Genomic DNA, 288,358 nt, shown 5'->3' on the forward strand with positions numbered 1-288,358 from the left:
CTCAAATACTATAATACGCCCGAAATTTATGAATTAAACAATGCAAGTACCAAAAACACGCAAAGAAATTAAGAATTAAACTATGTAACAAATGAGTGAGCTAGGAGTATACGACTTGCTGCTGCAGCTGACGAAGGATACGTGTTTTTCTTCCCACAAGTATGACTTCTACTTGGCCGCATACAGCGTACGTTCGGCAACTTAGTGGCCATTCTTTTACTTTCACGAATTATTCAACTATGTTCGGTTGATATTTTCATTTCGATTAAATGTTACCAATGATTGTCACTTAATGATTGACACAGTGAATTATGAGTCATCCTCTGAAGATCATTCTACCCAAGAGCTACAAATAAACCCATCTTTCACCAGAAGTCTACCCTGTGCTCGCATACGTTGCTGGTTTGACTAACAATTAGGCAACCTATGGCACCTTGAGTGGCCTGGAATATCACATGTTTTTAATTTCGTAAAAATTATCTGGATCTACATGGAGAATTGGGTTAAAGTTAGTAACTTAATCAACTTCCGATGAATTCGGTAGCTATTTGGGATCTAATGAGTTGTCTCAGATTGATATATGGTATACCAGTGAAATTCGTGATCTTGGCTGAATTGAGATCATTATGATGTACAACAACAATATTTGAAATTGAGTCCGCCTTGATGCAAAACACCTTGTTATTATGCAGTGAACACATAGTGCGTAGTGGGGCGAAAACTATGTTGTAGAAATAATTGAAAAGCCAAGATCGCTTAAATACTGTTTACTGGATAACCGCTTTCAACACACAAACGGTACCATCATCGGATCTGTGAAGATATAACATGACAGGTTCGAGGGAGTGCGTACATGAGTTACACTATATATATTACAATTAGTACAGTACCACATACCTGAATGTAGATTGACATTTATAAACCATTTGGATATAACGATACATGAGGCAAACCAGCTCACATGAAATCATTGTCACAAAAATAAAAAAAACAACTGCTTTCATGGTCATTCCTTTCCATAATATACATAAATCGAAGTCAAAAGATAAAATTATTTGATACATGACCACATGCTCGACTAACAACGGTCGGCATCACACTGCCACATTCCGACTAAGAGAACCTCCCGCGATTCCAGTGGTTCACAATCGGCCACTAGATAGCGCTGTCCAAGCAGTGCACAAAAAAAATGGTTCAAATTTCTCTGAGCACTATGGGACTTAACTTCTAAGGTCATCATGCCCCTAGTACTTACAACAACTTAAATCTAACTAACCTAAGGGCATCACACACATCCATGCCCGAGACAGGATTCGAACCAGCGACGTAGAGGTCGCGCGGTTCCAGACTGTAGCACCTAGAACCGCTCGGCCACCCCGGCCGGCAAGCAGTTCACACACAGTCCCACGGTATAACCACTCATTACTAATACAATACAACTTTACTATTACTGCTAATCAAATACCCATGCAAAGAACACTTTCGCATACACTTACTGTACATGCTATGAATGCTACGCATACTATACATTCTATAAAGTACGTCAATTGTAGAGTAAAACCTCTGAAGGAAAGACTTTATCCATATTATCCCCATACATAACTACAATGTTATTTACCCGTATTCATATATGGAAGTCAGGAATTTACAAATAGTAAGCTGTTCATAACACAACTTAGGTACAATGTGACGAGTGGTGAAAACCTATATGCTGGGCTTTACCTGTCTGGGCACTGCGGTGTTACGTATTGTAAACGCTAAAAAAGTTCTAACGTGCTGTAAAAGGCTCACCGTCTATACACTGATTATGGACGTAGTACGGACCGACTATGAAAACCTGCACAGGCACATGGGACGTCAGGTCAGAAACAAACCGAAGGGGCACGGGAACAGGGGGGACAAACAGACATGCGCACCCAGATGCACAGCCACTACACCTGCGCTCCCAACGGCATGGAACTCGTTCCGTCCATTCAACTCACCAAACGGGAAGTAATGGAAAACCATATTACTACGATACCGAGAAGACCCCATTCTGGCCGGCCATACACAAATATACCTGTAGAATATAGAAACGTGGCGCAGACACATTTGGCGGGGATTGGTAATCATCAAGCACAGATTTACTGGCGAGGTTAACCGACTATACGTCAGGCCTCATAACAAGCATTCGCAACGCGCTGCAAAAAACATGACCAGTAAATGACATTAGCAGTATTCTATAGGTGGTTTTCCGAACATAACAGGTACACAACACCCAACACAGTGTGCGAATAGGCCGCAAACGATCTCTAAAGCACCGCATCAAAGATGTCCTAAAAATTATGGTCCGCCGATTCTAATTGGTCGTTCAACAAACTGCTTGGAAACCTCTTTCTATTTTTGTAAATTGCGATGTTTTCCAAAACGTTGAGTTTCCTTCCCTTAGGTGCTTTATGCAAGATTTTCATACCTTGTTACATATTAGGAATTTTATGGTTCGAGTCCCGCAGATGGTCACCCAAAGCGAACTTACTGTCGGCACTCGTGTGCTCACGAAAGCGCGCAAAAAACGATCTTCCTGTCAGCCCAGCACAAAAGCTTTCACACCCGCCACATTGTAATCTGTATATCCTTGTGTTTCTAAATTTATCAGTGCTGTCTTCAGTCGTGTGCCTAAGTATGGAGCGCCAACTATTTTTCCTGCTAAATGCCAGGACCACGCCAGACTTACGAAACTGTCGGGTCTATTTTGTCAGACAGCAGGCCTTAATATGTCACTGGAACATACTTTCTACCCCTACTATTGTTAGATGGCCTTTCCTTCTATTCCCAGCTTTTTTAAATTTTTGTATACAACCTGTCCACCATGGCCACATCATAAATACTGCTAAAGGCTATATGCTTGAGGACATCTATCTCTTGCCTAACGCTGCTTCGTTGCAACGGCAGCTTTAAGAGTCTACGTATCATTGAGTAAAAATGGGACTTTTTCTACTTAGATGGATGGTTGGATTGCGCATGAATTACAAGGTCTGTGGCTACCGGTTTCCTGTAAATGCTAAATTTATGACGGCCGGCTGATTTAGTAATAGTGAGATCTAAGTAGTTAATACTATTATTACTTTCAACTTCCACTCTAAATATGATCTGCTTATTCATAGCATTCAGCGCATTTAAATAATCATTGATGTCTTTTCTATCTCCTATCACGAGGGTATGTGGTAATATACTAAAAGTAATGTATATAGTGTAACTCATGTACGCCCTCCCTCAAACCTGTCATGTTATATCTTCACACATCCGATGATGGCACCTTTAGTGTGTTGAAACCGGTTATCTAGTAAACAGTATTTAAGCGATCTTGGCATCTGAATTATTTCTAAAACCTTGTAATTTGTCTACTTGTTTATTTTCACAAACTAGTTTCGGCGACAAATTTCACTATCACGCGAACAGCAAGATGTAATATTCTTGATCATAAACGAAGTTTTATTTTCCTGTGTATAGCATCACTACATACAATCCAAGGAACTTGCAGATGACATGATCTTCGCTGAGAAAAAACGGCAACAGAAAAAGAGTACAGAAAATATGTCGCAAACAGCGGCAATAATTCGTAAAAGTATTCTGTAACATTGAATAAAGAAGTTTTGAAAAATAGGAACACTTATGATGGTGATATTTGTCGCCGAAACTAGCTTGGGAAAATAAACAAAGTAAAAGAATAACAAAGTGTTTGGCATCAAGGTGGACTCAATTTCTAATATTGTAGTTTTCTATATAAACACGGACCAAATGGAAGAGTTCGAAATTGAAGTTATTGTCATTATGTAGGCTAGAGACTCTGTTACACGTTATTAACAGGTTGGCTCCTCAGGGCTGTGATGAGACTGGTCAGTGCTGTTATTTTTGCCATTTGTTGGAGAAATCGATACTCGTATTAAATTGATAACATGATGTAACAGAATCGAAACCTTAAATCTGCATTTATTTGTAAATCTGATAGCACAAGTTAATCCTATATCTGTACAAACGTATATAAAAGAAAATCACTTCCCCGTGTGTGAAATATCGCTTGAGGACGGTTTGGCCGATTTGGTTGAATTTTGCTGTTGTGTTCGTTATTGTCAGGAAAAGGTTTGTATAAAAGAAAAATTAGGGGAAGTCCAACAGCAAATTCTGAAATTAACATCAGTTTCCGCATCTATGAATTAACGTCAGGTAAGAACTGCTTGATAGATTTGTTTGATGTTTGTTTTTGTTGGATTCAAAACTATCAGAACAAGGTTTGTATGAAAGAAAATTTTGAGAAAATCTAATGGAAAAGTCAGAAGTTAACATCAGTTGCCGCATGTATGGAATATCATTAGTTAACTACGGCTCCATGGATTTGGTTGGTTTTTGTCTTTGAAATTTTGTTTATGTCAATAACTGTAGATGGCAATGCTATTTTCGGAATGAAAAAGTAAATAAAAAAATTATTGCCATCTGTGTGATAGTTCAGCTGTCACATGTTTCCATAACGAAAAAATCAAGAGTTGTTACCGAAAATCTCGAAATGTCCTTGACCAATTTACTTTCAATATTTCTACACAATACTCTAATTAACATTCAGACGGAAATTGACAATACAGAAAGGGGAGAAGGAGATAGACAGAGAGAAGGAAGAGGATGTTATGCACAGAAATATGGACGAGGAGGCGTCCGGGGAGAGAGGAGGGATGAGAAGATGGGCAAATAGGGAGGGAAAAAATTTAGGATGTCTCTTAAATTCCTATACCTACTTGGCAGTTGGCAAAGCGCTGTCGTGTTCGCTAGTTTCTCATAAGCAGAAATAAAACAGACAATTAACATAAGATTCCATTTTCACAAATCTTTATTATTTTTTCTCACTTCAAATTTAATTCGAAATTGTAACAATATTGGAATTGCAAGTGTCATTCTGTTATTCTGTATAACAACTTGACAATATTTGTAAAATAGATCATTTATCGTGTATTAACCTCTTTCGATGTGAAATACTGATTTGTTATAAGATCAATGAACTGCTACTTCTTACAGCTTTGTTCTTCATAAAGTCAGTAGATGTTAACTAGCTCTCAGAGTAGTAGTTGTTATGAATTAGTAACTCAAAAGAATTGAATATACTAGAACGGAGGCAGAATTTGTAACATTGTAATGTAGTATCACATGATGAAAATAAAAGCAATGCTGAAGAAACAGAACGTAGGAGTGTTCAAGTCCTAAGAGCAAATACGATTGTACCGCCCAGACAATTATTGTTTTACAGAACCATGTTTTCACCCGCTCATATTTTCGACGAAGAGCCACAAGAACCAGATAAGTGTTTCGTTTTAAGTACTCGTATTATTGAGAGTTTACTTCAAAAATGGCTGCACAGACTTAAACCTCATTTCATTTAAAAAGTGCACATGAATAACTGGTGAATTTCAGAATTAAGGGAGAGGCGTCCGTTACAGGATGACCAGCTTTTTAGTCGGTGTACCTAGGTTCACTGCAAAGTCGATACTGCGTAGACTCACTGGAGGAGGACAGTTTACTGTACTGACTGCGCACGTTCTGGTTTCTCTCAGCTGCTGTTCTAATCTCGAAAAATTCTTGCAGGGCAAACCAATTGGTCCAAAAATTGGAGTCTCTCTCTGATCTTACACGATCGTTGCACTACATAATTTTGCACAGAGCAGTCAAAAGCGTGCCTGAGACGACTGACTATTGTTGGATTCATTAATCCCCTAGGCAAAGTTTCCTCCTATTTCACGCTTCTTGAGGTGAATAACTTGGCTACATTATGCGGTACTTAATAGCCTTTGCTGAAGTTTTACTGCATCTAACCGAATAGATTACCGTTATAGACAACAGATATGAATATCTGCGATTGCAGCTAATACTATCGACTATATAACTCACGTATGTTATGAATAGTAAGGATTCTTCTACACAGTGCTGCGGCGCTCCATATATTACTTCACTATATGTTGACGGAAGACATAAACCATCTCATAGACGATACCATGTGTATCACCTATACTGCTCTCAAGAGGTAGGCCGAAGGCGCTGCTGGTAACCAACCTTACGGATGGAGACTCAAAAGGAAATAGAATTGAAGACGACTCTCCTTCTGCGACATATGCAGGTACATTATGACCTCTTCTACTGAGATTTACCAACTGCAGAACTGAACCACCGAAGTAAGCAAATGGGAGTTGGTGACAGAATAGATAGACTTGTTAACGGAAGACACGACGTAACAGCTGGCGATCGCATCAGATAAACACTCAGTGTAAGTGTAACTATGAAAAAGCATTAGTAATGAGTGAAAGTGTGGAGCCGGCCGCGGCGGATGAGCGGTTCTAGGCGCTACAGTCTGGAACCGCGCCACCTCTACAATCGCAGGTTCGAATCCTGCCTCGGGCATGGATGTGTGTGATGTCCTTAGGTAAGTTAGGTTTAAGTAGTTCTAAGTCTAGGGGACTGATGACCTCAGATGTTAAGTCTCATAGTGCTTAGAGCCATTTGAACCATTTGAAAGAGTGGAGGGGCAGGAAAGGGAAGGAAAGGATGATAAGGGAGTGAGTTATTTATTCTGTACTTCCAGCAAGCAGTGAAGGAAACAAAAGTCCAAGGAGAAGAAATAAAATCTTTGAAGTATGTCCACGACATTTTAATTCTGTCAAAGACAGCAAAGGGCGGATGAACGGAATAGACAGTGTCTTGAAAGAAGGATATAAGCTGAAGATGAACAAAAGCAAAACGCGAATAAGAAAATGTATTCGAATTAAATCAGGTGATGCTGAGGTAAGTAGATTAGAAAATAGGACACTTAATATGGTAGATGAGTTTTGATACTTGAGCAGCAAAATACCTGATGATGGTCAATGTAGAGATGATATAAAATGTAGACTGACGATGGCAAGAAAAGCGTTTCTGAAGAAGAGTAATCTGTTAAAAGTGAGTACAGATTTACACGGCAGGAAGATCTTTCTGAAAGTATTTGTATACAGTATCGGCATGTATGGAAGTGAAAGATGGACGATAAATAGTTTAGACAAGAAGATAATAGAAGCTTTCGAAATATGGCGCTACATGAGAATGCTGGAGATCATGCACGTAATGAGGAGGTGCTGAGTAGAACTGGTGAGAAAAGAAAATTGTGGCACAACCTGACAGGAAGAAGGGATCGGTTGTAGGACTCTTTCTCTGACATCACCAACTGAGTATTGGAGGGAAGTGTAGGTCGTAAAGATCGTAGAGGGAAACAAAGAGATGCATACACTAAGCAGATTCAGAAGGATATGAACTGCAGTAGCTACACGGAGATGAAGAGGCTTGCACAGGATAGAGTAGCATGGAGTGCTGCAGCAACTTGTCACTGGTCTGAAGACCACAACAGCAACAATAAAGAGTGAAAACTACGAAACAATACTATCAGACTACCAGTTAGTGTGAACCATGGAGCGACATTGCTAATAGGACACCTACAACAGTGAATCGAATTGTTTTTAACGTCCAATCGTACCATTTCCGAACTATGAGTACATTCCTGCATAACTTGTTATATGTCTTCCGCAAATTCTTGATGTAAATTTATAGTTTAACGTTTTGTGGACCACGAGGTTGAGGCAGAGCATTACCTAGGATTAGGGAAAGATGAGGAAATAAATTGCCCATGTCCTTCTCATAGGAAATATGCCGTTCGAGGTAATCACAAGAAACGTAGAAGGATGCTACTGCTGTACTAGTCGGACGACTCATTGTCAGTACCCTTTTTTATTACGTGAAAAATAAAAACTTGTATGTTGTATGGTTCGGTGGCTAATTCGCTATCTCTTCAAGATCTTCAATAGAATAAGCTCTGTTTTCTTTTGTTGGAATTTCAGTTATTTCACAAGATTCGTTCTCGTTACCATCTTCCACGGATTACTCACCAATATGGATACATTTCTTTACAAGAATGTATCCCTTCAGCCAGAAAATAGCGCCGGTGAAGGTTTCTAACAGTGAAAATGTTTTCGGTACAGAGGACGAGGAACGAGGGTAAGTAATAAAGCGGATAGTTGACAGATTTCGAATCCAGATATCTGGAAGTTAATGTCCATCAAGTCATAAGCTTTTTTATTCTTTCACCTTTGGAAACAATTGTGGCAAATTATTTACTGTAAAATAGTTGTGAATCCACGTTAAACGTCGATAGTTGGCTGAGCAAATCATTCTAAAGGTCAGGTAAAGGAAAGAGGTTCTACATCTACATCTACATTTATACTCCGCAAGCCACCCAACGGTGTGTGGCGGAGGGCACTTTACATGCCACTGTCATTACCTCCCTTTCCTGTTCCAGTCGCGTATGGTTCGCGGGAAGAACGACTGTCTGAAAGCCTCTGTGCGCGCTCTAATCTCTCTAATTTTACATTCGTGATCTCCTCGGGAGGTATAAGTAGGGGGAAGCAATATATTCGATACCTCATCCAGAAACGCACGCTCTCGAAACCTGGCGAGCAAGCTACACCGCGAAGCAGAGCGCCTCTCTTGCAGAGTCCGCCACTTGAGTTTGTTAAACATCTCCGTAACGCTATCACGGTTACCAAATAACCCTGTGACTATACGCGCCGCTCTTCTTTGAATCTTCTCTATCTCCTCCGTCAACCCGATCTGGTACGGATCCCAAGTGAAGAAGGGTTTCCACCCTTAGTAACTTGGCTAGCGCAGCGCTATGTTGTTCAATCCACCTGTATTGCTATTTTCTTTTGTGATCTAGTTCAGTCGTGGTACACGGCTTCTTTATTGAGCACCATACATTGGTTACACAGAACTCAACTGCGATACTGGAAACACTTAACAAGCTTGAGATGCCAAATTGATCATTATGTAACTGTCTACCCGAGTGTGCCCCTTCAGCATGAGGCAGATCGTATGGTGGATATTGCGTGGCAGATCCGCTGCGCTGAAACTGTACGTCAATTGCGTAAAATCGTAGAACGAAGAAGTATGACAACCTGGAAGCTTAGCCATCGACTGCAGATTTTATTATTCAGCTTACACACTAGTTACTCTGTCAGATTTTCTTTGTATGAATTTTTAAATGATCTGTAAGAGGATAAAAATTTAATCACAATGAGTCTCTGGAATGTTGTTATTGGTCAATGTTGGAAATGAGGGGATCACTCTAGGGAAACGAATTTAGACAAACGAGAAGTCAACTGAACTTAGCGCACGAAAAAAAACTTAGTCTTATGTAACGCTTTCCGAAAACCCTTTAAATAGGCTGTTTGCATTGAAGATGTTAGAGGATGAAGAAGATATTGGATTGTCTATCTTTTGGTAAAATATAGAGGACAGAAAGATTTATCCATGTGTTGACATTGAAAGTGTTCGTAACTTAGTAGTAATGAAATCCCAGTGACCATTCAAGACCTCAAAGAAATCATCTGCTTCTTTAGAAACACGATAATTTTAAGAAACCAAAATCTCATATTACCTTAGAATACGTGACGAAACGTATTTTGAAACCGTCAGCAATTGTTGGTGTGGAGAACCGTGGGAAACGCTTTAAAAAATGTACTAAGTGTAGCAGATAAAGAACCAAGCAAGTGCCAGCTAAAAATAAAAGACGAATTAAGAAGAATAGATGGAAACCCTAAAAATTTAATCCCTGCAACAACAGTTTCCTCGGAAATGAGTCTAACCGAAAAAGTATGAAAACTAAGAAAGAATGCACTTAGGTGAAACGTTAAGAGAGAAGTACGAAACTGAAACGGGGTAAGGTAGATGCTGCCTAACAACATATAGATAATTTCTCAGGGAGAAATGAGCAAAGATCGTAGAGTTTAGAGATGGAAAAAGTAATCAGATAATGAAATAAAAGATAATAAGAGCTGACAGAAACTGTACTTTGGAAATCTTTGCATCTGAATAGCATAAATTTGGCAATTAAAATGGCGTCACTGTTCAAGATGGAGGATATTCAGTCATTGTATCAGAATTTAAAAAAAAAGCCTGACACAAACGTGGAAGTGTATATGTCCAGTTATTGATGAGACGCAGTGGTACACTTCATGCATCAGAGCAAGCTCGTTTGGGAATTTCCATCAGCTTTTAAAGTGATTGTAACTGTTACACTTCCAATGAAACCAGGAATGTATACATATAAAATTACCTTACATTTTATCTTGAATGGTGGGCGTAAAAATAAAATATCAAATTTTGGATAAATGGAAGGGAGAACTGAAAGGAGATTGACAGAGGAATAGCTTAGTTTTAAGAGAAGTAAAGCAACTCGAGAAGTAAACTTACCACTCCGGTTGATAAAAGAACGCTTTTATAGAAAAAAAGAGGAAACATGTATTACATCAGTAGATTTTAAGAAGGATCTTAATAATACGGAAGAGAGTGTCTCTTTGCCGTTCGTGCGGGCCGCATTTGCCTTGCCCTGCATTGAGTTGTCCTGCTGTCGTACTGATGCAGGAAATTTTAAAGGATGGGGCACTTCTTCTTTACCTTCCGCTCGCCATAGTATTGACGATATTCTCTGAATAGTAAATTTTGGCTAGTAGCAGTGGTGATGCCTATGATGTATTAACATTGTGCATCTGATGATGACACTAAGCAGGCAGTTCTGTCGTTGTGCTTGACAATGGAGACAAACTTACGAAAACTCTCGATAGATATTTTAGGATTTGGAGTTTTCGCAAAGTCGTTTGATAACGGAAAATGTTGCAAGATGTAGCAACTTCTCGAAAAAAATTCGAGTAGTGTGATAGTGAAAGACAGGTAGCGTGCAATATGTACGAGAACCAAGAGGGAACAACGAGGAAACGAGATCCGATTTACGCAAGGCATGGATATAGCCATTTCCTCCTGCTCTTCAACCACTGCATCGAGTCAGTGGTGGAAATAGAAGGAAGGATAGGAATTTAAATTCAGTGAAATAATTTCAACAATAATGTTCGCTGAAAATATCGTTATGTTCAGTGAAAGTGAGAAAATTGCACGGCCTGTTGAATGCAATGAACAGTCCAATGAGCAAAGAATATGGATTGAGAATAAACCGAAAAAAGGTTACACTGATGAAGAGTATCAGAAACCAATGCAGCACTGGATCATATAACAACATTATAACGTAATGACTACAATAATCATTCATACTATCATGCACAAATACTGAAATACTGTTCAATAATTAATCAAAACAATTACTTACACAGATAAAATAGTGCAGTTACTAAAGTGATTCATTGACTGTAGTGATTCAAACAGTAATGAAACTTTATTCTTCAATGCCAAAATAGTTTGTAATGGAAGGTTGTGGAAATAACTGACGAAAGATATAGGTTGTGGAAATAACTGATGAAAGATATAATTTGTTTATACACGTCTTAATTCAATAGTGTCAGAATGTGAACGCAAAATGTTTGTGAGAATCTGCACTTTACAAATAATTATCTCCTATAAGGACTGTTGCTGTGACATCGCTGTTCATTGGGAGATCAATAAATCCCTCTTTGTTCCTTTTACAGTCATGTTACGTTAATTACTACGTAGTGGTACATCTGTTTTTGTAGTATCTCCATATAAAAGCAAGCCATTAATATCCCCCCCACACTTGTTTCGTCGATCATCATAGAATGCTCACAGTTGCACACAGGGCACATGCCATTGGCACAACGAACAGGCTGTCAAAGAGTACTACTCTCAAAGTTATTACGATAAAGGAGGTGTCTGCCTAAGTAGTGCACCTCTAGTACAAGTTTAATAATTGCTTTACATACTTTTTGTTCCTTTTAACTCACGCTGTAATTTTCAGTATAGTTTAACTTTTGAAATAACTGGTTGCGCAAATAATATTATCTACCCGTACTAAAGTGCTCAGGTAGGAATGACAATATTTCTGCAGACAGTTATGCTACTAATACTGGTTACGATTACAGCTCAATGGCGCATACTGTGAAATACCTCAGACTGAATTATGAATTGAAATTAATATATTCGCAAATAAAAACTATTCTGTACCTTTAAGTTTCACAAATGAGTGAGTTTACGCGTATGTTCGTTTCTTGATATAAGTGTGTCGTTGCAAAGTGAGATTAATGATAAAATTGAAACAAGTAGAAATGAACGGATGATGGCATTTTTCGCTTCAAGAAATCCCTTAGTATCAGATATATGTTTTAATACGACGAAGATATTTCTGAAGTAGTATATCTTGAGCCAAGTCAATGTTAGACTGTGGGAGGACCGGAGTAGAAGAGAATCGAAGTGTATGGTGTTTCAAAAGTATACTGAAAATTTTGTGGTCAGAAATAATACGCAATAAGGATGTTTTCCGGAGAATCATCCGAGGAAAGTAATATGTGGATAAATCGAAGTAGAAGAAGAGACTGGATTATAGGACGTGTGTTAACATGTGACGGAATAAAAATAATGGTACTAAGAAAGTCGGTGAGGGCAAACAGTAAAGGGAAGGAATGACTTTGCAGCATATGCAATACCCAGACAAAGACTTTGGAAGTAAGTAGTGCTCTGGAACGACGAGGTTGATACAGGTGAGAAAGTGTTTTGGGCCACATCAAAGCAGCCAGAAGACTGATGGTAGAAAACAGCCACTGAGCACGTCTGATCTCTCCAACAAATCATTCCGTTTTTCATAATCGTACTTTTAACAGATCGATTCATGGTGTTCATGGACTGCTGTCATAAACTCTTCTTGTACTATCAAATAACCGGAAGTAGTTAGCCGTATCTACCTGTAGGGTTGTTAAATTCTCCGCAGTTGTTAAAGTATGAACTTAAGCAGAGTCGCCCATCTACCTCTCATTGCAGTGTGTTGCGCCTAGATAGATACCCAAAACTGGACACTCTAACGGTGCTCAAACGCAGTGTATTTGGCTTACGGTGGTCAATGTGTTTTACTGAGTATCCATCGTGGCGGCTTTATTTCAGGAACTGGTCTGTCTGATAATTGAATCCAGATCTAAAAGGGGTACCACAATGGAAATCATCCAGAAATTCCTATTTAAGTTCTGCAAGAGCTTATTGAGTGCCGACTAATGTTCGACTGCTGAAGCTGGCGCTCTGCCGCCTCTCAAGACACCGCTATTTTAATCCACGGCTCTTGGCTCGATCCCTAGTGTCCCACAGCGTATGGCGTGTGTTAATAAGAGATATGTTTGGTCTACATTAGCGTACAGGTTGATGGAACCTATTTGTAATGTTGGCGAGAGAGACAAGGAAGGGGTTATTTCCAGCTATCAAATGTTTCGCCTCAACAGCCATCATCCGCATCAGAACGTAATGCATTTGAGCCTGGCTATTTTTGTTTGTAGGTTTGTGTCATACTTACGATACGGTATCCTAAACTAAAATCCCTGTATTAGACGACAAACCACCACTACGCCGCACAGCGGTCGCTGAGGGGATCTCAGATTTTACAGTTACGGAAGACTGGCTGCACTCCCCACACCCTAGGCCAGGAACAAAATGGCTCTGAGCACTATGCGACTTAACTTCTGAGGTCATCAGTCGCCTAGAACTTAGAACTAATCAAACCTAAGTAACCTAAGGACATCACACACATCCATGCCCGGGGCAGGATTCGAACCTGCGACCGTAGCCGTCACGCGGTTCCAGACTGAAGCGCCTTTAACCGCACGGCCACACCGGCCGGCTTAGGCCAGGAACAGCGGGTTCGCCAAGCAAGTAGCCAACCAACGAATACTGAGCTTCCTAGCGTGCTCGCCATCTGACACCAACCCAGGAGTCACGTGGAGAGTGTCGTATGACACGGAAGCGTCGAGAATATCACCTTGGAGAAAAACTTCACGATGAAAAATGAATAGTGCCAAGTTATCGACACAGTTCGTATCTACTTCTTTTGTTTCCTTACCTGCAGCTTAGAAACATGTTGGCGACAGACTCACAAGACACTCTAAATCATACTGTCATTGCACAAGTTGATAACTTGTAAACGGCTGCATTTACTGTGCCTATATATAGCTTGCACAGACGCAGTCACTGCATCATACGTCCCTGTACACCGACGTAAGGTAAGTGTAGAGCCTGACACAGTCGAAGTGTATTAGTTATTTTGTTCATTTTACAAATTCCAATAGTGACAGTACATTGTGGTTGGCTCTCATAACTTTTCAGATAGAAAAGATCTGATATATGTATTTATTTGAGACGACTTTCTTGCCGTAATCTCTGTGTTAAAAAGCAGGTCATAACACCTACGAATTAGTAATGACAAAGAACACTTGAATTTGCGCTAGTCCTCGCTTTCTAGCGTAACACTTGACGTTCAATCAATACTAGTCGTCGACATTAATACTTGTATGACTGACTTGCTCTGGTATGAAATGTCGTGGTGAAACAATTACTCATAGAAGACTTCACACCGACACATCGTTTCTTCATTCTTGTATCTAGGTGCTTACTTCCGAAAGGACACGTTATTGACTACCTAGTTACCTTAAAGAAAAACGTACTAACTTTCTTTTTCTGCCCAAGGCATGGATTGGCGGTTTCCCAAGCAAGTAATTTATTTAAATATAAAATTAGCGTGAGTGAGTGACGTCAAGAAATGGACACAAGACGGCGGAAAAGAATATATACACGCTGTCTGAAAATCTTTGCGACAAACGTGCAATGGTGATAGATCAGGTCATGAAGAACAATTTCTGTTTGAGAGAACACTTTTACGTAAAAAAGAGTCCTCTGCACTGCTGGAAAGCGGGTAGACCGAGCTTCTGAAATACCTTTCTCTGCTTAGAGAATATCATTTTTAATGTTTTCCAACTCCGTCTGTCATTCAGTTCAGTAGGTAGTATGCAGATGCTGTACAACTGCTTAGTAGATCCCGAAAGAAATTCGTCGTCTCAGGATTGACTAATTCAATAAAATGATTCTAGGGTTGCTGGGAAACATCAGAGAACATTTTGTTCTAAACAAAAGTCGTTTCCCATGCCATGATGTATCACCTCTAGGCTTCTATCGCTAAGCTTTGCACCACCATATATGTACAGGATGTGGTGGGTGTAAGTAGCATAATATTTTTATTTGTTTCTGAGGATGGTGAAGTAAACATCATGACATCAGTATTTAAGTCATTTGCAGACTAATTATAATAGCAGTTATAAGTTGTATGTTTTTACGTTGGGTAGTACTTGCGGCAAGCCATTAATGCTTGTTTTTCCCTGGAAAGTAATCCAAGTGTTTAAATGAGGACACGTGTTTGTTTCATGGTTACTCTTTACTGACAGCAGTAGTCTACCTAGTGATGGATCCATGGTCGTACAATAAACTTCAGCTAGTAAAGTATGCGACTTGTTTGAGGAAAAACTGCTTGACGCAGAGAAGAAGCAACCAAGACACTGATTCGTGTACATGTTAAGGTGCAACACGCACACACACAAACACGTACACGTACCAGCTGAGAAACCTGGGATTGCCTGTGTAAATATTTATTCCAATGTTCTCTGAGCCCATCTCCTGCTTCCTTCTCTCTCTGTCTATGACCGCATCCACCCCTCTCTCTGTACATCTCTCCCCTGCCCTCTGCTTTCCCACTGCGTCCTCCCCATTTCTCTATCCATCAGCCCGTCATCATATCCACCCCAGTACGATGTTCATGGTTTTCATTACGACAGTGTTTCTTTCCATGTAGTAAATAATACATATACCAAATTTGGTTGAAGTCGATGAGATAAGCATACATTCTACTTCTCCTGCTGACATACGAGTACATTGCACACATATACTATATCTGATTCTCTGCTGTTTTGCAACATATGACTCCAGAGAGGATGTTAAATTTACCTGTGGTATTCAGTCGTGTGCCTTCCTCTTACGTCATGAAACACGGTGACAAAATTATTGTCTCGCTGCAGTAGACATTCACGCAATCTGCCTGACACGCCGAACAATACAAGCAAGGGACAAATTACACTTCACACTTTTAAAGCGCCCCGAAGATAACCAAATACATGTAATAAATAAAAACGGGCTGTGTACGAACATTTTTACGTTACACCTATTTTCCGTGTGCTGTCTTACTCCCACAGTATTTTTGAAAACGTGAAACCTCATGTACCTAACTACCTCTGTTTAAATTGCTCCAGTTGACCCTGAATTATTCTTCACTGTCACCTTCTTTTCAATGCAAAGCCTGTAGCATGACTCTTCTTTTTAGTGCTTCTTTCCAGATAGTTAATACTAAGTAAAGTATCGATACTTTAAAGGATTGAATTCCCGTCTTTACAATAGCTTCAAAATTCTGATTACTTTACAATTGAATTAATGTGTTAAATATTTGACGTTAAGCATAAAAGGAAGAAAAAAACTAGAGAAGGTTATAAATTACGTTTGAAGTTCCTCGGAAGTCTCTAAGTCTCAAACAATTTAAGAAAACGTAGTTTTCCACTATTCTCAGTGTTTATAACATCATATGTGCTAACCATGTGTTGTACAGTGATATAATTTTAAAGCAAGAACAGCATAAATGTGTAAGCGATAGACGTTTTTCCTCTCCTCATTTTGTTTCCAAAGCGTGGCAAATCAATCGTCAGTATGCCATACTAACCAGTTCAAAGTACGTGAAGGTCAAGAGAAGTGGATCTACAACGACGTTGGCCTGTAAATGTGTGGCGGGGCTTTCAGGAATGCCTTCATTGGTTGCTTTTTTATTCACGAATCTGCAGTTCCCAACAGATAGCGTACCACTGTTATTGAAAGACGTTCAACTGTTTCTAAGGCTATAGATCTGGTACTTACACGACGAACATCCCCCTCTTCCACCCCCATAACTGAAGAGAAAATCACAGCCCTCCTTAACAGAACTGTCGGAGCTGGCTGGATCGGCCATTCGGTTATAAGAACTAGATTTACCACCTGCGGACTTCTCTTGAGAAAAGAAATTGAAAGATGAGATTAGTGAAACATAGACGACTCCCGAAGACAGAAAATGATGTGATATGACAGTTGCTACTGTTAGAAAAATGTTCACATGTGTGTGAATTCCTAAGGGACCAAACTGCTGAGGTCATCGGTCTCTGGTCATACACACTACTTAAACTACCATGCTAAGAACAAGACACACGCCCATGCCCGAGGGAGGACTCGAACCTCCGGCGGGAGGGGCCGTACAAACAGTGACATGGCGCCTCTAACCACGCGACCACTCTGCACGACTCTTATTGTTTTGCCGGAATCGCTAAGGAGTGCATATAAGTGCTAAAGATCGAAACTTTGAATGCATGATGTGGGTGTCATAATAATAAAGACACGAACCGTATTGGAGCTACGTGTTTGCTTTCATCAAGTACAGCAATGGCACCTCTTCCCTTGACAGTGGGAGAGTGGTTTCCTGTGCCGTTTTCTTATTACCGTTTGATCAAGGTCCACACGTGTTATGATGATGAGTTTTCTTCGAAGGATCTTTGTAATTTTTTTGAGAAAATTATAGGTCCATAAAAACAACGTTGGTGAGATCGTTTGACTGCTACAAACGCTAACAATAACTAGTAAACGTCAGAAAATAAGCCACATTTCCTGCTGTAACTTAGCAAAAAACAAAAGACGATAAATGTATTCGGTAAACTGTCACTGGTATTTGTTGAAGGATTATTTGTGAAGACTGCTTCATGTGATCTATAATGAACACTACTGTGAGCGAATAGTTTAGACCTGAACACAGACATGAAAACTACACTAATTCTATGTCACATCTACAACGGCCTTTATTCCTTGTTTCCAGTTAGTTACTTTAGATATGATACTGAATAACATTTAAAAAGAATGCCCGAACAGGTACGAGATGGGACCTCGCGTGTCGACGGTTGCGTTGCTGGTGCTGCTGCTGGTGGCGGCTGGTGGCGCTCACCACAAGCCAAGCCACGCCACGAGGCACGGCGGTCGAGTCAGAGCGACCCACAGGGCCGGCAAGGCGTCCCCAGTGGCGAGGAGCAAGGGCGCTTCCGAGGAGCCGCTGCTGGTCACCATCAAGGACATCAAAGAGGTCAAATTCGACTTCGGAGACGATGGGACGCTGGAGAAGGAAATGATAGCCACTGGGCGCTACGACCCTAAGATGGTCCGGGGCTATCACTTTACAAGTAAGAAATCTATTCAGAAACACAGTTCTCATATTTCTAATCAATACGTATTTGTTACCATATTGTCCACTTCATGTTCAAGTAGGTCACAAAAAGACATTAAATCAGTAATTTCGTCGTTCTCTTTCCTACAAACAGTAGTAGAAAAACGGAAGAAGAAGAGGGATATCGCAAAGTGACCACTGTCAGATCTGCCAAATTATTTTGAGCAGTATGATTAAACTTCATGTGAACAAGCACAGAATGAACGTCTAATGTTAGTGACAGTAAATTTTGCATTTACTAGTGAGAATGAGTACTGTGTTTCCAGCCCCGATCATGAGAGGTGCGTTGTTTAGAATATGATATATTGGAAACACAGATACGGCAAGTATGCAGCTGAGTATATCAGTGAGTCACAACTGGGACCAGTCACAATTTTTAACTGGCTGGTTCAAATGGCTCTGAGCACAATGGGACTTACATCTATGGTCATCAGTCCCCTAGAACTTAGAACTACTTAAACCAAAATAACCTAAGGACATCACACAACACCCAGTCATCACGAGGCAGAGAAAATCCCTGACCCCGCCGGGAATCGAACCCGGGAAATTTTTAAATACCTGTGTAACAATTTGTGAGGATGTAAGACTAGATGATCACATAAACTTAGTTGTAAACAAAGCAGGTGGCAAACTTCTGTTCCTTGGTCAGATAGTCTAAAAACGGAGTCACTCTAACCAGAAGATTCCTTGCAAAACATTTGTGTGACTCCTCTTAGAACATTGCTCTAGTGTGTTGGGCTCATGCCAAAGAGGGCCATGAGGTGATATTGACCAGTAAAATGACGGGATTCTGGAGCGGACGATGATTTGTGACGTAACGAAAATGTTGAAAAACCTGATATGGAATTTGCTTGAAGACAGACAGAAGCTATTTTCCTGAATACTTTTTCACATTCATAAAGCAGTAATAAATCTGTAATCAATGCAAGTGTCACACCTCGTCACAAATCGGTCTCATAGGGAGCGAGACGACAAAAAAAAAAAAGCCCATTTGTTGTAAACTCCCAACATTTCGGCTGCTATATGGGGCAACCTTCCGAGCTTTTTATATTTATAAAGGGTGTGGTATCTAGAAAGGATGTGCAATTGATTACTGAGGAATGGTTCAAATCACTCTGAGCACTATGGGACATTACATCTGAGGTCATCAGTCCCCTATACTTAGAACTGCTTAAACCTAACTAACCTAAAGAGATCACACACATCCATGCCCGAGGCAGGATTCGAACCTGCGACCGTTGCAGCAGCGCGGTTCCGGACTAAAGCACCTAGAACCGTTCGGTCACACCGGCCGGCTACTGAGGAATATAAGGTTAAATATAAAGATGTAGTAGTGTAATATACGCAGCAATGAAGTCATGGACGAAGAAGAGTTCATCATACAGGTAAAAGAATAATGGTAGGAACTACTTCTACCGAAGTTTACACTGGTATGGTTTTAATTCTCAGAGGAACTCGAGAGAGCTCACATGAATCTTTATGGGAACAGTAACTTGAGACGGTTTTCTCCCTAGCGTGAGTGTGGATAATGCATTATCGGCTGGAAATGTCTGTGAAGCTCTAACATTTACGAAAGAACTACGGGTTTGCAAATGTATTGCTCTGGAGACTTCCGTAGGATAGGATTTTCGGCGTGAAACTAACTTCATTGTCATAGAACAGATTAGTCAGGTTTGTTCCTGTTCTCACATGTATTCAGAATCATTATGATCCAAAGTGAAAGATTTCGATCGGCCTTCTTTGTTATTTTTATTGTAACATAATCAGATTAGACAATACCACCAACGAAATGTGTAGAAAAAATGCACAGTTATGTTAAACATATCTTCTATTATAAACTACCGTGATATGGACAATACCATTCGTAAAATATTCCATCGTATTGTTTTTTGTTGCTTATACGTATATTTCTGGTTTCGAAATACATGATTCTTTATTTATTTGTAAACATTTCTGTATAAATTGATTCAAGCTAACACACTATGTCTAATTCGTGTACGCAGAAGTAGAGCATCCCACAATCGTAACCTAGAATTAGAGATAAAAGGAGAACGAAAAGCAGGACAGATTTACTTTAGCTAGTACTCTGCTATGGGTGAATTCAGTATCGTATGATGCCCTTACGGTCATGTTGCACTTGCAGTGATTCCTATGTTTATTTCGATAACTGGTTATAAAACACAATATGAACGGCCTATGTTCGTCGGGTCGCAGTGGACAATCACCAGCGTAACCGCATAATCGTGACGACGCCTCTTGCCCGCCGCGGCATCCCGGTGACGCTGAGCACCATCCCCTATGACGGAGAGCAGTGTCCGCGCCTGAAGCCCTACCCCAGCCTGGAAATCCACCACACCACCGAGGACTCCATCACCGACTGCAGCACGCAGCTGGTGGACGTCATCAGAACGACGGTAAGTCTCACGTGGCATGTGCATTCGTACTCCGTACGCGAGTAGTCTGTGTGCTGAAATTTTCTTGGCGTTTCATCCTGATCTCGTTCTCTTTGCCTTATTATTCCATTTTCTACGATCTACCTTCATCATCTTTCCTGTCTGACTTTTATCATTTCTCTTTCTTTCCGGAACAAAGCGCTAGTACTCAATAAATGATTCTAGTGCTTCTGTCCTATGTTGTTGTTAGTGTTCAGTTCATTTTAATGTAACGTTACAGTGTGGAAAAGTCTTGTCTCGTAATAATAATTGAAAGTGTTCCACTGATAATGATAATTTTGTAGCTATTTTCCTTCTTTTATTATTCATAATAAGACTATATGCATCGCTAGTTATATACATATTGACATATGACCTCGAATGTAACGTGGCTGCATATGAGATGCGTTGCCATAATTTTACTAAGTAAAAAGGATGTGTAAATAATTAAATAACTAATAACCATTACCCTACGTTACGTAGTATTCAGGATATTCCAGTCTACTCGTTATTCCTTCACTGCTTCGGCTGTCATGTATGATTGTGTTGCAAAAGTTCAACTTCTGCTTAGATTTGCCTTTGGTTTCGTTTGTATTTTACTTTAATATGAATTTTGTTTCAAAGATCTCATTGTAAATAGAGGTTCACATTCCTTTCAGAAGTGTCTGACGTTTTCACTGTCCCAGTGTCCGCCCCAGGTAGCTGTGTGGAAGCCGGCACGGTACCTCAGCGTGTTTGGACAGAGGGTTAGCTGCCGCCTGTAATAAAAAAACTGAGTCAACGGGTCTAGACTGAACTGGAACGCGTGTCTTCCGACATCCGCATCGAACAAATGCAACGAACAGTATCGAATAAAATGAGATCATAGCCAAAAAGAAAAGAAGTGATTAGCACGAAATTATGTCAATCGTAAGGGCCCGGGTTCGGTTCCCGGCTGGCTCGGAGATTTTCTCCGCTCAGGGACTGGGTGTTGTGTTATCCTAATCATCATCATATCATCCCCGTCGACCGAAAGTTGCCGCAGTGGCGTCAAATTTAAAGACTTTCACCCGGCGAACGGTCTACCCGACGGGAGGCCCAAGTCACACGACATTTACATTTACTGTCCCAGTTTCATTCAATAACTTATAAAAACTCTTCTCCGTCATAGTTTCCTCTCTCATTTTTGTTACGTTACTTAAATTGTAGATAGCAAACTGGATAAGCCGTAAAGACTTATCAGATAAGAACCGCGATACTCAGTTGCGAAGTGAGTAAACTTTTCCTCAGTGCACTAATCCACGATTCTCGTACAGTCATCTGTCGTCGACAGTTTCAGCTGTGAGTTCTTACACTGACCGTCTGTTTCAGAAAACATGGGCTGATGATGATACGCTATACGCCCTCGACAACGGTGCTTTGGACCTGACAACGAGTCCCAAAAATGTGTGTCCACCAAAAATTGTCATCTTCGACCTGAGGACTGATGAGGTCATCAACTCCATAGTGATCCAGAACACAGCCTGCAACGCATTGTACACCTACTTGTGGGTAAGCATTTATTCTAAAAGGCAGTATATTTGTAAATAATCTTCGTTTCATGCCTGAGAATTTATTATAAAACTGAGATGGTCTTGTTATACGCTAAAAAAATATATCTGCTTGATGACTAGTAGTTTTCTTCTCCACTTCAAGCGTTATACATTTCATTTTGCCAAAACACATATATTCCACGGATTTCCTCTACTTCTTCTCCCTTTAGATTTGTATCTAATGATTATGAGACGTAATCTATAATTACAAATCCTGCTTATGTGTTCATTCCATCACCTAATAAGCAGAAGTTATTTCATTTCCAATATCATTATTCTTAATTACGACCATTGTAGTAAATCCTTTTACTGACTCATGCCGCATTTCCATTCAATAAAGTAGGGACAGCCACGGGATTACACAATTTTAATCGTTCCTGCTACCTTATTTTGTTTTTTAGGTACGTGTTTACAGTTCCATATATATTTGTGAGTGCTGCTAATTTCTTTTTACTAGCGCGCACGTACTATGGAATGTACCCTTCGTACCCTTCTTCCCAACAAAAAAACGTAGTGCTGGTATTACAAAAGCGGTTACATTTTATAAATTCAGCAGGAATTCCTTATACGCCCCGAGGCCCTCCACTATATAGTTGACTCGCTACGGCATTTCTGTCCACGGCCAGCTTAAAGACTACCTGACTACAATCAACCAACTAGACGAGTACTAACCAGTTTGCCGTAAGCATTGCAGCACATCATTTGCTTTAATAAATGTAACAGATAATATGAAGCTTATCACGGATGTACAAGAGGCGCCTATCATGTTCTTCTTAGATGTCAGTAAAATCTTTGACATCGTCGAATTCGATATTTTACTTTCCGAACTAAGTAGCATAAATTTCTGGAAAAGTGCAGTGTAATGGTTTCGCTCATACATTACGTCTCGCCAGCAGAGCATTATGTCCGCCACCGTAAAGTCACAATAGAGGTAGGTAGTATGAAGCATCCCCCAGGGTTCCGTATTAGATCCTGTACTCTTTTCGTTTTCTCCTACTGCAAATACCACAAGTACGCTGATGACCTACAGTTTTATCTAAGTAAAAAGCCAATAATCTTGAAGAAACCTATCGATAGTTCTCCAAACCGACCTGTGTGCACTGTCAAAATGGGTGCAGAATATAAGATTACAGCTGAACCAATTAAAAAAAAAGGAAGAAAGGGAAAAAAAGCGAGTAGGGTACTGGTTGATCTTTCTACACTGATTCGCCGGAAATATCGCGAACCCCTAGCGTCTTTAACCCTAAATAGTACACATATCAACCAACATCTCTCCGAGCCCTACAAAAATATAAAAAGTTCTTCCCTTCTACCAAGGCTGCCTGTAGAGAAGTGCAGAGATATCCATAACCTCTGTCTTGTCTACAGTCTTATCAACGTACATTGTCCCTCATTCTTCTCCTTCATCTTAATGCTGATATCTTAACAACACGGCAGAAACAGCTGTTCCCATCAGCGCAAAATCCTTTTTGTCGCACTACATCGTCCGGCCGCATTGTCGAATTTCTTTTCACTAGCAGGAACGCAAATCTGGAATAAACTCCTGCGTTATTTAGAGATCTGAATGACGTCACCAACTTCAGAAGACATTTGATCATGTATCTCCTAAGCAACAATAATGAGTACCATTGTCCCTGTTGCACTGCACCTTCTCTATATATCCTTATTCCAACCTTAGCTAGTGTAGTCTCCTTACAGTTCCTTTGCCCAGAACTCGCTATATCAGAAAAAGTTTGTTAGTATACTTATAAATTATGTGTATGTTCGCTACTATTATTATTGATATTGTTGTCATTATTATTGGTATTATCAATACTTGTGACTGCGGCAGGAGTAGCTGCAGAAGAACTGTGGGCAATAACATAATTAGTTTACAGCCAGTACTATTTATTCACATTGTCATTAAGGATACTCAAAACTTTTAATACTGTTTGACATATTGAAAATATTATCTCTTAGATAACTATGATGTTAAATAGGTACTGTACAAGTGAAAACTTGGTCAGATTACGTGATGGCCTGATGGCCCTAATGAAATAAGGGTACTCGTAAATAAATAAATAAAGAAGCAAATCAGTATAAATAGCAGTTACTCAGTCCAATTCTTCCATAACTGACGTGACTGTGATGGCAACCATGGGAATTTCGTCACATAGTTCTGAATGATATGCAGTTAAAAACAATAATTAATCCGACTAGCAAGCACAGATGCAACGTTGTCTATGTAAGGTTGTAGAATTAGAGGTCTCCCTTATCTCCTCTCACATGTCTGTGATGTTTCGATAGCCTACAGCATCCGGTGATAGGATACGGTAACTTTGGATTAGTGGCTGGCATACGAAAAGGAACATTACGAGTATTATTCGTTACGGCGCTAGGGATAGTACCGTAACTAAGCAGTGTAGCTCCTTCACGCTTGTTCACATCATGGTTGTTTCTGATTTCCTTCATTCGAAAAAATGTACAGCCGATTTGTATATGTCCTCAAGCCATAAACACTTGGTGCCTATTGTGGCGCGCGTGCGTGTTTGTGTGTGTGTGTCGGCTCGATGGGGATGGTTGTTCAGGTCTGGTTGACACAGGTCCGTCGATCGCGACAACTCCGATCTGTAACTGTTGAAACAAACTCCTCACTTTGTTTGGCTGGATTCAGATACTATCTCCCTTTAACAGATATCTGCCTATCGAAGGAGCAGCACGCTGGAATGTATAAGCGGCCTCGCTTATAATTGAAGCAATGGTGTATGAAGGATGTCTGTCTTCCTCACAGCCACACACAATGACTGCACCACTCGGTACTACAACAACTCCCTTTATCTGAAACAATAAACCAAATATCCTTCGCGTGTTCGCTACAGGCTTATAAGATTACGCGAAATTTGATAACATTAGTTCTCTATGCCCAGTTTGCAAATGAATGGTCAGACGTAGATAATATGATATCTCGAATTATAAGTTGCAGCATTCAAGCCGATGCCACATTATAGTCTTGTGAGGATGTTGACTTGTGAAGTATTATAGCGTCGTTAAGGCGTCGCTATGGTGCTAATTCAACAACTCCTACGTCGTAAACCCAGAGATAAGGTATTCTCTAAACAACGTACAGAATGCGTCGTATTTCGATGTAAACTTACTGTTCCCTATTAGTACTGTTGTAAGTGGGCTGTATAGGTTTTACCAATAAAAAAACCTATACTGGATGTCATGAAGTGATATATATTATGACTTTTGAACACTGTTAAGGTAAATACGTTGTTTTTTCTTTATCAAAATCTTTCATTTTCTAACTATGCCTATCAGTAGTTAGTGCCTTCAGTAGTTTGAATCTTTTATTTAGCTGGCAGTATTGGCGCTCGCTGTATTACAGTAGTTTGAGTAACGAAGATTTTTGTGAGATAAGTGATTCATGAAAGGTATAGGTTATTGTTAGTAAGGGCCATTCTTTTGTAGGGATTATTAAAAGTCAGATTGCGTTGCGCTAAAAATATTGTATGTCACTTTAAGCACCGTCATTCATAAATTTTTTTAAGCGGGCGTTTCACTGTCACTAAATCACCTTTTACTTCGGCTTTCTCTCAAGAAATAATTATTTCACGGTTATACAGTAAAGTTCTATTAAATAATATAGCCGACACGAAGTATTAACGTTTATTGAACTTATGAATTATTTAACCATTGAACTTGAAAACACACCGATCTGTCATTCAGGGAATTGAAGCTATTTGCATCAGCAATTCTGACATTGACTACAACTTCCGACAGCACGTCGTACCTGTGAATTCTTCGTGATCGCGTGTAGATGTTTCCTACTCAAGGCTATTTGTAGAGTTTATGTCGGCGGTTGGTATGCTACTGTACACTTCAATGTTCGTGACTGTCACAGGTCACGACGGTTAAGTCCCAGAATTGATTAAGTATCTCGCGACTTATTTTGCCTTCACGTATAATAACTGTTCCGTTGTCTGGCTAAACGGTAACTGTTATCTTACATCTGTTCAGAATTCTGATTAGTAAGTCAAGACGATACTGAAAAAGCTTTAAAACGCCAGATCGGTCTGAAAGAATCTACTAGCGGTCAACAGGCGTACTGTTATCGCAACGTCTATAACAGAGAGAATTAACATCTCCATTGAAGTAATACATTGTAGTCGACAGCTCGATGTGGCTACAACTCTATCTTGGATAAATCTTATCTCAGATCATTTTGTGTTGTCTGGGTGTTGATCTTCGTAAGGCATATATTTTGAATTCCTTTTTCACAGTTTGATGCTTCGTATCATCTGATAGTCTTTCATTTAGTTCTTTCCTTGTAATAAACGTTATTAGTTACATAGTATTTCTGTTAAACTTTCAATAGTGTTAATACTTTGTTGTCAGTAGCTCCCGTCAAGGTTAGAATAACTAATTTTTTTATATATTTTGCTACCAAAGCCATGTCATTAGGGAATCTAGATATTTGGGATGTTATACTTTGTACTCATCAGGTTATTCGCAGTTTGCCAATTCACTGTTGAGATGGGAGGGTAAACACTGACAACACTTATGAGCACATAAAAGAATTAAATGTGTGGGCAAGAATCTACTCTGATGCTCAATAAGTGAATATATGGTGTGAAGTTGGGGATATGGGGGGGGGGGGGGGGGAGCTGAGGAGCAGGCTAAAGGACGTTCATTTTGTTTCTCTTACACATTCTGTATATCGCAGCTGGGGATTGTGTTCCCTAAAGCCACGAAATTCAACAGCATTCACCCAAAGTCAAGAAAAGGCAGCGGTGTTACAGTTATAGGAGTAACCAATTGTGAGTGCTGACAGGCGCATTACTATCAAGGGTTACCCATAGTGCTGGCCGAGTACAAATCAGCCCTTATAAGTCCACCTTGTGTGCACTCCATGGAAGAGCTGCCTCAGAATATTGTCGCTGCCTGCCACCTGAAACATTTGTACAGTACCGCCATCACGAAATCAGTTCTGAAGTCCAGCACTAATGAAGTAAAATTTTGAAACTGGACTAAACCGTAATACAACTGAGAACCTCTTCGTGTTATTCTTTTAACTATTTTTTGGACCATAAGATACTTTATTTTCAGGGTAGTTAAGATGGTATAGGGTGTAACTGACAGAATGGGATTCACAGACCCCAATAGTCAATCTGGATTACACATCGACATTGAAATGAAAGAGAGATATACTTTTTTTTTTTTTTTTGGAAACGTTTAATGGTGCAGTCACATTGTTTTATTGAAAGAGATTTGCAGTTCTTTTTTTATTATTTGTTTGTTATGCTAGTCAACAGAGAGTTCTCTATCCTAACCACAGTGTTCCACTTAACATACGGATAACGTGTCTGTTAAAGAACATACACAGACTTAAGTTTGTGTTCAGGTGGACGCGTGCCCAGATGGTTGCCTGACGGCCTACAGCTCCGACACCAGAGGCAACGTACTGTCGGTGACGGACCTCACCGCAGGGACCACCAAACACCTGCAGAGCCAGTACTTCCACCCCAAGCCCGGCTTCTTCTTCACTAAGGCGGGAGGTCCAGCCTACTACATGCCAGACGGCATCGATGGAGCAACGGCCGACGAGAGCTGCGATGGGAAACTCTACTTCCAGGCGTTCGCCAGCAACATACAGGGCGTTGTCGACAAGCAGGTCATCCGAGATGCATGCGACGGGGATGTTTTGGACATCAAGACGCAGGTAACGTCACATGGTCAGCTCTGTCACACAGTATGTGAAACATTTCCTCATGGAGCGAATATTGTATTAATGTGATGCATATGTATACTTCTGTTTCTGTGAACCTCAGTGAAAATTTTTTCTTCATCCAGTTTATCGAACTATTCCAACTACAAACGCTAGACGCAGACTGTAAAGTCTTCGCTTACGAAATTTAACTCTGTAGTCTGTGAGTAGGTTATTTAATACACGTAAGTATTCCGACGCTTATATACAGGACGATTCCCTTAATATGGCTTCATTTGGAATCATCATTTGACATCAGAGAAGAATTGGGTAGATTCGTGCTATGTTCAGCATGTAGCATATTACGGCTGCGAGACCGTGGGAATTGTCATTTTCCAGGGCAGAGCCTTGTGTTGATCGCAATATTTAAAAAAAAAAAAAAAAGTCTTATACGCGTATATGAGTAAGGACGTAATTTCTACTCTGGATATACACCGTCAGATGGAGGTTCTCTAAACCTACCCACTGGTGATTCTCGTCCTTCTGCCAGGATCCCCCTTTTCAGTTCCCCAGTATTTCTGTTACACTTCCATGAGACCTTCACAAACTATTACGATCCTATCATTGCGTCTCTGAATTCTCGCTTGATGTCTTTTTCTGTAGCTGAATTCCTACCGGCTCACAAAGCTGGACCATTACTCCAGATTTTGTCGCAGTAGGGTATTGTATGCGGTTGCCTTCACTAAAGCGCTGCGTTGTCGTCCAACCTTTCCAACAAATTTGTCTTCTATTCGCCTCATCTACGTAATACTACATGATTGTAATCTAGTTATTCACCACTAATCTTGTAAACAGATACTATCGCGTTATTCCTGTCTGTTCTAGGCATTGAATGACAGCCACTCGTTAAATCAAGAATATATTTTGTCGAAATTTTTCTGCCTCAAACGACTGCACTTTGATGAGTTCAGCAGCATCGTCAATATACAATGTTATAAAGTTGCTAATCCTCTCTGATACATTTTTTACCCTCTTTCCTTTCCTTGAAGCACATCTGAAGTTAATTGCTCCCCTACGGGACATTCACCGTCCTGTACCATCTACTGGAGTCTATTTAAGAAATATTTATTTAGTGAGTCATACATCTGAGAAAATACTCTTTACGATCGTGGAAAATGTGGCGTAACCAAAAATGCCACAAATAGTAGTGTTGCTTGGCATCACTTAAGAAATTCGGTAATGCATGATGCAGGTAGAACTTGTTCTGTTATCTCTTCGTAACTATCTGATCAAGACTGTTGTATGTGTTTCAGGTTGATCTGCCAGGAGAAATATCTGGGCCGAGCGGAGTAATAGCGGTGGATCCGAAGGGACAGTTGCTATTCTTCCCTGTGCTAGATGAACTGGCCATCTACTGTTGGAATACGAGCAAGCCTCACGACCCAAAGAACTTCCGCTTGATCATTCAAGACGATGAAAATCTACAGTTTGTCAGCAGTATCAACATAGACCATGAAAAACAAGGATTATACATAATGAGCAATCGATTAATATCCTATCTATCAAATACCACCAACTGCTCTGATGACAACTTCCAGATTTTGTATATTGACATAAAGAATGTAGAATGTTAGTTCTGTGTGTAACAGATTTTGTTTTGTGATTTCGAAGGAACTTGGTGCCTCGGCAAGATCCATAATTACCACTGTATGATATCTTGAAAAGAATGAAATATAGAAATTGCAAAAATTTAAGTGAACCTAATTTATTCAGGTTTAATATGCAGAATGACGCATTTTAAAATTTATTGATTTGTGACAAAATAATTGAAAATTAAAATTACGCACGATCATCAATTTAAATATTAATATCTACATTTACCCTGAACACAGATAGTTTAAAACTGCAATACATAGACGTTTACTTTATTATCTTCTCTTCCATCACAAAGAAAGGGAGCAAAAGGGTGTTTTATTCCTTTCGACATCAACTGTGTTCTTTCATAACGGCCATCCCATCATTTGACTAAACAAACTTTGGGAAATTACAGAAAATCAAAATCTCGTTGTCAGGCTGGGGATCTGAATCGATGTCTTCGCGAATGGGATCCTTGTTGCTAAGAAAAATAACTGGGCATTAAGAATGGATGGTATCTTACCTAGGAAATGAAGGTAGTTAATTCTATTGGTCATAGAGCACCGACACGATTTATGTCGATATGATACTGAACCAGTCGGTTTACAACGCATTTTAGAATTTCCAGTAGCGCAAATTGTACGTTTTGCCCTAGGCCATAACATGTGTTTCTTGTGAAATAGTTGTAACAAAAGAAGTAATCCTTTTTTTCCTTCGATTCAACTGATGCCGCTACAACGTTACACTTTTATTTTATAGAAAAAGTACTCAGAAGGAGTAACATTAACACATATTTAAAACTTGCTTTAACAAAATTTGTTTAAATCGTTACATATTTTTGTGGCTGCATGTTGCATGCAGTATTGTGATAAACCAACAGCGTTAGTGACGAGTATGATGACGTTATTTCTTTTTTTGTGTTGCATTTGTCGGTATTATTGCCTTTTGTTCAAGTTGTTGTTGAGTTCCTTTGACAAGATTTGCAAGCGTATGTGTACATGGTATTTTAAAATTCGCGAAAGTGTATGACAGTCTACTGTCCTTGAGAGCATGTCTGAATAAATTTTTTTGTGGCAGCCTTCAGGAAGCGGAAAGTGGCTTAGCATGTCTCACGACACGAACACCGTAATAGGTCCTATGTGTCTACATATACGTCTGCATACGCGTCAAACAACTGTACGGTGTGTGGGGATGGTACCCTGTAGGACTACTTTCCTGTTCCTCTCACAAATACAGCGTATGAGCCGTAATTTCTTGAATCTCATCTTCGTAGTCCTTGCATGCATTGTATGTTGGCAGCAGTGGAATCGTGTGGCAGTCAGCATCAACTGCCGGTTCTCTTAATTTTCTCAACAGTATTTCTTGGAAAGAAGGTCGTCTTCTCTCCAGTGAGTCCCACTTGAATTCTCAAAGCTGCTGGGTTCGACCTGATTACAATAAAAGACGCTGAAGGAATTTGCAGCATTGTTCAATTGGTTTTGAAGAAGAGCTCAGTACTCTGCTATACTGACTTTCATAGTCTGAGATGACAGACTGAAGCATCAGCACAATCACCTTGGTAAGCTGTTAGGTCAAACACGTGACTGTGTCATGACAATTGCTCTCTTAAAATCATTGCAATGTTAAACTACAAGATCCACTTGACATTGAACGAGTTGAATTACTTTACTTACTATTCTTTAGGATAGTTTGTCATCACTCTATGTGGCTCTTCACAGTGGAGCTTTGACAAAACATGAACTTTATCGAGGTAAACAGTAGCTCATGAAGAAATTTCACAACAAATATTAATCATTTGATACCTAATGGAGGGTTTTATACGAAAAAACTTCCTGTATATTGTGATAATTGAATTGCTATGTGGAGTTGTTACTTCCCACTTACTGAAGTGAAGTCTCCTTCGGAATAGGTACCTGAGAAAAGTTTACCATAAATGCAGAAATAAAGAAAGACACTGATCTGCATCCTTTTTTTAACCATAGGATACATATACAGGGCTTCCGAGGCCCTTGTATGTCTTCATTTTTAAAAAAATTCTGTAATTTTTTGTTTGATTTCAAACTGCTTTCCAGTACTCTTTCACTAACACTGTGACATTCCTCCTATCAAGTCTGAACGAGATACCTTTCTAAGTTTTTTGTATAATTCATTACGTTAACCCATACACCGTGAATGCGTAAGCAGGGCTTCAGAAGCCCCCACACATTTATAAATGTTCTTTAGCCTATATTGTCTTCAACATTTGTTTGGGAGCAGTTATTGATTCAACAATAGCTGTAGTGGTATTTCCAGCAACAGGAGTGCCAACAGCAGCAGTAGCTGTAGTATTAATAGTATAACTAAAAAATAATACACACTACAGTCACATATTGGCGATGTCGGTGTATTATTGATCTTTTTGTTATCATATATTTCGTTATTGCATAGTATTGTTATCCTGTGCTGCTCTTGTCAGCTTAATTGTTACTGTAGTTTGTTTGTTGCTGCAAGGCCCATATTGTAACGAGTATGTCTCGTTTAGTGCTTCACAAGCTGCTGTTCGAGAGACACGCCTTCGGCTATGGCTTCGACACGCAAAGCAAGAGCGTCAGTACTTGCAAATGTAGCTAATTTTGAAAGTGTTGTGGCTCAGTGGTTTGAAGAAGATGATTCTTGCGAGGAAGGAAATATTTTTGAAGATGCAAGTAGTGAAGAATTAGCCAATGAACCTACAGATGTGAATATTGAGGCAGATGACAGTCCTTCCGGCAATATTACTTCATTAAAGTCTGAAAATGAACCACCACAAAAAGGCATAGAAGACCACACATACATTAGGCGGAATGGAACAATTTGGATAGTAGGTCCTCCTGAATCTTTTCGTACGTCTGTTCATAATATCTTAAAAAAAGCACCTAGTCCAGCCAGGGGTTTGAAAACCTGTAAACCTAAGCCTGCCTGGGACTATTTCATCTCCAAGGAAATACTAGAGTAAATCATCAACTGCACAAATATTGAAGGCAGAAGAGTGGCTGCTTTACGTGGAAAAACGTTTCGTTTGCTGAAATGGAGGGTTATCTTGGTCTTTTATTGCTTTATGGTGTTGAGAAGAGTTGGGATGCCCCTATTAGAGAATTATTCTTGGATGAAAAGGCAAATCCTACATGTAAGGCCACCATGTCAGTAAACAGATTCGTGGCTATAAGGAGAATGATTAGATTTCATAACAAGCGTACCCGTGAAGCTCGATCTGCAGATGACAAACTTGCAGCTGTTCGCTATGTATGGGAACTATTTCTGAACAAGTGTAGAAGTAGAACGATTCCTAATGATTCGCTCACAGTTGACGAACAGCTAGTCCCATTCCATGGAAGATGCAGCTTCACCCAGTATATGCCCTCTAAACCAGCCAAGTATGGCATAAAAATATTTCGGTTATGTGATGCTACATCTGCATATGCTTTAGATGGAATTATGTACACGGGAAGGAAGCGTCATGAACCTGTTCTGAAAAATCTTGGATTGAATGTGGTGAAAGATCTTGCTAAAAGCATTGAAGGATCATAAAAAAATATTACTGTTGACAACCTCCTTATTAGTGAGCAGCTGGCAGAAGAGATGCTTCAGAAGCAAATTACAGTGGTGGGAACAGTCAAACAAAATAAACCAGAAATTCCTAATGAGATGAAATCATCTGTCTCAAGAGCGATTCATTCCTCTTTGTTTGCATTTAGAGGTTTCATTACAACGGTGAGCTATATTCCCAAAAAGAAAACCTCTGTAGTTCTCAGTTGCACAATGCGTCACGACAGAAACGTTGATGAAACTCATGCAAAGAAGAAACTTGATATAATAAAGTTTTATAACTATACGAAGTGTGGAGTAGATCAAATGGACCAGAAAATTCGTTATTACACTTGAAGAGACAAACAAGAAGATGGCCGTTTGCATTATGGATGAATATGATGGACGACGCAGCAATGAACAGTGAAATTTAATTTTCCGACCAACATCTGACATACCGTAGTGGAAGAAGTGATAAAAGGCGTTTATTCCTAAGGGATTTAGCAGAGGAAATGGTAAGACCACTAATGAAACTTCGTATTCATATCCCTAATCTTCCAAAGAAAATCCTTGATGCCATGCAAAGATGTGGTGTCCAAAAAGATGTCATATTGCCGAACCAACTACCTGTTTCAGGAAAAAGAAGAGGATGCAATTATTGTCCATATAATAAACACAGGAAAAGTGCTATGACATGCATTAAGAGTAAAACCAACATTTTTAAGGAAAATGGTGGAGTTCTTTGTGCTTCTTGACCGTCACATGTTGAAAACTAAGAAAAATGCTATTTTCTGTTAACAATGAATAATAACTTTTTGTCAAAATATTGCCTATATACATAATATTGTGAATAATGAGTATGTTTTAATTGAAGAAATTGGTTGTAACAAATGTTATTAAATGTAAACTGAAACTTATAAGTGAATTAATAAAATTATTTGTATATGTTGTATGTAAATGGATGTATCTAATAAAAATTCACTCTTAGAGTTTTATTAAAAATTAATAAAATGTTAATCAGGCCCACCAGATCCTGTTACTGTATCTTAGAAATCTTTTAATATGACAATAAATTTGAAAGAAATAAATTTAGCTCCAAAGAATGATTATATGAAAAGAGGAAGATTTTAAATTAGGGCAGGGCCTTGGAGGCCCTGCATATCCATTCAGGTGTGTTTTTGGCACCATGCATCCTAGGGTCAAGAAAATCAATTGTATGAACAGAGTTTAGTCAGATAAAAGGCTCAATAATAGCTTTCCTCATTTAAAATTTCCCCGAGTAGGCACTCTCAAGAAATTGAATTTAGATTAGATTCAATTTAGGTTCCATAGATCCCCTAAGACATATGTCTTTGGATTAGAAGGATTTTGCCGCCAAAATCCCTTAAGTTTTTGTTACACTGATCTTTATTATTAATAACTAAACTTTTATATCTGCTGTGAAGTTAAAGAAAATATCCGTTCCCGAATAATACACATCTCCAGACCAAGGCAAGTGACATTAACCTCTGTGAATGCTAACTAATGTCTAGTCTTGATTTCATGAAATGTGTATTTAGTTTACAAGAGATATATTATTTATGACAATAATTATGGAAGTATAAATTACTGGGAAGAATTAGTTAGCACCTTAAGTTCCTTGAACATGCCATGCTGGACATTCTTGAGTTCACACCTTTGAATGTAGAATACTTTATCATGACTTGATAAGGTACCTCAACAAATTATTCCCTATAACATTATAGAATGAAGAGAAGCAAGGTACACTACATTAGTTATTTTTACATCATGTACATGTAACAGCATCCTCATTGATTAAAAATATTTGTTTTTGTGCTTCAGCAGTTTTGTGATCTGCTCCTCCCAGTTGAATTGATTATGAAGTTTGTAAGCTCCCCATTATATTTTTCTCTATGAAATTTAACACAGCTTTACCTCCAACTCCGCAAAAAGTCTGCATATTACAAAAGGCATGTATCCAGGAACTGTCAAAAACATAAACTGGTATGCTAACATTTGATGGAACAGAACCTAATTTGAACTGAACTGGTGTCAATAGAACTTGCCTTTATATTAAGTGTGCAACTGAAGTAAACCAATCATTTGGTTGTAATCAGTGATTTATCTTGGGTCTTAACAACGTTGTCACAGATTTCTCTAAAGTCCAATAGCAAACAGCAAGCAGGCAGCAGCTCAACTACTTTTCTGAATCTAAATAAATACTTAAACTGTTGCCTACCAAATGGTGCAATGTGGTAATATGTAATCATAAATCATTAAGCTGTGGAATGGGGAGATTAATTATTTCTATGAAATGATATTCCAAAACAACGATTTTAGAATCAAGAATAATTTCAAAAGGACAGAATAAAGCTTTCTGTGATCTGAACAGTACTATACTTAACAAACTGAACAATGATTTGAAATGATTACAATGTTAACATACAGTTTCTATAAAAAAAACCTATCAGCTCAATCAGTTGATATCTTCATGCATGACTCAGGGAAGGAGGGTGGTCTTTTCTCAGCTCTGAACAAGTTATCTAGCTGACAATAGTTGTTATAACAAATTAGTTGCACAGTGCTGCAGTCTTAAATCAATTTCTTCTCTTAAAAATAAAAAAAAAATATTCAAAAAGTATATTCTCTTCTTTTCCAAAAGGGTACATCATATTCATCCTTGTTGTCCTTTACAATAAATCTTTCTTCATCTAATTGATACAATCACAAGTCAACACAGCACTACTGAATACATACATCACCTAATACACTTCAACTAAAAATATATCAAACTGCACAAAGGCAAAGACTGTGCCACAAGAACACCAAAGATTGCTGAACAGTAACATAACGTGCTCTCTCTCTCTCTCTGATGCGCACGTAGATTCCTTATAAAAATAAGAATGACCTGCACAACTTATGTATCCTCCATTTTCCCTGAGTCTAATTTTGTACAAGTTAGTTTCATATAGGAACAAGATGAGGACTAAATTCTGAACATTAAGGTAAGGAACATACAAAACACAAACTCAAAGATAAATATCTGTGTAGAAGAATATTTGTTAATGAACAAATAAAAATACTTAGAAAATTCAATAACATGTGAGTGATTTTATCAATGCAGTTCACCACACTAGGTTATTATGTTTCATGATGTCTATGAGAATGTTCTGCAGTGGTATTTTGAAAGTATGTACACATTTTTACTGTATTAAGTAGTACTGGTGATCTATTGGTGATATAGATTGTTTTTGCAGTACAAGGAAGTAGGGCATGTATGACACATTTCTGAAGAATAACACATATGGCAGTTATAATTCACATGATGAAAGTAGGTAGAAGAGTATCCTTGTTACAAACAATAAAACTTTCTTTACCTCACTGCAATAATATTACTGTTCTGGGAAGTTCTGTGGAAGCAGACACAGTGAGAATAAGCACAGTTCCCAGTTGACAACCCTTCACATGCACAAACAGTAAAATACGCAGTAATATCTGCTTGAAACACACTAGATCCATTGATAACTGCATAACCATCTTGTAGTATGATTTCCTTATAAAATTCAGTTGCTGCTTGTCTCAGTGAAGTATGCAAATATTAGGCAGAGAATATTTCAGTACATAATCAGGAGACATATCTCTTCTTCCACATCAAGTCTCAATCACTTGTGATGAATGGTCAATCAATTACAATATGTTACATTTACAATATACAATTGCCTATTTTAAGGCAGAAGTATATATGGAATGCACATGTCGTGTAATGGTAGCAACAGATGTCTACGTTTCTAAAAAGAGTATGAAAAGGTGGCATTATAGTTTTACTATAATGAATTACAGAAACATGAGGCAAGTAAATCATGTGAAACAGTGTATATTAGTAGGCATAATAAGGAAAAATTACTGCATGTGTAGAATGACCTATCAGTGAAATACATGAAAGTATAGCGAGTAAGATAGAAAGGGACACTTGAGTATAGTGATCACACACATGAAGTTAACATTTAGGGTAATGGGTCACACACACACACACACACACACACACACACACACACACACACACACACACACACACACAAATATGCAGAACACAAATATATAGTTAGGAAGAACATGAATTAGGAAATAACTAAGGTTCATATCAAAGTATACTCTATGAAGTCATCAACCATCAGGCTATTACTATACCTAATATGGTCTATAATAGCGTCTTATCTAGTTATAGTTCATCCTTTAGTTTGTGCAGTTCTTAATCTTCTTACCCATAATTTCATGTTCATGAAACTATCACCAAATACAACAGATCTTATAACTTTGTATTATTTAGCTCAGATGCACTACTTAATCATTTGTTCCATTTAACCATTTCTCATATTTACCCAACCCACCTATTTGTTGTATTTGCCCTACCTAAGCATTTCTCCTCTCAAATTTAACTTTGTAACCATTTATTTTCTCATACATGTCTTGTATAACTTCTTTTCTTACCTTTTGCTCTTTGATTCCTCCTTACACATGTTTCATGACTTATGAGAGTGCACTACAGTATTGTAATTAACATGATTATCATACTAATGGCGCTCCATCCTATTGTAAATATTTGTACAGAGAATATTTATTACAAAGAAACTCAATAAATAACACATGTGTAAGATGCAAATTCAACCTCAAAATTCCTTAAGCTAAGGCAATGCGTCTTGTTACATTACATCACATGTAAATACAAGAAGACAATTAGTCTTTAATGTTACACATGTCAGCAGAAAAATATTTATAAAGGAACCATAGCCTAATATATGGCAAAAAGAATAAAGCTGGAAAATAAAAGCATCACCATTAATATTCCTTAAAGCTCCAGAATGTCCTCCTTATAGCAGTGTATTGTCTACCCATGTCATCTTCATTTCCAAAGTTCTAAACAGATATACTGATGGACAATATTGTTATGACATCGTTTCATACATATGTAAAGTTTATATGTTACACAAGGAAACAGCAATTAAGTTCTAAAGAATTCAGTAGAGGTTAAGTTTGGCATGGATGTAGCTATATACAAATCAGAAGAATTGGCCATCACTACAAACAAGAAAATAGACACTCTCAAAAGACAAGTCGCGAAAAATTCAAATAGGGTGTCACAAGATGTTGAATAACTTTGAATAATTTGCATCAGATAACAATAAACTCCGCACTAAAGAAATGACTGTGTTGTATCAAATCACGTTACCTTCATTCACTATCGTTAGCTAGCAACAACCTTTAAAAATCTTACCTTTTACGCTTAAGAACAGAAATGCGTCCACATGGCGTAGAAACTGACTATTGACAGAAACAGGGTCCTTAAGCCCTAACCATTACTCATTCACTCTCTCTCTGCGTTAACCATCATAATCATTGCCTCATGCATCATAAATCTTATAATTAGCGACATGTGTGCTTAATCAACATAAATCTCATTACTATATTACAACATTAATCGTATTCGAAGGATTTTTCTCAATATGCGCTTCAAATAACAATTGCCTGCTGTGTTTTCGTCCACATATCTCCACATAGGCAACATCTCGTAGCTGTAATTTTAGATCTTACAGTTCAGTAAACACAACTCCACTATCTCCTAATAGTTCTGGAAAAACTCTTCATTCCAGACAACACAGTTACCATCCTACCAGTCTGCATATCTCATCAAAATTGGTAGAAAATGTTATACTTCTCTGTATTATCATCACTGCGTACAGCCAAAAATATTTCTCAAGTGAACAAAACATTGCTGATAATCGACGTATGTTTTCAGAGCTGGTTTTAAAACATGCTGTCAACGTTCATTTTATTTGAAATTACTGGCTCTTATTGGAATTATAGCTGAGATTTCGAGTTCGTAGCAGTTTGTTTAGCGCACGCGTCGTGGCAGCAAATAGGTCGATTTCTTACTTGATAAACGAAGTCTGTTACGCTACGAAAGTTGCTCGATCATTGACAAAAGTTTCCTGCCGCGCGACGGGAGTCGCTCTGACAGCGCAAAAGTACATATTGTTTATCGCTAACCGTTGCTGTGCGTTGCTATGCAACAAATACTTTCGAAATATGTGAGATGTTGTTCTATCATCTGGGTATAATTTTCACAAATAGAATTATTCTGTATACGGTTTGATATGCGAAATATGATGAAATCCCTTGCTCTCCTGTGTCCGTATCGTTTCATTTTCCATAACGTGGTCCTGTACAGTTCTACGAATCCTATAACGTCCCTTAAACACAAGAAACAATTTGTGACTAAGATGCTTGCATTTACGAGGTAAAGGGAGAGATTTAGCCACAATTTTCTGTCCAGCCTGTAGCTTTTTGGGGTTTACTTGTCCTTGCTGAGGTTTCTTTCATGTTTCTGCAGCTTTTTTGATGTTGTTTAGCTCTAAGTTTACTACTTCCGTATGACGCAATTTTTTCGCAGTTGAAACTAATATAACCTCCCTGATACGACGCAGTGGTTGCTGATTTTTTAGAACAAGTAGCGGAGATAATGATGTAAATCGTGTGGTAACTCATTGAGAATCTCTTGGAAAGTGTGAACGTGTTTGTCCTGTATTGGTTCCTCGTCATTGGTTATCTCGTGGAGTTGGCCTGAGTTCAGTTATTTATATGTGTCGCAGTGTGTTTTCCCTTCCATATTTTGCCACTGTGAGCTATGATGTTCATTACTATGACTGTAGTGGTTGCTATTTGCATAATTGTTGTTGTGCCATATATTTCGCGGATTTGCTCTACCTGAACAATGCCCATGAGAATTTGCCTGATTACCATTTGAATTAGAGTATCATCTCCGATTATTTTGACTTATAAGCTGATTGTACTTACACCTGTTGTCAGTACCATAAGTACTGTGATGTCTGTTATTATATTCAGAGTCAGAGAGTCAGTAATTACTCGTATCATAGCAATCATTACTCAAGATGTATGGTGGTAAAAAATACAAGAACTTATCAGTCCAAGGTTGGAGGTGAGTTACGTTCCCTTATTTCCTGAAAACTTTGAATTCGCGTTCTGTGAAAAGTGTTTGCAATCGAAGTTACCATTTTTGTGTGAACCAGAATGTTGTCTACTGCAACATGTCGGCGAATCATTGTAGTATCTGGATGTGTGGTACTGTTCTCGTGAAAAATCACCTAAATTCTGTAGATGTGTTCGGTCAGCAAAGTTTTCTGAATATGAATATACACGGTCAAACTGGTCCTTTCCGTAGGCGTGGCTAAGCTTTCTTTCAAGACACCAGACTTTTTCATCCATAGTGTTCCCACATCCTTTTTCCCGATTAATTTTCTCCTGGTTGTCTTTAAAATTTACTAATGACTGCTATTCTGCTGTGTTTTAAAACTTAACTGGCATTGTGTCATTTGACTCTATGTCTGCGCTGACTGTCAAACTTCCGATTTTCATTTCAGGTCATCAACTTTGCTTTTAATCGTTCTTAACTGTTCTTTTTGTTCTTCAAAGTTTCCACTTGCACGCTAATTTCTTTTAGCGTTATGCCGAGCTGTTCTTTCTGTTCTTTTATCTGTGAAATTATAGCACACGGAAATACAGTGTTGATTTTAGATAACAATTCGTCCTTATCATTAACCTCAATCGTTTTCGTGTTGTCGTGTTCTGTTTCAAAGTTACGTATTCTAGTTGCACAATTGCTAATGATTTCCTACTTTCCTCCCACGATTTTTTTCATTTCTTTCGTAAGTGATTCACTATTTTCTTCCTGTGGTTTCCTGTTCTCTTCCAGTAAGTTTCTATTTTCATCTTGTGCTTCTTTAAGCATTGGATGAATTGATTCTAGAAAGCCTGTCGGATTGGCGCAAAGTGGTTCTGTGTAACTTGTCACTTAAGGTGATGTTCGTTGTGTCTGTTCAAAAGATATTGACACAAAATCTGATTGCGATGTCTGTTACCAGTTAAAAAATTTCGTACGACTTTGGCGACTTTTGTAAGCTTTCCCTGGACTGCGGCGACTTATCGCTGACAGACTTAAGTTCAGAATTTACATGTTCTTTAATCATCGTTCGTTATATTTCACTACTGTTTGCAAAACTGGTGAACAATAGTGGACCCGCACAATTTTCTGATGTAAACTATTGGTAATTCCAAACTGCTCAATGTGTTTTATCTTATCCTGTAACTGATCATTATTTTGTAACACAATCTGTTGTTTTGTGCTACGACGGATTTTCGTACTGTTTTCTGTTGTACCAAACCTGATGAAACACTATTTCTTAGAGAAACAAAACTGCTACAATGGCCAGAAAACCAAAAGCTACACTATTGAGGACACAAATCCGCACAGAACCTGTACTATTAGCCAAAAATTGAAAGAAGTCTGCTGGGGTACTCTTTTATGTGGCACGCGAATATGATAAAAATACTAATGTATACTAAAATGAAACTATTACATTATAAACTATGTATGTCTCTCATAGGCTTTATAAAGCGAGTCACGGACTGTGCACGATGGCAGAGCCAAAGATACGTTTCTGGTCTGAGACTGTAGTGTTGTAGTAAGAGAGCGCTTGGCACATAGAGGTGGGTGGCTGTCTGTGAGCGAAAGATTGAGTAGGCAGTTTTTGTGGTGTGCTGTGTGAAGCCACCAAGTGTTAGATTATAATGTAGAAATTACGAGTACCCGTATTATTGGAAATAAATGTGGAAGCAGAAGTCTTCTACCAAGCAAGGGAAAGATGTTAAATATTTCTGAGTATCGTTCTGCCTGCGCGTTAGTGTAGAAGTGTTTGCTGATTAATGTCAATTGTTGAAGTAACCTCAGAACGTACGTAAACTGACTTGATATAAAGGCTAGTTCGATATTTCCCTTTTGTAATGTTTCTAAGATTTCTTAACACAGATACAGGTAATTTGGTGATTTGTATTTATGCTTCTTTAGTGAGGTGATATAATCTTGTTGTGTAAATCTCAAATTTGTGACTCATTTACTAAAAGGGATGTAATTTTTTGGAGTAGTGTAATTTCAGTTGTCAGATGTTTTGAAAAGCCAACCTTAACTTCAAATACAATTTCACTATTGAAAAGTTCATTGTTAGTAATTCACCCAAATCAGTACCGCCTCCCTGTCCAGGCCACTTGTTTTCCAAAGACACTGAATTTTTCTTAAATGCTTTTATTTATCAGCCAAAAGAATTTCATGTACATTTCAAAGTATTACGACCAGCGTTGCACACCGTTGAGGCTGGAGCTAGTATATTCTATTCTTCTTCATGAGAGACCAGAATATATCTCGATCTTCCGTTGCTGATTTAGGGACAAGACAAATTTATTTATTTGTTATGTGCACAGGGACCAACGTTATCAGTTTTGAACAGGGACAAAGCATTCAGTGCCTAATGGACTGAATATATTTTGCTGTGACTGCATTTCTTTACTGGTATTGAGAATTGAGTTGAACAATCAGTTCGTATAAAGTTTTTGCTAACATTAATGCAGAGTAAGTACACCACTTCCAGTTTCCACACGCTAAACGATAACTCCAGTTATGGATGCTTTATAAGTTCACAGTCATTCAATGTATTACAAAGAAGAGTTATTTTAAAGAACGCTAGTAAGTAAAGTGATGATGATGATGATGATCATCATCATCATCACAAAGTTTATGTGATGAAGTAATCGATAATCGGCACACAACACAAAATCTCACAAATTCCACACTAAATTCTGGATGAATTGGCTGGAAAAGACGTACAGTGTTTGTAAAATTAGCGCAGAGTTATATTTTTCTTTCGAGAAATCCATTTCTATCTTATTACGTATTACCACAAATACCATCAACTATCCTGACAGACAAGATCCACATTTGTAATCTCCCTACTATGTGTTCCTTTGTGTAATTTAACGCAGCTTTACCTCTCATTCTATAGAAAGTCTGCGTATTACCTAAACCATGTATCCACAAACTGTTAGAAACCTTAAACTCGTACGCTAACCTTTGACTGAATAGAACCTAATTTGATCAGAAATGGTTTCAGTACAACTTGTCTATATATTAAATACGCAACTGGAGAGAAACAATTATCTGTCACCAGTCAAAATTTCCAAATACTTGCAGATTTCTCGAAAACACAACAGCCAACGCCGAACCGAGACCAGAGCTCGGGACCTTTGCCTTTCGCGGGCATGTGCTCTACCAGCCGAGCTACCTAAGCACGAGTCGCGACCTGTCCTTACTGCTTCAGTTCTGCCACTACCTCGTCTCCTCCCTTCCAAACTCCACAGAAGCTCTTCCGAGGAACTTGCAGAACCAATACTCCTGGAAGAAAGCATATTGCGGGAACACGGCTAAGCCACAGCCTGCGGGATGTTTCTAGAGTGAGATTCACTCTGCAGCGGAGTGTACAGCGAGATGAAACTTCCTGGCAGATTAGAACTGAACTGTAACTCAGGACCTTTGCCTTATTACGGGCAAGTGCTCTACCGACTGAGCTATCCATGCACAACTCGCGACCCATCCTCATAGCTTCAGTTCTGCCAGTACCTCTTTTCTTCCAGGAGTGCTATCTGTGCAAGGTTTGCAAAAGAGCTTCTGTGAAGTGTGGAAGCTAGGCGAAGAGCTACTGGCAGACCTGAAGCTGTGAGGGACGGGTCGCTAGTTTTGCTTGGGTAGCTCGGTCGGCAGAGCACTTGCCCGCGAAAGGCAAAGATACCGAGTCAAAGTCTCGTTCAGTAAACAGTTTTAATCTGACAGCAAATTCCACATCAGCGCACACTCCACTGCAGATTGAAAATCTCATTCTGGAATATTCAAAATGTTGCCTAGTACATGGTGCATGTAATAATTCGTAATGACAAACGTATTAAGGAGTGGAATGGGGAGAGTAACTAATGCTATGAAATGATATTTCAAAATAACGATGTTAGAATGAAGTTTGTATTCAAAAGGACAGAGTAAAGGTTTGCATGATCTTCACACATAATGTTGATCTCAACAATGCTGTGCTTAACAAAGTGCACAATGATTAGGAAAGGGTACAATGTTAACATACATTTTCTGCAAATAACCAAACAGCTTAATCAGTTGATATCTTAATTCATGACTCAGGGAAGTTGGGTGGTCTTTGTATCATCTCTGAGCAAGTTATCTGGCTGACAATAGTTGTTCTGATAAATTAGCAGCACTCTGCTCTTTGGCCAATCAGAACAGAAGTTTTTAACGTAATTTCGGCGCAAGATATGATTTTAGGATTTGGTCTGAGGGAGCCCTTGCCTAGCTCAAGGACACGAGGTCGTCTACATTTTTTTGTTAACATCATATTACTTTGGCAGTATGGGTTATGGGATTAATTCCTAAAAGATTGTGACTAGATGTCGATGCTGTTTATGGAAATTTCGAGTCTTTTTAGGGCGAATTGAAGCAGTCTTTTGACGGCTATAAGTCAGCTTACAGTTTCAAAGCTGACCTCAATTTACACATGGAGTGTCTGTGGCTTAAACACACGCTCAGTGCTCTACGAACGTTCAGTTTCAACTATCAGTCCCCGTTTACAGTTGCACAGTACGCCATGCGGAATTATTTATTCGAAATCAAGTCCATTTCATAGAGAACATGCAGAATTAACACAGTCCTCATTAACGGAAGTCCGTTAATATTTTCCGACGCTCCACGATCTTTTAAATCTCACGGTTACTTGAAATTCAATATTTTTTTCAATGCTGAATCCAAACACGTGTGATCAACGCAAGATCTGAACACTGGCTCCTCCTTAACTGCCTATAGCACTCGTGGAAGCCCTACTAGAGAGCGCGAAAATACTGTCTTCTAATTGGGTGAACTCAAATGCAGCCAGTCTGCTTTCGAGATTTGTCTGTCTCCTGCGTTTTCCATTTTGAACCTATTACTTTATAAAGGGACTTCAGACCGATTATATAAAAAAAATTTCAAATAAACTCATTTAATCCCCTCGTTAAATGACTGAATTAATGAAATACTCCTCATGTTTCTCCAGGACCGTAAACTTCCAACTTAGTACATGAAGTTTCTCTACATATGTAACTGATCCACAATATACAGATCCATTTTCCCACGCTGTCACACTCAGGTACTTACGATTTCAAGTATGCATATGTCACATACATACCACACTTCTTCGTTCATTCACTAAAGTGGTAAAACAGATGAAACTGACATTATTTAATATATAATATAACGTAAATAAAACAGAAAAATCATTAAAAAACGCATTTTACAGAAAAATGTTTTTCTCTGTCACTGTACGGCTAGATATCTCATTACACCCCTCCACTCATCTTTAGGCAGTACATGTGAACTTGTCAGGAAATTACTAATTCGTGGACGTTCTAGAATGTGTGTTTTAAGAAATTCGTATGTGTCCAAAAGTGTTGTACAGACCAAGGTTAAATTAAAGTTGTTTTATTCCACTGCGTGTATCGTAAAAGTCCACTTAACTTATAATAATGTATTTACTATTTCTTCGCCTGTAAGGTGGTAACTCAACCTATAGGCTGGAGATGCGGGTTGGCTCAAATGAGATAACATCCGACTTGGTTAACGGACGTCTCTCAGAACATATGCAGCTAAGTTCTGGTTCTATGTGAACGATGATGATGTTACGCCATGGGACCCTTGTTGAAAGATTACATGAAATCGACATTTTTGTGTTACATAACTTTTTGATGAGTTTCATCGCATCACGTCCACTCACTCAGTTTCGTCTGAATACTACCGCTGGTTAGATGTAATGATTGAAAATTTTGCGATGTCATCCGAAGAGCGAGGTGCCAACGCGAGGTAGCTTTTTCGCGACGGAACCACAATAAACATGGTTACTGGCAGAAGCAACGGCGCAAAAGAGGCTAAGGCGTATACACGCCCAGAGGCTGCATACGCCACACGCTCAGCTCGCTTACTTACGTCTGACCAGGGGACAGTACGTACTTGTCCTCACCGATTTGATTCCTATTCGTAGCGTGTGCAGATCATGGCTAGGATTTGTAAAAAGGAAGGCACAACTCTCCACTGTTTTCGAAACAAATTGAGTTTGAATATTTTGAGCATGCATATGTGCTAGTGTCAGTTCGCTATCTGCGACGCAATCCGTAGCCGAGCGAATAAACAATGTGCGAAGAAACACTTTCATAACTTGGAGGACTCTGGATCGAATCTCGCTCCTGCCACTGTTTCTTTACCTTTTTTTCGTTTATTATAACTGTGTTATTGTTGGATTCATTTATCATTATCAAAATCTTCACCTTGAAAATTCGAGTTTTGTTCTAACGTTTTGGTAGAGCTTTATCAGTATAACCGTGTTCCTGCGGGCACATTTCGGCCCACTATGAGCCCATTGTCCCAATAATCCTGCAGTTAGTTTTGTTCCACCAGAAACATTTTCATGTTCACAAACAGCTTTCTGTTGATTAAGGTAGTAATGGAGCGCTGCTTACAGACACGAAGAATACTTAAATTCGTACGGTAGCTTCCGAAGTAATTACGTATCAACGCTCCAACGTGTCCGATTTTACGAGTAAAGGTATTGATGTGCCTGGTATTTCGACAGCACGAGAACTTGAACCTCATTGTGATGCCGAATCGCCTCACGGTGAAGCTCTAAAACTACGATTAAAAACGACACTTATGTACAGTGTACACTTGTGTACAGTGAACAGCTCCTTCTGCAGAACAACCTTATCAGTTCGAAGCCTTTTGCAGTAGCAAGACAAGAGCACATGGAAACTGGAGAAGAAATATTTTGCAGAATTTTCGAAATTCCTTGCCCAGAAACAACTCATGGTACAAGACAAACTAACCGCTCACCAAAACATCGATGATAAGCGTTGTTTGAAAAAATTGGAGAACTCGCTTCATCTTCATCACGCTATTACGAGGCCACAGAGAAACAGTTCCGCAGTATTACAAGATTAGGGTCGTCAGCCAAGCTGGAGAGCATGCAGGACGGAGTTCGGTCACTCGTCGTAGAAGGGTAGTTTCACCTCTCAAAAGGATGAAAGGTTTGAAAATATGAGAAGATCATATAAAACAAGGCGGAAGAAGCCATGAGCAACTTATAACAGTTGATTCGTGGAGCTATGATTATTTCATAGAAGATCGAGAATGTGATCGGCAAGTGACTATGAGAAATCTGCAGCACTGGGCTCTTGCTGCTGCTAGACAGTTTCCTGATTTAAATTTTCAAGCTTCTGGCTCGTGGGACGCCTTCTTCAAACGAAGATATTAGGCTCGTCAGAGAGATGTCACCAGATTTGAGATCCAAAACGCTTATCTTCAGTAGGTTCTTGATGCAACAGCAAATTTCCGAATGCATATTCGAGCGATCATAGCAAAATACGACAAGTATTTTGCTATTAACATTGATCAAACGGGTATTACACACAAAAATACCTCATTCACTTACATCAATAGCTGTAGTATTTTTATAGACCAAATGGTGCTAATTTGTGGATGTTGGTTCTGGGATGCGAACGTCAATCAACTAATAACCGAACTCGCGTCGAACGCGGAAAAAAAAGTGGTACTTGTGCAGTGAAACGATATGAGCAAGGTGACACATTCGTATACCGCACAATATGTCGTCACCTTCTCTGAAAAACGGCTACCAACGATATTCGTTTGCGTGCAAGAGACCACTGGGTCATTTGGACCAAGGATAAGAAAAGAAACTGACGAATATGCACACAAACACAGAAACGTTGCAGTAACATCTTCAATGTCTGGCAAACGCACAATAGTATCATACAGGAAATTTGTAATTGACATCTTGAAGCCATACCTGAAAGAAGAGCAATTTCTTTTGCTCCTCGATTCATGGGGAGGGCAAACGAAACTGGTTTTGTACGAGGAAATTTTTCAAGATAGAGAGGGTTTGCCAACGGACGGTGTTAAAGTAATTCGTCCACAATGTACTCCTGAAATGCAGACCTGCGACTTTCTTTTATAGGTAGGTGAAAAAGTTATAAAGCGACTACAGAATTGTTCTTACATTATCGAACACAATAGAGAGATAGTTTCACGAGAATCCTGCACAAAAATTCAATAAATCATACACCATCTGTACTTGCACCAATATTCGGTGACATGATCAGATATGTGTAGTATGCCACGAAATCGTGTGATGTCCGAGAACCGCTTACGAACAGAAACCAAGTTTGTTTTGCAGTAGAGACATTGAAAAAACCGTGCTCTTGCAAGAAATCTTCGTTCATTGTATGTGCTGTACATCACAAGAATTAATGTTTTAGTTGTTTTCACGATCAGCAACATCCGGATTCGTGCCGTGCACAATTTGTGTCACAAATTTAGGTACGGTAATGTCAACAAAAAGACTGTACTGATCTGATTCAAAATAGTCGTGTATCCTTCATTATTTCCAATGTCGTCATAAAGACATTTTGGTTTCGTACTTCTCAGGATAAATGTTGTGCAAATAATAAATGATTCATTAAATATTGATAATCTGGAAATCAATAACATATCTGTTGTGTTACGTTCGAATAAAAAAGAAGTACCTGCAGCGAGGTTCGATCCAAAGACATTGCGCTTCTGAAACTAAGCACTTAATGAATTGGCTGCCGATTTCTTGCCCGATAGCGACACACAACAGTATAAACACGCATGCCTAGAACCTTCCAACTCTATTTTCTTGAAAACGGTTGAGAGCTGCGCCTTCTTCTGTACGTAAGCTGAAGTCCTAGACATGCTCCGCACACCCTGTCGACATGAATCAAGTCGGTGAGGGCAAGTACGTACGGTCCCCTTGTGAGCCCAGTGCCTCCGAGCCCAGTCAGCAACCACAGCCGAAGACGACAGCGTCGTCTCTGACCCGAGTCAACAGTGCGACACTTGTATTAGACAAAACTCTGCATAGAAGTTTATCGCCATTTGTACTCAGTGAGAGGACACTAGTATCTTGTACTGTATCAAATGATGCATTAATGTTCAGTGACAGTAACTAATACTCATGGTATCCCTGTGAACATGTTTTTTTGGTCATTGGGAAGATCAGTTTGGATTCCGTAGAAATACTGGAACACGTGAGGCAATACTGACCTTACGACTTATCTTAGAAGAAAGATTAAGGAAAGGCAAACCTACATTTCTAGCATTTGTAGACTTAGAGAAAGCTTTTGACAATGTTGACTGGAATACACTCTTTCAAATTCTAAAGGTGGCAGGGGTAAAATACAGGGAGCGAAAGGCTATTTACAATTTGTACAGAAACCAGATGACAGTTATAAGAGTCGAGGGACATGAAAGGGAAGCAGTGGTTAAGAAGGGAGTAAGACAGGGTTGTAGCCTCTCCCTGATGTTATTCAATCTGTATATTGAGCAAGCAGTAAAGGAAACAAAAGAAAAATTCGGAGTAGGTATTAAAATCCATGGAGAAGAAATAAAAACGTTGAGGTTCGCCGATGACACTGTAATTCTGTCAGAGACAGCAAAGGACTTGGAAGAGCAGTTGAACGGAATGGATGGTGGCTTGAAGGGAGGATATAAGATGAACATCAACAAAAACAAAACGAGGATAATGGAATGTAGTCGAATTAAGTTGGGTGATGTTGAGGGTATTATATTAGGAAATGAGACACTTAAAGTAGTAAAGGAGTTTTGCTATTTGGGGAGCAAAATAACTGATGATGGTCGAAGTAGAGAGGAGATAAAATGTAGACTGGCAATGGCAAGGAAAGCGTTTCTGAAGAAGAGAAATTTGTTAACATCGAGTATAGATTTAAGTGTCAGGAAGTCATTTCTGAAAGTATTTGTATGGAGTGTAGCCATGTGTGGAAGTGAAACATGGACGGTAAATAGTTTGGATAAGAAGAGAATAGAAGCTTTCGAAATGTGGTGCTACAGAAGAATGCTGAAGATTAGATGGGTAGATCACATAACTAATGAGGAAGTATTGAATAGGATTGGGGAGAAGAGAAGTTTGTGGCACAACTTGACCAGAAGAAGGGATCGGTTGGGAGGACATGTTCTGAGGCATCAAGGGATCACGAATTTAGTATAAGAGAGCAGCGTAGAGGGTAAAAATCGTAGGGGGAGACCAAGAGATGAATACACTAAGCAGATTCAGAAGGATGTAGGTTGCAGTAGGTACTGGGAGATGAAAGAAGCTTGCACAGGATAGAGTAGCATGGAGAGCTGCATTAAACCAGTCTCAGGACTGAAGACCATAACAAAAACAAGTTTAAATTTTAATAAAGTGATCTTATATTTTGTATGTTGTAGTATCGTCTCGACCCACTCCAGGTGTGAAGCTAAAAACCCACCACTGGACCAGTGTCGTTTCGTTCGATGCGACAAACTGTACAAAAGTTTCTGGATTTCGGAATGCATTTATAAGGTTAAACCTTGCGTATCCAAAATTCGGGGTATCAATCTGTCGTTAGGCCCTTTATATTTACGAAGATGGCAAGTCAAACAGATATTGCGTTTCCCTAGCTATTAATTCAAGGCCAGACGCCAACGTTCACAATTCATGGTCGGAAGATTCCATTTGGAAAATGAATCTGATGCTCATTTCCATGTTGGGGAATGAGAACACCTAACAACAGCAGCAACCTCTCCGCCACGCTCTGCGACACAAACTGGCTGCGGAGGCGGCTCACGTGATATGCAGACGACGCAAGCCACATGTTACAGAAGCACAGGGCCAGACTCATCAGACCGTGAGCAGGTACAGAACCCGAATAGCTCGAGCGGATAACGCTTTTACCCCATAACTTCGCACATACAGTGACGACAGTGGCTCCGGGTGGCAAGACTTAGAGGCTAACAATTTTATTGCCACCAGGAAGCCGATCGAACTTGATATCTGTGGCGGCCGGCCGCTGGCATTGTTTTGTATAAAAACGGTACTCGAGCTTAAGATCCTTCACGGCCTAGCAAACAGTATGTCTACCCTCTGGGATGAAATCGCTTGGGACCGTTGAATTACTGCATAGCGTCTAGCATGGCCCTGCTAATCCATCCACTACGTATTCAGATGACGTCATGGGACTGAAAGCAGCGTGAGAAGCAGTTTATTTAGGTTGTGATCCGGTCACTGTCGAGTTCCGACTCACGAAGGCAGACATTTCTCCGTACACAAAGCGTAACACGGACTCTTCACCAACAATTATCATTCAAATGTGCTTCGGAATAAGAAACCCGTTGCGTAATATTTTCTTGTATATAAAATTAAGATTGCGTTACTCCAGCCTACTTGTGTGGTTGCGCTGAAACGCTAATCATTTGCATATCCAAGCGTCTAATAACCATCTGCGGCATGACACTTTTGTGATGTTGCAATTCAAATAGGCTAAAGGCGGCAACTATCTGCTAGATAGGTTGACTGCAGTATTCTGATAAAACGAAGCTGGTCAGGGCGACAGCAATATTTTCCATTCTGCTGTCACAAGACCAGTCATTACTTCCTTATCTGTTGCTTACGTTTGATTACGAACTGGTGTAACTTGTAGCTCCTTCACAACGAAGTAAGGGGTTTCCCTTCGTTGATATGATACCAGGTACTAGTAGCAGCTAACCAATGACATGCTGCCCTTTTCCGCCACCCCCCCCCCTCCTCCTCATTATTTTCAGCACCTCAGCTCTCAAGTTCTGGGTTTTGCAGTGTGACAAGTGTCGTATCTTTTTTTTTTTTTTTACTTCCACCGCCGCAGAAACCATTACAGCTCATTTTGTATGAATCTTAACAGGTCTGTTTTCCCTAAAAGGGTTCCCTCGTAACTGTTTACTACAACTGTTGCTGTAGCAGTGGTAGACATTGAAAAAAAATTTCGACTGATTTACTTCAACACATTATTAAGGGGACATGGTCGTAAATTTAGCCTAAGCCACAAGGACGACAGACGAATGTATCGCATTATCGAAGAGAGGTACTGAGGGTAGAAACCTCTTGCGTGTACTAATGCTTGCCCCAAGTCTGTAACAACTACTATCCAATGACAGCTGTTTAACAACTACTGACTTGTAGAAGGACAAAAATAAAAGAAGTATTGCACTGAAGAACGAAAGAAACTGGCACAGCTGGCTAATATCGTGTAGGGCCCCCGTGAGCACGCAGAAGTGCCGCAACACGACTGGCATGGACTCGACTAATGTCTGAAGTAGTGCTGGAGGGAACTGACACCATGAACCCTGCAGGGCTGTACAGAAATCCGTAAGAGTACGAGGGGCGTGATCTCTTCTGAACAGCACGCTGCAAGGCATCCAAGACACCCTCAATGATGATCATGCCTGGCGAGTTTGGTGTCCAGCGGCAGTGTTTAATCCCAGAACAGGGTTCCTGGTGCCTCTCTCGCAGGATCTTTTCCTGGCCGCAGCGATGTCGGAGATTTGATGTTTTAACGGTTTCCTGATAATCACAGTACACTCGTGAGTTGGTCGTACGGGAAAATCCCCACTTCATCGGTACCTCGGAGATGTTGTGTCCCATCGCTCGTGGGCCGACTATAACAGCACGTTCAAACTCAGTTAAATCTTGATAACGCGCTATTGAAGCAGCAGTAACCGATCTTACAACTGCGCCTGACACTTGTTGACTTATATAGGCATTGTCGATCGCAGCGCAGTATTCTGCTTGTTTAAGTATCTCTGAATACACATGCCTATACCAGTTTCTTTGGCGCTTCAGTGTATAATACATCAATATTTTACGTCTCAAGAGATTGATACGCAACTAATTATTTCTTTCACAAATGTTGTCAAATTATTACACTGGACAAACAACAGACAGACACTTATAATTTCAAATATTATTACAATTTCGAATCAAATTTGAAGTATGAAAAATTAATAAACTTTCGTGAGAAATTAATCTTATGTTAGTTCCATGTTTTACTTCTGTTTATAAAAAATATAAAAATAAGTTGTGTTACCAGAATTATAAAGAAATACAAAGTTACAATTCTGATTCTGTACGATCGTGTCATCAATTTAATGCGAGCATCGTATTTTCCAGTCCGTAACAAAAGTAGGGCCACTGACTTGCACCATTACACCTCCCAGGAGCTATCACGTTAATAACATGTAACGCCATCTCTAGTCTTCATAAAGCGGACCAGACGAAGCACCATAGCGTGTCTCAGTGTTCCTTAGATCAGCAACATATGAGGTCAGCCATGTGAACACAGTTGTGGGCTTTCTGAGAGACTGGTGTCCACCAGATACTCATCGTGAAGTTGCATAGCAAAGGGTAGCAGTGGGTCACTGAGAATGTTGAAATAAACACCGTGATCATGTTCACGGTGACCTCATTGAGTTAGTCCAAGTGATGGCACCAAAAACACCCAAAAATAATCACAGAACCGCTTCCGACCTGAACTTTACAATCGCCGCACACTGGGTCTAACTCATCATTGGGACCTAGGTGCGATCGACGTTTCGCACCATCGTCGAATCACACTTCATACCTCCAGTCAGATACTGTCCAGTTTCTGTGTTGTTTGATTCACTGAAAACATACCGCTGTCAGCAATGGCTTTTTTTGCATGGAACACGACATCAAAGGTGTACTGCGTGCTGCTCCCATTGAAGCGTTCGCCCGGAAACATTGAGATTAAGCTGCAGTCATTGACAGCAGCAATATCTTTGGCGTTTAAAACCGATTCTCTTCGATAATGCGTTACATTCGTCTGTCGTCCTTGTGGCTTAGGCTAAATTTACGACCACGCCCCCTTAATAATGTGTTGAAATAAATCAGTCGAAATTTTTTTTCAATGTCTACCACTGCTACAGCAACAGTTGTAGTAAACAGTTACGAGGGAAACTTTATAGGGAAAATAGACCTGTTACGTATCTATGATGTTTAAGACACCCGTGTTGCTGTAGACACCTTTACTACCATTTTGTTTTATAATATAGTTGATCAGTCGTGGTACACGTCACCTTTACTAAGCAACGTACACTGGTTACACAGAACACATGTCTCGAAACACTTAACAAGCTTGAAATACCAAACTCATCGTTATAAAGTTGTCTTCCCGAGTGTCCCCAGTCAGAATGACGTAATCCCTTGATACTAAACGTCTGGTTGCATAATACCGTACAACGAAGACCTGTTACAATTTAGAAGCTATTTCAGAAGAGTACAGCTTTCATATTTTAGATTACTCATTAGTTACTCCGACAATTTTTATTTGTATGAATTCTTAAAATATGTCTAACCGTACAAGAATATAATAATAATGAACACTGGAACGTTATTGTTGGTCAAGGTTAGGATCGGAGGTGTCGATCTAGAAAAACGAATCTGAACAAAAGAAAGGGCAACTTCACTTTGCGCAAGACAAAACTTAGCCACAGGAAACACTTTTAGAACATCGTTAGAATAAGAGGTACACTTGGAAGACACCAGAGAATGATAGAAGATATGGAATTGAACACCTTTTGTATAATATACAGACAGAAAGGATTATTCATGTGCTAACACTGACAGTGGCAATAACCTAGTGCCAATGAAACCCCAGTGGTCATTCCAGACATCAAAGAAGTCATCCTCGAATTTAGAAACACGATAAGTTGAAGAAACAAAAATTGCAGATCACCTTAGACTAAGTGACGTAAGGTATAAAAGACTGCAAGTAGTTAATGGTCTAGAGAACCGTAAGAATTGCTTTAACAACAATTGCAGCGGCAAGTTATTCGGTAATCAGTTTAATTGAAACCGTATGAAAACTCAGAAAGAACTGATATAGGTAAGATGTTAAGTGATAAATAGTTAACTGAAACAGGGTAAGATAGATGATGCAACCAACTTATATGCATCTCTTTAGGGAGCAATGACAAAAGAACACAGTCATTAGTATAGAAAAATAGTCGGGTAATGAAATAAACAATAAACACGAACGATACTTAGGAAAGCTCTACAGTTGGCCAGTAGAAATCTCACCACTTTAAATGGCGACACTGTTCAAGACGATGATAGGGTATATTCAGTCCTTGTATAATAATTTCACAAAACCGTTGCAGATATTGGTCACACACAGCAAAACTTTTCGTACACCGCAGGAAGCTTGTTAGAACGGTTTATGCCCTTGGAGAATAGCTTCCAATAAAAGCAAGATCGGATTTGTATAAAATTACCGCACACTCCACCTTGTGTGGCGAGCATAAGAAAACAATGGTAAATTTTGGACAAATGGAAGGGAGAACTTAAAGCTCGGCTTTAAGACCCGTAAGGGATTTCGAGAAGCTAATTTAACACTCGGGGTATTTTACAAAAACCAAGAACTCGTGTATTGCATTAGTAGATTTTAAAAAGTGTTTTGAAAAGATGGACTGGAATAAAATTTTGTTGAGTTATCAATTACTGGGACTTCAAAATCATCTTATCCATTTGTATTAGACTGAAGTAGTCACGACAAACGTAATGACAGAGAGATCGAAATCAGGGATCTGATACGGCAATGGCAATGGAAATTCAGGAAGTGGGGGATCAGTTCAGTGTGCAGTGGTTTAGTACGGTGAGAAAATCGGAATGACACGATTTTATGATGACAAAGCACCATTCACCGTAAGAAAATAGTGTCTCGTGCTAGATGATAAGCCCGTAAACAATGAGGAAACTAAGGTTACGGTGAGCTAAAGTGGACTTTCTGGGTGACTAAACGTTAATTCTCTTCAAAAAACTCTTTGAACTGGTGGACAAATTCTGGTAGCTCTGAAATAGAATAGAGAAAGAAGGAACATGCTTGAAAGACACGGCAATAATGACTGTGCAAGGGGAAAGTGATTTGTACCAAAAGAAACTGCTGCTAACGTAGAGTCCAGAGAAAGGCTCACAGTATGTTTACAGAGGGCTGCTTACAAAAAAATGGCTCCGAGCACTATGGGACTTAACATCTGAGGTCTTCAGTCCCCTAGAACTTAGAACTACTTAAACCTAACTAACCTAAGGACATCACACGCATCCATGCCCGAGGCAGGATTCGAACCTGCGACCGTAGCCGTCGCGCGGTTCCAGACTGAAGGGCCTAGAACCACTCGGCCACTCTGGCCGGCGGCTGTTTAAAGGTGGCGTCTGTATGGGTGCCAAAATTAAACAGTGAGAAAGTCAGAAATGAAATAATTGGTAGCCCCTGAAGCATGGTAAAAGCGATGGTCTAACTGAGATAGAAGAGAGGAGATTCTGCAACGAATCAACGAGGAAAAATTTTTAATAAAAACATACGAATTAGAGAAGAGAATCACATGGGTAGAAAGAGTACTTTGAGGGCATCTATGAGGAGGAGGAGAAGTATGTTGTCGCTATATAAGAAAATATGAATCCCGATTTGTAGGAAATACGGGAGGAGCAGAGAAAGAGTTTTGACTGACTTCGGAACTCTAGAATCATTGTGGGAACTCGCAGCAAAACGATAACTTAAATTTGCGTGTGGTATGTATGAGACTGGACGCATACATATCACTTTCCAAAGAACGACGTTCGCACGATCCCGAAGATAGCAGGAGCACATATAGTGACTTTGGCAGCTCATGCATCCAAGTGTTGGACAAGAATAACAAAGACAAATGTTGGAACGAGGATAAATGATGACCAGTTCGGTTTTTTGAAAAGTTAAAGGCAGTGGAGAGGTAGTTCTGTCGTTGCTGTTGATGATGGAGACGTGACTTAGGAAAACACGAGACACCTTAGGTTGGTCGCTCTAGGAAAGTTGTTTGATAACGGAAAATGCTGCAAGATACATAAAATTCAAGACAAAAATGGGCACTGTATATCGGGAAAAATGGGCAACGAGCGACAAGTACAATAACCATGAGGGAACAGAGAGAAACAGTGAACTATTGAAAAATGAGCAAGACAAGGATTTAGTCTTTCTCCTCTGCTTCAGAACTGCTACGTTGAGAGGTGATGGCGTAAGTAAAAAAATGTGGCATCAAAATTCAGAATGAAATAATATTAATGATAACATACGTTGATGATACAGCTGTCCTAAGTGATAATGAGGAAACCTGGACGACCTGTTGAATGGAATGAACAGTCCATTGAGCGCAGAATATGGATTGAGAATTAAGTTTAAGAAGTGTATCAGAAATCATAATGTGGCCGTCGGAGTTTACTGTAAAATGTGTTAATTTATTGAAAATTTGACGATGAAGACATTGGATTCCGCGACACCGGTTTACAATAAACCGGGATAAAATTATTCGAGTTTTATTATCACCTGCTGACAATTGATAATGACAATGAAACAAAATCTCTGTGGCAAATGGAAGGCTGACCTGGAGTAGCTAATGATGTGTAACACTGCATCACTGGACCACATAATAACCTGATAATGTAATAACTACGACAATCATTCATACTGTCATATACGCACATTGAAATACTAATCGAGGATTAATGAAACAACTACTCATATAGAGAAAATAGTGCAGGTACTAAAGTGAATGATTTACTGTATTGGCTGCAACAGTACATTCGTAATTAAAATTTATACTTGAGGGCTAAAATACATTGACGGAAAGAAATGGCAACACCAAAAAATAATTAGAGTAATGAAATTTATTAATACATTTGTCTAAAAAACATATTTGAGTTATTAACATTGTAAGCTCAGAGGTTAATGGAAGCGCGAGGCAAGCAATTGCAAGGTGAAATGCTGGTACATTATTAACGAGTGTAACTGCCAGATTATTGAATGCAAGCATGCTAACGTGCATGAATTGTGTTTTGCAGGTGCAGGACGTGAGTTTGTGGCATGGAGTTCCGTGCCTGCTGCACTTGGTGAGTCAGTACAGGGGCGGTTAATGATGGTTGTGGATGACGCTGGTATTGTCTACCGATCATGTCCCAAGTCCTCAACCGGAGACAGTTCATCAGGCCAAGGCATCATATTGACACTCGGTGGAGCATATTGGGTTAGAACATCGGTTTATGGGTAAACGTTATACTGTTGACAAACACCCCTGGAATGCTGTTCATGAATTTCAGCACAACAGGTCGAATCATCAGAATGACTTACAAATTTTCAGTCTCGGTGGGTGGGGTAAGCACGATAGTCCACCTGCCATCATATGAAATCACGCCCCAGACCCTAACTACAAGTCAGGGTCCAGTGCGTGTAGCAAGCAGATGGGTTGGTTACAGGCCCGCTGCTGGCCTCCTTTTATCCACCACACAGCCATTATTGGCACCAAGGCAGTACCAGCTTTCCTCAGAAAAACACAACACACATGTGGAAGTTTGGGTCTCGTCGTGCTCGCATCGCCTAATGGTAACGCGATCGTTTGCGATGAGCTGGAAGTCCGGGTTCGAGTCCCAGTCCGGCACCAATTTTCATTGTAGTCACTCAATTAACAGATGATAGTTTTCCTATTCGTAACTGCGAATACTTTTAATCTATTTCATAACAGCTGTAGTCGCTACATTGTCTGTTACTTCGGACATAGTGCATGTTCAAATGGTTCAAATGGTTCTAAGCACTACGAGACTTAATATCTGAGGTTATCAGTTCCCTAGACTTAGAAGTACTTAAACATAACTAACCTAATCACACACATCCATGCCCGATGCGCGGTTCCGGACTGAAGCGCCTAGAACCTCTCGGCCACAGCGGCTGGCGCATCCATGTTTGAAGGAACTTTGTATCGTTTTTCGGAATAACACAAGCACTCCAGTTCAAAATGGTTTAAGTGGCTCTGAGCACTATGGAACTTAACTTCTGAGGTCATCAGTCCCCTAGAACTTAGAACTACTTAAACCTAACTAACCTAAGGACATCACACACATCCATGCCCGAGGCAGGATTCGAACCAAGTGGCTCTGAGCACTATGGAACTTAACTTCTGAGGTCATCAGTCCCCTAGAACTTAGAACTACTTAAACCTAACTAACCTAAGGACATCACACACATCCATGCCCGAGGCAGGATTCGAACCTGCGACCGTAGCGGTCGCGCGATTCCAGACTACAGCGCCTAGAACCGCTCGGGCACTCCAGCCGGCAGCACTCCAGTATCGTATCGAACTTTCGTTAGCGTCGACAACTCCTTCCTGGTGTTGAGATTTTTCCCTGTCAGTGTAATTTGTGTTGTAAGGTTGTGAAAATAAATGGTAAAATATATTAGATCTTTATACTGATTTTAAGTCAACAGTCTTGGAATGTAAATGTAAAATGTTACTGAGAAACTGTACTTTAGAAGTAATCACCACTCGAACTTTCTGTGACATCGCAGTTCAGTGGCAGAAAAAAATGCTCGTCTCCTTTCTCGTACCTTTTGGAGTCATTTTACGTCAAGTAGTATGTAGTGACACATCTTTTCTTGTAGCATCTCCATATAAGGCCATGTAATAAATATTCCTTCATAAGTATTTCAGCGGTCTTCATAGGATGGTCCCAGGTGCATACCGAGTACACACCATTGCCGCAAAGAACAGGTTGCCACAGACTACTACTCTCAGAGTCTATGTGTAAATAGTGTAGCTCTTGTACAAGTACAATAAATGTTTTACCTACCATGCTTCCTTTTGACATACTCTCTACTTTTCTTGTGAAATAATGGATGAAGCAAATGATATTCGCCACCAATAATAAAGGGCTGTGATGGGAATGGCAATATTTATGCAGACAGTTTCTTCTGGTACTTATTGGTGGCGCTATTTGTTACTGATATAGAACGGTGGCTTATACTTTGAAATATTTCAGACCGTATTATGAACTGAAATTAATAAACTTCCAAATAAAGACTATTGTGTGCATTTATGTTTCGCAGGTGAGTGCGTTTATTTGTACGTTGCTGTCTTGATACAAGAGTGGCGTAGCAAAATTATATAAGCGATAAACCTAACATTAAAATTGATGACGTAATGGACGAAGTGAAGGAAGTCTGCTACCTTGGACGCAAAATAATGAAAGACGGACAAGACAAGAAGGATGTACAAAGCAGATATGCACAGGAAAAGATGACGTCTCTTGCTTCAAGAAGTCTGCTAGCATCAAATATATGTTTTCATACGAGGAAGGTAATTCTGAGAATGCACATCTGGAGCAAGGCGTTGTGTGGAAGTACATCTTTACTAGGTGAGAACCGAACAGAAGAGAATCCAAGTGCATGGTGTTACAGAAAGATGATGACAATTTTGTGATCAGTAATAATACCACGTAAGGATGTTTTCTGGAGAATCATCCGAGGAAAGAAATGTTTGGAGAAACCTAAGTAGAAGATGAAACCGGATTATAGGACGTGTGTTAACATATCACGAAATAACTTCCATGCTACTAAAGGAAGACGTGGAAGGCAGGCACTCAAGGTGAAGTACGACTTCGTTTATCCAACATATAATCGAAGACTTGGGGTATAAGTGCTACACTGACACGACGAGGTCGGTACATTAGAAAATGTTTGGGGCCGACCGCAATGACCGAGCGGTTCTAGGCGCTTCAGTCTGGAATCGCGCGATCGTTATTGTCGCATGTTAGAATCCTGCCTCGGGCATGGATGTGTGTGATGTCCTTACGTTAGTTAGGTTTAAGAGTTGTAAGTCTAGGGGACTGATGACCTCAGATGATAAGTCCCATAGTGCTCAGAGCCATTTGAACCATTTTTTTTTTACGTTTGGGCGGGCCGCATCAAAGTATTCTGTAGACGGTTGGTAGAAAGCAGCCACTGAGCACTTTTATAAAATGGATTTGTGGTGCTCACGGACTGTTGTCATGATTTCTTCTTACTTTCGCAAATAACTCGAATCATATTGCGGTGTCTAACTGTAAGTTTGTGAACTTCTCTTCAGTTGTTCATTTATGAACTTAAGCATGCCGCCCACCCATGGTGTGCTGCACTAGGGGAAAGATTGGCTTCTTTCTTGACCTGAAGACCGTGAATTGGCTCCATCAGTGGCGTGGAGCAATGTGTTGGAGATATGCAGACCTATACCTGGATGTTGTCACGTTGATCAAAAGCACACATCGTTGTGGCTTTATTTCGGGAACAGGTCTGTGTGGTAGGTGAATCGAGATCGAGATGGGGTCACTAGAGTGCCAATCATAAGGAATTTCCCACGTAATAGGGCCTCCAAGAGCGCACTGAGAGCCGACTATTATTTCACTATAGAAGTACGTGATCAGCCACCTCTCAGAACACATGAATTTCTACCAACAGCTTTTGGCTCGATGCCTAGGGTCCCATAGCATATGGTGCGTGTTAATAAGAGAAGTGTGTGATCTGGATTAGCGGACAATTACAGGGAACTTATTTTTAATATGGCATGCGATTGCCATTAACGTGTCGGTGGGACAGATAGGTGAGGGATTAATTTCACATTGGTAAGGTTTCGCTTCAACAGCCATCCTCCCCATTGGAACGTAGCAAATTTTGAGGCTGGGTATTTTGTATTGAGTTTTATACTATGTTGACGACCCGGGATCTTAAACCAAGACCCTGTGGTAGACAACGATCCGTCACCACGCCGCACGGTGGTCGCGGAGGGATGCTGAGATTTTACGGTTACAGCGGACTGACTGCACCATACAGACTCCAGCCTACGAACCGCGCGTTCGCCAGACCCGTAACCAGCCAACGAAAACTAAGTTTCCTGCGGTGTTCGCCGTCTGGAAATTCCCTCCACCTCCTCCCCCCCCCCCCCCTCTCTGCCACCTCCACCTCAGTAGTCACGCGTGTTTTATCGTGTGCCACCAAAGCGTCGAGAATATGCACTTGGATAGTAATTATACGACAGTGACAAGTTATCGGCGCAGTTCGTATCTACTTCTGTTGTTTACAAAGCGCAACGTAGAAATATGTTGCTGACTAAGATACAAGGTAATGTAAACCTTTCTGACTTTGTACAAGTTGATAATTAGCAACCGGTTCCATTTGGTAGCGAAATGCGCCTATATATACGTTCCGTAGACCTAAGTACTTTCAGTGCCTCACGCTTCTGAAAAGTATTAGTTATTATGGCCATCTTCTAGACTCTAATGATGACAATACAATGCAGTTTGCTTGGGAATTGGTGAAATAAACAGAGGTGTTGACCAACTGTTGCAGGATGAACTAGGGTCATGTTACCAGGTCACAAGATGTTTTAAACCAAGTGCAAGTCTGGGTCAGGTGATAGAACATGTGGGTTCTCTTTGCAAAGACTTCACAAAGGAAGACATCGTAGTGATAGTGGGTGTGGCGGACAACAGCATAGATAGGAACCCCAATTATTCAATTGAGAGTGACCTGGTAAAGACAGCTTCAGCAACAAGACATAATGGTGTTGTGCTTGTGTCAGTTCCGAGGCGCCATGACCAGCCCCATTTAAACTCTTCTGCTAGAAGAGTTAATTTAGAGGTGGAACGGCTGCTTGAATCAGATATGGGGTCTCAGATCAGTGTGGTTCCTGTTGACACTATCAGCAGGTGGGACTATACTAGGCATGGCGTTCACCTCAACAGGAAGGGAAGTGAAAACTGTCTGAGCTAACAGCAAATAACTTAAAGGGGGGCACTGTCACAAGTGGTAAAGTACCAGTGGTTAGAAGTGACAGACCAGCAGTTTTTTAGGGTAGGAAGGGGAGAAACAAAAGATCTTCAGAGACAGGCTGAAAATGAAATTCACATTGATAAAACAGGCAGCCAGAAAGCAAATTTTAATTAATACTATTCATGCAGACAGCCTCGGAATGAAACTAGAGATACTCTAAAATTGGCAGGAAAATTAGGTTCATCCAGTTGTAATTCAGCTAGTGTACAAAATCAGTTATCGTTATTGCATCAGAATATCCAACGACTAAGGGGTAAGCTTATTGTGTTGCTTATTTGTGTTGAAGAATTAGAGTTGAGCAAACCAGTTGATATAATCTGCCTCTCTGAACATCATGTGACCACTGGTATAGATGTTAAATGTTACAAGATTCAAGTTAGCTTCTTACTTCTACAGAGAAAATATGGAGAAAGGGGGAGTTGCCAAATTTATCAGAAACTTATTTTGGTTTCAGGAATATTGATATTAATAAATTTTGCTCAGAGCAGCAATTAGAAGCTTGTGCAACAGAAGTAGTATTTTATAATAAGCCATTTATAATAGTAGGTATATACAGATCACCTTCAGGAAATTTTAACCTCTTGATAAAAAATCTGGAAGCTCTGCTGTCTCAACTCATGATAAAAAAAAGAAATAGCGGTTGCTGGTGATTTTAATGTTTCGTTATTGAAAAGCTCTGTCAGTGAACAATTATTGCAGTCTGTAACACTATCATTCAATTTAATTCCTACTGTGTACGTTGCTACTAGGGTATGTAAATGCTCAGAAACTGCTATTGATAATATCTTTGTGGGCTAATGTAGGGATAAAAGTCATATTACAAAACCAATAGGAAATGGGCTATATGATCATGACATGCAGCATTTTGTCTTATATGTTGAAACTTTTCAGGATAAGAAATCTATTAAATTTGAGTACAGGAGGGTAATAAATAATTCAAAATTAGATAAATTCAGGAAATTACTCGAAGACATGAACTGGATAGATGTTTACAATACTTCTGACTCAAATTGAAAATACAAAGAATTCATTAATAAAGTTATCTCCACTTTTGAAAATTGTTTTCCCCTAAAGGTAACTCAAATCACACAGAAGAAAAAAATAATCTGTGGATTACACAAGGAATAATGATATAATGTGGGACATGATCTACTATCTAGGAACAGTTCTGATATTAGAATTGTAATGTATTACAAATAATACAGTAAAATATTGAAGCAAGTGATCCAGAAATCGAAGCAGCTTTATAATGAGAAAAAGATAATTACATAACTCAATAAAATAAAAACTATATAGGATATAGTAAAGACAGAGACAGGTGGGGCCAAAAAGGAAGAGGTATAGATAGCTCTACAAATAAATGAGACTTTGGTAACAAGTGCATATAGTGTTCCAAACCTCTTAAACAAGTACTTTATTTCTATTACTGACTGACAGCTTGGGGTTATCAGGCTCAGTAAATGGTGCTATGGAGTATCTAAGACCAGTCTTTAAAAATAACTTCAGTGAAATCTAAATGACTCTCATATCTCCCAAAGAAATAGCGTCCATCATGATTTCCTTAAAATCTAAGTACTCCAGTGGGTATGATAATATGCCAACAAAGTTAACCAGAGTGCTCAAGCGAGTTGAGTCATATTATAAGTTATTTGTATAATCAATTTATTATCAGGAGAACATTTGCAGACTGGCTAAAATATGCTGAAGTTAAGCCTCTTTAAAAGAAGGGGGATAAAGTGGTACCATCAAACTATGGACCAATTTCACTTTTGTCGGCTTCCCCAAAAATATTTGAAAAGGTTGTGTTCAAGTGTCTCCCTAAGCATCTAACTGCCAATAATATATTGTCCAAGTCACAGCTTGGATTTCTTAAGGGTTTGGAAATAGAGAAAGCTTTTTACACTTACACTGAGAATGTACTTAATTCATTAGATAATAAATTAGAGGCTACTGGCATTTTCTGTGACGTGTCAAAAGCCTTTGATTGTGTGAGCCACAGCATTCTCTGAAGTAAATTAGAATATTACGGTGTCACTAGCAATGCTGCAAAATGCTTAGAGCTTTAGCTATCTAACAGAAGACGATGGGTGTCGTTGCGAAATACCTGAACAGTAAGCAGTCAGTCTTCATCCGTCATGTTCCGTGGTGTTCCTTAAGGATCCATCTTGGGTTCATTGCTTTTTCTATCATACATTAATGATCTCTCATCTGTTACATTGCCATATGCTAAGTTTGTTTTGTTTGCAGATGACACAAACATTGCAATAAGTAGCAAGTCAAGTACAGAGTTAGAAACAACTGCTAATCAAATTTTCACTGATATTAATAAATGATTTAAAGCTCATTCACTGTCATTACACTTTGAGAAGACCCACTATATGCAGTTCCGATTCTGTAAGAGATTTTCTTCCAGTACGTGTATAACATACGAAGACATGCAGATCGAAGAGGTTCACAGTGTTAAATTTCTGGGAATACAACTCAATAATAAATTCAGTAGGAAAGGACATATCACAGAATTGCTTAAGCTCCTAGAGTATGATATCAGGTGTAGAAGATGTAAATATAAAAAAAACTTGCATACTTTGCTTAATTTCATTCTATGTCATTTGGGACCATTTTCTGGGTCAACTCATCAAACCGAGCAAAATTTTTTAAGCTCCAAAAGCGTGTGATAATAATCAATGGTGGCATAAATTCAAGAATGTCTTGTAGAAACCTTTTCAAGGAACTTTGTATTCTAATCACTGCTTCTCAGTATATTTATTCCTTAATGAAATTTGTTGCAAGTGATACATCTCCATTTCCAACCCTAGCTCAGTACATAGTATCAATATTAGGAATAAGAAAAATTTACATAAATACCTAAAATTACTTACCTTGGACCAAAAAGGGGTACAATATTTAGGAACACACATTTTCAATAAATTGCCAGCAACCATTGCAAACTTGGTTTCATATGAAGCACAGTTTAAACAGGGTTTGATAAACTTCTTGATAGGCAACTCCTTCTACTCTACAGATGAATATCTTAACAGGGACTGTTAAGCCAGCTCAAGTAAAAACGTTTGTTAGATTTCAGTTTTGACAGCACTTGGTCACAACAATTAAGATTAGGTATTTTGTGTATGATAAATTTATTACTAGTGAGTAACAATGTTTCATTCTGACAGAGTGTTAATTCTGTAAATATTAGCTATTCCAGTTTATCGGTTGTATTCACCTATTTCGAGACTCTCGTGACAAATGATCTGGGTAGTAAGTATGATGGTAATCCCAAAGGTAAGGTTTTCTACTTTTTTATAAGTACATAGACCTGTTTATTTCTACAATGGTTTATATCAGTTTACTGCTTGAACATTTAGCTATTTTTCTACTTAACCACCATTTCTGTCGATGCATTTTTTTAGACGCTGTAGCAGTTTTTGTATGCCCATGTCATACCAGTTCGCCGCCATGCTGTTTAGAAAGTTATGAACCTCTTCTTTCACCTCGTCGTCGGAGCTGAATCGTTTCCCGGCCAAATGTTCTTTTAACCTAGGGAACAGGTGATAGTCACTGGGCACCAAGTCAGGACTGTAGGGTTGGTGGGTGATTATGTTCCACTGAAACAGTTGCAGAAGAGCAACGGTTTGCCGAGAGATGTGTGGCCGAGCGTTGTCATGGAGAATGTGTACGCTCTTGCTCAACATTCCCCTTCTCCGGTTCTGAACTGTCCATTTGAGATTTTTCACAGTGTCACAGTAGCTGTCAGCGTTAATTGTGGTCCCAGCGATTCAGCTCCGACGACGAGGTGAAAGAAGAGGTTCATAACTTTCTGAACAGCATGGCGGCGAACTGGTATGACATAGGCATACAAAAACTGCCACAGCGTCTACAAAAATGCATCGACAGAAATGGTGATATGTCGAAAAGTATCTAAATGTTCATGCTGTAAACTGACGTAAACCATTTTAGAAATAAACAAGTCTATGAAGTTATAAAAAGATAGGAGACCTTACTTTTGGGATTACCCTCGTATTGTATTCAAATATTTTGTGTTTGTGTGTTATACTTTCTGGCATGTTCCACACCAGCGAAAATCATCTCATTTTTTGGGTGTATGGAACGAAAACTGAATCAAATCTAATCTAATCTAAGAGATACGTATCTATTTGAGACGAGTTTCCTGTAGTGTTACCTGAGTTAAAAATCCGGTGGTAAAAACTAGGAATTAATGATGACAAAGAACGCTATTGCGTAAAATTGTGGCACTTCATGTTGCGCTCGGTGTGGTTAATGGTATAACATTTGACACAGCATCAATACTAGTCGTCGACGTTGATATTAGTGTGACTGACTTGTTCCGGTATGAAAGGTCGTAGTGAAACAATTAAGTGTTCGTATAAGGCTTCAGACTGACACACTGTTTCTTCTTTTCTGTACACAGGTGCTTATATTACCCGTTATTGACTACCTGCTTCCCTCAGAGTAAGACGAGCTGACTTTTTTTTATTCCCAAGGCATGAATTGGCAGTTTCCTAAGCACGTAACTTAATTAAGTAATAAATTAGAATGAGAGAGATGGCGATCAAGAGACATATGAAGGCAGAAAGGAATACATACACGATTTTTCAAAGTCTTTGCAACAAACGTTTGCAGGTTATTTACCAAGTCATTGGGAGCACTTCGTGTTAGAGACAATATTTGTTTGGTATATGCGAGTCCTCTGTACCTCCTGAAAGCGGGTAGACTGAGTTTATAGACAATCCTTCTTAATGTTTTATTATATAGAATCACGCTATCTATCCATTCACTGTAGTAGACAGCATGCGGAGGAGACACACGATGAAATCGCGTCATCCCAGGACCGACGAATTCTAAAACAGGACGTCTAGAGATACTGGGTAGCGTGACAAAACAGTTTGTCCTAAACAAAAGTTGTTCCTCATGACGAGATTTAACAATCTTGGGCGTCGTAACAAAACTTTGCAACATTTCTTCTATTAGTCCATTTGCTTCTCCCTCCTGTCTTCGTCTATTTACCCCTGCCCCCTGTCTCTGCATCTCTCTATCTACCCCCTCCCCCCTCTCTATCCATCACCCCCGCCAAAATATACCCACAGAATCCCTTTGCAGGTAGTGAGTACTACATGTACCAAGTTTGGTTGAATTTGATTCGATACTCATAATTTCTACACCCTCCTGACATGTATTACTCACACACACACACACACACACACACACACACATATATATATATATATATATATATATATATATATATATATATATGTTTTACGCCACACGACTCTCGAGAGGATGTTAAACTTACCTGTGGTGTTCAGTCGTGTGGCTTGATCTTACATCACGGGACACGATGAAAAATTATTGTCTCGTTCAGTATTCATTCCTGCGATCTGGTTGACACACAAAACGACGAAGGGAAGGCACAAATCGCATTACATACGTTTAAAAGTCCTCTAAGGCAACCGCATAATCAGAGTAAATGCTAAGATGTCTTTTCGGACATTTTTACGTCGCACCTTTGGCAGGGGGAATCTTACTCCCACAGTATTCTTGTACAAATAAAAACTCATGTACCTAACAAGTTTGACTGAAATCACTCCAGGTGATCCTGGATTATGCTTCAGTGTTCTCTTCATTGCAAGCCTTGTGGTATGTAGGTGAATGTTTACTGCTCAGTGCCTTTTTCCAAATAGTGAGTACTAGTAAACCATTGATTCCTTAAGGAATCGATTTCCCCTCTATAAAAGAGCATCGAACTTCTCAGCACTTTGAAAATGAGTTAATGTGTTAAATACTTGACGTTAAGCATAAAACTTCGAAATAGGTCTGAAATTATGTTTGAAGTTTGTTATAAGGCTCTGTGTGTTCTCATTCTCAAACACTGAATGGGGATAGTCCGGGTAGCACGCACTCCGTTTTAAGGAAACGTAGTTGTGCGAGCACCTGGTTCTGTATGACGTCATATCCGTGAACTATGTTTGGTATAATTATAATGCATAAACAGAGAAAATTTAGTAAGTGACAGATTCTTTCCCTTTCATCATTTTGTGGGGGTTGGTTCTGATGAGCACAGTGCTTCGTTCTTCACGCGCAAAAAATTTGGACTAAATCAATCCAGCGATTTAGGAGATGGTGAACATACATACATATACTTGTTTTTATTCGACACTAAAGAGACGGGCTTATATATATATATATATATATATATATATATATATATATATATATATACTGTCTTTGTTATATGTGGAACCAGTTGCAGTTGCTGAATTATGGCCGACTTTTATAATGTAACAACAACATATTTCATTCGTGAACACGCAAACACGCAAAGAGACGTCAGACCGAATTTCAGCGACAAACATCTGTAGAATTTGATCAAATAGAGATGGCACAGCCGCAAAACACTGTCAAATAGGAAAATATGTCGTATAAGCTTTTACTGAGTGAAATGTAAGTAGAAACCTAAGTCATACGTGGTCCCTATATTTATTTGTGAGCATAAGTCCTATCAGTCAGTGCTATGCTCTTATTGTGATCAGACAATTTGCACGTCGAGCTATTCAGACTTCCACAACGTTACAATAGTTGAAAAAGTGGATATATTTCCCGTTTATAGCGTATGTCGCCAAGGTGTTAGAGCAACAGTGAGGTCATATGTAGAAATGTATCCTGATCCAGCTAAGCACTCACGATCTGGCTTTGAATACACTGTAAAAAAGCTCAAGTAGGCGATTGTGTCTAGAATAAATTACGCTCACTACGAAGAAGAACTGAGGAGAGAAATGTCACTAAATTTTTAGTAAATCCACATGATACTAAGGGCCAGCTTGAGTGTGCGAGCAAAATCAAAAACGTATTCTACGAACACCACAGTACAACGCAATGAATTTCATGCTTTCCTCATTTTCGGTCCATGACAGATTGGTGACTGCGGAAACAACAAATTGTCTCTCTGCAATTTTTTTTCGGAAACTTGACAAGTATATCTCAAATACACTATACTGTTCTGTTCATAACTAAAGCAGGCCGAGAGAAGAGGGTAAACGACCTTGGTCTGTAAAGATGTGGTGGGGGCCTCCAGAAACTACATAATTGGTCGCTATTTTACTGACGAATCTGCAGTTATTAACATATATTCTGTTATTGAAAGACGATCCATTTCGTACCTAAACCACGAATGCCCCCCCCCCCCTCCCCACACCGCCCCGATCAACAGAAATAATTAAAGCCCTTCTTAGGAAAAAATGACGTGTTGAAAGATACATTTGGGATCAGCGCCCTTTTGCCGAAGAGGGAAATGGAAACAATAGAGCAATGAAACATCGACAGCTCTCTAAGATAAGCTTTCTTTGATGAGACAGGCACTATTGTTGCGCCGGAATTTCTGTGTTTTATCTATTAATGCTAAAGATCAATATTTTGAACACTTGAATTGGGTATCAGACTAATAAGCATATAAATAATATTCGGATTACGTGATTACGTGTTTTCTTACATTTAGTACAGTTGTGGTACGTTTTCTCCTGACGGCGGGACAGTAGATTGACGAGACAGTATCTTATTACTGTTCGATCAAGTTCCACCTATGTTATGACGTAAAAGCCTTCTTTGCGGGCTATTTGTAATTACTTCGAAAAGATTATAGTTCCATAAAAAACTACGTCGGTCAAATGGTGTGACAGCCATTGACGTGAAAAATAACATGTATGCGACAGATAATGTGCCACATTGCAAGCTATAACGCAAGATGATGTATTTACACCGAATACTATTGCTGGAACTTGTTAAAGGAACATTTGTCGAGACTGCTTCGTCTAATCTATAATGAACACTGGAATGAACGAATAGCCTATAGCTTAACGCAATCACGAAAGTCGACACTAAATACCCTATGCATGCTCTGAGGACTAAGCCAATGTCACATCTACAGTGATCTTTACTGCGCGTTTCCCGCTAGTTAATTTTGATGGGGTACTGAATCTCATATGCAAAATATTCACAGACCGTTACGAGATGGGACCTCGCGTGTCGACGTTTGCGTTGCTGGTGCTGCTGCTGGTGGCGGCTGGTGACGCTCACCACAAGTCAAGCCACGCCACGAGGCACGGCGGTCGAGTCAGAGCGGCCCACAGGGCCGGTAAGGCGTCCCCAGTGGCGAGGAGCAAGGGCGCTTCCGAGGAGCCGCTGCTGGTCACCATCAAGGCCGCCAAAGAGCTCGAATTCGACTTCGGAGACGATGGGACATTGGAAAAGGAACTGAGGGCCACCGGGTGCTACGACCCTAAACAAGTTTTGGGATACGACGTAACATGTAAAGATCCTAGTTAGAAATACATTTATCATATTTGTTATTCCTACATATTTGTTATTGCTTCGTGCTAATCATGTCCAAGCAGGTCACCGAAAGACAATAAAATCAGTAACTCAACTGTGCTAATGTCTACAAAAAGTAGGATAGTAAGGGAGCAAGTGGAAGTAGATTGATTTGTGACGACCGTGGGATTTGCCAAATAAGTTTAGGAATTTGATTACGGTTCATATGAAAACTACAGGAAGATAACCCATGTGTAGTGGACGTAATTGTTGCATTTAATGGTGAAACAGGAATCTAAGATTGCTTCTCGTATTGTGGGAGATGCGTTATTTAGCATATTATGTTATGTTGGAGACTCAAATACACTCCTGGAAATGGAAAAAAGAACACATTGACACCGTTATGTCAGACCCACCATACTTGCTCCGGACACTGCGAGAGGGCTGTACAAGCAATGATCACACGCACGGCACAGCGGACACACCAGGAACCGCGGTGTTGGCCGTCGAATGGCGCTAGCTGCGCAGCATTTGTGCACCGCCGCCGTCAGTGTCAGCCAGTTTGCCGTGGCATACGGAGCTCCATCGCAGTCTTTAACACTGGTAGCATGCCGCGACAGCGTGGACGAGAATCGTATGAGCAGTTCACGGACTTTGAGCGAGGGCGTATAGTGGGCATGCGGGAGGCCGGGTGGACGTACCGCCGAATTGCTCAACACGTGGGGCGTGAGGTCTCCACAGTACATCGATGTTGTCGCCAGTGGTCGGCGGAAGGTGCACGTGCCCGTCGACCTGGGACCGGACCGCAGCGACGCACGGATGCACGCCAAGACCGTAGGATCCTACGCAGTGCCGTAGGGGACCGCACCGCCACTTCCCAGCAAATTAGGGACACTGTTGCTCCTGGGGTATCGGCGAGGACCATTCGCAACCGTCTCCATGAAGCTGGGCTACGGTCCCGCACACCGTTAGGCCGTCTTCCGCTCACGCCCCAACATCGTGCAGCCCGCCTCCAGTGGTGTCGCGACAGGCGTGAATGGAGGGACGAATGGAGACGTGTCGTCTTCAGCGATGAGAGTCGCTTCTGCCTTGGTGCCAATGATGGTCGTATGCGTGTTTGGCGCCGTGCAGGTGAGCGCCACAATCAGGACTGCATACGACCGAGGCACACAGGGCCAACACCCGGCATCATGGTGTGGGGAGCGATCTCCTACACTGGCCGTACACCACTGGTGATCGTCGAGGGGACACTGAATAGTGCACGGTACATCCAAACCGTCATCGAACCCATCGTTCTACCATTCCTAGACCGGCAAGGGAACTTGCTGTTCCAACAGGACAATGCACGTCCGCATGTATCCCGTGCCACCCAACGTGCTCTAGAAGGTGTAAGTCAACTACCCTGGCCAGCAAGTTCTCCGGATCTGTCCCCCATTGTGCATGTTTGGGACTGGATGAAGCGTCGTCTCACGCGGTCTGCACGTCCAGCACGAACGCTGGTCCAACTGAGGCGCCAGGTGGAAATGGCATGGCAAGCCGTTCCACAGGACTACATCCAGCATCTCTACGATCGTCTCCATGGGAGAATAGCAGCCTGGATTGCTGCGAAAGGTGGATATACACTGTACTAGTGCCGACATTGTGCATGCTCTGTTGCCTGTGTCTATGTGCCTGTGGTTCTGTCAGTGTGATCATGTGATGTATCTGACCCCAGGAATGTGTCAATAAAGTTTCCCCTTCCTGGGACAATGAATTCACGGTGTTCTTATTTCAATTTCCAGGAGTGTATATTATTTCGTCATAAAATGACTTTTTGCAACACTCAGCACCTTCCTATAGATCTGTTTGTATCTATGGTAGAAATTTAAGAATTCTGTATCATTGGTAATCTATTTCATGGAACTGAGGTGTTTAAGTGTGTGGGAGGACTTCTTAATACCTGCTGTTATCCATATGTTGTTGTGAGATGTTGATATGGACATACATACTTTGGGAAATACCTTTTCGAAGTTCAGTTTAAACAATGTGGAGAATTTAGAGAATTTCATATTCACATTGGTTTCCTTATTCACCTCATCCCAGCTTTGTTTTACTAGTTCTTTTGAAAAATCTTTTTTGTTTTTGATTTCCGATAGACGTCGTTTGTAGGCTTGTAGCTTAGGAATTGATTCGATTCTTGATTTTGCTGTTGTATATATTAAAGAGATGATCTGATTGTCCGAGATCTTTTTACAGCTACATCACATTTTTCCCTGTCCATATTTGTTACCACATGGTCAATTACTGATGCAATCATTGCAGTAACCCTTGTTGCATTATGGACCAATAGGGACATGCCAAATCTTTGAAGGATGTTTATGAAGGTGCTGCTGGATTAATTTATGATATTAGTGTTGATGATAATGTTCCCATACAGAATTATTTTGACATTTGTACTTGAGACCTTATCTTGAACGTCTGTTAATTTATTGAAAAAAGCGTCCACACTACCACTGGGAGATCTACACACACAAAATGATTGTATCAAGCTCTGTTAATTCAGTAGCTGACATTTCGAAGTGTCTTCACTTACTGTACTGAGATCGTGTCTTGATTCGAACTGCGTTCCTTTTCTGATATAAATGCATTATCCTCCATGCCTTGAAGTAGTTCTTCAGTAATAATTTTTCCTTTCATACAATGATAATACTACATGTTGGATTTCTGTGTCTCTACACCAGTGCTCAGTAACACAAACTACTTTGCAGTTCAAAGATTGGAGCTCAACTTCTAATAGTAGTATTTTATTTATGTTGATTGCATGTTTTGATGGAGAAGTCTGTGAAATGCCCCATGTTACTCTTTCCAATGGTTCGTTTTTCTTTGTGGCATCTGGTATGTGTGATATTTGAAGTATTAATATCTGTCTTGTGAGTGATTGTTTCAGTATTTTTCAAACTGCTGGAGATACTCTTTATTTTATTTATTTATTTAACCTGATCAGATTAGGGCCATCAGGCCCTGCCTTTAGGCAGGGGAACCTGTTGTCTGGATTTATCCTAAAGAATACCTACTTTTCCTACCTATGACAACAGGTATTTGACCATGTGTGGCCTTAGATCGACCACCTATTCTTTCTCACGAATCAGCTGTACCAATCTTCCCTTCCCAGGCCTGTTTATGTGTAGGCCATGCCTACTAAAACTTCATCTGTTGATAGTCCTGACGGGCACCAGAGAAACATGAGTAAAGTTGGCTGTCCTCAGAACCATATCTAACTCCACATTGATTCGCTCACAGCTCCATCAAGGTGTGGTCGATCATGACGCCGGAACAGCTTATCAAAGTGTACTTTGGTGTCAGTAGTCAGGGAAGCTATCTTGTCCAGGTCACCACCTATGTCATATGCCACACCTCTGTCCAAACTGTTTCCTGCCCCTCGTACTATCACTACATGGTCCTCTTTTTGTAAAGTCGTTACATAAAGACCCTAGGTCCTTTATCACATGACTTAGCCCTGCATTTGGCTTGAAGTACTGGTGGCCTGGTAAGCTGCCCCTAAACTGTAAGTGAGGGCCTGCACCTCGCCCATGGTTACTACCTAGCAGCAGCACTTTCTTGTTCGTAACACTTTGAACATACCAAGGCTTCTTGGCCTGCGTTTAAGTGTGCTGCACATTTCATGCTCCCCGTTCTAACTGAGGCTCTTCTCCACTTAACTCTGGCAGTGGTAGATACCTGTTTTTGGTGTTGATGATAAAACAGTCAGACGGCGTTCTCTTTCTTCCTAGCCTCCTACCAGCTGCCAGTTCCCAACCACCCTCCTCACCTTATCTCATTTTATCCTTATAAGTTCCTTCCGTGCTTCCTCCAACTGTGCCTGAAGGGCACAGATTTTCCTTTCCTGTTCCCCAATCAAAATGTTCCTACTGAATACTCTGCAGTTCCCGGAAAGAGCCTCTTCTGTTCTCCACAAATTCTCCCTACTGCGTCCCTCCCCTCCCTCCAGTGAAAAGATTTCCTAAGAGATAGGCAACAAATCCCTCTACTCACTACCCTATAACAGCTCCCACATTTCTCACTCATGGTCAGTTTCTGAAGAATAATTAAGTTTAAAGAATATTGTAAATTTGTCAAGGACGCGAGATTGTCTATGTGAAAACAAAAAAGGACACAAAGATTTTATGTGCGGTGGCTGTTGTTCTTGTACTGATTTAGAGATACAATGACAGAAGAATGAATAAGTAATTACTTTGCTTTCCGAGAATTTGCATTATCAGGAGTGTTTGGTCACGCTTTTAAACGTTTATAACTCGGAAAATTTAGGCCTAGATCGCGTCTACCTAACTAGTAAACAATACGAAATGTGTTAGTTAAATATGATTTAGAAACATTTAATTACACTTTTATTGCGACAATAGACACTGAAGAAAATCTGTTTTTTTAAACGAATTTGGCAATATCAAGAAACCTTGAATTGAATTTTTTTGTGTTCACGTCACGCCAAACTTCGGGTTGCGTCGCGATTATCGGGACTTCAGCTAAAGAACAAGTTTTTTGAAGAACAAGCTCTGGTGGGACGCTAATATTCAGTTGAGTGACAAGAACGGACCCTACAGCAAGTATACAAAACAAAGAAAATTTAAATATGATACTATTTCCTCTTCTTTTTGCGGACGAAAAAATACATGTGAACTCACTTGGCAGCTATCTTGGATTTGGAAGAGTCTACAGGCTCTACATCATCTAGCAGATACGTTGGCTAGTGTTAATTTCTTGTAGAAGTGGCATTACTAATTTAAAGAGGCTCTTATTATCTTATTTTTTTCTGCAGGTTATGCAGTATTATAGAGGAGAGTATGTAGCTAAAGAGCCAATGACGTCCGATTGTGCCATGTATCTGCGTTATTTCGTGTTCTGGTAATGTTCCGGTTGGATATTAACTCTCCTACGCACCTTTTTACGATAGACAAGAAGAAGCTGCAAGAAATTCTACAAGCTACTGAACCGATGGATCTGAGTAGGAAGAAGTGCAGGGTTAATGGTCCGCACTTATTAAGCACCCAGTTGAGTAAAAAGAACAGATGAAATGAATCACGTAAATAAATTTAATTTGAAAGTTCTGAGCCCTTCGTAAGAGAAGACAATCACTGGTCGGGACAGTACATAAGTCTGGAAGCTAATCTTGTGGTGTCACTGCCAGACACCACGCTTGCTAGGTGGTAGCCATCAAACCGGCCGCGGTCCGTTAGTATACATCGGACCCGCGTGTCGCCACTATCAGTGATTTCAGACCGAGCGCCGCCACACGGCAGATCTAGTCTGGAAAGACTCACTAGCACTCGCCCCAGTTGTACAGCCAACTGTGCTAACGATGGTTCACTGTCTACATACGTTCTCATTTGCAGAGGCGACAGTTTAGCATAGCCTTCAGCTACGTCATTTGCTACGACATAGCAAGGAGCCATATTCAGTTACTATGATATTGATATTGTGAATCATGTACCGTCAAGAGCGACGTTCATCATAAATGGATTAAAGTTAAGTATCAAAGTAGCTACGTCCGCTTTCTGTATTCTAATTCCTTGTCATGTTCCAGACCTCACGTCAGTATAGATCTTCCCTCCTCACGCCTGCATGCGTGAGCTTAAACGCGTGCATTTCGGCCTCCTCTAGTAACACAGTGTTGGCTCTTCTGCCAACACAACAAATCTTCTGCTAAGGCTAGCCAAAGTCTATTTCTTCAGACGTTACCCAATGCTGGAGCGGCTAATTAAGAAATAAACGCAGTCAAATTTGTGTGCATCACTTCCTAATGATCTCTTTGCTGATTAGATCCCATTGAGAGAAAGTACCGATAATACTTTCTGGGCTAGTTGTATCCTGATAATTCTGTCTACATACAATCGGCGACATGTAATTACTTTCGTTCGTCAAAAACAAGTTATTACTGTCTTACGTACACTCGTCATAAGTTACGATAAAATGTAAGAAAGTTATTAGTGTATAGGCATGAATGCAATTTTTAATACATCCATAACTGGTTTAGTATTGTGAAGTATGCCTTTTCGACTTCTCCAGCTTCTGTTGTCTGTGACGCTGCCAGCTCAAGTGGAGCATGATAATCAATGACAATATTATTACAATTACGTATTATATAATGAATGTAATGTGACACAAAATTCGGATTTTTTCATTTGTGTTAACTACAGTGAGCAAAAACGTACAACTTCTTGGAGAAGAACAAATTATGTCTTCAACTTACCTTTTAATCTGTACTAAATTCTACACCTTAGGTTTCGTTGAATTAGCGTGGCGGCTTTACGCGGACAGCTTCTGAACTCACAACTCAAGTCCACTAAATCCACATATTTTCTCCCTTTTTCCTCACTCATTTCTTTCCTTTCTCTCCCTGCCCCTCTTTCTTAGTTTCGTTTACCACAAAAACAGTAAACCAGGATAGGTACTCACCGAAGAAATGTGGTTAGGTATTTAGAAACATGCTTGGCTGATAATACCATTTGGTCATCATGGGTAACACTTCTTTCAGATTTGTTTTGAGGAGTATTTGTAAAATCGATAACAATCCGCAATCGTTTTATTTCAGTTACAGCAGATATAAAATCCGAGCATGAATATCAAGAAGCAAAGTTAACTCCATAATAATTTAGGCTAGGTGAGAATTAAGTGAGTGAAATAGGATCGTGACCTTCTGTTGTTTCCATATCAATACAAACAGTATTGTGTACTGCTGAGAAACTTAGGTGAAGAGAGAGGTCTGAAATAAGCTCAGATCTGAAGTAAGGCAAAGGCCAAAGACGCGAGCTCGGTTGCGCCAAACCGAGACGAAATGTTCACAGCTTGTAAAACTGTGAACATAGCTGCTAAGGTACAGTGACAGTGTCAGAATTATATTAGAACAAATAAGCCCACGGTCACAAATATTAAGTCAAAATTGACCAGGTTTCGACGCTACTTTGAGCGTCGTCTTCAGAATTGGACCAACTGTTCTAAAACATATTAGGTATATAATACATTAATAAAATTAAAGTTTGTACTGACTGGAAAAAGATGTAGTACTTACAAGTCACATATTAAAAAAGATTTAAGCCGGAAGGGCGACGTCATGAATAGATGTGAGATGGCGAGCTGCTAAGGGCTGCTTTTACTGTGAACAAGGGTTGCAACAAGACTGAGGTGCCCACGTTAGGAAGTGTGTTAAAGTAAACATGTGAAACGTCCTCTTAGAAAAATTTCTGAATTACTGTGCCGATAAACCTCTTACATTATTTGCTTTTCAAACAGCTGAGCAAAACTGAACGTACTCAAACATTCACTGAAGTGACACACAATATTTTTAGCGCAACGCAATCTGACTTTCAATAATCCCTACAAAATAATGGCCCTGACTAACATTAACCTATACCTTTCACAAATCACTTACCTCCGCCATCGAGAGAGATACACCACTGCTGGAGGCTCACCTCGAACTGCGCAATGCTACGCGCTGTTAACAGCCAACAGCCCAACACTACAATAGCGAACAACAATGCAAACCAGCCACAGACTGCACACAGCACATCCAGTGATTTTCATACAGAGCGCTACGTGGCGTTACCAATATAAAAACCTAAACTGCCTACTTACACATGGTGTTGCTACGAGCGCCATCTAGTAGCCGCAGAAACAACTAGGCTACTGTACAGTCAAAATTAGACACATTAAATTGTGATGCAGCTAATTCGGGCATAACGTAAGCAGTAATAATAATAGGATGAAGTTACATATTTATCTGCTTTAAATGGAGATACATTTTGTAACGTAAAAAACGTTAGTTATGACATACAAGAAAACAGCAAAGATGTGATAGGAAAACAACATTTCGGTAAACTGCATCAGGAAATCTGAATCAAAGATCAAGCAATGGCTTTATACAGTCGACAAAGTTTTTATTTCTCAGCTGCAGCTGGTCGTTGAGAATGAGGCCATCATGACGAGAGAGATGTTTGGAAATCTCCAATTCCTCTAAGAAATCTAACATACGCACCTTCTTTTCGGTACGCAGAATATTGTTATCGCCTATGGCTTTAGGCACGTGTCCAGTAATTAAGAGATGATCGGCAAAGGATGAATTTAGGGGAGTGGTGCCGTTCTTTACAAAAGATGTTCTTTATATCTGATGGTGAAAGCACGTCCAGTTTGCCCTATTTAATAGGAGGAGCAAGTATCGCAGATGATCTTATAAACGCCAGAACTTTCCGTAGGTTGAGCGAATGGATTTCAAATTATGAATGAAGTTTCTCTTTAGATTATAATTAGTAGAGAAGGCAACATTGCAGTTGTATTTGTTGCGAAGCATGCGCTGAATCTGATAGGAAATGGGTCCTATGAAAGGAACAGAAAAACTTTTTTTTTTGGGTTATCTTCAGTGCATGAGGTGTTGAACGTTGTAGTTCTTGCAGTTTTCTTTTTTAGCATATCGTCCACTATGTTAGGCGTATATTCATTATTGACTGCTGTGGTTTTAATTAAATTAATCTCCTCATTGAACTTTTCTGTTCAAAGTGGTAGCCTTTCCTGCTTAGATCTTTTTTAATATGTGACTTATAAGTACTGCATCTTTTTACAGTCAGTACAAACTATAATTTTATTAAAGTATTATATACCTAATATGTTTCAGAACAGTCGAATTCTGAAGACGACGCTCATAGTAGCGTCGAAACCTGGTCAATTCTGACTTAATATTTGTGACCGTGGGCTTCTTTGTTCTAATATAATTCTGACACGGTCACTGAACCTTAGCAGCTATGTTCAAAGTTTAACGTTTCACCCTTGGTATCTAAGGCTGCTTTTAAATATAAAGAAATAAAAAAGAAAATTTTAAATTCAAGTATGGCCATCTATTTTAACAAGCAGTGTGAAAAAAGGGGACTTGTCCCGACTTATACAAATGCCTACATAAATTTTTCTGTATCTAAGAAAAAACCTATCATTAAGAATATTATTTGTAATAGGATAAAAGAGCTGTACGCTAAAAAAGACCGTCTTATCGAAGAAGTCTATCATTTGTACTTAAATATCACAAACTCTTATCGTGTTAACTATAATTTTAATACTGACGACATGTGGACGCAAATTAACGAACATCTAGAGATTTGTAAAATAGGAACAATGCAGAAACACGAGAAAAAGCTCAGCAATCTTTTTTGTCTGGTTTCTAATGAAAACTGCCCTCAGAATACATTTCAAAAAAGCAGTCACGTCTTTCATAAAAGAATTTTAAATAAAACCAATATCGTCTTTACTGAGAATGAAAAAGTCCTGTTAGGAAAAGGACAAAAATACAATGTCAGGCCTACCCTGTCAGACAGAAAGTTGAGAGAAAATATGCTTGTTGATTTAAAAATCGGTCTCGATTATAAGAAGATAGACAATGCTTCTCAAGCTAGGATTGCGTATGACGTAACCAGCATGCTAGAGAGAAATGTAGCTACTTCGTCGAATGCTACGCATAACGACAGAATTTTAGTAACTTCTATTAATAATAAACTTAAAACAGCAAATGCTTTAATAACTAAATCCGATAAAGGTTGTTGTCTAGTCATTGCTTATATTTCTGAGTATATTTCTAAAACCGAAAATTTCTTTAGTGAAATCAACATGTCGGAGCTGCATGATGATCCGACTCCTAAATTACAGAAATAAGTAAGGTCAACTATTAACAATGCAAAATTTCTTATGAAACCTTTCCAAAAGAAACTACTCATCAATATGAACCATCAACCCCCTAAACTTCGGTCCCAGTTCAAAATTCATAAACCTAATGATCCAATACGTCCAATCTCCAATAGCATGAATAGCGCGTGTCACGATTTGGCCCGATTTCTACACGAAACTTCGAAACAATATTTCGTTTTCGAAAATAATTATTCCGTTCCTAACAGTCACGTTGTGGTCCAAAATATTAAAAACTTAGTATGCAGTTCAGACACCAAGCTCTTTTCCTTAGATATTAAAAATCTGTATACAATGTCCTGGTACATGAGACACTCATCATTGTGGAAGTAAATTTACGTCAATTTAGAAAAGATCTATCCGACGAACAGATTACCGATTTTATGAATCTCATTAATGTCGTTGTCAAGTACAACTACTTTGAATTCAACGTACAACTGTACCAGCAGTCTAATGGGCTCGCTATGGGCAACCATTTAGCCGGCATCCTTGCCGACATCTTTATCAATTCCTTGAAAAAAAAGCTGTTTAACCGTGTCTCAGCCGCTTCCCTAGGTATCCTTTCTTGCACAAGATACGTTGATGATATTCTAGTCATCTATAACGGACACGCCGATGGAATATATCATTATTTAAACTTTTTAACGACCTACATGAAAAAATATCTTTCACTATTGAACTCGAAAACGAAAACCGCCAATTACATTATTTACACTTGTTGCTTACAATAGAAGACAATAACATCAGTTTCAATATTTTTCGAAAAGAAACGTATACTGACCAAATCGTGCCTGCTTCCTCTTTTCGTCCACAGTCTCAAAAAATTGACTTCTTTCGCTCTGCTGTCCACCGAGCCATCTCCATACCACTTTCAACAGAAAAGTTCAATGAAGAGATTAATTTACTTAAAACCACAGCAGTCAATAATGAATATGCGCCTAACATAGTGGACGATATGCTAAAAAAGAAAACTGCAAGAACTACCACGCTCAACACCTCATGCACTGAGGATAACCCAAAAAGAAAGTTTTTCTGTTCCTTTCATAGGACCCATTTCCTATCAGATTCAGCGCATGCTTCGCAACAAATACAACTGCAATGTTGCCTTCTCTACTAATTACAATCTAAAGTGAAACTTCATTCATAATTTGAAATCCATTCGCTCCCCTACGGAAAGTTCTGGCGTTTATAAGATCATCTGCGATACCTGCTCCTCCTATTAAATAGGGCAAACTGGACGTGCTTTCACCATCAGATATGAAGAACATCTTTTGTAAAAAACGACACCAGTCCCTTAAATTCATCCTTTGCCGATCATCTCTTAATTACTGGACACGTGCCTAAAGCCATAGGCGATAACAATATTCTGCGTACCGAAAAGAAGGTGCGTATGTTAGATTTCTTAAAGAATTGGAGATTTTCAAACATCTCTCTCGTCATGATGGCCTCATTCTCAACGCACAGCTGCAGCTGAGAAATAAAAACTTTATCGACTGTATGAAGCCATTGCTTGATCTTTGATTCAAATTTCCTGATGCAGTTTACCGAAATGTTGTTTTCCTATCACATCTTTGCTGTTTTCTTGTATGTCATAACTAACGTTTTTTACGTTACAAAATGTATCTCCATTTAAAGCAGATAAATATGTAACTTCATCCTATTATTATTACTGCTTACGTTATGCCCGAATTAGCTGCATCACAATTTCATGTGTCTAATTTTGAATGTACAGTAGCCTAGTTGTTTCTGCGGCTACTAGATGGCGCTCGTAGCAACACCATGTTTACTTTCCCACACTTTCTAACGTGGGCACCTAAGTCTTGTTGCAACCCTTGTTCACAGTAAAAGCAGCCCTTAGCGGCTCGCCATCTCACAACTATTCATGACGTCGCCCTTCCGGCTTAGATCTTCTTTAATATGTGACTTGTAAGTACTGCATCTTTTTCCAGTCAGTACAAACTTTAATTTTATTAATGTATTATATACCTAATATGTTTTAGAACAGTTGGTCCAATTCTGAAGACGACGCTCAAAGTAGCGTCGAAACCTGGTCAATTTTGACTTAATATTTGTGACCGAGGGCTTATTTGTTCTAATATAGTTCACAGCTTGTTTAAATTTTTCATGATGTTAGTGACAATAAAAGATTAATATCTTAACTATGATTTGCATCAGATACTGTCAGTAATTTTTGTTAGTCAAATGGATTGATTTCAAAACGCAATAAAAGCCATTTTATGAATCAGATTTTTTTTGTTAATTTTAATAATATAGGTACATTTGGCCAAGTCGCGTAATGGAAATCACTTATTACACTGGTCAATAAGTACATGCAAACCGCGACTGCGCCAGGCGAAGCAATAGACTCCTTGGGCCCATCAGATGACGTGAGAACATCCAGATAGTGGACCTTAGATCCTGCAGTCCCCACGGCGATCTGCATGCAGAGATGCGTCTGCTCTAGGACCTTCCGACCGTTCAGTGTGGCAAATTCATCACGATGACCTTCATTATCATCCGTAAAAATTGGTGACTGTGCTGGAACTCTACGAACGCTACCCCAGTTCTAGAAGAAACGCATGTGTTGCACCTTTCAAAAACGTTCCCCAGTACGTGATTCTTTTTATCAGTGACGGAGCCCATTTTCACTTGACTGGATGTGTCAGCAAAGAAAACATGCGCCATTGGGCCGAAACCGATCCCCGAGCATTGCATCAAAGGTCTCTAGGAATTTTTAAATTCTGCATTCATGTCAACCGTTCAAACACCCATAACACCGGAACGCCAACATTCGGGCAAATACTGGCTATAGACGCCTAGCTATGCTGGCAAGGATAAGCTCCAGAAATTGGTTTATTCAGTGCATCGGCAATGGGAGGCGTCACCTACAGAACATGAAATCTAAAACTGTGTAAAATAAAACTTTATATATATATATATATGTATACATATATATATATATACCTACGTTACTAAAAAATAAAACAAAATTCGGATTCATGAATGGACTGCGTTTCGATATCAGGAAGTTACGTTGTCGCACCCTGTATAAGGGAGGCCAACAGTGGAATCTTCACAAGTCGCATGGAAGAGGTATATGATTTCGTGTTCCGATGTACTTAGATGAGTTTGAATGAAACAACTTCTAAATATTTATCTGTTAGAACAATCAGATAAGAAATATCGTGAACATAAGACGGAAAAGTAATTTTCGGCGGAAAATGCTAATAAGTTTTCTTAGCAAGTGGACCAAGCTGATTTGATGAAACTGTTTAAGAACTTAGTAATGTATGCTGGTAATTAATTTTTCCACAAAAGTTTTCTCAGTCGAAAGTGCGTGAAGATTGTGGTTACAGAGGACTAACTTTGGATACCTGTTGTGCACGAAGGTAAATTTTTTCAGTGCATTGTATTCTAAATGTAATTGTATGTAATTTTACGTGATTTAGGTTCTTCGGTTGTGGAACTGCCAACGTAATGATGTTTTGAAGCGCAACTCATCATTACTCACCGGAGACTCAAACAGTGTTTCTTCATAGAGCAGAACAGAAACTGTTCTTGAAAGGCAGAAATCTGCTATAGTTAGAAATCCAAATCGAGAGGCTGTGGCGTGAGATACATTCTGCGCTTAGGTGGTAGCAGTAAGACTGGTTTTCGACGTCTGCGTAGCTTGTTATCGCTCTTTACTGGTAAGTAAAAGAAGTGATGACGAAGTGTGCTGGTAAGGCAATTTTTGTAGTGTGAACTGCGGTTCAAGACCGTTTCACGGTTACAGAAAAAAGCGTGACCGTAGGATGTTTGTGGTTAAAACAAAAAATTAGCACTGTTTTCAGAAAATGATAATTTAAGGTGGTAGTAATTTTGTAGGGACAAGTTTATTTCTCTCACAAGCCATGACGGTGCTTTAGGGCTGGTTATATTTTCCTCCTCTTCCGGATACGGGCAGGAGCACCCAGACGACAGACGATAATTTGTAGGGAGAGGTGGGGGGCAGTACTTGAGGATATGGACCATTTTCAATGTTATGAGAGACGAATGGCGACCCTGTTAAGAACATGCGTAATACCGACATAAAAATCGTTTTCTTGAAAGAAAAACAGCTGACTACACTATATTTTTTCCTTTCGTTGAGAGCTAGGGTGAGGGGGTGGTGGGCGCTGACCACCGTTACCCCAAGTATGAGAATCCTGGTACAAACTTTTTTTCTTTTTCGTGAAGGGAATAACGTTGCATTACCCCATATTAAGGTGTACTTACCAGCTTTTGCTCCGATTTCATTGCGTGTTTTACCGAACAGATCACCATCATAGGCAACATCTCTGAAAACCTGAGTTGTAATTAATTCTATCAGCTATGCAATTGATGTATGTCGTGACGATCAAAGGTCCTATTACATAACACTGGGGTACCCCACATGTTACTTCATATTGTAGGTGGGTGACATAAACCAGATCATGAATGACCGCTCTCAAAATACAGGTCAAAGACACAAAAGCACCGCGTGTTGGTGCTAACCAACCATAAGATTGAAGATCTCAGAATAAGAAGAAGAAGAAGAAGATTCGTAGATGGCTCTCCTTCCGCGATAGATGCACGACTGCTCCGACCACTTGTACTGCAGCGCCGAACCATCTGAGTAAGCAAATGGGAAGTGACGACCAAATCAATGAATAAACTTTTTAACAGAGGATGTCACGTAACATCAGATGACCGAATCATCTAAACATTTGATGTGAGTGGAAACTACAGTCAGTCATTGTTAATGAGAGATAAGTGTGACACATCACTATGTGTCAGTGGAAAATATGAGGCTGCGTAATTTATGAGAGATATAAAACCGTGAATCAATTTTGTTTTTCTTGTGACACGCACTTGTACCAGCAAGTTTGCATCATCAAAATATCTTCTGCAGCAGATTATTTTGTTTGAGATGTGCTGGTTGGTTGAGAAGAATTTTTGTTCTATTTGGTTGATCAAAAAAGCTTTCTCGCTTCCCGCGCCCGGGTTCCCAGGTTCGATTCCCGGCGGGGTCAGGGATTTTCTCTGCCTCGTGATGACTGGGTGTTGTGTGATGTCCTTAGGTTAGTTAGGTTTAAGTAGTTCTAAGTTCTAGGGGACTGATGACCATAGATGTTAAGTCCCATAGTGCTCAGAGCCATTTGAACCAATATTCCAGCTAAACTACTTCCCATTGCCAAACCATCATAATGTTGGTAGAACTTGTTATTGAAGCTAACGTAATTATGCTCTAGAATAAGTGTAAGTATTTCTATGAGTTCATAGATTTATGCAATACTATTTTTCTTGTATTTAAGCAGATTGTTTCTCATAATGTTAATAGTCTCTTTGACAGGGATGTTCGTGTATAGGCTGATATGTGTAGTGATGCTAATTTAGCTGTTGGTGGGATGTGGATGTCTTTAAATAAGCTTATGAGTTCATGTACGTTATGGACAGTGTATTTATTTTCAAATTTATAGAATTTGGTAATGAGGTCTTTCAGTTAATGGCATATGAAGTATGCAGGGCTGTTTCTTGAGTTAACAATCAGGTGAATGGGACAATCTTCTTTATGAACCTTTGCCTGTGCAAGCTGGTGCTGAGGCATTCATTGTCATACAGTTACATACTTCATATTTGTTCAGTAAAACGTTGCAGTTTTGTAGTAGCTTACGGAGTTTGGTTTGGAATTTTGATTGTAGGATCTGACTTTATTTCAGTAATAATGTTGCTATGGAAAAATTGTTAGGTTTTCTCTATGTATTCTCTTTCATGCATTACGATTAAAGTGCTTCGTTCGTCGGCCTTTACTATGAGTGCTTTACTTTCAGTTAGTTTACTGGTAATATTTTTCACATCTTTAAGTTCAGTGCAAGAAATAAGGTGCCCACATTTGAAACCAGCAGTATGTTAGAAATATTTGGAATGGAGCAGTTTCTGTGTAATTAACAAAAATGTAAACAGCGTTGTTTATTCAAAGTATTTCGACGATATTTGTTTAGAAACAGAAATATTGAGGTTTAACAGATATCATATTCAATGCATTCCATTTTTGAGTACCAGATGATGTTAATTTTTGTAAATGTCGATAAATTATATAACTGTAATTAACGAATTTACTGTATGTAACAATGCACTAAATGCTATAAAAATTACGTCAGAAGAATAAGAGAGGGACTAGGACGGCCAGGAAAACATAAAATTTCGATGGGGACACTGTAACATAATACATAGTACACGTGAAACAACAACCGTTTTTATATGGTTATTGAGAACCATGCAGATGCCCAGCCTGTTTTCCCTTAACGAACTTCCAGGAAACAGGATACGCAATGATGCATCAAGAGCATCAAAATGAGGGTAATTTAGTTATCCTTCTGAAGATACTGAGTTACAACTAGGAATTTGCAATAACTTTCATTTCACCTGACGTTAATATTGGTAGAATTTAGTAAACTCTCACTTAACTTTCTTTTTAGGGCAACATTTCTATCATTTTTCTAACTCAGAATTGCAGGTGTACTACTACATGGTGGTGCGAGCTGGGACAGTGATTTAATTCGGCTAAAAGTACTAAAGTTCATTTCTGAGTTTCAGTTTGACAAGTTTTAACATCAAGATTGAAAGACAACTTCATATGGAAAGTACAACTCTTGACTGGACGCTGAAATCATTTGATACTAAAAAATTTCATGGATGTGAAAACTGAACAGTGGAATTAAGGGAACCAGTGACTACAATCTACTGGAACATCGAAACTACGGAGGTATTCCTATTACACTTATTTCATCTTCTCTTCGACGTCGTAATCAGTAGGTCGTGTGAAAAACTTTGTGTATTGAATTGGGGTTGGTTTGTCTGGGGGAGAAGACGAGACAGCGAGGTCATCGGTCTCATCGGATTAGGGAAGGACCGGGAAGGAAGTCGGTCGTGCCCTTTCAAAGAAACCATTTGCCTGGAGCGATTTAGGGAACTCAGAAAATCTAAATCGTGTGGCCGGACGCGGGATTGAACCGTCGTCTTCCCGAATGCGAGTATAGAGTGCTAGCCACTGCGCCACCTCGTTCTGTGTTTATGGAGTGTTTTCTTGCTCTTTAGTTGGTTTCTTTATGTTTTTTGCGAGAAACAGCACTGTTCAGTGGAGAGATAAGGAGATTGAAAATTTGACAAAAGATAATGAAGTTCAGGACGATATTAGTAATGTTGCATGGGGGCTTAATGAAATTTTTTAATTATGCAAATATTTTTACTGTCTGTCCGGATACGCAGCCTCGTAACCGGTTGGCCCTGACAAGTATTTGTACGCAATCTGACTGCATAGAATAACAACAAAGAATGAAACAAAACTTCCGTTAACACAATTAATTAATTAAGTCCCCAGCAACTATAAAACCTACGAAACAACAAAGCACAAGTGTAACTGTTCTGTGTGTGGAAGTGTGATTCAACGTACACATTTGCCACGGTACTTCCTCAATAAGACAAGATATTTTAGATACCATTTAGAATGAATTAATTAAATAAAACTGAAATACTATAATTGCACATAGAAACCCGAATTACAGACTAATACATGAACACGAGCCAGATGCTTTGTTGACTGAACCTGTGACCAAGAGGCATTACTGTTTAAGACATTGAAATAATTAAAAAAAGGAATTTTTTTTACCTTCATATATATTGACGAAAAGTACACTCTAGTCCATCAAGCAATATGACAATATCTGAACAAGCACTCTCCATGGAATTTTCTCAACAACGACACGCTACTGCAACATCTCCACAAGCACTCTCTACCACCGCCTCTCGACAAGAACTCTGCCTACCACCGCTTCTGAACAATACTACTACCTGTCGAGGCGGCAGAATAATACTCTCTGGCGCAATCTCTGGCGCTGTGACTCAGTGTAGCCACCTTTCATATGCCCCTCCTCCACGGGCTAGAATTTGATGGTATTTTTGCCAGCATTGGTGGTGAAAATACCACCAAATTCGTCCAAAAATACAGACAAAAAATTAAAAAAGTAATATTAATAAATAAATATCATATAAGTAAATAAATTTTGGCTTTGCACTGACCCTTCAATAACCTAATATATAAAATACAGTAAGGAATACAAATGCTTGCATACATGTGATTTTACGTAATAGTTTACATAAGTATTATTCAATCAATGGCACCAGAAATGACGAACAGGGGCAGGTGTTGTTGTTGTGGTCTTCAGTCCTGAGACTGGTTTGATGCAGCTCTCCATGCTACTCTATCCTGTGCAAGCTTCTTCATCTCCCAGTATCTACTGCAACCTACATCCTTCTGAATCTGCTTAGTGTATTCATCTCTTGGTCTCCCTCTACGATTTTTACCCTCCACACTGCCCTCCAATGCTAAATTTGTGATCCCTTGATGCCTCAAAGCATGTCCTACCAACATATCCCTTCTTCTAGTCAAGTTGGGCCACAAACTTCTCTTCTCCCCAATCCTATTCAATACCTCCTCATTAGTTACGTGATCTACCCACCTTATCTTCAGCATTCTTCTGTAGCACCACATTTCGAAAGCTTCTATTCTCTTCTTGTCCAAACTAGTTATCGTCAATGTTTCAATTCCATACATGGCTACACTCCATACAAATACTTTCAGAAACGACTTCCTGACACTTAAATCTATACTCGATGTTAACAAATTCCTCTTCTTGAGAAACGCTTTCCTTGCCATTGCCAGTCTACATTTTATGTCCTCTCTACTTCGACCATCATCGGTTATTTTACTCCCTAAATAGCAAAACTCCTTTACTACTTTAAGTGTCTCATTTCCTAATCTAATTCCCTCAGCATCACCCGACTTAATTTGACTACATTCCATTATCCTCGTTTTGCTTTTGTTGATGTTCATCTTATATCCTCCTTTCAAGACACGGTCCATTCCGTTCAACTGCTCTTCCAAGTCCTTTGCTGTCTCTGACAGAATTACAATGTCATCGGCGAACCTCAAAGTTTTTACTTCTTCTCCATGAATTTTAATACCTACTCCGAATTTTTCTTTTGTTTCCTTTACTGCTTGCTCAATATACAGATTGAATAACATCGGGGAGAGGCTACAACCCTGTCTTACTCCTTTCCCAACCACTGCTTCCCATTCATGCCCCTCGATTCTTATAACTACCATCTGGTTTCTGTACAAACTGTAAATAGCCTTTCGCTCCCTGTATTTTACCCCTGCCACCTTCAGAATTTGAAAGAGAGTATTCCAGTCAACATTGTCAAAAGCTTTCTCTAAGCCTACAAATGCTAGAAACGTAGGTTTGCCTTTCCTAATCTTTCTTCTAAGATAAGTCGTAAGGTCAGTATTGCCTCACGTGTTCCAACATTTTTACGGAATCCAAACTGATCTTCCCCGAGGTCGGCTTCTACCAGTTTTACCATTCGTCTATAAAGAATTCGCGTTAGTGTTTTGCAGCTGTGGCTTATTAAACTGATAGTTCGGTAATTTTCACATCTGTCAACACGTGCTTTCTTTGGGATTGGAATTTTTATATTCTTCTTGAAGTCTGAGGGTATTTCGCCTGTCTCATACATCGTGCTCACCAGATGGTAGAGTTTTGTCATGACTGGCTCTCTCGAGGCCATCAGTAGTTCAAATGGAATGTTGTCTACTCCCGGGGCCTTGTTTCGACTTAGGTCTTTCAGTGCTCTGTCAAACTCTTCACGCAGTATCTTATCTCCCATTTCGTCTTCATCTACATCCTCTTCCATTTCCATAATATTGTCCTCAAGTACATCGCCCTTGTATAAACCCTCTATATACTCCTTCCACCTTTCTGCCTTCCCTTCTTCGCTTAGAACTGGGTTGCCATCTGAGCTCTTGATATTCATACAAGTGGTTCTCTTCTCTCCAAAGGTCTCTTTAATTTTCCTGTAGGCAGTATCTATCTTACCCCTAGTGAGACAAGCCTCTACATCCTTACATTTGTCCTCTAGCCATCCCTGCTTAGCCATTTTGCACTTCCTGTCGATATCATTTTTGAGACGTTTGTATTCCTTTTTGCCTGCTTCATTTACTGAATTTTATATTTTCTCCTTTCATCAATTAAATTCAATATTTCTTCTGTTACCCAAGGATTTCTATTAGCCCTCGTCTTTTTACCTACTTGATCCTCTGCTGCCTTCACTAATTCATCCCTCAGAGCTACCCATTCTTCTTCTACTGTATTTCTTTCCCCCATTCCTGTCAATTGTTCCCTTATGCTCTCCCTGAAACTCTGTACAACCTCTGGTTCTTTCAGTTTATCCAGGTCCCATCTCCTTAAATTCCCACCTTTTTGCAGTTTCTTCAGTTTCAATTTGCAGTTCATAACCAATAGATTGTGGTCAGAATCCACATCTGCCCCAGGAAATGTCTTACAATTTAGAACCTGGTTCCTAAATCTCTGTCTTACCATTATATAATCTATCTGATACCTTTTAGTATATCCAGGATTCTTCCAGGTATACAACCTTCTTTTATAATTCTTGAACCAAGTGTTGGCTATGATTAAGTTATGCTCTGTGCAATATTCCACAAGGCGGCTTCCTCTTTCATTCCTTCCGCCCAATCCATATTCACCTACTATGTTTCCTTCTCTCCCTTTTCCTACTGACGAATTCCAGTCACCCATGACTATTAAATTTTCGTCTCCCTTCACTACCTGAATAACTTCTTTTATCTCGTCATACATTTCATCTATTTCTTCATCATCTGCAGAGGTAGTTGGCATATAAACTTGTACTAATGTAGTAGGCATGGGCTTTGTGTCTATCTTGGCCACAATAATGCGTTCACTATGCTGTTTGTAGTAGCTAACCCGCACTCCTATTTTTTTATTCATTATTAAACCTACTCCTGCATTACCCCTATTTGATTTTGTATTTATAACCCTGTAATCACCTGACCAAAAGTCTTGTTCCTTCTGCCACCGAACTTCACTAATTCCCACTATATCTAACTTTAACCTATCCATTTCCCTTTTTAAATTTTCTAACCTACCTGCCCGATTAAGGGATCTGACATTCCACGCTCCGATCCGTAGAACGCCTTTTTTTTTTTCTCCTGATAACCACGTCCTCCTGAGTAGTCCCCGCCCGGAGATCCAAATGGGGGACTATTTTACCTCCGGAATATTTTACCCAAGAGGACGCCATCATCATTTAATCATACAGTTGAGCTGCATGTCCTCGGGAAAAATTACGGCTGTAGTTTCCCCTTGCTTTCAGCCGTTCGCAGTACCAGCACAGCAAGGCCGTTTTGGTTAATGTTACAAGGCCAGATCAGCCAATCATCCAGACCGTTGCCCCTGCAACTACTGAAAAGGCTGCTGCCCCTCTTCAGGAACCACATGTTTGTCTGGCCTCTCAACAGATACCCCTCCGTTGTGGTTGCACCTACGGTACAGCCATCTGTATCGCTGAGGCACGCGAGCCTCCCCACCAACGGCGAGGTCCATGGTTCATGGGGCACAGGTGCAGGTAAGAATCTCATAACATTTCATACACAGTAAACACACAAAAAATAAGTTTTTACAAATATTCACATAAAATCCTTTCAATAGTTCAATACATGTAGGACTCCTCAGAGTAGTTGACAGTTCCAACAGTAGCACCCAGCAATGATCAACAGGTGCAAATAGCAGTCTCATAACATTTCATCAGCAGTATTTAAACAGCTCCAACAGTGGCACCCAGTAATGTTCAGCAGGTGCAGACACCAACAAGTGACACCATTTCAGTGGAAGCAGTCCATCAGTGGCACCCAGTAATGTTGAGCAGGTGCAGACACCAACAAGTGACATCATTCCAGTAGAAACAGTCCATCAGTGGCACCCAGCATTGTGGAACAGGTGCAGGCACCAACAAGTGACATCATTTCAGTAGAAGCAGTCCATCAGTGGCACCCAGCAATGTTAAACAGGTGCAGACAGCAACAAGTCACATTATTTCAGTAGAAGCAGTTCCATCAGTGGCACCCACCAATGTTGAGCAGGTGCAGACACCAACAAGTGACATCATTTCAGTAGAAGCAGTTCATCAGTGGCACCCAGCAATGTTGAACAGGTGCAGGCACCAACAAGTGACATCATTTCAGTACAAGCAGTCCATCAGTGGCACCCAAAAATGTTGAACAGGTGCAGACACCAACAAGTGACATCACTTCAGTAGAAGCAGCCCATCAGTGGCACCCAGCAATGTTGAGCAGGTGCAGACACCAACAAGTGACATTATCTCAGTAGAAGCAGTCCATCAGTGGCACACAGCAATGTTGAGCAGGTGCAAACAGCAACAAGTGACATCATTTCAGTATAAGCACTTCCATCAGTGGCACCCAGTAATGTTGAGCAGGTGCGGACACTAACAAGTGACATCATTTCAGTAGAAGCAGTCCATCGGTGGCCTCAGTAATGTTGAACAGGTGCAGGTAACAGTCCATAATATTCACTATCACTAATTAGACAGTTCATCAGAGTTCATTATGACAAATTAAACATCTCCTAGTGGCACCCAGCAATGCTGAACAGGTGCAAGCACGAACAACAGTTTGAATGCACACACAATTGCTTTTACAAAATTATTATCAATGCTCTTACACTAAACACACAAATTATAATAAACACACAAATAATGTCAGATAATTGTCATATTAAATATTACAAATACACAAATATCAGTAAACCCATAATATTTATGGGTGTCAGTGCAAGGCGCAACAAACAAGTAAAATAATATTTTGGAGATAGGTCCGTACCAATTATTAGGAATTAGGAAAGGAAAACACACAAAACACACTCACTCATCTTTCATCCACATTAAGTACTACTGTGTAATTGAATAGTGTTAACTGTGTAAATGCAATTCTGTCCTAAATTTTATGTTCAACTTGTGTATCAAGTAGTAGTGGCAGCAATGTATAACAGTCAATAATAGTTAGTCAACGTCGTAGTCATCATGTCAAGACCAATGTTTGCCAAACCAAATCAAAATGTACGGTTGCTGAACAACTGTCAGTGTGCCAAGATATGCAATTACTTCCTCTCTCCAAAAAAAAAGAAAAAAATACTGCTTATTGATTTAACAAAGTGTGTGTGTAGACAATCTTCTTTCCACTTGAGTGTTTTGGTCTGCCATCTTCATCCTCCTTGTTCCATATAAACCAACAAAAAAATGCTCCTCGATTACTTTACCTCTTATCCACCAAATCTCCAATAATCATCATCATCACATAATCTTAATACTTCAATAATACCTCTTACATCGATACATATAAATCTTATCATCAATACCATTTACCTTACCTCTTGTCTACCAAAACTTCAATAATCATCAACTTCACACAATCTCAATACCACAATAATACCTCTTCAATATGTCGATACATATAAACCTTAATACCAATATCATTTCACTTCCATAACAACTCTTTCCTCTAGTCAGTCTCCTCGAACAAGTACAGATAAAATCTTAGTGCAAACTTCAATTCATCATCCCATACAATCCGAAGACACAATGTCCACACACAACCTCTGTGTAATCCACCTGAGCCAAATCTTCTATTCATTATGAATTATAAAATACATTTTGGTTACCTTGTCCATTATAAAATAAAAGAAATGCTTACATGACCTCTAACAGGCTTCAGTTTGGATAACTTTCAGTAAGTAGATGCGGTTACGTAGTGTGAAAGATCACATAAGACTTTGAATGAATAAATCGTAATATTTCACAGTGTGTACACCACTTCAAGAATCATGGCAAAACAGAAGCAAACATGTGGAGTATTTCTTGTGTCAAGTGTCACTTACTATTTCAATTGCTCACGTAAAATGCAGTGTAATTACTGTCAATGGTCTAAACTTAGTCTTGGTATTTCATGTCGTTAGCTTCCTTTCTATTAGCATAAATTTATATAGCTTCCATTAAAATCTCCAGCTCATGGCAGTTCATTTTCTTATTTTAAAATATAAAGCACTGAGCCTAAGCAAAACATGCAATAGCGAGTAAATATTCCAGTAGAGAACAAAATGTCAAAAAGTGGATGCAGCACAATCCCTACAACGAGGCTCTGCCAAGCGAACAATCTATAACTAGTACAATAATGTGACCTAAACTTCATGTTCGTACACAGTATATCAGCATTTCTATGTACTAAATTAAAGAGTAGTTATGACAACAAACAGAAATGTATAAATATGCAATCCATACGCAATGCAGCAAATATATATCTTACATAATAAACAGGTCATTAGCATCATATCAGCATAAGCAAATAAATGTTCATATGTAATCTTAATAAGGAGACATGAAGGCGCAAGCAGATAAATCACAAAGTATAACTTACATACATAACCACATCAGCACAATTAATCAGGTGACAATTATAATTTAAATAAATAAGCACAGCAGGCACATAATAAAAAATGTGACATCAGTGAAAAAGCAGAGCAGCCAAGCGATGCATAATATACATATGTAACAACCCTGTTCATTAATCAATCATTGTCAATATCAGTTAATGTACGCAAGCACGTCGCTTCACAAGTAAAATCATAGAACATGAAATTTAGCACAAAGTATAAATCACGCAATCGCGAGCAGCAATTTACGTCTAAAGTACGTACCTAAGGGGAAATATGTTACCTGGAAAATAAACTCAATTAATAGTTACCTTTTCAGTTTATTAGTTTCTTCTTCGAAATTACATTCTTCCTGAAAATTTTCTCGATAGCAAGTCCTCTTAACGTCGGACACACACAGAATTTACCTGAAGGTCTTAAATATTTTATACAACCGTATCCTGAAAAATACTGAACATTAATAACATAATTTATCAAGTCACTTTAGCTTTATACTGAATTTAATCGGAGAAATTAGACTGTGTATTTGTTTACGACTGTCAGTGCATTCGCACTGAGCGGTCGATCAGCTGTAGGTATGCGTGACGTAGGAAGTAATTGTTTGCGGTCAACGACTGCCTTGTGCGGCGCGCAGACTTGACTGTTGCTTTGAGTATGTACCGCCGCCAAAACACAGCGCGGTATCCTTGTATTCTCCGTATGTTTACATGTAACAGTTAGTCTCTCAAAAGTATGTCATTCCACAAAAATTTTAACGTTCGATATATGATGTATTCCCTTGGAGCGTCGAGATTTAAGAGTTTCTACTTCGACAGTGTTATCATGAATAATTTTGCGAATCCTATATGGACCGTTATAAAGCAGAAAAAATTTGCGACACAAGCCTTTTGAATTGTGGGACAAACGATGAGACTTAATTAACACCTTTTGACCAACTGACAAGGTTTTTAAACGACCAGGATGTTTAGCTGATTTCCCTCTTCTAGTAGCCACAGATGCAATATTTTGCAGAGCCAGGTTGACAACTTCAGAATGCCGCAGTTTCCATGTAGGCGGAAAAGGAACTGTTTCAGAAATGCGATTTGTCGGTGCTTTATTTTTTAATATCAGTATAGGCGGTAAAGAAGTTGAATCATTAGGGAGTTCATTCAGAATGTTTTGAAATATATGAAGATACTGATCCCACGTTCTGTGATTCCGATGACAATAAAGTCGACACAATTTGTTGATTTCCTTCATCCATCTCTCTGAAGCATTAGATTGAGGGTGAAAAAGTGAAATGAAAACTGGTTTAATCTTACGACGCCGTAGAGTACGAAGCCAAATTTTAGAGCGAAACTGTGATCCATTATCTGATATAACCTTATCAACAACACCCACTTCTTTAAGAAAATGTTTGATGAAAGCATTAGATTCTGAACGTGCTGTTGCTTTGCGTAAAGGTGTAAAACACACATATTTTGATGTCAATTCCACTGCTACCAAAATGTACACAAAACCATTAGTAGAACGAACCACTGGACCGAACAAATCGACTGCAGCCATCTCCTTTAAATCCGCTGGAATGATAGGAAACAACGGTGCTCTGTGAGAAATAGTTGGCGGCTTAGCCTTTTGACAAAATTTGCATTTGGCAAGAACAGATCGAATACGTTTTTCCATATTACTGGAGTAGCAATTTTCTCGTAATTTATGAAAGCATTTTCTGGGACCAAAGTGTGCATAACTGAAATGTGTGTACCAAATCAATTTATTAACCCACTCCTCAGGAATACAAACTAACCAAACAAAGTTGTCGACCGATTTTCGTTTAAAAAGAATATCATTGCGAACTAAATAGTACTGTCTGATCGCTACGCTTTCCTTTCTCCTCCACTTCTCCTTCATGTCCTTCCAGATTGGATCCTTATTTTGCTCCTTAGCGATGTCCTGGAGCGAAGACGAAATAAAATTTTCGAAAGCAACACCTTGAATATACATCAAACAATAATTGTTTTCTTTGCAGTCCTCTTCAGCACTTTGTTTCAAACCCATCGGTGCACGTGATAAAGCATCAGCAATAGTATTTAAAGAACCCTGTATGTAAACAATACTGAAGTCAAATTCCTGTAGATACAACGCCCATCGTGGCAATCTTCCATGTGTTAATTTTGTTGACATAAGAAATTCCAGAGCACGGTGATCGGTGTAAACCTTAGTATGTCTGCCATACAAAAATATGCGAAATTTTGTGAAAGCCCATACAACAGCCAAGGCTTAAAGTTCCGTAATCGAATAATTCTTTTCTGATTTAGAGAGAACTCGACTTCCAAATTCAATAGTTTTCTGTACTACAACGCCGTTTTCTTCTATCTCTTGAAATAAATGTGCACCTAGGCTTTTGTATGATGAGTCCGTCGCCAAACAAAAATCTTTAGATAAATCCGGATGTGAAAGAAGTGGAGCAGCAACTAAAGCATCACGAAGTTGTTCAAATTCTGATTGAGCTTCCTCATCCCAACACCAATTAGATTTCTTTCCAGATAGTTCACATAAGCGAGGTGTGGCCAAATCGTCCAATCTAACAAAGCGTCTAAGAAAATTACAGACACCAAGGAAACTACGAACATCACGTTTTGTGGTAGGAACAGCATAATTACAAATAGCGTCTAGTTTCTCTGGATCAGGAAGAATACCTTCTGTAGAAATAATATGACCAAGAAATTTCACCTGAGAACGACCAAATTCAGATTTTTTCAAGTTCACTGTAATGCCAACTCTTGCAAAAATACGTAATAATGAATCCAAAATTTTGTTATGCTCACTCCAAGAACGTTTAGCAATGAGAATATCGTCAACATATGAAGTAATATTGTCACGAGGATGAACAGGTAAAATTTCGTTTAAACTACAAATGAATGCTGCTGAAGATGCGGTAAGTCCAAACGGTATTTTCCGAAATCACTTTTGGGTAAAATAGTCATATCCGGTTATTTTTTAGACGCTCTCTAGATAGATTGATAGTTGAAGAGTTGTTTCGATAGATGCAAAGAATAGTAAAAGAGTAGGCAGCAGTGCAGAAAACTAAAAGAGAAATAGCACTACTACAGCTCGGGGCCCTGTGCACGCTACGGCACATATTCACTTAGTGTAGCGAATCCCCTGAGGACTTTAATAGCCGCACATAAATTCCAGTTTGTGACTTAGTGGCCAATTTGGTGTAAGTGCGTACATAAATTGATCTAACCATGAACATGGATGTATGTCATTGTTAGAATTGCGAAAGATCTTAAATTTCCGAACAGTTAAGAAGTGTTTATAGTCAAAGTTTTCTCCTCGTGGCGACAAAGACCTACCGCGTCTGTCCCAGTCCGAATGTCGATTATTGTCAAGTTCGCGCGCCTGGCGCTCTCTTGTTGCTTCTCGTAAATGAAATAAATTACTATCTTCAAAACCAGCTGCTATCGGTGATTCCAAATTTCTGCTACCATCTTTTCCTACGATTTCGCCTTCAATTTGTTTGACTGCTAATGCCTCATATTCCCTTTTAACGCGTTCATTAAATTTTCCGTGATTTTCAACATGCTTATTTATGTTCTGGTACTCTTCGGTTTCTGCAAATGGCAATTGAGCTGTATCATCCGAACCTCTGTCCCCATTTAAACTATGACTTGTCAATTTATCTGAGATCTCCTCAACTCTTTCCGATGAGTTACCTATTTTTTCTTTCTGTTTATTTACGTCTTCCATAAGTGTCGCGACTCGGTTTTCGGTATTGTCACATTTAGTAGTTAACTGTTCGCACTGTTGCGTTAAGTTATTTATTCTGTCATTTGGTACGGATTCCTCGATTCTTTCAATTATTTCTTCCTTATCGTGTGCACGTTGTAAATTTAATTCTGAAAATTTTTGTACTATCACGCGATCTTTTTCTTCCTGTTCTCTGTCCTGTTCCTCTTGTCTGATTTCTGTTGAAATTAAACTATTATTGTGAGCATTCAAAATTGGTTGTACTTCTTCTCTAATTTCTTTCTTTGATTCATCTTTCGTATCTTTGAAACATGTTACTATTCGTAAGTCTAATCGTGTTGTCAAAGTTTCCATCTTCGTTTTAATTCTTCCTATTCCTGTTTTAAATTCAGATCGTAACTGCTCCATTGTTCTCATTTGTGAGTCTAACCGAGATCCCACTGTTTTTAATTGAGATCCCAAATTTAATATTGCACTCATCAACTGCTCCACAATGACTGGTTCGAAATTCCTTTCGCCCCTAACATTTCCCGCAAAACCAGCTTCCCTCGTCATAGCTGTAAAGCTATCTGTGTTCAATACTATTCCAGAATCTTCTGTCATTAATCTCGTATTCTGAAAATTCTTTAATTGTGAAAAATTTTGAATTGGTTCCGACCTATTTTCCCGACTTATTAAATTGTCTTCAGCCTCATTATTCATCATACTATTCTCATGTGTTGGCGAGTTCTCCATGTTAACAATTTCGTCATTCTCACTATCCATCATTTTTACCTTTTTCATCGATCGCATAATCATTTACAAATTATACAAAACTCGTCACTATACGAAAATTACACACAATGAGACTTTATCTCCAACAATACCATTCACACGAAATGCTTCCCGACAAACACGATTAGCGAACAATTGAAACCTTCACAATTGCACAAAATTGTCAGACCTGTATACAAGACATCAAAAATTAAATTCTGAGAATGACAAGACAACTACAAATGTTCAGTTACCAAATCTACACATGCAATATAGATTACAATTACTAAACTACAAACTACTACAACAATACTACTGTCTGCTATTTTTACTATCAGAAGATTCCAAAGGACGATCCTGGCAGGGTCGCCACGTGCATGGGGGCTTAATTAAATTTCTTGATTATGCAAGTATTTTTACTGTCTGTCCGGATACGCAGCCTCGTAACCGGTTGGCCCTGACCAGTATTTGTACGCAATCTGACTGCATAGAATAACAACAAAGAATGAAACAAAACTTCCGTTAACACAATTAATTAATTAAGTCCCCAGCAACTATAAAACCTACGAAACAACAAAACACAAGTGTAACTGTTCTGTGTGTGGAAATGTGATTCAACGTACACATTTGTCACGGTACTTCCTCAACAAGACAAGATATTTTAGATACCATTTAGACTGAATTAATTAAATAAAACTGAAATACTATAATTGCACATAGAAACCCGAATTACAGACTAATACATGAACACGAGCCAGATGCTTTGTTGACTGAACCTGCGACCAAGAGGCATTACTGTTTAAGACATTGAAATAATTAAAAAAAGGAATTTTTTTACCTTCATATATATTGACGAAAAGTACACTCTAGTCCATCAAGCAATATGACAATATCTGAACAAGCACTCTTAATGGAATTTTCTCAACAACGACACGCTACTGCAACATCTCCACAAGCACTCTCTACCACCGCCTCTCGACAAGAACTCTGCCTACCACCGCTTCTGAACAACTACTACTACCTGTGGAGGCGGCTGAATAATACTCTCTGGCGCAATCTCTGGCGCTGTGACTCAGTGTAGCCATCTTTCAATGTACAATCAGAAGAAAAACGAGCAGGGGAGACTGAGACAGCATTTGTTCAACGTTTCTGCGTTCAGTCAGGAGAAGATGGTTAGCTGTAGTAATAGCACTTTTAATAGCATTGCAAGACTCCCCGAAGCTAGACAGCTGGAGTGGGATAAAATTTTGGCGTTAAGGTGAAAAACGTAAAAAAAAAACAGATTAAAAAATTAGACAATAGTTGGATCAACAAGGGAAAGAAACTGATCTGTTAGATAAAAATTTGGAGATGCACTATCAGGCAGTAAAATGCATTAGGAAAGATCTAGACAATGTCAAGATTCAGGCAGAGAAAACATCACAGACCAATGAGGAATTGGAAGTAGAATTAAATGATTTTAAAACACCTATACGCAGAGAGCATAGTAAATTTGAAACTCACATTACTTCTGGAGAAAACAAAACTGAAAAAACCGAAGACAAACTGATGAAGGGGAGGACTACTATCTTTGGCCCGAAAAAAGCTTGTTCTTTGAGACTTTTTCTTCTCGGGATGTGTTACAGATATCAATGTCAAAGTAGGTCAAAATGTTTATTGATATTTCCTCTACAAACTGGAATTTTTTACACCGGAAATGTCTAAGAGAAAAGGCGGAGGGCCGTCGGAACAAAACAAAATTTCGATGTAGACCTCCACGCGCGGTATGTCGCAGGTCAGCCGGCTCGTCTGAAATCAAAATTGAGTTGACGTTAGCGAAGTACATAAGATTGTTTAGGATTTTTGCCTCGCTTAAGTTATTTAGAACATAGGAAACAAAATTGCGGCCATTTAAAAAAATAGGGTTTTTTTTTTCATAATTATTCGACTTTGTCGGCCAATTAAAAATATTTATAGTTGATGGATCGGAATAAAAGTGGTACAACTCCTAGGCAATTTAGTTAGCTTCGTCGGAAACAAAGAATCATGCCAATCGGTACAGTAGATTTGAATTTACCACACCGCGCGATAAAAAGAAAGTCATTTCGAGAAAAACGCGTTTTAGTTTTGACTACATATAAATGCAATATTATGCAACTTACGTTCAATCCACTATTCAGGGTCCATAAACTAGTCCTCCCTCTTCCTTACACAGGGCGTTCTGCTCGATCTGGGCCATCCTGCGCTGCTCGATAGCAGCTCGTACGGCCGGTGACGAGCGGTTTTCCGCCGCTTGAATCCGGTGGTCGTCCGAATCCTTGGCGAACTGCGTCGAATTGAGTCCCAGGGTGACGTCCATCGTTGTCACAGTCTTCAGAATTGCTGAATACCCTTCGTTGAAGCTGCTCATTGCCAGTAAAGTCACAATCTCCACAGTCTTCGCTCCAGAATGCAAATGATTGGGGGCTAACTTCCAAACACATGCGTTCAAACTTTCAATTGAATGTTGTGTGTTTCCTCGCAAGCACCGTTACAATAACTCGTCCTCCAAAAGAAAAAAAAAAAACGCGTAAAAGAGGCTGATTTCAGGCGGGTATAGTTTCTTGTTCAAACGCGAATGACAAACATTTCCGGGGTGGATTCCAAATTTTTTATGGAGCTAAAAATGCAATTAAAAATTGATTTTTTGAACCGAAAGATAGTAAACCTCCCCTTAAAGGAATTGAGCACACAGACTGGAGCTCAAAAATCTTACATTTCATGATTAAAACTGAAAGCGACAGGTTCATTTTAAACTTGAGTGGAATCAGTAGAATTTATAACACAGGATTATCGGATGTAAGAGGTGATGTTCTTGCATATGTTGGTAATACTTTAAAGGACATTGGGAAAAGCGGATGAAGCTGAGGAAAATGTTGCAACTAGAAATTTTTTAGTGACAATAGTAGTACTAGGAGCAGAATAAACATAAAGAGTTAAATGGGGAAAACAAAATTTGTCCACTGGGCTTCATTTGGCAATGTAACGGTAATTTTACTAATAGTAACTAAAGTTACTGCATATTGTATCTTGTACGGCTAACTTAAGAAAACAACAGAAAATAAAAATGGAAGCACTGTTCAAGACGATGATAGGAAATATTCAATCCTCACATCATAATTTCAAAAAACCTTTGCACAAACCTTTAGCCCAGGTATTAGTGAGACACAGTGGAAGTCTTCGTGCACCAGGACACGTGTCTTCGGAAAATTTATGTGGTTGAGGAATTTTTATGAAATTCTGAAGTGAATGTGTCTTTTACATTTCCGATAAAAGCAAGATCGGGTATACATAAAATTACCACACATGTTATCTTGTGCTTCTAAGAAAACAGTACTGAATTTTCGACAAATCGAGAGGTGAACTGAAAGTAGATTAACAGAGGACCAGTTTTGCTTTAGAGATGTAGGGGAACTCGAGAATGCAATGTAGCACTCCGGTTGATAAAAGAGGGCTAGCTTGGGACAAATTAGAAAACATATATTGCATTAGTAAATTTCGAGACGGGATTCAATAATATCGAATGGAACGAATATTTCAGTACTCAGTTAGCAACTATTGGCATTCCTAAATCATCGTACCTACATGTAGTAGATTGGTCACTCACGAGAAACAGAATGATACATGAGGTCCAAATCAGGAATCTGATACGGAGGGTAGGTACCTATAACCATTTATAATCAACCCTTTCGCAGCAGCTGCTGGAGCCAAGCGTCCTGCCTGTTCCGCCGGGCCGGCCGGGGTGACCGAGCGGTTCTAAGCGCTACAGTCTGAAACCATGCGACCACTACGGTCGCAGTTTCGAATCCTGCCTCGGTCATGGATGTGTGTGATGTCCTTCAGTTAGTTAGGTTTAAGTAGTTCTACGTTCTAGGGGACTGATGACCTCAGAAGTTAAGTCCCATAGTGCTCAGAGCCACTTTTTTGTCCCGCCGGCTTCCGGGGCGGAATTTTGCGGTACCGCGTGGCCAGCCCGCGGGCGGATTACTCAGCCGGAAATGCCGCTGCAACCCATGGTCACTGTCAGCTGACCGCACGATCCAGCACGCATACAAGCCCTCTTCAACAATGCTCTTTATAAAATCAGTATCACGCTGTACGACCACAGTAATGCGGGTTCCGATAACCATGAAAGACAGCTGCAGAACGAAGGCACGCTTTCTGTATTAAGTTTATCCTGTGCTAAGAAAAAGTTACTTCAGAATAATGGCATGAGCTTGTTTATTTTTAATTGGAAAATTCTGTAAACTGAGATTCATAGAATTTCATTTTCACTGGGTTATGGTGGCAACAAACTAACAAAATTTTTGCTAACGTCAGACAAATACGTTTCAAGATATACACTTTTAAACTGAGCAGGTCCTAGCACAATGCACAAAACTCTTACCGTCTTCCGATCCGCGTGGTCGCGAGCGTTGCTCGGGAGGTGTATGTGCTTTTACTGCACTGTTAACTTTTTGCAACATCTAATAAGTCGGTTCTGTAGGATAATTCATGCCCTTCAGATCATACATGTTTGTGTCTTCTGTCTTGTGTAGATTACTAGATTAAATTGCATCTGTTAGATGAAGTTACAAGTATAAAAGGCCCAGAAGCAAGTGAATGCTGTACTGATTCCGTACGTTAGAAAAAGAGAAGAAAGTAAAAGCTTTGGCAGGTATGTAGCGTCTGGACATTCTACCTGTAGGGTTATTTGTGTTCCCAAAGCCACGAAAAAATTTATTTGTATACTGGAATGATGATAAACGAAGTGGGGCTTTATTTCGATGTGCGAGTTGTTTGTCATGGACAGAAAATCAGAATGACTCGAATTACTGTTACAAACAAGTATTCGCCGAAAGATAAAAGTGTCTCGTGCTAGATGATGGCTATAATATGCACATAAGGAATAAGGAACTAAGGTAACATTGAGAGAAGGTGACGGATTTCCTGGATGGGTAGATGTTAATCTCGGTCCAAAGACCCTCTGAAAAGTTGGACTAATTCTAGCTCAGAAACAGAACAGACAAAGAATAAACGTGCCATAAAGATAGAGTCACAATGGTTGCGCAAGGTGAACGTGATTTCTATAAAAATAAACTGCTGCTAACATGGGGAAATATAAAGCTTTAATCTAGAGAAATATTCATGAAATTCTATGTTTAGAACAGAACTCTCTATGAGTGTTAAAACAGAATACTAAAGAATACATGTATGAAACAACTGGTAGCCCCTGAAGAATAATCAATGCATTGGGTTAAGAGAGTTACGAAGAAGAGATTCTGCAAAGAATCGACGAGAAAAAATTTTTAATAAAAACTTTGGAATGAGAATTGGTGGAAGTGGCACTTTGACGGTCTCTATGAGGAGATGGAACAACATGTTGGCATAACAGAAGAAACAAAGAATATTAGTCGAAGTAGGCGACGCAACGTTAGAGAAAGCGTTTGACGAAGCTATGGAGAACTTGACAATGGAGACAAGGCTTATGAAAATTCGAGCCATCTTAGGGTTCGCAGTTGCAGGAAAATCGTTTAACAGAGGATTATGGTGCGAGACTCATTAAACTCTCGATAAAAATGGGTACAGTGTACAGGGAAAAGCAGGTAACGTACAACATCTAAAACAAACAAGTGGGAACCGACAAAAAAGATTTACAATTCAAACCTGTGCAAGGCAAGGATATGGTCTTTCTCCTCAACTTTTCAGCCACTACATCGAGAGGCAACGGTGGAAATAAAAGGAAAGAGGGATTAAAATTCAGTGGCATAATATCAACGATAACTTTGTCAGATTATATCACTATCCTCAGTGAAAGTTAGGAAAACTGGAGGACTTATTGAATGGAACAAATAGCTCGATGGGCACATACCTTGGATTGAGAATAAACCGAAGAAAGGTTAAAGGACTGAAGGGTGTCAGAAATTAAACACGGTCGTCAGCATTTACCATAAAAGATGTTAATTTATTGGAAATGTGAGGGTGAAGACATCGGAATATCCGATGTAACAGCCCATTTTTCACGCAATTCCAAGAACTAATTTATCTTTCAATCGACACTAAAGCTCATTTGGGTTGCTTAATTAACTGTTTTATCAGTAGGTTGGAGCAACATAGGTAATTTCACCATTTGAATAACGAAATATAATTTTCAATAACGGCAAGTTTAAGCACTCATCAGTATTACATCCACCCTTTGTGAGAAACATGATGAATCAGTTTGTCTAATTACTATTAGAACGTTTCATTACGAAAATTGACACCAAAAATACTGTTTTTCCAGGGCATATAAAAAAATCATAACTAAGCTCGTGCTCCTAAATTATGGATAATTACAGAATGTGGTGCCACACAACGTGGCACTACACAAAACTGGCGCCAATAGCGTAGGCACATAGGGAACACACACGATACAGATATGTAAATCCAAGGTATTGGTGATAACGTGAGAAAACTGTCCAAAAGCACATGTGCTACAAAACGCCACTGTTTCCTGTGCATGTACCCCGACATCAATATGGGATATGATCACCATGGACACGTACACAGGCCGCACATCGGGTTGGCATACTCTGGATCAGGTGGTCGAGCAGCTGCTGGGGTATAGCCTCCCATTCCTTCACCAGTGCCTGTCGGAGCTCCTGAAGTGTAGTAGGGGTTTGAAGAGGTGCAGCGATACGTCGACCAAGAGCATCCCAAACGTGCTCGATGGGGTTTAGGTCTGGAGAACAGGCAGGCCACTCCATTCACCTGTTTCAAGGTACTCCTCCACAATGGCAGTTCGGTGGGGTCACTCATTATCATCCATCAGGAGGAAGGTGGGACGCACTGCACCCCTGAAAAGGCGGACATACTGGTGCAACATGACGTCCCGATACACATGACCTGTTACAGTTCCTCTGTCAAAGACATGCACCAATCATATTCCCAAGCCACACCATCAAACCACGACCTCTATACAGGTCTCTTTCAAGCACATTAAGGGGTTTGGTTCCTGGTTCACGCCAGATGAAAACCCGAAGAGAATCACTGTTCAGACTATGCCTGGACTCGTCCGTGAACATAACCTGGGACCACTGTTCCCATGACCATGTACTGTGTTCTTGACACCGTGCTTTACTGGCTCTCCTGAGACCAAGGTTCAGTGAAAAGAACCTTGCAGGTCTCTGAGCGAATAAACCATGTCTGTTCAGTCGTCTGTGGCCTGTGTGTCTGGAGACAACTGTTCCCGTGGCTGCAGTTAGGTCCCAAGCAAGGCTACCTGCAGTACTCCGTCGCCGTCTGCGGGCACTGATGGTGAGATATTGGTCTTCTTGTGGTGTTTTACACTGTGGACGTCCTGTACTGTAGCGCCTGGATACGTTTCCTGTCGGCCGGAATCGTTGCCATAATCTTGAGATCACACTTTGTGGCACACGGAGGGCCCGTGCTACGATCTGCTGTGTTTGACCAGCCTCCAGTCGCCCTAGTATTCCACCCCTCATAACGTCATCATTATGTGTTCTTTGAACCATTATCGACACACAGTCACCATTAGCACGTCTGAAAACGTCTGCACACTTACCCGTTGCAACGTACTCTGACGTGCACCAACACACCTCAGCGTATATGGACTGCTGCCAGCGCCACCGTATGACGACCGCAGGTCAGATGCATATCATGGTCATAGCCCGAGGTGATTTAAATCCGCAAACCGCCCACCAGAGCGTTGTTTTACCATGTATCATCATTATCCTTAATTTATGAGGATTAGTGTGGGCTCTGAGCACTATGGGACTTAAAATCTGAGGTCATCAGTCCCCTAGAACTTAGAACTACTTAAACTGAGGATTAGTGTATTATGTTATTTGAGATCTAGTAAAAATGGTGTCGGAACAACAGACAGCGTTTTGTGTTCTACGTTTTGTACAGTGCGCGCCAGTAGTAACTGTTCAGCGCGACTTTCGTATTAGGTATGGCGTAGATCCTCCTACAGCACACAGCATTAGACGATTTCATGAACAATTCCGAGAAACAGGTTGTTTGTATTAATATTAATAATTTTCGCCTCCCAAACATTAATTTACGCTCAATAGTAAACGCCTGATTGCCTAAAGTTATCGAAGAATTGTAAAGTAAAAGAAATGAACCATCGCAAAGCAGCGACAAAATATATTATCCTTTATCTTTGCCGTTCTTGCGCGGTGCCTGTAAATCTCTACGTACATGTATCGATTAATGATATAAAAAAGAATTCTGTTGTTTCAAGACAAATGAGGCATTGGGCGCCTCACCTTTTACTGTTTGTATTCCACGAAACGTGGACGCGGACTTGCTGCGTTCCGCATCGGTATTTTATATTTTATGGGAATATATTGAGTGAATACGCTAATTGTTTTTTTCCAATCAGAAAACATGTAGTTTCTCGTAACTGATTATGAACAGATAGCATCAAGAGGACATTTTGACTGTTATGTATAAAGTATTTAACCACAATGGTCATCTATTGTAATTTAATATGAAAAGATACGAAGTATTTAAAAAACGTGTGTTAAAGATAAGTGTGCTTATTTTAGTAAATTAACCTTCATGATTTGCATCTCCTCATTTACTTGAATGATAATTATTTTGTGTTAGTTCATCACTAGAAATTACGATCACGCTGACGGGCCGAACGCAGCGTGAGGCAGAAGGAACATTATCGTTTTGCTATTATTTCTTAACAAACTCTTTTTCTCGAATTGTGTACTGTTGCATTTCTTTTAAAGTCTATGTATCTTCTGGTCCCTTAGCGTTGTTTTGGGTATGAGTACATCGTGACTATAAAAATGCAGAGAAATGTGAATGTTTCTTCCGAACGGTCTCAAAGAAATCAATCTGCTGCTCTTATTCAGGTATTTAATGCTCAACGTATGTTATTATAATAGTGTAATGAATCCCTGATTCTGTTGCCAAGTGGCCCACCAAAATATTAACATTTTCGAAATGTAAAATAAAAAATAAACTAACGATTCTTTTACTTTTGCCCCCCCCCCCAAAGAGCAACGCTACATTGTGTAGAGCCTGCCAGGCGGCCGGTGTGATCGAGCGGTTCTAGGCGGTTCAGTCTGGAACCGCACGATCGCTACGGTCGCAGCTTCGAATCCTGCCTCGGGCATGGATGTGTGTGATGTCCATAGGTTAGTTAGGTTTAAGTAGTTCTACGTTCTAGAGGACTGATGACCTCAGATGGTAAGTCCCATAGTACTCAGAGCCATTTGAACCATTTTTTTGTGTAGAGCCTACTCGCCGGGCCGGCCCCGACTGTCTGTCTGACACAGAGGTCGAACGCTTCCACAACAGTTCCACAAGGAGACCGCAGAAATCCGTTTGCCGTACAGATCGACAGCTCAACATGACCCCGATGTCCGTCTGGCGTATATTGCGTCGACGTTTAGTCATGAAACCAAACAAAATCCAACTTCTGCAAGCTCTTCGTGAAGATGACAAACATCAACGTGTGGAGTTCCGGTTCAAAAGGTTCAAATGGCTCTGAGCACTATGCGACTTGACTTCTGAGGTCATCAGTCGCCTAGAACAAAGAACTAACTAAACCTAACTAATCTAAGGACATCACACACATCCATGCCCGAGGCAGGATTCGAACCTGCGACCGTAGCGGTCGCTCGGTTCCAGACTGTAGCGCCTAGAACCGCACGGCCACTCCGGCCGGCTGTGGACTTCTGTAATTTCATTCTTAGCAAGATGGAGGATGACAGTTTTCTTCCACACTTAGTGTTCAGTAACAAGGCAACATTCCATTTACAAGGAAAGGTGAACCATCATAATGTGAGAATATGGGGTACGGGACAACTACGTGAAGTTTTGCTAGATGAGAGGGACTCCCAAAATTTAATGTGTTTTATGTAGTTTCATGGGGAAAGGGAGTGTCCGACTACAATCTCAAAAGTTTATGGCTCAGTCTTCGGTCCTAAATTTTTTTGATCCTGTCGCTCAACTTTTTTCATTCAGGCCTTTGATTTATTGATATAAAAACTCAAGTTCCACTGTGGTTGAGTGCCCACATTAAAATGCGAAGTCCACATGGTCCTTTTTTCTTTGCCAACACTGTTACAGGAAGCACATATATCGGCATGCTTGAGATCTTTCTTTTGACACAGTTCGAGACTCATTCAAACGAATTCATTTACCAACAGGGTGGGCACCACGACACTGGCATGCGGAAGTGTAGGAAATTTAAATCAAAGGGTTACTGTACGGTATATCGGTCGCACTGGACCAAATGATTCAACCTTACATTACTGGCCTCCAAGTTCACCGGACGTCAATGTTTGTGATAATTTCTTGTGGGGGTCTGTAAAAGACTCTGTTTATCTGCCTCTGTTACCAACAACAATGAATGAACTGAGACAACGTGTAGCAACAACTGTGGAAGTTGTAATTTAAGACAGGCTCGCAGCAATGGGGGAACAATTTGAATACCGCGTTGACATATACAGCATAACTCAAGTGGGGGCATATAAACACCTGTGAGAATGTATGAAATTTTTTTTTTAATTTCACGGTCATCAAAAAACCAAATTCATTGTTTCAGCAATACACACATGCCAAATCAGATGGTTCATTTTGATACACCCTGTGTTTGAAACGAGTAACAGCTCTGCTTAATGTACTGTCAATTTGCTATACAATTCCTGATCAGAACAAAACCTAATTACTTAATAATAACTAAAATTCATAAAATGAAATCTTATGGACGATGTAAACAAAGCGATTATTTGAATTGTTGTAATGTGTATTGAAATTCTGTTCACGCCAAAAAATAATGTATGCAATTTGAAACCAAAAACATGTTCAATATATCTATGATGTAGTAGTTCGTGTGGTGTGTAATTAACAAAACTGTAATCAGCATTGTTTAGCAAAGCATTTCGACTATATTTCCTTAAAGAAAGAACAGCTGCGGTCGAGCTGGTATCAGATTCAATGCATTTCATTTCTAACTACCGGATGATACCAATTTTTTGTAGTTGCCGACAGATTTAGTAATTGTGTTAAAAACTGCGGCGTCCAGTAAGATATAATATTTCGAAGAGGACTCTGTGACGTAATAAATATTACACCTGAAGCAACAACTGACTTCGCATGATTATTGAGAACCATACAGTTCACTGGGCAGTTTTCACTTAACAAACATCCAGGAAAGAGCATCTGCAGCGACGCATCAAGAGCATCAAGATGAAGGTAAGTTTACTTCGTTAAGTACTGTTCACAAGATACTGAGTTACACCCATCTATTTGCAAAAACTTTCATTTCATCTGACATCAATGGTATGGCAAGTTCATTAACATTCACTTTATATTCTTTTTGGGGGAACACTGATTTTACCCACAGAGTTACAGTAACACCGCAACACGGTGGTACGAGCTGGGGTGGTGACGTAATACGGGTCAAAGTGAGATGGTTAATTTTTGAGTTTTAGGTGGATCAGTTTTAACATCAAGACTGAAAAACGACTTTATATGGAAACCAAAATACTCCAGTGGACGCTGATGTCTTTTGAAATCAAAAAATTACTTGAACGAGGAAACTGAACTGTGGAATTGTGAGAACCATTTTTTACAATGAAGTGGAACATCGCAACAACCGAGGTTACCAACTAAGCTTATTTTATCTTTTCTTCGAATTTGTGTGGTCAATAGATCATGCGAGGAACTTTCTGTTAAGGGAGTGTCTTTTTTTGTTTTTTGTCTCTTTTGTGTGGTTTTTGGGAAAGATGATAATGCGTGGCGAAATTAGGGGTAACAGTCAAGAGGTGGGGTAGAAAATGTGACACAAGATAACGAACAAGTAGTTCCAGACAATATTGCTGATGGACTATCAGAAGAGGAAAGAGCAAATGAATTCACCGTTTCAAGGTTTCAGCTACGAAGAGATAGTTGACGATAGTAATAGCCCTTTTAATATGCTTGCGAGACTCATTGTGAAACAAACCTAGAAGCCAGACAGCTGAAGTAGGATAAAATATGAAAACGATGTGAGGAATTTAGAAAACAGACTTAGAAATTAGAAAAGAAGTTGTACCAACAAGTGCGAAAAATTACGCTTGAGAGATAAGGTCAGGCACTAAAAAGCATTAGTAAGACCTAAACAACATCAGAATTCAGGTAGAGAAAACTCAAAAACAACTGAGGAATTAGTAGAGGACTTAAATGATTTTAAAACACATGTGAACATAATAAATTTGAAACTCGTATTTGTCCTATAGAAATCAAAACTGATAAAACTGAATACATATTTTAAATACTATATAAGTGAATAGGGCGCATATCAAGAAGCTTCAAAGGGAACATCGAACACATACAAATAAGGGAGGTATGACATTACAGTGACTTGTTTTACTGACGAGATTTTGCTACATGCGTAAAAAGAGCCACACTTCTCAAGAGCAATTGCACAGTGAGCTTAAAAACTGTGTTTTATGGAAAGAGCTATGAACATTCACTAAATGCCTACACTATGTGATCAAAAGTATTCAGACACCTGGCTGAAAATGAGTTACAAGTTCTTAGCGCCATCCATCGGTAAGGCTGGAATTCAATATGCCGTTGGCTTACCCTTCACCTCTCGCAGGCATACATTCAAACAGGTGCTGGAAGGTTTCTTGGGGAATGGCAGCCCACTCTTCACGGAGTGCTGCACTGAGGAGGGGTATCGATGTCGCTCGGTGAGGGCTGGCACGAAGTCAACGTTCCAAAACCCCCCAAAGGTTTTCTGTAGGATTCAGGTCAGGACTCTGTGCAGGCCAGTCCATTACAGGGATGTTATTGTTGTGTAACCACCCGTCCAAAGGCCGTGCATTCTGAACAGATGCTCGATCGTGTTGAAAGATGCAGTCACCATCCCCCAATTGCTCCCCAACGGTTGTAAGCAAGAAGGTACTTAAAACATCAATTTACGCCTGTACTGTGACAGTGCCAAGCAAAAACAACAAGGGGTGCAAGCCCCTCCATGAAAAACACGACCAATCCATAACAACACGGCCTTCCAATTTTACTGTTGGCACTACACTCGCTGGCACATGACGTTCACCGGGCATTCGCCATACCCACGTTCTGTCATCGGATCGTCACATTGTGTACCGTGATTCGTTACTCGATTAACGTTTGCTCTCCTCACACCAAGCGAGGCGTCGTTTGGCATTTTTAGCAGCCGCTCGACCATGAAATCCAAATTTTCTCACCTCTCCCCTAACTGTCATAGAGCTTGCAGTGGATCCTGATGCATTTGGAATTCCTGTGTGATGGTCTGGATAGATGTCTGCCTGTTACAATTTGCGACCCTCTTCAACCGTCGGCGGTCTCTGTCAGTCAACACACGTAGTCCGTCTGTACACTTTTGTGCTGTACGTGTCCCTTCACGTTTCCACTTCGCCATCACATCGGAAACAGTGGACCCAAGGATGTTTAGGAGTGTGGGAATCTCGCGTACAGACGTATGACACGGCACCCAATCATCTGAACACGATTGAAGCACGTGTGTTCGGCGGAGGGCCCCATTCTGCTCTCTCACGATGTGTAATGACTATTGAGGTCGCTGATATGAGGTACCTGGCAGTAGGTGGCAACACAATGCACCTAATATAAAACAGTATGGTTCTGGCAGTGTCCGGTTACTTTTCATCACATAGTCTATTCTGAAGTGACCACTTAAAAAAAAAAAAAGAGGTAGCACAGAGACTAAAAAGCTGAAAAGTACTCATTCTTCCTGCGCTCCGTGAATCAAATGGGAAGAACGATTAACATACGCTAAAATAAAATGTATCCCCGGTAACTCACTACGTAAAAGATTTGAACAGGACAGACATAAATGTTAATTCAGTCACAGCCACGGCGTACGGAGGGGAACGTCAGTTTCTGAACTGACAACTTTTCCATTTTCGATGGACCCTATATCACAGAATTTTTACGAGATCACAGTCGACACAGCACTGAGCCAGTGCAGTATCAGCTTTGAGGTGAAGACACTTCGTCGAATTCAAAGGAACTTGAATACGATTTCTCTGGTCTTTGTCCAAAATATTCATGCAGCTGCCAACACTGTGTGGTATTCTCAATGTGAACTCCACCACTACTACCTACGATGACCTATGCTATGAGATCTTTTACACTACCTTCTGTCCTTGGTTTCTGCACCACTGTGGGAACATTCTCCAGCATCCAAATCGACTTGGTTTCACACATGTGTTTTAATCTGCCAAACTGTTTTGAACACTCAAAAGAGGAACATCTGAGATGAAGTAAAACAACATTCTCGTGATTACACTTACTTAGAATTCCCAATATTCATATGTCACACACAAATCAAACTTGTTCCTTCGTTCAGTCAAGCAGTAAAGTAAATGAAATTGCCGTTACTTAAACAAAAAACGTATTGTACATGAAAATATAAAAGCATTACGGAAAGTAAAAGATTTCACCGAAATGTATTTTTGTTTGTTACTGAAAGGCTAGATATTTAACTAAACATCTTCACTGACAGTCAGCTAATACATGTAAACGTGTGGGAATATTAATAATTCTTGAATGTTATAATTTCTGTGCTTCAAGTAATTTCGTAACATCCGAATGCAGTGAAGAAAGTAAGCTGAAATTAACCTGTTACGAGCAGTCGACCAAACAAACTGTTGTATAAAATTTTATTCCATCTGGTATACGGCTAAGGTGCCGTGTCCATTTGGTAATGTGTTTAATGTTTCATCTCCTATGACCGGCTGACACCTGTCGGCTCGCGCTGCAGGTTGGCTCATGGGAAAAATATCTGTCATGGTTAACGCATGTCTCGTAGCTCGTATGCAGCTAAGTTCTGGTTCTATATGGACGATGCATTGCACTATGCCACAGTTCAATGTTGAAAGGTTCCATAAAAGCCAAATTTTGCTGTTGTATAATTTGTTAATGACTTTCATCATGTATTCACCAGTCACATAACACATTGTCACCGCTGCGTGTATATAACGATTTGAAACCTTCTACTATATGGTTGCTGATTCCATATTGCCATTATAAGATAATACCTTACATATACACGCTTCGGGATATCACTCTGTCCTTAGCTCCCCTATATTTCTGAAGATGGCTACTGAAACAGAGTTGGCGTTTGTCTAGGTCTTATTTCGAAGGCAGATATAAACGTTAACGATTAGTGGTGGGAAGAATCCGTTTAGAAAAACTGAATGTAATGACATGTTGTCTGATGTTCATCTCGACGTAGCCCAATGAGAATAGTTAACAATGGCAGCAACCTTTCTACCTCGCCCTGCGGCACAAACTGACTGCGGGGACGGCTCACGCGATGTTCAGCTGCCGCAAACCACATACTACCGAAGTAGTGAGCATCATCATCAGACCATTAACAGGTACGACACGAGAACAGATCGACTGGAAAACAATTCCTCCAGATAACTCCGCAACATGTAGGCTGGCTGTTGCTGCAGGTGGCAGGACTTAGGGTTCGGGGAAGCGGCCAAGTGTATTGCCTCCCGTAAACTACTCGACTTTTTGACTGTGGTGGCCGGCCACTGGCAGTGTTTTATGTCAAACTGTAGTTGACCTTAAGATCCTTCATGGTTAAGCAAACAAAGTGTTTGGGGTCTATTCGCTTGGGACCGTTGAGTTACTGCATAGCGTCGAGTATGGTCCTGCTAATTCATGTACTGCGTATTCGCATGGTAGTCGTGGGACTGCAACCAAAGTGAGAAGCAGTGTCACAGAACGATTAACTACAGCCTCTATTGGCGACGATCCGGTCGCTGTCAAATTCCGACACTAGAAGGCAGACAGTTGTCCTCATACGAGATATAACACGGTCTCCCCACTAATGGTGAACGTTCAAAGGCGTCTTCGGAATATGAAACCCGCAGCTTAATATTTCCTTATATATAAATGAAGATAGTGTTACTCCAATCCACTTGTGTGGTTGTGCTGCTAACCCTCTGCTTATCCAAGCATGTATTACACATCACGCAACTTTTATGACGTTACAATTTTAACAGCCAGCAGGCTAAAGGCAGCAACTTTGTACTGCGTAGGTTACCTGCGATATTCTGATAAATCGAACAGGTCCGGCGACAACAATATTTTCTGTTCCGCTGTCACACCACCATAATCTCTGTTACTTATGTCTAACTAGAAACAAGTGTAGACTGTAGGACCTTCACTGCGAAGTGAACTGATATTATATCACGTACTAGCAACAACCGCCCTATTACTGGCTGCCTTCCCAGCCCCCTCCTCCGTCCCCGTTATTTTCAAGGCCTCAGCTCGAGTGCTGAGTTTTGCAATATGGCAAGTATCGAGTATGTTCCGCTTTCGCTGCCGCAGAAAGTATTTACAGCTTTTTTTTTGTTTCCAACCTAAATGAAACAAAATAAAAGAACTGCGGCGTAGCATGTATATGATATTGGTACAGAATGCTATAGTTGTTGTGAGATGCGAAAATATGAGGAGCGTTTCCTAGAGATGGTCCCGAACAGGAATTGTAAAATGCCATGGCATTTCATATATGTAAAGATTTAGTGATCCGTCTATTACGAAAAATGGTTCAAATGGCTCTGAGCACTATGGGACTTAACATCTATGGTCATCAGTCCCCTAGAACTTAGAACTACTTAAAGCTAACTAACCTAAGGACAGCACACAACACCCAGCCATCACGAGGCAGAGGAGATCCCTGACCCCGCCGGGAATCAACCCGGGAACCCGGGCGTGGGATGCGAGAACACTACCGCACGACCACGAGATGCGGGCCCGTCTTTTACGGACTACACCAGTACCTCTAGCAGAAATATCAGAAACCTGCGATAAATTGGGCGAACAAGAAAGGTTTAAGTCTCCACAAAACTATCAAAGATTCGTACACGTTAATACAATGAATTCGTAGGTGTGCTAAAAACAATATGGTTGTGTGGTGAGGTGGTTCATTCTGCTCTTGAAAGGGACCTCCCAGATGAAAGGCCGTGGAGGAATGTTTCACTACTTCAATACTTGAGAAAGTCTACTCTCAGTCGTGTGAACCGACAATGGAGACTTAGAAATGGTTCAAATGGCTCTGACCACTATGGGGCTTAACATATGAAGATAAGTAAAAGACCTGTTTTCATTGTAAAGTATCCCTCTTAACTGCTTACTGAAACTGTTGCTGTGGCCATTTGGACTATAATATACTTCGGACTATGGTCTGTAATATGCTTCAACTCAGTGTTAAGAGGTACTTTATAAGTGGTCGTTAAAATATCCTAACCGACGAGGATCGCAGACGAGTGTAAGTCATTGTCAAAGGCAACCGCCTTCAAACCTCTCAAAAATTGTTTCTGTTAATGATTGCGAGTCTGTCTCAAAATTTCCGAGCGAACGTTGCAACGTGAAGTGCACGCACTAGACATTTGGAGTCGTGTGCCGGCAAAAGGCTATTATGCACAGCAGTATGTTTTCAATCAAACAAACATCACAGAAACAGGTCAGAGCTAAATGGAGGAACGAGTTGCGACCGGACGATGACGCATGGTGTCGAGTGTAGCGACCGCCCAATGGCATTGAAATCCACAGTCCGCTGAGTATAGGCCTAACGTTATTGCCAGAAGCGGTTCAGGGGTGATTTGGGAGTGTTTCTCGAAACTTCTCTTGCATCAACTCCTTCAGGTTAACCATGAACATCGTCACGATGTTTATTTCAACACTCTCAGAGACCCCCTGCCACCCTTTGCGCTACAACTTCATCTTCAGCGTGTGGCGAACACAGTTAAGCCCTCCAAGTGCGAGACGCTATAGATACAGATTCGCTAAGGAAATATGTTCTAATTTCCGCAGATGGCAACATTCTAGAGCTGTTCGGCAATTTTGTGAGCATCGGTTTACTTCCACGAGTGGTTCAGAAATGTTTTACTTTGTTCACTTGATATTTTCATTCCGATTCATGTTCTCAAGTATTGTTACTTAATGGTTGACACACTGAATTACTAGGAATAATCTCATCTCTTTTGACAAGAAGTCTGAAACAGTGACACCTCGACTGGCCCGCAATGTCTCGTGGAAATTATTTGGATCTATATGGAATAGTGGGTGAAACTTGGTAATTTCCGTGGAATTTGGTAGCTATTTGGGATCTGTTAAGTTGTTTCAGGTGGTTACGGCATCACTGAATAAAATTGTGTTCTTTTTGGCCGAAATGAAGTCGTTACCAAGGCTACAGACAATGTTACACGTTATTAGCGAGATGGCTCCTGGGGCGTGTAATGGGACTGGTGATATACATACATAACACTATATATATCAGCTACCGCTTGTATGAAAGAAAATCAGCTGGGAACGACTTGAGCGATTTCGGTGATTCTTGTTCTGTTCGTTATTATCAGGACATGGGTTGTAGGAATGAAAATTTTTGGAAAGTCGAAAGGAGAATTCGGCAGTTAACAGCATTTTCTGTATCTATGAAATCCAATCAATTAAGAATGGTGCGATGAATCTGGTTGATTTGTGTCTTCTTGTGTTAGCAATTGTCAGAAGGAGATTTGTACGAAATAAAACTTGGAAAATCTACCAGAAAAGTCGGAAGTTAAAATCAGTTTCGAAAGAGCATCTCTTGAGAATGGCTCTACCGCTTTTTTATTTTTTGTGTTCTTAACCGTCATATGATAATATATTTGGTGTGAAAGACGAAAGAAAACTATATATATATATATATATATATATATATATATATATATATATATATATAAGGGAATTTAAGGAGATGGGACCTGGATAAACTGAATGAACCACAGGTTGTACAGAGTTTCAGGCAGGGCATAAGGGAACAATTGACAGGAATGGAGGAAAGAAATACAGTAGAAGAAGAATGGCTAGCTTTCAGGAATGAAATAGTGAAGGCAGCAGAGACGATCAAATAGATAAAAAGACGAGGGCAAGTAGAAACCCTTGGTTAACAGAAGAAATATGGAATTTCATTGATGGAAGGAGAAAATTTAAAAATGCAGTAAATGAATCAGGCAAAAAGGAATACAAACGTCTCAAAAATGATATCGACAGGAAGCGCAAAATGGCTAAGCAGGGATGGCTAGAGGACAAATGTAAGAATGTACAGGCTTATCTCACTAGGGGTAAGATAGATACTGCCTACAGGAAAATTAAAGAGACCTTTAGAGAAAGGAGAACCACTTGCATGAATATCAAGAGCTTTGATGGAAACCCAGTTCTAAGCAAAGAAGGGAAAGCAGAAAGGTGGAAGGAGTATATAGAGGGTCTATACAAGGGCGATGTACTTGAGGACAATATTATGGAAATGGAAGAGGATGTAGATTAAGATAAAATGGTAGATATGATACTTTGCCAAAGGTTTGAAAGAGCACTGAAGGACCTGAGTCGAAACAAGGCCCCCGGAGTAGACAACATTCCATTAGAACTACTGACAGCCTTGGGAGAGCCAGTCCTGACAAAACTCTACCATCTGGTGAGCAAGATGTATGAGACAGGCGAAATACCCTCAGACTTCAAGAAGAATTTTATAATTCCAATCCCAAAGAAAGCAGGTGTTGACAGATGTGAAAATTACCGAACTATAAGTTTAATAAGCCACAGCTCCAAAATACTATCGCCGGCCGGAGTGGCCGAGCGGTTAAAGGCGCTACAGTCTGGAACCGCACGACCGCTACGGTCGCAGGTTCGAATCCTGCCTTGGGCATGGATGTGTGTGATGTCCTTAGGTTAGTTAGGTTTAAGTAGTTCTAAGTTCTAGGGGACTGATGACCTCAGCAGTTGAGTCCCATAGTGCTCAGAGCCATTTGAACCATTTTTGAACCAAAATACTATCGCGAATTCTTTACAGACGAATGGAAAAACTGATAGAAGCCGACCTCGGGGAAGATCAGTTTGGATTCCGTAGAAATGTGGGAACACATGAGGCAATACTGACCCTACGACTTATCTTAGAAGAAAGATTAAGGAAAGGCAACTTGTAGACGTAAAGAAAGCTTTTGACAATGTTGACTGGAATACTCTCTTTCAAATTCTGACGGTGGCAGGGGTACAATACAAGGAGTGAAAGGCTATTTACAATTTGTACAGAAACCAGAAGGCAGTTATAAGAGTCGAGGGGTATGAAAGGGAAGCAGTGGTTGGGAAGGAAGTGAGACAGGGTTGTAGCCTATTCCCGATGATATTCAATCTGTATCTTGAGCAAGCAATAAGGAAAACAAAATAAAAGTTCGGAGTTGGTATTAAAATCCATGGAGAAGAAATAAAACCTCTGAGGCTCACCGATGGCATTGTAATTTAGTCATAGACAGCAAAGAACTTGGAAAAGCAGTTGGACGCAATGGAAAGTGTCTTGTAAGGCGGGTATAAGATGAACGTCAACAAAAGCAAAACGAGGATAATGGAATGTAGTCGAATTAAGTCGGGTGATGCTGAAGGAATTAGATTAGGAAATGAGACACTTAAAGTAGTTAAGGAGTTTAGCTATTTAGGGAGCAAAACAACTGATGATGGTCGAAGTAGAGAAGATATAAAATGTAGACTGGGAATGGCAAGGAATTCGTTTCTGAAGAAGAGAAATTTGTTTACATCGGGTATTGATTTAAGTGTCAGGAAGTCGTTTCTGAAAGTATTTGTATGAAGTGTAGCCATGTATGGAAGCGAAACATGGACGATAAATAGTGTAGACACGAAGAGAATAGAAGCTTTCGAAATGTGGTGCTACAGAAGAATGCTGAATTTTAGATGGGTAGATCACATAACTAATGAGGAGGTATTGATTGGAATTGGGGAAAAAAGGAGCTTGTGGCACAACTTGACTAGAAGAAGGGTTCGGTAGGTAGGACATGTTCTGAGACATCGAGGGATCACCAATTTAGTACTGGAGGGCAGAGTGGAGGGTAAAAATCGTAGAGGGAGACCAAGAGATGAATACACTAAGCAGATTCAGAAGGATGTAGACTGCAGTAGGTAGTGGGAGATGAAGAAGCTTGCACAGGATAGAGTAGCATGGAATGCTGCATCAAACCAGTCTCAGGATTGAAGACCACAAAAATATATATCTACATTTATACTCCGCAAGCCACCCAATGGTGTGTGGCGGAGGGCACTTTATGTGCCACTGTCATTACCTCCCTTTTCTGTTCCAGTCGCGTATGGTTCGCGGGACAAACGACTGTCTGAAAGCCTCCGTGCGCGCTCGAATCTCTCTAATTTTACATTCGTGATCTCCTCGGGAGGTATAATTAGGGGGCAGCAATATATTCGATACCTCATCCAGAAACGCACCCTCTTGAAACCTGGCGAGCAAGCTACACCGCGATGCAGAGCGCCTCTCTTGCAGAGTCTGCCACTTGAGTTTGCTAAACATCTCCGTAAAGCTGTCACGGTTACCAAATAACCCTGTGACGAAACGCGTCGCTCTTGTTTGGATCTTCTCTATCTCCTCCGTCAACCCGATCTGGTACGGATCCCACACTGATGAGCAATACTCAAGTATAGGTCGAACGAGTGTTTTGTAAGCCACCTCCTTTGTTGATGGACTACATTTTCTAATGACTCTCCCAATGAATCTCAACCTGGTACTCGCCTTACCAACAATTAATTTTATATGGTCATTCCACTTCAAATCGTTCCGCACGCATACTCCCAGATATTTTACAGAAGTAACTGCTACCAGTGTTTGTTTCGCTATCATATAATCGTACAATAAAGGATCCTTATTTCTATGTATTCGCAATACATTACATTTGTCTGTGTTAAGGGTCAGTTGCCACTCCCTGCACCAAGTGCCTATCCGCTGTAGATCTTCCTGCATTTCGCTACAATTTTCTAATGCTGCAACTTCTCTGTATGCTACAGCATCATCAGCGAAAAGCCGCATGGAACGACACTATCTACTAGGTCATTTATATATATTGTGAAAAGCAATGGTCCCATAACACTCCCCCGTGGCACGCCAGAGGTTACTTTAACGTCTGTAGACGTCTCTCCATTGATAACAACATGCTGTGTTCTGTTTGCTAAAAACTCTTCAATCCAGCCACACAGCTGGTCTGATATTCCGTAGGCTCTTACTTTGTTTATCGGGCGACAGTGCGGATCTGTATCGAACGCCATCCGGAAGTCAAGGAAAATAGCATCTACCTGGGAGCCTGTATCTAATATTTTCTGGGTCTCATGAACAAATAAAGCGAGCTGGGTCTCACACGATCGCTGTTTCCGGAATCCATGTTGCCCTACAGAGTAGATTCTGGGTTTACAAAAACGACATGATATGCGAGCAAAAAACATGTTCTAAAATTCTACAACAGATCGACGTCAGAGATATAGGTCTATAGTTTTGCGCATCTGCTCGACGACCCTTCTTGAAGACTGGGACTACCTGTGCTCTTTTCCAATCATTTGGAACCTTTCGTTCCTCTAGAGACTTGCGATACATGGCTGTTAGAAGGGGGGAGGAGGGGGGGCACGTTCTTTCGCGTACTCTGTGTAGAATCGAATTGGTATCCCGTCAGGTCCAGTGGAATTTCCTCTGTTGAGTGATTCCAGTTTCTTTTCTATTCTTTGGACACTTATTTCGATGTCAGCCATTTTTTCGTTTGTGCGAGGATTTAGAGAAGGAACTGCAGTGCGGTCTTCCTCTGTGAAACAGCTTTGGAAAAAGGTGTTAAGTATTTCAGCTTTACGCGTGTCATCCTCTGTTTCAATGCCATCATCATCCCGGAGTGTCTGGATATGCTGTTTCGAGCCACTTACTGACTTAACGTAAGACCAGAACTTCCTAGGATTTTCTGTCAAGTCGGTACATAGAATTTTACTTTCGAATTCACTGAATGCTTCACGCATAGCCCTCCTTACGCTAACTTTGACATCGTTTAGCTTCTGTTTGTCTGAGAGGTTTTGGCTGCGTTTACACTTGGAGTGAAGCTCTCTTTGCTTTCGCAGTAGTTTCCTAACTTTGTTTTGAACCACGGTGTGTTTTCCCCGTCCCTCACAGTTTTACTCGGCACGTACCTGTCTATCACGCATTTTACGATTGCCTTGAACTTTTTCCGTAAACAGTCAACATTGCAGTGTCGGAACAGAAATTTTCGTTTTGATCTGACAGGTAGTCTGATATCTCCCTTCTATTACCCTTGCTAAAGAGATAAACCTTCCTCCCTTTTTTATATTCCTATTAACTTCCATATTCAGGGATGCTGCAACGGCCTTATGATCACTGATTCCCTGTTCTGCGCTTACAGAGTCGAAAAGTTGGGGTCTGTTTGTTATCAGTAGGTCCAAGATGTTATCTCCACGAGTCGGTTCTCTGTTTAATTGATCGAGGTGATTTTCGGATAGTGCACTCAGTATAATGTCACTCGATGCTCTGTCCCTACCACCTGTCCTAAAAACACACACACACACACACACACACACACACACACACACACACACATATATATATATATATATATATATATATATATATATATATATAATGTTATCGGAAATCTCGAAAAGTTCTTAACTGACCAAAAAATTTTATATGACACTCTACTGAACGTCTAGACGGACATAGGCTTTATATTTTTGTAATATATATAATAAATACATATATGTGTTATATATTAGGGGGCAGAGGGAGGAAGGAGGACATGGACAGAGGGAGGGGCAAGGAGGAGATGTACGGAGGGAGATGGGGGATGCGAAGCTACTTAAAGAGAGGGTCAAGGAATTTACGATGTATATGCAATTCCAATACATCTATAGGATTTATTTTCCACAAAATTTTATTATTTTTTCGTATTTCAAATTTCATTCGATATTATAATAATATTTGAAATTGTCAGTGTCATTCCATAATTAGTCATGTTTATAATTACATATGATATACATACGTAACACACATATGACATACATGTGACTTCCGAAAGAACAGCACCCACACAGTTTCGAAGATAGTAAGGGTAGATGGAGTCATTTTGGCAGTCATTTTGGAAAGACGGGTAAAGTACAACACGTACAAGAACCAAGAGGGAGCAAAGAGAACTAAGCAACGATTAAAAAGGGAGAAAGACGTGTATGTGTTCCTTCTCCTCTGCCTCTGAACCGCTACGTCGAGAGGCAATGGTGGAAATACAAGATAGGAGCGCGATCAAACATACAGTGATGATACCGCTCTTCTAAGTGAAAGTGAGTAAAACTGCACGCTTGTTGAATGGACTGAACAGTGTAATCAACGCGGAATATGGATTTGGAATAAACCGACGAAAGCTTAGATTAATGAAGAATATCAGGAACCATAACGCGGCAGTCGGGTTTATTATGAAAGTTGTTAATTTACTGAAAATATAACCGTGAAGACATAGATTACCCGACAGGAATTTACAAGAGAGTTTCAGTTTGCAGGATAAAACTATTCGACCCTCACGATCACGTACTGACAACGGGTGATGAGAACTAAACAGAACCGCCGTGACGAATGTAAGTTTGCCAAGGAGCAGCTAACAATTATAACACTCTATCACTGGATCACATAATTATCTAGTAACGTAATAACTATCATAATCATTTACACTATAGCGGACGCAGATTTAAATACTATTCAATAATTAATCAAAATAACTTCTCATACCGAAAAATAGTGCAGTCATGAATGATATACTGTACTGGATGCAACAGAACATTGGTAATTAAAGTTTATTCATGAGTATCGAAATACACTGACGGGAAGAAAATCGCGACACCAAGAAATAATTAATGTAGTGTAAGGAAATTCCAGGAATACATTTGTCCAGGTAACATATTTGAGAGATTAACATTGCAAGATCACCAGTCAATGTAAGCAACTGAAAATGTGAAATTCTGGTACATTAATAACCCGCGGAACCTCCAGAGCGTGGAACACAAGAATGAAAAGTGCGCGAATTGTATTGTACAGATGCCGGATGTCAGTTTGTGGCACTGAGTTGCGTGCCTGTTGCACTTGGTCAGTAGGTACAGGGACAGTTAATACTGTTAGTGGATGACGCTGCAGGTGTCGTCCGATGATATCCGATAAGTGTCCGATTGGACACAGATCTGGTGATCGAGCAGGCCAAGGCAACATGCCGACACTCTGTAGAGAAAGTTGGGTTACAAATAAGGTATGTGGGTGAGAGTTATCCTGTTGGAAAACACAAACACCCCCCCCCCCCCAATCCCCCACATAGGAATGCTGTTCGTGAATGGCAGGACAACAGGTCGAATCATTAAGGGTGGCCGAGCGGAGTGGTGGTGCAGTTTGAGGCGCCGGAGGTTCGAGTCCTCCCTCGAGCATGGGTGTGTGTGTTGTTCTTAGCATAAGTTAGTTTAAGTAATGTATGAGTCTAGGGACCGCTGACCTCAACAGTTTGGTCCCTTAGGAATTCACACACATTTGAACATTTTGAACATTGAGGGTGCTTGGGATAGCCACGAGAGTGTTCCTGCTATAATACGAAATCGCGCCACAGATCAAACCTCCAGTTGTAGGTCCAATGTGTCTAGCACGCAGACAGGTTGGTTGGTGGCTCTCAACTGGCCTCCTTCTAACCAACACACAGCCATCATGGGCGCTTAGGCAGAACCTGTTGTCATCATAAACACGACAGATCTCCACCCTTCCCACCAATGGCCACTTCCTTGACACTAGTGTAGTCGCAAATGGCGGTGTTGTGGGGTCAGTGGAATGCATGCTACAGAGCGTCTAGTTCGTAGCAGTCCTCGAAGTAAACTATTTATAACAGTTGTGTCACTTTTGTGCCAACTGTTGCCTGCTGCTGCAGTGCAGTACGATGCATATGCCGAACGCAATGGTCTTCCCCAGTGGTAGTGCCAAGTGGCCTCCGGAGCCCAATCTTCTTGCGACCGTACATTCTCGTGACAACCGTAGCCAGCAGTCATGTACAGTGGCTACATTCCTAGAAAGTCTTTCTGCAGTATCGCTGAAGTAACATCCAGCTTCTCGTAGCCCTACTAGACGGCACCATTCGAATCCACTGCGGTGGTGACAAATAGTCTCTTTGTCGCATTAAAGGCATTCTTAACCACCATCCACTTGCCACGTCCAATATCAAAAAGGTAACCTACGCTCACGACCATTATAGCATATATTTAAAAAATGGTTAAAATGGCTCTGAGCACTATGGGACTTAACTGCTGTGGTCATCAGTCCCCTAGAACTTAGAACTACTTAAACCTAACTAACGTAAGGACATCACACACATCCATTCCCGAGGCAAGATTCGAACCTACGACCGTAGCGGTCGCGCGGTTCCGGACTGTACATATATTTAAAGATTATACGCTTATTTGCATTCTCATAGTGGGACCACTAGAGAGCCTCTTATGTGACTGGCGTGAAATTTGTATAGACATTATCTTTAAGATGGAAAAACAGGCCTGCCAACTTTCGTTTATGTCGCACAGCTCTTTCTTAATCTTGCGATTTTTTCCCGTCAGTGCAATTTTAAATGAAAGTCTGTGAAAATGACTAATAAAAGAAATTTCTATTTTTATAGTCATGTTGATTCTGTAGGCTCAGAATCTCAACGCAAAATGTTAGTTAGAAACTGCACTTTGCAAGCAATTATCACTTATTTGGGCTGTTGCTGTGACACCGCAGTTCAGTGTCATAAAAAAATCATATTCTTATTCTCTGGTTTTGCAGACATATTACGTTAATTATTAGATAGTGCTACACCTATTCTTACATTCTATCCATATACCAGTGAAGCCACTTTATAAATATTCCACCATATGTATTTCAGCAATCATCACAGGATGTTCGCAGTTGCACATCGAGCACATGCAATTGTCACAAAGAACAGATGACCACAGACTACTATTCGTTAAGTTGTTACGACAAAGCAAGTCTCTGCATAACTAGTGTAGCTCTCGTATAATTACAATAAAGGCTTTACGTACTTTGTTTCCCTTAACATACATTCCACTCTCCTAGTTAGCTTAACTTTAGAAACAAATGATCACACAAAAAATATTATCCACAAATATTAAGAGCTCAGACAGGAATGACAATATTTATGCAAACAGTTTCCCATATTACTAACAAATGTCTTTACGATTTGTAAGTAGGCTGTTTAGGTTTTTATGTTGGTGACGCCACGTAAGGCCCCGCATGAAAATCGCTGCCTGCGCTGTGTGCAGTCTGTGGCTGGCTAGATTCATTGTTGGAAAATTCGCTTGAGTAGTGGTGGGCAGTTGGATGAGAACAGTCCGTAGCGTTGGGCAGTTGGATGTGAACCGCCAGCAGTGGTGGATGAGGGGAGAGAGATGTCAGAGTTTTGACAATCTGGACGTGTGTCCGTCAGAAAATGGGAAATTGTTTAATTGGACATCACAAAATTATATATAATGACTTTTCAACGCTATTAAGATAAATACATTGTTTGTTCTCTATCAAAATAATTCATTTGCTATCTATGCTTATCAGTAGTTAGTGCTTTCAGTTGTTAGAAACTTTTATTGAGCAGGCAATATTGGCGCTTGCTGTGTTGCAGTAGTTCGGGTCACGAAGATTTTTGTGAAGTAAGTGATTCATGAAAGGTATAAGTTATTGTTAGTGAGGGCCATTCTTTTGTAGGGATTATTCAAAGTCAGATTGCGTTGCGCTAAAATATTTTGTGTCAGTTTATTGATGATCAGAATAAGTAAATAGCAAACTGTGTAGGTTGAGTTTAGCTCAGCTGTTTGAAAATCAAATAACGTAAGAGTTTTTCCCGCACTGTTATTCTTTACATACAAAGGGGAAGTTTCACATTCAAACAGAACAATGGCGTATACTCTGAATTACCCCAGATCGGACTGTGAATTGAAATTAACAAACTCACAAATAAAAATTATTCTGTGCTTTTGTGTTTCGCAACAGAGCGACGGTAGGTAAATGTTATATCTTCACATAACAGTGTCGTTACAAAATGAGATTAGTGATAAAATCGACATAATAATTGGTGACGACACAGTGGAGGAATTCTTCTTCCTTTGGAGAATACTAAAAGACGGACTACGGAAGGAGGGTACATGAAGTACAAATGCACAGGGAAAGATGACAGTTCTCGCTTCAAGGAATCTATCAGCATCAAATGTATATTTTAACACGAGGAAAGAGTTTCTGAGATTGTACATCTGGAGCACGGCATTGTATGGAAGTAAATCTTAGACTGTGGCAGAACCGAACAGAACAGAATCCAAGCGTATGGTGTTACAGAAGGATGCTAAAAATTTCATTGTCACAAATAAAACGAAGTAAGAATGTTATCTGGAGAGTCGTCGAGGAAAGAAATGTGTAGAGGAACCTAACCAGAAGAAGAATCTGGATTATAGGACTTCTGTTAACAAATCATGGAGTAACTGTTATGCTAATAAAGGAATACATAGAAGGAAAATACTGAAGGAGAGGAATGACATTGTAATATATCCAGAATACAATCGCAGAATTGGGATGTAAGTCTACTCTGCGAAAACAAGGTTGGTACAGGAGGAGAAGTTTGTGTGGGTCACATCAAAGGAGTCAGAAGACTGATGGTAGGTAGGAGTCACTGAGCTCTTCTGATCTCTCCAACAAATCATCCCGTTGGTCACAAACGTAGTTTTAGTAGACAGATTTATAGTGTTCACGAATTGTTGTCATGAACTCTCCTTGCTCGAAAACATTTTGCCGTGTCTAACTGTAAGTTTGCGAAATTCTCTGCGGTTGTTGAGCTATGAACTGAAGCGTAGTCGCCCGCCCACCTCACATCATCATACGTGACCTTAAGACCGTGCCTTGGCTGAATCAGTGGCGTGGTGCATCGTGTTTATATCACAGACCCATACCTGCATGCTCTAAGGTGTCCAAAAGCACCGCATCTGGCGTTCGGTGTTCAGTTTGACTTACGGAGCACCCGTCGTGGTGGCTTTATTTCGAGAACAGGTCGGTATGGTAGATCAAGAAGCGGTCACCAGAGTGCTACTCATCGAGGACTTCCCATTTAATAATGTCAGCAAGAGCATATTGAGAATCTACTATTGTATCACGTGCTCAGCCTTCTCTCAGAACAAATGGATTTTTATCAGCGGCGCTTGGCTTGATCCCTAGGTTCCCAGATCGCACGGCGTGTGTTAATAAGAGAACTGTTTGGCATAGATCGTGGGCCAAGCAGAGGGAATATATTTTAAACGCAGCATGTGACTGCTGTTGAGGTGCTGATGAGAGAAGTGAGGGAGTATTTCCAGCTAACGAATGTTCCGTCTCCACAGCCATCCTCCCCATCGGAACGTAGCTAATTTTGGGGTCTATGTGTTTTTATTGAATTTTGTGCCATACTTACGATCCAGGATCTTAAATCAAATTTCCCGTGATAGCGCCACACAGCACGATGTTCGCTGAGAGGTGTTCAGATCTGACGGTTACAGAGAACTGTCTGCGCTCGATAGACCCTAGGCCATGAACCGCGGGTTCGCCAGACGAAAACTGAGCTTCCTGGGGTGCTCGCCATCTGGCGATCTGACAATGCGCCTCCCCCCCCCCTCGCCCCTCGCCCCCCACCAAATGGGAGGCACTTGTGGTTTTCTCGTATGACATGAAAGCGTCAAGGATATCCCCTTGGAGAGAAATTAAACGAAAAAAAATGACTAGGGCCAAGTTATCAACACAGTTCTTATCTACTTACGTCAGTACTTAGAGAAGTTTAGAAACATATTGCCAACAGAGCTTCAAGATATTCCTAATCATACTGATTTGGCACGAGTTGATAACTTGTAACCGGTTGCGTTTAGTACTGAAACGCACCTATATATATAGCTTCCTTAGACGTAGTCCTTGCGTCATAGTTTCCCGTAGACCTAGGTCAGGTAAGTGTAGAATCCGAAGCAATCTGTATATTAGTTACTATGGTCATTTTACAGATTCTAATGGTGACAGTACAATGGAGTTGACACTCTTAACGTTTCAGATGAAAGGCCAGAGATGTGTCTTTATTTCAGACGAATTTCTTGCAGTAATATCAGCGTTGAAGAGCGGTTGGTAATATCTACGGGCTAGTAATGACAAAGAACGGTTCTGCGTAAAAGGTAGACACTTGAATTAGCGCTGACCCTTACTTTCTGGCCTACCAACACAATAAATATATTAGTAGTCGACATTAGTGCTTGTACGACTGACTTGCTCTGGTATGAAATGTCTTGGTGAAACAATCAATTGGTGGTAGAAGACTTCAGACCGCCACATTGCTCCTAATTTCCTGTATCTAGATGCTTACTTACGTAAGTGTACTTATTACGGCAGCTCTCCAGACTGTGGTGTTGGCAGCAGTTACTTTCTTAACGTTTCAACTGGAAGACACCCGAAATATGTATCTGTGTGAGAGGATGTTCTCGCAGTAATACCTTTGTTGAAAGCGGGTAGTAAGACTTATCAATTAGTAGTGAAGAAACAACGCTCTTGCTTGAAAATCTGACACTTAAATTTGCACTTGGCTTTGCTTTCTGGAGTAACATCTGACAGAGAATGAATACTAGTCATTGATAGGTATACGACTGGTTTGCTCTGGTATGAAATTTCTTGGTAGAACAATCAATTGTTCATAGAAGACTTGAGATTGACACAGTTACTTGGCAGACACCCTCTATTGACTACCCACGTCCCTCAAAATAAGGCGAACTGACCTCCCAAAGCAGGAAGACGGTGCTTCTAAAATACCTTTCTCCGCTTAGACAAAATCATTTTTAAGATTTTCTTGTTCAAAATCACTTTAGCCATTAACTGCAGTAGATAATATACAGATGCAGTACACCTGCTTGGTAGATACTGACAGCTAGATGATATCGCGTCATCCCAGGACCGACGGATTCTATAAAACGACGTCTAGAACCGCTGGAAAGCGCCGAGGAACAGCTACAAGACAGAAGAACTGTGCCCCATGACGTGGTCAATCATTCCTAGACGTCTGTTGTAACACATTGAACACCAGATATTTCTATTGGTGATTAAGGATGATGTAATGAACACAATTAGATCAATATTTACGTCATATCCCGACCAATAATTATACGTATTACAAGTCGTATGGTTTTAGGTTTGGTAGTTTCTGCAGCAAGGCCAAGCGATTAAACCTTATTTTCACTGTACTGTTATTCAGGTGTTGAAGTGCAGACACGGGTACACAAAACTCAAAACGGTTATTATATATTGACAGGGGCAGTCCATACAGTGGTGCAGTTACGATGGTGCAGAAGACTTCAAGTAGTAAATTACGCGACGCTTTTGCCGAAAAACTATTTCACACAGAGAAGAAACAACCAACATATTGTTTACATGTTACATTGCCATATTATATTAGACTGTATTATATCTTTGGACGTCTCTCCAGTGCCTTTTGTCAGTTAATGTCAAAGTCCCTCTCTCTGTCTTCCTCCTCATCCAAGCCCGTCTATCCTTCACCCCCACCCAAATATGAGGTTGGTGGATTTTACCCCCACAGTATTTCTTTAAGTATATAAAGTATAACGTGCACCAAGTTTCGTTAAATTCGATCAGATACGCATGCATTTTACATCTCCTCCTGATATATATTGCACATATATGCTATGTCTGATTTCTTCTGTTTTACACCATAGAATTCAAGAGAGGATGTTAAATTTACCAGTGATACTCAGTTGTGTAGCTTGATATTACGTCACGTAACATGGTGTCAAAATTATTGGCCCGCTTCAGTACTCATTCTCGCGATCTGCTTCGCGCGCTGAAGAACTCAAGCAAGGGACACACTGCACTTCACACTTTTAAACTGGCTCCAAGCCAACTAAATACAGGGAATAAATACGAACAAGTCATTTCCAAACAGTTTTAACTCACACCTGCTTGTCAACGATCCCCTCCTCCCTCTCCCCCCCTACCCCCCTGCCCACTCCCCCCCTCACCTAGTAATGTGTCAGTGTCAGTGTCGTCGTAACTGCCGTCTGCTTCACGTCTGCTGTGCAGCGAGCTACCTTAATTTAAGTATTAACTGTATTTTTCTGACTTGTCACTTCTTCTTCCGTGTGTATTTGCTTTTAGGAAGCTTTAATTTTCGAGTGCTCTTAATAGTGTTCCATAGATTTCGTGTTTGTTTTGAATACAGTCAGAGAGAGTCCCTTTAGTCAGCCATAGTCAGTGTCAGTGTCGTCGTAACTGCCGTCTGCTTCACGTCTGCTGTGCAGCGAGCTACATTAATTTAAGTATTAACTGTATTTTTCTGACTTGTCACTTCTTCTTCCGTGTGTATTTGCTTTTAGGAAGCTTTAATTTTCGAGTGCTCTTAATAGTGTTCCATAGATTTCGTGTTTGTTTTGAATACAGTCAGAGAGAGTCCCTTTAGTCAGCTATAGTCAGTGTCAGTGTCGTCGTAACTGCCGCCTGCTTCACGTCTGCTGTGCAGCGAGCTACCTTAATTTAAGTATTAACTGTATTTTTCTGACTTGTCACTTCTTCTTCCGTGTGTATTTGCTTTTAGGAAGCTTTATTTTTCGAGTGCTCTTAATAGTGTCCCATAGATTTCGTGTTTGTTTTGAATACAGTCAGAGAGAGTCCCTGTAGTCAACCATAGTACCAGTAGTGCTAGAGTTTGTTATCAATACAGTCCAGAGACAGGTAGTGCTATTTTCATTGTTTTCTACAAGAAGTGGCTAGCAACCACAGTTTAGTGAATAAGCAGCCGCCTTTAGTGAAGTAGCAGTCTAGTTAAAGGTTGATTAACTCTCTTCAGTAAATTGTTTCCTTAGGATGGATAGGATGTGTGACTGCCGTGTACGGACGCAGGAGGAGCTGGCCACTGTTCGCGAACAGCTGAGCGTGTTGATGGCCGCGGTCAGGCGTCTTCAGGCTGCTGCCTCGGAGTGTAGCGGCAGTGGGGAGTCTGGTGCGTCGCAAGGTACACCCCAGGTGTTACATGCTTCACCCACTGTCCCTGCTGTCGAGACATCTTCGCGGGTACCGGGCGCGGTTGGGCCACCCTCTCCCCAAGGGGAGTGGCGGGTTCAGCGGCGTTCGCGGCGCAAGAGGCGGAGGGTCAATGTGGAGGCTGGCCGTGTGGCACCGCCCGCTCTGCCTGTGAGTGGACATGTGGCTGCTCCTTCAGCAAGGTCCGAGCAGGCACACGGGGGGAGGGGTTTATTAGTTATTGGGAGCTCCAACGTTAGGCGGGTGATGGAGCCCCTTAGGGAAATAGCGAGAAGGTCGGGGAAGAAGGCCAGTGTTCACTCTGTCTGCTTGCCGGGGGGTCTCATCCGAGATGTGGAGGAGGCCCTACCGGCGGCGATAGAGAGCACTGGGTGCACCCGACTGCAAATTGTTGCTCATGTCGGCACCAATGACTCCTGCCGTCTGGGTTCAGAGGTCATCCTCAGTTCGTACAGGCGGTTGGCGGAATTGGTGAAGGCGGAAAGCCACGCTCGCGGGGTGGAATCAGAGCTAACTATTTGTAGTATCGTTCCCAGAACCGATCGCGGTCCTCTGGTTTGGAGCCGAGTGGAAGGCTTAAACCAGAGGCTCAGACGATTCTGCGGAGATCTGGGGTGCAAATTTCTCGACCTCCGCTATCGGGTGGAGAAATGTAGGGTCCCCCTGAATAGGTCAGGCGTGCACTACACGCCGGAAGCGGCTACAAGGGTAGCGGAGTACGTGTGGAGTGCACATGGGGGTTTTTTAGGTTAGAGAATCCCCTCCCTAGGCCCGACAAGACGCCTCCTGAGACGCGGCAAGATAGGAGTAGGCAAAATGCAACAAGGAATAACAATATTAATGTGCTAATAGTAAACTGCAGGAGCGTCTATAGAAAGGTCCCAGAACTGCTCTCATTAATAAACGATCACAACGCCCATATAGTACTAGGGACAGAAAGTTGGCTGAAACCAGACGTAAACAGTAACGAAATCCTAAACTCAGATTGGAATGTATACCGCAGAGACAGGCTGAACGGTGAAGGGGGAGGCGTGTTTATAGCGGTAAGAAGTGCAATAGTATCGAAGGAAATTGACGGAGATCCCAAATGTGAAATGATTTGGGTGAAGGTCGCGGTTAAAGCAGGCTCAGACATGGTAATTGGATGTCTCTATAGGCCCCCTGGCTCAGCAGCTGTTGTGGTTGAGCACCTGAAGGATAATTTGGAAAATATTTCGAGTAGATTTCCCCACCATGTTATAGTTCTGGGTGGAGATTTTAATTTGCCGGATATAGACTGGGAGACTCAGACGTTCATAACGGGTGGCAGGGACAAAGAATCCAGTGAAATTTTTTTAAGTGCTTTATCTGAAAACTACCTTGAGCAGTTAAACAGAGAACCGACTCGTGGCGATAACATATTAGACCTTCTGGTGACAAACAGACCCGAACTATTTGAAAAAGTTAACGCAGAACAGGGAATCAGCGATCATAAAGCGGTTACGGCATCGATGATTTCAGCCGTAAATAGGAATATTAAAAAGGGTAGGAAGATTTTTCTGTTTAGAAAAAGTGACAAAAAGCAGATTTCAGAGTACCTGTTGGCTCAACACAAAAGTTTTGTCTCAAGTACTGATAGTGTTGAGGAACAGTGGACAAAGTTCAAAACCATCGTACAATATGCGTTAGATGAGTATGTGCCAAGCAAGATCGTAAGAGATGGAAAAGAGCCACCGTGGTTCAACAACCGAGTTAGAAAACTGCTGCGGAAGCAAAGGGAACTTCACAGCAAACATAAACATAGCCAAAGTCTTGCAGACAAACAAAAATTTCGCGAAGCGAAATGTAGTGTGAAGAGAGCTATGCGAGAGGCGTTCAATGAATTCGAAAGTAAAGTTCTATGTACTGACTTGGCAGAAAATCCTAAAAATTTTGGTCTTATGTCAAAGCGGTAGGTGGATCAAAACAAAATGTCCAGACACTCTGTGACCAAAATGGTACTGAAACAGATGATGACAGACTAAAGGCCGAAATACTAAATGTCTTTTTCCAAAGTTGTTTCACAGAGGAAGATTGCACTGTAGTTCCTTCTCTAGATTGTCGCACAGATTACAAAATGGTAGATATCGAAATAGACGACAGAGGGATAGAGAAACAATTAAAATCGCTCAAAAGAGGAAAGGCCTCTGGACCTGATGGGATACCAGTTCAATTTTACACAGAGTACGCGAAGGAACTTGCCCCCCTTCTTGCAGCGGTGTACCGTAGGTCTCTAGAAGAGCGTAGCGTTCCAAAGGATTGGAAAAGGGCACAGGTCATCCCAGTTTTCAAGAAGGGACGTCGAACACATGTGCAGAACTATAGACCTATATCTCTAACGTCGATCAGTTGTAGAATTTTGGAACACGTATTGTGTTCGAGTATAATGACTTTTCTGGAGACTAGAAATCTACTCTGTAGGAATCAGGATGGGTTTCGAAAAAGACGGTCATGTGAAACCCAGCTCGCGCTATTCGTCCACGAGACTCAGAGGGCCATAGACACGGGTTCACAGGTAATTGCCGTGTTTCTTGACTTCCGCAAGGCGTTCGATACAGTTCCCCACAGTCGTTTATTGAACAAAGTAAGAGCATATGGACTATCAGACCAATTGTGTGATTGGATTGAGGAGTTACTAGATAACAGGACGCAGCATGTTATTCTCAATGGAGAGAAGTCTTCCGAAGTAAGAGTAATTTCAGGTGTGCCGCAGGGGAGTGTCATAGGACCGTTGCTATTCACAATATACATAAATGACCTGGTGGATGACATCGGAAGTTCACTGAGGCTTTTTGCAGATGATGCTGTGGTGTATCGAGAGGTTGTAACAATGGAAAATTGTACTGAAATGCAGGAGGATCTGCAGCGAATTGACGCATGGTGCAGGGAATGGCAACTGAATCTCAATGTAGACAAGTGTAATGTGCTGCGAATACACAGAAAGATAGATCCTTTATCATTTAGCTACAAAATAGCAGGTCAGCAACTGGAAGCAGTTAATACCATAAATTATCTGGGAGTACGCATTAGGAGTGATTTAAAATGGAATGATCATATAATGTTGATTGTCGGTAAAGCAGATGCCAGACTGAGATTCATTGGAAGAATCCTAAGGAAATGCAATCCGAAAACAAAGGAAGTAGGTTACAGTACGCTTGTTCGCCCACTGCTTGAATACTGCTCAGCAGTGTGGGATCCGTACCAGATAGGGTTGATACAAGACATAGAGAAGATCCAACGGAGAGCAGCGCGCTTCGTTACAGGATCATTTAGTAATCGCGAAAGCGTTACGGAGATGATAGATAAACTCCAGTGGAAGACTCTGCAGGAGAGACGCTCAGTAGCTCGGTACGGGCTTTTGTCAAAGTTTCGAGAACATACCTTCACCGAAGAGTCAAGCAGTATATTGCTCCCTCCTACGTATATCTCGCGAAGAGACCATGAGGATAAAATCAGAGAGATTAGAGCCCACACAGAGGCATACCGACAATCCTTCTTTCCACGAACAATACGAGACTGGAATAGAAGGGAGAACCGATAGAGGTACTGAAGGTACCCTCCGCCACACACCGTCAGGTGGCTTGCGGAGTATGGATGTAGATGTAAATGTAGATGTAATGGTGGGCAATCATACTCCTACAGTATTTTGTACAAATAAAAACTCAGGAACCGAACAAATTCGGTTGAAAACGCTCCAGGTGATCCTGAATTATGCTTCAGTGTCACCTACTTTTAATTCCAAACCCTCTTCGATGTACTTGGCTTCTGACCTGACAGTGCTTCTTTCCAGGCAGTTAGTAAGTAGTAAATCGCCTATTCTTTAACCCTTTCACACCCTCTGGCTACAATTGTGTACATGAACTTTTACAGTCTGTTAGCTGCAACAAAAGTATTTCTTCCATAAGCGAACCTGAGCTGCACACTTGTAAATGTTCATCCTTTTCATCACGCGCAACTCCTGCCAACCGTTGGGCATCACTATAAAAATATCAGTAAGTCAATGTAGCAGTGCGCAGCAACTCGTGACCACCAGAATACATGATTCGCTATATTCCAGTGTAGAATTGAATACTGCTGTTGTTATTTTATATGGAAATTATTGAATGATCATTTTACTATTTATTACAATAGGCAATATTTCACAATTAGTTATTTTAGTCCTTAAAGTGAAGCCAAGTGAACAAAGTACGTTTTGGAAACGGGTACATATTTTTGTATAAATCTTGCTCCTAAAATCATTAAAAAATCACATAAGACTACTACCACATAAAGATAAATTTTTCTTCCTCCAAAAAAATTTTGGGTCTGAAAGGGTTAAAGAATCGTATTTCCCTGTATAAAAAAGCTTCAAACTCCTGGTTACCTTACAAATCAATTAACGGGTTAAATATCTGATGCTAAGCATGAAAGCGAGAAAAAGTTTAGAAAGGTTTTAAATTATGTTTGAAGTTTTTTGGATGTCACTAAGTGCACTTATTATCAATTAATGAATGGGTATAGTCTGGATAATTTATGCTCAGTTTCAAGAAAACGTACTTTTGCAAGCATCTGGTTATTTATGACGTCACATCTGGTAAAATATGTGTTATATGATTCTACAATTTTAATGGTGCCTGAAGAGGGGCTGCAGTCTTTTCAGTAGTTGTATGGACTCCGTTGCAAATGCTAAAGGTGGCAGGGGTAGAATATACCGAGCCAAATGCTATTTAAAACTTATACAGGAACCAAATAGCAGCTATACGAGTCGAGTGGCACGAAAGGGAAGCAGTTGTTGAGAAGGGAGTGAGGCAGGGTTGTAGTCTATCCCGATGTTATTCAACCTATAGTTCAAATGGTACTGAGCACTATGGGACTTAACATCTGTGGTCATCAGTCCCCTAGAACTTAGAACTACTTAAACCTAACTAACCTAAGGACATCACACACATCCATGCCCGAGGCAGGATTCGAACCTGCGACCGGAGCGGTCTCGCGGTTCCAGACTGAAGCGCCTAGACCGCACGGCCACACCGGCCGGCTATTCAACCTATACATTGTCCAAGATAATAAGAGAAACAAAAGAAAAAATTTGGAAAACTAATTAAAGTCTAGGAAGAAGAGATAAAACTCTGAAAATTGCCGATGCCATTTTAATTCTGTCAGATACAGCAAAGGACGTAGAAGAGTAGTTGAAAGGAGTGGAGAATGTCTTAAAGGACGATTTAAGATGAACGTCAACAAAAGCAAAAGGAGTCTACTGGGATGATGTCTAATTAAATAGGGTGATGTTGAGGGAATTAAATTAGCAACTGAGACACTTAAAGTAGTAGATGGGTTTTGCTATTTGGGAAGGAAAATAATTGATGATAGTAGAGTAGGGAGGATATAAATTGCAGACTGGCAATCGTAAGAAACGCGTTTCCTGAGAAGATAAATTTGTTAACGTCGAGTATAGATTTGAGTGTCCGGAAGTCCTTTCTGAAAATATTTGTATTGAGTGTAGACAGTTTAGACAAGAAGAGAATAAAAGCATTTTAAATGTGGGCTACAGAAGAATGCTCAACATTAGATGAATTATCACGTAGCTAATGAGGTGATACTGAATAGAATTGGGGAGAAGAGAAATTTGTTCAAAAATGGTTCAAATGACTCCAAGCACTATGGTACTTAACAACTGAGGCCTTCAGTCCCCTAAACTTAGAACTACTTAAACCTAACTAACCTAACGAAATCACACACATCCATGACCGAGGCAAGATTCTAACCTGCGACCGTAGCAGCAGCGTGATTCCGGACTGAGGCGCCTTGAACCGCTCGGTCACAGAGGCCGGCGAGAAATTTGTGATACAATTCGACTAGAAGAAGGAATTGGCTGGTAGGACACATTCTGGGGCATCAAGAGATGGAGGGAAACGTGGTGGAGTAAAAATCATAGAGGGAGACCAAGAGATGAATAGAGTAAACAGATTCAGAAGTACGTAGACTGCAGTAGTTACTTGGAGGTGAAGAGGCTTGCACAGGATAGAGTATGTTAGAGAGCTGCATCAAATCTGTCTTTGGGTTGAAGAGCACAACAACAACACCACACTGCATGAACAGAGAAAGTCTAGTAAGCGACAAGCTTTTCCCCTTTAATTATTTTCTGGAGTCGGTTCTGATCCACAAAGTACTTCTTTTGATTAAATCGATCCATCTGTTCAGAGGATGGTAAACATAAATACGTACATTTGTAGTTTATATATTTTAGCGTTTGTTATTTAGACTTAAAATATGTAGTATATACAGGGAGAGGCAACTAACACAGTCCACTCCAAATACATCTGTGAGGAGGAAATTTATTGAGGTGCAGTTTTCGACAAGCAACAGCTCATTATGAGTTGAATTATCTGCGGCATGCTAGTAGGTTTTATAATTGAGTTGCTGAATTACGACACCGATTTTACTTTCGTCAAGTAACAACATATTTCATTTGTGGAAACGGAAAGAGGCGTGAAACATAACTTCGTCCACTCAGCATCTGTCGAATTTGAGCAAATATTAACAAGATGACACTGCCGCAAAACACTGTCAAATAGCAAAAGATCTCCTGTAAGTTATTTCTGTGCAAAATGTGAGCAAACATCTAACTCATGCATAGTTCTTATGTTTATTTGTGAGCAATCCTCTCAGTCAGTGCTTTGCTTTTATTGTGGTCAAATAACTTGCTTATGAAGCTATTCAGACTTTCACAACGTTACAACATTCGAAAAAGCGGATATGTTTCTCGTTTATACTGAATGTCGTCGAGCTGTAAGAGCAGCAGTGAGGTCACATGCAGAAAAGTATCCTGATCCAGGTAAGCGCTCACGATCTGGTTTGGCATACGTTGTAAAGAAATTCATGTCACAGAGGGTGTCCCCCGAGGGGCTCAGCATTCAATTGCTGAGTGCGGGCTTGGCGACCCCGGGGTCCTGAGCCGGGGACTGGTCAGCGCCACCAGTCTCCTGTCACCGCAACCCCCGGACATGCTTCAGCGACCACCGTATGGCGCGGCGGTGGAATGGGTGGAATGTTGTGTGCTGTGGGGAAATGTAATCTTGGCTTGACCGCCTGGATTGCGAGGAAGGTCAACCTCTATAAAAACCCCTCAGTCTTACGGTGTGCTGCGCGCCTATAAGATGCATGGCTGTTGCGGTGGAACAGTCTCAAGCAAGCAACCTCTGGGGCACCTGCCGCACCCCAGTTGTATAAGGCTTACTCAGGCACGCGGGGCTCCGTCTGAGCGGACCTTTAGTTCCCTAGCTGCTCGTGGGACCGCAATGGACCCTTCGACCTCAACGTTTTCCCCTATCAGTGGATTGCGTGGGCCACTGGTAGAACAACACACCCCATCGAAAAAGCGATTTCGTGCTGCGAGTCCTCCAGCGCCTGGTGTTACTAGAGATTTATCAGACTGTCGTAACAGAGCACATGCTGATTACCAGAATGTGTTTTTGATTGTCAAATGGAAGGAGGATAGGTTTGAGAGGATTTCTCCCTTTTACATCCACAAGGGTCTTGTGGAACACTGAAATCTGTGAAGCGACTGCGCAATGAGACTTTGTTAGTTGAGACTTCTAGTTCCCGTCAAGTCGCTTCTCTTCGGAAAGCAACCTGTCTCGGAGAGTACGCTATCGAGACCTAGCTCCACTCCACTTTGAACCATAGTAAGGGTGTTGTGACATGTAGGGACTTGGTGGATATCCCCAAAGACGAAATCTGAGTGGGCTGACGAAGGTATTGTTGATGTGCAGCATATTATGAAACGAGTCGATGGGGACCTAGTCAAATCCGACTCGTTTATTCTCACGTTCAGTTGCCCGAGACTCCCAGAGCATGTTAAAGCGGGTATCTTACGTTTGCCAGTACAGCCATATTTCCCCAACCCAATGCGCTGTTTTAAATGTCAGCTCTTTGGGCATACTACCTTGGGGTGCAATGGAATAGGAACTTGTGGTAAATGTGGTCAGCCTGCCCATGAAGGAGCCGATTGTTCATCGCCTGTGAAGTGCGTGAATTGCTCTGGCAGTCACCCTGTCTGGAGTCAGGTCTGTCCCATCTATCTCGAGGAACGGAAGATACAGGAGATCAAAACATCTAAGCGCATCCCCTATGGTGAGGCAAAGAAACCGGTACCAATGGCCACTGGTGCTACACAAACGGAGGTTGCTAGTGTCAGCACTAATACCTGCGTTTGCCAGTGCACCTGTGCTGCTGCGGTTGTTTTGCAACCTGCAGCTCTCCCCACAACGTCGGACAAGGTCGTGGTTGCTGACATTGTGGTACTTCCTGCCCCTCCACATATGGCGCCTTCTGCCCAGGAGAGTAAAGCTCCAATTGTTGACAAGGTTCTGCATTCTAAACCCCCAAGACAAAGACGCCGGAGGTGAAGGTTTATCCACCTGAGGAGACTAGTCAGGGTCAGTCCGATGACGAGGCCATCTTACTGTCTGACATCTCCCTTGGGTCGTCATCGGAGCTGACGGACATTGATGTCGACCGGGGGCGATCTTCTCGCCCCAGGAATAAATCTCCGGCCTGTACAGGCTCTCCACCAAACCACAGAGGCAGGGTGAAAGTTCAGCCACCATGATCACTGGCTCCCATATTACAGTGGAAACTGAATGGGTTCAGGACGCATGTGGCCGAATTACAACTTCTTGTACGAGAGTGCCCCTTGTGCTTATGTCTCCAAGAGACACCTTTTCGGGCCACTAACGCTCCTTCTTTATGGGGCTATACCGTATGTCGAAAAGATGATCTACTGGGGGAAAGAGCAAAGGGTGGTGTTGCGGTTTTTGTCCGTGACATGCGCCACTCATCTGAGCTCCCTCTCGTTACGGACTTGCAAGCAGTTGCAGTTGACCTTCTTGTGAGACGGAGGGTCACACTCTGTTCTGTTTACTTACCACCTCAGGCTGCAATAGACTCTGAGGCTCTCACAGACCTTATTAGCCAACTCCCCCGCCCATTTCTCCTTCTGGGGAACTTCAATGCTCATACTGTCTTATGGGGCTCTACGACTACTTGCCCCAGGGGTCGCGTTCTGGAAAGCCTCAAGACGTCTGAAGAACTGTGCATCCTCAACTCTGGTGCTCCCACTCATTTCTGTACTGCTTCTGGGTCGTCGTTAGCTATTGACCTTTCCTTTTGCTCTCCTTCACTTGCGGATTCTGCTCTGTGGGAGGTTGCTGCTGGCCTCCATTCTAGTGACCACTTCCCCCTTTTGATTCGCCTCCTGGATGAGGCTGTGGCATTACCAGTGCCGCCCAGTTGGCACCTCTGCAGAGCTGACTGGGCACTTTTCAGCCATCTGGCTGTTTTGGAACACTGTGCCAGCGTCCACGAATGGGTCGACCATGTTACTGCTGTGATCTCCCATGCTGATCAATTGTCAATCCCACGGTCCTCCGGTCATCCTAAGAGGCGTCCTGTCCCTTGGTGGACCACTGAGTGCCGCTCAGCCATCCGAGCCCGCCGTGCAGCTCTGCGCCGCTTCAAGTGCCGTCCCTCAGCTGACAATCTTGCGGCCTTTCGGGTGGCAAGGGCCAAGGCGCGGCGAGTGATTAAAGAGAGCAAACGACGGTCATGGCAATCGTTCTTGAACTCCATCTCCCGCTCCACTAGTTCTACGAAAGTATGGGAAGCCATCAGGAGGATTTCCGGGAAACGCAGCCAACTACCTGTCACGGCATTGCTGCATCAGTGATGTCTCCTCACAGCGCCGAGAGACATTGCTCAGACGCTGGCCATGCATTTTGCGGAATCTACCGCCGCTATTAACTGTGATCCAGATTTCTGTCGCTACCGCACTGCCATCGAGAGGGGTCACTTGGACTTCCGGTCTCCAAATTCTGAATCCTACAACTGCCCCTTCACAATGTGGGAACTTGATTCGGTGCTGTCTGCGGCTCACGATACTGCGCCCGGTCATGATCAAATCCGGTACAGCATGCTGCAGCACTTGTTGCTGCCATCCAAGGAAGTTCTCCTGAATTGTTTTAATATGATATGGTTATCCGGCACGTTCCCTGACACGTGGAGGGAGGCGATTTTGATTCCCCTCCTCAAACCGGGGAAGGACCGAACGCATCCCAGTAGTTATCGGAGTATTGCTTTGACGAGCTGTGTCAGGAAGACGTTGGAACGCATGGTCAACCGTCGCCTGGTTTGACTGATCGAGACCAGGCAGCTCCTTAGCCACTCTCAGTGTGGCTTTCGGAGATGTCATTCAACTATAGACAACATGACCCTGCTTGAGGCGGCCATCTAGCAGGCCTTCCTAAGGAACCAGCATTGTCTAGGTGTATTCTTTGACATTAATAAGGCGTATGACACTACTAGGCGCCGCCTCATCCTCAATAAACTCCATCAGTGGGGTTTTCGTGGCCATCTTCCCTTCTTCATTCGGTCCTTTCTTCCCACCACCTCTTTCGATATCGGGTTGGAAATGTGCCATCTGATTTGTACGTGCAGGAGAATGGTGTTCCTCAGGGAAGCGTTTTAAGTGTCACCCTCTTTGCAGTCGCCATTCACAGCATCACGTCCACTATCCGGAGCCCTGCCCAGTGCTCCTAGTTTGTGGACGATTTTGCTGTTTTCTTTTCCCTCCGGTCTTGTCACTGCTAGTCGGCAGTTGCAGCTTACGATAAAGCGATTAGAGGCATCGACTGCGAAGACGGGTTTTACCTTTTCTGCAGACAAATGTGTGTGGGTTCATTTTACTCTTTCTCGACGTCTTTTTACCCCCCCCCCCCCTGAATTTCGTCTGAGGGACACCATTCTTCCTTTTAGCGACACTGTGATGTTCCTGGGCCCCACTTTTGATTCCAAGTTGTCGTGGTTGCCGCACCTTAAAGACCTCAAGGTGCGGGCCCTGAAGGCGCTTAATATTTTGAAGTGTCTGAGCCCTCGGTCCTGGGGAGCAGATCGAGCGAGTCTGCTGCAGTTTTATAGGGCTTTCGTCCGGTCGCGTCTTGACTGTGGATGCACCGTGTATGGGTCAACGAGGACTTCGTATCTGAAGATTCTTGACGCAGTACACCAAGAGGGTATCAGGCTGGCCACTGGTGCCTTCCATACCAGTCCCATCCCCAGCCTGTGTGTTGAGGCAGGGGAACCGCCGCTCGCCATCCGGTGGAAACTCCTCGTGGTGCGACGGGTGTGTCAATCCCTTGCCTGTCCTACCTCCCCTGCGTACCCTACCGTTGCCCGACCGTCTATGGAACGTCTCTTTTCCAGTCATCCCAGGGCAACGAGACCTTTTGGGATTCGTGCCAAGCATTTGCTTGAGTCCCTTGGTGTGGAGTGTGTGGCACCCAGGGTTTTATCCGCCTGCCTCCCTGGTTGCTCCAGAGGCCCAGCGTCCTTTTAGACTTGTCAGAGTACCGAAGGAGCTGCACTCCTGCGTTTGTTTTTACCTCCCTATTTTACGATATTTTAAACCAGCATCCCGACCATGTACCAGTATTTACGGATGGCTCTAAATAGGGGGACTCTATTGGTTGTACTGTTGTTTTCCCTGATCGAGGCGTCAAGTTACGGCTTCCTGCGGCGTTTACTATCCTTGATGCCGAATTATTTGCGATCTTGCGGACATTGGAGCAGATGAGATGTGTTCCCAGTCTTATGTTTCTCATCTGTTCTGACTCCCTGAGTGCCCTTCAGACCATGCAACACATGTACCCAGCGGTTACAGTCGTCCAGAACATCCACGAGGCCCTACTCCACCTGCAACGGCAGGGGAAGGAGGTTTGTTTCTGCTGGGTGCTGGGACACGTGGGTATTAGGGAAAACGAACTGGCGGATGTGGTTGCCAAAGATGCATGTTCCCTCCCTCACGTTGTTGAATGTGCCGTCCCCTTTCATGCTGTTACCTCCCTTTTGCGTTATCGTGTTATACGTCAATGGGAATAGAAGTGGCTGGCAGTCGGTGAAAATAGGCTGCGTCTAGTCAAGGCCACCACGCGGCCATGTCGTACGTCCTAGCAGTCATTCAGGCGGGATGAGGTTCTCCTCACTCTCCTCCGCATCGGGCACAGTCCCTTAACGCATGGTTATTTACTCCGGCGGGAGGACCCCCAAATCTGCAGTGCTTGTGGCGTCCAGATTACTGTCCGCCACATTTTACTTGACTCTTTTATTCTCTGACCAGAGGGCGGTGGTTTCCTTGCCACCGGATTTGCCCTCTATTTGCAAGACGACGTAACGATTGTGGTTAAGATCTTACGGTTTTGTGTCCTGTCCAATTTGTTGCCTCGGATATTAGGGAGAGGATTTTAATGTGCTGCTGGGTGACTAGCTCACCCAGGTTTCAGGTACGAGGTCCGCCAGTCATTATTACCTACTTGTTTCACTTCGATTTCTGTTCTCTTTTCCTTGTGTTTCCTTCCCTTTTTTAGTGCGTTTCATCTTCTCTTGTTTTGCCTCTGTATGTGAGGATTTGGAACTGCGTCAGGTCTGTGTCTCTTAGCCGTTCTCTCTGTTCGCTGTCCGTCTTCGTCCCTTCACCGCATGTGTTCCAGTTTCTATGCGTTTGGGCGCTGATGACCACGCCGTTTAGTGCCCGAAAGCCTCAAACCACGCACACACAACAGAGGGTGTGCAGAATAAATTACGCCTACTGGGAACAGGAACTGAAGAGAGAAATGCAATTGACCTTTTACCAAATCCACACAATGCTGCAACACAACTTGAGTATGCGAGTAGAATAAATAAAAGAAGTAGTCTACGAATATCACAGTACAATTATATGAACTTCATGCTTTCAACTTTTCGCTCCATGGTAGAACGGTGACTACGAAAACTGCAAATTTTCTCCAAGCAAAATTTTCTGTATAATGTTCGGCGAGTCAATTTTCAATATGCTGTACTGATCGGGCCATAATACATGAAGGCCGCGAGAAGTGGGTAAGCAACGACCTTGGTATGTAAAAGTGTGGTGGGGGCCTTCGCGAATAGGTTTGCAATTTTATTGACGAATGTGCAGTTTCCCGCCGAAACCCAGCCGCTGTTATGATAGCCCACTGTATCTAAGGCAATCCATGTATGGTATCTACGTATCGAATGGTCCCCGACGAGGTAATTAAAACAAGAGCTCCATCAATCACCGACGGTTCTCGAAGAAATGAAACGCTGGGATGCGAAAAGTATTATCGTATCGCCAGAATCGCAATTTAGCTTTTATTAATGCTAAAGATCAGAATTTGAATGCTGGATGTGGGTGTCACAATAATAAACTCACGAACAGTAATCGAATTACGTAATTACGTGTTTGTTAACATTTTGTACAGATGTGGTGTTTCTTCTACCGACGCAGAGACAGTATATCCTACGGCGTACTTTTATTATTGTTCTATTAAGTTGCACACATGTTTTAAGTGGAAGTCTTCTTCAAAGACTCTTTGTAATTCTACAAGAAGAACTAACAATAAGTCTGTGAGATAGTTTGACAGCTATAAACTTTAAAAGTAACTTGTGTAAGTCAGAAAATTTGCCACATTACCCACTATAGCTTACTGAAAAACGCAAGACGATTTGTTACTCGCAAAAATTATCGGTGGTATCGGTGGCAAATGTTAAAGTAACATTTTTCGAGACTGCTTTATGTGATTTATAACTAACACTACAATGAGTGAATAATTTCGACTTGAACACAGACCCGGCAATCAACATTAAATATTCCACGCATACTCCTAGGACTAATGCCAATACATCACATCTACAGAGATCTTTATTTTTCGTTTCCATCTAGGTAATTTTTATAGGGTACTGAATGTCATTTACAAAATATTCACAGGCAGTTACGAGATGGGACCTCACGTATCGACGCTCGCGTTGCTGGTGCTGCTGCTGGTGGCGGCTGGTGGCGCTCACCACAAGCCAAGCCACGCCACGAGGCACGGCGGTCGAGTCAGAGCGGCCCACAGGGCCGGCAAGGCGTCCCCAGGGACGAGGAGCAAGGGCGCTTCCGAGGAGCCGCTGCTGGTCACCATCAAGGCCGCCAAAGAGCTCGAATACGACTTCGGAGACGATGGGACGTTGGAGAAGGAAATGAAGGCAACCGGACGCTACGACCCTAAAATGGTCGCTGGATACGACGTAACCAGTAAGAATCCCAGTTAGAAATACGTTTCTCATATTTCTTGTCATTACGTATTTGATATCGAATGATGCTGATCGTGTCGAAGCAGGTGACCAGAAGGTAACCTTGTCGTGCCATTTCCTACAAAGGATAGTATAGTAAGGGAACAAGAAGAACGGTATCGAGCAATTGTAAGTAGGCTGTTTAGGTTTTCTTCATTGGTAACGCCATGTACCGCTCTATATGAAAATCACTGGCTGTGCTGTGTGCAGTCTGTGGCTGGTTTGCATTGTTGTCTGCCATTGTAGTGTTGGGCAGATGGATGTGAACAGCGCGTAGCGTTGAGCAGTTGGAGGTGAGCCGCCAGCAGTGGTGGATGTGCGGAGAGAGATGGCGGAGTTTTGAGATTTGTAATACTTGATATCATGAACTGCTATATACATTATGACTTTTGAACACTATTGAGGTAAATACATTGTTTGTTCTCTATTAAAATCTTTCATTTGCTAACTATACCTATTAGTAGTTAGTGACTTACGTAGTTTGAATCTTTTATTTAGCTGGCAGTAGTGGCTCTCGCTGTATTGCTGTAGCTTGAGTAACGAAGATTTTTGTGAGGTAAGTGATTTGTGAAAGGTATAGGTTAATGTTAGTCAGGGCCATTATTTTGTAGGGATTTTTGAAAGTCAGATTGCGTTGCGCTAAAAATATTGTGTGTCAGTTTAAGCACAGTCATGTATAATTGTTCTAAGGGGACGTTTCACAATATACGACCGTGGGATCTGTGAAGTTAGATTTAGAAAGTGACTCTTCAAGCTTTTCTGGCTGATATGTTGTAAATAGTTTTCACGCGTTTGCCGCCAGATCACGCTATGCAAATTTCACAATATTTCCTCGGAGCCACTGTCCTACATGATCAGGTGGTTCAGCCTTGCTGGTGGCTAGATACGACTGACGGTATCCCAACGTCGACGCCCAGTTTCTAGAACACGGGCGCGAAGAATGCGCATGCGCGTTTACCAAACAGATAGATTGTGCCATATCCAAACTCCCTCTGCCGAAAATTGCAGAGCGGTTCTCCTGCGCGTGCGCTGTACGCTGCGCTTGCCAACAGTGCGGCCAGACGTAACTCCCCTACGGCCGTACTAGACCAGCGTTATGACGGGTCTCTTAGCAATGAATCTCTGTTTTCACATCGTGATTTAATAGCAGTCAATGCAGGGTTCCAGGCTGAGCTCAGTTGAAACCCCGCATCCCTGTTGATGAGATTATCGGCTGTACGGATACGTATTGCTCCCTTAATGAACCAATCCCGGAAATATGGTGCCGGAGATAAAACTTCCGTCTTTTCATAAATCATGCGATGTCTTGTAATCAGACAGTGTTCCGCAATTGCTGACTTTCCAGGTTGACGAAGGTGTGTATGACGCTGGTGTTCATCGCAGCGTTCTTGTACTGTGCGGCATGTCTGGCCTATATACTCTGCCCCGCATTGACAAGAAATCCTGTACACACATTTCCTCAGGCCAAGGCCATTCCTAACCGGACCCAAAAGGTATCTTAGTTTTGCAGACGGTTGGAAAATACATTTAATTCCATATCTTCCGAGGACTCTTCCGGTTCTTGATGACATGGCACCAAAATACGTCAAACAGGCCATAGCGGTAGGTGTTTTCGTATCTTCATTCTGCTCCATAAACTGAACTCTCCTGGAGACCTGAATGCATTACGTATCTGTCTCTCAGAATAACAGTTTTGTCGGAATATTGTCTTCAAATGTTGTATTTTACTCGACAGGCCTTCATGATCAGATACCACATGTGTTCTATGAACTAACTTACGTAAGGCACTACCGTTTTGTGCAGGATGATGGCAGCTTGTGGCCTGCAGATATACATCTGTATGCGTTGGCTTGCGGTAGACGGTGTGTCCCAAGGTTACATCTGCTTTCCTTAGTACCAAAACATCAAGAAAACGTAAAGTACCATCCTTTCCCACTTCGATTGTGAAGTTTATATGATGATACATTTGTGATGTGGCCACATGGACTTGATACTCTAACTACATTTCTTCAGCATTTCAATTCACTCCATCCGAATATAAACTGTGGGAGATGCGTTATTTAGCATATTATACTACGTTTTAGACTGAAATGGGCATATATTGCAGAAAACATAAAAGCCGCAACTGGACGAATAAACACGCGTAAATAGCTGTGTGTAAGAGTTTGTAAGGAAATAAAATTAAATGATCGCAGGAGCACAGTTGTAGACAAAATAGGTGGTAAGCTTGTGTTCATTGATCAGATGCTGGAAAAGTGTGATCGCATAGGCACAGCTGCACACAAAGCAGGTGGTAGAATTCTTTGGTAGACAATCACACTACAAAGGAGGTTATTTAAAGTGAGTCGTGCGGCCTGCACTAGAATGTTGCTCTAGTGCGTCGGACCCATACCAAAGAGGGTCAACAGGTGAAGTTCACCAAATAATATGAAGGGCAGTTGGAATGGTCAACAGTTTGTTTGAGTCACAGAAGAGCGTCACGATAATGCTGAAAAACCTTACTGGCTAGATGCTTGAAGACAGCTGGATCTGCCGGCCGGTATGTCCGAGCGGTTCTAGGCGCTACAGTCTGGAACCGCGCGACCGCTGCGGTCGCTGGTTCGAATCCTGCCTCGGGCATGGATGTGTGTGATGTTCTTAGGTTAGTTAGGTTTAAGTAGTTCTAAAGTTCTAGAGGACTGATGACCTCAGATGTTAAGTCCCACAGTGCTCAGAGCCATGTGAACAGCTGCATCTCCTGAATACTTGTTTACAGTCACGAACCATTACGATATTTCTGGATGGTGGGCTCCATGTGGTTTCCAAGTTGTGCAGCGACCGTAAACCATAAAATTACCAAATAAGCAGCAACCTGTTGCAAAATCATGTTTTCTTTATTTACTTTTGCAAATCGACTTGAACTGATTAACAGCCATAATCGATGCTTTCAACTAATATGCGCCCTGTGTAGTAACACTGTGTTAAGCAGAGATCAAACACAAAGAAAACATAATTTTGCGACTAGTTACTCCTTAATTGGTAACATAACGATATTTTTAATCAAGGAATATGTCACAGCTGGCCGCATATCTGTCTCGTAGGAAACGCGAGGACAAAGAATACTTCATTAAAGTCTTTCTGGGTGTGTAACCGCAACATATGTGATACACTGCCAATATTTATGCTGTTGTTGCCGGAAAACGTTTGAGTTAATAATAAGCTACGGTGTCTTTATCACTATAGTAATACACATCACGTTCTTCTCTAGCAGAACTGTGAATAACGCATCACCGTCTAGACGTGTGTGTGAAGTTCTAACGTTCAGGAAAGAGCTAGGTGAATGCAAGGCGTCCCCAGGGACGAAGGGGCGACGAGCCACAGAGCTTCCGAGGAGCCGCTGCTGGTCGCTATCAGAGCCGCCAAATAGCTCAAAAACGACTTTGGAGACGATGGGAAGTTGGAGAATGCAATGACGGCCAGCGGGCGCTACGACCCTAAAATGGTCTGGAAGTATGACTTGACAAGAAAGAGTCCCAGTTAGAAATACATTTCTTACATTCATTATCATTACATATTTGTTCCCCCATGATGCTGTCATACCAAGCAGGTGGAATGAGTACAATAAAATCAGTAACTTTGCCGTCGTGTTTCCTACAAAAAAGAGAGTGAGATGAAAGTGATACAAATTGTATGTTGTATGTTAATGATACAAGTGTTTATGGTTTCTAAATACATGGTTGTGTTATTTACTTGTGAACATTTCTGTATTAACTGATACAGACTAACACACTATATCTATTTCGTGTATACCAAAGGATAGTACTCCGTAATCAATTTCCCGACTTAATCGTGGAACTAGATATGAGGGGAGACGGACAAGCAGGTAGTGGGGCCGATTTAGCTTACCGAGTACTCCACTATGAGCCCGCCCGGCTAGCCGCGCGGTCTAACGCGCTGCTTCCCGAGCGGGGAGGCGCGCTGGTCCCCGTGTCGAGGTCCGCTGTGCCGACCAGCCTGTGGATGGCTTTTAAGGCGGTTTTCCATCTGCCTCGGATAATGCGGGCTGGTTCCCTTTATTCCGCCTCAGTTACAATATGTCGGCGATTGCTGCTCAAACACTGTCTCCACGTATGCGTTAACCATAGTTACTCCACCATACAGACATTGGGGCTACCCTCGTCTGGTATGAGACGTTCCGGTGGGGGTCCACTGCGGGCCGAACCGCACAATAACCCGGGGTTCGACGTGGGGTGGCGGTGGGGCGCGTGGACTGCTGCAGCTTGTTGTGGGATTGTGAACCACTGAGTGCTACGGCAGGACGAAGCCTCTCCGTCGTTTCTAGGCCCCGGTTCAATACACAATACACTCTACTATGGGTAAACACAGTATCTTAAGGGGCCCTTATGGTCATGTTGCTCTGCAGTGAAGCTAATGTCTATATCGATGTCTGATTATAAAACAAAATCTGGTCTGTCTATGTTCGTCCTGTCGCAGTGGACAATCACCAGCGTAACCGCATGTTTGTTACGACGCCTCTTGCCCGCCGCGGCATCCCAGTGACGCTGAGCACCATCCCCTATGACGGAGAGCAGAGTCCGCGCCTGAAGCCCTACCCCAACCTGGAAATCCACCACACCACCGAGGACTCCATCACCGACTGCAGCTCACAGTTGGTGGACGTCATCAGAACGACGGTAAGACTACTCTGGCATGTACATTGGGTCTCGGAATGGATAACACCTCTGTGCTGAACTGCTCATGACGTTTTTATGCTTATCTCATTTCCTTTTTCCTTTTCTTCCATTCCCCATGTTCTTCATTCATTATGTTTTGCCTCTGACTTTTATTATTTTTCTTTTCCGAACAAAGAATTTATTTCCAGTGCTTCTGCCTTGTTTTGTTGTTAGCATTTAGTTCATTTTACTGTAACGTAAATTTCGTTTTATCATAATATCAATTGAATATGTTGTAATAATTACGATAATTATTGTATTTTCCTTATGAATGTTATTCATAATAAGACTGTGAGTACCGCTAGTTACATTCATATTGATATACCACCTCCAAAGATATCTGCGTACATGTAAAAGGCGGGTGTTAATTTTATTTGATAAAATGTTTCTGTAAATTAATAAATAAACAATCAAATCACTTCCCTCGATGATGAAATAATCTTCATGTTATGCCAGTCTTCTCGTTATTGGTGGTGGTTAGTGTGTTTAACGTCCCGTCGACAACGAGGTCACTAGAGACGGAGCGCAAGCTCGGGTTAGGGAAGGATTGGCAAGGAAATCGGCCGTGCCCTTTCAAAGGAACCATCCGGGCATTTGCCTGAAACGATTTAGGGAAATCACGGAAAACCTAAATCAGGATGGCCGGAGACGGGATTGAACCGTCGTCCTTCCGAATGCGAGTCCAGTGTGCTAACCACTGCGCCACCTCGCTCGGTTTCTCGTTATTGCGTCATAGCTACCGTTGTCGAGCATAATCTTGAATATATTGTAGGACAATTTATATCTTTTACTAATACAGATGTCGACTTCGTCTTACTTTTGTAATTGCCTTAGTTAGTATTTTACCTTAAAATGAATTTGGTTCTAAAATCGTTCTCGTCGTTACTAGTGATTGGAATTCCTTTCAGGACTGTCCATTATTTTCGTTATCACATTTTCAGTCAATAGCTAATGAAAACTCTTCTTCGTCATCGTTTCTTCTCTCATTTTTGTTTCGATTACTTAACTCACAGACAGCAAATTGGATAAGCCATAAGGATATACCCAGTAAGGACCAGGTATACTGATTTAGAGCGTGGACAGTCTTGTCTTCGAAGCAGTAATCAACGATTCTCTTACGGAGACATGTCGTCGTGTTTCAGCTGTGAGTTCCTTCACTGACCGTTTGTTTCAGAAAACATCGGCGGATGATGATACTCTATACGCCCTCGACAGCGGTGCTTTGGACCTGTGTACGGTTTCCAAAGACGTGTGTCCACCAAAAATTGTCATCTTCGACCTGCGAACAGATGAGATCATCAAGTTCGTACAAATCCAGAACGCAAACTGCGATTCATGGTACACCTATTTGTGGGTGAGTATTTACTGTAAAAGACAGAATATGTAAAAAAAATATCAGTATTTTGTATGTGGGAACTAGCTACAAAACTATGACAGTCTTGTTATACGCTTCTTCTTCATTGCAAGCGTTACCCATCTGCATCTTTCCAAAACACAGCCTTTTCACAGATTTATTCTACTCCTCCCTTCTTTATATTAGTATCTAATGATTACGGCAAGTAATTTTTCACTACATACATTACTGATGTATTCATGTGACTACATTGTAAACAGAACTACATTGTAAACAAAACTATGACAGTCTTGTTATACGCTTCTTCTTCATTGCAAGCGTTACCCATCTGCATCTTTCCAAAACACAGCCTTTTCACAGATTTATTCTACTCCTCCCTTCTTTATATTAGTATCTAATGATTACGGCAAGTAATTTTTCACTACATACATTACTGATGTATTCATGTGACTACATTGTAAACAGAAGTTATTTCATTCTTAATGAATATCATTATTTCATTATTAATACCAATATCCTTAATTACATCCCTTTTTGTATAACCTTTTACTGACCAATGACTCATTTTTGTTCAGTAAAGTAGGGACAATCATGGTCTCATAAAATTTTAAACGTGTCTTTTCCCGTATTTTGCAGTTCAGGCACTTAATTACAGTTCCACATCTATTTGACAGTGCTGCTACTTTCTTCTTACCAGCGCGTATTCTACGGAATGTAACCCTGTTTCCAACAAATAGCTTAGTTCAGTCAGTAAAAGAGAGCTACGTTTCATAAATTCAGCCGGAATGCCTTATTCTCTGTAAAGCGTTTAACTACATTGTGGATTCGCTACTGTATTTTTCTGAACAGCCAGCTAACAAACAATCTAACTACAACCAACCTACCAGACGAATATCAGTCTGGTTGTCTTAAACATCGCAGCCTCTTTGCCTTACTAAGGGTAAAAGATGACTTCAAGCTTCTCATGGAAGCAAAAGATGCGACTATCATGTGCATTTAGACTGCAGCGAAGCCTTGGACACAGTCGACTTCGGCATTTTTTTGCTAAACTGAGCAGCCTAAGTTTTAGAAAAGCTTCCCTCATACCTCAAGTATCGACAGCTATGCGTCATGTCCGGCACCATTAAAACCACAATGGAGGCTGGCGCCCCTTAGGATTCAGCCCTGTATTCTTTTCATTGTACAGGTATGTCAATGAAGTGGGATGAATTTTTCCTATTGCAAATAGAACATGTAAGCTGACGACCTCCAATTGCAAGCAAAAAACCACAAGTCCCGAAGAAGTCTACTGAGAATCTCAATAATGACCTGAGTGCACGATCAAAATGGGAACAGAATGTAGCGTTAAAGCTCTACCAATACAAAACCTAAGCGCTAGTGATAGATCATTCTAGGCTCATTAGTCCAATACATAGGGAATCCCTACAATAAATAGCTATAAATGGGACAAATACCAAGTAATCTCCCCCCAGCAAATAGTCTGTGAGTAATGAAAGACAAAATCTAAATTGGAATGAGGACGTAGCTGTAAGAGCAAGAAAGCCTCAACATCTCTTCATGGCCTACAAAACCATATAAAGCCCTTCTCTCTTGACCTGGAAAATAAACTTATACGAACACTTATACTTTCAGTTATTGATTACTGCAATGTTATTCTCCAAGATATTTGTCAGGAAAGCTCATGGCGACTTGAACAATGCCTGTGTTTTTGTTATATTAGTGATATTCGACTCTTTGGTTATATTTCACCATCATACTCACAGCTATCCTGCTTGCAGACAAGTGCTGAGATTCCCATCCCGTCGGTCTCGTCTACTGTCCTATCAACACAAACACTGTCACTCATATGTCTCCTCGAACCTGATGCCTTTGTCGGAATAACAGGGTCGAAACACCTATTCCCATCAGAGAAAACTCCTTAAGACACTCAATGACATAAAGCAACAATGAAATCTATCATTATCGCCAGATGCACTCGTTACCCTTCCTTATGAATCCTTGTTTCAACCAACCAGAACTTCCCTGTATTCTTAGCTGATGTAGTCTCCTTATATTTCCTTTCCACAGAAATCACTGTATCAGAAAACATTTGTTTTGTACATAAATAAGTTATTTTGATATCGCTACTTATATTGTTGTTATTTTCGTATTTATTATCACTGCTATCATTATTCGTGGCAGAAGAAGCAGTAATAGTAGAAGAATTGTCAGTAATAAATTTATTAGTTTATAGTCAGTATTATTTACTCACATTGTCATCACAGGCAATCAAACCATACAATTGTCATACACTACTCGTCTTATTAAAATTGGTATTTCTTGTGTAACTATGATGCAGAAAAGGTACTGTACATGTGAACCTTGGCCCGATGAAAGAGCTGGTCTGACGGCCCTAATGAGTACTTAGTCCAGTTCTTCCATGACTATGATAGCAACCCTGGGAATTATTGTCACATAGTTCTGAGTGGTATGCAGTACAAAACAGTGGTAAACTCGAAAAGTCAACTAAATGACAACGTAGTCTGTTTAAGGTTGTGACGACTTGGCCTTGTTGTGAAACTATTGGTCTCCCTAGCCCCGTCTTATATGTCTGTGAGTTTCTGTAGGTTACAGGGCTACAGCATCCGTTAATATTATAAGCCAATTCTGGATGAAGTTATTGGTGTCCCTAATAGGCAGCAATACGGTCATTATTTCTCATAGTACAAGATGCTAGCAAGCAAGCAGTGTAACCCTTTTACACTTGTTCACTTGAACCACCTCATCATCGTTATTTCTTATTTCTTTCATTCGAAAGAATTCAATAGCCGAGTTGTATATGTCTTCAAGTCTGACCACGTGATTCCCAAGCACTTGTCAGCTTGTTCGCAATTTGTAAATTCACTGTCGATGAGGGGCAGTTAACACTGAGAGTACTGGTGAACACATAACAGCAATACAAGTGCAGAGCAAGAATCCAATCTGATGCTCGAGAAGTGAGAATGTGGTGTGTGTGTGTGTGTGTGTGTGTGTGTGTGTGTGTGTGTGTGTGGAGGGGACACGGGGCTGAGAAGTGAGCTGAAGTAGGTTTATTTTGTTTCTCTTACACAATCTGTATCTGGCAGGTGGGAGCTGTGTTTCCCAAAACCATGCAGTGTCAAAAAAAAAAAAATCACCCAAAGTCACCAAAAGGCAGGGGCGTTACGGTTTTAGGAATCACCCATTGTGAGTTCTGACACGCATATTACAAACAAGAGGTACCCATATTACTCTCCGTGTACAGGGCCGCCCTTATTGACACAGTAACGACGTTCGCCTTGTGCGCCTTAGATACCGTTTACAAGTAATTCAGGCTGAGATGTCTAGCAGATGCTGCGCACTGGACCACTGAACTGCGGAATCTGAATAGGCAAAGCACCACTCCATACTAGAATTCACTCAAAATATGGTACTTACCCGCCACCTAAAACATTTATACACCACTATCAGCATTAAATCAGTTCTCAGACCTAGCTGTATTTAAACAAAATTTTGTAGTTGGAATAAATCGTAATATAAGTCAGCTCCTTTTCATATTATTCTTTTAACTGTTTGTTATATGTTGTAGAAGAAGTTCCTTTCTTGTCAGATAGTTAAGAGAGTGAACGTATAATTGTAAGAACTGGGATTCATCTATTGATATGATATCGACATTGAAACGAAAGACAAACATAGTTTTTGGAAACATTCCATGGTGCAGTCACATTGTTTCATTGAAAGAAATTTGCAGTTCTTTTCTGTTACTTAAGTAAATTGTAGTGTCAGTCAACTGAGTTGTCTAACTTAAGCACTGTGGTTTCTTCAGAACATAGATGACCAATGTGTTAAAGGACATACACAAACATGAGTTCGTATTCAGGTGGACGCGTCTCCAGATGGTAGCTTGACGGCCTACAGCTCCGACCCCAGAGGCAACGTACTTTTGGTGACGGACCTCAACACTGGAGTCTCCAAATTCCTTCAGAGCCAGTACTTCCACCCCAAGCCTGGCTTCTTCTTCAGCAAAGCGGGAGGGCCTGCCTATTACTTGCCGGCCGGCCTCACTGGAGTGACGGCCGACGAGAGCTTCGACGGGAAACTCTACTTCCAGGCGTTCGCCAGCAACATCCAGGGCGTTGTCGACAAGCAGGTCATCCGAGAAGCACGCGACTGGGACGTTTTGGACATCAAGACGCAGGTAACGTCACCTTTCTTCCACTGTCACACAGTATGTGCAACACTTCTGCAGGGAGCGAATACTTATGTTCGTGTGATGCCCAGATTCTGTATCCTTTAGTTTCTCGGAACTGCAAAGAAATGTACTGTAATGGTCAAATATAAAGCTATGAGAGTTCACTATACTAAGATTCACCCAACGCGTTTCCTGGGCAACTGCGTTTCCGTTTGTCGCAAGAGTGTATGATGTTATAGTATACAGCCTTTAATGTGGAGTGTAACAGGTGAGGTATTTACTACTGCCAGGGTATCTATGAAACTCCAATTAATCGAGATACGATAACTTTTATGCAACGTTATTCCACTCGTGTTTACCACTGGATATTTCCTCAATGTTTACAGCTCATCTGCGATCCATGGTGTAAAGGAGAGCTAAATTTGTCCTTAGGTATCACTAAGAAAATAAGCAATTACAGTTTTACTCACAACACAAAAGGTAGGAATCAATACTTTTGAGCCGCCAGCAGAGACTGAATTCATCCATACAGTTTATCGTACAATTCCTACGCAACTGGCTATATCTAGAGACACTTTTTGTCAAGTAGTTAGCGACCAATTTTAACAATATAGTCTACGAGCAAAATATTTACATAACGAAAGTGCTAAAATACAAAAACTGTCCTCATTTTGTTTACTGCAGAACTTAACTTTGATTCGTGCACATGCTACGGCCTTACATTATAAGTGGAAGTGCCCATTACAGGATGCACCTGTTTGTATGCTTTCTGTAGAAATGGAGTTTCCATTAACCATGCATTATCCAGGAGCAACGTCATGTTTCCTGCGTCTATGAGTTAAGCGGGGCTTCTATCGTCCGCCAGTAGGAGCATAGGGACTATGTTCTGCCACTTGACAGGCGGCCGGATAGCGGAGTAAAAGGTGGGCCCCAGTCGATGGTAACAGTAGATTCGTTTTACATTCAGCTTTAGGCACACTACGGCTCCAACATTGTGGGCTTTGTCACCGTTCAAGGGAAAGGTACGACATTATTCGCGAAATTTAAAGAAAGAATTATGTATGAGTATGGACATAATTTCTATTCTACATATACGTCTTCGAACGGAGGTTCTCTAAATTGAAATAACAGTGGTACTCGCGGACTACGTGATCTTTCTTCGAGGATTGCCATTTCTGTTCCCCCTTTAGATTTGTTACACTTTCATGTGACTTACACAGAACTATTACGATCCCAACATCGTGACTGTGAAGTCTCGCTTTATTTCCGTTTTCAAGATCACTTCGTAACGACTCCAACAGCGGGACCACTTCTTTAGGTTTAGTCGCGTTAGTTTCTTGTACGCGATTTCCTTTACGAAAGTACTGCATTTGCGTAGAACCTTTGCCAAAAAATTTGTCTTCCATCCTTCTCACCTAATACTAAAATAGCGTAATCGTCCCTATTCACAACGTTCCTTAGTATTATCACTAAATAGTTTTAAGATGTGATCTACTCTAGTTATCCACCACTAAACTCGATGAATACAACTGGTTCCCAGTGTATAGTCTTATAAGGTTGCTGATCATCTCTGATAAATTTTTCGCGCACTTTTTCTCGCTTAAAGTTACTTGCGTTTCTGTGGGACACTTAGCGTCCTGTATAATGTACTCGATTCTGTTTACAAAATATTTGGTAACCTAATCACACAATTGAGAATATACTCTTCACGGTATGGAAAATGTGGTGTAACCAAACATGTCACATACACCCACACACACACACACAATCCCATATTTATTATAAAAATACATTTACACACGGCAGAATACATACATAAGCACACACACACATAACAAATGAAAAACGTCAAAACCAACACAAACAAAAGACAAACACACAACAGTTGGCAACACTACACATCAAAAACACGCATAGGTTTATCTCCAAATGGAAAGTGAAAGAGAAACATGTGACGTGACGAATGTGGATGAAAGAACGCAACAAATCAGCCAGTTGGAGTATGAAAGATAACAAATACGTCTCTGGGACTAAACACATGTGTTAATAGTGCTGGAAATCGTAAGTAACACTTTACGATACATTTATAATACGGAACTTGTGCTATAAAAGTTGCCTCTAACCTAAAAAGCAAGAAAAAACATAACAAAATATAATATATCAGCATATTATATCTATCACATAATACGTTTATTGCATGTACAAAAAGAAACTTGAATTTCAGGCTGCTGATAATGCATCCCAAATAAAAGAAGCGAAATCCGTTTGCCAATAAATAAACTGCCTTCATTCAGTTGCACAGACGGTATATATAGCTCCGCGAATTTAGAGCGACTAAGGGATATTACTAAAGAAATTCTGAAATGTGTGGAAAAGGTAGTCTTGTTCTGTCATGTGTTCTCAACTTTCTGATAGAGACTGGTTTACCCGTTTCAGGTTGATCTGCCAGGAGAATTATCTGGGCAGAGTGGAGTAATGGTGGTGGACCCGAAGGGACAGCTGCTATTCTTCCCTGTGCTCGATGAATTGGCCATCTACTGTTGGAACACGAGCAAGCCTCACGATCCAAAGAACTTCCGCATGATAGTTCAAGACGAAGAACGTCTACAGTTTGTCAGCAGCATCAATATAGATCCCAAAATACAACGATTATATATAATGAGCGATCGAATGACATCATATCTGTCAAATACGACCAACTACTCTGAGGACAACTACCAGATTTTGTATATTGACATAAAGAATATAGAATGTTAGTTTTGTGAACCAACTGATTTTGTTTTGTGAATTTGTGAAGGAAGTTACTGCATCAGCAAGATTCAACTAATGTAATTACCACTGTATGAAATATTGCTAAGAATTAAATACAGAATCTCCAAAAATTTAGTTCGAACTTAATTTATTCACTTTTAAAACGCAGAATAACGCGAATTAAAATTTATTACTTTGTGACATATTAATTTTAATTACAATCACTCACGATCATGAATTAAAATGTTAACTCTCACATTTACACTTAAAAACACATGATATAATAATGTTATAAATGGAAATTTACGCCATTTTGTGTTCATTGAACCACAAAGAAAGGAGAGAAACCTACGACTTCAAGTCTTGTCGACGATAAGGTCACTAAGGACGGAATACAATCTCGGACAGGGGAAGAATGTTGGCTGTGTCCTTTCATAACGTCCATCCGATTATTTGCCTAAAGCAACTTAGGGAAATCACAAAAAAAATCAAAATCTCGAGGGCAGGGCGAGGATTTGAACTGTTATCCCCTCGAATGGCAGTCTTTTATGGTAACCGCGGCGGCATCTGTTTTAGTCTCTGTCTTAATAAAACAAAAACAACAGAAATAATTAGGGCACTAGTAATGGCTGGTATCTCACCAACCAAATGAAGTTAGTTGATTCCTTGTGTCTGAGTCGAACGTCACGATTTATAACGGTATGATGTTGAATCGTTCCGAATACAGACCAATTAAGTATTAAAGAATAGTGCAGTGGTTAAATTTTCTTAGTAGTGAACATTACGACCTGAGCCACTAAACGTACTTTTTGTCGAACACGTGTAGGAGAAGAGGCAATCCTCTTTCTCCTTCCATACAGCTGATACCAATGTAACATTTCATTTTTATTTTTTAGAAGAAGCACCCAGAAAGAGTAAAATCAATATATATCTCAAATTTGCTTTGACAGATGTAATACAGCTTACGTTTTTGTTCAAATTGTCAAAGATTTATGTGGTGGCATGTCGATCAAAGTATTATGATCAACTGTCGGTCCTACTGATGAATATGATTATACTGGTTCTTCTTGTAATGCTTCTGTAGATATTAAAATTTTGATAGCTCTCCTTTTTAAAATTTTGATAGCTCTCTTTTGACCAGTTTCTCTAGGGTATATGTTCATAATGTTCTAAAATTCCCTTAAATGTACAACGTTCTTTTGTTTTTGGGAACACCTTTGAAAACACATATGCTGTGGCAACCCTGCAGGAAGGGTAACGTTCAACATATCTCACAACTCGAACACCATGCACGGGTCCTGGTGTGTCTCACAAGCTAGTTACGATGAACAAAATTGCAGAGTTCCAACCTTGCGATTTCCAATTCCTATTTTTAACGTATTCCATCCTAATTTTATTTTGTAGCACTCATAAATATCTTTTGAGACTCAAACTTCTTATCCAGCTTCATTTGTTCACGGCAGGTAACCGAAATAAAAATACTACTGTGAAAAAAATGCATAGTTGATTACAATGAAAGACACTGAAGTTATTAGCAGCAGTTTTCAATTGGTTTTCAAGGAGGTGTCGGTACTGTGCCATAAATTCTTTTGCACACTTAGATAAGACACTGAACCATCAGCACTATTTCCTTAGTGTTCAGCAGTTAGCCAAACATGTGACCCTCTCCTGCCTATTGCAATCTAAAAATATTATATGTCATAATTTGAAATCCCCTTGGCAAATGAGGTGAATTATATTACTTACTGTCATTAATAATTTATCCTCACTGTATGTAGCTCTTCACAGTGGAGCTTTGCCAGAACATGTATGTCAACAATGTAAACTTTAGCTAAAAGGGCAATTCGACAAAGAATATTTGTGCTCGAGAATCTAATGGAGCGTTGTATAGGAAAATGAATAGATACAAACACTGAGACATCCAGTATGTTGTGTTGGTTGAACTGCTACATGTGATTGTTATTACCTGCTGGTTGCACTCAAACTACTCCTTCTGAATAGCTACCTGAGAAAACTGTCCACTAAGATGTTAATAAGAAGAATGTAGACATAAAAGAAGATATTGACTTGCATCTCCCAAAAGAAGTAACTGCATTAAGAGAATTTAGGTATATGAAAAACTCAGCAGTTTATTTTCTCCATTTTAAGTTTCTGTGAGTAGGCACACCAAAGAAACTGGAATTTAGATTATATTTGCTTATGGTTTCATACATCTAAGTAGAAATATGTCACTTCATTAGAAATAGCTCGCCACTAGTGAATTGTTTGTTCTCTTAGACTGCACTTTGTTATTAGCTGCTAAATTTTTTGTATCAGCTGCAAAGTTAATAAAAATTTCTTTTCCTGAAAAATAGATAGTGACTTCAATCTCTGTCAATTTAAACTTATTTCTGGTATTGCTTTCATGAACCAAGTTCTTAGTTTGAAAAAGAGATATATTGTTTATGAAAATCATTGTTGTTGTTGTTGTGGCCTTCAGTTCTGAGACTGGTTTGATGCAGCTTTCCATGCTACTGTATCCTGTGCAAGCTTCTTCATCTCCCAGTACCTACTGCAACCTACATCCTTCTGAATCAGCTTAGTGTATTCATCTCTTGGTCTCCCTCTACGATTTTTACCCTCCACGCTGCCCTCCAATACTAAATTGGTGATCCCTTGATGCCTCAGAACATGTCTTACCAACCGATCCCTTCTTCTGGTCAAGTTGTGCCACAAACTTCTCTTCTCCCCAATCCTATTCAATACTACATCATTAGTTATGTGATCTATCCATCTAATCTTCAGCATTCTTCTGTAGCACCACATTTCGAAAGCTTCTATTCTCTTCTTGTCCAAACTATTTACCGTCCATGTTTCACTTCCATACATGGCTACACTCCATACAAGTACTTTCAAAAATGACTTCCTGACACTTAAATCTATACTCGATGTTAACAAATTTCTCTTCTTCAGAAACGCTTTCCTTGCCATTACCAGTATACATTTTATATCCTCTCTACTTCGACCATCATCAGTTATTTTGCTCACGAAATCGCAAAACTCCTTTACTACTTTAAATGTCTCATTTCCTAATCTAATTCCCTCAGCATCACCCGACTTCATTCGACTACATTCCATTATCCTCGTTTTGCTTTTGTTGATTTTCATCTTATATCCTCCTTTCAAGACACTGTCCATTCCATTCAACTGCTCTTCCAAGTCCTTTACTGTCTCTGACAGAATTACAATGTCATCGGCGAACCTCAAAATTTTTATTTCTTCTCCATGGTTTTTAATACCTACGTCGAATTTTTCTTTTGTTTCCTTTACTGCTTGCTCATTATACAGATTGAATAACATCGGGGAGAGGCTACAACCCTGTCTTACTCCCTTCCCAACCACTGCTTCCTTTTCATGTCCCTCAACTGTTATAACTGCCATCTGGTTTCAGTACAAATTGTAAATAGCCATTCGCACTCTGTATTTTATCCCTGCCACCTTCAGAATTTGAAAGAGAGTATTCCAGTCAACATTGTCAAAACCTTTCTCTAAGTCTACAAATGCTAGAAACGTAGGTTTGCCTTTCCTTAATCTTTCTTCTAAGATAAGTCGTAAGATCAGTATTGCCTCACGTGTTCCAGTGTTTCTACGGAATCCAAACTGATCTTGCCCGAGGTCGGCTTCTACTAGTTTTTCCATTCGTCTGTAAAGAATTCGTGTTAGTATTTTGCAGCTGTGGCTTATTAAACTCATTGTTCGGTAATTTTCGGATCTGTCAACACCTGCTTTCTTTGGGATTGGAATTATTATATTCTTCTTGAAGTCTGAGGGTATTTCGCCTGTTTCATACATCATGCTCACCAGATGATAAAGTTTTTTCAGGACTGGCTCTTCCAAGAGCGTCAGTAGTTCCAATGGAATGTTGTCTACTCCGGGGGCCTTGTTCCGACTCAGGTCTTTCAGTGCTCTGTCGAACGCTTCACGCAGTATCATATCTCCCATTTCATCTTCATCTACATCCTCTTCCATTTCCATAATATTGTCCTCAAGAACATTGCCCCTGTATAGACCCTCTATGTACTGCTTCCACCTTTCTGCTTTCCCTTCTTTACTTATTATTTGCATTATTAAAATATAAATATATTGGGAGACAGTAGTTAGTATACCAAGTTCTTTGAATATGTCATGGCGGACATTCTTCAGTTTATGAAACAAATAATTCATAATACATGCTTTTGAATGTGGAGTATTTCCAGTTGGTTTAATGAGATGCCTCAAGAAATTATCCCCTATCACATTATGGAATGAAAAGAGGTGAGGTATGCTACATTCTTTATTTTTATGTTGGCTATGTGTAGCAGCATCCACATAGCCAAAAAGTGATTTGTTTAGGGACTTAAACAGTTGTGTGATATGCTACTCCCAGTTGAATTCATCATGGAATCGTAATCCCAAAAGTTTAACACTTTCAGGCTACTCTACCTGCGTGTCATATTTTAAGGAATACACTGGGGTGGGGGTTCTTCATACAAGTTCTGCACAGCATATAGAGCGTTTTTTGAAAAATAGCGACGAAATATTGGCTAGCAACCATTCATTAATGTTAATATGACTTACAATTAATGGCATTTCTAAATCTATACTTGTTATTTCTGCTATCAAAATGAAGCAGGATCTGGCTATGTAGTGATTTCTTATTGATCTACCCCAAAAAATATGATGGAAATCTGTGGGACATCACATGTAACTGGTTCTCAGTTGGATGATGCCTGATAGCTTAATATAGATCTCTCTGGTGTTGGTACCCTAAGATTCCTGTCAGGGAGGTAAGATTGGATGCAATATGTAGATCTTTTGTGGCATCATAGTATACCTGTTTACTTGAGTGGACATTGTGATTTACACAGTCAAATGCTTTTGAAGGATCACAAGTACACCAACAGGATGTAATTAATTGTTTAAAGAATTAAGCATATCCTTGCTGTATGTTTAAGAAGCCTTCACAGTATCCGAAATCTGTAGAAATCGAGACTGTGACATTGACAATATATTATTTGATGTCAGACACAAGCACTGTATACATCACCCCACTGCATGTCTTCAAGGTGTTTCCTAAAATTAGCAATTTTGGCATACTGACTGTCTTAATCATCTCAAATTTAGTAGATTTTGTACCTTGATCAGTATTAACATGCAACAAAAGGAACTATAGCCTGTGATTCAGGAGGACATTGGTTATGGTTTTGTAACATTACTTTCTTCATTAGAAGTTTCTATAAAAGATACTGTCAATGACTGAGCAATCAGCTACCCTAGTTGCAAAATTAGGAATGCAGCCAGTGTTACTGACTGCAACGAATGCTTATTCATGCATAAGTCTTTATTATAAGGCCAGACAAATGTTATTTCCTCATCTGTACTGTTAAATAGGCCAACAGGGAATCAAAGTGATTGATGAAAAAATTAAAAGTAGCATCAGGGTCATAGTATACCTGTATTGTTACAAATGGTTTATTTTGAATTTCTAGTTGTTCTACATGCTTCCCAATGTTGCACTAACAATATTCATTAACTACTGCTGTATTAACTTTTTGTGTTATACTGGTTACAGTATAGAATTTTGTGTGTTGTTTTTTGTTGATTATGAGTTCATCTGGAAAACAACTGTACTTACTAATTCTTAGACAAGCATTGCTGAAGATTTCTTCTATTGCTGTCTCTGAGAAGGTTAACAACAGAAACTTTTATGTACTACTCTTATAAATTATGGTTGATATATGTGCAGTGTTAGACCACTCAAAAATGTAATGAGGAAACTTAACTGTACATAGTCGGATATAGCTCATCATTTCTCCCCAATCTGAAAATGTCTCCTTCCATCAGTGTTTAAAAGAGCTGTTTACCCCATTGTACATAGGTTGTTCAAAATTAATTGCTTGATATGTAACTTGGCAAGAAGCTGGCTCATGCATTTGTACAAGTTAAAGAATTACATGCTGCTAAGTTTTTAATTAATATTAGGTGAGTATATATCCAAATAAAATAGATTAGTTATATATTCAATATTTAAATGTGAAAATACTTTTGGACACTTTTCTAGCTCGTATTAAGGGGAACACATCGTGGTTCAGGTCGAAAAAAATAGATTTTCGGTTTCCATCATATTTCGATACATTAAGGTATTAAGGCTGAAAAGGATTTTGCAAAAAAAATTTTTTGAGCATTTAAAGAGCATTTTCAAACCAAGTGTGTTTATGTGCAAGACCACTTTTCTGTCACTCATTTTTCCGCATATATTTTAGATCTTCATATCCCCTACATTGCAGGTTAGGGATTTTTTTTTACTCCCGAGTGTGTTGGCTATCCTTGGAATTCAATGGTCAGTGTTCTTTTGCTCCTACAGATTGTAAATAACACACTTTCAACCACATGGTTAGTTTTGTTCAAGTGTGATTGTAAGTAGTGGTTATACTTACGTTTGCAGTGCTTGTTTAGGTGTTGGTTGTGTTTACTGAAGATGACGAAACGTAAAGACGTTTTCAAGAAACGACAATTTTGAGGTAACAAGTTTAGAAAGCTACCTATACAAGAGGTTATGTCGCCTGGCAACGATGTTTCTACATTTTAATTCTTCAACAAGTGCGTCATCAAAGAAGCTCTCACCAATACAAGAGAGGTACAACGAATTTACTGTAAGTGACAAAGGGTGTAGTAACATTACTATAAATTTGAGAATATTATCAGATGTAATTTCTAAATTTTTACGATGCTTACAGTGTGGTGAGTCACAGAGCTTGAAAATTTGTGAGAGTGCCAGTGGGAGAAAAGGCCTAGCAGTTGCTTTGGATTAAATTGCACTAAATGCACAGCTGTGATTTCATTTATGAGTTCTTCAAAACCAGATGCAAGTGGCCCTTATGAAATCAATACTAGATTAGTTTATGCATTACGACCCATTGGCAAGGGCATGGCTGCAGGGAGAACATTTTGTTCCATGATGAACTTACATCAACCACCAAATAAAGTGGAAAAACTGCCTGCAGTATTAGAGATAGTTGTGTGTGAGGTCAGTGAGGAAAGCATGAATCTGGCTGCTAGGGAAGCGGTGGAAGAAAATGATGGATGCTCGGATATCGCAATTGCACTTGGCAGAAGTTGGCAGAAAAGAGGACATACTTCTCTGAATGGAGTGGTGACTGCCATGAGTGTAGACCCCAGTAAAGTGTTAGATGTGGAGATAATATCTAAATATTGCAAATGTTGTAAAGTCAATGAACATAAAGAACACAACTGTGTTGCTAATTTTAGAGAAACAAGAGGTGGTAAGTAAGTTCATGGAGTACTACAAATATTTCACTGCCCCGTAGAAACAAGAGGTGTACGGTACACCAAATATTTGGGCATTGGTGACAGTAAGGCATACAACAATGTTCTGAACTCTAAGCCATATGGAGATGCCATTATTGGCAAAATAAGATGTGTAGGCCACGTTCAAAAACTTTTACGAATAATGCTGAGAAAACTAACTGTTGATATGAGAGGAAAAAAATTAGCAGATGGAAAATTGTTGACTGGACAGGGTCAGTTAACTAAAACTGAAATAGAAAACATGCAGGTATACTATTGCAGCCAATCAGGAGAAATAAAGAAAATCTGAAGGCAATGAAGAGAGATGTTTGGGCCATATTCTTCCATAAGTCCTCTACTGATGATAAGCCATGTCAAGGATTGTTCCATCAGTAGAAAATTCGTGGTACAAATACAACAGGGCTCAGGCAATTGGAGATCTTATTCTCAACAGCATTCCCTTACTGCTGCTGTTATTACCTATTATCAGAGACTTGGCTTAACCTGACATTCTAAGGAAATGTCTGCATGGGCAGACACAGAACCCAAATGAATGTTTCAACAGCATAATTTGAAATCGACCTCCTAAAACTGTATTTGTGAGCCTGCATACAAAGAAACTACGAGTTCATTCTGTTGTGGTAATATTGGAAAGTGTAGGGTACTGCAAAAACTGGGAATTAATCCTGGTGAAGATATGAACACTGGGCTGCAACATTTCGATAAAATGAGGATAGCCATTGCAGACAGATCTGCATCTAATATGGCCAAGAAAGCAAGAAGGAAAGTGAAAAAGAAGCTGGAAGACATGCTAGAGGCCAAAGATGGGCCATCATATGCAGCAGGAGAGTTTTAATTAACTGTAACTAGCGAATTTCAAAATAATTTTCTTTAAAGTCAGTTTCCCACAAACTAAAATTATTAGTACATATGCCCCATTACGTCAGAAACTATCATAGATAAATGAATGACATTTTCAGAGACTCTGCGTAACATAAAAAGCCATCTCTGGTACTACATCATTAATATTTCCCCATTAGGAAGTGCATAAAAATATTTTCTGCAGAAAAAAACTAATATTTTTTGTTAATAAATTTAAAAAAGTATTTCTTAAAAACTCTAAAATAGATAAAGTAGATTATGGTACAGTTGACTCTATTATCATCATGTAATGTATAGTAAAAATTTCAGGTCCTGTGTCAAATAGTTTTTTTAGATATTTGTCAAATACGTGCCTAAATTAACATGGGTTAGACAGGCAGGTTGTGGTCCCCTAAATTAGGAAAATGAAGCCTTTAAGGAAACTCAACAGACTTATTTAGATATTCCATGCCATCATTCTCATAAGAACATTTGACATAGATTCTACAAAAATACTTCAGAATTTGGTTGACAGTTACTTTCACACTACACAAGCATATTTTTAGGCAGTCTGTTAATTCCAAGATTTTAATAACAGATATCAGCGCTATCTGATAATGGAAATTATGGGGAATAACATTTTAAGTCCATCTCCTCCCTCCTCCCTCCTTCAATGAACCTCTTGAGCCTGTCTTTACCAAATATTAATTAGTAATTAATTAAATATATTTTCATTTTGTGGTTTATCATTCACATTACCGTTTTTCAATTAAACTGTGAGCTGTCTTGAGCGTTAACTGATTGTATAGTACCTTATGTCCCTTATAGTCAGAATTTTTTCATTGTTGCCACTAATATCGGTCGTAATGTGCATATTTATAAACCTTTGCCTTTCATAGTACACTGCTGTTTTATTGATGTTTCTGTTCATTTCAAAAGTGGACTCGGAATCATTGTAAATCCCAAATTTCCTTGAATGCATCATTCCAGTATACCTATGATTTCTGAAAATTTTCACCTTGGTATAACTATCAAATACATAGCCATGATTCAGAATTGTGTGGTATTACAGTATTCATTTTCTATAGTTCTAACTTATGGTCAGTTAGTGCAGTAATAAGAAGGCAATTTTTTCCAGTCTGGTAACTGTCTGTAAAATACAAACTTTTCATTTACAGTTCACAAGCTTCTAGATAAGCCTGCAACCATGAAAGTACATTTAATTCTAGTCCCTGGCATAGTAGATTGGAATCTGGAAGTATAAATATTTACTCTTTTAAAATATTTGTCTCATCATTAATCAATATCGAGTGAGAATTTCAAGATCGTGTGTTTGTGTTCAGTGGCATACCATGTTTAGTTATTAAAAGTTGTGCGATTTGCATAGAAGTGTGACTGGCATGGGGATAAATATCACCGCATTGTGCTGACGTTTGCCTTTTTCAAAAAATACAGGATGGCAGAATAGAGTGAAAACATGTCATTAGGAGCCTCGTCTTTCTGCATACACATATATCCTGGTTCCAAAATGAATGAAAGTTCTTCCTCTGGCCTCCAAGAACAGCCCACCTTGACGATATGAAATAGTGTCTTTATTTTCCACATAGAAATGACAGTTTCAACAGCATCTAGGGACATTTGTTACTCCGCACTTCAGTTTCAGGAAGAGTTAGGAGCCATCAAACGCCATTAGCTGCATGAGATATATAGATATATACAGGGAATGCTCTAAATTTGGAAATATCTCCAGGCGCTACTTCATATAGCGTCTGTTGTCAGGAAATATTATCAGATACATTAGGTAGCCCTAATTGTTTGCTAAAGTGGCACTTTTCAATTTAAAGAGGTTTCTGTTATCTTATTTTTCAATGGGTTATGCAGCTTTATAGTGGAGAGCATGTAGTTAAAGTGCCAATGGAATTCATTTATGCAATATATTTCAGTTATTGCGTGTTCTGTTAACGTTTTGGTGGCATATTAACACTGCTACATACCTCCTTACAAGGGACTACTTGAAGCTGCAAGACACTCTACAAGTTACTGAAGCTACAGTTCTGGATAAGAAGATGTGCAGGGCTAATGGTCCGCACTTATCAAGCCCACTGGATAATTTGCCTACTCTACCCATGGAGAAAAGTTAACTCATTATTATTGTAAGTCTGATATGAAATAATTTACTCCACGACGATAGAACTGCTCATTAAGACATAAACACACTGACATGTGTATGAGTAATTTCCTAATGATCTCTTCCTGATTAGATCACATTGTCACAAACAACCAATAACACTTCCCAGGCTAACTTCATTATGATAATTCTATCCAGAAACAACCAGTGACATGTACTGAATTTTGATGAAGAAAACCAAGATTTTACAGTCTTATGGAAGATACTTTCGATAAATACAATGATTCGGAATCCACGTTAAACTGTGTCCCTCCAGCAGTTGGCTGGTTAAGTAATTTCAAAAGTTAGTTAAAAGCAAGACTTTACCATCTTCAGTACCTAGGCTAGTACAGTACTATGGTGTTGAACCCATGCGTATGGTTGAAGACACATTTATTAATATTTACTTTCACTATTTATTATTAATACTACTTAACTCGTTTATTAAGCTCAATACACTGGCTATATGGAACATAAGGACACTATTCCAAACTGTTAACCCTTTCAGGTCCTCTGGCTACAACTGTGCATATTAACATTTTTAATGTGTCTTCGCTGCAACAGAAGTATTTTTTCACATTAGAGACCTGACGTACACATTTGTGAATTTTCAGTCCTTTCATCATGTGCAAGTACAGCCAACTGTTGCCAATCACCATGAAAATATCAGAAAGTTATTGCACATTCCGAAAACAAAAATGTTCAAAAAAATGTTCAAAAAATGTTCAAATGTGTGAGAAATCTTATGGGACTTAACGGCTAAGGTCATCAGTCATTAAGCTGACACACTACTTAACCTAAATTATCCTAAGGACAAACACATACAACCAAGCCCGAGGGAGGACTCGAACATCCGACGGGACCACCCGCACAGCCCATGACTGCTGCGCCCTAGACCGCTCGGCTAATCCCTCGCGGCTTTCCGAAAACCCCTTAAATGTCAGGCACACGTGAAGGGTGCCAGCTGATAAACGAAGATATCAGGCTGAATACCATTAGGTAAAATATGGAGGACAGAAAGAGTTTTTTTTTGTGCTGACATTGACAGTAACCGTAACCTGCTTGGAATGTTACCCAGTGGCTATTCAAATGGCTCTGAGCACTATGGGACTTAACATCTGAGGTAATCAGTCCCCTAGAACTTAGAACTACTTGAACCTAACTAACCTAAGGACATCACACACTTCCATGCCCGAGGCAGGATTCGAACCTGCGACCGTAGCAGTCGCGCGGTTCCAGACTGAAGCGCCTAGAACCGCTTGGCCACATCGACCGGCCCGTGGCCATTCACTATCTCAAAGAAGTCATTTGAAACTTAAGAAACAAGATAAGCTGAAGAAACTAAAACCTCAGACAAACTTGTGAGAACATGAGACAAAAGGTCTAATAAAACTTCGATCAGTTATTGGTGTAGAGAACCGTAACAACTGCTTTACAAAAAAAAAGGCGTACTAAGTGTAGCGAATGAAGAGCTGGGGTTGACAAAAATCACGCAACAACGAGCTGGCGATAAAAGTCGAGATGAATTAAAAATAAACTACGGAAACCTAAAAAACTTTATCTTGGGAGGAACAAGTTACTCGGAAATAAATTTGAGAGGAAACGTAGCAAAACTAAGAAAGAACGGATGTATGTAAGATGATAAGAAGTTAATTCTATGATTAACATAGATGGTGCACACCGACTTATAAATAATCTCTTTAATTTGTAATGACGAAAGATCGCAGAGATGCTGTTGCTGTTGTGGTCTTCAGTCCAGAGACTGGTTTTATGGAGCCCTTCATGCTACTCTATCCTATGCAAGATTCTTCATCTCCCAGTACCTACTGCAACCTACATCCTTCTGAACCTGCTAAGTGTATTTATGTCTTGGTCTCCCTCTACGATTTTTACCCTCCGCACAGCTCTCCAATACTAAATTGGTGATCCCTTGATGCCTCAGAATATGTCCTACCAACCGATCCCTTCTTCTAGTCAAGTTGTGCCACAAATTTCTCTTCTCCCCAAATCTATTCAATACCTCCTCATTAGTTATGTGATCTACCCACGTAATCTTCAGCATTCATCTGTAGCACTACATTTCGAAAGCTTCTATTTTCTTCTTGTCCAAACTATTTATTGTCTATGTTTCACATCCATACATGGCTACACTCCATACAAATACTTTCAGGAGCGTCTTCCTGACACTTAAATCTATACTTGATGTTACCAAATTTCTTTTCTTCAGAAAGGCTTTCCTTGCGATAGCCAGTCTACATTTTATATCCTCTCTACTTCGACCATCATTATTTATAGAGGTAAGGATTGCAAAAACGACTCACGTATTAACATAAGGGATAAAATGAGGTGAGAGAAAGAACATTTAGGTAAGTTTTACTTCAAACATATAAGAAATATGAGCAATTAAAAATTGCGGCACTGTTCACGACGATGAGAGCGGTCATTCAATCCTTACATCACAATTAAAAAAAAACCGTTGCACAAACGTGGAGGTGAGTTTGCCCACGTATTGATGAGATACATATGAAGTGTTTACGCACCAGGGCATGCCCTTTACTAAAATTTACGCAGTTGTGAAATTTAGATTAGGTTTTAAAGTTAATGTAACTGTTACACTTTCGATAAAAGCAAGATCGGGTACACAAAAAATTGCCGCTAACGTAAGAAAATAACAATAAATCTCTGACATACGTAAAGGAGAACTGAAAGTAGATTAACAGAGGACAAGCTTTGTCTTAAGAGACGAAGGGAACTAGAGAAACTAGTTTAGCATTCCTGTTGATAAAAACAGGGTTAGCTTAGTAAAAATAAGGAGACATGTATTGTGTTAGTAGTTTCCGACACGGGTTTTGATAATATCGAATGGAATGAATTCTCATTAAAGTACTGAGTTATCAACTATCGGGATCTCTAAATCATTGTATCTACGTAGAGTAGACTGATGCAATCACGAGAAACGAAATGATATTGACTGTCAGAATCAGTAATCTGATATGTCAGAGTGCGTGACTATAACCATTCGTAATTAACCCTCTCGCAGCAGCCGTTGGGGCCAAGAGTCCTGCCTATCCGGCTGCCCACCAGGGCGGAATGTATAGTACGGTGCTCCTTCCTGGCTGGCGGCTGACTAAGTCGGAAGGGCCGCTGCAACTTATGAAATACAGCTGCAAAACGAACGCACGCTTTCTGTTTTAAATTTATCTTGGGCTAAGAAAAAGTTGCTTCATAAATGTGATATGAACTTGTTTATTTTTCATTGGAAAATTCTGTAAACTGAGATTTATACTACCAAAATATGTGGCTACAACATATAAAATTGTTAACATTGGGCAAATACGTTTCAAGATAAATATTTTTAAAGCAAGCAGATCCTAGTGCAATGCTGGAAACTCATACCGTCTTCTGTTCCGCTTGGCAGCGAGTGTTTCTAATAACCTGCATGTTCCTTTACTGCACTGTTCACCTTTCCCAACATGTGATACACCAGTTCCGTAAGATACTTGATGCCCTTCAGATTCTATATGTACGTTTCTTTTGTCTTGTGTAGATTAGTAAATCAAACTGCATCTGCTGGACGACCTAGGAAGCAGAAAGGGTCCCAGAGCAAGCGAATACTGAAGTGCTTGCCGAAATTACAAAGATCAGATAACGACAGCGTTGGCAGGAATCTACGCAAGTGTCCGTCTTGGCGTTCTGCCAGCCAATTGTACACTGGGGCCCATAGACAAGAATGGGTTAATAGGTGTACTGAAATGGTAATGAAGTAAGTCAGGGATTGTTTCCACGTGCGATTGATTTTTCATTGACTGAAAATCGGAATGACCTGATTTACAAAAGACAAAGCCGTATTCGCCAAAATAGAAAATATCTCATGCTAGCTGATAGCTATAATGTATACATGAACAATAATAGGCTACAGTAAGGTTGAAGTGAGGTAGGGGAGAATCTGAATGACCAAATCTTAATCTTGGTGAAAAGACTCTTTGAAATGTAAGACTAATTTTACTAACTCGGAAACAAAATAGAGAACGAATGAACATGACACAAATAAACCGGAAAAAAGTTTGCACATGTGGAAAGTGTTTTCTGTAGAAAGAAACTGCTTCTAAAGTGGAAATATATGACGTCTTAAGCCAGAGCAAGGATGATGAAAAGCTTTGTTTAGAGAAAATGTCTGTATTGGTGCGAACAGTGAAGAAGGCAGAAATGAAAGAACTGCAAGCCTTTAAACAATGGTCAGAGCAATGGAGTAAGAGAGCCGGGAAACAATGTTTGTTCAAGGGCTATAAAAGTTCTATAAAAAGATACCGCTGTTAACATGGGAGAAATTAACATTTGACCGAAGAAATTTTCGTGAAAAGGTATGTTTCGATTAGAACTGGGTCCTGGAACGAAAACTGGATAGTGAAGAAACCAGAAAAGAATTAATTGAAAGCCTTTGTAAATACCTTCAAAGTGGTAGATTATGAGAGTTGGGAGGAAGAGCTCCAACGAATCGCCGACAAAAATGAATTTAACGAAGTCTTAGAAATGGAGAAAAGATATCACATGGGTGTAACGAGTACTTTGATGGTGTGTATGAGGACGACAGACAGTATGTGATAGTGATGAAAGAAAAAATGTATATCAATCTGTAAGGGATCCGTGATCCCACGAACATAGATGCTAGTATCCGACGCCCGGGTCGATAGCAGACACGAATCGATTGTCGAGCGCAGCAGGAGGCAGTGAGTCGACTGTCGATTGCGTAGTAGCACTGGGGTGTGTCGAGTGACAAGTAGTGTTGGAGAGACGGGCAAGAATGGTGGTCGAGTTAGTAGTAAACGGTAAAATTCACCAGAGCATGACGACTGAGCACGTCTCCCTGATCGTCGTGGGGTTGACCCTCACTAATATAGATCCGCAAGTGATATGAAACAGAAAGTGAAAAGTGCTGAATTACGTGTTTCGCGTCAACCACGTCGGCCAGCAACAACTATGGTTTGCAGTGAGGATTGTTGTGAACGTTAACCAGCAGCGTTGCGTGTGACGAAGTTCTGAAAATCAGCAACCAATAAAAAAAAATAACTGTAATTAGACGTGTAAGGCGAAGGTAGCAACTGCCTCAGAATTTGTGTGTTAGTAGGGAATATATATCAGTTTGTACATCGCAACCTTTGTGGTCCTTAATAATAGACAACTTTCAATCAATAACTATTCAGTCTCAGAACAGCCGCACTGGGTTGAAATACCCCTGAAACCACGGCAGAAAAAGCGATAGCCTTTCTTCAATTAAGCACACGGTCATATAATTATAATAATTAACTGTCTGACGGCTACGGGAAATTACACAAAACCCAATAAGGAATTTAAACGGCGGGTGTTTCATCTTGGCTCCCATGATAAGGACAGTTGCAATCTTCGGATCCGAACAATGATTTATTAAGCACCATTTCTGGTTTCAGTGGAATGACATTTGCAATTATCGGACAATTTTAGTGCAAGAGCAATCCGGTACTGTCGTTACAGTGAGTAAAATCAGAGTGTTTCAACTAGAAACATTGTAATGTAATGGATGTATGGTGAAATTAGAAATCGCGGGAACGAAGCACATTATTTAGACAATAAAGTGCAAAGTGACTGAGAATCAGTAAACAGTTTCTTTTTACGAGTTTAAGTGACAAGAGCAGTGTTAATGAACAATATATGGAAGTATGGACACGAGAACCTGTGTGAATTCCTGTCAAATTCATATTCTAAGAAAAGGGGCGTTTGTGCATAATCGCAATTGAACCAGCCAAAATTCCGTTACGAAAGTATGAGGAGCATGTTCTGATGTGACTTTGTACCCTAAATTATCTTTTGATCGGTGTAAATCGCTCAATTTGTTGTGGACCCATAAATTGTTACCGCATTTGCGAGTGTTGGCTGGTGTAATTGTTGGATGACGTCACCCAGACTCTGTGCGCGGCTAACCAAAGCATCTGAAGCAGTGAAGAAGTTCCACACGCCGCGACAGCAAGGATTTGGATGGCGAAGATGTACCACACTGACCAGTGAATACAGTGGAGGCAAGTGGTTGAAGTAGAAACAACGACGACGCGGAGTTTGACATCTAGTGGCGAACCCTAGAAGTACACGACGTCTGCGCCACCTACCCGCCGGACAACGAAATACGTGGCAGCAGCTCCATCCTGTCGCCAACCTCCGAACTACGAGGCTGCGTCAGCGCTATTCGCCGCGGACGTAAATAGTGCACACGGCACCACACCAGCTACAAAGACGCTTCACCTGACAGCTGCCGCGCCGGAGGAACCAACGCCAACACGACTAGCAGCGCGACTTCAAACGTCAAAACATCGTGACTTCGACGAGCGTCGAGGGGTGAATGAGGACGATTTGCTGGCGCGATAGTAAACCGTATTGTACTATCTTCAGAGCGCGGAGGGAACTTCAAATTAAATTTGTCAATTGCAGAAAAGATAAAAACAATATATTTTGACTTTTTTTTTTGCGAATTTACTCTGAAGCATGGTGTGCTAATATGCGCTTGTTTTCATGCTGTACAGCACAGAATAGTGTCTCATTTGCATTATTTATTGTAAACTACATGTTTAAGTTGTGTTTGTTACTTTGAGATTTGTGTATAAATGTAGTCGTTGATGTTTGATCTGGGTAGGCTTCTTTAATTTTTACTGTTCAATGGAGAGGACTGTTTTGCCAGTCTGGGTTAAACTTATACAGTGAAGGATTATTTTGTTATTAGCTAATTGATGAGTATTTGGGTTACTAGAAGGTTATTTTTATTTTATTTTATTTCTTTTTCTTGTCTGTGCATAGTGAATAGTTAGAATGGAACCTGAATTGAAAGAAAAGGTTGTGGAGGAGGCAGTTAGAAAAATGGATATAGTTCAGGAGGACAAAGATAGTCAGGAATTGGTAGTAGTGGAATGTCAAGGGACAGCCCATTGGGTCATTCAACCAGTTACGCCGAGGCACCGATAAATCCAATTAGAAAGGAACTGAGTCTAGAGGATGGAGAATTGCAGCGAATGGTATTTAAGATGCTCCAAGAAATCAACAAGGAAATAGAAGGGATGTCCAAAGGAAGCGAAGAAATCAACAAGCGTTTGGAAGAGATGTCCAAAAGAAATGACGAAATCAGAAAAGGAAATGAAGAAATCAAGGAAGAAAATAAAGAAATCAAGAAGCGTATAGAAGAAATATCCAAAGAAAACCAAGAAAACTTAAGGAAAGGGCTGCAGGAATTCCAGCAACAGATGAGAATAACCCTTCAGAGAGATGACAAGATACAGGTGAATATAGATCGACTCCGAGAGGAAATGAACAATATGAAGGCAGAGATAATTGGAAAAGCTGAGGAAGAGGTTGAGGGTGTCAAAACTGAATTGGAAGGGAGAATGCAAGAAGTTGAAGCACACCAGAACCAACAGATTCAAGACATGGTACAAATACAACAGCAGTGCCACGTTAATATCGGTAAATTGGGAAACAGGCAAATGAAATATGGAGGAGGCTGTGGAACATATAGTCACAAATGAGATCAAACAGCAGCTGGAGGGAGTCCAACAGCTAGAAACTAAAACTGAAGAGATTGATAGGAAGATAAATAGTGCCACCTTAACAGTAGGGGTGGGCAAGTACATTACACTAGCAAATGCTGATAATAGGTACACCCAGACCCACATCAGACAAAAATATAAACCCAAAGGGCCATTGCATCCAATGATATTTACTAAGGTGTTGCGGAAGTATGGCATACCACAGAAGATCTTAAACATCATAAAAGATCTGTATGATGGCCACGAATGCTGCATACTCCACAAGGGAAATATGACAGAGCCCATAAAAGTAACAACTGGAGTCCGGCAGGGTTGCATTTTGTCACCAACAATTTTTCTACTCATTCTAGACTCCGTTATGAGAAGAGTTACAGCAGGCATGAGACGAGGAATCTAGTGACGGATCCACAAACGTCTGGAGGATTTGGATTTTGCAGACGACATAGTTTTATTAGCTCCAAGGCTGACTGATGTGCAAGCTAAATTAATCTTGCTGAAAGAAGAAGCAGAGGCTGCTGGCCTCAAGATAAATACAGGCAAAACAAAGGAAATGAGAGTAAATTCAGGGAACATGGAGGTGCCCCTGTTAATAGGTGAGCAGCGGGTGGAGACTGTCAACTCATGCCTGTATCTGGGTAGTATAGTGGCGGAAGATGGTAGAGATGGAGATGAGGTGAAAAACCACATTAAAAAGGCAAATGCTGCCTTCATACAATTGTATCCATAATGGAACAATAGAAATATCACATACAAAACAAAAATCCGTATTTTTAATACGAATGTGAAAGCTGTCCTTCTGTATGCAAGTGAAAGCTGGAAAATGGATAAAAAGATAACAACCCAGTTACAAAGCTTCATAAATAGGTGTCTTCGACGCATCATGAGTATCTGGTGGCCAGAAAAAATATGTAACTGGTTGAAATACGCCCGAAACCACGGCAGAAAAACCGATAACCTTTCTTCCATTAAGCACACGGTCATATAATTATAATACTTAACTGTTTGGCGGCTTCAGTAAATTACACTAAACCCAATAAGGAATTTAAATGCGGGAAGTTTCAAATCGAAGTAGGTGAGACAGTATAAGAGAAAGAGCTTTGGAAAGTCTTGAAATTTCCTAAATAATTGCGGGAACTACAAAGCGACTCTTCAAGTTTCTGTGTAGAATGCCTGGGATTAGGGATTAACATAAGACTTCCGAAAGCACATTATATGCAAGATCACGTAAATAGCATAGAAACAGATATGTCACAACTTTCACACAGTCACTTCCGCAGCTCATGCATCCAAAATGTAGACAAGAATAACGAACAGAAACGTGGAAAAGAGAATTAATGGTGTATAACATGACGATTAATTCAGTATTAGAAAAGGTAAAGGCGTAGTGGGGAAGCTCTGTCGTCGAGTTTAATAATGTGGAGAAGACTTACGAAAACTCTAAACATCATAGGACTTCCATGGAAGTCCTTTGACAATGGAAAACGTTGCAAGGTTTATGAAAGCCTCGAAAGAAAGTTGTATAGTTTACAGGGAAAGACGGGTAACATGCAACATGTAGAACCCAGAGGGAAGCCTCAGAAATAATCTACCATTAAAAGTGCGCAGGGCGCTGATATAGTCTTTCTCCTCTGAGTTTCGAGCACTACATCGAGAGGCAATGTCTAAAATAAAAGGAAGAAGTGGGTTTAATATCCAGTGACTTATTATCAACGATAACATTCGCATATGATATCACTGTCCTCTGTGAAAGTGAGGAAAGCTGCAGGGCCTGTTGAATGGGATGAACTGACTAATAGAATATCATCTGATAATAAACTGAAGGAGGATTAAAGTAATGAGGAGTATCAGACGTAAATAACGCTCAAATCAAGATTTACTATGAAAGATATTAATTTATTGAAAATATGACACTGAAGTCGTCAGATTACCCGCTGAAGCGTAGCAGCTTATTATTCATACGCTTAACAGACTAATTTAGCTTATCTTTCGCACGAGACAAAAGCAAATTCCCTTTGCGAACTACCCGTGGACTAGGGGTAGCGTCTTTGATTCATAATCCAAACGTCTTCGGTCCCGGGTTCGATCCCCGCCACTGCCTAATTTTTGATAAATAATCAGCATTGGCGGCCGAAGACTTCCGGCGTAAGAAGTCAGCCTCATTCTGCCAACGGCCTTGTCAAAGAGGGCGAGGAGCGGATAGAGGTTCAGGACACTCTCTTGTCCTAGGGGTGGGAAATTGCCCCTAAAGGCGGAAGAATCAGCAATGATCAACGACATGAGGATGCAGAAGGCAATGGAAACCACTGCATTAAAGACACGTAACGTGTATCCACAGCACATGTGGCCTGTATTTGAAGAAGTGTCATATGATGATCTCTCCATTGGCAAAAGATTCCGGAATAGTCCCCCATTCGGATCTCCGGGAGGGGACTGCCAAGGGGGAGGTTACCGTGAGAAAAAGATTGAATAATCAACGAAAGGATAAGATTCTACGAGTCGGGGCGTGGAATGTCAGAAGCTAGAACGTGGTAGGGAAAGCTGAAAAGGGAAATGCAAAGGCTCAATCTAGATATAGTAGGGGTCAGTGAAGTGAAGTGGAAGGAAGACAAGGATTTCTGGTCAGATGAGTATCGGGTAATATCAACAGCAGCAGAAAAAGGTATAACAGGTGTAGGATTCGTTATGAATAGGAAGGTAGGGCAGAGGGTGTGTTACTGTGAACAGTTCAGTGACTGGGTTGTTCTAATCAGAATCGACAGCAGACCAACACTGACAACGATAGTTCAAGTATACCTGCCGACGTCGCAGGCTGAAGATGAACAGCTAGAGAAATTGTATGAGGATATTGAAAGGGTAATGCAGTATGTAAAGGGGGACGAAAATCTAATAGTCATGGGCGACTGGAATGCAGTTGTAGGGGAAGGAGTAGAAGAAAAGGTTACAGGAGAATATGGGCTTGGGACAAGGAATGAAAGAGGAGAAAGACTAAATGAGTTCTGTAACAAGTTTCAGCTAGTAATAGCGAATACCCTGTTCAAGAATCACAAGAGGACGAGGTATACTTGGAAAAGGCCGGGAGATACGGGAAGATTTCAATTAGATTACATCATGGTCAGACAGAGATTCCGAAATCAGATACTGGATTGTAAGGCGTACCCAGGAGCAGATATAGACTCAGATCACAATATAGTAGTGATGAAGAGTAGGCTGAAGTTCAAGACATTAGTCGGGAAGAATCAATACGCAAAGAAGTGGGATACCGAAGTACTAAGGAATGACGAGATACGTTTGAAATTCTCTAACGCTATAGATACAGCAATAAGGAGTAGCGCAGTAGGTAGTATAGTTGAAGAGGAATTGACATCTCTAAAAAGGGCCATCACAGAAATTGGGAAGGAAAACATAGGTACAAAGAAGGTAGCTGCGAAGAAACCATGGGTAACAGAAGAAATACTTCAGTTGGTTGATGAAAGGAGGAAGTACAAACATGTTCCGAAAAAATCAGGATGACAGAAATACAAGTCGCTGAGGAATGAAATAAATATGAAGTGCAGGGAAGCTAAGACGACATGGCTGCAGGAAAAATGTGAAGACATCGAAAAAGATATGAATGTCAGAAGGACAGACTCAGCATACAGGAAATTCAAAACAACGTGTGATGACATTAAAAGCAACGGTGGTAAGATTAAGAGTGCAACGGGAATTCCACTGTTAAATGCAGAGGAGAGAGCAGATAGGTGGAAAGAATACATTGAAAGCCTCTATGAGGGTAAAGATTTGTCTGATGTGATAGAAGAAGAAACAGGAGTCGATTTAGAAGTGATAGGGGATCCAGTATTAGGATCGGAATTTAAAAGGGCTTTGGAGGTCTTACGGTCAAATAAGGCAGAAGGGATGGATAGCATTCCATCAGAATTTCTAAAATCATTGGGGGAAGTGGCAACAAAACGACTATTCACGTTGGTGTGTAGAATATATGAGACTGGCGATATACCATCTGACTTTCGGAAAAGCATCATCCACACAATTCCAAAGACGGCAAGAGCTGACAAGTGCGAGAATTACCGCACAGTCAGCTTATCAACTCATGCATCGAAGCTGCTTACAAGAATAATATACAGAAGATTGCAAAAGAAAATTGAGAATGCGCTAGGTGACGATCAGTTTGGCTTTAGGAAAAGTAAAGGGACGAGAGAGGAAATTCGGACGTTACGGCTAATAATGGAAGCAAGGCTAAAGAAAAATCAAGACACTTTCATAGGATTTGTCGACCTGGAAAAAGCGTTCGACAATATAAAATGGTGCAAGCTGTTCGAGATTCTGAAAAAAGTAGGGCTAAGCTACAGGGAGAGACAGGTCATATACAATATGTACAACAACCAAGAGGGAATAATAAGAGTGGACGATCAAGAACGAAGTGCTCGTATTAAGAAGGGTGTAAGACAAGGCTGTAGCCTTTCGCCCCCACTCTTCAATCTGCACATCGAGGAAACAATGATGGAAATAAAAGAGAGGTTCAGGAGTGGAATTAAAATACAAGGTGAAAGGATATCAATGATACGATTCGCTGATGACATTGCTGTCCTGAGTGAAAGTGAAGAAGAATTAAATGATCTGCTGAACGGAATGAACAGTCTAATGAGTACACAGTATGGTTTGAGAGTAAATCGGAGAAAGACGAAGGTAATGAGAAGTAGTAGCAATGAGAACAGCGAGAAACTTAACATCAGGATTGATGGTCACGAAGTCAATGAAGTTAAGGAATTCTGATACCTAGGCAGTAAAATAACTAATGACGGACGGAGCAAGGAGGACATCAAAAGCAGACTCACTATGGCAAAAAAGGCCTTTCTGGCCAAGAGAAGTCTACTAATATCAAATACCGGCCTTAATTTGAGGAAGATATTTCTGAGGATGTACGTCTGGAGTACAGCATTGTATGGTAGTGAAACATGGACTGTGGAAAACCGGAACAGAAGAGAATCGAAGCATTTGAGATGTGGTGCTATAGACGAATGTTGAAAATTACGTGGACTGATAAGGTAAGGAATGAGGAGGTTCTACGCAGAATCGGAGAGGAAAGGATTATGTGGAAAACACTGATAACGAGAAGGGACAGGTTGATAGGACATCTGCGAAGACATGAGGGAATGACTTCCGTGGTACTAGAGGGAGCTCTAGAGGGCTAAAACTGTAGAGGAAGACAGAGATTGGAATACGTCAGTCAAATAATTGAGGACGTAGGTTGCAAGTGCTACTCTGAGATGAAGAGGTTAGCACAGGAAAGGAATTCGAGGCGGGCCGCATCAAACCAGTCAGTAGACTGATGACCAAAAAAAAAACTACCTGCTGTATCGTTGGACAGGACTCATGTAAGTACATTCACTTTTGAATATCAAAATGTAACTTTCAGTAACATCATTCAAAGTACTCGTCAATATTACATCCATCCATTGCTAGGAACATGTAAAATCAATTTATCTAGTTACAATGAAAAGCTGTAGCTCCGAAAATGCAGATGAAATACTTTCTACACCATCCAAAATTTTTCACCGTTTAATATCTGTTCATAACTTGTACTGTACTTCTAATTCTGAATCTGTAGGCTTTGTTACAGAAACTATATTTAATATGTAAGTGAATGTATTACTGTAATTTTTAATGTATATGATCGATTGTAGTTATAATGCAAATATTGTAAATTTCTGAGTAATAGCCAAGGAAACCTAATCTTTCGTGTACCGAATTCAACGGTGAAATGGCAGTAGGTGTGCTTTTGTTCATCTTTTGGAGAATCTATTATGCTGTGAGCAGAGAGAAGGAAGAGTAGCTACATTCATGAAAGAATAGAGGAGTGTTTGTTTGGCACTCCCACAGATATGGTGAGCAGCTATTATTGCGGCAGAGTATGCGCACCTAAATCATGAACCCGCGGGTATTGGGAGCATGGTAGGAGTGGACAGGTGGACGAAGCTGCTGTTCTAACTATTGCTTGTTTGATAATTATCTGTGGCTCTGGAGGCGACTAGTGGTTCTCATCCAGCAGCAGAAACAGTAGCAGCTCAGGATTGTCGTCAGCTATATTCTTCGTCATCCGCTCAGCTACAACATCATAAGTCCGTTAAGTGGCAAAATATAACTGGTATTCTAGAGTCATTACCCAGTGACACTGCTTTCCCAAAGTATGATTAACCTCAATTAAAATCTGCAATATTTAAAACTTGTAGGACACCTGTGTTGTCATTTTCTTCCTTTCCTTTCCATGCAATTGCTGAGTATCATACACATTTGTAAACTGATTATTTACTGCCAGTTTTGTTTGTTTGCTAATGACTAGTTCCATCTAAATTTTCTGCCTCTGTTACTCTTTATTCTTGTGTTGCAGCGGTTTAACTAATTTGCAGTTCTCAGTATAAACTGCATTCACTTAAATTAACGTAAAATTTGACTGGCAGATAGTAGTATCTAAAGATACAGCACAAATTAAAAATGATCAATTCCATTTATTCTATTTTTAGCTTAGCGAGCGGCTTCTGCTGTCTTGTATGTATTTCATCGTTGTTACATTAAAAGTAAAATCAGTTGCTCATTTCCTTAAATTCAATTCAATCTTTCAATAATCCAAAACAAAGTGCTTGCCCTTTTCAGATTTTTGCATTACGTTACACTGAGATTACTGAAAGTCATTTATTAAATAATAAAGTTCAAGCTACATTCAGTCATTTATTTAACCAGGATTTTCATTTAACATTATTTTCAAAATTTACTATTTTACAATAAGTAACTGTGAACTCAGTGTTTTCAGATCCATTTACTTTCTTGTCACCTGTCACATTGTGGAAAATTGTGACAAGCTTTTGCTGCCATGCTAGTGGTTATTTGCTTAAATTTCTTTGTCATTACCTTTCTTGAGATTCTGTACATTCATTGCCCTAGTGGGCTGACGACCATTTAATTATTGCATTTTTAGCTAATCAGTACTTTTCTGCATTATCAGTATTTTTTGTATTAATTATTACGTGGAATTCTATTCCCTCCTGTGTTCGCAAGCACTTTCACTATATTCCACCCATTTCATAATTATCATCAATATTTAGATTCGGTTTAGAAAAGGTACCTTCTTCAGAAGGGTCTGTTGTATACATTCCTCCTACTAACCGTCGTTGTTTTCCTTCGGTAACGATAACCTTACTGCCTGTAATATTTCATTAGACAAATTCCATCACTAACGATTTGCCCGCATCTCGTGGTCGTGCGGTAGCGTTCTCGCTTCCCACGCCCGGGTTCCCGGGTTCGATTCCCGGCGGGGTCAGGGATTTTCTCTGCCTCGTGATGGCTGGGTGTTGTGTGCTGTCCTTAGGTTAGTTAGGTTTAAGTAGTTCTAAGTTCTAGGGGACTGATGACCATAGATGTTAAGTCCCATAGTGCTCAGAGCCAGCCACTAACGATTTTATCTCAATCCAGTAGATTGATAAGGATAGGGGAGCTTACAAAGCTTTAGTTACAAACTAGGAGATAATGAAAAAGACACAAAAGAATCTGTTCTTATAGTGCTTGAAACCTGTTACAGCCCTGCTTAACATACTGTCAGCTTGCTATGCAGCTGCTAATCATAGAATCCTTTAAATACTTAGTAGTTACTGAAAATCATAAAACGAAATCTTATTGATGATGTTAAAAAGTGATTATTTTGGTTACTGTAATATTTATCGTAATTCCTTTCGTACCAAATAAATAGTGTACACATATTTGAAACCAAAAACATTTTAGTAATCTTCTAGAAAGGTTAATTTCTGTGTAGTTAACAGAAAAGTAGTCAGCATTGTTTATTCAAAGCGTTTCGATAATATTTCTTTAAAAAGAGAAGAATTATATTTCAGGTGTTATCATATTCAATGCATTTCAATTGTAGCTACAGGCTGATGTAAATTTTTGTAACTGCTGATAACCATTGTCATTGTAATTAGTGAATTTACTACGTGTAAAAAGTCTTGATTGTTGTAAAAACTTGGTAAGGAGAAGAAGTGCGAGGGACTAGCAGCAGCAAGGAAGATGAAAGATTTCGATGAAGTCTCTGTGACATAATAAGTACTACACCTCACTTTACTTGGTTATTGAGAACCATGCAGTACGGTGCCCATTTCCACTTAATAAACTTCTAGAAAAAATTGAAAATGTGTGCTAAGGACGATGGGACCAAACTGCTGAGGTCATCGGTTCCTAGGCTTATATACTACTTAATCTAACTTGAACTACCTTTTTCTAAGGACAACACACACACCCATGCCCGAGGATGGACTCGGACCTCTGATAGGGCGAGGTGCACCAACTGTGTCAAGGTGTCAGTGACGACATGGCTACCCCGAGTGGTCCCAGCATACATCATTTGCAGCGAATCTCCAGAAGCATCAAGAACAAGATAAGTTCACATCGTTAATTATTAGTCTGAAGATACTGATCTATAGCCAACAATTTGCAATAACATCCATTTCACCTGACGTTAATATTACGACAAGTTGGTTGACATTCACTTTTTTTTCCTTTTGTGGTAACTTTTCTTTTATCCCCACAGTTGCAGGTAACCACAGCATGATGGTGCAAGCTTGGATAGTAATTCAATTTGCGTCAAAGTACTAAAGTTAATTTGTGAGTTTCAGTTGGATCAGTTTTAACAGCAAGAGTGGCAGACGATTTCATATGGAAAGCCAAATTCATAACTGGATGCTGAAATCATTTGCAACCAAAAAAATTATGTGGGCAATGAAAATGGACTGTGGAATTATGAGATTCAATGGCTACAATCAGCTTTAACATCACAATAACCGATATTTACCAACTACACTTAGTTCATCTTTTCTTCCGTGTTGTAAAGTCAACATGCAGTGTGAAAAACTTTTCGTTCAGAGAGTGTATTTTCCTTTTTTTTTGTTTTGTGTGTTTTCAGAGAAAAATATTTTCATGATGTGTGACGATATTAGACCTAACATTCAAGAGGTGGAAAAGATAGAAAATTTGACAAAAGATAGGGAAGAGGAAGTTCAGGACAATTTTAGTGATGTACAACCAGAAGAGAAAGGACCAGGTGGAAATTCAGACAGCTTTCGCTCACTGTTCCTAGCTTTCAGTCTGGAGGAGGTAGTTGGCTATAATAATAGCTCTTTTAATATGCTTGTAAGACTCACTGAAAAATAAACCAGAAGCTGGACAGCAGGAGTGAATAATTTGAAAAAAAAAACGAGAACTTAAGTGAAATCACTTGCGTAAAAACTTGGAGAGGCAAGGCTAGACACTGAAATGCACTAGGAAAGCCCTAGAGAGTGTCAATATTCAGACAGACAAAACTGCAGAGACAACTGAGGAACTAAAGGTAGAATGTAATGATTTTAAAACATATATAAACAAAGAGCAAAGTAAATTTGAAATCATATTTCTTCCGTAGAACACAAAACTGAGAAAACGCAAGAAAAACACTAAAAAGTAGAGCGCACTGACTGGAGCATAAAAATCTGACAGTGCATGGGTAAAACTGAAAGCGACAGCTTCTGTTTAAAATTGTGCAGAACAGCACAATATTTAACAAAGAAGTAGCATCTTGACACTGCAGAAACACTGAAATAGGAAATTGAGTCTCATCTTAACTGTTACCAACGTTATTAGAATCATTTTTTTGAAATATGGAGATGATAATAAGTTTACTTTTCGGTTTTAAGTTTGATTTTCGAGGTTTTACTGATTATCTAACAATGTAGTAACATCACAATATTTTGAAATAGTTGATATGATCACATTTAGTGGTAAAGAGTTTTATCAAAAGATTTGTACGTAACAGGCATCATTTATGGAGGTTTATGAAAAAATTCTTTCATTCTTTGACATTTGTGGTGTATGCCATCATATCTTTGTAAATACATACCAGATTTTGCTTAGTATAACGTACATGACACTCTGGAATTCAGAATTGTTAGATATATTTTAAATATGCACTGGCACTTCTGGTATGAAAACTACTGATTTCCGTTTCCTGATCTTGTATACAAAGGTGATGTTGAACTTTTTATATGATAATACTAACAGAGGGAACTTTTGTTTGGTTCATGTTTACTTACACATACTGGAATCATTCTAGTAACACACTGTAGTGATGACTCTTACTTGAGATGCCCCATCATAACGCGAAAAGGAAATCATTGCAGGTTTGCTCTGTGTAGAAAGAAAATATGTATTTGAATAGAAATGCCCTATGCTGAGTAAATATTAATAGCAGATTGGACATGTCTTTGTCAACGAGAGGATATTAGTGATTGTTAGACAGAGATTAAGGTATGCAGAGAGAGGTTGAAATGCTGTAAGATAACTATTTGTGTGTGAAGATTTGTAAAACTATCAATATGCATTATGGTTGAAGTGAAACGAAAATGGGACATGAGATGTGCTTATCTGCCGCAAATTAAAGTTAGGAGCTAAGCTGAACTTGTTTGCTTCATTTCAACATTAATGTTAAAATGAGACATAACATGAAAAAGTCAAATTTTGTGGAATGTAACAGAAAGTAGGAACACATATTATGTTTGAGTATAATGACATTTCTGGAGACTATAAATCTGCTCTGTAGGAATCAGAATGGGTTTCGAAAAAGACGATCGTCTGAAACCCAGCTCGCGCTATTCGTCCACGAGACTCAGAGGGCCATAGATACGGGTTCCCAGGTAGATGCCGTGTTTCTTGAATTCCGTAAGCCGTTTGATACAGTTCCCCACAGTCGTTTAATGAACAAAGCGAGAGCATATGTACTATCACACCAATTGTGTGATTGGATTGAAGAGTTCCTAGATAGCACAACGCAGCATGTCATTGTCAATGGAGAGAATTTTTCCGAAGTAAGAGTGATTTCAGGTGTGACGCAGGGGAGTGACGTAGGACCGTTGCTATTCACAATATATAAATGTCCTTGTGGATAACATCGGAAATTCACTGCGGCTTTTTGCGGACGATGCTGTAGTATATCAAGAGGTTGTAACAATGGAAAACTGTAATGAAATGCAGGAGGATCTGAAAAGAATTGACGCATGGTGCAAGGAATGGCAATTGAATCTGAATGTAGACAAGTGTAATGCGCTGCGATAAATAGAAAGAAAGATCCTTTATCATTTAGCTACAATATAGCAAGTCAGCAACTGGGAGTAGTTAATTCCAAAAATTATGAGGGAGTAGGCATTAACTGTGATTTAGAATGGAATGACCATATAAAATTAATCGTCGGTAAAGCAGATGCCAGACTGAGATTCATTGGAAAAGTCCTAAGGAAATGCAGTCCGGAAACAAAGGAAGTAGGTTACAGTACATTTGTTCACCCAGTGCTTGAGTTCTACTCACCGGTGTGGGATCCGTACCAGATAGGGTTGATGGAATAGATAAAGATCCAACGGAGAGCAGCGCGCTTCGTTACAGAATCATTTAGTAATCGCGATAGCGTTAGAGAAATGATAGATAAACTCCAGTGGAAGACTCTGCAAGAGGGACGCTCAGTAGCTCGGTACGGCTTTTGTTGAAGTTTCGAGAACATACCTTCACCGAGGAGTCAAGCAGTATATTGCTCCCTCCTATGTATATCTCACGAAGAGACCATGAGGATAAAATCAGAGAGATTAGAGCCCACACAGAGGCATACCGAAAATCTTTCTTTCCACGAACAATACGAGACTGGAATAGAAGGGAGAACCGTTAGAGGTACTCAGGGTACCCTCCACCACACACCGTTAGGTGGCTTGCGGAGTATGGATGTAGATGTAGAAAGTTGATTTTGATCTTCTATGAATATTTGTCATTAGATGACACAGTGTTTGTATTCTACATGGTAAGCAAACACACACACACACACACACACACACACACACACACACACACACACACACACACGCACATATACACAAACATACACACTACTGTTCAGCGCCGTGTCAGGGCACATGAATTTTTGTCAACAGAACCTGGCTCTGCCACTGGATTCCTTAGTACACGTTCTGTGTTACAAGCCCCATATAAGAATAATGTTTGGTCTAGATTAGGAGACATAAAGAAATAAATGTTTTTAATCTAATATGCGACTACAAACAGGATGGTGCTGCGAGGGACATGTGAGGAATGATTTCCAGATCTTTTCCCGTAACAGCCATCCTCCCATCAGAAAGTAGCACATCTAGAGTCTGATGTTTACACCATACTTAAAATACAGAAAGGTAAACAATAATCCCTATTATAGACAACGTTGCACGGCCTCACCACACGGTGATCTTACAGTTAGAGAGGATGAGCTGCGCTACCTGGACACCAGGCCAAGCGCTACAGGTTCCCTAGACCTGAAACCACCAAAATAAGACTGAGCTTCCTGGTGTGCTAGCCATCTACCACCACCTGGAGTCACGTATAACTTGCTGAATGCCATGGAAGCATCGAGAATAACGCCTAGGATGGAAATTAAGCATTGTGCCGAGTTATCAACACACTCCATATCTACTTCTATTGTTTCCTTTGTTTCATTGCAGGAACAAGTTGCTGATAGAAGTACAATACAATATAAATCATAATGACGTTCCACAAGTTGATAATGTGGAAACCGGCTGCAGTTACTACTGAATTTAGCGTATATATAACTTCCGTAGACGGAGGTACTTTCAGAAGTTGTCACACCTCACTTTCTGGCAGACCACACTTAAGGTAAGCACAGTGGCTTTTGTAGTCGATTTCTGTTAGTTATTATGGACACTGTTAGCGTTATAATGGTGGCAATATCATCTATTTCCCTTTCTCAACGTTTCAGTTCGTAAACACCTGGATACGTATTCGTTTCAAACAAACTTCTTGCAACAGTACCTGTGTTAAGAAGGATTGGTAACACCTGAGAATTAGTGATGACAAACATCGCTTTTCAGTAAAAGTCAGACATTTAAATTTACGCTGCCCCTTTCTTTGAGGTGTAGTATTTAACACAGAATGAATAACAGTCGTCGACTTTGGTAATCGCTTGTTGGTCTGCGCTGGTACGAAATTGTTTCTTGAAACAATTGACTGTTCATTGAGAAAAGCCTCATTGTTTCTTGTTTCCCGTACCTAGGTGCTTACTCCCATAAGCTACCTCATTCCTTCACAATAAGAGCAACAGATGTTTTATTGTACCCAAGGCACGAAATGGCATTTTCTTATGTACGTAACTGATATAATTAAAAAAGTTGATGAGAGACTGAGGTGAGGAATGGACTCTGGAAGGCACACGGGAATATACAGGAGTCGTTTCAAAATCCTTGCCACAAACGTTGTCTGTTACAGACAATATTTTTTGCATTTATGCGAGTCCTCTGCGCAGCCTGAAAGCGGGTAGGCGTAGTTTCTAATGTACCTTTCTCCGCTCAGAGAGAATAATTCTTAAGTTTTGCTTGTTCAGAATCACTCTACCCATCCTCTGCCGTAGATGGTTCGCAGATAGATGCAGTACAGGTGCTTAGTAGACCCTGCTAGTTCGTGAAATTTGATCGTGTTAGAGCACACGAATTCAGTGAAACGATGGCCTTAGGAAGCGTCACGTAGCTGTTTGTTCCTAACAAAGGTACTCATCACGCGATCTATCACCCTGAGGGGTCTGTCGCTAAACACTGCAACACGTTACGTACACAGGGTGTAAAACATGTAAGTGCGGGTGTTTCTGAGCATGGCCCTCAACACAATTAAAACAGAAATTACGTCATTTGCAGACTAATATTTGTAAGTATTACAAGTCATACGTTTCTTGAGTTGCATACTTTTAGTTCCAAGCACATGCGGCAAGACCAAGCCATTAACGTGTATTATTCCCTGGACAGGTCAAGCGCTGGGTGTACACACGTGTACACAAAACGATTGGCCCATACTGACAGGGGTAGTCCAAATAGTGGTGCAATTATGATAATCCAGAAAACATCGTGTAGCAAATTACGTGATGTGTTTGAAGAAATACAATTTGACACAGAGAAAAAACTGCTAACACACTGTTTTTTTTTTGTACATATTACATTATTTCGTTATATTGTACTTCATGACATTGTTACATGAAAGCTGAGAAACATGGAATTGCCTAGCTGTTTATTTATTCTAACCTTCTATAATCGATCCCCTCTTCCCTTCTCTGTCCCTCTCATTCTCTCTCTCTCTCTGTCTGTCTTTCTCTACATCTCTCCCCTGCCGTCTCTCTGTGATCTCTCATCTCTGACCTCCCCCTCAGCCCTTCTCTATCCATTACCCTATTATCACCTCCATCCCAATAGAAGGATAGTGATTTTCATCCCCTTCCCCCCCTCCCCCTGCTGTATTTCTTTCCAGATACTAAGCAACACATGTAAAAATTTTGGTTGAAATCGATCACATGCACATACGTTCTACATCGCCTGCTGGCATATATTGCACTCATTTACAATGTCGTGTTCTCTGCTGTTTTACCCCATACAACTCCAGAGAGGATCTTAAATTTACCTGTGGTATTGAGTAGTGTGGCTTCATCTTACTTCACAAACCCCGGTGATAAGATTATTGGCTCGCTGCAGTATTCATTCTCGCGATCTCGTTGTTACACTGAACAACACAAACAAGGGACAAACTGCACTTCACACTTTTAAATGCCTCAGTGGCAACTAAATACAGGGAATAAGTACGAACAGTCGTTTTGGATATATTTTCTTCAAATCTTATCATCCACACCCACACCCTGAGTGGCACCTGAGACAGTTCAACTCGAATACATCGAGGACTACGAACACTATTTAGGTATGGTTTTTGCTAAATTAGAACTGATTTTGTGTTGTAATTATCTGCTGCATGCTATTAGCTTCCATCATTTGTAGCTGCTCAATTACGACAACGAATTTACTTTTCTACGGGAACAACAAAAAGTAAAATGCCGTCAAACAGTTCTTCTACGACACAACAGGAGTAGAATTTAATCAAGTGTCAACAAGATGATACAGCCGAAAAACACTGTGAAATAGGAAAAGATGTCCTACAAATGTTTACTGTGTGAAATGTAAGCAAACAACTACCTCAGGCTTGGTTTGTATGTTTACCTGTGAGCTTGAAACCTGTCAGTGGGTATGTTGCTCTTATTGTGGCCAGACAACTCGCTCACGAAGTCATTCAGACTTTCACGTTACACGAGTCGAAAAAGAGGACACTTTTACCGTTTATAGTGAATTTCGAAAAGCTATTAGAGCAACAGTGTGGTCATAAGCAGTAATGCATACTGATCCAATCAAGCCGACGCGATCTGTTTTTGCAAAAGGAATAAAACATTTCCAGATCCAAGTAAACCAAGGTGCCTACAATAAATTACCCCAACTAAAACCAAGAAATGATGAGAGTAATGCATCTATCGTTTTAGCACATTCACATCGTACTACTAACCAGCTTTCCAAATTTTCCCTCCATGGCAGAAAGGTGACTGCGAAAGCTACAAACCGTCCCTCTGCACAAATTTTATTAACAAAACGGGACAAATATCTATTCAACATACTATACTGATCAGTTCAAAATACATGTAAAACAAGAGAAATGGATAAAAAACGACCTTGGTCTCTAAACGTCCCGCGGGTCCTTTCAGGAATGGCTTAATGTTTTGCAACTTTATGTGAATGCTCCGATCGGATAGTCTGCCGCTTTTACTGAACGGCAGTCTAGTGCATGCACGGCAATCCACATGGTAAATACTGGGCGAATGTTCCCTCCTCCCCCCCCCTTCCCTTACCGTAAGGATTATTACAGTCCATCTATCTTAACAGAACAACTGGTGCCCGTTGGATCGCTCGTTCGGATAAAAAAATCTTTAAGCAAATTAGATTTAGCAGCATCTGGACTTCTGCTGATGAAGGAGATTAAAGCAAAAGATCACTGAAACACCGACACGAAAAACAATTAGTCCTAAGACTAATGACAATACTTTGCATCTAGGTACGTCTTGATTTCTCGTTTCCATCTAGTTAATATTGATAGGGTACTGAATTTTACTTACAAAATATTCACAAACAGGTACGAGATGGGACCTCGCGTGTCGACGTTTGCGTTGCTGGTGCTGCTGCTGGTGGCGGCTGGTGACGCTCACCACAAGTCAAGCCACGCCACGAGGCACGGCGGTCGAGTCAGAGCGGCCCACAGGACCGGCAAGGCGTCCCCAGGGACGAGGAGCAAGGGCGCCTCCGAGGAGTCGATGCTCGTCACCATCAAGGCCGCCAAAGAGCTCGAATACGACTTCGGAGACGATGGGACGTTGGAGAAGGAAATGATAGCCAGCGGGCGCTATGACCCTAAAATGGTTTTTGCATACGACTTAACAAGTAAGAATTCCAGTTAGAAACACATTACTCTTACTTCTTATCATCCGATATTTGTTATGGCATGAGGCTGAAAGCATGATGCTGATCATATCCAAGGAGGTGGCCGAAAGACAGTAAGATCAGTAACTCTACTGTGCTAATTTCTACAAAAAGTGGGACAGTAAGGGAGCGAGTAGGAGATCGATTAGTGACGCCTGTGGGATCTGCAGCGTTAGGTTTAGGTGTACCATTATTGTTAATACGAAAAACTCCAGAAAGATAACATACGTGTAACTGTGACATTTACTGGTGAAACAGGAAAGTAAGGTTGCTGTCCGTATTGATGCATTATTTAGCATATTATGTTACGTTGGATGCTCAAATGGGTATATGTTGCAGATAATGTCAATGAGTCACAACTGGTAACTGACAATTATCTCCACACAAGTGAGTAACAATTTTTGAGGAGATAAAATTAAATCATAAAATAAGCACCGTTGTTTTATAAGTTATTTTAACCATTTCTGTTTAAATTGCTTCAGGCTAACACACTGCGTCTAATTCGTGTACGCAAAAGTACATCAGACGCTATCAGATCATAGAATTAGAGATAAAAGGAGAAGCGGAAGCAGTTAGTGGGTGTAGATTTGCTTTAGCTAGTACTCTGCTATGGGTGAATTCAGTATCGTGTGATGCCTTTATGGCCATGTTGCACTTGCAGCGAATGTTATGTCAATTTAGATGTCTGATTATAAAACACAATATGATCTGCCTATGTTCGTCTTGTCGCAGTGGACGATCACCAGCGTAACCGCATAATCGTGACGACGCCTCTTGTCCGTCGCGGCATCCCGGTAACGCTGAGCACCATCCCCTGTGACGGAGAGCAGAGTTCGCGCCTGAAGCCCTACCCCAACCTGGAAATCCACCACACCACCGAGGACTCCATCACCGACTGCAACACCCAGCTGGTGGACGTCAGCAGAACGACCGTGAGTCCCTCGTGGCATGTACATTCGTACTCTGCACACAAGCAGTCTCTGTGCTGAGGTCTTCCTGGCGTTTTCATCCTTATCTGGTTATCTGTGTCCATTTCTTCCATTCACCACGTTCTTTCTTCAGAATCTTTTCTATGTAACATCTATTATTCTTTTTCATCCCGAAAAAAGTGCTAGTACTCAATAAACATTTCCAGTGCTTCTGACCTATCTATCAGGTTGTTAGTATTTAGTTCATTTTACACTAACGTTACAGTGTCAAAAACCTTTTTCCATAATATTAACTGAGAATGTTGCAATAATTATCTAATTTTTGTAAATATTTTCCTTATTTTTATTAATCATATTAAGATTGTGAGTATCGCTAGTTATATACACATTGTTATACCACCTTCAAAGAAATCTGATTGCATACAAAAGGCGGGGCCTTAATTTTACTTGGTGAAATGTTTGTGTAATAAAATAAATAAACAGTCAAGCCATTTCCCTCTATGATGAAATAATCTTCTGCTTATTCCAATCTACTCGGCATTGCTTCACATCTTCACCTGTCGAGCATTATCTTGAATAAATTGTAGGACACATTAACTTCTATCGGTACAGAAGTCCAGTTTATTGTTACTTTTGGCGTTGTTGTAGTTGTATTTTACGTAAAAATTAATTTGGTTTTAAAATCGTTCTCATCGTAAGTAGTGGTACACATTCATTTCTGAATCGTGTAATTTCAGTCAGTAACTGATGAAAGCTGTTCTTCGTCACTGTTTCTTCTGTCATTTTTATTACGATTACTTAAATAGTAGATAGCAAGCAACAATCAGGTAAGGACCAGATATACAAACTTGCAAGGAGATTAATCTTTTCCTCTGTGCAGTAATCCACGATTCTAGAACGCACATCTGCCGTCGATGGTTTCAACTTTGAGTTCATTCACTGACTGTTTCAGAAAACGTGGGCGAATGATGATACACTATACGCTCTCGACAACGGTGCTTTGGACCTGACAACGAGTCCCAGTTCATTCACTGACTGTTTCAGAAAACGTGGGCGGATGATGATACACTATACGCTCTCGACAACGGTGCTTTGGACCTGACAACGAGTCCCAAAAACGTGTGTCCACCCAAAATTGTTATCTTCGACCTGCAAAAAGATGAGATCATCAGCTCCACAGTTATCCAGAACGCAGCCTGCAACGCATTGTACACCTATTTATGGGTGAGTACTTATTGGAATAGACAGTATATGTAAAAATGACCTTATATCTCCGTATGAGAACTGACTATAAAATTATGATAGTGTTGCTGACTAGCAACGTCTGATTCTATTTTACACAACTACATATTGTCAAAAGAAATCTTTTTTCAATTGTTTCCTTTGTTTTATCTTCCTTTAGGTTTGTATCTAATGATCATGAGAGATAATCATTTAGTATATTTCCTGCTAATGTGGTCATGCCACTTATGATACATTTCGTTTGGTTCGTGATCTCATTATTCTTTATTATTTCCATACTGCTACATCCTTTTAGTGGCCCATGACTCATTTCCATTCAATATAGTACTAACAGCTATGATCTTACAATATTTAAATAATGTTTCAATGTTTTCTTTTCAGGCACTTGTTTGCAAAAAATGGTTCAAATGGTTCTGAGCACTATAGGACTTAACTTCTGAGGTCATCAGTCCCCTAGAACTTAGAACTACTTGAACCTAACTAACCTAAGAACATCACACAGATCCATGCCCGAGGCAGGATTCGAACCTGCGACCATAGCGATCACGCGGTTCCAGACTGAAGCGCCTAGAACCGCACGGCCGCATCGACCGGCTACTTGTTTACAATTCCAAGTATACGTGAGCGTACTTCCAGTCTCCCCTTAGCATCGTGCATATTGTATGGAATGTATCACTCTTGCCAAAAAATAACGCACTGCAGACATTAAAAAAGAGCTATATTTTATACAATCAGCATAAATGACTTATTCGCCCTGAGGATTTCTCGTACATATGTATGTATGTACGTATTGAACTTGGGACCTAGAAACGATGGAGAGGCTTTGTCTCTCCCCCCCCCCTCCCCACCCCCATAGCCCTCAGTGGTACAGAAACCCACAAAAGGCTACAGCAGTCCACTCACCCACCGTCGCCCCTCACCGAACCCAGGGTTATTGAGCGGTTTGGCCCCCAGTGGAGCCCCCCCCCCTACCCCCTCTGGGAACGTCTCATCCAGACGAGTGTAGCCCCAATGTTTGCGCGGTAGAGTAATTATGGTGTACGCGTACGTGGAGACAGCGTTTGCACAGCAACCACCGACATAGTGTAACTGAGTCAGAATAAGGGTAACCAGCCGGCATTCGCCGAGGCAGATGGAAAACCGCCTTAAAACCCATCCACAGCTTTGCTGACACACTGGACCCCGGTACTAATCCGCCGGGCGTATTCGTGCCGGGGACCGGCACGCCTTCCTGCACGGAAAGCAGTGCGCTAGACCGCACGGCTAGCCGGGCCGGTTCTCCTACACCACTGATTGACCACGTAGTTTTCTCAATGGCCATTTAACAAAGTGCATAACTGCAACAACCTGCTACAACCTACTACAAGAATACCAATCTAGTTTCCGTAAACATCGCTGCACGACATCTGACTTATAAAGGTAATACAGTATTTGACGCTTGCTGTGGATGAGTACGAGGCGACAATCGCATGCTTCTCAGACTTCAATACAGCCTTTGACACAGTCTACTTCAATATTTTATTTGCCACACTGAGCAGCTTAAATTTGTAGAAAAGTGCAGTGCAAATATTTCGCTCATACTTACCTCTCACCTGCAATTCTTCATGTCCTCAAACATAAAGTAACAATGGAGACCGGTAGTATCACACGCCCCCCAGTGTTCGATATTAGCCGTGCGGTTCTCGGCGCTTCAGTCTGGAACCGCGTGACCGCTACGGTCGCAGGTTCGAATCCTGCCTCGGGGATGGATGTGTGTGATGTCCTTAGGTTAGTTAGGTTTAAGTAGCTCTAAGTTCTAGGGGACTGATGACCACGGATGTTGAGTCCCATAGTGCTCAGACCCATTTGAACCATTTTTGTTCGATATTAGGACCTGTACTCTTTCCACTGAACAAATATGCCACTGAGGTGTCATCAGTTTTGTCGTACTGGAAATACCACATTTATGCTGATAACCTCAAGTTGTATCTAAGAAAAAAATTAATGACGCTGAAGTAAGTTGTCGAGAAACGCAATGTCGACCTGTGTGCACTATCCAAATTGGAACAGAATACACGGTTACAGTTCAACCCATACAAGACCTAAGCGGTACTGGTTACTCACTGTAGGCTCATTAGCCCGAAATATCGGGAATTCCTAACATATTTAGCCTTTGGGACAAATACCAACCAACCACCCTCAACAAACAGTCTTGGAGTATTGAAAGTGGAAAGTCTGAATTATTGAACAGTGATGTCATCCGGCAAGATCTTTATGAGGAAACCTCAGGGCGCCTGTAAGTGGTTATGACTCTTTGATCATATTTCAGCAACATATGCACAGCTACCCTGACTGTGTGGGTACAGGTGCAGAGATTTCCATGTCCTCTGTCTTCTCTACTGTCTTATCAACGTACTCTGTCCCTCATATCTTTGTTTGACAATAACGCTCTTGTCTGAAGGACATGGCAGAAGCAGGCGTTTCCAAGAGTGCTAAGTCCTTTGTGTCCCACTCCGTCATCCAGCGAATTTGTCGACGTCTTCTCAATCGCAGGATCCCCATTCTGGAATAAAATCCCACATTATATTATAGATCTGAATAACTTCTCCAGCTTCAGAAGTAATTGACATATCTACTAAAGCAACAATAATAACCACCAGTATCGCTGTATGCACTCGTTACCCTTCCTTGTACAACTATCTTTCAACAAATTTTCCCAGTTTTCTTAGCTGGTATAAATCCTTACTTTTTCAATCGCCAGAACGCCCTAAATCAGGAAATATCTGTGTTGGACATCTACAAATTCTTTTTATATCTGCTACTATCGTTATTGTTATTGTCATCATTGTTACTACTATTATCATTACAGTCTTTATTATTTACCCACATTGCCACTATAAACACTCAAAGCACTTTAATACTAACTGTCATATTACAATTACGTTTCTTATGTAGCTGTGAGGTAACGGAGGTATTGTATAAGTAAACCGTTGGTCCAATGAAAGATACAGTCTGACGGCCTTAATCAGATCAGGTTAAATAAATACATGAACAAGTAAATAAGTGAATGTAGCAGATACGTAGTCGACATCTTCCATAACTGACACGACTGCCATAGCAACCATGGGAATTATGGTTCCTTAGTCCTGAATGACACGATGATTAAAACAGTGATGAATCCAACGAGCCAGTTCAGTGGCAACGTTGTCTGTCTTAGGTTGTAGATGATAGGTCTTGTGGAATTATAGTTTCCATAATCTGTCTTACATGTTCGCGATGTTTCCATAGCATACAGCATCCCATAACATTGTGTGTAAACTCTGGAAGACCTTTTGACATACGAAGAGGCAGCAATTTGAGCATTATTCCTTATAGCACAGGATGCAGCCTGAGTATTGGTACTAGGATTACTACCATAAGAAAGCACTGTATACTTTTTACCCTTATTGACGGAAACCATCTCATCTTGGTTGGTACTAATTCCCTTCGTTTGAAATAATTTCGTAGGAGAGTTGTATATGTCCTCAACAGATGAACCTTTGGCGCCTAGGTATTCATCAGGATGTTCTCAATTTGTAATTTTACCGTCGAGGCGGGAGGAGAAATACTGAGAACACTGATGGGCCCATAGAAGCATTAAATGTGCAGGGCAAGAATCCACTCTGGTCCTCAAGAGGCGACTAAGTGGTGTGTATGTGGCGAGGGGGACGAGGGTGAGGGAGGACTAGAGAAGATTTATTTTGTTTCTCTTACTACCTCTACATCTGGCAACTACGAGTTGTGTTTCGCAAGGGCAACCCAAGTCAACAAAACTCATCCAAAGTCATCTAACGGTAGCAGCATTACACCAGTAGTGAGTGCTGACGAGCCTTTTACCCATATTACTCACTGAGTAAAACGTCTTCCCTTATTTTCACACTATCGAAGTCCATCTTGAGCGCTGCAGATACCGTTAGGGCCTTTGCTGGTAGATGAGGCTGAAATCTGTAACAGATTCTGTGCACTGGGCCAGTGTGCTGCAAAACTGTGAACTGACAGGGGCACCACTCCATGGGAGAGCTGTTTCGGAATATGGCCCCTACCTGCCATGTAAAAGATTTCTATATTACTGTCGTTATCAAATCTGTTCTCTAACTTAGCTGTATTTAAGCAAAGTTTTAAAAATGGAATAAACCGTAATACAGCTGAGTAGCTTTTCATATGTTTCTTTTAACTGGTCATTATTTTTTGTAGAGGAAGGTCTTTTATGGTGCGAATAGTTAAGAGAGAGGTTGTGTCATTGAGAGAATTAGGATTCACCTACCTCCATGGTCAATCTTCATTAGACATAGACATTCAAATGAAAGACAAAAATAGTTTTTGGAATTGTTTAATGCTGCAGTCACATTGTTTAACTGAAAGAGATTTACCTTTATTTTGGTAGTTATGTACGTTCTTATGCCAGTCAATTGAGAGTTGTCCAAAATAACCTCTGTGTTCACTTCAAACACGGATAACGAGTGTGTTAAAGGACATACATAGACATGAGTTTGTATTCAGGTGGACGCGTGCCCAGATGGTTGCCTGACGGCCTACAGCTCCGACAGCAGAGGCAACGTACTGTCGGTGACGGACCTCACCGCAGGGACCACCAAACACCTGCAGAGCCAGTACTTCCACCCCAAGCCCGGCTTCTTCTTCCCGAAGGCGGGAGGTCCAGCCTACTACCTACCGGACGGCATAAATGGAGCGACGGCCGACGAGAGCTGCGATGGGAAACTCTACTTCCAGGCGTTCGCCAGCAACATCCAGGGCGTTGTCGACAAGCAGGTCATCCGAGATGCATGCGACGGGGATGTTTTGGACATCAAGACGCAGGTAACGTCACATGGGTACCGCTGTCGCAGAATACGTGAAAACCTCCACATGGAGTGAGTACTTGTGTTGGTGTGATGCCGTGATTCTGGAATATGAATCCTTCAGTTTCTGAGAACCTCGGTGAAACAGACTATAAGCCGCGGGTGCTAAACTGCGCAAGTCAACTGTACTAAGTTTCACACCACGGCTTTCCTTGGCAACTGTGTTTCCATTTACAGCAACAGTACAGTTGTTACTGGTGTCATAGTATCTATGACAAACTAATTAAACAAAAATCCCCTTTTATGCGAAGCCATTCCACTCATGCTTTGCACTGGTCATTTCCTGAATGTTTACAGTTCAATTCCCATTCATGGTGTGAAAGCAGAACTAATTTTACCTTAGTTGTCACTAGGAGAATGACAAATTACAGTCTTATTCATAACACGAAATGAAGAATTCGTTGGCTTTTTTAAGCCCTAAGCAATGATAGCGTTTTCTCATTCAGTTTCTCGTACGGTTGCTAGTGCAACCAGTTATCTCTAGACGCATTTGTCAAATCTTAGAGAACCAAATTTAACATTATAATCTATGGGAAACCTGTTACGTAAACGAGAGTAATCTAGCGCCTAGTTGCAGGAAACTGTACTCATTCTGTGGTTACTGTAGACATTTACTCACATTCATGTACTAGCAGGGCCATTGGGTTTCTTTTATCAGCGCGATGCTAAACTATACCATATACCAATTTTACACCTATGCGAGTGGTGCGGCTCTGTTCATATTTAGGCATTCTATGGCTGCGAGTTGTGGTCAGCGTCATCGTCCAAAGGAAAGCCCAGATATTATTCACGATACCTTCTCTAAATTTACCTAACAGTGGTTCTCGACGACTACATCGCCTCTCTTCCAGGATTACCACTTCCATCCCCAATATTTCTGCCACATTTTCACGTGGCCTACACCGAATTGTTAACGATCTCAACATCGAGTTTCTGTATTCTCGCTTGAAGTCTTTTCTCAAGCTCACTTTGTAAGGTCTCCAAAAACTGGACCACTACTCTAGATTTAGTGGCGGTAGCTTCTTGAATGTGATTTACTTTACTAATGCATTGAATTTTCATAGATCTTTTCCAAGAAATTCGTTTTCTATTTGCCTCACCTAATACTGAAATTGCGTAATGGCCCTATATGTACCGCTTCTTGGTATTACCACCAAATATTCTTAACATGTGACTTTATCTAGATATTCATTACTAACCTTGGAATCAGATACTGTCACATTCTTTCTCTTTGTTGTAAGCATTGAAAGCCGGTCGCTCGTTGCACCAATTGGAAATTATGTCAAAGTGTTTCTGCTATTTATAACAATCACCGAGCGATGACATTTTGATGAATACAGCAATACTGTGAGTGAAAAACCTTATAAAGCGGCTGATCCTATCTAACAAGTTTTTTACGCGCTTTTTCTCACTTGAAACACATCCAAATTCACTTGCGTTTCTGTGGGACATTAACCGTCGTGTAAAATGTACTGGACTCTATTTATAAATTTATTTACTCAGCCAATGACACATTTAAGAAAATACTCTTAGTGATCTTGGAAAATGTAGTGTAACCAAAAATGCTATACAAATAGTAATGGTGGGTGGTTCCTTGGTATTACTACAGAAATTCAGTAGTGGGTGATACAGGTAAAACTTTTTCTGTTATCTGATACTAACTTTCTAATCGAGACTGATGTATCTGTTTCAGGTTGATCTACCAGGAGAAATACTGGGACAGAGTGGAGTAATGGCGGTGGATCCGAAGGGTCAGCTATTATTCTTCCCTGTTCTGGATGAATTGGCCATCTACTGCTGGGACACGAGCAAGCCTCACGATCGTAAGAACTTCCACCTGATCGTTCAAGATGATGAACATCTTCAATTTGTCAGCAGCATGGAAATAGACACCAAAACACAAAGATTATATATAATGAGCGATCGATTTACATCATACTTGTCAAATACCACCAACTATTCTGAAGACAACTACCAGATTTTGTATATTGACATAAAGGATATAAAATGTTAGTTGTGCGTACCACAGATTTTGTTTTGTGTAGACGAATAAACTTGGTGCCCTGGAAGATCAAACGAATGTAACTACCACTATATGAAATACTGAAACGAATTAAATATATACTGCAAAAATTGGGGTCGATCTAATTTCATGAACTTGTAACCCTACCACTACTATTGTAATTTAGTGTGATTTTACCTGAATAATAGAAAACCTGTCTCTATGTGGCCACATAAAACCCTCTTACTAAAATTTTGTTTAGTTTCCATGTAAAGTACTCTATGGAAGGATAGTCCTGTTAATATGAAAAGCTTATCAATGTAGTTACCCTTTTTACAGGGTTTGACCATGTGTTGGGTCTAATGGATACTTAAATCAGACTATTCCCTTCTTTTCTTAAGATCTTACCCAGCGGTTAGATACAAAGGCAGTATGAATATCATTGTACTGAAGCTAGAACAACTCATTTCCTAGTTCATTTGGTGGTTTTATTAATGGTCGCCAGCCTATCCAGGCAATGAAAGTGAAGTATTGCAAAAGCAGAAGTATCAATTTTGCTTATTTTCTTGCTACTGTTTCATTTGGTTCTTCAAATAAATATTACTCCACTTAAAGAATGTTGGCTTACTCCCTTATACATTAGGTTTTTAAAAGAGAAAAAGACGAGTAGATAACTTCAAGGAAGCGAAAAGAATTTGGCCAGAGGGGAGGGGGCACTAGAAAAGTGCTTTGCATAACCAACAAACTTCAGTACTAAAATAGTTAGATACTAAAGCACAGACTTTTTAAACTGAACATTTCTCTTCAAGATAACCCCTTTCTTACCGGAGTTTAGTTTCAAAAGCTATTATTCTTTGAACTAACTTTGTATAGTCATTTTACAGTTTCTAATAACTTAGCTACACTCTGATTGAATCTTACATCAGCAAATTCTTACTATAACACTTTGCATTAGTTAAGTAAAAAGACAAAAAGAATTTAAATGTTGCCTCTTTATGTTAACTTGACACTTCCTAAGTCTGTAAAATAAGGACCTGGATTAATCAAACACCAGGAAGGATCCCTATATAGGTATATGATTAGGATGAAATAACAGGGTGAACCAGTTTCTTTAAGGTTCAAGAATGATTATTAAAACTCAGTTCAAATTAATGGTTCATCCTGTGCAAAAGTAAAATTAAAAAAATCTTATATGGTGGCTGTAGGCTTGGGTGTGGCGGACGGTTATGACGGCTATATTACCCACAATATGGCCGGCAAGTATCTTGTTGCAAGGGTTAAATTTCTCTTCTCTGAATCGTTCAGTTTTACGTACAGTAGTCCAACAACTCGCACCTATGCCGTAAGTCGTTTTCAGGCTTCATCCGAGACATTTTTGCGCAAATTTGCAGACGAAGTTTCTCCTGCTGCACAATGGTGTTGCCTCCATCCCTGCTACCTACAGACTGTATAGCTTGCTTCCCGCAGTGGCGCCCCAGTTCGCCCGTTCCTCCTTTTCCACTCCACAGAGCCACTTTCGTCTCAAACAAAAGCACACTGGCTTTTATGTAACGCCTATTTCTTGTATTGTTCCTAAGCGTGACCATTTATTAAATTATCAAATTTTCATCAACATGAACAATTTATCAACACAAATACTTTTAAATACAAAATTTAATCAGAAAATTATTTAATGTAATAAACAATTCACATAGTATTTTACATACATTACTCACATGCAATGCAAAGAACTTCAAACTGCAGTATAGCACACTTGACTTTACAACTACAGAAAATATAGTACCAATATGCGAAAATTTTAAACCAAAAAATAAAAAAATTTAAATGAATTTTAAACAAATAATGTTATAAACTATTAGAACTCATAATGAGACAGAATAACCTTCATTGCTTTGTGACACACTAAATGAAAATTACAGTCTCTCATGATCATCAGTTTAAATACCAGCTCTTACATTTACACTTGAGCACACATTATTAAAAAAAGGGAATACATGTACATTTACGTTATTTTATTCTCATGTGACGTAAACAATGGAAATGACGCTAAGGCCACTAACGATGGTGTATAAACTCAGACAGGGGAAGAACATCAGCCGTGTCTTTTCTGGACTAACACCCAGTCATTTGATTAAATCAACTTTGTATATCATAGATAATCAAAATCTCGACGCAAAAGTGGGGATTTAAACCGTTATCCTCTCGAATGCGAGCCTCCTCCAATAATCACTGTGGCATTTGTTTTTGTCCCTCAGTTTATGTCCGTTGATGAAACAAAGACAATAGAAATAATTAGGACACTGAGAACTGTTGGTGTCTCACCATGGAAATCAATGAATGTCGTGTGACTAGAGCCTCCCGTTGCGTAGACCGTTCGCCAGTGGCAAGTCTTTCGATTTGACGCCACCACGGCAACTTGCGTATCGATGGGGATGAAATGATGATGATTAGGTCAAAACAACACCCAGTCCCTGAGCGGAGAAAATCTCCGACCCAGCCGGGAATTGAACCCGGGTCCTTACGATTGACATTCTGTCGCGCTGACCACTTTTTTTTTTTCGACCGTAGCAGTCCCACGGTTCCGGACTGCAGCGCCAGAACCGCTTTTTTTTTTTTTACAATAACAAACATAAACTGTTTCTAGCATTTTTTTTTTAAATATATAAGATGATGACTTTATAAAATAAAATTTTTCTGGTAAACGTAAATAAGTGGATTTTTTTTAACATAATAGAGAAAAAAAATAAAATAAAATATCCTGCTTCTGTCAGTACAAAAAAATAACGGTCTACGTTCCTCTTTTAGGCGCGTACCTCGCTAATCCCGTCACGCCTCGCGTTGGTGTCGGGTACGTCTTCGCGTGTGTTTGTGGATCCTCTCCACTGTCCTGGTCCTTTCTTGTTCTGATACTTAAAGACAATAATTACATTCTCCTACCCGGGACACCCCAACTGGGTGGGGGATCAAGCAAGGCACTCCCTAAAAAATTTGCGTAATATGTTCGATATCTCGGATGTCTCATAAGCTGTGAGTGATGTTCCTGTAGTAAGGCCCAAAAGTCAAGCACATTCTTACTGCCGTCTCGGAAAAGATAACGCACAGTCAAACCTCGAATCCAAGTCACTGCGTTTGTCTTCGTTCGGGGATAATATGTCCTATCTGGGAGAAGTAGTGTGCGTGGTTCTATTGTTTGCGGCCCCACACGAAGGAGGAAGGCGATAATTTTTTTGACCAAACACCAGACGTCCGCCGAAGGACCGCATATCAGGCGATGCTCCTCAGTGTCTATAACATTGCACTGCGGACACAGTGGCTCGTCCGCCATATGAATTGTATGCAACCTGGAACGAGTCACGTATTTCCCATTTACCACCTGATACCACAATGCGCGCATTCCCGTATCGAGGTGTGGATGGTGCACTGTACGCCATACCACTGACCACGTAACTGTGGGGTGGCGGCGCTCTACGGCATTATTCGGCCGTCGTCGAGTGATGATGTGATATATATAACGTGCCGTTGCCGTTCTGGTAGTCGGTAGTTCCATATGTACATAACTGTGTTCCACAAAGAAGGTTCGCATATGGGCAAGCGATGGTGAGATGTGAGCCACCGCTACCGGAGCCGAAAGAGAAGGTGGAGCGAGTTCGTCTATCAAGCTGCCCGTCAGACTTGTCTGGTGTCGTGTCCACATCTTTATCATTGTGGTTACATAAATAGCCACTGCTCGGTCGCGTACGTGGACTAGTCCAAGACCTCCACGACTACGAGGAAGGGTGAGGGTTTCATATCCTACCTTAAAAAGCAGACCTGTGCTCACAAAATATCCTAGTGCCGCCAGGATTCGGTGGGCCAACACCACCGGCATAGGTAGAACTTGTGCCAGCTGGGGGATGCAAGAGGCTAGATAAGTGTTGGCAAAGGTGACCCGTTGTATCATATCCAGTGCCCTTAACCTGTGACTTCTGACACTCGCACGAATTGTTTGCAGATTTCTGCCACCGTGCGTCGAACGTCTGTAGTGAAGGTAATTCCTAGGCATTTCATCTTGTTGATCGGCTGTAATGGTGCTACACTTCCTGTCGGGAGTCCTCTCCTGATGTTCATCGCTCCCGACTTTGCCATGTTCAGGCGACTTCCCGTAGCCATACAATACAAATTAATCCAATGCAAGGCCGCTCCTGCCTCGTCGCCTGACCGAGCTAAAAACACTAGGTCATCTGCGTAAGTTCGGCATACAAACTTGTTGTGCCTTATCGTCATTCCTTGGAGTCGATTCCGGAGCCCGCAAAGCAGCGGCTCGACAGCGATGGCATACAATATCGTTGACAGCGGGCACCCTTGTCTGACCGATCGTGAGATGGTAATGGGCCCCACCAAGCGTCCATTGATGAGCACTTCGGATGCGGCTCCGTGGAGTAGTCTCATGACGACGGTGACAAAACTTTCCGGAAAATTCATTTTCGTCATCACGTCCGTCAGATAAGCATGACTCAGCCTGTCAAATGCGCGATCGAAGTCTATCGATACCAATACACCCCGGAGACGACATGTTGATGCCAGTGCGATAACATCGCGGTAGTCGCTGAGTGCCGTTTGTATATTGCTAGCTCCTCCTAGCTGGGTTTGGTCGAGTGAAATCACTTGTCGTATTACGCGTTTAAAGCGTCCTGCAAGTATCCTGGCGTAGATCTTGTAGTCGCAAGGGTCAGTGGCCGGTTGGCCTGTATCCCTGTGCCGCCAGATGGTTTGTGGATGGGGATGATCATTCCTTCCACGAAGGAGAGTGGAAGAGGCACGTTGGGAGACATCAATTCGCCGTACATGGCAGTCCATCGTGGAATCATGAGATCTTTAAATGTACGATAGAACTCTAACGGAAACCCGTCGGGCCCCGGCGATTTGTGCGACGCTCCCTTATCAATCGCTTCCATTACGTCGTCAACTGTGATTTCACCTGTTAACTCCAGGTTGGCCGACTCGTCGAGACACGCGGAGAGCGTTCGTCGGACCTCATGAAAGGCTGCCTGATCGTGTTCCGCTTCTTCATAGAGATGACCGTAGTGTTCCACGAAAGCGTTGGCAATGTCTTTTTGCGTTGTCATGCGGCGACCATCTGGCAGTACGACCGTCTGTATTAAGGTTCTGCGGCTACGATGTTTTTCTCTAATAACGTGATACATCGACGGGGATTCTCCACGGACTCGTTCAAAGGCCCTTTCACGGATTGCGACACCCTCCAGTCGGCGGCGCGTTATGGAAAATATTTGGGCCTGTGCTCGTTTTATACCGGCACGACGCTCCTGTGAAGGTGCTTGTACAGATAGTTCGCGGAGCATCGTGAAATAAAATTCCGTCGTGTACCGCCTCCACATCATCTGCTCTCTTCCGTATGCAATTAACGCTCGGCGCAATGCAGGCTTAACGCATTCCAGCCACCACTGCAACATCGTCGGATATGTCGGGAGGCGTCGTTCACACACATGCCAAGTGTCTTCGACTAAGCGTCTGCACTCAGGTTCCCTAAGGTGTGCTGTATTCAGTTTCCAAACACTGCGACTCCTCCACACTTGTTGACGACTCAGGGAGACCGTGCATATATATGCTATGTGATCTGAAAAGGCGACAGGCCACAATTCCGCATCGAGGATCGCAGGTTCGAGACGACGTGTTACGTAAATGCGATCGAGACGACTTGCAGAGTGACTCGTGACGTAGGTGTATCCACGTCTGTCGCCATGTATCTTCTCCCATGTATCAATGAGATTCATGTCCAGTATGAGTTGCCGCAGCTCCGGGCATGAAGTATAACGAGGGTGTTGATCTTTTGGTGCGAGCACGCAGTTGAAGTCGCCTCCAAATAAGACATGTTCATACCGACCTAAGAATAGTGTTGCAATCTCCTCTGCGTAAAATCGGGATCGGTCGCGCCGTCTGTCTGACCCCGACGGTGCGTAAATGTTAACGACCCGTACTCCCATCACTGTGAGCGCTAGTCCTCGCGCTCAGCTGCGGCAGGTACACCACGTCCTCGGCTACTATGCCGCTACGTAGGAGTATCGCTGTTCCGCTGCCGCCGTCGGTAGTAGGTGTAATGTACGTATCGTACTCATAGAGGTCGGGGAAGCTCTCAACACATACTTCCTGCAGCAGAACGATGTCTACGTCTGACTCATGCAACATGTCTCGTAATAATTGCAATTTGACAGGCGTTCTGATCGTATTAATATTAACAGAGGCTGTTCGATATGCCTGCCGCTGTTCCTCAGTGCGTAAAGCGCACATGAACGCTTATGTTAAGTTGTGTGCTGCTGCCCGGTGACATGCTGTCTGTGCGTCAGTCTGCATCTTCTGCGCGGTTAACATCCGGTGGACGCAGCACTCGCCATTGCGGGTGCGTCGTCGGTGTGGGGGTCAGTATCGGATTCGTCGGCCCAGTTCCTGTGCTGGAGGTCCAGCTCCCGTCGTGTCTCTCCGGCCTGGCTGACCGAAGGCGGTGGCGCTGCTGCGGTGGGTGGAGGGACTCCGTCCGTCGGCTTTCCGTCCGGTGTGTCTGTATTCAACCCCTGCGTAGCATGACTCGCGTCGTACTGCTGTGTGGGAGGTAGATCCTCCCGTTGCGCATCCGGCTGCACTGTATCGACGTTACACTTAAGTCCGTCTGACGTGGACTGCAGTAAGCAGGTGTCCGACGGCGCTAGCCGTCGTTTCTTGTGGCGCTTCGGTGATCGTTGTTTGCGCGTGTGCGCCTCCGTATCCGAGTGCGGAAGTGACTCCCGGTGCTCAGGGACGAAAGCAGCTGTCGGCACAACAGCAGGATCAATTTCCATTTCTCCTACCGATCCTTTCCGCTCGGTTAAGTGCGTCGTCGGCGCCGGAGCGGCAGAGGTGTACGTCGTTTCGTCACTGGAGGCGGTCTCTGCCGCAGACGGTTGCCGTAAACTGTCAGGATTCTGTAGCTGGTCATTCTTCGGGATGGGATCCGTTCGAAATGCGCCCGCGTACGTTAGTGGCAGCGGCGTCAACGTGGACGGAGGTACGGGTTCGCCGTTTGGAACTTGCACTATCCTCCGCTGCATACATTCGGAACGGACGTGGCCCTCTTTCCCACAGCCTGAGCATTACCTAGCAATCACTCATTAACGTTAATGACAATAACAATCAATGAAGTTAGTTCTCAGTTGGATGATTCCTGATGGCATATTATAGGACTCTCTGCTGGTGTCATCCAAATTTTCCAGTCAGCAAGATACGAATTGAAACATTTAGTAGATTTCTTGTGTCGTCATAGTATTTGTATTTACTTGAATGGACATGGTGATTTATACAGTCAAATGCTTTTGAGACTCACAGAACATACGATCAGATTGTACTTTATTGTCAAAAATATTGAGCACTTTGTTGCAGCGTGTATAAGTAGCTTTCACAGTATCAGATTCCTGTATAAATCCAAACAGTGACATTGGAAATATGTTATTTGAAGTCGGACAGTTAAGATGTCCATTGCAAATTACCTTTTCTAGAATTCTCTAAAATGCAGGCAAAAGAGAAGCTGGATGAAAGTTTGACAGTATTTTTTCATCTACTTTCTGATACAAACTATCAGTCATTCTCGAAATGTTTCCCTAACAAATGACCGATTACACAAATAACTTAATATGTTGTAAGACTCAGAAGAAAACTCTTTCCTTAACTTTGTTGCCACGTTATGATGACGGCTAAAATATTTCAATATGAGGGATTTTATGATGGACATTACCTCAAATGTTATTGTTATTTGTAATTACTGGACAGAGATATTCCTCACAATATAAGAATCTTTCAGAAGCAGTTATGAAATCTTCTTAAGGACTTTATTAATAACAGTTAAGCATGTTCCATTTATGTCAAGAGCTCTATACATCACTCCAGTGCATGTTTTCGAAGAGTGAAGTAAGCAATTTTTGGGTTACTATCTACTAGGTATTTTTATACCTTGGTCAGTATTAGCATGTGCCTGTAAGAAAAACAACTGTCGCCTATGCTCTGGGAGGATATTGACTTTTGATTTTGTGATATTATTTTCTTCATTAGAACTTTCATCATAGTACTTTAGGACTGATCATACTTTCTACCTCCTACGGATAGGGGCAAGGGCAGCCCGGCGATAGATGGTAGTTTGTAGAGAGACGTGGGGTATGGAACGTGGGGTGCTGAGTAGTTTTAGAGTTATGGAAGATAAATTGCGACTTTTCAGCAACCATTACAATTCATTAGTAATGAGTGACAACAGTGAAACGTCAGTATTGGTTAGTAAAAACTGAGAATCTTTTTTGTGTTTGTTTCAAAATACTATCGGTCAATCTACGAACTAGATCGACCGTGGCCTTCTCATAGGAATCATGACAGGATTTGCCTTAAGCGGTTTAAGGCAACCACAAAAAACCTAAATGAGGATGGTCTCGATGGGATTTCAACCAGCGCCCTCCAGTCCAGTGCCTTACCACTACACCATATCGCCTGCTACAGCTTCTAAGAGTGAGTAATAATGGGGGAGAAACGTTCCCTTCACAATGCTCGCAATCGTTCGGGCGTCATAAGGGCACACAACTTTACTGGTCGGGTAACCCATTGGCAGCAGACTTTGCTCATACGTAAGAAAATAAACCAGTGTATTGTATTGTGCTACTTCAAGATTATAAGATCAATAAAATCTTTTATCCATTTTTGATATTTCAGCTATTTCAGAAGATTCTTTTTCGTTGCTGCCTTCTTCGGTGTACTGAACAATATGGATCCACTTCTAAAGAAGAGAGTTTCGTTTTAGCCAGGAGCAAACGTCGGTGAAGGTTTTGGACAATGCGTAAGATTTCTGGACAGAGGACGAGGAAAGAGAGCCAATAAGATAGATCAAAGTTTGCTTACTTCAAATGGCCGCTATTGAATTCCCATTACGTCCTGTACAATTTACTTCTCTTAACTCTTCAAAGCGTTTGTGGAAAAAAATTACTGCAAATACAATAGTTTGGTATCCGCGTTAAACTGTGGCTGGATAAGTCTTCTCACAAGTCAGTTAAAGGCAAGAGTTCGCCATTTTCAATATAGTGGCTAGTACAGCATTATGGTGTCGAATCCACGCATATCGATGGAGGCACCGTTATTAACTGATATGTTGCTGGCAGGTCTCAAGCCTGCGGGCAGTGAAAGGACCAAGCCCACTGAGGATTCTCAACGACAAAGTTTATTTATCATTCATCTAAACAACCAATACAGCTAATACCACAGCGGCGCTATGATATTAAAGTTTACTAATTGTTCAAGTAATAAGTAGAGTCAAAAACTCAGAAAAATCTTTCAACGCCATAACCGTAACGTTTAAGAATATACACTATAATTTAAAACAACTGGCTGTGATTTCCTTCAGTAAAAGAATTTTTTCTAAATTTGGAAATTACGTTTTAGCTTGCCACGAAACTCAGTTGCTAAATACTGCTTCCTTTTCTCAAAAAAAAATTAAGAAAAAGCTTTACAGATATTCTACTTGTTGAATGTAAATGCTTTAGACAAAATCATTTAACATAGGACTGACGAGACTGCCGCCTACAAATGGGGTTGAAATTCTTTGAATAGTTTAAAACACGAAAAATATGATTTACAAGCTACAGTTTTAAAACCAGAAAAAACTTTCTTAGGCGTAGAATACATGTATCAATTGCAGTACTCCTCAAACGTAGGAGCCTTCCGCTTTCGTAGACCCATTTAGTTGAATAGGTCACGCGGCAACGCGCGAGGAGGACAAGAACAGTTTTGAAACTTCCTAGCAGATTAAAACTGTATACCGGACAGAGACTCGAACTCTGGACCTCTCCCTTTCGAGGGAAACTGCTCTGCCATCTGGGCCACCCAAGAACGACTCACGATCCGTCCTCACAGTTTCAGTTCTACCAGGACCTCGTCTCCACCTTCCAGATTTCACAGAAGCTCTTCTGCGAACTTTGCAGAACTAGCACTCCTAGAAGAAAGGACAGTTTTAATTTACTTTGGGCATTTCGAGAAGCAACTTCGGGTATGTGGTTAATTAAAGAGGGCATATTGAGGAAACACAAGCAAACAGGTGTTATGTTCGTAGATGGAATACATATGAGTTTAGTTCTTAGGCAATGTGGTAGGAACTAAAAGTGTAGAACGGGAAATCATTTATTTCATATACAGATGATTGCAGTACTCCGCACGGACATAATGATTCAAAAGCACAGAAATCAGTAAATTGAAACGATATCGCCACTGGTAATTAACTCGTATACTGAAAAAATGATAGACTACGCGAATATAGGAGTAGTTTGTCACGGACTGATAATCGTCACTATATAGTTTCTCTCTTCACAGAGCAGTATTCACCGAAAGTGACCAGGATCGGTGTCTGGTGCTAGCTGATGGCTATAATAAGCACATGAACAGGAAGGAAATTTAGGCGGCGGTGCACGCAGCTGGTGGACATCCCGGATGTTGAATTGTGAAATTTGGTCATAAGACCCATGATGAAGCAAACGATTTCTGGTATCTCGGGAACAGAATAGATAAAGAGGGAAAAATTCAAAATAAACGTAATAACAATGATTGGTCAAGTAGGATCAAAGCAGTCAGAAGGCAGAGGACCAAAAAATGAGGAAGGAATTGAAACTTGGTCACAAATTACGAGATGAGTAGTTTCCGAAAAAGTTATTTCAGGAATGGAGAAAGTAAAGAATTGCTATGAGAAGTTCAAATATGAATATACATGGTAGATAATCGATGATGCGATATGGATCTCATAACGGTACAGCCTCCCCCAGGCCTCATATGAAATATGTAATACAACCTCTTTATATACGCATCTGGATGGTTATCGGACAATTCAGTGCTTCCTAAGGCCTTGTATGTGTGTCTTTATGTGTATCATTCTGTCCTATTTGATAAAAAACTTGATATTCATTGGGAAGGCAAGTGGAATGTTCTGGAAGGTCGTGCGTTGTCGTAATTATCGGTGGATTTTTGTAACTGATAAAATTATGTACATATACTACATTAAGTAACTAATCAAGAAATTGATGTAGTAAGTCCTTAGCAATAAATAATTAGAGACTGCAGAGATGTTAGCATGAAAAATCAATGCTTCTCATGAACAAAATGGTAATCTAAAAATTCAGTAACCCAAGTCCCACCTATCTTGAGAAACAGCTTAAAAGTTATTACCAAGCGATGGTCGGCCGGAGTGGTCGAGCGGTTCTAGGCGCTTCAGTCTGGAGTCAGGTTCGAATCTTGCCTCGGGCATGGATGTGTGTGATGTCCTTAGGTTAGTTAGGTTTAAGTAGTTGTCTAGGGGACTGATGTCTTCAGATGTTAAGTCCCGTGGTGCTTAGAGCCATTTGAACCAATTTGAGGGGGATTTCGGCAGCGGCCCGCAGATCGTCGGTGGGGAATCCCATGGGTAGATGCAGTGCCCTCCTGGGACGCGGTTCTGCAGACTTTGGAGTTTGTCCAGGTGCTGCTTTGCCGCGTATCCCCAGACAGGGCAGACATACTCCATTACTGGCCATATAAGGGCCTGATAGACATTTACTCCTACAGAGCAGGGAAGGGAGCTGGTTGTGTTGAGGACTGGCTATAGGATGGGCATTCTGGCACAGAACTTCCTGTGGACCTCGCCTATGTGGGGTTTCCACGTTAGCCTCGAGTCCAAGGCTGCACCGAGATACTTTGCGGATCTGCGCCGGAGGAGTCGGGATCTATGTAGGTGCAGATGAATGGGCGGGGGGGGGTCCACATCTCCCAAGTCTCCGGGTGATCATCATAGGCTGTGTCTTTTCAGGATTGATGGTGATCCGCAAGCGATGGGCCTCGGTTTCTGTGTTATCTAAAACCCTTTGTAGCCTACGAATGACTAGGTCCTTATTCGCATTGCGAGTGTAAAAGGCTGTGTTGTCAGCATTCCGTGCGGTGTGCATCAGGGGGCCGTTTTATTGTCCGCAGTTTACAGACTGTACAAAACGGGCCCCAGGACCGATCCCTGTGGCAGCCCAGGACGAATACGCCTTTTGGTGGAGGTGGCTGTTCTTACCTTGTCAGAGAAAGTTCTATTCGTGAGATAGCTTTAGATTAACCTGACTATGCTCCCGGAGAACCCCTGTGTGTATAACTTGTGTAACAGCCCTTTATGCCTTAATGAGTCGAATGCTTTGGCTACATCAAGTAGCACTATCCCACAGTAGCATCTCTCATTGACGCCCTGTGTGGCTGCTTCCTCCAGTCTCATGATCAGTTGTGGGGCGGAGTACTTCTGTCGGAATCCTAATTGGAAGTCCGGCGGAAGCCGTTCGTCGGATATGTGCTCTCGTACAGGAATAAGCAGGAGGCGCTCATAGAGCTTGTTAAGAATTGGTAAGAGGCTAATCGGTCTGTAGTGCTGCGGGAATGAAGGGTCATTCCGTGGCTTTGTATCGCGACCGCTTCCGCGTGTTTCCAGTATGCTGGGAACTGGCAGGTTCGAATAATCTCGTGAAAGACGTTCGCGAGGTGTTCGATAGCCGAGGGTGGGTGTTTCTAACTAGCTGGTTGGTGACGCTGTAGTGTCCTGCCGCCTTTTTTGTAGGGAACGACCTAATTACTTTTGCCACAACTTCGGGGGCGAAAAGTGTGGTTTCGTCCTCTGGGTCGCCCTCAGCATTGAGGTAGACTATCTCTTCGTGTTCGTTATCTTCGGATTCCGCCGCTAGAGACTGCTTCTCGAAGGTGTCGGCGAGGGCGTTGGCCTTTTCAGCATGACTGTATGCCAGACCCCACTCGCCGTGCAGTGGTGCCCTCTAACGCGTCTTTTGATGAATTGCTTGGTTGCTTGCCATAGTGTATGACTGTCTGCTTTGAGGGCTGCGAGGCGGTTTTGCCATTGCTGGTTTCTGTGCTCACTGGGCGCTGCCTTCAGCTTTCTCTGTAGACGACTGAGCAGCCTCCTGGTGGCCTGATTTCTGGTGATCTTCCACTCTTTTTCCACTCTGTTCTTGTGTCGGATTTGAGCTACCAAATGTTCCGGGAGTTGTACTTGCGGGGGCGGGCCGTCCCTTCGTTGGGGAGTGGCATCTTCCGCTGGCTGCAAGATGGTACCTGTTAGGTCTCATAGTGCTTGTTCTACTGTTTCGGCAGTAGGTGGCGGAGCGCGGGCGATATCAGAGGCGACAGTTTCTCGGTATCGCTCCCAGTTTGTACGTTTGTAAGACGTCTGGTACCGTGGGTGGGCTATCCATTCTCCGACATAGACCCCTTGAATCAATAGGGTGTGGTCAGGGGACATTCTGTTGATTGTCCTTGCGGCCACAAACCCCGCGAACCTGCTAGTGAGGGATATGTCTAACACGTAGGGGCTACCTCCACTTTTTGGAAAATGTGTGGGCTCGACCAGATCCCACGTTTCGAAGTGGTGCTCTGCAGGTTACTTTAGAGTTCCAATTGGGGTGTTTGGCATTGAAGTCATCTCCTGTTATGAGTTTACTTTCAATTTGTCCTAGAGCAGCTGTGTCTCCCTCGTCTATATCGTCTTGTGTTGGTCGGTAGATTGCAACAACTGTTACGGGTCTAGTGGCAGTGGTTACTTCCACCGCCACTGCTTCGGTTTTATTGGTAGCTGGTAAGAATACCTGGTGGTGGGAGATTCCTCTTTTGATGGGTATGGCCAGTCCTCCGCCTAGAGTTGGCCTGTCTTTGCGGTAGCTAACGTAGTTGGGAACTGTCGCTTTTATTCCCGGTTTTAGGTGGTTTCCCCCATCATGCTTATGTCGACGGAGAACCCCTTTTTTGTGGACCTCGCGGCCTTGGTACCCTGCCATGTGGTTTTTTCCACACAGCACGCACCTTATCTGCGGGTCCTTATTGTGCATGTCCTGGTGTCGTGAGTTTCGGCGCATTTTCTGCAGAGCACGTGCGTCTGACAATGGGCGGCTATGTGATCCAGTACCTGACACCTGAAGCATTGCACCATCTTGTTCTTGGGGTGGAGCGGCTCCGTGGTGACGGGCTGCCAGAACAGCTTTGATCTCGCGCCTGTTCTTGGGTATGTCCGGCAGAGTGACTTGAAATAATGGCGATTTACTCTCTGCCCCATTTTTTCCCATCTGCTCGATAGTTTTTACAACAAATCCCTCGGCAGTCAGGTCTGTCTTGACTGCCTGGGCTGAGAGCTGTCTGGGGAGGTCCCTAATGACGATGTTTTTGTTTCTTGTCTTGGTGGTGGAAAAAGTGTAGAGTGGTATACATTTGTCTGTAAGGGCCTTTTTATGGTGTTGTAGTCTTCTATGTTGTGTAGTGTGATCTTTATTTGGTCCGCCCCCCTCCCCCTGTTGATTTCGCTTTGAAGTTGTCCCCCTTGAGCTGTGTTTTGATCATGTCGTGGAGTTCCTCGTAGCTGTGGGGAAACTCCACTACGATCCGTGGGAGGCGGTGTGGTGCGTGATTCTGTGCTGTTCTTCCGTATGGTTCGTCTGACACATCTGCCACAGCCTGGAACCCTTTCGGGGTGGGTTCCACTTCCCGGACAGGTGGAAGTCTCGGCTGGCGAAAAGTTTTCCTCGCCAGCACAAAGCCCTCCGAATCGTCCTCGGTTTGATAGTTCCCTTCGAGGGCAGTGATTTCTTGGTTCCATTCCAGGTCGGGGCTCAGGAACTGCGGGATCCTCAGGGGCAGGAGGGCAGTGATTTGAGTTGGAGGGGTGGGATTCCTGCTTTTCTTATGTCTGTCCTTTCTGTCCATCTTTGCACGCCGCTGTTTCATGGACGTGCACTTGAGTGGAAGGGGTGGGGGGTGGGCGGGATTTGAGGAATTGTCATCAGGTGTGGGGTTGGGTAGTAGTTGTGGGTTTGGGGAGGATTTTAGTCGGTTGACGGGACTTCTGCTTGCCATCATTTAGGTCGAGGATGTGTTGGGCGAGTCGGTTTGGGCGTTGGCAAGCAGGAACGGACCCAGGATAAGGGAGGGAGGGAGGGGATCACAAATACTGACAATGTAACTATTTGTCTGTGTCTTATGTGTATTTGCATTTTGTGTAGACGTTGCAGTGTCCGGAGTGGAAAAGGTGGGCTACTGCCAGGGGATTGCCAGTTGCAACCTTTGTTGGTTCAAATGGCTCTGAGCACTATGGGACTCAACTGCTGTGGTCATAAGTCCCCTAGAACTTAGAACTACTTAAACCTAACTAACCTAAGGACAGCACACAACACCCAGCCATCACGAGGCAGAGAAAATCCCAGACCCCGCCGGGAATCGAACCCGGGAACCCGGGCGTGGGAAGCGAGAACGCTACCGCACGACCACGAGATGCGGGCACCTTTGTTGGCACCATTGAGTTTCCCGGTGGCATTGCTGGCCCTTGTAGCACGATGGTAGACGCGGAGTTCTGGACGGAGGCGGTGGAAAACCTGTCCTTGGTTCCGCGGCCTGCTCTTTCTGCCCGTGAGATTTTGCTGTTGGTCGGTTTCGCCTTGGAGAGAGTCCGACATGTTTCCCTCCTGACTTCTTTAGTCTTGGCCTTGTCTAAGCCCTGGACCGCCTGTTCCACTGCAGAGGTGATCTCAGTGGAGGGGAGGTGAGCTGGCGTCGGTGCAAAGTTGAGTCCCTTTTCGAGTAGGCCACAAGCCTTTGTCACTCCATTCTCAATCATTGCTTCCCTTTAATGCCCATCGACTCTTATTACTGCCGTTTAGGTTGCGTAAAAGTTGTAATTAGGCTTTCACTCCATCTGTTTTACCCCTGATACCTTCAGAATCTCAGATTATCCCCGAGGTCAGCTTCTACCAGTTTTCAATTCAAAAAAATGGTTCAAATGGCTCTGAGTTCTATGGGACTTAACATCTGTGGTCATCAGTACCCTAGACCTTAGAACTACTTAAACGTAACCAACCTAAGGACGTCACACACATTCATGCCCGAGGCAGGATTCGAGCCTGCGACCATAGCAGTCGAGCGGTTCCGGACTGAGCGCCTAGAACCGCTAGACAGTTTTCCATTCTTTTGTAAGGAATTACTCTTAGCATTCTACAACCAGGACTTATTGAACTCATAGTTCGTTGAAATTCACACCTGTCAAAATCTGCTTTCTTTTAATTACAGGTGTTAGTATATTCTTCTTCAAGTCTGAGAGTATTTCTCTGTCTGATACATCATCCAGTTCTCTCAAGGCTATCAGCAGTTTCGATGGAATTTCGTCTACTACTGGGGCCTTGCTTCGACTTAGAACTTTCAGCGCTCTTTCAGCTTCTGCTTGAATCACCTTCATCTACGTCGTTATACATTTCCATAACACTCCCTTTGACTTAACATCCCTTGTATAGATCCTTTATACACTCCTACCACCTCTCGACTTTTGCTTCATCACTTAGTACTGGTTTACTGTCTGATGTCCAGATATTCAAACAGCTGTGGCTCCGCTTTAAAAGTGCCTCTTTAATATTCCTCTAGGTAGTACATATCTTTCATGTAATGAAATACGCTTCCAAAACCGTAAAATTGTTCTCTAACCATTCATGCTTAGTCTGTTTCATTTGCTGCAGTTTCATATTTTCTCCTGTCGTCAGTTTGTAATCAGTTTCATTCAACGTGTCCTGAGATATCCAAGGAGTTCTGCAAGGCTTTGTCCTTTTGCCTATTTCATTCCCTGTTCACTAGCTTCAATTTTCCAGGAACTCACAGACAGCGTAGAAAAAGGATGTGTGATTGGATTTATGTCTAGTATTAACTAAGTGAAAGCTGCTGATTCTTAGGAATAAACTAATATTTTTAAGAACAAATAACATTAAAGAAAATAAGTATTGATGATCAGTGTCAGAATTCGCAGGGTCCTGAACAGGGGTCGACAAAAGGTTACACCACATACTGCTTGAACTACCCGTTTCTGAGCCAAAGATATCCTTTCTGAAAGGGAATACAACACCCCATGACAGAAGTGGATGAAAATAAACAAAATAGACTGTATTCTTGTTGAACACTCACTCATTGCGGATATGGTTCTAACTGTGAGTATAACAGCCTTCAGTTTTGCAAAAAAGGTCATGAGCGTGGGAGCTCCGTGACTGTTCACTATCTATCTGAGCACATAGAAAATGGAATTGTGGGGCCTCACTAATCACATGCCCTCTCTGTGTAACCAGAATGTCAAATTTAGTTGAATTTAATGTTATAAACCTTAAAAACTGAGTATATATTAATTTGCACTTAACATCCCTCACTACCAAGTTCAAGAATCAACTGCCGTACTAGAAGGCATATAATTTATATTTATATATATATATAAAACAGCAGTGGTCCCAGAAACGACCACTGAGTGTCCACTCCCCCCCCCTTCCCACTCGTAAGATTATGAACCGATACAGAACAGCCCGCCTGTCCCATATCGCCGAAAGACAGGCTGCCTTCGTAACTGTCCCGAAGACTTTGGAATGACTGATTTTGTGGCATGATGCATCGTGTTGCGTTAGTGCTGTAATCCACCCATTCATGTATGCTATCAGTGTTCAAAAGTAGCCTGTTGCCATTACAGCCTTTAATTTGTCTGAATGCGCACCCATCATCCCTGCTTTCTTTTGGGCACTGCTCTGAAAGGTATTTGAATCCAGATGGAGCAGAGGTCACTCGAGTTCTAATCAACGAGACAGAGAGATCGAAGAAGTCTCAAGACTAAAGTGCGTATACAGACCGCTTCTCAGAGGAATTAAGAGACGATAAAGGGATCTACACCATGTGATCAAATGTGTCCGGACACTTGACAGAAAATGATTTACAAGTTCGTGGTGTCCTATATCGGTAATGCCGGAATTCCGTATGGTTTTGGCAAACTCTTAGCTTTGATGACAGCTTCCACTCTCGCAGGCATATGTTCAATGAGATGCTGGAAGGTTCCTTGGGGAGAGTCCGCTTATTCTTTACGGAGTACTGCACTGAGGAGAGGTATCTATGTCTGTCGGCGAGGTCTGGCACGAAGTCGGCGTTCCTAAATACCCCAAAGGAGTTCTGTAGGATTCAGGTTAGCACTCTGTGCAGGCCAGTATATTACAGAGATGTTATTGTCGTGAAACCACTCCGCCGCAGGCTGTGCATTATGAACAGGTGCTCGATCGTGTTGAAAGATGCAATGACCATCCCCAAACTGCTCTTCAACAGTGGGAAGCAAGAAGATGCTTAAAACATCAATGTATGCCTGTGCTGTGATACTTCCAAGCAAAACAACAAGGGGTGCAACCCCATCCACGTAAAAGACGACCACACCATAACATCACCGCCTCCGAATTTTATTGTTGGCACTATACACGCTGGCAGATGACGTTCACCGGGCATTCGCCGTACCCAGAACCTGCCATGGGATCGCCACATTGTGTACCGTGATTTGTCACTCCACACAACGTTTTTCCACTGTTAAATCGTCCAATTATTACGCTCCTTACACCAAGCGAGGCGCCGTTTAGCATTTACCGTGGTGATGTGTGGCTTATGAGCAGCCGCTGGACCATGAAATCGAAATTTTCTCACTTCCGGCCTAACTGTCATAGTACTTGCAGTGGAACCTGATGCAGTTTGTAATTAGAGTGTGATAGTCTGGATAAACGTGCCTATTGCACATTACGACCCTCTTCAACTGTCGGCGGTCTCTGTCAGTCAACAGACGAGGTCGGCCTGTAGGCTGCTGTACGTGTCCTTTCATCCTTCACTTTTCCACTTCACTATCACATCGAAAAATTGGACCTAGAGATGTTTAGGACTGTAGAAATCCCGTGTAAGACGTATGACACAAGTGACTTCCAATCACCTGACGACGTTCGAAGTCCGTGAGTTCCGCGTAGCGTCCCATTCTGCTCTCTCACGATGTCTAATGACTACTGAGGTTGCTGATATGGAGTACCTGGTAGTAGGTCGCAGCACAATGCACCTAATATAAAAACGTAGGTTTTGGGGTGTGTGGATACTTTTACCTCATAGTGTACATACTATTCAGTACCCCTTATCTACGCTAAAATCCCGGCGTAGGAAGAGTGGTTAGTCTAGGACTTTCTATGGATATAGGAAGAGGATATTGTTGTTGTTGTCTTCAGTCCTGAGACTGGTTTGATGCAGCTCTGCATGCTACTCTATCCTGTGCAAGCTTCATCATCTCCCAGTACTTACTGCAACCTACATCCTTCTGAATCTGCTTAGAGTATTTATCCCTTGGTCTCCCTCTACGATTTTTACCCTCCACGCTGCCCTCCAAATGCTAAACGTGTGATCCCTTGATGCCTCAGAACATGTCCTACCAACCGATACCTTCTTCTTGTCAAGTTGTGCCACAAACTCCTCTTCTCCCCTATTCTATTCAATACCTCCTCATTAGTTACGTGATATACCCATCTAATATTTAGCATTCTTCTGTAGCACCACATTTCGGAAGCTTCTATTCACCTCTTGTCCAAACTATTTATCGTCCATGTTTCACTTCTATACAAATACTTTCAGAAACGGCTACCTGACACATAAATCTATACTCGATGTTACCAAATTTCTCTTCTTCAGAAACGCTTTCCTTGCCATTGCCAGTCTACATTTAATATCCTCTACTTTGACCATCATCAGTTATTTTGCTCCCCAAATAGCAAAATTCCTTTACTGCTTTAAGTGTCTCATTCCCTAATCTAATTCCTTCAGCGTCACCCGACTTAATTAGACTACATTCCATTATTCTCGTTTTGCTTTTGTTGATGTTCATCTTATAGCCTCCTTTCAAGACACTGTCCATTCCGTTCAATTGCACTTCCAAGTCCTCTCCTGTCTCTGACAGAATTACAATGTCATCGGCGAACCTCAACATTTTTATTTGGTCTCCATGGATTTTAATACCTACTCCGAATTTTTCTTTTGTTTCCTTTACTCCTTGCTCAATATAAAGATTGAATAACATCGGGGACAGGCTACAACCCTGTCTCACTCCCTTCCCAACCGCTGCGTCCCTTTCATGCCCCTCGACTCTTATAACTGCCATCTGGATTCTGTACAAATCGTAAATAGCCTTTCGGTCCCTGTATTTTACCCCTGCCATCTTTAGAATTTGAAAGAGAGTATTCCAGTCAACATTGTCGAAAGCTTTCTCTAAGTCTACAAATGCTAGTAACGTAGGTTTGCCTTCCCTTAATCTATTTTCTAAGATAAGTCGTAGGGTCAATATTGCCTCACGTATTCAAACATTTCTGCGGAATCCAAACTGATCTTCCCTGAGGTCGGCTTCTACCAGTTCTTCCATTCGTCTGTAAAGAACTCGCGTTAGTATTTTGCAGCCGAGACTTATTAAACTGATAGTTCGGTAATTTTCACATTTGTTAACACCTGCTTTCTTTGGGATTGGAACTATTATATTCTTCTTGAAGTCTGAGGACATTTCACCTGTCTCATACATCTTGCTCACCAGATGGTAGAGTTTTGTCAGGACTGGCTCTCCCAAGGCCGTCAGTGGTTCCAATGGAATGTTGTCTACTCCCGGGGCCTTGTTTCGACTCAGGTCTTTCAGTGCTCTGTCAAACTCTTCACGCAGTATCGTGTCTCCCATTTCATCTTCATCTACATCCTCTTCAATTTCCATAATATCGTCCTCAAGTAAATCGCCTTTGTATAGACCCTCTATATACTTCTACCACCTCTCTGCTTTCCCTTCTTTCCTTAGAACTGCGTTTCCATCTGAGCTCTTGATATTATACAAGTGGCTCTCTTTTCTCCAAAGGTCTCTTTAATTTTCCTGTAGGCAGTATCTATCTTACCCCTAGTGAGATAAGCCTCTACATCCTGACATTTGTCCTCTAGCCATCCCTGCTTAGCCATTTTGCACTTACTGTCAATCTCATTTTTGATACGTTTGTATTCCTTTTTGCCTGCTTCATTTACTGCATTTTTACATTTTCTCATTTCATCAATTAAATTCAATATTTCTTCTGTTACCCAAGGATTTCTACTAGTCCTTTGTTTTTACCTACTTGATCCTCTGCCACCTTCACTACTTCATCCCTCAAAGCTACCCATTCTTCTTCTACTTTCTTTCCCCCATTCCTGTCAATTGTTCCCTTATGCTCTCCATGAAACTTTGTACAACCTCTGGTTTAGTCAGTTTATCCAGGTCCCATCTCCTTAAATTCCCACCTTTTTGCAGTTTCTTCAGTTTTAATCTACAGTTCATAACCATTAGATTGTGGTCAGAGTCCATATCTGTCCCTGGAAATGTCTTACAATTTAAAACCTGGTCCCTAAATCTCTGTCTTACCATTATATAATCTATCTGATACCTTCTAATATCTCCAGGATTCCTCCATGTATACAACCTTCTTTTATGATTCTTGAACCAAGTGTTAGCTATGATTAAGTTATGCTCTGTGCAAAATTCTACCAGACGGCTTCCTTTTTCATTTATTACCCCCAATCCATATTCACCTACTATGTTTCCTTCTCTCCCTTCCTACGCTCGAAGTCCAGTCACCCATGACTACTATATTTTCGTTTCCCTTCACTACCTGATTAATTTCTTTTATCTCATCATACATTTCATCAATTTCTTCATTATCTGCAGACCCATTTGGCATAGAAACTTGTACTACTGTAGTAGGCATGGGCTTCGTGTCTATCTTGGCCACAATAATGCGTTCACTAAGCTGTTTGTAGTAGCTTACCGGACTCCTATTTTTTAATTCACTATTAAATCTACTCCTGCATTACCACTATTTGATTTTGTATTTATAACCCTGTATTCACGTGACCAAAAGTCTTGGTCCTCCTGCCACCGAACTTCACTAATTCCCACTATATCTGACTTTAACGTATCCATTTCCCTTTTTAAATTATCTAACCTACTGCCCGATTAAAGGATCTGACATTCCACGCTCCGATCCGTAGAACGCCAGTTTTCTTTCTCCTGATAACGACGTTCTCTTGAGTAGTCCCCGCCCGGAGATCCGAATGGGGGACTATTTTACCTCCGGAATATTTTACCCAAGAGGACACCATCAACATTAATTTAACCATACAGTAAAGCTGCATGCCCTCGGGAAAAATTACGCCTGTAGTTTCCCCTTGCTTTCAGCCGTTAGCAGTACCAGCACAGCAAGGCCGTTTTGGTTAGTGTTACAAGGCCAGATCAGTCAATCATGCAGACTCTTGCCCCTGCAACTACTGAAAAGGCTGCTGCCCCTCTTCAGGAACCACACGTTTGTCTGGCCTCTCAACAGATACCCCTCCGTTGTGGTTGCACCTTCGGTACGGCTATCTGTATCGCTGAGGTACGCGAGCCTCGCCACCAACGGCAAGGTCTATGGTTCATGGGGGAGGAAGAGGATAAGTGTGCTTAATTCAGTATGTTTCTGCTTGTAAGCTGGTGACTTCAAAAAGAGAGGTATGTTTGTCTGCTAACAGATTTGTAGCCTCGACACACATCCTAAACATCACGAGGTCGAATATCGTGAGGCTGATGAGCCATGACTGGCTCGTGTTATGCCTGTTTGCTTTTTTCTTTCACTGGCTGCAGTCCAGTGGTGTCTTATTTCTTCTTCGGTTACTGCCATAACGTTGCTGTCTTCTTTCCGTGAGTGGCAGGAGCGTGTATCAATATGGTACTGCTGTACTATGTTTGGTGTGGCGGATGTATTTTCTGGCTCTGCTGTGTGTGGCAGTCTGTCGATTGGGGCAGAACAGCGAGGAAGTCTCCATGGCGTGTCGTCAGGCAAAGCCGCTGGAGGCGTGCATGCGCGGTGTGATAAACCTTTTGCATTTCTTTTATGTTTTCGTCTGCTTTAAAGGCAAAGAGAAAAGATGAATTACTCGCTCAAATGGCGTGCTTCTCACTCGCTCACTGGCTGAGCGCGAATCCTTCCTTCCTTGTTTTATTAACAGAAAAGTCTGTGAGTTGTTATTTAAAATAGTACGATAATTACAAGAACTGAAGCCCACCTGTGTACTTTGGAAAATTACGAAGATCCGATATGCTCAATGGGAACACGGTCAAGACTTCGAAGGTGAACACGGCGACCAAACGTAGCATTATAAAGAAATATAAGCACAAATCTACAGCGGAGAAAGAAACTACTTCCCCCTGCAAAATAATATGAACTAATACGAAGTTATCTCCAGGCATGTGCCTGTCATTCATGCCGAAAGATGAATCTCAATACATTTTCAAAAGCCACGCATTTCAACATTATATTATCATCTATTCCATTATTTTATTATATTATAGCGGTTCGAGTTGTGAGGTGCTTCTTGCGAGGGATACGAAGTTAGTCGCCCACCGATCCTGGACACTAAAGTTGAGTGGTCGCTTAACCTACTATCAAGCCTCAACTGCTATCACATCTCTTCGTTTGATCCTGGTTGTCACTCTCTGGGAGATTCCCGTGAGCAACAACGTTTGTGCATTGAAGTCAGAATTACGGCCGTCTTCCTGTGTCATGTTTAACTTAATTTAATCCATTCCATCATTAATGAAGAGTATCAGCGGTATCTTCTGCCTTGTGGCCGTTGACATTCCGGTGGCCTGCTCTGGTCGTTGATGTAGTTTTTGGCAGTGTATTTTCCTCGTCGTGTTGCTGCTGTCCAGCACAGCGTGTAGTTCGACAGCTGAGGTGCTGTTGACAGTTTTGGGCGTTTATTCTGACTTGGCTGGATTGGGCACCAATATCCAGAACTTTGTGCTATTGACGTCTTGTTGTCGTTTTGCTGGTCGGGTGGAGCAGAACTGATCTTATTGGTTGGTTCATTGGCTGGCCTGTGGTTTGGTTGCCTTCCGATTAAGAGGTTGTCGGTCTGGCTGCCTGTCTCATCTAAACGTGCGTTAGTGTTACCTTCCCCCAGCCGATCCTTGGAACCTTCTGAGCACCGCTCCTTGTGTTATACATAGTGATTTCCTTTTCAGCCTTAAGTATTCTTTGTGACCTTCCGCCGAGTTTCAGCCTTTCAAAATTAAAATTGAAAATTCCTTGTGCCTATGCCTCAAGCCGTAAATTTGTTTCAAGTTGGTATGTGGCCTTCAGCCGAGGTTTCAGCCCACTCAGATCAAAAGTTGAAAAAAATTGTCTAGGTCTTAAGCTTTTAGAAATATTTTCTAGTCTATATGTGGCCTCAGCCGAGTTTCTCAGCTTAAATTAAATATTCGAAATCCTTGTCTTGCCCTTAAGTCATAAGATTGGTATTCTTTATTATGAGGCCTTCAGCTGAGTTTTACACGAAATATTTTAAGATAAGGCCTGCAGCCTTTTCAAATTGAAAGATCTTCTTCCTCGCCCTTAAGCCGTTAAATTGTTTTGTTGATATGCGGCCTTGAGCTGAGTTTTCCGTCTATTTAAATTAAACAATGAAAATCGTTGTCTCGGCCTTAAGCCGTAACACTATTCTTGATTAATGTGAGGCCTTCAGCCGAGTTCTAAGGGAAAAATTTAAGCTAAGGCTTCCAGCCGATTTATATTGAAGTTAAAAAAAAGTTCTAAAAAAGTGAAACAACCAGAAGAACTCCTATACCTCAATTCCTTGCTTAGGCCTTGTGCCTTGGATTTTCGATGTGGCCTTCTGCCGATCTAAATTAAATCTAAAGAGGTGTTTCGTTAAAACCTTGAGAGTTTTTGATTTTTGCTTGTGTGAGTATGTATTTTAAGAAATAAAGTTTATATGTTGAGTGCAACTGACAGTAACTTATTTTGGCCCCTTTCTACAAATATAACCTCATCCGCTCTGTCCTGCTAGCCCAGGGATTTCAGTTGAGTTTCTTTTCTTCTGCGTTTGTACCATACCTGTGATCAGAGAATTAGGATAAGATTCCTGCAATAGACTACTTTCGATTGTCTTGCCGCACGTTTGTCGCTGATGCATGCCCAGAATTTACAGTCGTCAGGCGGAGATCTGCAGGTCCCAGCTTAGGAACCCGGGATTCGTCAAACCTGTACTGAGCCGACGAAAACTGAGCTTCGTGAGGTGCTCACCATTTGGTGAGATCCCGACGTTACCTGACCCTTAGAGAATGTTACGGAAGCGTTGAGCGGAATTTCACCAGTGCATAAATTAAACTATGATAAATGGGTAATTGCAGGTTAGCGACATAGTTCATATCTGTTTCCTTTGTTTTCCTTGATACAATGCTGCAGAAACTTGTAGTTGGTAATAACAACACAGTAAGAATACTGCTGACCTTCCGCAAGTTGATAATTTGCAAACCGGTTGCAAAATGCACCTATAAAAGTCCAGTGAGCGTACGTACTTTCAGGAGACGCCGCATTATACGCCTTTGGAGATCATCGTAAGGTAAGTCGAAGCGTATTCGTCATTAGGAACTTGTAGTGGATTCAAATGAAACCAATGCAATATAAATACCTTACTTGATATTACAGTTCGGAAAAGTGTGAGAAATTTATTTATTTCAGATTACTGTCTTTCCTAGAGACAGAATGTGTGTGAAATCCTAACACTCGAATTTAAGCTGTCCCTTTTGTGAACCACAACTCATTTCGCCAACGGAGCGTGTAGTGCATTATTCCATCCGTCTCGTCTCGTGTGATGAAGCAATTTAATGTGAACCTTTACATTCAAATAGAAATAACAATGGCTACTGGAACTGTACAAAGAAGTGTAGGTTCTGTCACTAATAGTTAATCCAAAACAAACAGTTCATTACCAAAGAGTACGCACCAGACAAGAGCATAAGTAGGAGCTATTTTAATACTACGTACTACAGAGGAACTTTCCTTAAAAATTTCGATGAACTGTCTAAGAACTGAGGTATCATAAAAATAACAAATTAAATACTTCAACTCCAAGGAGGTTTCTATTCTCCTCTCAAATGAAAGCCGCAAGTACGAAATATGGAATTTATTATAATATAAGATTACATCGTCCCTTTCAGATTCAAGAGCGGAACAGAAGTGGTTCATTTCATACCAGTCGTGATAATATATCTCGTACAATTTCAGCAATGGTAAAATAGTTAATGAATAGGTCAACATATACGTCCCATGAGCGCTCTATATGCACAGCAGAGATTATCGTAATAACCCACAGTGCGCTAAGGTAGTGAAATGTATATAACATTTCATTATCACGACAGCGCACAGTGCATTAAAGTAGCAACATATACATAGCATTTCCATATACGGATAAGATACATTACAGTGAGCTGGTTTAGGGTTTATCACATCGTGAATATATGCTGCCAGGACTGATAATTGTGCAGTTGTTTTTCTATTCTATAAAATTTACTTAATAATGCAGTTGGTCATGTTGTTTCTCCATTTGTGTTCTTAGGTTGTTACTTTCTGCATTACTGGTATTGGCTACATTCTTAGCTCAAAGTAGGCACAATTGAAAGTTGTACCCAATATGCAAACCTGCTTCCTGAACAGGTATTAAAGTAAAAAACATGAATGAGTGACTGGAGGTACGGAATTGACACAAAAAGAAGTAAGGAAGGAAGGTAAAAACAAAGAAATAGAAAGAGCTGTTGAGTAGCAGGTGCCCTTTTGTTCTTAAATCGATAAATTAGTAAAGTCTTTTTCCTTCAGCAGCTTTGGCTTAGTCATTCAAAGTAGATGAGAGATGCACAGTTGTCGTTTGAATATATTGCTGTGCTTAGTGCGTACGGGGTATAGTGCTGACACCAAATCGACTTCACTCGAATGGCAGCCAGGCATAGCCGAATAGCCTAGATTACAGCCCACGACCGGTGATCTGATTATCATGACCAATGTGACACAACTTCTCTCAATATCATTACATAGATGACTGAAATTTAACTCAGGCCTTTAAATCACAGTCTGTGGTCAAGACATACGCAGGGCCGCCCCGCTGTTTGTTGCGGCAGTCCAACTTGTGTATTCACATTTAATCGGCATGTTGCAGTGTGCGTACCTGTCGAGACAAGCGGTTGTCGAAGACGTCACCCGGATGCATTCCCGATGCATTAGCGGCCTCTGACTGTTGAAGCGGCGGTTGTCGTAGGACTGCCATCGAAGCAACGTTTTCCTCAAGACTGAACCTTTAATTGTGTTTACTGCTCTTGCACTGCACTGCTGTGAATAGCGTCTCGTTTGGCGCTTTAGTTCTCGATAGCGACTATCTTTGTACAAGTTGCTAGAGTAGTGAAGTTCATTATTGCCACTACCTCCATGATCCCTAGTTGTTTCAGAAACGGTACTCACAAATTTTCTCAGGGAGAATGCTCTACACGATCAGCTCCTAAAGAAATCATCGTTTACTTGTTCTCTGTTTTCACTCCTGCGATCGATTCCTTGGTTTCACTCTCCTATGTGACATCTTCGTAACCACAACTTCTACAGACATTCTACACTCCTCTGCATTTTTTCTGCAGTATATTTAATCGTCCACTATTTTTTTAATTACTTCACTTCGTACTACGCTCCTTCATTTAATTTTCATCAAATTTCCTGTTTCACATATTCCAATTTTTGCACTATACGTACTTTTCCCTCACGAATTGCTTTGCGTAGAACATTTTCTGCATTCTAACTGAACATTTAAACCGTTCAGTGATTATTAAACCCATAAAACTATTTTAGCCGCCTACGATCTGTCTTCTTCAAGCCTTCGAAGTTGTATAATTTTGCTTGGTTCTATCCTAGTTTAAACATTTCAAAATTCCATCTTCTGGTTTCGTTATTTCTCGCATCTATTTTCTTTTCTCTTCTTCTTTTTAATTTATTAATCCAAGTTCTGTTTTAAGAAGACTTTCCAATTTATTTATTTCTTTTAAATAATATATTTCGAAAGTAAAATATCATTTCAAAATTTTAGCGTTAGCGAATAATTCCCTAGTATTCCCATAACTGTTCTCAGCATTAGTTTCTGAAGCGTACTGAACAAGTTAGTTTATAAGCTAAATTGTAAGCACTAGTCCAGAGAGGCAAATATGGCGTTGCACTTAATTAATAGTGGAAGCAAGATTTAAGAAAAACCGTAATGTCTTCATAGAATTTGTGTCCTAGAAAAAGAGGTGACAATATAAAACTGTGCATGATGCCCAATATTTCCAGAAAAAATGGTGTAAGGAAAAACAGGTATTTATGGCTAAGAACGGAAGACGAAGAAGGAGGTGTTCAAATCAAAAAAGGGTGTAGCACACGGATACAGTCTTTCACTCAAAGTGTTCAATCAACTGTTCGAAGAAGGAATCACAGCAGTAAAGGCAAGGTTCAAATACTGAAATAAAATTCAGACTGAAAATACATCAATCATGATATTTGCTGATAACATTAATGTCCTCAGAGAAACTGAGGCAGAAAGAAGACCATCAAAGGGTTTGAGATGTGATACTTTACAACCATGCCGATAAGAAACGTGGTGGTTTTCCGCAGAATCGGCGAGGAAAGATATGTCTGGGAAACACTGCCAAAAAGAAGGGGCAGGATGACAGAACATGTATTAAGACATCAGGGAATAGCTTCCATGGTACTAGACAGAGCTGTAGAAGGAAATACCCGTAGTGGAGGACAAAGATTGGCCACTAAACAACTAAGGAAGTTAGGTGCTACTTCAAAATGAAGAGTCTGGCACGAGAGAGGAATTAGTAGCGGGCGCTTGGAACTAGTCAGAAGATTGATGGCTCAAAAGAAACCTGTGGCTGTACAGGTACGAGCAGCCCACAGTGGCTCTCTTTCACGCTGTCCTTTGTATACATTTTGTGATTAATCCCTTCTGGCCTGTTAATTATTTTATATGTGACATGTAAGCGTTGCCCCTGTGTTTAATTGTTCACCAGTACTTACACTTTTTTCATGTAAAAATGTCTTTTCCTTGTGTGATAATGTTATAGGCCATTTTAATTGTTTAATTCTAATGAAAGCACTCTTATAAATGTCGAAACCTGGTCAGTAAGAATTAAAATAATTGTGACCGAGGGCTCAATTGTTTCAATTTCAAAATAAACTCTTCCATTTCCATACAAATTATTTCCTGCTGTCTAAAAACTTGTCCTGCTACCCGAATCTTCTTATTGTGAACGTTTTTCAAATATTCATTTCTTCCTCTATTCTGCGGAGAACCTCGTCATTCCTTGTCTTATCAGTCTACCGAAGTTTCAACAGCGTTCTGAATCACCAGATCTCATATGCGATTTTCTTTTTTTATCATGTTCTCTCATAATCTAGGACTTATTTCCGTACTGCGAACGTTGGCTGCAACTTTACTAATAATTTCATGTACTGATTTCTCTTCGACGTTTGTATACAAAATGACATATCAATGTATTGTTCATTCTCAGTCTCTACGATTTTGAATATCTACTGTACAGTGTTGAATTTTTGCTCCTATTCCTAAACAATACATCGGGATATTTTGCAAAGACACGACTACCTCTCACCTAGCAACATCGATTTCTCCCCAATACTGACTAAAATATGTACCCTTCTTATCTGATGTAATAGTAACCATCCAGGTTAGCCGAAAGCGCTAATGCGCTGCTTCTTGGACTTGGGTAGGCACCTCGCCCCGGATCAAATCCACCCGGCGGATTAACGACGACGGCCGGTGTGCTGGCCAGCCTGGATTTGGTCTTTAGGCGGTTTTCCACATCCCCACAGGTGAATGCCGGGCTTGTCCCCACATTCCGCCTCAGTTACACGGCTCACAGAAATTTGAACACTTTCGTACTATTCCATAGATTACACTAGTCGCAGACAGTTGGGGTACACTAATTCCATCCCGGGGGGTACAGGGTGGCTGCAGGAAGGGCATCCGGCCACGCCTTCCACTAACATTGCCAAATCCCATTAACCATCCCGACCCTGCCTAACTGCAGGAAAAGACACAAGCGAAAGAAAGAAAGTATGAGATGTAATTGTAGTCAGTATTTAAAGCGAGTAAATCTTCAGTTGATTGGGAGAATTTACATGGAAGTTGAAACTTCATTCAGTGATGTGATGGCAGTTCTGCGTGAGTAGAAAGAGAGGATTAGGGCTTATTTTGACGCTATTGGGTAGTAAGGCGTATTTAGAAACCTATGCGAGGGAATGGGCTTATCTACAGGCAAAATAAAATTTTCAAAACTCAGAAGCAAACAAAATGTGGATAAGGACATCTTTTCTAAGCACTGAGTAGGAGGTGACGCTGATGAAACTGATGCTCAGTTACGTGCGTCCATGTTTAACACAGTCTATTAACACGTATTCACGGCATACGCAAAGCATACACCCTCAGTTGGGTTTGGTCAGTTGAGATAGGGAGTGATGTTGGAAGAGAGAGTAATCACCCTGAAAGTGTAGTTACTAAGTGCTACGATGGAGTTGGTTTGTACAATTGCACATGGAAACCAAATACCAACTGAAAGATTAACAGATGTAAGGAGAGTTGGAGGTAGTTTCTAACAATCCACGTGGATTGCTGCACACTACTTCTGTAGTAGTTGTCTCGCTATGTACCTAATTCATACGATTTTAGACGTTAAAGCTGGCACAATTGCGGCACTGGAATTTTCAGTACAGTGTGAGACATAGATAAGGGGGAGTCACCATTATCATATTTGTTGTAAAACTGAAAGTACCGAGTGCAATGTAGTTCTCGGAACACTCCTGGAATTTTCCTGAAATTATTTGCGGGGAAGATAATTGTGGCTGACAGGACGAGATCTTGGAAACGACTCTGTGTGAGGTGAGACGCACCAGTGATTAACACGTGTTTTAACTGATAGAACCTGCGTTCCAGTCTTGATCTAGTGAATCCAGCCATTCTGCGTGTCTTTTACCACAGGATATGAGTGACACTCGGAGGTAGGACCCACTATCAAACTATAAGGAGCAAACTTATTTTGGTTAACCTGAGGAGACATGATCTTCTATATGAACATTTCCCACGGTTGTAATTATACTGCGTTCCTGTAAGAGCATTGCCACTGTTATAACTACACCGTATTTAACACTAAAAAATAAGCTTATCTTCAATTCTGTGTTTAATCTAATCGAAAATGGCAAATGAGCTCTTCGATTTTTCGGTGATACTTAACACGGTTTTTCATTGGATCTATATATGACGGGTAGTCAAATGAAACTCGAGTTCCCGGCACAGCGCGTTAAGACATTGACTACCCTGGGAAGCAAAAATGATGAATTCCTGTTTCGTAGAACGCGATCGGCCGCTGACCGATCCACAACCACACACAGTATTACGCTTCCTCGTTGGCGGAAACCGACGTCCACGCATGTTTTCCTTCCGGTAGCCAAAGATATGAAAATCACTGGGTGAAAGTACCCGGCTTCACGGAGGAAGTAGAGGGTATTGTGTAACAGGATGGTTCCGTCCGACAGCGTTCGCACAGCCCGAGGATAAAAGGAAAACGCAATGCGGAAATATCCCACATCTCCTCCGCCAAAGACATCCAAAGCTATTCACACAAGTTCCAGTGAGGTCATTACGACCTACCTCTTCGACTACATGGGCCCTCTGATCGTTGAGTTTCTGGCATGTGGAGCCACAGTCAACAAGTAGCGCAATTAAGTCACTTCACAGACGCACCATAAAGTCTAAACGTCGAGGAACATCAAGAAAAACATGCATCGACGTCAGTTTCAGTCGGACGAGGAAGTGCAAGCCAGTCGCTTTCTACGAAACGGGAGCTGATCGTCTCGTCTTCTAGTGTGATGAATGTTTTAAGGCGTGTGGTGAATGCTACCAGTCCGTGGTCCAATATTGGCGGGTGTTCGGTTTTGATTTGAATGTCCTTTATATTTTTCCCTGTGATACTGAAAGTGCTATTCCGAGAAGATTCGAGCAACATACCACCTGTGAACTTGATCAAATGGTAAACAGTTCACAACGCCACAAATCACTGATTCGCTGCCAGGAAACGAAAATCTACCAACGACTGCCGAACTGTACTAAATGTAGCTAAACACCTAAGTCAATTACGACTCCTGTGACTTTCTGTCTGATGGAAGCCCATCAGACTGTGCTCGGTTATTGTAGCGATTACGCAAATCGTGATGCTATTCAGATTTTCGCAATAGACACGATAGTCAAAAAAGGCGACGTGGTTCGCGTATGTAGTGACTACTGATAAGCCGTTAGAGTAGCTGTGCGGTAGTATGCTGAAAGGTATCCTAATTTATAATTTGTCAGGCCCTAACTATCAGTCTGTCCAAGCAGTCTAAAAACACAAGGTATTAGAAGTTTAAAGGGTAAAATACGCCACTAAGTATAAACAACGGTGGAAGATAGATGTGCAGCTAATGCATTAGCAGCGATGAATCACAGTCCACATGTTATTGCGGAAGAGAGTCAGTGATTTTCTGGAAGGTACCAACAAGGATGTGGAGACTCCCAATCCACTGCCATAGTCAACCGCGCTAGCCCTTGCAGCTGAGGATGCATGGCGCGAACAGCCCGACTGAGGTGGTCCCATAGATTCTAGTTTGGCTTTAAATGCGACGAGTTTTGTGGACAGAGCAGTACTGTAAACTCATGCTGGTGCTCTTAGAACCAAGCATGTACATGAGCTGTGAGATACGTTCCTGTGTCCTCTTGGCAAACACTATTGTGCCGAGGAGAAAGAAACTTTATTTCGAGACGGACGTGGTCCGCAAGGATAGATGCATAATTCTGTAGATCGATTGTTCTTTCCAGAATGATGTGCCCGATGGAGCATATGACGTAATTCATCAGGATACGTCACCTATCGCTACTCAGTGGACAATCAATTGCGGTACTGGCGTGCAAATTTTAGCCTTCGTCGCATGAATCAGGCACCTGCTGCGAAGACCCGTACGCAGCAACGTTTGATGAAGGTACACATATGGTTTATCTGGGCAGTTGCTCAACAGATGTACGTCTATTCGCTCGCACACATCTATTACCCATCGTGCACGACAATTGCCTCTACTTCGGTTTTGGATAACGCCATTATGCCATGCACTGTGTAACAAAGGCGGCATGCGAAGAGTTTAGAAACTTACCCATTACGGAAATGCTTTCGCCATCGACCCGGAAGACAATAATCAATCTGCTTTGAACGTCAAACCAATCTCTCAATTTCCACACTAGGACAGCGACTGTTTGCGCGATCCCTCGACACGCTTTATATACCCTCCTCTGCTAGTGCTACCACTTGCCGTCTGTGAGTGATAATTGTACGCTGACGTCGAACATGGCGGTGGTCACATTAATTTGAGCTGAAGATTTCATGGGATTGAAAATTGCGGCCGACCGCAAGAAACCATCCTGAGAAGTCCAGATTGAAACAAATTTTGAACGAATTTTACAACAGTATCATTGAGGTACGAACAGAATTAATTGGGTAAGAATATTAAGGTATTGTGGTATTTGGTTGAAAAACAAAATTTTCCTTAGTAGGAATGGCGACAGTCTGTTCTCCACGGCTGTATGTTCCGCCAATAAACGTTAGAGATGTACGGTCACAACGGCGATGTAGGAAATGATTCTCACACCAGGAGGAAAAGAGATTGCTCTGTATTTTAAACATAGCTGCACAACAGCAACGGTTCCACGTAATAAGACTAAAAACAGCCGACCAGTTGGAATGGATAAACTAATCTTTACCTAGGTTTCGACATATTTAATACTGCCGCCTTCTGAAGAAGACAGATTTAAATCTGTCGAAACCTAGGTAAAGATTACTTTGTCCATTGCAACTGGTCGGCTGTTTTTAGTCTTATTATTGCTCTGTATGTTACTGCCGGGTACTTCTGCCTTATTCACATATAATCCTCGCAAAAGACTATGCAGAACACGCTGTTACTACTAAAAGCTGCTTAACGTCGATCATCCTGTGGTGAGTGGTACAGGGGTAAGATGTTAAAGTTAGTCTAACAAGAGGCTATTCTCGTAAAATCTACTTCCCAGGAAACAGATTCTAATGTTGCTAAATGACTCTCCGGCTATTACATCTCTGGACCTAGTTTGTATGGCACCTGCTCGAGAATCTGCAAGCGGTGCTCACCTGTTACGCAGTCCAGGTAACAATGTTTGTTCGGCCACCGTACAGAACTACACTGAAAAGTCAAAGAAACTGATGCACCTGCCTCATATCGTGTAGGGCCCCTGCGATCACGCAGAAGTGCCGCAACACGACGTGGCATGGATTCGACTGTCTGAAGCAGTACTGGAGGGAACTGGCACCATGAATCCTGCAGGGGTGTTCACAAATCCGTAAGAGTACGAAGGGTGGAGATCTCTTCTGAACAGCACGTTTCAAGGCATCCCAGAAGGCATCCCAGATCAATAATGTTTATGTCTGGGGAGATTGGTGGCTAGCGGAAGTGTTGAAACTCACAAGAGTGTTCCTGGAGCCACTCTGCAGCAATTATGGACGTGTGGGGTGTCGCATTGTCCTGCTGCAATTGCCCAAGTCCGTCGGAATGCACAATGGATATGTGATCAGACAGGATGCTTACGAATGTGCCACCTGTCAGAGTCGTATCTAGACGTTTCGCGGGTCCCATATCGCTCCAACTGCACGCGCCCAGCACCCTCACAGAGCCTCCACCGGCTGGAAAAGTTTATGGACTCATGAGCTTGCCTCCATACTCCTAGACGTCCATCCCCTCGATACAATTTGAAACGAGACTCGTCGGACTAGGCCACACGTTTCTTGTCTTCACCAGTCCGATGTCGGTGTTGACAGGCCTAGTCGAAACGTAAAGCTATGTGTCGTGCAGTCATCAAGGGTTGATGAGTGGACCTTCTGCTCCGAAAAACCATATCGAATGGTTCAAATGGCTCTGAGCACTATGGGACTTAACATCTATGGTCATCAGTCCCCTAGAACTTAGAACTACATAAACCTAACTAACCTAAGGACAGCACACAACACCCAGCCATCACGAGGCAGAGAAAATCTCTGACCCCGCCGGGAATCGAACCCGGGAACCCGGGCGTGGGAAGCGAGAACGCTACCGCACGACCACGAGATGCGGGCAAAACCCATATCGGTTATGTATCGTTGAATGGTTTGCACGCTGACACTTGTTGATGGCCCAGCGCTGAAATCTGCAGAAATTTGCGGAAGATTTGCGGATTGCACTTCTGTCGTCGTTGGTCCCGTTCATGCAGGATCATTTTCCACCCGCAGCGATGTCGAGGATTTGATGTTTTACCGGATTCCTAATATTCACGGCACACTCGTGAAACGGTCGTACGGAAAATCACCATTTCATCCCCAGCTCGGATGTGCTGTTTCTCATGGCTCGTGTGCCGACTATAACACCACATTCAAACTCACTTAAATCTTGATGACCTGTCATTGCAGCAGCAGTAGCCGATCTAACAAATGCGCCATAGGCTTGTTGTCCTACGTCGGCGTTGCCGACCGCTGTGCCGTATTCTGCCTGTTTACTTATCTCTGTATTAGAATAAGTATGCCTATACCAGTTTCTTTGGCGCTTCTGTGTAGAACGGCGTGTGAACACATCGTCCTTCTGGGAAGTTCGGAGACTTATTTTATCCTGGCGTAAAAGTGACTTCAATACATTAAATACTGGGGAAACATGAAGTAACAAATGTACATTACAGATGTGCATTCCACCAGTCATTTGCGGGCAGCGCATCTCGTGGTCGTGCGGTAGCGTTCTCACTTCCCACGCCCGGGTTCCCGGGTTCGATTCCCGGCGGGGTCAGGGATTTTCTCTGCCTCGTGATGGCTGGGTGTTGTGTGCTGTCCTTAGGTTAGTTAGGTTTAAGTAGTTCTAAGTTCTAGGGGACTTATGACCATAGATGTTGAGTCCCATAGTGCTCAGAGCCATTTGAACCATTTGCGGGCAGGCAGAGCTACATAGTGAACGTACGACCGTAGTGTGTCAACACTATTGTGTCGCAGATCGCTATGGAACAACGACCTCAACATCTCTGAATCAACTGCTCAAGACACTCTCCCGAACGTTTTGAAAGAGAGGAAAGTGTGAACGGTTTGTCAGCACATCTTGACGTCCGAACTAAAAAACAATTGAAATGAAAAACGCAGGCATTTCGTTTCTGCAAAAACTTGGGTGCTATCTACAGGAATCTACCACAGAACGACAAAGTGCAGAATTGGTCTCTGATCCTTCCCTCACGACCGACGCAGGTGCGAATGTGACCCGCGAGTTGAGTAAACATTCCAAAATGCACTCTTTTTGCAGTTTCGCATAGTTGTATGAACGTTTTGTACATTCTATTCAAGCATGAGCGAATATGTAGAACACCGGAAACATTAGAAGTACCGTATTAACTTTTCTCCATTTTTTGGCAATCCAGTCCCGAAACCTTTTGGACTGACGGGGGTAAGAACGCAGCTGCGTGTTGCGTTCCGCACAGGAAGGACGGAACATAATTTGTGGTGTCACCATTGTGCCCTCTATCTGTCCAAGACCACATGCACCGCTTGTTTCCTACCCTAATAACTTTCAGTTCTAGAGTAAGCACGGCACTGGCTCTCTTTTTCTGATTATAACTCTCTGCACACAAATTTGCATGCTGCGAAAACTAACACTGTCGCCAGTTAACACAACATTTGTTGTGTTTACTTTATTCAAGTTATTACTACTGCGACAACAGCTAAGCTAATTCACCTTGCATATGAACACGATAATTCATCTAAAACATTTTACGCACATCTCGAAGTGCACGCGAAAGCTAGAGCAGATGAAATAGCGCTATTGACTAAAGCGTTAGGTGGTTCACTCCCTCTCGCTACCGTGCATCGCCGTGTCAACCCGCCTTCTTATGTGCAAGTCAATTCCTTTTTTTCAATTTTGTATCATCAATCTTGTGTCAGGTTTGATGCAGCCCACCACGAATTCCTCTTATTTGTCAAACCTTTCATCTCAGAATAGCACTTGCAACCTACCTCTTCAATTATTTGCTGCTTGCATTCTAATCTCTGTCTTCCTCTAGAGTTTTACCCTCTACAGTCTCCTCTAGTACAATGGAAGTTATCCCTGATATTCCTATCCTTACCGAATCTGTGGGGAACCTCTTTATTTCTTACCTTATCAGTTCACCTAGTTTTCAATATCCTTCCGTAGCACAATATCTCAAATGATTCGATTCTCTTCTGTTAAGGTTTTCACTACCACACACTGCTGTGCTCCAAACGTGTATTCTCAGAAATTTCTTCCTATGGTTGGTATTATCAGAATTCTCTTCGCCAGGAATGCCATTTTTCTAGTGCTGCCGGCGGGATTAGCCGAGCGGTCTCGGGTGCTGCAGACATGGGCTGTGCGACTGGTCCCGGTGAAGGTTCGGGTCCTCCTCGGGCATGGGTGTGTGTGTGTTTGTCCTTAGGATAATTTAGGTTAATTAGTGTGTAAACTTAGGGACTGATAACCTTAGCAGTTAAATCCCATAATATTTCACACACATTTATTTTATTTTCTAGTGCTGGCTACTCCACTTTATACGTCCTCTTTCCTCCGTCCGTCACTGTTTATTTTGATGCGTAGATAGCAGAACTCCTTGAATTAATCCACTTCATAATTATCAACTTTGAAGCTAAGTCACTAGCAGAAATCAGGCATCTGCTCTTTTATACACCACCTCAGCAACTCAAATATAGTGGATATGTCGTGCCAAAAGTATTGGTGTTATACAGGTTCCCAGAGGGCTCCAGTAAAATCTTCAGAAAACATGACTAGTTTACGAGAACGAAATTCGTCAAAGTCCTCTTGAAAATTCCAAAATGTTTACCAGCCCATTACGACGCTCGAATTAATAGTAAAGACGTAAGCGCACTGTAGTATCTCTTTCTGCCTCTGAACCGGCAGTTGCCACTATCGATAGCGCAGAGTGTGATAGTTAAGGAGTTGTGCGTGAGATTTTGTTGTGGACACCTCGAACAGAACCGGACACACCGCCTGGAAAATGCCACCTGTTGTGCTGCCAAAAAGGAGTTAAAAGCTTCGCTATAGAAGGTATAGATGGAACATCAGAGTTCATGGGCAAATATAACTCTAAATTTTTATGAAGAAAATAGTCTCTGCATTCGTGTGTTCGTCGAGCGTCAATCGTGGACTCGACCATAATTCAGTGAACGCTGTAAATGAAGAAGGACTTACGAACCGAGTGCAATTAAAATGGGTAGGAGATACAGTCGTAGAGTAGTTGTTAGCAGCGTTAGGACGAACTAACGGTAATTACAAGAAACTAATAATTAAAACAGCGATTTCTGAGTGACTGAGATGTTGTTAAACGAACTGTGTGATTGGACAACATGACGTTAGGCTCCAATGTACTGAAAGTGGGCCACTGCGGCTGAAGTACTTAAGACAGTTTACGTCTGTTGTGCGACCGTAATAGTCTGAAATCTGTAGCCCAAGTTAATATGTTCGACTGGTAGACTCTATGTGTTTCTTTACCAGATATTTGCGTTCTCATATTGTGCATGCACCCACGACTTGAAGTTAATTACGTAAACATTTTCAGGATTAAATTTTTGTTGGAAGTTGCAGCACTGAAATGATAAGCTTCAAGGGGAAACAGGAACACGCTGTTATCCACACGGTCATTAGATGTTCCGATCCACGTCCCTGTGTTACGTAGCATTAGCCGTCTGCAAGCCATCCCCGTATTTGAGATAACTGATAAACGGGCTAGACCATTACCTACCTTTTGAGCCCCACCCCCAGGGTCCTTTCAAGGAGCACTCATGCAGCAGCTGGCTGTTGTTGACTCAGCAGTTTGTATGTAAAAGTCCTAATTCTCCTTGTGGATATATGAATTCCTCCATTTAATTTTTCCATTAAAATAGTCGCAACTATAGAGATGTTTATTTCTCGTTTGCTATGCTGTAATTTGTTACAGTACTGAATCTTATTTACAAAATATTTACAAATAGGTGCGAGCCGAATCCAATGGGATCTCACGTGTGCGCCTTTGCACTGTTGGTGCTGCTGCTGGTGGCGGCTGGTGACGCCAACCACAAGTCAAGCCACGCCACGAGGCACGGTGGGCGTGTCAGAGCGTCTCACGGGATCAGCAAGGCGTCCCCAGTGACGAAGGGGGCGAAGGGCCAGAGCTCTTCCAACGAGCTGAAGCTGGAGACTCTCAAGGCCTCCAAAGAGATCAAATTCGACTTCGGTGACGATGGGACGTTGGAGAAAGAAATGATGGCCACGTGGCGCTACGACCCCAAAATGGTTCTGGTATATGACGTGACGAGTAAGTACCCCAATTAGAAATGTATTTGTTGTATTTTTATACATAAGTATTTGTTATCGCATAAAGCATATTTACTTAACAGAAAAAAACACCAACATCTCCACTCTGAACGTTTACTGTAGAACTATCACTATTTCTGTAGGAAAGAGAGTGCAGAGTGGCAATAGGAATATGTGCAGAGAAACATAATTCACTGCTAACGAAGTGTGAGTAAATCAGTCTTATGACTCTGCGTTGCTAACTATAAAACTTTACTGGACACAAATCAATTTCATTTCACGACATATCAGGGAATATGGATACAAATGAATGAAAGAATAAGGAAAAAGAAAAACACCTTCATTGGATTTCTTGATATCAAAGAAGTATCCGTCGATTGAAAGCGTAGAACAGGGGTGTGCAGCAGGCCGCGCGCGGGATGGATCCAGCGATTGTTTACATGCCGGCCGGAGTGGCCGTGCGGTTCTAGGCGCTACAGTCTGGAACCGAGCGACCGCTACGGTCGCCGGTTCGAATCCTGGTTCGGGCATGGACGTGTCTGATGTCCTTAGGTTAGTTAGGTTTACTTAGTTCTAAGTTCTAGGCGACTGATGACCTCAGAAGTTAAGTCGCATAGTGTTCAGAGGCATTTGAACCTTTTGATTGTTTTGAAATCGGCCTGCGGAACAACTTAGTGGGGGAGCGAGGCGCTGACATTGTACTCCACCCGTTACGTAGTTTCGGATGTTCCCCATTCTGTTGCTCGTATTTTTCCAGTTTGGTTTCTTTATAATAAATACGGTTAAGGGTTTTAGACGTTTTCGAGTGAACATAGAAGTGACGGCTTAATTTATTTAGTGTCACAAAAATTACCCATCCCTATGCGATCTGTCATCAAAGGTATTGTTGGACAAATACCTAAAATATTTGCTAATAGTGTTTGTGGAGACTGGAACCCTAAATTTCTAAAATTTCTGTGACCTGCCTGTGCCCAAAAATCGAAAATATTGCTTGTCGATTGGGGTTGCCATTCTGATTGCCATATTTTGTTTTTATGATCTTTCTCGTATTGAAATTAGTAGATAATTCGTGTCCACTGTAGCATTAGATCACTGTAACAGTTGAAACTCAAAGTAATTTATTATCATTTAAGGGCAACTAGCTGCTTTTATAGGTGTTTATTTTTCCATGGTTACGACTCAAAGTAGTTGGCACCCCATGTTAGGAGGTTTATTTTTATTTACTATCATGACCTTCGTCTCTTGACTCCCACAGTTGCAGAATTTTATTACGGGACTTTTTAAAAGAGCTACCATAAAATTGTCTTAAGTAAAGAAACACTGTTCACGACATACAAATGGATGTAAACATTTGAGTATTGGGTGAACACAAAATGGATGTACTTTCAAAAACGCCTTTCTTGAGAGTAATTTGTTTCGATAGCGTGTCGGGAAAGAGTTTCCATTCATATAGATGCATTACCTCACCAACATTTAACTTCACGAACACTATGGTTGCAAAGTAATGCGCTAGGAGCGCCCCTGTCGCATCATGCGAGGCGCCGGCCTGCAAGCTTAAGTAAGTATGCAAATTAGGGCCGCGCGTCACCAAAGCTTGCCCATGCCTGAAGTAGAAGAAACAGAGACAGAAGAAACACACACAAACATCAAGAAAAATAACAAAAGTGAAAAATGAAAAAAGAGAATGTAAATAAGGAAATAAAACAGCGTTACATTATTTCTCTCCGTATATTTTGTAATTATATAAGAATAAGATGAAATTAATGCAAAACAATACAAAGAGATTTCTCTTCCGTAGATGTCAAAACTGGGAAAAACATAAATTTAGTTTCTCCATGTGATAATTTTAGAAGGCCAAACCGATAGCGTATTACGAAATGATCTGTCTTGGAGGGATGTCACAAGCTAAGAGGGGTAAGTCATAACTAGGGACCCCATGAAGCTGTTCGTGTGTTTACTTTCTATTCCTCTTTGACGCAATGGCGCCTGTGCGGGGTAGCCGCGCAGTTTGAGTCGCCTTGTCACGGTCCACGCGGCTCTCCCCGCCGGCGAGTTCTCCTTTGGGCATGGGCGTGTGTGTATTGTCCTTAGCGTAAGTTAGTTTAATTAATGTGTGAGATTAGGGACTGATGACCCCAGCAGTCTGGTCCCGTAGAACCTTACAACAAATTAAAAAAAAAAAAAAACACCATGACCATCCGCCCTCCAGTGCTGCTAGCCTCCATGGGTTGATTACACCATATCGGTCTTCTTCTAGCAATACGGCGGAAGTACGCACTTCACAGAGGACTGCAAGTTTTACTTACATTGAGCTTATACAGTTGGTGTCTACTGTATCTTATATCCTGCATGGCGCTATCCGGTAAGCTATTTTACAGATTTCTTCCATTCTCAAAGTTCCGGTTCCATCCTACAGTGTTATTTTTTGGATGATATTTACCGTGTATGTATAGTAGTTTCCCTAGATGTTTGTTAAATTTTAGGCATTTATCGTCGTCACAGTAGAGTTCCATTTATTATTTGGTTTTCCCCCATTTTTTCTACGCTTGACTCATTCAGGAGGTATGCTCTGTGCATTTTTACAAGCGTCTGTTGGATGTAATAAATTTTATTACGACAACCCTCCAACGTGATTTGACTCTTAACGTGGATAACTTCCCGAATGCTGGGACTCTGCAATTATCCACCAGCAACAGATAAGGATAACCATTATGAGTAGTTGTCATTGTTTTTTGTTGAATGGTTACCCTATCTATGGGTTTGAATTTTACACCATTGTCTAAACAGTTTCTCACGGTGATTAGTGTTATTCGCAGATAAACCTGGAGATGTGTCCAGTGACGTGAAACCGGTTGTTGCAAATAAACCACCTTCATATATCTACGTAGCTTTTGGAAACACCTCATTATTATTGACTTTTTCAATTTTTATAATTTCTATGATGATGATTTATTGAGTTCTGAGTGTTTTTTTTTTCTTTTTATTGTTACTCACAATGTCACTGAACCGTGACTGCTATGAAGAGACGCAAAATAGTATCCTGGTGAAATACGTTATTGATTAAAAACCAGGGTGATATGAAGGGCACGGTTTAATAGCAGTGTCCGTAAATTAAATCCTCGTATTCTTGTATGGTGCTGATACACGCCACTACTGTTTCGAAACACAGGATTTAAAATGTAGTTAGTGAAGACCTGTATACAAATCGTAGCAAACAAGCACACTACTACCAAAGCGTCGTTATCAAAATATAACAGGCTGTAACTGATACGTTCATGACGTAATGGAGAACTGAACACAAAGTGGAGGGACAACTTTGCATTAGGATAGGTTGTATACGCTGCTATGGGTGAGCTCAATACCGTTTGATGCGATGTAATCATGCTTCAGTCGTAGTGAATTCTGTAGTTAGATGCCAGACAACAAACCCAAAATTAACTGCCTACGTTCACTGGTTTTCAGTGGATAGTTACCAGCGGAACCGCATATTCCTGACGACGCCTCTCATGCGGCGCGGCATTCCGGTAACGCTGAGCACGATCCCCTTCGACGGCGAGGAGGATCCAAAGCAGAAGCCGTATCCCAACGTGGATATACACCGCACCACGGAGGACACCATCACCGACTGCGACAATCAGCTGGTGGACATCGTCACTACCGTGGTGAGTCTCTTGTGGCACATACATCTACCTTTGTGCTCTACAAATCACGTCACAGTGTGCGGCTCCAAACTCAGTCTCTGTGCAGACGCTGGAGAGCTGCCACCTACCATCCGGCGATAGTTTCAGTCACATCGGCATTCCAAGCTGTTCTCGCTCGATTATAGGACAATTTTTCTATAATCGTTCATGAACAACGAGGAAATTTCGAACAAGTGTGAAGTCAATAAAACCGAGGCTGAAATATACTGAGGTGCAAAAAATCGTGGGATACCTCCCAGTACCGTGTGTGACCTCCTTTTGTTCGGTGTAGTGCCGTAACTCGACGTGGCGTAGACTCGCCAAGTTGTTGGAAGTCTCCTGTCTCTAAAGCCGTCCATAACTGCGAAATGTTGCCGGTGCTTGATTTTTTTGCGCGATCTGAGCTCTTGATTATAACCCACAAATGTTCGCTGGGATTCATGTCGGGCAATCTGGATGGCCACATCATTCGTCCGAATTGTCCGCAATGTTCTTCAAACCAATCGTGAACAACTGTGGGGCAGTGACCTGGCGCATTATCATCTACAAAAGTTCCATTCATAAATGGCTGCAAACGGTCTCCAAGTAGCCGAACATAACCACATCTAGTTAATAGTAGGTTCATTTGGACCAGAGGACCCAGTCCATTCCACGTAAACGTGGACCACCCCATTATGGGAGCTGCCATCATATTGCACGGTGCTCTGTTGAAACTTGGGTCGCCGGCCTGAGTGGCCGAGCGGTTCTAGGCGCTACAGTCTGGAGCCGCGCGACCGCTACGATCGCAGGTTCGAATCCTGCCTCGGGCATGGATGTGTGTGATGTCCTTAGGTTAGTTAGGTTTAAGTAGTTCTTAGCTCTAGGGGACTGATAACCTCAGAAGTTAAGTCCCATAGTGCTCAGAACCATTTGAACAACTTGGGTCCATGGCTTCGCGGGGTCTATGCCACACTCCATCCCTACCATTAGCTATAATCCACTAAAATATGGATTCATCTGACGTGGCTACGGTTTTCCAGTCGTGCAGAGTCCAACCGATATGGCCACGAGCCCAAGAGAGACGCTGCGGGCGGTGTAGCGCTGTTAGCAACGACACTCGCGTCGGTCGTCTGCTGCCGTAGCCCATTAACGTATAATGTCGCCGCACCGTCCTAACGAATACGTTTTCGTCGTACGTCCCACAGTGATTTCTGCTGTTATTTCACGAGGTATTCCTTGTCTGTTAGCACTGACATCTCTACGCAAACGCCGCTGTTCTCGGATGTTACATGAAGGCCGTCGGCCAGAGCGTTGTCCATGGTGAGACGTAATGCCTGAAATTTTGTATTCTAGGAAAACTCTTGAGACTGTGAATCTCGGAACACTGAACTCCCTAACGATTTCCTAAATGGAATGACGAATGTGTCTACCTCTGACCACCATTCTGCGTCCGAAGTCTGTTAATTTCCCGTAGTACGTCGGAATCTTTTCACACGAATCACCTGAGTACAAATGACGGCTCTGCCAATGTACTGCCCTTTTATACCTCGTGTACGCGATACAGCCGACACCTGTATATGCGCATATCGTTATTTCATACCCTTTGTCACGTCTATGTAGTCTGCGAGTCTGACTACTGAAGGGCCACACAGCAGTATCAGAATTAAAGAGATTGTAGCGGGGCGGCGTTGGTGATGCTGCACGTACGTCGATTCTGCTGCCTCTCCCAACTGTGTCCATAAAGAGACTGATATAACTCAATGATTAATGCTTTGAGGAAGCAGATAATGACGGGCACTATAAAGAACAATTGCTGTTATTGAGTCAGAACGGTAGTTTTTTATCCACTAATGCAGTGCCAGTGTTGTTCAGAAATACGATTAAACGGTCCTTCCGTCATACATGCATGCCTGAAGGAATTTAATAGTATACCTGAGCAACACTCGCACTTAAATATAGTTTTTATCCGCCAACACTTGGCATGAGTGTTTCAATTAAAACGTCTCCGCTGTACGGTAATATTCATAATGGGTGTACGAGTACACGTTGGAGACACAAGGCTGACGACATATGGAAGTTTGGGTCTGGCCGTGAATCGACCTCGGATAGGATGGCAAGGGAGTAAGCGTGAAAATCCGGGCTCGTGTTCCGGTCGGTCTCAAATTTTCACTGTTGTCATTCCATTATTCAGCTGACTGTTGTCCATATTCGCAACAGAGAATACATTTCGAGTAATAGTTATTGTTGAAAAGACGACACAGCAAATACTTTTATACATTCACAATAAATGAGGACGAGGAAGAGAAGATTAGTGTTTCACGTCCCGTCGACAACGAAGTCATTAAAGATACAGCACAACCTCGGATTAGGGAGGGATGGGGAAGGAAATCGGCCGTGCCCTTTCAAAGGACCACCTCAAAATTTGCCTGAAGTGATTTAGGGAAACCACGGAAAGCCTAAATCAGGATTTCCGGACGCGGGTTTGAAAAGTCGTCCTCCGGAATGCGTCCCCGATGCACTAACCATTGTGCCATATCGCTGGGTCACAGATAATTAATATTTTGCGTGCCACTATACGATTTTTATATTGTGAAACTCTCAACTGAAATAACGCGCCGCGAATAGTTCAAAATAGTTCAAATGGTTCTGAGCACTATGCGACTTAACTTCTGAGGTCATCAGTCGCCTAGAACTTAGAACTAATTAAACCTAACTAACCTAAGGACATCACACACATCCATGCCCGAGGCAGGATTCGAACCTGCGACCGTAGCGGTCTCTCGGTTCGAGACTGCAGCGCCCAGAACGAGTACGGCAACTCCGGCCGGCTGCGCGAATAGTCATATACCAGACAGATGAGCAACTTTAACAGAACACTACGCGTTCGTAGATATTATGAATTAAACAAATAAACAAAAAAAAAATAGAATTTCTCCACTTCAGTAACTGCGAGGTCAGCGGTGAGTCTTGCCAAGCGAAGAGGCTCGAGTTCGATTTCTTTCCGGGTCGGAGATTTTCTCCGCGCTGAGCAGTGGCGCTGAGTAACAGAAATTGGACTTCATTCCGAACACTCTCAGTGGGAAGTAATTATTTTAATATTCCACCTCGGCCAAAACGGAGGTACCTGCAACAAAGTCATTGCGGATAATCAATTCGATAAACTGACTCTCAACTGTTAGAAATTATAGGAAGTAACTAGACCTGTGATATTACAGGATCCTTACAAGATACAGGAGAAACTGAAATTCTGTGCACGTATTTCATATCAGACATTTTAAATTAGCTCCACTGCTACACAAGGGGACTGCTAAGTCCACTGACAAAATTTAACAGGCTGCTGAGAGATATTTTGGGAGTAATTTGGTGAAAGGGACACACGGTCACCTGTGGCTTAGTACAGAGTAATTTCATACCGTTTCTTACCACTTTTAACTTCTGTATCTGTAAGGCAATGAATACATTTGCACAAAAATGCGAATGTCGACGGTATTCCCTGTGTGTCTTGGCTGAAACCATTCTTGTTCCATTCACTCACCGTTCTCACTTCTCACAAGAGCCAATGTCGGTGTTGATGGGCACAGGCGAGGGGCAAAGCTTTGTGTCGTGCAGTCATAAAGGGTACAGGAGTGGGCCTTCGACTCCGGAAACCCATAACGTGATGTTTGGTTGAATGGTTCACACGCTGACACTTGTTGATAGCCCATCATTGAAATCTTCAGCAATTTGCGGAAAGATTGCACTTCTGTCACGCTAAACGATTCTCTTCAGTCGTCGTTTGTTCCGTTCTTGCAGGATCTTTTCCCGGCTGTAGCGATGTCGGAGATTTGATGTTTTACCAGATTCCTGATATTCACGGTACACTCGTGAAATGGTCGTATGGGAAAATCCTCACTTCATAGCTACCTCGGAGATGCTGTGTCCCATCGCTCGTGTCCTACTGTAACACCACGTTCAAACTCAATTACATTTTGATAACCTGCCATTGCAGCAGCAGTAACCGATCTTACAACTGCGCCAAACACTTGTTATCTTATATAGGAGTTGTCGACTGCAGCGCCGTATCCTGCCTGTTTACATATCTCTGTATTTGATACGCATGCCTATACCAGTTACTTTGGTGCTTCAATGTATTTTAACAAATGTTAAGATGTTTGTGAAATTCTAAGGGACCCAACTGCGGAGGTCATCGGTCCCTAGACTTATACATTACTTAAAGTAGCTTATGCCACGAACAACACACACACACACCCATGCCCCGAGGGAGGACTCGAACCTCCGACGGGAGTGGCCGCGCAGTCAGTGACATGGCGCCTCTAACTACGCGGCCACTCCCCGCGGCTGTATTTTAACACAAACAAAGATAACTGGGTAGCAAAAAATTAATCATTACTCAGTAACGAGCCATTGTAGACTACGAAGCCGGCCGGGGTGGCCGAGCGGTTCTAGGCGCTACAGTCTGGAACCGCGCGACCGCTACGGTCGCAGGTTCGAATCCTGCCTCGGGCATGGATGTGTGTGACGTCCTTAGGTTAGTTAGGTTTAAGTAATTCTAAGTTCTAGGGGACTGATGACCTCAGAAGTTAAGTTCCATAGTGCTCAGAGCCATTTGAACCATTTTTTAGACCACGAAACCTCTGGTATCCCAGCTTGACTGGTTCGAAATCCTGCCAGAACGCACGAATCTAGACGATAACCGCTATTCAGCGCTCCAAATACTTGCGAGAGAGGCTTTCACCCCGTCAGCGCTAGGTGCCAGCACCAGCCCATCAGCACCCTTGGGTGTGCTCTAAAGCAAACAGCGCACAGGTCCAGACCCAATCAACAGCCAGCTTATCCCATGGTCCCCAGCAGTGATATACTTGCGGGTCTACGTGGATAAGAAGCGTCTCTTCACACTCTACCTGGCAGAGATGAAAGAAGCGTGACTACGCATGCTTCAACCATTGGTACCATTTTTCAAGTGCATTCACCTGAACAGCAGCAGGAAGATACAGCTTTACAAAGCAATAGTGGAACCTAAGTTCCTGTGTGGTCCGACATCTTGAGGAACAACATGTATAACGAATTTCATATACTTTATGTAATACAAAACAGTGGTCTACGTATGGCCCGGGAGGCCTGCTGGTGGGACACCCACAACGGAAGTTCACGACGCAGTGAAGGAAAAGTCTCTGCATCAAAAGTCAGAGACAAAGCACAGAAAATGTTCGACACAATTGACAACTTGGCGGCACAGCTCGGCAGTTGCGGATTGTAGGAATTGTCCAACGGGAGACGTGGATCAAGTATCGTGTGCCACGGTCTATACTTCGCATCCAAGATAACACACATCCCACCACCGCTCTACGCAGCTGCATACCACACTGAGTGAAGTATACCCTCCAACAAAGCAGTTGCAAGGATGAAAATATGAGCCCACGTCCTGCCTTACGTGACTGCGCTCACGTATCGTTCCTTGTACACAGCGTTGCGGTGTTTCACACGCTGCTACGTCTCGGCTCTCATTCTGTCTTACACTCCGGACTTAACCGGTCCGTTGCGCTATCACATTGTTCGTCCATCGTTAGTGGTTTTCGGCGACTCAGCATCGACGCCCTTGGCCGGACGGCCAGCGTCCCCCGGTCGTATCAGCTTGCGGTTACTATAAGAACCATCTATCGAAACACTCAAAATAATATGCCGAACTAACTTGGGAATTTTGTCGGCGAATTTCGAGTTCACAGGGTATCGCTGCATTCGCAGATAGACATAAGCAGCTAGACTCTCTTGGTTGCTCTGTGGCTTCCCGTGATCGTCTCTGGGGTTTCGTTTACTGTGCTTAATGCAGAGTTAAACGCAGTATTGAAGTTACTGGAATGTGGTGAAATCTCACGTCAGACCAGTCTGTTCGTTCTTGTTGGTGATTCTTTAATAGGCGACTTATAATAGGGTAAATAGGTAGAAGGCTGTAATAAGGGACAAATCACATTATATCAAAAACTTTTTATTGTCCGAGACTTGTTTCTAAGACGTGATATCTAAGTTTCGTCCAGTACTAACATCGGCAAGCATATAAAATACTCTTATTAAACCACTAGTATTCTCGTGTGTTAAAATTTATTGCTGAGAGTATACTTGTTTTTATTTTCTTTTTATTTTTATTCTACCATTTATTAATCGCCTAATTTTCACGTAACTAAAGTGAAATGAAAGAGGAGCTACATTTTCCTGGCTTTCAACATGGATGTGATATAAGAACCAGTACATTAACCACAATATATTTAAATTTCTGCCAACAGTTAATGACAGTTAAGTTTATCTTTTACGTGACTCTAACGCTTTGTTAAAATGAAGCGTATACTGCAGATATAACCTCAGATAAAATATAGGTAAAGCATGCAAATATACCGCCGCATGTCGTACCTGCCGAAGCAAACCATCTCATGTAAACTATCTCATTGCGTGTATTACATAGTGCATAACGTGCGTGTAGTGACACACAACGCTGAAGTTATCTTTAGAACGCTGTGTATCTATTTCCATCACACTGAGCGTGGTGGTGATAAGTTCCTAAGGGACCACTCTGCCGAAGTCATGGATCCCTAACCTTACACACTACTTATACTAACTTACGCTAAGGACAACACACACAGCCTTGCCCGAGAGAGGACTCGAACCTCGGACGGGGTGAGCTGTGCGAAGCGTGGCAAGGCACCCGAGACCGCCCGGATACCGGCGCGCGGTTCCCCGAGCATGTAAGTGATTCTTGTCAGCCATATAACTTCGATATGCTGTTTGTAAATATATTTCTACTTATTAATAAACTTCTAGCCAAATTATTTCATACCTCCTTCAAACAAATAGTTAACAAGAGCAAAATAAATCAAAACGGAACTGTAGGAATAGGTAAGTCATATAACAGTAGCACTTAATTTGGTTGCGTCAGTAAAACGAACTTTCAGCCTCGAGTCTTTAGGCTCAAATGAAAATAATATACAACGAAAGATATCAAATGCTAATCATTTAAAAGCCTCACCGCTAAACCCGAGTGTGTGAGAACAGTCTCTTATTCTGTAACGGCCAGTCATTTATAAAATATGAAATATAAAAACATCCAGAATGCAGACTGAAAATTTTAATAATATTGGAGTATTAACGAAAGGCAAACAGCTTCTAATGCATGTAACCATGGATTTCTGAGTAGCTAGCAAGATTGAATGCCAGTCGGCAGGGGCTGGGGGTGAGATTCTCGGAGATTTTATCCACTCGGAGCTGGGTAGTGTGTTTTCATCATTTCATCATCATCGACGCTCAAGTCACCGAAGTGACACTGAATAAAAAAGTTCTGTCTGGGCGGGCAAACGACCGCACATGGGGTCTCCCAGCTAATAATGGCATACGATCATTTCGTTTCTCTTGCCACGTCGCAAACCTGATAAAAGTGTGTGAACATTAGGCAACTGAATATGCGAAAGGTCCCGAGACACATTGCGCCTAGCATAATAAATTACAGGCTGTCAGCGAGTGGCAGCAGAAATATAGTACAAAGTATGAAAATGAACGTAACACATTAGCAACGCCAAGGTAATGCACGAGGATGACGTCTAGAAGGAAAGAGAAAACTCTTTCCAGCTGTAGAAACCAGTTTCAGAATGGAATGTACAATTTATACGCTTGAACATATGATTTTAAACGAACAGAATATGAAGTACCTGGCGAAAAAATGTGTTTTCCGCAAACTGAGTACGATGCATAACTTCATTTCGAAGCAACACAGTAACAATGACTAAATATTTTTCGATTCATTATGAAACTGTGATGTTGCACTACTAAACGAGGAAGGTTAAATTTTATTAAACTACTAGTTTCACTGACTTTGAAAGAGAAACTATGCATAACGAAGAAAACAAGCGAACCTGAAAAATTTTTTTTAAAGTTTGACCTAGAATGAAAACGTAGTGGGACATTATGACCTACAGTGGAACCCGACTACCAACAAAAAACAAAAACATATGAAGGTGATATGGTCCTACTAGTCGAGAACTGGAAAGACACTAAAGAATAAATGCTCAACCTATAAAACAAGAAGATAAAAATAGTTTTCAAAATCTCTTTTCTTCTTTTCAAATGACAAAAATAATGATAAACGTTTTAGAGTGGGAGAATAAAGAATAGGAATCGTCAGTGGATAGGTCAGGTGCATCAGATGGAGCGCCCTCGACAGGAAGGCCCCGAAATCTAGTAGAAATAGAACTGAAATGGGCACCCAACTCACCAAAAATACGTATAACAGAAAGTCTCTCTCGTTGGATGCAAAAAAATAATACACCTTAAAAGGTAACCAAACGAAAAGCTCTACACGTTGGAAAACACTGTCCCTCAACAATCACAGCCCAAGTGAAATGCTGCATATCAAGGTAATGAAGGTATTAAGAGAAATAGGAGGCTCCAATTTCCGTAACAAGTAGCTGATGCCCATCAGAAATGAAATCATTTACCAACCATCCGCAAAACACTCAGACAAAATGAAGGATATTCACTTTTATACGCAAATTTTCAGAATGAATCAAAACGTATTAACGAAGAAACTGACTACTCTAGCAACAAAAAACCAAGCCAAATCTGTTTAAGAAGGATTTAAGAGCACTGAAAATTACTGAAAACTTCCCCACTGGTAAAACTCAGAAAGTAAAGAGGTTCCAAGACAAAATCAAAACTATATGAACGATCCAAATCTCTTAAGAAGAAAACAAAGCAAGATCACAAAGAATGAAACAATACTGGACTGTAGCAAGGCACAGAATTCTAAAAAGTTATTCTTCTAACGTACTCTAAAGTCAGAAGAAACGAAAGAAAAAGAAGAAAACGTTTAGTTATAAACTGTCATTCGGAACGTTCACTGAAGGCATCTTCCATCAATACGACGCAATCTTAAGAATGGCACATTCTCCGCTTGCATCTCCAGTCCGACTACTACAGAGGCTCATCAACGAGATACCTAACATCAGTCAGTTCCTTCACCTGTTTAAGTTGTTATTAACATTTTACCTCTGTCACTGCGCTTGGAATACATGAAGTTATCTCTTGAATGCACAGTATTTGCGTTAGCGAATAAGCCGAGTTTTCACATTGTACTTCTGGGCAACCACGTATCAGCACTAGCTTAACGGCTGCTTACAAAATGTCTATGATGTGAATGAGTAAGATGGGCAGGATATAAACTGAGGATAAGCAATAGAATGGGGAGGAGAACGCGAACAGAAAAGAGAGGAACCTGCTGCCAGACTAATCGTCCATTACTTATCGTCTTATTCACCAACTTAGGGTTGTGTTGTAGGAGTCACCGTACAATCTGATTAAAGACTGTGCGCTTGTTATGGCTAATATGATACAGCTGCAGAACGAGCAGCTTTGTGTGCCAGTAACACAGTGGCACTGCCATGGAACCCGATAAGAACACCATAGAAAGAGGAGACTTATTCCGATGCTTCGAGGCTACCTGAGTTATTCTCCATCGTTACAAATACATTCACTGTGCAAAGATTTCCATTTAACTGGAGGAGGACTTGTCTATGGAGGAAGAGAAAATTAGAGTTAACGTTAGTGTGAGGCAATACAACACAGAAATATATGAATACTGTAATGGGGAAAGGGCAGAGAGTGAAAGTAATGAGCAACTCGGCACATATATTTCAAGAACAAAAGAGATCGGTAGACACTTCTTTAGTAGTTTCAAACTATCAGCTATTTCCAATGAGTTTTGAGTTAAATACACACAAGCAACAAGTACAGTATTATTGATTACCGCTGCACTTTGTGTTGTTCACTTGGGTACCTGAGAACTTCCTACGCAATGTGGCAACTGCTTATTCCTACTATTAGTAAGGATTACCGTTTACTTCTACATTAAATTATTCCTGACAGTAAATTTTCCTTTAATTTTTCTATGATGACCTAGTGTTCATCGGTAGCGCACTTTCCGAGTTGTTCCATTTGTTATTTCCTTTACATGATACCTTGCCCTCCTCATTCACTCACATATGGTGCCCTGTTCCCAACGTAAAGTTCCAAAAGCTTCTTTCTTTATGGTAATTTAATGCATAAAAGGCTAGATATTTGGAAGCAGACAAACGTTCCTTATGTTATATGCTCTTGGTATACCCATTTGTCTTCTTTTTCCATTCCAGCAGGAAACTAGCGTCTTTGTCCAATAGGCAATACTCTTCCACTCTTATCTCGATTTAACAACACATCTCTTCCATATACTAGGATTTTTTCTCCATAAACTAATCCGTTAAGTCTTTTCTTTATTATCTTCGTTTTTCGTGGAGTAAAAGACGCTATTGTTGAAGAAGTGTTTCCAGTCCTACTGCCATATCTTTTCGTTTGTACGTTGGTTGGGTTCATTTGGTGGAAGAGACCATACAGCGAGGTCGTCGGTCTCATTGGATTAGAATAGGGCGGGGAAGGACTCCGGCCATGCACTTTCAAAGGAATCATCCCGGCATTTGCCTGAAGCGATTTTGGGAAATCACGGAAAACCTAAATCTGGATGGCCGTACGCGGGATTGAACCGTCGTCCTCCCGGAAGCGAGTCCAGTGTGCTAACCAGAGCGCCACCTCGCTCGGTTTGTTAGTATGACCTTTCTTTATTTAAGGGGGAATGCTATATTAGGAAAAATGTGTTTGTCACAGTATTAAAGAAACTGAAAACATTCGGCAATCGTGCGTAATCTCAGACACACCATAGAAAACTATTACTTCCCGAAATACAGAAGTCCATTCATTGTCACCTGCCACTTACATTCGCCATTCCTATTGCTTTTCTTTAAACTTAACAAGAATATTTGATTATAGAAATCTTTCTCGCTGCAATTAAAGGATCGTATTCCTCTTAGAATTCTGAATTTCATTATTTAAAAGCTAGCCAATAACATACGACAACTCTTTATCCACCACTCCTTGTCCCCTCACTTTTGTTACGATTCTTTAAACGGCAGACAGTTATGTACAAAAGCAGTAGATACATACCAAGTAAGGGCAAGGAGCTCTACGAGACGGGGCGAGTAATATTTTCTGAGTGTTGCAATGATCAGGGCAATCCGCGATTCTCGACAGACATCTGTTATCATAAATGTCTAATGTGAATACAATCTTTGACCGTTTGTTTCAGAAAACATGGGCGGATGATGATACTTTGTATGCCATTGACAATGGTGTTCTGGATTTGACAACGAGCCCCAAAAATGTGTGTCCACCCAAAATTGTCTCCTTCGACCTGCGGACTGATGAGGTCATCAACTCCGTAGTCATCCAGAACGCAGCCTGCAACTCTATGTACTCTACTTTATGGGTGAGTATTTGTATGAAACGACAATGTATTAATAAAGCAGCTACATTTTCTATCGACTGACGTCTTACCAAATTCTGATTGGAAATTTGGAAATTTGTGGTGAGGTCTTATGGGACCAAACTGCTGAGGTCATCGATCCCTAAGCTTACACACTACTTAATCTAACTTAAACTAGCTTACGCTATGCCCGAGGGAGGATTCGAATCTCCTTCGGGGGGAGCCGCACGGACCATACAAGGCGCCCCGACCTCGCGGCTACCCCGTGCTGCAAATTCTGATATTCTTGTGACATGCTAATATGAGAAAGTGCATGAAATCTTTTCCCAACAGTGAAATCTTTCTGATATTAGATGCATTATGTATGAAGGTATTACCAGTTGTTGAGATATGAACATTTTTACCGGAGCAGGACTCGAACCCGTATTTCCCGCTTGTCACGACGGGGCCCCTTAACCGCTTCGGCAGTCCGAACGCACTTCCAGGACTAACCCAAACTTTCTTATGTCGTACTGTCTACGATCCCATCGCTCGCAACTTTCTTACTTGGATTCCCACCACAGGTTTTCAAAGAGACGAACGTATTTAACGTTGGTATTACAATCGAAATTTTTCCTGTCGAGGCTAGTAGTACTTACGACTGTTAAAACACCTCGATGGGCAAAATGACAGTCGTAATACTAACGTCAAATACTCTAAGCTTCTGGAAATCTTGTGACGAGAATGCATGTAAAAAGTTGTGAGCGATGCACTCGTAGACAGTATGATATAAATGAATGTTTGAGTTCGTCCAGGAAGAGCACACGAATAACCAAAGTGGTTATGGCGACAACTTGCGAAAATCGGGAAATTCGTATTGAGAACCGACCTGCACAAATTTTCATGTGTCGCCAATAGATATCTTCATACTTAATGCAGCTAATGTCAGAAATATTCCGCAATCACAGATTTCTTGAAGTTAGTAGAGGTGCAAGATCATCATCAGTGTCTACTTCTTCAGACATTATTAAAAATATGAGAAAGGTCTACAGAGTTTGCTGATTTGTATTATTGGGTGCGTGTGAATTCCTAAGGGACGAAACTACTGAAGTCATCTGTCTAGCATTCTTATTCTATACTTCAAGCGTTCTGCATATTCTTAAGTGATATCCATGATCTTCATTCACTTCATAAACTATGTAATTGTATCTTACGATTTTCGCAGGTAATCTTTAACTGCTCATCCCGTCAATGTGTTCAGTCCATTACTTATTTTGCGTAAGTTAATTTATTCTTAATGTCTTTATCCTTAAATAAAACTAGTCTACATTTTACGGCTCTGAGTCAGCTCAATTCTGTTATCTTAATTCTACTCACTTGTTATTTGGATTTGATCCATGAGCACCATCCATTCAGTAAGTAAGGACAGAAATGGTGTTAAAGATTTTTATAGTATCACTTCCCGTGTTTTGTTTTTGATGTATCTGTTCGTTCTTCGACATTATCCGACAAGTTTTTTAGTTTTTTCCTGGAATCGGGGCATTTTATGTGAAATTTAGCGCTTTACCCCACAAAACATTGCGTGCGCACCTTAACGCCGAGCCGACTTTTCGGTCTCTATGTTCTTAGCAAAATTAATTTGTTCGTCCTGTCGGCTTAGCACGTAGTATGTGGTACACTGCTGTATTTTTCTCGACAGCAAGAGCAAAGTACGACTCTTTCGTGACTGACACCTACGGTGTCAGGGGGGGGGTTTGGCAACAACGAGGGCAATTTTGATCATATTGTTCTGAATGAAATTCAGATCAAAATAATGTTCTAATTGGGGATCCATCTGTATGCCTTAGTCATAATGTCATCTGATTAGCGTTGTACAGGATGTCTTGCCGACTGTTGAGCCTTTGGACTCCTTAATTCCGTTTTACTTCTCTGTGATGTTCCTTAAGTTTCTGCTGTTGCTTATCAGCTCAGATGCTGTTGGCAGCTCTAAAGGCTGAAAGATGAGCTTTATTCGTAACAATTCTAGAAGCATTCTGAGTATTGGTGTTTAGATCGCTTTCGCAAGCAAGCCGTTCAGTTCTTTTATCCTCCGTCAATTGGGCTTTATCATGTTGGTGGTTTCTGACTTCCTTGAATAAAAGTACTTTAATAGACATATTATAGATTACAGTAATTCCTGAAGGCGTATTGTAGTCAGTTTGCTAGCATCCTGGAAAAGTTTCAAGGCTGGAGTATATGTACTGACAACAATGATGAGTTCATAAAAGCATGAAATTTTAGGTCCAGAATCCATTCTTATTCTCCAAAAATTTGTCTGGGTGTATTGGGTTGCGGCGGATGGACAGGGCGGGAGGAAGAGATCATGATGCTCTGTATTACTTTTTTTTACACAATCTGGGATTTGGGATTCGTGTTCCCTGAACGCTGCAGTTCCTTATCGATGATGGACATCTTATGAACAAAATTTACTGCTTGATATTTTCATTCAATCAAAGACCTAATTCTGAATTTCCAAGTTACATTATAAAACGATATAGTCTTCTACGTAATATTCAGCACCTTATTTGATTTTCCTGGTTTATGCCTCCCATTAGGATTCACGGTTTATCCACAAGTTCGTTATTTCATTTTTTATTAGGCCACTTACTTTCGTGTCTGTCGGTTACAAAGAAATTTTTCAATTGATTTTAAACCAATTTCCCGATGAGTTAGAGACATGAAATTTTAAACACAGCTCAGAACTGGATGACAATGTAGTATTAACTCATTTTCACTGTCGGCTTTTTCGGTATAGTGGAAGTGAGGGTAAAGGAGCTTGGTAATATTTGACATCTAGGCTGCCCTGCAGAACCGGCATAATTTGCAGGTGGTATAGGAGTGCGTTTCTGGGTGTGTACCTGTAGACGGGCGTGGCAGAGCAGAGTGTGGGAAGAGGAGGAGATACATAGAGAGGAGGGGGAGAATGAGATGGACAGAGAGAGAGTGAAAGAGAAGATATGTGCAACATACGTGACATATGCATACAGGGTAAACCTACGGGTATAATTCCAGTAGTGAAATATAAAGAGTCATAAAAGTTAATCTTGGTTGCATATTTGTTTCATTTTCTACATAAATCATCATCATCATATCCTTCCAAGGATTAGGTGGTACAGTCACCTGTTCCGTCCTCTATCATTCATCCATAGATTTCCTATTAACATTATGCACATGTTAATAAGTAAGTATAGCACAAGTGTCTTTCAGGTACAATCAGGCGAAATGACATTGAAATACACCTGTTTTCTTATAACTTGAGCAAAATGTGTACAATCCATTGAGAAAATTCACACACAAGACTAAATAGCAGAAACTAATTATTTACATAAAAAGAAATTAATAATGTAACATGTTTTTAAATCGGACTAAAAATGTAAAGTACTTTCACCTAGCCCCATACAGCTTCGTAAACCAATTCAGATAGTTCTGAAAATTTGTCATCATGACATTTTAATACCTACAAAAGTACTTATAAGATTTATGAAGAAAATCGTGGGGTGCCTGAATATGTAACTGATGCATGAAAACTTCAACTCTCAGTTACTGCTATTTTCAATTCCAAGCGTTCCGTTACAAATCTTACAAATTTTGAGAACCAGATGTATGGGCATAGGAATCCGTAAGGAACTGGGTGAAATTATACTTTTGCCCGATACAAAAACGGATTTTATTATCAATTTATTTTTATTTAAATAACTATTTTAATACTTATTGCTTAGTTATTGCAATCATATTGTTCGTCACAACCTCTCTTTTCTTCAGAGACGTTAAAAGCTATTATTCCATAATCTTCAACAGTAGTTCTATTAGAACAGGGATGGCATGTTAAAGGACACACAGTGACATGTATTTGTATTCAGGTGGACGCCTCGTGCGACACTGGTAGTCTGACGGCGTACATCTCCGACACCAGAGCCTATGTATTGACGGTGACCGACCTCAGCACTGGAGCCTCGAGACACCTGCAGAGCCAGTACTTCCACCCCAAGCCAGGCTTCTTCTTTACCAAGGCAGGAGGACCAGCCCACTACATTCCGCACGGCCTGTGTGGTGTAACGGCGTGCGACAGCTGCGACGGGAAACTCTTCTTCCAGGCTTTCGCCAGCAACATCCAGGGCGTTGTGGACAAGCATGTGGTTCACGATGCAACCGACGGGGAGGTATTGGACATCAAGACGCAGGTAATGGTATATGTGTTTGGCTGTCGCACAACACATGAATGAGTTTCATACCGATGAAAACTTTCTGTTGTTGTAATGCCAGGTATCTTGAATATTATTTTGGTCAGTTTCTGTGAACCTCTGTTTACTCTAAAGGATTACTACGCAGCTGTGTATAACAGAGCGGCAATCCTACATTGTCTCCCATTGCAGTATTAGACTAAGCTGGCACAGAACAACGTTCCTAGCCCATTGCTTTCCATGTGTCCCAAAAGAGACTAGCGCTTTTGATATAGATTATTGCAGATAGTGGCCTTCATACTGCCGTACCATTCATAAAAATCTAATTAACCAAGATAAACATAATAGTACTCCTTTTTATCATTGAAGGTGGATTGGTAAGGAAGACGGAGGTTCTCTGCCGAATCGACGAAAGAAAGACATATTGAAGAAGTAACAAAAAGGAATAAGGGGACGATAAACGTGTCAAGACCCCAGGGAATAGCTGCTGTAGTAACAGTGGAAACAGCAGAGACTAAAAACGATTGAGGAAGACAGAGATTGAATACATCCGACAAATAATTGAGGATGGAGGCTGTAACTGCTACTGAGTAAGTCGTCGCGGAACAGATCAAACCATCGAGGACGGAAAAGAAAAACTGGAAGTTATATGGAAGTTCACGGTTTGAGAGTTTACTAGTTACTTATAATCCACACCGTCCAAGTAGGATTAATTGTGTCCTAAGTTATCAGTGGCAGAATTACAAATAACTGTCTTTTAAGCGTTACACAACGAGAGGGAAGTTACTTCGTTGAGCCTCAGCAGATACTGAAATTCTTCAGTGAGAAAAGTCTCGCAATTACTCTGTTGTGTAATTCCCAGTGCCACTCGTCTATCTACAGGCTAGAAGTTCTCATTATATAATCTATAAAGTCTAGCTACTACCATGAAACATGAGGATTCTGCTAGTTGTTCTCCATGTCTTCGTCTATAAATGCAAACATCTTCCCCAACTACGGACGGCTCGTCGGAAGCTTTGAGTGTATAAATTTGAATTTTGGCAATTCAGGGACATAGGTCCCACCCATTGGTTTCTTCATCCAAGAAAGGAATAAATCAGTTCGTGACGTAACAGGAGAGTATGGCGATGAGGCGAAGTCTGATAGCGCAAGAAGGACCACCTGTGTTGTGTCCAATGCAGACCAGGCTGGGATGTGGTCGTGGGGAGAGCTCCCTTGCGCAGGTCCTCACGATGCTTGGCTTTCGTTGCTTGTTCCTCTGTAGGTTTGCCCCTTAGGAGCATAATCAGCACAGTACACCATGACAGCACCACCTTTCCCGGAGGTTGGTTCTTGGACTTGTTTTGGCAGTGGTGGCTCCATATGCTTCCACTGTTTGCTTTCTTCATCGGTCTCCTTCGTGCTGACTACGCAGCTATAGTAGTCATCTGAATTGACCTAATAGTGCTGCTACTTACGTTCTGCTGGCTTATTAGAGGGGTGTGGCAAGTCACGCACTCCAGCAGTGTAGTGTTCAGAATGTCATGCAAGGTGTTGAAAACTTATGCGTGATTAATTTTCCCTTTTACCAGACGGTGGTGTTTGAGCACCAGGAGGCCCACTTCTGTGTCGATTTCTAGTACTTCGCAGAGACGTCAGTTTGCCTTTTCGTGTTCCATCATTCAGACATATCAGAGCACACTAAGAGCTTCTGTAACACCTAACACAAAGTCAATGATGGTGCATTGGCGCTGCACTCTTCCACCGTCGCAGTGAAGACTGCTACTGCATTGTTCCCCTTGAAATGTAGAAAACTAATTACGGCACGGCATACCACTTTATTTACGGGCTGGGCCATCTCATTTTATTTTAAAAGATCCAAATAGGGCTGTCAGGTGCTCTGTTACACTGGACAAGTGTTACACTCGTATTCCACGTTGACGTCGAGCATACGCGGTGGCAACATTACTGTGACCGGACCGTTTATAATCCGGGAGGTTACTCCAGAGTCGGACTCCTGCTACTGAGAAGGGCTATGAGAAAGTGGCTGAACGATGGAGTGGGATTTTGCTTCGGCGAGAACGGTACCAAGGTTTAATTTATCGATGTGATAATCAAATTGTTATGCCTATCCCCTCGTCACCCATAAAGGTAGGAATTCAGGTAATTGTGCGCAAGTTCTCATTAGTGGATTTCTGAATACGAGGAAACATCGTTATAATAGGAAGTACACTTTCCACCTTGTTAGATGTACGTATCCTCACTGTTTGCAGACTTTTTCCATCCACGAGACCCTCCATCATGTAGCCGAGAGTAGATCTGTCTTATGGCCAGATTGCTACGCATGCTACGACTGTGCGGTTGTGGACACTGTTACGGTCTAAGAGAAAACACGATTATATTCACTGTCTTTAAATAAACTTAAATATCAGTAAGGAAATAAATATGAAGGAACATAATTGGTGTGTCCAGAAATATCACATTACTCGCGCTAAAAATTCCTTGGTAACATTAAAGAAATTCGGAATTATGTACAAAAGTTAGAGCGATGCTGTTATAATACTTACCTAGCCACTACTCCTTCGTAATTTTTTGACTGGATAAGACCATCATCTGCCTACAGTTGCATATGAAACTGGCCGCTACTAGTGAGAATAATGGAAATTAACTTACGCTGTTACTATTTATTCTTGTATAAACCAAAGATCATTCAAGTTCCAGTATGTTTTCAAAATTTCTTGTCTCTCTGATAGGGGCTCTTGTTTCTGTTTCAGCTTAACCTGCCTGGAGAGTTATCTGGGACGAGCGGAGAAATGGTGGTGCATCCCAATGGACAACTACTATTCTTCCCCGTGCTAGATGATGTGGCCATCTACTGCTGGAACACGACCAAGCCTCACGATCCAAAGAACTTCCGCATGATAGCTCAAGACAGTGAACGCTTGGAGTATGTCAGCAGCCTCAATATAGAGACCAAAACAGAAAGATTATACGTTGTGAGCGACCGATTCACTTACTATCTATCAAATACTACCGACTATTCTGAAGAGAACTATCGAATTTTGTACATTGACATAAAGGATATACAATGTTAATTTGGCAAATTACAGATTTTGTGACTTCGAAGGACCTTTGTGTCTTGGTAAGATCCAACAAATGTCTTTTCCACTGTATGAAATACTGAACTCAATGAAACATAGAATCTCCAGAAACTGAAGTCCAACTTAATTTATAGATTTTTGAAACTCACAATAATGGGTATTAAACTTAAATATTTTGCAACAAACAATATGAAAATACAATTCTTCATAATTATCAATTTAAATATTAACTGCTACAATCACACATGTAAAAACATACACCATGAAAGTGATAATATATGTGTCTTTTTTTTTAAATTCTGATTCAGTACAATGGAAAACTGTGAAGTGCGGTTCAGTGTGCCGTCGTCGATGAAATTGTTAGTGACAGAACACAAGCTCACCGTTTCCGATGGTTGTCTTACGCAATATATCGAAATACGCTAAATATATCGAGATACTGATTTATTTATTACCAAAATATGTAACTGTGTGACACAAGAAATGATGAACTCATCTATTTAGTGTGCTCAATAGTATTTTACCTCCATATGAAAGTACTATTATTTACTGAATAAGTCCATCTGAACTAATGATGTGTGTTATTCTAATCTATATAAATAAGACGTTCGTTTCTTGAAATTCACATACCTCCGAAAGTTCTTCAGCGATTTCTTTGAAATTCTGGCGCAACATTGCATGCGAATACCGAGCGTCTTCATAGGTCTCTACTGGAGAACAGTATACATACAGTTAGCAAACAGTAAAGTTTTGTTTATGGCTTAAGGGCTTCTGATTAAAGTACTACTACAAAATCTGAATTTTCTATAAGAAAAACCAAAGCTCAATGTCAATAAGACGGTGAACAGGAGATGGACTGAGGCGTGGCAGCAAATGGACGTAGAAAGCAGAAAGGACAAAATGGTGGTCAGGAGGAGATGGAGAGAGACGCAGAAGAAAAAGAAAGGGAGGACCAGGCGATGGGCAAGAGAGGAAGAGGCGGAGGAAATGGTCCAAGAGAGGAGAGGAGGAAATGGGCAGTGATGGGAGGGGAGGGGGGAAAGGTGATTAGGAAGTTCATCCAATTCCCATACTCACAGAGACGCGTGTTTTCTCTTTTCTTTATTTTTCATTTAAACAGACCGAGCCACAGCAAGGCGTGGGCGAGATCAGCTAGTTGTTGTATGAAAATAAATAAAGTGTTTTGAGTTTTAACTAACAGATAACTCACTTTTCCGAAATACCAATTCTTACAAGATCATTACCCAACATTTCTTCTGTTACAGTTTCCTGAACAATAATAATCATAACACCATGACATTTACAAAAAATGCAAACTTTATTTGACGTACGTTTAGTGTTAGGTCATTGAAATAAAAGCTAGCCGTACACAATATTAGTAACCCCTTTACAAAAACACAGGGCTCGTTTTGGAAAGTTGTAGACCCTGTATAACAACAGCGAGGAGGCCCTACGGTCCTCAGTTACCGACATAAGTCGTGACAGTGAAGTGCAATGTAGACGCCAGTTTGTTGCGTTTGCCAGAAAGGAACCACAGTGTTCGGACACCTTACGACATCTTTATTGTGTACTTCATTGATGTAGCAACGCAGACTGTCCATGTGAGTGCAAGAAACGGTGAACAACTCGTAGATGTGTACACGACCTGAGAACGGTGGTCGTTACAAGATCGCAATTGACAGAAGTCACGAAAAGGTCGTCACGCTTTTTCAGTGACAGCTGCTTTGAAACCCGTCAGAAATTGCTGCTGTCACTCATTGCAGCCCTGCCTAAACCAATTTTTGGGGGAACACTGAAGGGAAGTGCTTGCAGTGGACGTTATGATCTCTCGCAGAAGGCCATTGGTCAGATCGGCACATACTGTTCCTAGTCTCCAGTAGACCAAAGGACAAAAGACTACACAGAAACTGGACACCAGCTTTCTGGAGGCATGTAGTGTGCTCCGACAGGTCATGATTTTCTTGCCTCTTTCCAAATGATACAAGGCGCCGTATGCACCGAAGACCGAATCAGGCATTTAACTCTTAATGTGTGTGTGGGTGTAGTACAGGTCGGGGGCAGATCTGTTGTGTTTTTTGGGGGTCTTTTCGTTCCATAATTAGATCAATTCATTGAGAACTGGGTTTCAATCCGGCCCACGGACAAATCTTGGGAGAGAGAGTGAGATATTTTCATTGTACTCCTCCCGGGACGCATATTTAGGATATTTACGCTGATACTCGGGTTTGCAGCTCAAATCGTACTTACTCCGTCCACGCCATTTCACCATCGCTGGAATGGAACATAAAATGAAACACGTTTGTAGTCTGACATGAGCACTTAATTTATTTAGTGTTATAGAAACAACCCATGCCTTTATGATCACTCATCAAAAGTATTTTTGGACAAATATTTAAAAATCTCTTGTTAGCAGTGTTTGTGGATATTTACACACTAAATTTCACCGAGCGAGGTGGCGCAGTGGTTAGCACACTGGAATCGCACTCGGAATGACGACGGTTCAAATCCGCGTCCGGCAATCCTGATTTAGGTTTTCCGTGATGTCCCTAAATCGCTTCAGGCAGAGCTCGGAATTGTTCCTTTGAAAGGGCACGGCAGACTTCCTTCCCCATCCTTCCCTAATCCGATGGGACCGTTGAACTTGCTGTTTGGTTTCCAACCCTGAATCAACCAAACAATAACTAAATTTCACTTGAATGACCTTGTGATGGCGAAAAATCGTGAAGTTACTCCCAATTCCACGAGGACTATGATTGCGTATCACACTGAAGTATTTTATCTTTTTTTATTCTTTCTCGTAATAACGTTAGTAAATAACTGTTGTCCCTTGTGGACGTAGTATAACACAGCGACTACTGAAGCAGGAGGTAATTGTTGTTTTGTAGGCATTTATTTTTCCGTGATGACATTTCAAATTGCCTGGCACCCCATCTACAGATGTTTATATTTATTTACGTGCCATTAGCATTATTTATTTACTCTTAGTCCTGGAGAATTTTGCAACGGATGTCTTAGAACAATTGTTGTAGAACGTCATAAGTAGAGACACAGTGTTCATGGCACATACGTAAATGTAAGAGTCTGAAGACGGGGTGAGCATAAAATGATTGTACTGTGAAAAACTCGTGTTTTGAAGCACAATTTCTTGGCGTGACACGTCAGGAAAGGGGTGCCATCATTCGATGCGTTACGCCTTACACATTACAGTCACAGATGTTACAATTTTCACTTTATGCGGTAGGTGCACTTCTGTTGCGTCATCCACACTGGCGGACCGCGATCTTAGGTAAGTATGTGAATTAGGCTCGCAGTCACTATAGATTGCCCAAGCCAAGCTTATATGAAGGGCTTATTTCAATAGTGGAACAGGTCCATTTTTGTTCATTCTGAGATACAGAGTCCTAAAGTTAAATGAGTGCTGAAAAATCTCCAGTTGATGTACCAGAAATATTCAAGTATATTTAACATTCTATTCTAAGAGTAGGCTGAAGTTCAAGACATTAGTCAGGAAGAATCAATACGCAAAGAAGTGGGATGCGGAAGTACTAAGGAATGACGAGATACGTTTGAAGTTCTCTAACGCTATAGTTATAGCAATAAGGAATAGCGCAGTAGGCAGTACAGTTGTAGAGGAATGGACATCTCTAAAAAGGGCCATCACAGAAGTTGGGGGGGAAAACATATGTACAAAGAAGGTAGCTGCGAAGAAACCATGGGTAACAGAAGAAATATTTCAGTTGATTGATGAAAGGAGGAAGTACAAACACATTCCGCGAAAATCAGGAATACAGAAATACAAGTCGCTGAGGAATGAAATAAATAGGAAGTGCAGGGAAGCTAAGACGAAATGGATGCAGGAAACATGTGAATACATCGAAAAAGATATGATTGTCGGAAGGACAGACTCAGCGTACAGGAAAGTCAAAACAACCTTTGGTGACATTAAAAGCAACGGTGGTAACATTAAGAGTGCAACGGGAATTCCACTGTTAAATGCAGAGGAGAGATCAGATAGGTGGAAAGAATACACTGAAAGCCTCTATGAGGGTGAAGATTTGTCTGATAGAAGGAGAAACAGGAGTCGATTTAGAAGAGATAGGGGATCCAGTATTAGAATCGGAATTTAAAAGAGCTTTGGAGGACTTACGGTCAAATAAGGCAGAAGGGATAGATAACATTCCATCAGAATATCTAAAATCATTGGGGGAAGTGGCAACAAAACGACTATTCACGTTGGTGTGTAGAATATATGAGTCTGGCGATACACCATCTGACTTTCGGAAAAGCATCATCCACACAATTCCGAAGACGGCAAGAGCTGACAAGTGCGAGAATTATCGCACAATCAGCTTAACAGCTCATGCCTCGAAGCTGCTTACAAGAATAATATACAGAAGAATGGAAAAGAAAATTGAGAATGCGCTAGGTGACGATCAATTTGGCTTTAGGAAAAGTAAAGGGACGAGAGAGGCAATTCTGACGTTACGGCTAATAATGGAAGCAAGGCTAAAGAAAAATCAAGACACTTTCATAGGATTTGTCGACCTGGAAAAAGCGTTCGACAATATAAAATGGTGCAAGCTGTTCGAGATTCTGAAAAAAGTAGGGGTAAGCTATAGGGAGAGACGGGTCATATACAATATGTACAACAACCAAGAGGGAATAATAAGAATGGACGATCAAGAACGAAGTGCTCGTATTAAAAAGGGTGTAAGACAAGGCTGTAGCCTTTCGCCCCTACTCTTCAATCTGTACATCGAGGAAGCAATGATGGAAATAAAAGAAAGATTCAGGAGTGGAATTAAAATACAAGGTGAAAGGATATCAGTGATACGATTCGCTGATGACATTGCTATCCTGAGTGAAAGAGAAGAAGAATTAAATGATCTGCTGAACGGAATGAATAGTCTAATGGGTACACAGTATGGTTTGAGAGTAAATCGGAGAAGACGAAGGTAATGAGAAGTAGTAGAAATGAGAACAGCGAGAAACTTATCAGGATTGATGGTCACGAAGTCAATGAAGTTAAGGAATTCTGATACCTAGGCAGTAAAATAACCAATGACGGACGGAGCAAGGAGGACATCAAAAACAGACTCGCTATGGCAAAAAAGGCATTTCTGGCCAAGAGAAGTCTACTAATATCAAATACCGGCCTTAATTTGAGGAAGAAATTTCTGAGGATGTACGTCTGGAGTACAGCATTGTATGGTAGTGAAACATGGACTGTAGGAAAACCGGAACAGAAGACAATCGAAGCATTTGAGATGTGGTGCTATAGACGAATGTTGAAAATTAGGTGGACTGATAAGGTAAGGAATGAGGAGGTTCTACGCAGAATCGGAGAGGAAAGGAATATGTGGAAAACACTGATAAGGAGAAGGGACAGGATGATAGGACATCTGCTAAGACATGAGTGAATGACTTCCATAGTACTAGAGGGAGCTGTAGAGGGCAAAAACTGTAGAGGAAGACAGAGATTGGAATACGCCAAGCAAATAATTGAGGACGTAGGTTGCAAGTGCTACTCTGAGATGAAGAGGTTAGCACAGGAAAGGAATTCGTGGCGGGCCGCATCATACCAGTCAGTAGACTGATGACCAAAAAAAAAAAAAAAAAAAAAAAAAAAAAATATATATATATATATATATATATATATATCTCAGAATGAACAAAAATGGACTTGTACCACTACTGAAATAAGCCCTTCATATTATCGTGAAGATGAACCAGCAAGTTTATTTCAGCATTATCTGCGACCATATTATAATATTTGTGGCAAATTGGAGTCAGTTCAAGGGTAATATGGTGCAGTATATAATGAACACTCAAAAGAAGTGTATGTATCTTTGTCATTGGTCACGGCTCACAATTCGACTGATAACAGCATAGTCGGTTATAATTGACTGAGAGAAGCAGACTCGTATTTGGTAGCGCGGGAACCCCTGGCCGATGACAGGTTGAAAATTCTGAGGCGTCAACTCCTTTGTCGCTGCTGGAGGTGATCCGTTGTCGGGCCCGTCGATTATGGCTCGCGCCAGTCAATGAGATATATTGTTTTAATAAAGCGACGAGTTGGAAGGCCAATGTATCACGAGTCTGACGGCCGTAGCCAACTGTTGTTTAATTATTTCATTCTGTATGATTCAATGCATAAATTGGCTGTTGAACGGGGGCCAAAGCTGAGTGCGGTCGCAGAGATGGGCAACCGAGTTTATTGTTACCGTCATTGAAGAGTGTTCCGAACTGCTTTTTTGTAATACCTCTTATGTAAGTTTAACACTAATGTGTGAAGAAATAGAGCCCGAAAAAGATAGCATCCCATTTGAATTATAGCCAGACTGTCTTTAGTAAACGATATAATAATATTTCCGACGAGTTTCACAGTTACAACATCACATCTTCAAGAATTTTTTTTTTTTTCATTAGCGAGACAGACAAAATCTTAGACGTTTCCAGGTAGGGAAAATATAGAAACACTTGGCGATGGGCGAAATGAACTTAATTTCCAACGATAATAAATCACCTGTACAGAAATTTGTCACAACCTGACACGGGGGCACCCACCTCTGATGAAATAAATGTGTTGTGAAGTGTTCTCATTTTTTCTATATCTTCTTGGCGAGTATGATGTGAGCACTCAGATGACAACAGCCGTGTGCGCAGAGCTGCACACACACACACAAACACACACACACACACACACACATTATGTTCATGATTTGACAAAAACTCAGGTTACCTGTCGCACGTCGACTGGTCTCCTACATCGCCCGATCCTAATTCCCTCAGATAATATCTGGAACGATATGGAACAGTGCTTGAAATGCAGGAATCATCATTTCCACAATTTGGTAGCTCTCCTGGACAGAGTCACCAGTTAGTGGCTACACCTGGATATTCTCGTTGTTGTTTTCGTTGTCGCTTTCATCCAAAGACTGGTTTGATGCAGCTCTCCATGCTGCTCTATCCTGTGCAATCCCCTTTATCTTCGAGTAACTACTGCAACCTACATCCTTCTGAATCTGCTTAGTGTATTCATCTCTTAGTCCCCCTCTACGATTTTTACCCTCCACACTTCCCCCCAGTACTTAATTGGTGATCCTTTGAGGCATCAGAACGTGTCCTGCCAACCGATCCCTTCTTCTAGTCAAGTTGTGCCACAAATTGCTCTTCTCATTAATTCTATTCAGTACCTTCGCATTAGTTTCGTGATCTACCCATCTAATCTTCAGCATTCTTCTGCAGCAACGCGTTTCAAAAGCTTACGTTCTCTTCTTGTCTAAACTGTTTATCGCCCATGTTCACATCCATCCGTAGCTACACTCCATGCAAACAGTTTCAGAAAAGACGTCCTAACACTTAAAATCTTTACTCGATGTTACAAAATTTGTCTTCTTCAGAAACGCCTTCCTTGCCATCATCAGTCTACATTTTATATCCTCTCCACTTCGACCTTCCTTAGTTATTTTGCTGGCCAAATAGCAAAACTCATCTACTACTTTAAGTGTCTCATTTTCTGATCTAATTCCCTCGTAATCGCCTGATTTAATTTGACTAAATTCCATTATCATCGTTTGCTTTTGTTGATGTTCATCTTATAGCCTTCTTTCAAGAGGCTGTCCATTCGTTTCAATTGTTTTTCCAAGTCCTTTGCTGTCTCCGACACAATTGCTATGTCATCGGCAAACCTCAAGGGTTTTATTTCTTCCACCTGGGTTTTTATTCCTACTCCAAAATTTTCTTTGGTTTTCTTTACTGCTTGTTCAATGTACAGATTAAATAACACCGGGGATAAGCTACAACCCTGTGTCACTCCCTTCTCAACCATTGTTTCCCATTCATACCCCTCTACTCTTATAACTGCCTTCTGGTTTCTGTACAAATCATAAGTAGCCTTTCGTTCTCTGTATTTTGCCCCTACCACCTTCAGAATGTGAAAGAGAGTATTCCGGTCAACATTGTCGAAAGCTTTTTCTAAGTCTACAAATGCTGGAAATGTAGGTTGGCTTTTCCTTAACCTATCTTCTTAGATAGGTCGTAGGGTCAGTAGTGCCTCGCGTGTTTCTACATTTCTATGTCATCCGAATTGATCTTCCCCGAGATGGGCTTGTAGCGGTTTACCCATTCGCCTCGTCATTCTCGTTGTATACCTGGGCAAACATCTCGACCCTCTTCGCCGCACTGAACCCATCATCGAGACCGGAGGCGGTGTTATAAGATTCTAGCGTGATGTCCAATATGGCGGGCTTATTTTCATGCAGTGAGCTTGTAACATGGAGAAGAGGGTACCATACTGAATCCAGTGGGATACCATTCGTCGCTTTTTCTTATTCTCAAAACTTTTCTCTACTTCCCGTGGTACATATTAGCCAGAACAACTCATTATAATATTATTTATTTTGTAATATTTAATTCAAAATAGACTGCACCATTATTAATTTCATATAATTTATTTCGTTTGTGAGTGTTGCGACATTCACAATTAAATGCGTTGCTAACATTTTGATCTACACAATGTACTCAGTTTTATCGTACAGATAAAAAAATAAGAACTTGTGACCTTCATATGATTCAGGTGAGTAAGTGTATAAATTTGATTATCAGATAAGCAAACTTTTTGGAATCAAATTGTGATACGCTAGGTAAGTAAATGCTGTGTGGCTAGGGCCTCCCATCGGGTAGACCGTTCGCGGGGTGCAAGTCTTTCGAGTTGACGCCACTTCGGCGACATGCGTGTCGACGGCGATGAAATGATGATTATAAAGAAAACACAACAACCAGTCCCTGAGCGGAGAAAATCTCCGACCCAGTCGGGAATCGAACCCGGCCCCTTAGGATAGACATTCTGTCGCGCTGAGCGCTGACCACGCAGCTACCGGGGGCGGACATGTGCTAGGTGAACGACATAAGACAACCGAAACTTAAGCTTAGTGAACAGTGGATGTTGTTGGTGAATGGCCGTGGGAGGATACAAGATGTCATAAACAGAATGTCTAATTGGTGTGATGGGCGGCAGCTTGCTCTAACAGTAGAAAAATGTAACTTCTTGCGTATGAGTAGAAAGACAACCGGGTCACGTTCGAATACAGCATTAGCAGAGTGACGCTTGACACGGTCGCATCGATTAAATATCTAGGCATAGCGTTGCTAAGCGATTTGTAGCAGAGGAGGCGGATGTTTGACTCCTTTTTATTGGGAGAATTTTGGGGATGTTTAGCTAATCTACAAAAGAGGAGGCGTACAGAACGCTGGTCGCCAATCGTGACTATTGCTCGACTATTTCGGATTCCAATAACATCAGATTAAAGTAGACATCGAAGCAGTTGAGAGGCGTACTGCTAGATTTATTACCAGTAGGTTTGATGAGCACGCGCTTCGTGAACTCAAATGGGAATCCACGGAGGGAAGATCCACGCACTTTTCGCGGGCACTACTGCGAATATTTTGAGAGACGGCATTTGAGGCTGACTGCACAACGTTTCTACTGCCGGTGACGTACAATTCGTGTTAGGGCAAGGAAGATGAAATTAGAGAGATCACGGATCGTACGGAGGAATACAGTCAATCGTTAGTCTTTCTTTCTAACTACAAGTGAAACCGTAAAGGTGGTACCCTCCGCCATGCGAAGTATGTATGTAGATGTAGTAAGGACATTAAGAGGCATATGCACTGAACATTTAGAACTGTATTCTCGGAAGGAGGGCGCGAGGGGGGGGGGGCTGAATTCTTACTTGTATAGGTACTGAATTTGAATGAGATTATAGGCGTAATGGAAAAACTGATAACAATTATTGACTTTAAGCAGAGTTCGTTAAGTTGCAATATAAAGACGTAGGACAGTTTCGTCGAACATTCAACTTGGGTGCATCTACGAGGGTTGCTCAGAAAGCGATGCATCGCATTTTTTCCCGTTCTACAGCTCTTTATTGAACATAATGGGAAATTCACACACGAAAGAATGATGTTTTATCTACACATCCTATTTTTCCACGTAATCTCCATCCAGTTCTGTGGCCTTCCACCAGCACGAAACAAGGGCATGTATGCCCTGTCGGTACCAATCCTTGTCCTGGCGGAGGAGCCAGTGCTTTATTGTGTGAATCAGCTCCTCATTGTCCTCAAAATGTCTTTCGCGAATGGCATACCTTAATGGCGAATGACAACATCATCTCGCTGCGACATGTCAGGTGCGACAGCCATGGATGGTCTCCCCGACCACTGCAAATCGTGGCGCTCCGCCGAACAGCCTCACTCTCCGTGCGTAGCGACTAACTGTACTTTTGATGACAGTAGATGCTCCATAGACTTTGCACAGCGTTTGTGATTATTCTTCAAAGTTTCTTTCTCTGCAGTGAGAAATTCAGTGTTTGTAATGTACATCACTTACAGACGCCATTTTTAAACTGTCCTGCAGCTACGCTATCCGTCGAAAGTGCCAGATACTTGAAACTCTCTCTCAGGAGACTTCAAATACACTCCTGGACATTGAAATAAGAATACCGTGAATTCATTGTCCCAGGAAGGGGAAGCTTTATTGACACATTCCTGGGGTCAGATACATCACATGATCACACTGACAGAACCACAGGCACATAGACACAGGCAACAGAGCATGCACAATGTCGGCACTAGTACAGTGTATATCCACCTTTCGCAGCAATGCAGGCTGCTATTCTCCCATGGAGACGATCGTAGAGATGCTGGATGTAGTCCTGTGGAACGGCTTGCCATGCCATTTCCACCTGGCGCCTCAGTTGGACCAGCGTTCGTGCTGGACGTGCAGACCGCGTGAGACGACGCTTCATCCAGTCCCAAACATGCTTAATGGGGGACAGATCCGGAGATCTTGCTGGCCAGGGTAGTTGACTTACACCTTCTAGAGCACGTTGGGCGGCACGGGATACATGCGGACGTGCATTGTCCTGTTGAACAGCAAGTTCCCTTGCCGGTCTAGGAATGGTAGAACGATGGGTTCGATGACGGTTTGGATGTACCGTGCACTATTCAGTGTCTCCTCGACGATCACCAGTGGTGTACGACCAGTGTAGGAGATCGCTCCCCACACCATGATGCCGGGTGTTGGCCCTGTGTGCCTCGGTCGTATGCAGTCCTGATTGTGGCGCTCACCTGCACGGCGCCAAACACGCATACGACCATCATTGGCACCAAGGCAGAAGCGACTTTCATCGCTGAAGACGACACGTCTCCATTCATCCCTCCATTCACGCCTGTCGCGACACCACTGGAGGCGGGCTGCACGATGTTGGGGCGTGAGCGGAAGACGGCCTAACGGTGTGCAGGACCGTAGCCCAGCTTCATGGAGACGGTTGCGAAAGGTCCTCGCCGATACCCCAGGAGCAACAGTGTCCCTAATTTGCTGGGAAGTGGCGGTGCGGTCCCCTACGGCACTGCGTAGGATCCTACGGTCTTGGCGTGCATCCGTGCGTCCCTGCGGTCCGGTCCCAGGTCGACGGGCACGTGCACCTTCCGCCGACCACTGGCGACAACATCGATGTACTGTGGAGACCTCACGCCCCACGTGTTGAGCAATTCGGCGGTACGTCCACCCGGCCTCCCGCATGCCCACTATAAGCCTTCGCTCAAAGTCCGTCAACTGCACATACGGTTCACGTCCACGCTGTCACGGCATGCTACCAGTGTTAAAGACTGCGATGGAGCTCCGTATGCCACGGCAAACTGGCTGACACTGACGGCGGCGGTGCACAAATGCTGCACAGTTAGCGCCATTCGACGGCCAACACCGCGGTTTCTGGTGTGTCCGCTGTGCCGTGCGTGTGATCATTGCTTGTACAGCCCTCTCGCAGTGTCCGGAGCAAGTATGGTGGGTCTGACACACCGGTGTCAATGTGTTCTTTTTTCCATTTACAGGAGTGTAATACGTACGTAACGTTTCGGATTCATAGCATTGTTCTCGGTTGGGAAAAAAAAATGCGGTCCATGACTTTCTTGGCAACGCTCGCTCGTACCACAGGCCTGCTGTGGAGGCCCATAAGCAGCAACGTTCACTGAACAGTCGTTGAGGAGAGACTGTTCGTACCCCATTGGTTCATCTGGGTGGTGAGTTGCTCGTGCGTTGCATGTTATCTTCCCAACACACCACCATAGCCGTCGGTCACCCTAGTCACCTATGCTCCGTGCGTAACAGTTGCCCCAGCACCGGTTATGGATAGCGCCATTTTGCCGGGCATGGTATACGAGGTGCATTCAAGTTCTAAGGCCTCCGATTTTTTTCTCCGGACTGGAAAGAGATAGAAACATGCGCATTGTTTTAAAATGAGGCCGCGTTCACTGTCAATACGTCCCGGAGATGGCAGCATCGTACGGCAGATGGAATTTTACCGCCAGCGGCGAGAATGAGAACTGTTTTAAATACTTAAAATGGCGACGTTTTCCTTACTTGAACAGCGTGCAATCATTCGTTTTCTGAATTTGTGTGGTGTGAAACCAATTGAAATTCATCGACAGTTGAAGGAGACATGTGGTGATGGAGTTATGGATGTGTCGAAAGTGAGTTCGTGGTTGCGACAGTTTAATGAAGGCAGAACATCGTGTGACAACAAACCGAAACAACCTCGGGCTCGCACAAGCCGGTCTGACGACATGATCGGGAAAGTGGAGAGAATTGTTTTGGGGGATCGCCGAATGACTGTTGAACAGATCGCCTCCAGAATTGGCATTTCTGTGGGTTCTGTGCACACAATCCTGTATGACGACCTGAAAATGCGAAAAGTGTCATCCAGGTGGGTGCCACGAATGCTGTAGGACGACCACATGGCTGCCCGTGTGGCATGTTGCCATGCAATGTTGACGCGCAACGACATCATGAATGGGACTTTCTTTTCGTCAGTTTGTGACAATGGATGAGACGTGGATACCATTTTTCAATCCAGAAACAAAGCGCCAGGCAGCTCAATGGAAGCACACAGATTCACCGCCACCAAAAAAATTTCGGGTAACCGCCAGTGCTGAAAGAATGATGGTGTCCATGTTCTGGGACAGCGAGGGCGTAATCCTTACCCATTGCGTTCCAAAGGGCACTACGGTAACAGGTGCATCCTACGAAAATGTTTTGAAGAACAAATTCCTTCCTGCACTGCAACAAAAACGTCGGGGAAGGGCTGCGCGTGTGCTGTTTCACCAAGACAACGCACCCGCACATCGAGCTAACGTTACGCAACAGTTTCTTCGTGATGACAACTTTGAAGTGATTCTTCGTGCTCCCTACTCACCTGACCTGGCTCCTAGTGACTTTTGGCTTTTTCCAACAATGAAAGACACGCCCGTGGCCGCACATTCACCAGGCATGCCGCTATTGCCTCAGCGATTTTACAGTGGTCAAAACAGACTCCTAAAGAAGCCTTCGCCGCTGCCATGGAATCATGGCGTCAGCGTTGTGAATAATGTGTACGTCTGCAGCGCGATTACGTCGAGAGGTAACGCCAGTTTCATTGATTTCGGGTGAGTAGTTAATTAGAAAAAAAATCGGAGGCATTAGGACTTGAATGCACCTCGTACTTTAACGACGGCGGCACGCGTAAAGTGTACAAACTCAGCCGTTTCGGAAATGCTTTCACCTTTGGCCTGAAAGCCAATGTTGCAGTAGAAACGATTAAATGTAAGGGCAAAGAAATACAAAATGTACTTGCAAAATTGTGTACAGAATGTCTCCTAATGAAGTCCATTCTCCAAAACCGGGGTACTGCTGTAATTGTTCTACTTCACGAGAAAAGACATAAACGAGATATTAAACACTTGGGATGTACATCAATCCATTTAAGCATTACGAAAACGAATGCTCTGTTGTCCGCATGCCGTCGATACACTTCATATACCGCACTGCTAGTGTTGTTACCTGACGTCTGTGAGTTGTTATTTCACGTTGACGTCGAACATAGGCGGTGGTCGGATTAATGTGACTGCGCCTAGTAATATACCATGTAGTGGAATACCATGGGGGTCAATGAGGTCCAGTTGAAGAACATTTTTCCACATAAACTACTTATCACTTGCTGTCCAGCTCGCTCTTTTTTCCCTCGTATTGTGTCACCCTTGCCAGTTTTCGGTACAAAGTCTGATACATACGGTAAACAAATCTGCCTCTGGATGACAGGGTCCCGGTTTGGTCCCCGTCCGGGTTGGGGATTTCCTCTGCCCGGGGACTGGAGTCCTCATCATTTCACCATCACCATCATTATTCGTGATAGTGTCTGGATTGGACTGTGTAAAAAATGGACTGTCTAAAAACTGGGAATTTGTACGGGCGCTGATGACCGCGCAGTTGAGTGCCTCACAAATCAAATATCATCATCATACAGTTGTGATCTCTCTGGCGCTCTCTCAGCTTGTTGCCCCAAGCGGCGACTTGGGGGCTTAGACCTTAAACAGGCGCTGAGCCCAACATTCATCAACTGGTTTGGTGTTTTATGTTTATCATAGCACATAATTATCTCATTAATTGTGTCACTTCACTGTGCACAGAGTCCCGACGTAAGGTACTTTTCTCTATACTACTACTGATCGTTGTAAGCCTATAGTCAGTTTGTTCCTGTATGCACGAATAACAAACTTAAGAATAGAGAGATGGACCAGATTAAATTACTAAAAGGTTCAGCATAGGGAAAAAGTGGAAGTTGGGTGCTATAGACAAAAGTGGCAACTATTTATTTCAATCATCATAATTAAACATATGAATGAGAATGGTTACTGTTTGGTTAAATGATGGCGTCCTCTTGGGTAAAATATTCCGGAGGTAAAATAGTCCCCCATTCGCATCTCCGGGCGGGGACTACTGAAGAGGACGTCGTTATCAAGATAAAGAAAACTGGCATTCTACGGATCGGAGCGTGGAATGTCAGATCCCTTAATAGGGCAGGTAGGTTAGAAAATTTAAAAAGGGAAATGGATAGGTTAAAGTTAGATATAGTGGGAGTTAGTGAAGTTCGGTGACAGGAGGAACAAGACTTCTGGTCAGGTGAATACATGGTGATAAATACAAAATCAAATAGGGGTAATGCAGGAATAGGTTTAATAATGAATAAAAAATAGGAGTACGGGTAAGCTACTACCACAGCATAGTGAACGCATTATTGTGGCCAAGATAGACACGCACCCCGTGCCTACTACAGTAGTACACGTTTATATGCCAACTAGATCTGCAGATGATGAAGAAATTGATAAAATGTATGATGAGGTAGAAATTATTGAGAAAGAAATTATTCAGGTAGTGAAGTGAGACGAAAATTTAATAGTCATGGGTGACTGGAATTCGAGAGTAGGAAAAGGGAGAGAACGAAATATAGTGGGTGAATATGGATTGGGGGAGTGAAATGAAAGAGGAAGCCGTCTGGTAGAATTTTGCACAGAGCATAACTTAATCATAGCTAACACTTGGTTCGAGAATCATAAAAGAAGGTTTTATAGATGGAAGAATCCTGGAGATACTAGAAGGTATCAGATAGATTATATAATGGTAAGACAGAGATTTAGGAACCAGGTTTTAAATTGTAAGACATTTCCATGGGCAGATGTGGACTCTGACCACAATCTATTGGTTATGAACTGTAGCTTAAAACTGAAGAAACTGAAAAAAGGTCTGAATTTAAGGAGATGGGACCTGGATAAACTGACTACATCAGAGGTTGTACAGAGTTTCAGGGAGAGCATAAGGGAACAATTGACAGGAATGGGGGAAAGAAATACAGTAGAAGAAGAATGGGTAGCTCTGAGGGATGAAGTAGTGAAGGCAGCTGAGGATCAAGTAGGTAAATGGACGAGGGCTAGTAGAAATCCTTGGGTAAATATTGAATTTAATTAATGAAAGGAAAAAATATGAAAAGCAGTAAATGAAGCAGGCAAAAGGGAATACAAACGTCTCAAAAATGAGATCGATAAGAAGTGCAAAATAGCTAAGCAAGGATGGATAGAGGAGAAATGTAAGGATGTAGAGGTTTATCTAACTAGGGGTAAGATAGATACTGCTACAGGAAAATTAAAGAGACCTTTGGAAAAAAGAGAACCACTTATATGAATATCAAGAGCTCAGGTGGAAACCCAGTTCTAAGCAAAGAAGGGAAAGCAGAAAGGTGGAAGGAATATATAAAAGGTCTATACACGGGCGATGTACTTGAGGAGAATATTATGGAATTGGAAGAGGATGCAGATGAAGATGAATTGGGAGATACGATACTGCGTGAAGAGTTTGACAGAGCACTGAAAGACCTGAGTCGAAACAAGGCCCCGGGAGTAGACAACATTCCATTGGAACTACTGACGGCCTTGGGAGTGCCAGTCCTGACAAAACTCTACCATCTGGTGATTAAGATGTATGGGACAGGCGAAATACCCTCAGACTTCAAGATGAATGTAATAATTCCAATCCCAAAGAAAGCAGGTGTTGACAGATGTGAAAATTACCGAACAATCAGTTTAATAAGTCACAGCTGCAAAATACTAACGCGTATTCTCTACAGACGAATGGAAAAACTGGTAGAAGCTGACCTCGGGGATGATCAGTTTGGATTCCGTAGAAATATTGGAACACGTGAGGCATTACTGACCCTACGACTTACCTTAGAAAATAGATTAAGGAAAGGCAAACCTACATTTCTAGCAATTGTAGACTTAGAGAGAGCTTTTGACAATGTTGACTGGAATATTCTCTTTCAAATTCTAAAGGTGGCAGGGGTAAAATACAGGAAGCGAAAAGCTATTTACAATTTGTACAGAAACCAGATGGCAGTTATAAGAGTCGAGGGGTATGAAAGGGAAGCAGTCGTTGGGAAGGGAGTGAGACAGGGTTGTAGCCTATCCCCGATGTTATTCAATCTGTGTATTGAGCAAGCAGTAAAGGACACGAAAGAAAAATTCGGAGTAGGTATTAAAGTCGATGGAGAAAAAATAAAACTTATGAGGTCCGCTGATGACATTGTAGTTCTGTCAGAGACAGCATAGGACTTGGAAGAGCAGTTGAATGGATTGGAACGTGTCTTGAAAGGAAGATATAAGATGATCATCAACAAAAGCAAAACGATGATAATGGAATGTAGTCGAGTTAACTGGGGTGATGCTGAGGGAATTAGATTAGGGAATGAGACACTTAAAGTAGTAAAGGAGTTTTGCTATTTGGGGAGCAAAGTAACTGATGATGGTCGAAGTAGAGAGGATATAAATTGTAGACTGGCAATGGCAAGGAAAGCGTTTCTGAAGAAGAGAAATTTGTTAACATCGAGTATAGATTTAAGAGTCAGGAAGTCGTTTCTGAAAGTATTTGTTCGGAGTGTAGCCATGTATGGAAGTGAAACATGGACGATAAATAGTTTGGACAAGAAGAGAATAGAAGCTTTCGAAATGTGGTGCTACAGAAGAATGCTGAAGATTAGATGGGTAGATCACATAACTAATGAGGAAGTATTGAATAGGATTGGGGAGAATTGGAGTATGTGGCACAACTTGACAAAAAGAAGGGACCGGTTAGTAGGACATGTTCTGAGGCCTCAAGGGATCACAAATTTAGCGTTGGAGGGCAGCCTGGAGTGTAAAAATCGTAGAGGGAGACCAAGAGATGAATACACTAAGAGATTCAGAAGGATGTAGGTTGCAGTAAGTACTGGGAGATGAAGAAGCTTGCACAGGATAGAGTAGGATGGAGAGCTGCATCAAACCAGTCTCAGGGCTGAAGACAACAACAACAACAACAAATGAGAATCACAGAAAATAATATTGTAACGAGTGACATTCCAAATATAATGTCACTGATTGTGTGATGAAAGGAAAGGGTCCTGGAGATAACAGTGTTGCAGTAGAAACGACTAAATGTAAGGGCAAAGAAATACAAAATGTACTTGCAAAATTGTGTACAGAATGTCTCCTAATGAAGACTATTCTCCAAAACCGGGGTACTGCTGTAATTGTTCTACATCACGAGAAAAGACATACACGAGATATTAAAAACTTGGGATGTATCAGCTTCCTCTTTCTAATGGGAAATGTAGTAATTATAGCCAACCAAATAAGAAAACTATTATATTTTACTCAAGTAAAGGAACAAGGAGTTCTAAGAAGTGTAGTACAGTATAATCGAGCACTGTACATCGCGAACAAAACTGTAAAAATCTTGTGAGTAAAAATTACAGTTCTGACGCAATAATAAAGACAATGTTTGACTCAGTTTTAACAAAATTTGTGACAAGGTCCCATGAGGTATGTGAGTGCTACAGCTTCCATGAGACATCTTGACAGCAGGAAATTCATAACTGAAAGAAGTTTCAGGCTAGGAATCGCCATATTGCCATAGGTTGGCGTACCGTCAGTGTGGTGTCGTGGTTAACGTTACCGCCTGCCCTGTTTCAAGTCGTTGATTTAAACCCAAACCACCAACAGTCATTTGCTACTTCGTATCTATCACTTCTGGAGGGTTTTCTAAACACCTTATGTTTGTAATGTTTTTATGACTGGGATGTTCCTTGGCTTCATAAATATTAGCTTTCGGTCATATTTCACGTTTATATAAATAATAGCACTCCATCCTGGAGATCAGTTCTGCTCTGACTGTTCGATGGTGTCAGTAATAGTCCTGCCTGCCCATCAGTACTAAGAATTGAAATTCAGATGTGGGCTTGATTGTAGTGTAGACATGACATTGTTCTATGGAGATAACGGTTACTTCAATACAGTTACAGCACTGTGACTTCAATCAGGCAATGTAAGAGCCGTCGTGTACACGGCCAGGAACCGGAGTACAAGGAGTGAATCAGTCACAAGGGCCCTATATTCAGAAGACAAATGAATTCCAAAAATCGGTAAGCCAGTTGCACACCAGGCATTCGTCAGTCTTTTCTGGAGATGCGTATTAGGGACCGACGAAATGGGTGAAATAATTCGACGGAGCCATACTACAGATAAGATGATATTATGTGTTTTGCAGATGTGTTCCTTTACTTGGAGGAAGCAGCCCATCAGTTGTCCGAAAGGAACGAAGACAAGCTCAATAACTGGAACAAATTCAAGACCGAACTGAGGAAAATAATTGTTGGCAACCAGCAGCAAGTCCGCTTAGCGGAAGAACACTTTGCTCAGAATAAATTCTGCTTCTGCTGGCGTAGAATGATTACTTACGGTCGACATTGGATTATATCTTGTCAAAAGTTTCATTTTTTTATTTCCTCTAGCTTCCTCACAAATTTTTCATTGCTTTTTCTGATCACTTCTGTGCATCAGGTTTATTTGCATAATCCGACATTATATCGGAAATAACTAATATCATACTTACTAAAATATGTTTAACTGAATTAGGGAAGCTTCAAAAACAATGAAAATAGTAGTGGTAAATTATTTTTAAAATTTTCCATCCTGCCTCAGATTAAAAACAATATAAGGAGGACTGCCTCATTGGTTCACACATTGAATGCGAAGTTGTCTGATGAAGTCAAATATTGCATTCAAAATTTTAGATTCCATATCAAATATAAGTTAGTGAATATCGATATTTTATAAAAGATTTTAAATAAATTTGTACTTGTAATATCTTAACTTCAACCTTTGTAATCAATCTTTTATAAAGTATGAAAGGTGGCTACACTGAGCCACAGCGCCAAAAATCGCGCCAGAGAGTATTGTTCCGCCGCCTCCACTGGCAGTGATTATTGAGACTTAGCGGCAAGCAGTGCTTACCGAGAAGTTGTGGTGGACACTGCTTGTCGTGAAGTCAGAGTGAGATGTGGTAGTGGAGAGTGTTGTTCCATGTTTTATGCAGTGGTTTGATGGGAGAGATAGCAGATGTTGTTCTAATGGAGATATTGTAATGGTCAGAGTGCATTTCGTCAATATATATGGAGGTATTTTCTTTTATTCTTTTATTCTTTCAGTGACCTGAATAATGTGTCATTACAGGTTCAGTCAACAAAGCATCTGGCGTGTGTTCTTGTATTAGAGTGTAATTCTGGTTTTCTTGCGCAATCATTGTATTTCTAATTTTCTTTTATCACATCAGTATAAATGGTATTTAAAATTTCTTGTCTTGTTGAAGAAGAACCGTGCCAGATGTGTACGTTGAGTCATACTTCCACACACAGAACAGCTACACTTGTGCTATGTTGGCTTCGTAGATTTTATAGTTGCTGGGGACTTAATTAATTAATTGTATTAACTGAAATTTTCATTCATTCTTTGTGGTTGTTCTATGCAGTCAGATTGCGTACTAATACTAGTCAGGGCCAGCCGTTTACGAGACTTGCGTAATTGGACATACAGCTACTAAAAATATTTGCATTCATATTTATTTTAATTGAGCCCCCATGCACGTGGCGACCCTGCCAGGATCGTCCCTTGGAATTCTTCTGATTGTAAAAATAGTAGACAGTAGTATTGTTGTAGTAATTTGTAGTTTAGTAATTGTAGTCTAGATTGCATGTGTAGATTTGGTAATTGTCATTCTTCTAATGGTATTTCATAATTTAATTTTGTTGTCTTGTATACGCGTTTGACAATCTAGTGCAATTATTTCAATTGTTCGTTAATCGTGTTTGAGGGAAAGATCTCGTGTGAATGATATTGTTGGAGATAAAGTGTCATTGTGTGCAATTTTCATATAGTGACGAGCTTTGTATATTTTGTAAATGATTACGCGGTCGATAAAAGAGGCAAAAATGATGAATAGTGAGAATGACGAAATTGTTAACATGGCGAACTCGCCAACACAGGAGAACAGTGTGATGAATAATGAAGTGGAAAACAATGTAATAAGTCGGGAAAATAGTCCGGAACCATTTCAAAATTTTTCTCAATCAGAAAATTCACAGAATACGAGATTAACGATAGAAGATTCTGAAATAGTATCGAACACATAGCTTTATGGCTATGCAGAAGGAAGTTAGTTTTGCGGGAAATGTTAGGGGCGAAAAGAATTTTGAACCATTTAGTATGGAGCAGTTCATGGGTGTAATATTAAATTTGGGATCTGAATTAAAAACAGTGGGATCACAGATACGATCTGAATTTAAAACAGAGATAGGTACAATTAAAACAGAGATGGGAACTTTACGATCTGAACTAAAAACAGATATGGGAACACAAATAGGAACAATTAAAACAGAGATGGAAACAATGGAAACACGGTTAGGATCTGAATTAAAAACAGTGGCAACACGTTTAGAAACAGAGATGGAAACAATGGAAACACGGTTAGACTCACGAATAGGGACATGTTTCAAAAATATGAAAGATGAATTAAAGAAAGAAATTAGAGAAGAAGTACAACTGATTTTGAATGCTCACAATAATAGATTAATTGCAGTAGAGATTAGACAAAAGGAACAGGATAGAGAACAGGAAGAAAGAGATCGCGTGATAGTACAGAAATTTTCAGAGTTAAATTTACAACGTGCAAAAGATAAGGAAGAAATATTTGAGAGAATCGAGGAATCCGTACCAAATGACAGATTAAATAACCTAACACAACAGTATGAACAGTTAACTACTAAATGCGTTAATACTGAAACGCGAGTCGTGACACTTACGGAAGACGTAAATAAACAGAAAGAACAAATTGGTGACTTATCGGAAAGAGTGGAGGAGATTTCAGATAAATTGACAAATCTTAGTTTAAATGGGGACAGAGACTCAGATGACACAGCACCATTGCCATTTTCAGAAACCGAAGAGTATCAGAACATAAATAAGCATGTTGAAAATTACAGAAAATTTAATGAACGCGTTAAAAAGGAATCTGAGGCATTAGAAAAGCAAGTCAAACAAATTGAAAGCAAAATCGTAGGAAAGGACGGTAGAAGGAATTTAGAATCACAAATAGCAGAAGGGTTTGAAGAAAGTAATTTATCTCATTTACGAGAAGCAACAAGAGAGCGCCAGGCGCGCGAACTTTACAAAAATCGACATTCGGACTGGGACAGACGCGGTAGGTCTTTGTCGCCACGAGGAGAAAACTTTGACTATAAACACTTTTTGACTGTTCGGAAATTTAAGATCTTTCGTAATTCTAAGAATGAGATACATCCATGTTCATGGTTAGATCAATTTACGTACGCACTTCTGCCAGATGTGCCACAAAGTCACAAACTAGAATTTATGTGCAGCTATTAGAGTCCTCAGGGGATTCACTACTCTAAGTGAATATGTGCCGTAGCGAGCATAAGGCCTCGAGCTGTAGTGGTGCTATTTCCCTTTTAGTTTTCTGCACTGCTACCTACTCTTTTACTATTCTTTGCATCTATCAAAACAACTCTTCGACTATCAATCTATCTAGAGAGTAGATAAACAATAACCGGATATGACTATTTTACAGTGACTTTGGAATTTACCGTTTGGACTTACTATGTTTTCAGCAGCATTCATTTGTAGTTTAAACGAAATTTTACCTGTTTATCTTCGTGACAATATTACTTCATATGTTGACGATATTCTTATTGCTAAACATTCTTGGAGTGAGCACAACAAAATTTTGGATTCATTATTACGTATTTTTGCAAGAGTTGGCATTACAGTGAACTTAGAAAAATCCGAATTTGGTCGTTCTCAGGTGAAATTTCTCGGTCACATTATTTCTACAGAAGGTATTCTTCCTGATCCAGAAAAATTAGACGCTATTCGTAATTATGCTGTTCCTACCACAAAACGTGATGTTCGTAGTTTTCTAGGTGTCTGTAATTTTCTTAGACGCTTTGTTAGATTGGATGATTTGGCCACACCTCGTTTATGTGAACTATCTGGAAAGAAATCTAATTGGTGTTGGGATGAGGAAGCTCAGTCAGAATTTGAACAACTCCGTGATGCTTTAGTTGCTGCTCCACTTCTTTCACACCCGGATTTATCTAAAGATTTCTGTTTGGCGACGGACTCATCATACAAAGGACTAGGTGCACATTTATTTCAAGAGATAGAAGAAAACGGCGTTGTAGTACAAAGGACTATTGCGTTTGGAAGTCGTGTTCTTTCTAAATCAGAAAAGAATTATTCGATTACGGAACTTGAAGCTTTGGCTGTTGTTTGGGCTTTTACAAAATTTCGGACATTTTTGTTTGGCAGACATACTAAGGTTTACACCGATCATCGAGCTCTGGAATTTCTTATGTCAACAAAATTAACTCATGGCAGATTCTCACGATGGGCGTTGTACCTACAGGAATTTGATTTTAGTATTGTTTACATACAGGGTTCTTCAAATATTGTTGCTGATGCTTTATCACGTGCACCTATGGGTTTGAAACAAAGTGCTGAAGAGGACTGCAAGGAAAACAATTATTGTTTGATGTATATTCAAGGTGTTGCGTTTGAGAATTTTATTTCGTCTTCGCTCCAGGACATTGCTAAGGAGCAAAATAAGGATCCAATCTGGAAGGACATTAAGGAGAAGTGGAAGAGAAAGGAAAGCGTAGCGATTAGACAGCATTATTTAGTTCGCAATGACATTCTTTTTAAACGAAAATCGGTCGACAACTCTGTTTGGTTAGTTTGTATTCCTGATGAGTGGGTTAATAAGCTGATTTGGTATACGCATTTCAGTTATGCACACTTTGGTCCCAGAAAATGCTTTCATAAATTACGAGAAAATTGCTACTTCAATAATATGGAAAAACGTATTCGATTTGTTCTTGCCAAATGCAAATTATGTCAAAAGGCTAAGCTGCCAACAGTATCTCACAGAGCACCGTTGTTTCCTATCATTCCAGCGAAATTAAAGGACATGGCTGCAGTTGATTTGTTCGGTCCAGTGGTTCGATCTACTAATGGTTTTCCGTACATTTTCGTAGCAGTGGAGTTGACATCAAAATATGTGTGTTTTACACCTTTACGCAAAGCAACAGCTCGTTCAGTATCTAATGCTTTCATTAACTATTTTCTTAAAGAAGTGGGTCATGTTGACAAGGTTATATCAGATAATGGATCACAGTTTCGTTCTAAAATTTGGCTTCGTACTCTACGGCGTCGTAAAATTAAACCAATTTTCATTTCACTTTTTCACCCTCAATCTAACGCTTCAGAGAGATGGATGAAGGAAATCAATAAATTGTGTCGTCTTTATTGTCATCAGAATCACAGAACTTGGG

At 41.1% G+C, this 288,358-nt stretch overlaps 3 protein-coding genes across 3 annotated transcripts; all 3 read left to right on the forward strand.

The window, feature by feature from the left end:
- Window positions 1-14,029: 14,029 nt before the first annotated feature.
- Window positions 14,030-159,658, forward strand: LOC126174935 (protein yellow-like). The gene is made up of 6 exons (XM_049921392.1): window positions 14,030-14,039; window positions 17,800-18,104; window positions 20,363-20,562; window positions 152,404-152,583; window positions 156,461-156,778; window positions 159,209-159,658. The coding sequence occupies exons 2-6, from the start codon at window positions 17,807-17,809 to the stop codon at window positions 159,527-159,529; spliced, it is 1,317 nt and encodes a 438-aa protein (XP_049777349.1). The 5' UTR covers window positions 14,030-14,039; window positions 17,800-17,806; the 3' UTR covers window positions 159,530-159,658.
- Window positions 159,659-190,125: 30,467 nt separating this feature from the next.
- On the forward strand, window positions 190,126-202,994 carry LOC126174937 (major royal jelly protein 2-like). Its single transcript, XM_049921393.1, has 6 exons — window positions 190,126-190,153; window positions 193,484-193,788; window positions 194,560-194,759; window positions 195,801-195,980; window positions 200,517-200,834; window positions 202,569-202,994. The coding sequence occupies exons 2-6, from the start codon at window positions 193,491-193,493 to the stop codon at window positions 202,887-202,889; spliced, it is 1,317 nt and encodes a 438-aa protein (XP_049777350.1). The 5' UTR covers window positions 190,126-190,153; window positions 193,484-193,490; the 3' UTR covers window positions 202,890-202,994.
- A 25,143-nt stretch (window positions 202,995-228,137) lies between these two features.
- On the forward strand, window positions 228,138-264,816 carry LOC126174934 (protein yellow-like). The gene is made up of 6 exons (XM_049921391.1): window positions 228,138-228,164; window positions 241,687-242,009; window positions 245,471-245,670; window positions 256,820-256,999; window positions 260,875-261,195; window positions 263,949-264,816. Exons 2-6 carry the CDS (start codon window positions 241,703-241,705, stop codon window positions 264,267-264,269), a joined length of 1,329 nt encoding a protein of 442 aa, XP_049777348.1. The 5' UTR covers window positions 228,138-228,164; window positions 241,687-241,702; the 3' UTR covers window positions 264,270-264,816.
- Window positions 264,817-288,358: the final 23,542 nt, after the last annotated feature.

Source organism: Schistocerca cancellata, chromosome 3 (assembly GCF_023864275.1).
Source record: "Schistocerca cancellata isolate TAMUIC-IGC-003103 chromosome 3, iqSchCanc2.1, whole genome shotgun sequence".
Lineage (NCBI taxonomy): Eukaryota > Metazoa > Arthropoda > Insecta > Orthoptera > Acrididae > Schistocerca > Schistocerca cancellata.

What these genes read in the sequence shown, in the direction of transcription:
- LOC126174935 (XM_049921392.1), top strand. Translation starts at nt 17,807, where the DNA reads ATGGGACCTCGCGTGTCGACGGTTGCGTTGCTGGTGCTGCTGCTGGTG. An exon ending in CCGGGGCTATCACTTTACAA is followed by an intron (nt 18,105 to 20,362) that starts GTAAGAAATCTA and finishes GTCGGGTCGCAG; the next exon opens with TGGACAATCACCAGCGTAAC. An exon ending in CATGGTACACCTATTTGTGG is followed by an intron (nt 152,584 to 156,460) that starts GTGAGTATTTAC and finishes GTTCGTATTCAG; the next exon opens with GTGGACGCGTCTCCAGATGG.
- LOC126174937 (XM_049921393.1), top strand. Translation starts at nt 193,491, where the DNA reads ATGGGACCTCGCGTGTCGACGTTTGCGTTGCTGGTGCTGCTGCTGGTG. An exon ending in TTTTGCATACGACTTAACAA is followed by an intron (nt 193,789 to 194,559) that starts GTAAGAATTCCA and finishes GTCTTGTCGCAG; the next exon opens with TGGACGATCACCAGCGTAAC. An exon ending in TGGACGTCAGCAGAACGACC is followed by an intron (nt 194,760 to 195,800) that starts GTGAGTCCCTCG and finishes TGACTGTTTCAG; the next exon opens with AAAACGTGGGCGGATGATGA.
- LOC126174934 (XM_049921391.1), top strand. Translation starts at nt 241,703, where the DNA reads ATGGGATCTCACGTGTGCGCCTTTGCACTGTTGGTGCTGCTGCTGGTG. An exon ending in TCTGGTATATGACGTGACGA is followed by an intron (nt 242,010 to 245,470) that starts GTAAGTACCCCA and finishes ACTGGTTTTCAG; the next exon opens with TGGATAGTTACCAGCGGAAC. An exon ending in TGGACATCGTCACTACCGTG is followed by an intron (nt 245,671 to 256,819) that starts GTGAGTCTCTTG and finishes CGTTTGTTTCAG; the next exon opens with AAAACATGGGCGGATGATGA.